Source organism: Puntigrus tetrazona, chromosome 14, assembly GCF_018831695.1.
Source record: "Puntigrus tetrazona isolate hp1 chromosome 14, ASM1883169v1, whole genome shotgun sequence".
NCBI classification, from domain to species: Eukaryota; Metazoa; Chordata; class Actinopteri; order Cypriniformes; family Cyprinidae; genus Puntigrus; species Puntigrus tetrazona.
In genome coordinates this window covers 21,380,008-21,667,088 of record NC_056712.1, presented here as the reverse complement: position 1 = coordinate 21,667,088, position 287,081 = coordinate 21,380,008, and the positions used below count along the sequence as shown (strand labels likewise).

The following is a 287,081-nucleotide window of genomic DNA, read 5'->3' as shown; positions in this document are numbered from 1 at the left end:
ACCATGGTTTAGAATATTTAAAAAGGAAACAAAAAATAAGGGATCAAGACAAAATTAGACCAAAATAATCACAGTCTGATAATGCAGTTCTCTCCAGTCCAAAAAATATAATAATTAATTCAGTCATAACACCATTACCATAACAATTTATGCAAATTTGCTGTAACAATAAATCTTTGCCTGAATAGCTCTGTGTTCTGTAGAATCTTCAGGCGTATGGCTTTTTATCCTATAGAAAAACTCCTACCATAATCAATCACAAAGACCAATTAAGTTGCACATCAATAATCACAATTAAGACAGAGGTAAACGTGCTTCCCAGATTCATATTGATCTTAAGCACTGAGATGTTGGCCTAACAAGTCAAAACATGCTGCTTAGCCAAGAGTTAAAGCAAAAAGATAGGACTTGTTCCACCCTATTGTGCATTACAGTTTCTCACATAATAGCACTACATGTGATCCAACTTGGTATATGCAGTCTTTGGTAACAGTCAAGGGTTTCAAGTGTATCATTTTGGTGAGAAATTGTTGTTTAATTGGTGTTGATAGTGACTTTCTCGATAGTGAATATCACTTGTAATTTTATTTGCAAGCCAAAGTAGTTAGTAGTCAAAGGTCAAATATGTGTCTAAAAAAGCTAAATCTTTAGTCCTGCAATTAGCACAGGTTGAGCATTTTCAGATCAACTCAATTAAAACAATAATAAGTGTATATATAAACACTTTGAACTATATAATATTTTAGTGTTCTGAACTATTTTATCGTGGTTTATGAGGGCTTATCTGCATTTGGGCTAAATTCCGAGAGCCCTTCCCTCAAACAACACGCCATATACTATTTTTGATGTAAGTGTGAACCCATTGAGTCCACTGGCTTGCTGGAAGGTGTTATGTGATTAGTGGTATAGACATAATGCTCATAGTAAGTGTATGCAAATGTTTGTGTCTTCCTGTGAAACTGGAGAAAAAATACGTAAATTAAGCATGATTCTAAGAATCAGCATCACATCTAATGTATATGGGAGAAACATATGCTGGCATTAACAGAGTTCTTTGACAGCAGACACCATTCTGCAAAAAGATAACGTTAATTATGTAGACCCTGGAGAAGAGTGCACAGGGCATTCTTTACAGAGAGAACAAGCTGTGTGTACAACAATCAAAACATCTTACGTAATGTGTGCAACTCATTTCCTAAGCCTCTAACTACTTGCTCCTTTTGCCTTGATGTCTAATAGAGGTCTTTTGGGTTGAATATGATACTGGCTTAATGAGAAAGGCCTCCTCACCTCCTCCCTTTCCAATGAGTAATTGAGCTTCATGGTTAGAAGCTGGTGTGGCTGATTGCAGCCCATATGCTTCATTTCGATTCATTTGTATGTGCGACTTCCCTCTTGAACTCGGTTCCTAATAAATGATACCTTCTCTTTCACACTTTGCAGATGATGGTAAGCTCTCAGACGTTCTCTTTCATTTTCTGCAGTCTCGCCAGATTTCTTCGAGCCTCAAAGGTGTCACAGCAGCCAGATACTGAATCTGTCATGTTTCATCATTGGCGCGTTGCGCGTGTTAAATTGAAGTCAGGAGAAAAGCACTCTTGTTTCTCACTCCACACCCATTTAATCGCTTAAATTCTATTGTCAGTGAAAATATGCTAATTGGGCCCTCTGTTTGCGTGAGACAGTATTAAAAAGAAAAGCAATTTTTCCATTATCCAGAAGGGAGAAATTGCTTGGGTCTGATAAATGAGCTTATCCTTAATCCTAATTATGTCAAAGGCAGGATTTACAACCTTTTTCATAAACAAGTAGGGAACGCCACAAAAGACTTGACAAAGTAACGTGGATAGCTTTTAGGCCCACCTTGCATTTAAAACACCTTCAGAAACTTGATTGGGCCGAACCCTAGCAGGTTTGTTCAACAAAATATAACAAATGACTAAATGTTTTCTCAGGCATGTGATAACTTCACCTAGATGCATGCTGTATTATACATGGATCCATGAGAGTATGAGCATCTTAAATGGCTCATGTTTGAGAATTGTTGTAGTGATGCTGTGACAGTGACTGGCATGTTGTTTCCTGCAGTGTTTGCCAGCAGGTAATCTCTATCGCACTGAAAGTGCAGTGGATTATAAATAACCCACTGTTGTTCTGAATCAGCCCGAGAGCTTTAATCTTGTCATTGCTCTCTCCAAGCTCAAAGTGGCTGCGAAGCCGGCTGTGAAGCTCTAAGTGGTAGAGATTGCCCAGCAACATCGTAAGGGATGGTTTCAGTGCTTGAGTTTAAATATTGTGCCAACCAAGATGACAAACCGTAAAGTTTCAGATAGTTATTTTGCTCTTGTTTTCATCCAGTTCTCAGAAATACCTTACATTGTAACTATATAGGAAGTGATAGAGTTGTTGTGAGTTGTGAGAATTGAATTGTATTATTACAGCATGTAATTGCATGTCTTGCATGAGATTAAATGTGCATGTTATGGTGTATTGGAAGTCTGTCTGAAACCTTCGTTCCCTTATATGAGGGAACTGGGCAGTCTTCGGGTTTTGGAAGCAGCAGATGGTCTCTCTGTCAATGTCGGCCAGTAAAGTTTATCTACCATACTCTAAATCAGTGGTTGTCAAACAGGAGGCTTCGGCAGACATCCAAAGTGGGCACAAGATGACTTCAAATTATATGCTAAAATATTCTAGCTTAGTATGATAATAAATATATTATGTGACCAGCATCATATATGCACATTTGTCGCTGCAACAACTGTTGTTTTTACTAGAGAACCTACTTGAAACTGCTGAAAGTAATCGCAGTTAATTATTTTTAAGCATTCCTAGGTTTCGTTTTTTACAGGAGAGGATACCAAAGGAAATACTCATTTGATAATAGGGGACCTTGAAGTGGCAAAGGTCTAAAACATAATTTCAGAGTATGAGCTCATGTTTGTTTACGCGTTACTCACCATCGAATGAGACACGCACTTCGAGCGCGAGAAAGACCGCTGTGTAATTCTCATACACAGTAAGTGCTTAATTGTGAACGTAAGAACGAAAGTCCACGCACTGTGTTGCGCTGGAGTGGAATACGGTTATCAGAGTCCCTCACTCACTTACTCTCTCTCCCTCTCTTTCTCTCTCTCTCTCTCCCTCTCTCTTGCGCGCCCGCGGCTCTCAGAGGAAGTGCTGCTTGTGCTGAAGGAACGGCTGGGAGCGCAACACAAGGACGCAGCGCGAGCGCGAGCGAGGACAGCACGCGCAAAGAGGTGCACCTGTAATCCACGCTGCTCACTCGCCGATGTGCGGATAGCGTGAGAGCATCCAGAAGAGATATTCTACACCACGCGCATACCCATGCTTGGGATTTGGCTTTCTTTTTCTTCGCTAATGCAAAAGGAAATATGCAGCGAAGCCTCACACTGCTCTGCACCAGTTTTCTGGGATTGTGCTTCGGTTCCAGTTTCCCAAGTAATATCAACATAGGTGAGTGAGTGACAAAAGTGAAGGATGGAGTGTAAAGTGACGCGCTATGAATAAAAAATAGGGAAAGAGTGATAGTGATGGACTTAGTCATTCACTTGTTTGAACAGAAACATGCCTAGGTTGTTTTAATGTATTGTGGGATTTTTTCTTCCCCCCACAGGAGGGTTATTCCCAACCGAATCACACGAATATGAAGTGTTTCGGTTTGCGCTCTCACATCACCAGGATATCCCTAAACTGGTTCCTCAAGTGGATATGGTCAAAATGGGGAATAGCTTCTCCATGACATATGCTTGTGAGTACAACCTGTTTTTACAGTGTAGAGAGAAATGTGTGTGGTGAATGGCAACGCACTGCAGCTGCTGTTCGCGTCTATCTGTTGCTCTGATGGCAGAATGATAAAATGAAGAAGTCTGGATGGGAAAGTTTTCGCCTTCCTGTTGCGCATACCTCGAAGAGATAAAAATCGATCTTATTTGTATCAAAGAATAATATATTTAACATCAAATGTGGCGCTTTTTGAATGTATTAGTGATATGTGGTTCACAAGTGGAGAAAGTGCAGGGTTCAGACGCATAAATGCGTGTAACGCCGAATGCGCTTTACGCATGGAATGCACTGTCGGACACTAACCTAATTATCAAGTTAAACACATTTTTGCACGACAATTTGTCTTTATTTTAATTTCACTACAGTGCATGCAATTAATCTCAATTATGCATCATGATGGACGCTTCGCCTCGCTGCTGATACATCACGAAACCGTTCTATTGTGTTCGTAATACTGATCTTTTGAATCAATAACGATTGTTGCGTACTATTTTGGGGGTTGTCGGTCAGGTATTTCGGGTCACATGTCATTTTATGATTTAGTAGCTTGTAAGATTTTTTTTTTCTAGTCTCAAAGCGCGCAACGTGTGGCAGCTTCCGTTATACAGAAAACAGGATCAAAGCGCTGTGGAAGAAAACAAGCGTTAATAGCCAATGAATTGATTAATCAATGACTTTCAAGCTCTTTAGGCTCATGTAGATGTCTAACAGCAACATTATAGTGAGGTTACAGACAGAGGATGTGAGTAGGGTATGCTACTTGGGAAAAAAAAAATTTGATTTTTGCTTTGTTAAATATATAAAAAAGAAATTTATTCATGAATAAATTCACTGTTTTCATCTAGAAATGATTCCAGTATTGTTTCTAGTAGGTTATTTATTATATCATTAAATTAATTCAAATAAAGATAATGCTCATTGGTCCGATATAACAAAATTTAAGAAGAACATATTTCTCATTTTATGATCAGGGGATTCTTGAGCTTTACCCATGGGAGAAAACAGGTTGGGAAACACTCCCCTATCTGACTTTTTCTCAGTTTCTTTTCTCATTTTCTCACAAAAGCATCAAAGAATGTGTATGGAGAATAGATTTTTTTTAATATGACGCAAACTAGACACTTGAGTATGAAAATCAGTGTGAAGATGTCTTTCAGTTCTGTAGCATGTTTTAAATATTCCTTGTTCTGAGAGCACATCAAAGAAAGGCACTTTAAATCTATGCATTCGTCTCCCCCGAGCTACCAATATTTCTTTTCTTGATGTGAATTTTGAGCTATGCATAGACCCTCCCACCTCATCCTCCTTTCATACGTTCAGCGTGTGTCAAGACAGACCAATCATCCATCAGCACCTCATGACTTCTCTCTGAGTCTTGTGCAAAACGCTTGTAATGAAAACAATTGCCTTATTAATAGATATTAGGATGCAGTTCCAAATACTGATGCAGTGTAATTAAACTAATTCTGTCAGCGATGGAGGTGTGCTGTGGGATTTTTAAATAGCGTAAAGAGACAAATCAGTCCCTCTATGAATTTCACGGTGTTCTCTCAGGTGGAAAATTCAACATGCTCATTAGTCAATGATGTTCTTGCACTTTTTTCTTCACTGTCTTCAAGATAAGGCATGTGTTATGCACTGACCCATTATGAAGCTCAGTCATATTTATACGCGCCAGCGGTTTGTCCAGGATAATCGAAGGTCTCTTGTATCATTCCGTGCTCCCGTCCTAATCTGTTGCGTAGTGAATGGGCAGCCCTTGCCGGCGAGCTGTGAGAGAAGTGCTGTGAAGGCACCGACTCTCTATAATGCTGAATGGCCTCTTGTGCCAGGAACTGAATGTGTGTCCGGAGACGCCTGAGGAAACTTACCCTCAGCTGCTCCCCCTCTGTGTGGGCTCAATCCTTAGAGCAAACCATCCCCGTCAGCACCTGCCGGGCTTTACCAGAGGGGGTTGCGTACACACAAAAAAGAGGACAGGACTGTTCTGGGGCAAAGGTTGATTAAATAAGAAGTGCTGTGGCACCTAAGCTAATTTTTATTGATAATTGGAAAGAATGATAAGAGTGCAACTGAATCCTTATGTTCTTTTTGGGGCCTCAAAGGCTTCAGTGCCTTAATAGCTATTGTTAGTAGGTAACACTTCACAATAAGGTTTAGTTTGTTGTCATTGGTTCACTACATTGTTAAACTAACAATGAACAATACATTTTAATCATTTGTTAATGCACTGTGAACAGCATATACATTCATGTTTGTATTAAGTAACAGTAACACGTTAAAATATATTGCTTATAGTTAGCTGATATTAGTAAGAAGGAGAGTCTGAGAGTCGTTCACCCTCGTGTCATTCCTAACCGGTACAAATGTATTTCTTCCATTAAGTACACAAGATGTTTTGAAGTGGTGACCATCATTCTTAAAAATATCTAAAGAGAAGTGATAATAATAATATGCTCCATTTAAATATATAGGATCTTAGAGACCCTTATGAATAAATGCAGTTAATTGTATTGTGTTAACATTTAGTGTGTTTAGTGTTTTTGTTATATTTATGAAAACCGCACGTCTACTTTGTGGTAAAAATGTGGAATAAAGTTACAATGTTTGCCTACTGGGATTTTTGATTTTGTAAGAAGATCTTACAAATCTTTGTGAAATTTATTTTTAATGCTAATTAATTGAGGTTACTGTATATAGACTACATCTCAAGAGAAGCTGAGGGCTTTATGTTATATTGTGTGTGTGCTGCTACTGTTAATTAATTAAATAAATAAATGCAGCATCATTTGAATACAATAACTGTTGATTTCCCAAAGCCATGTTTGATTTAATTCATGCTGCAGTCTGTGTTTTTACTGGTTGGATGGTAACTCTTATTAATTTAATTTAGAAAAAAATTAAAAATCCTATATATGTAGAGAGTAATATTGATCAGATGCCTGATGGTAAACAAATAATAAAAATAGATGATTTATAAACCAGACAGTGTTTTTTTTATTCACGCTCTCACCTTCTAGGCACATTTTTTGCTTTCGATTTCAGAAGAATGGGTCTGCATAAAGGTGAAATGCAATTTATTCAGTGACCCCCAGCCGTCTTGATGACATTTGAAGTCCTCACAGCTGATGGTAGATTCCTTTATTTGATCCGTGAGCAGAATTAGAGCTTATCAATAGCCGGACCCCATGCGAAGACTCAATCAATATGAGATGCTCACATATTCCTGCATGTAAAGACTCGAGAGCCCACTTAAAGATCTATGGGAGAGTGTGCATTTATAGACCTCCAAGAAAGAAAGCCTTTAGGCCAGAAGAATATTAGCATGCTTCAAAACAAAGAACTGAATCGAGCGTATTTACTGCTGCTATAATTTGATCTGCACTGAGTGCAGATCAGATGCACTCAGTGCATTTAATATAATGCTCTAAATGAAACATCTGGGGGGGGTTTTCTGCTCTGCTGCCGTTGAAAGAATAGTATGTGCGTGTATTTCCTTTTATTAGGTGTTTCACAATATGTACTTTACACCTTCGCATATGATGTGATTGCTCTTGGGAGACGGCTGTAAACATGCATCAGAGTATCTCAGAAAGCAGCAGCAGTTTCTGTCATAAGCCTGAAATGTCTTTCAGAGTTTTGCACTTAGAAGAAAATAATAACCTTCTGCAGCGAGACTTTCTCCATGTAGAAATGTGTACAGGCGGCATGGTAGTGGATTTCTAGGGTCGTGTCTGTTGGGGGAGTTTGCTCCGGGGTGTTGCGTTATTGTGCAACAAGAGACCAGAAAAGGGGGGAAGGGATCACCCTCGGTCACCACATCTCCCAGAGCAACAAGACCTCCAAATCCTGAATGAATAAATGATCTGAATGGGATTCCCTAATACAAGACGTTCAATAAAAGTGCCAAGAGGTTCAGTCTCTAAATTTCCATTGCAGAAAAGGTCTGAAAAATCAATGCAAATGGCAAAATAAACATTAGAAATTCTGATCGGAAGAGCCACACTCGAAGCTGCTGCACACCTGTGACCCCACATCAGTCGAATTCTGTATTACAGGTTGTGCTGTTGCTTGGCAACCGTAAACAACATACAGTTAGTAACTCAATCACTCCAATTATAATCAGTGAACTACAACAGGATCTCTAGGAGCTGACACATTACTTTAGTCACATGGCACTGAAATGGTTTAAATGCACCTTGTTACTACTATGTTGCCAATTATGTATCTTAAATGTTATCTCAATGTTGCATTATGTATCTTAAAAGTTATTTTTGAATGTCATTATTGCTTTCATTTACCATTAAAATGACAGTAAAATACATTTATAATGTTATAAACGATTTTTATTTTAAATAAATGTTGTTCTTTTGAGCTTTCTATTCATCAAAGAATCTTGAAAAAAAAAAGTATCTTGGTTTCTGCAAAAATATTAAGCAAAAAAAAAAAGCTGTTTTTAACATTGGTAATAAGTTTCTTGAGCATATTAGAATGAAGGATCAAGTGACACTGAAGACTGGTGTAATTGCTGCAAAAAATGAAACACTGATTTTAAACTAATACGTCACAAAAATTAATAACAATGTTTTTTGTGTTTTCAATCAAATACGTGCAGTCTTAGTGAACATAAGGGTACTCCGACAAACGACATCTTACCAACCTCAAACTTCTGAATGCTCGTATTTAGAACTTTTTCAGAAATGATTTGTGATGGTAAAAGTGGAGGTCCGGATCTTCATCCCGAGCTGTTAATTGTGAAGTTTGCCCTAAAGCAAACACTAATTAAAAAACAACAGCCTATCACGACGTTCCATGGCAGCTCTGCACACCAACAGTTTGATCAAATCCAATGCAGCTTCATATATTTTGGGCACTCGCATCAATAATAGGGAGGTAACTGAAACCAAGGTGTGGTGGATTTATGTAGGTTGGCTTTGTATCTCTGGTTTACTGTAGCTGTTGGTTTTTGTGAGTACTGCGAGAATGGATCTAGCAAGGGATGTACTTCTCAATGAGGCAAAGAGAAGAGCTGTCATGTTCAGTCTGAGAGACGAACAGAGACTCCCTTGTCTCACACAGTCCTTTACATTAATGAGAGACAAAAAGAGCATCACGTCTTCTCCCATCTGTCTTCTCTTCCTCAAAAGCGTGACAAGTGTTACAGTGTTTTTTTTTGTAAAAACTAGAACAAAGATTTTAAAGGTGGTAAAACACTAAGGGAAGCTTTTGATTTTTGAGCTGGAAATGACAAATACAAGAATCAGGGACTGAAGAATAAATTCTATATGAGACAGTCTTGCCTTGACATTGTTATCTAGTGCAAGAGACTCCACTGTCCCCATCCCATCATATAGTGCCATGTTAAATAGTGGAAGCAGTCCAATTATGCTTCATTAGGAGGATGCCCCATATAGCTTGAGCTTCCTGTCTTAATGAGGACACACGCGTCTGTCTTGGCTGACATCACCATAGAGAATTTGAGTGGGGTTTTTTAATTTTAATCCCTGAAGGTTTTAGTGCTTGTGGAGACGTAATCGTAGGCTGTATTATCTATGTTAAGTCAATGTTTTATAATGTGGAAAATCTGACTCAGGTGTAGGGTTGGAAATTCAAAAATATGAATGAAATATAGACGTAATTAAACTGAAGAAAGATTTTCTATGCAATTAAATTAGTCTAAAAAGAGATCAAATTTATAAATGTAAAGCTATTGAAAGTTCATGTGACACTGAAGACTGGAGCAATGACGCTGAAAATTCAAACTGAGTTACAAACTGCATAAAAATCAGTTCTGAATTTAAATTTAAATATGTGCGCTCTGTAGAGGTTTCATGAATGGCTTTTACAAAATATTTGATAACTCAAATCGCACATCGTTAAAACAACAATTAAGATGTTATCGCAGATGATACACTGTATATCGCACATCCCTAAATTCAAATACTTACTAAGATGTGTGTGATTGTAGGTCATAAAATGTCTTGTGAATGGTCCAGTTTTCTCAGTTAAAACGCTATCATTCCTTTACGCTGGTAAAGCAAAGTATGAAAGACAAAGAAAGAGATGAGCCCTCTCTCAGACTTCAGCTGACATATGCCTCTGTTAGCCTGTGCAACTCTGCTTAAGCACAAGAGCTAATACGTGAAACTGATGCCCGTCGGAGGACTGTGCTTTTGTCCTTTCTGTGATGTCGAGGACACATACTGAGCCCAGCGGCCACAGGCTCACAGCACTATTAGCACTCTTTGAAAGTGTGACCGTTTTGTTCATCCCCTGCGCACCAAGACCGAGTGTCAAGTTTTCTGGTCAGCCTGCCCTAACACTCTTCTGGCCTACTTAGTGCTCTGATCCTTGAGTTTAATATCCATCCGTATGAGAGGAAAGGTTCTCAGCTGGGAACTTATTATTGCGCTCGCATGCATTAAGAGTGTGTGTGTGTGTGTGTGTGTGTGTGTGTGTGTGCGTGTGTGTGTCTGAGAGAGAGCATATCCAAACAAGCTACTGTATTTAAATGTCGAGCCGCGGAATGTGCCACAAAACGTTGGAATAATGTTTTATCAAAAACTACTACTTGGAAAAGTAGCTTGTTGCTGGAAAAGCTGCAGTTTGAGAGCTACTGTCACAATACTGAAAAAAAGTAGTTATTTCCTTCAGTTCATTGCTTCAGTTTCACATCAACTATGTACCTCTAATACTGTCAAGTCATATATATATATATATATGGGTGTGTAAATATATATATATATATATATATATATATATATATATATATATATATATATATATACACAGTATATGTATATATATTAGTATAGTAGCACTCTTAGTAAATCATAGTAACTTCATGCCTAATAGTAATTTAGAAGATTACTGCTGGGCTACAATATGGTTTACATCACTGAAGCAGTTAATATTTGCTTTTCAGTATTTCTACTATGACAGCTCTCGTTAGATATTAGCATTGTAATGGATATGACCGTTAAAGTACTTGGTCTTGGTGGTGATCTGTTACGCTGCTGCTGCTGCTGGATTGCTACTGCTGTTTATTGCTGGAGTCGTAGATTATTGCTGCTGCTGCTGCAAGCAAGTACAGGAACTTGCTACTGTACTACTGTACTGATAGCAGATCTATACAGGTGGAGCTGGGGAATGCGGGGGGTTTCAGACGAACTCTAAAAACGTGCTGTAAAAATGCTCAAGGGAATGCTAACCAGCTATTTAAATGTAAAGCTGCCCGCTCATTGGCTGCATATGCATGATCCAGTCAGCTTGTAGCAGGTCATTTGAACACCGTATATATCAGCTTGAGTTGAGATTTACTATAAAACATATATTGCTTTTTGCTAGTATACTGTAGGATACTGTGTGAAAATAGTCATTTTTTAAAAGACTAGCAGTTACTTTGTTTTTGCTATTTATTGATTCCTATTTGTTGAATTAATTAATACTATGCATTTATGCATTCAATTGATTAAAAGTACATTTATAATGTAAGTAAAATGTATAATTTAAGTAAATGCTGCTCTTTTGAAAATATTATTCATAATAAAAATAACATTTTCAACATTGATGGTAATCAAAATAATCATAATAATAGCGTTTAATAATAAACTTGAGGATCAAACTGGTATATTGATTGATTTCTGAGGGTTCATGTGACCCTGAAGACTGGAGTAATGGCTGCTGAAAATTCAGCATTGCATCCTACGAAATAATTCGTGCTCAGATTGGTTGGATACATGCTGGTTTGGCCGCACAGTTTTGCCACTCAGTACAGTGTGTGTGCCTGCTTGTCATATTTGCCATTGAGGTGGATTTTCTTCTCTTCAACATTTATGTGATTCACATGTTGAGGTTGTGCAGTGAACTCTCATTTGGCCAGAGCATTGGGCTGTGCACCTGAGGGCTTTCACCCACCCAACACTGCATTACTTTTGCTGCCCTGAGAGCTATTTGCGGCCCTCAGTATGAAGGACCTGTAACTCTGAATACCACCATTAAATGCGATCACAGTGTGGCTTGTTTATTGTCACACTGTTTTGAACACGACTAAACCTAAACCGAGACAATATGTACTGGACAGACAGACTTCATAGACCTGTTAGATGGCTTTTGGAAATCAATAAAATGTGTTTGTGGCTTTTAAATAATGCTTTAGGGCCACAGCAGTAATGCTTTAGGGCCACCAGCCAGGACAATTTAGGTGTTTTTATAAAATGACACAAACATCACACTAAAGCTTAAACTGTCTATATTTTCTTTTCTTTTATTGCATCAGACATGATTGACAAAATGAGATTCAGTACTCTGGCTATTTGTTGTGTTTGGGTACTATAAAAAAAACATCTTTCTGAGGTCGCCGCTGGCTTTCACTAAATTGGTTTGCTCTCCTGTTTCAGGAGTGATAACAGCCGTTTCAGCCCTAAGAGGCCTTGTCAGCAGAACGGTTTGGAACATGACTGCCGTTACATGACAAAAAAGATTTCTCAGGATCTTCTTATCCTATTGCGGTGAAAATACATGAAACGCCTGGATCATGTTTAACTGTAGAGGTTCAGTAAAAATTATTTATGAACAGTATTTAGCCAGAATGAAAACAAAATTCTTATTTTGTTTTGGAATGGTGCAGTGTTTATTCTGAATTAATTCTTTATATTATAAAAACGTGATCATTAACATTATTAAAAAAAAAGAAAAAAAAATAGTAAGGAGAAGACTATCACAATTTCCATTTCATGTCAATTTGAAAATGTTATATAGTTAAAATATATTATAATTAAAAATTACAGTGTTTTTTATATAGTAATAATATTACATTTATATTAACACATTATATTATTTAAAATGATTAAAATATAATTTGAAATTATTCTGGGTTATGAAAGGTTCTTATTTTAACAAAAGATTGGATGCAAGATCAAAAAAACTTTCATAATATGCATTTATTTTTACTTTATTTGACTCAACGATTCATTTTTCCACACCCCTCTGGTGATTGGTCGATTTCATTCAAAGTAGTATTTGTGAGCTTTTAACACTTCGAAAGCAGCACCCAGTTGTAAAAAACTGTATTTGCATTTTCATTCAGATTATCCATAATCCATAATAGTGGAATTTACAATGATAATTATTACTATTAATATTTATTTTATGAATTTGCTCAAAAAAGTATTGTATTGAATAAATACAATATACAAACATTATATTTGTTTATTATATAAACGAAAATATTCTATACATTATAGACAACACATTGTAGACAGCCTTGAGGATTTGTAATCCTTTTCAAACAAAAGCATTCAGCCATTGCGAATGAATGAAAGTATCACCGGACATGAGCAAACAATGAGTACATGCATATGAGGAGAAACCCTGGTTTATGTTGTCATACCATCCACATATTGTATTTGAAAGGTCGAACTCCTTGGAAATAACACATTATGTATAGCTGACCTGGAACTGTCCACTTAAGGCATAAATACAGCAGGATACAGGAGTGATTATTACTATATATTCCCTTGAGCGCCCATAGCCATACGCTCAACTGTGTAGGCTAATGACGTGTAACTCCCGTCAATGAGTATGGACAGGCTTATGTGAGTCCTTACGTGTGTGTGTGTGTGTGTGTGTGTGAGACGGTGAGAGACAGGGTGAAAAAGGTCTTATTAAGCTTGTTTGTGTGTAATTACTCTAGTGATATTTGCTTGTGTGTAGCAAGAGTGAGAATGGTGAATTATTTTGAGCGTGTGTGTGTGTGTTTTATATATATATATATATATATATAAACTGTGAGGCATGTATGTTAGAGTGTGCCGAAGGATATGATGTGTGTGAGTGTTTATACAGAGGACTGGAGGCCAAAAGAGCGAGCAGAGCACCTCATTAAAGCAGTGGTTGTGGATGGAAGAGGTGGAGCTCTGTGTCCTTTAAAATTAGGTCCACTTCACAGTTATTCAAATAATCCATACACCAACATGTTATCAGGCATCAACATAGACCAAACAGCAACACATAAAAGGGCGCACAGCCTCTAAATAATCTACAGGTTTTCTGCTCTTGATTGGAGGGGAGGAGAAAAGAGAAAGCGTGAGCGAGTGAAACAGATTGAGAAGGAAATGGCTATTTAGTCTCCACAGTTCTCCTGAGGGAGTCTACCTGCGACTGCTCTCACACTGCAGTTTAAAACAGGTTTACTCCATAGTGCTGCCTGGCAAGAACCTCAGACGCGCTGTCACTTAAATAGACTGGCCTCACACATATTAGCTGGAACTGATGTAATTTAGCATAAGCAAAAACAGAAACACTGGAAAGCTAGTTTGGCAGCACAGCTACAACGAATATGCTGTTTCTTCACATTTGTCAATTCATTTTATAAGTGGAAAGCTCCAATTTCTTCTGTGGAACGCAAAAGAAGTACATTGTCTGCTTTTTTGGTTAAAATACATGCAAAAACCAATGCGTTTTTATATTAATTTTTGAAAGTTAGGTTGCAATTAGACTAAAGCCTAAATGATTTAATGCAACTGAAATCATACCAGTCTGTTTTCAGATTAACAGACCTGAACAATTTGACTGTAGCTCGGCTTATGTTTAACATGTCTCATGTTAATGCATTGTCCTGTGCACATATTTCAAAAGACAGAAGTGATAGATAATATGTATATAATCTTTCTCATATTCAATTATGCATCGTTTTGTATACTCAGACAGACAGATGAAGACTAGCTCAACTGTGCAAAAAGTTTGAGTATATTTTTTTTAAATAACATATACTTAAATGATGATTAATTTTTTTTTTTAAATTCTTAATTATTCTTAATAGCATATGAAGCTGAAAGTGCATTGTGCATAGGTTTTTAGTTTATGCAAGTAAAAGCTATCACCATATAATTTAATATGAAAAAACGTAAAAGGACATTCTCAGAAATCTCTGTGTGACATCCCATCTATAAATAGCATTTCTTCTCATTTTTCAATTTTTTTTATTTACTCCATTATTTTAGTGTCATGTGAGTTATCTTTATTGTATGTTGTGTGTCTGACTTTGTTTACTATCTACTGTATATATTATTATTTGGTCTTGTTTTTGCAATTTGTAGTGTAGTCTACAATGATCTATCTTGTGGTTTTCTTTTGTGCTATCTGTATCATGTTAGTGGTTATCAGTACATTTTAAAGTGAAAAGTTAAAGTAGATTTGGGTATTAACTTTTTAAATCACTTTATTAAATCTATGCTGTAAAAGTTGTGAAGGCAGAGGCATTCAATATGCCATGACATATTTTTTTAATGTAATATTTTTATTAGATTTTGTTTTCCTGTAAATACATTTTTTTATAATGTAGCTTATAGTCTTATTGGATCATCTTATTTTTTACTTTACGATTCCCATGACCACAGCCCTGCTGAACGGTCAATACAGTCATCAGTCATCCCCGCCGAGTTGTCTGGTAGGGCCGAACAGACCTAAGGAGATCTGTTTGTGAGACGGTGCCAGGATGGGCAGATGCTGCCAGGATCTTTAGCGTGGCCAGAGAGCACAGGTTGGCCAGAGGTGTTCACATCATGTTTTATGCCTCTACTCAGGCTAAAACAAACCACTGCAGGCGGCCAGTGTGTTCCTGTCATTAGAGGGTCGGATGACACGGCCATGTGCTTCCTGTCAGGAGGAACTTTTCAGAACAGGGAAGCAGATGTGAGTGAGAGAGAGCCACACACTTCCAATCTGCTTCCACATTATCACACACGTGGGAAGTGGCAGCGGCCATGTGGCAAATGGATTCCATTGACATTTTTGTCAATGTGTTTCCGATTTTTTTTTTTTGTTGTTACTATTCTAACTTGGAAACCTTTTAGATGGACATTTATTTTACTACTTTTGAAATAACAAATTGCAGTTTTCTTTAATAGATTTTCCATCCATGAATAAATTTGATCTAAAGTTGGTGAAGAGCTTAAAGGAATAGTTCACCCAAAATTGAAAATTAAAATGTAATTTTACTCACCCCCAAACCATCCTAGGTGTATATGACTTTCTCCTCTCAGACAAAGGGAGTTTTTTTAAAAATGTATCCTCCCACCAGGCACCGGATGTCGGGTCCCGTCAGTATTTGACATCCATTTCACATTGACTTAACGTTGGATTTTGGTTACACAACCTAAAAACAATGAATATCAACATCAGCTGATGTCTATATTGAACATCAATTTAACATTGACATGAATTTACATTGAGTTTTGTTCACCTGACGTAGCAACCAAAGTTTATCTTATGATGCTGTGTTCCTGCTGGGCTCGTTCTTCCCAGCTTGGTAATGCTGGTGGATGGTGGCCATGATTTTGGTGCTCTGTAAATTGAATATATCCATTGTGAAACTGATCTATACGCCTTTGTGGGTTATCGTGTCCTCTGAAGCAGATCTATGGGTTTTTGGAACAAAAATATTTTTCATTTTAAAATTATAACCTAAATAACTGACTTCTGGCAACGGCCGTATGCGTGTTTATTTTTAACACTTCACAAGGAATTTCATTTATATATATATATATATATATATATATATATATATATACTACTATATCAAAAGTTAGCATTAAAATTAATTATTATTTTCTTCATTAAAATTATTTTATTAATGATTTTGCAATGATGCAATTGTAGCATGCTATTATGTGTTAGATAAATATGACTTTTCATATAAATGCAGTTTTTTTGAAATGTTAAGCAACATAACTATTTTAAACATTGATAATGAAAAGAAATTTTCTTAGGCACCAAATCAGCATATTAACATGATTTCTGAAGGATCGTGTGACTGAAGACTCGAGTTACGACTACTGACATTTTAGCTTTTTCATCAAAGGAATTCCATTCGTCAATACATTTAAATAGAATACATTTATTTTAAACTGTATTAATATGTCATAATCTTACAGCTTTTACTGCATTTTTGATCAAATAAATGCAGCCTTGGTTTGCATACGAGACCTCTTTCAAAAACACTCCCCATAAAATATGTAACCTTTTTAGCCTTTCTGTCTATAGGAAAATGCAAAAAGAGCAGAATATGATGTGTAGAAAAAGAGAGTGACTCACACTGGCATCGCTCTAAAGTACATCAATGTGACTATCTCAGATAGCATTGCAAGTTTAAAACCCCATGAGCGAGGCACTAAAACTCAGTTCAGTCAGCCAATATATCGCTGCAATTAATGTTAAGCCATTTCCAATGAAGTCATATGCCAAACGATATCAAATAAAATGAATGAATATGCTCTGCTGATGCCTGTTGCCAGGAACCCAGTTCAACAATATGTTGTAGATGAATGAGCGCAGGTTATTAACAATGTATGAATTGACCAAAAAACGAAAGTATGTGAAACCATTCAAGACGAGCACATATGGTATAGTGAGGATCTCGATTCAATGTGCCATATGTCTTCAGTAATAGCTAACACAGAGGGATGCAGTCCCCCACCTTCCCTCCTCTTTTCACTTTCTCTCTCTGTCTCTCCGGGTCCACAAAGCTCAGCCCAGACAGAATTAATGTGCAAGTCATCAGTCACAGAGGAAGCAGAGCCGTGTGATAAGAACACCCCCAATATTACCTCAGAGCTCACGGCAGCGTCTGTTATAGACGTGTCACACTCATTATTGCTTAGCACCAAGCGTGTGACTTTTATATACAGTGCAGAGGGAACAGTTTAGATTGTGTTGAAAATCACCATCTCTTTATAAGATCTAATTTGCTTGTTTATTTCACGGTGTGTGGCTTCATATTAAGACTGTGTCTATGTATCTGACAGATGAAGTTGTTATGTTTCAGCCGGATGTTGAAATGAGTCATAGTGCATGTGATGAAAGCCAGTGGTCACAGACACACACACACACACACACATATCCTAGAGGAGCTGGCACCCTGCACTGCTTATGGGCTGTTGCATTGTGGGGCAGGCAGTTTGGGTGATGGCCATGCCTATCGCTCCTGCTCCCCCTGTGCCCCTCAGGCGGCCCCTGCTGGGATTTGGGCCTTGGGCAGTGAACAGACTGCAACTTCAATCTGTTTAGTTGCGGGACTGAAACGTGAGGCCCGGAGCCGCAGTGAAAAATAACCTCGGCCAGGGCAAAGATAGCAACAGCAGAGAATGATGCAGCATTAAAACATACAGGGAAACCTGCTTCAAAACAGATTGAGGCCATTTTGCCACCAACAGGGAGAGGGAAAGATATTCAGCGTTCAAGGCAGCGGAGATAGAAAAGCGCCCTGCTGTTTGGTAAATGTCAGCGAGACCCTTTGTGCGCATTGATTATCTGGCCCTTCAGAAACTTCATCCGCACCATTTCCAGTCCAGTGATGCGTATAGGAATGTTTACTAATTGCTTCTCGGAAGTGAATAATAAAATCAGCGCGATGCTAACAATGCGATGTGAGTGATGTCTGTGTTGTAATTCGTGTTCTGTCGTCGTTTACAGTCTGTTCGCAGTTCTCCAAAGGAGTGTACGCCATCATCGGCGTGTACGACAGGAAGACCGTCAACATGTTGATGTCGTTCTGCGGTGCGCTACACGTCTGCTTCGTGACGCCCAGCTTCCCAATGGAAAACTCTAACCAGTTTGTCATCCAGCTGAGACCTGAACTGCAGGACGCCCTAGTGGGTGTAATCGAGCACTACAAGTGGTCCAAGTTCGTCTACATGTACAGCTCGGACTCTGGTGAGACCTGCTTTTCAACATCTAAATCTTTGTTTTTTTGGGGGGAATTTATTATGAATTAATTGCACCCATTAGCAATTCTTATTTGATTATTATTTGACTGATTCTACAAATAATGGTTTTCCAGTCTGATATTATCAGTTCATACACATTTTTCGAGGTGGTTTATTCATACAGATGTGTACAACCTCACTCATACAATTTTATATAAAATTATTTTTGCTTAATTGTACATATTTTATGAGCTGGCAATTTGTAGGAATTTCTACGAATGACTTACACCTGACCCTGCCCCTAAACCCACCTCTTACTGGGGTTTAGACAAACTGTCCAAAATCGAGTGACATTTCATAAATTTGCCACCTCATAAAATATGTAAGAGTTGGGAAAACTGGGGCTGCACATTGAGAGAAAAATATTTGTAAACTTATTATAATGTTTATTATTATTAGTAGTAGTAGTAGTAGTATATGCAAATATTTTTTATATTTTATAAGTTAATGTTCATTATTAAATAAATTGTAAATATCAATTTTAATAATAATAATAATAAAATATTATACATTTTACAATACAAATAAAATTATTATATTGATATAATTACACTAACATTATTAATATTAATACATGTAAATAAAATTATTCTACTTATGATAAACTGTTATAATAAATATCAAACTCTACCTTTTTTCACATAGTGTAAAGCAATTGGTTGTCATCATATTTTGGGGTTCTTGGCAGCAAAAAGTAAAAAAAAAACCCTTGACGTGAATAGTTAGTCTCTCTAAAACTGTCTTTAAAAGGGGTATTGTATATTAAGCTTAATTTACATAGATTTACTAATGGTGCAGTGCTATAGCGATGCTTGGTTAAAATGCTTGGTTAAAGTGGTTTGTGGGTGCTTAGTGAATAAGATACAGGTTTTTTGCTGAAAAACCATGCACTAAATTCACCCATTAGATTTCTTTTGAATGTGGATGGTTGGTTTTCTGAGAGCCAGTGTTTACCACCACATTGCTGGTGTGCACATTGAGTCAGCTTTTGTTCCTGGTTTGTTTTGTGAACATGTTGGTGTGTAATGACAGATATAGATATGACTCATGAGAGAGCAGCCTGCTTTGGTGTTGCTGGGATGAACAATAGTCTTCAGAGCTCATTTGTGCATCTTTCTCCATGGAGATCTGCCAGAATAAAACCGTTGTGCCGGAGTAAAATGTATCCAGCTGAAGGCCAGGGAAAGAAAGTCCTAATTCCAAAGCACCCCCAACACATGGTTTCATTGTTATTCAAATACGGGTATATAAATATATAATCTAAAATATGAATAAATAAAAAAATAATTACTTTACTTACCCATGTGTCATTCCAAACCTGTATTCCTTCTTTCTTTAGAACACAAAAAATATTTCAGAAAAAAGCATAATAATAAAAAAAAAAAAATTCCATACAGTAAAAGTCAGTTGGCTCCGATGTTGTATGACCCCCACATTTTTCTAAATAATTTATTTTGTGCTCAGTAGAAAAAAAGAAATTCATACAGGCTTGGAAAGGCATGAAAGTGAGTAAATAATGACAGAATTTTTAAGTGATTTTGTTCCTGTTGTTTTGGTGGCCTAATTATTTGCTAATTATATTCCATGTATGTTTCGCCACATGTTTCTAGAAAAACATTGAAACATCTGACTGAATAAATCCTGTTTGCAAAGTCTTCCACTTTGGTAAAAGTTAAGACGCACAAGCCACCACAGATGTTTATTTGCTAGATGGTTGTCAGTTACTTTTAATGTACATCAGGGAGTCAGGCTATTGTTCTAGTTTGATTCATGTTGCTGTTCCTAAGACAGTTACCAGCCAAGTGTTGACTAACCCAATTTTTATTGCATTTGGCGCTTGGCGAGTGTTAATTTTGGACCCTGTTGCCATGTACCATCCCACAGCACAGAGATACAGAAATTTTCTATGCCTGTCTCTTCTCGCCTCAAAATAAGTACTTGAAATTCCCAGATCTGCTCTAGAAAAGTCACGGGCATCTAGCGCTGCTCCCCGAGCAGGTAGAATCTGACACACCTGTCAGCACCAGGTGTGCCTTCTCCCCGTAGCCAATCGGATGCAGTGTCCCCATAACGTGTCACCATCTGTCATCGACGTTCAGCTCAGCCGACCATGATGGGAGCATGACGCGATCTGCATATTACAGGTCTTTTTTAAGAAGCGTAGTTCCCTTCAATGCTCTCACCGCCAGCTCCCTACTCTTTTTGCCTTGTCGCTGTCAGTTCTGTCATTGCTCTGCACACACAATAGGTTTGATGCCTGCCTATATGCACGCCACGGGTGTCTTGGTGATGGTTTTATCTTGTGGAAGTGCTGAGGGCTCTGGGTTAAGATTGTAGGATCATTAACTCCGTGACTGAGAGGAACCAAACCGCAGGAATCCATATCACCAGCCTCTTGTTGCCTAGATACAGCGCTGCACTGTCTACAGGGTTATTTTAAGCCTTTTAAGGACATACGTGTGAGAGTGTATGTAGCCCGTATGTGAACCCAGCCGCGTCGTCAGCTTCCTATGCGTATAAATCAGTCCCTCCAACGTGTGCCGTTTTCAGTGTTGGTGTAGTACTCCACCGGCGTCACACCACCCCAGATGAGTGAGAATGAGGCTAAGGAGAGACGTCTTCCCCCGCTGGCCCTGTTCTCTGTGTGCATCGCAAGCCATTTGTTCAGCCTGCTGGGAGTGTGAGCTCCTTAATGTCAAATCACCCTGCAGTCTTAAAGTGGTCCAGCTGTACTCACACTGAGTCAAGCAGGAAGCAACACTGGCTCAGATGCACAGGGGTCAAAGGGCAAGTGCTCAAAACAGAGGCGGACAGAAGCAGAGGAGGGAATCAATATTCCTTGTTTCTGCTGTCAATATGTGCTTTCTTTCCTTCGGAATCCAACTATTTTTGACTTGTTTTTCAAACTACGCTGTAAGTATGAATTGATGTCTAGATGGACTGCTTCAAGAACTTTCTGTGACTGTTTACTTAACGTCATGTTCGTGCTTGTCCCTTAAATTACAGCTCAAACTAGGTATCAAATGCACAATATAAAAGGATAGTTCACTCAAAAATTCAGTCAGAGTTATATTAAAAAATGTACTGGCTCTTCTGAGCTTTGTAATGGCAGTGAACGATGGTTGAGGTATTGAAGCAAAATAAAGTGCCTTCAATCATTTTAAGAAGTGCTCCACACAGCTCTGAGGGGTTAATAAAGAGCATTTAATAAAGCAAAAAGAGCGACTGAATTAATTCACCAAAAGTTTTTGAAAACTGCTGAGAATAAGAATTAGTTCAGGGTCAAGCCAGTGGTTGCCACAACAACTGCAATAAACCGAAGGAATTCCTAGAAATTACTTGTTTTAAGCACCAGAAAAAAAATGAAAAGAGTATCGGTGTCTGGCACTTTATGCATTGCTTTCTACAAAAAAGCTCTCTGACCCTTTTGTCAATGTAGTTAACCTATGGTCAATTCGTGTCATCTACATACTCATTAAACAGACAGTCATTGTAACACTGCACACTATGGCTGACATTATGGAGCCATATGTTTCTTTTAAACCATTTTCATAGGTTTTTTGTTATTTGATGGGAAAAATACACAGATTTGACGGAGAAATGTAAAACTGTTTTGTGTGAGTGAGAGGCTAAAATTTAAATTATTATTCACTGATAATATTTCCCTCTTGTGGGTGTTATTTGCTGCTGTCCAATCACTGAGACCATGAACTCAAGAATAAATCTGTGAATAAATCGTTTAAACCGGTTTTGTGAACTGGATTAATTGATTCATTGAAAACTAATTGAAAAAATTAACTGATTCATCTGAATAAAATTTTTTAGGACAGAATACGTCTCGCAAAAACAATTCAAATAAATTTTATGATATTTTTAAGGTACCTTTGCATCATTTTTAAAGCTTGGGTGTAGCTCAATTGATAGGAGGTCTTCTGGATTTGGAATAATGTAAAGATAACTAAGCAATGATTGAATTTTTATTTTAAGGTATTGTTTTCCTGACATGAAAGTTTAAAAGAACAAATGTTGTATTCTTCTATTTTAAAATTTCTCTTTGTTTAGGTATACAGTAGTTAAAATAAGTTTGTAGATGATGCAAAGTTGAATAAGAAATTAGTGCTTTAAGTGTGTAAGTGTGTATTCTCTGTAGTTTTAAGTGTGTAGACCCTATAGTGCACAGAAACAGACACAATTCTGGCACAGCTACCGCTGCCTGTGATTTATTTTGTGGTCCATCCCACCCCATAAATGAAATATTTATTCCTGTTATCTCTGCTGTGGGATCCATTGGTTCCATAAATTATGAAGTGCGCATCCTTGTTGTTGCTCTCCTTTTAATTACAGCTCATGCAACAGCTGTGTGGCATTGCATTAAACAAAGACTGTAAAATTCGAGTGCACGCTTTTTTTTTTACTTTGGGTGCTGTTCAAAACATAAAACAAACCTGAGTAAGTCCATTAAACGTTTCATAAACAATTTCCCATATAAATGCTCACAGGGGAGATGCTGTATTTATGTCTTTTTGTAGAGCCTGGCAGAATTTACAGGAGGCTATAGTCTTTCATAGGCAGTTTTGGAGCTGGCTTTTTTTTTGTTTTAAATTACAGGATAAACTTGGGCTTGTTCCGTGAAGTACTCACACAGCAAAAAGCATAGATGGCTGTGAAAGCATGCAGTTGAGTGTTTGGAGAGGTTTTGATGAGTTTGGGGAGCTGGCCATGGTGCTGAAGTACTGAGAACACAAGAAGCTAACTGCTCTCAGCAGCAGCATAATAAGAGCAATCATGTACGCTTGTACTTTCGACTGTCATCACGTCATGGGATCATAAGATCCTTGAGAACTAAGCAGTTCTTATGTGAGAGATGAGGCTGGTGTTATGTCTGCTCCAAAATGTTGGTAGTTTTTTTATTGTATTTTTTTTTGCGTGCGGAAATATAGTCACATTTATATTTTAGGTCTCTCCAGACAAGCACAGTTTTTAGAGGTCCTTGAAATTAATAGACAATATTATAGACAATATGGCAGGAACATTTTAAGGGTGTTGGATGTTGCAGACAGCAAGGAAAGTTAAACTTAAGGGTTTGAAACAGACTGTGTTTGGTTGTGTTGAAATATTGTTGGCTTTTATGATAGCGCATTTTTCTGTTGGTGTCTAGGGAGAAAGCTGATTGGTCCCTCGGTGTTGCACGCATGCATCCACCTTCCGTGAATCCAATGCCAAGATCAATGTCTTCACTAATCGAACCCCATTTCCTGTCTGTGAACAGCGTGGCTCTCACTCTCCACTGTCTGTATCGTCCTGGCAGGTTTTACTGAATTCACAGCCAATAAAGTGGCATTCAGATGGTCAGAGGTGCCTGGAGATAACGGAGCGTCGATACTATAGTCCTCTAAGCTCCTGAGCTGCTTCAGAATGACTTAACAGATTAACTTAACTCATTTATTTACAAGTTAACTAACTAATATTTCAAATTAAAAGCAGTTTACACTTGCTTGTCTAGTACAAAAAGTTCTACTAAGTCTCAAAAATGCATAATTGTCATAATTGTCATGCAACTGATTCAGCTTTTAGGAGTTTTGCTAACCTTATTTTGGTCATTTGTATTCTAGGACTGTCAGTTCTGCAGAAGGTTCTGGACACAGCAGCGGAGCATAACTGGCTGGTGACCTCCGTGAATGTTGAGACAATGACAGAAGCCTCCTTCCTTAAAGTGTTCCAGGACCTGGACAAAAAGAAGGAGGGCCAGATCATCATCGACTGTGAGCTGGAGAGACTCACTTCCATCCTGAAGAAGGTAATTGGCTCTCACCAGTCTTATTATAGTCGTACATGCTGTCAGGTGCTCCAAATTAATGAGGAATCAATTTTTGGAACCAAATTAAGAATGTTCTTTGCTTTAAATGTACCAAGACCACTTCGACATTAAAACAAACAGCTAGTCATAGCTATACAAACAGTCATTCTTAATGCTGCTATGAATATATTTCAGTAATCAGTCTCAGATGAGACAACTTAAAATGTAATTTAGATATGGATTGTAAGATGAAGCTTGTGGCCACTCAAATCAGATGGAGTGGCCTATACAGCAGGCCCCAAGATGCTCTCTCTCTCTCTCTCTCTCAAAATACGCCAAGGACAGAGCAGATAAATAACACTGGGATGACATTTGGGCTTGGCAGCAGTGCCATAGTGGCGCGTCACTTTCTCTGTCACCTCTCTCCGCTGCCTAGAGGAGGAGGAAGCGTCCCGTTACTGTAATTAATGAGAGCGTGCCTTTTCTTCCTTTTTCTCTTTTCCTTTATTTCATGACTCAAACACAAGACCCTCGACAGGCCGTGTTGTGTTATTGATAGCACAGGGCCCACAGTTAAGGCTGTTGCATCATTTGGTGGCAATTTGCACAGCACGCCTAGACAAATTTTTCCTCTATGAAAGCAATCATCCATCACCATGCGTCCACCAATCATACCGTAAAACAACATTGGTGTAATTTTCTCCCACTTTAATTCACATTTCACTGACACCAGGGGCCAAGGGGTTTAATTGAGGAAAAACTCTGTGCGTGTTTTTCGTTACTTTCTAAGCATGTGTGGAGGTATGTTTTAAAGACTCCTCAAAGTAGTGTGATAAACAGAAATGTCCTTTTTTAAAATATTAATTAAATATATAAAATGCATTCATTTCGTACTAAGTTTAGTTAAAATCCGATAACATATTTACTGAAATATCCCCGTAGACTTAATAATCTAAAAATTATAACTGTGTTTAAAGAAATACTTGTGCACAATGCACACTTTTTAATATTGAGCCTAAAATGTCTTTTAATGTCTCCAATTTAGCAGATTGTTAGTATACCAGTTTAGTATACCAAAAGTACAAATGCAGAATATTTAGTTGTATTTGTAGTATACTTACATTAACAATGTATTTTAAAAAACATTAAATATAAATATTGAGATTAAGTGAGAGATTAAGTTCATCATTATTTTTGGTTCTCTTTCCAGAATATACAAGTTTTTTTGTCAGCTTTTTGGAAAATGTTTTCATACAGACTGGCTCAAGGCTCTTACAGACATGGACAAAACACAATAAAAGCCACAAAACAAATTCGATTTCATTCCTGTGTTCTGCATCAAAAGAATAGGACCCCAAAATGTTTTTGTTTCTTTTGGAAACATAAAAGGAAATATTTTCAAAAAGATTTGTAAAAAATCTTTTTTACAGAAGAAAGGTTATACAGGTTTGTAACAGCATGACACCAAGATTTCATTTTTGGGTGAACTTTAATGTTGATCCCAGTATTGAAACACACAAGAAGACCAGACAGGGTCCTTGTCAGTATCGTTCCCAGCCCTGGGCCGGCCTGCCGGATGAAATCTTACTGGGGTCACCATTAATAACTAATGCTGCTGTCTGTCATGGCCACAAGCTATCGCTGTCAGCTTTCTCAACTTCAGTTTACAGAGTAGAGTGTGAGAGAGCGAATAGCTACTTACGTACATTTTGGTCACAGAAGTGTCCTTTTATTAGCGCTAAGAACTGGGTTCCTCCTGTACATCTCTAGCACAAGCAGAGGATCCTCTTTAATTAAACAGCATAACAGTTTGATGGTGTCAAGGTCTTTGGTACCCACCGACACGGCACACTACGCACTTGTGTACATCCACACAGGTTCAAGCTGTGACCCTCGGTCAGTGTAGTGTACCAAACAGAACTGAGAGCGCTGCTAATGCGTTCCTCCTCCGTCAGCGTATGACTCATTGTTTTTCACCACTGTTCTACTCTCCGTGCCTGCAGAGGTTTTGTTATCTCTATAGCCGCACAAAAGAAAACCTGCATCATAAATCTTCATTCCTCTCCTCTTTGTAACATCTTCATTTTATAACGCACTAAACTCAATGTAAAGATGAATCCGAGGGATGTCATGTTAGGGCGATCGGTGGGTGTATGCTTATAGAAAATGTGCCATTGTTGTTATGATTATTTAAATGTTACATGTTTATGCACTTGGCAGATGCTTTTATCTAAACTGACTTGCATTCATTCATTGACGCCATTTAATTGCATTGAAACCATTACTTTAGTGTAGAATGTTTGAAGTAGGAAAACTTATATAGGCTTATATAAACTTGTGTAGTGAAAAAATTAACGTGTTTTACAATACACGTTGTGCATCTTTTCAAAAAAATCATGATGTTAGTGATTTGAATATCTTAATATCTTCATACCTTTTAATAACATTAAGCAGATTACCGCTCGACAATGATAATGTTCACATTTTGTGACAATTATCATATTATATTATATTACATTATTTAATATTAATTATATTATATTTAATATATATTTTACCAGTAGTAAGGGGGAAAAAAAATCATGCACACTGACGCATATTAATACACATATCGTGAAAGACAAATACTTTATTTTGAATTATGGGCAATAATATAGCAAATATTACATTACAGTGTGATTTATATGACTTATTTGCATAAGGATTTATAAAGCTGTCTACACCACAATTAGTACTAACTGCTGTAATTTTTCACCTTCATTTTCTGGTCTCTTTCAGATCATCGAGTTAGGGAAGAACGTGAAGAGCTACCACTACATCCTAGCAAACCTGGTAAGCTAAAAACACGTGAGCACTCGTTTCAGCAACAGAGATCTCATGACTAATGCTCAGCATGAGGCTCTCAAATGTCACTGCTACTTTTGATATTACAGGTGATTTGCATATTTTCACTACTGACCAATCGCAAGAAGCTGCTCGCTATGACTAACAGATGAGATGTTATATAAACGTTGCCTGGAGAACTGCTTTGTGAATATGAAAAACTACAAGTGATTTTTGCCGTCCTTGTCTGTAGGTGCGTTCAACGTGTGAGAATGGAGAGCTAAAGTGATTTAAACCGAAATGATGATAATCGCAGCATTAATATGCTGTGGTGTGCTCCTGGATGGCACACTGCTGAGGATTTTAAATTAAACTGGTCTGGCCGGTTTGTTAGATGTAATTGTAAATGATAAATGATAAAGGTTGCAAAGCAATAAAGAAAGATTTGCAACTGCCTGCTATTTCCATAATGGCCAGATTTTAAGTAGTGAGCAAATTACTCCCGTTGTCCTATTTACACTGCGTTTGCATGTGTGGATGTGAAAGTGTGAATGAGTGTGTGTGTGTGTGTGTGTGTGTGTGTGTGTGTGTGTGCGCGTGTGTGTGTGTACATGGACGTTTGTATCTGAGTGGATGCCCGTGTAAGCTTTCCCTCTGTGTCCAAGCCTTTTGGGTGAAGGCTAGTTTCTATAGTAACATCACCAACTCACTGCACCACATTTACAGGGACACAGAGCGGAAAAAGATACAACTCCATCCACTCAGTCAAGAGATATGGACACCTGCTACAGGTACAGTACATCACAGAGGAGTGACTAAGATGGGGAACTAATCATTTTAAAATAAAATAAAACCTTTATTTCAACAACCCAGATATTAATTCTTCAAATCCCAAAGATTAACCTTTTACTCTTAGCCTATTTTCAGAGGATGCACGGCTCCTGTTTGGTTTTAAAATCATTTTGTTTTCCAAATATACACTTTTTTATGATGTTCCCTGTATTAACATCTCCTTGATGACACTGCCATCTTTAGTACCTTGGCAAAATATTTTTGTGTGTGATTGTGTAGGCTGTATTGAACGTGATGCAATTAAACTGCGACTAATCAAACAACACACCTTTCCCTTTAGTCTCTGTGGGCTGCATGCAAAACAAATATTTTTGTGTATCGCGCTGAGATGTGATTGACGAAAAATTACTGTGAAGGTGTGGTGTGCAAAAAAACCTTTTCATTAAAGCTTTTTTCTTCAAACGCAAATGTAGTGTGACCAGCGTGGCCCGATTTACAGATAACTCTTATAATCCATTAAAAAAAAGTTTGCAATAATTATAAAACCGTATAGTTGCCGAGAGAGTATCATCATATGTAATATATGTAACTGACATTATAAATGAAGTGAAATTGGAATCTGTGGAACCTGAATCATGTCAAAACGAGAGCTTGTCAATAATAATTCAATTTGAATGTGAACGTTTTTATTGATGCCCTGTTCTATGAGAGACCCTGGTGACAATTTCCTCACGACCTTAAACCTGATCTCATATATTTTGAGAGAAAGATAGATTTCACTTTTCACTTTAAATGCTAAACAAGATATCAGATTTTAAAAAACGAGGGGTCTTTTTTTGGTTTTGCTTTGTTTTGCTTTGCTTTGCTTTTTTTTCAGTTTCCATTTCCATTCGATGTAACCCTGTTTGTCACACTGCATGTTGAGAAGACACATCCCTCAAATCTTACATTCTGCATGGAGAATCTTCCTAAGTCTTGTGTCTGACTGTTGTGATTCGAGAACTTGTTTTCAGAATGCAAGGATCCAAAATCTCCTTAAATCATTGACATGGTTTACAGTGAGTTTGTGTAGGATCAGATGGGCAGAAGCCCTCACTGTAGTTCTAGAGTGGGAGGACCGCCTACGCCTGAAATCGAGAATAATCAGCCTAAGCCGAGAGAACAAGGCTGGCAAATACTGACAAAATCCGTCAAAAACCTGCAATCAATTCCATCAGCCCCATACAACTGACGGACATCATCAGTGATGCCCTGTTCCAAGAAGCAGGATGTCACTGTTGCTAAGAGAGCAGCAGATAGTCGACATGAGAGGGAATGCCAAAAGACGTGCCGCCGACCAAAAAAACGAGAAAGACACGGCCAATCATGAGAGAGCTGTGGCAGTGCTTCAGAAGGCAGCTCACTGTTGTAATTGGAGACATCTGAATTGACTCCTGGCCCCGTTTCTCATCCATCTCTAGATTGGTTATAGACTCCTAGTGTCCCCTGGTGTGTTTAACCAGGCAGACGGGTCACATGCTGCACTGTTTACCATGTTACCTTATCTGTGCTCTCCAACGACTCAAATCCCAATTCAATTGCTTAGGCTATTGCTTAGGCAAACATCACTATTACTTACTAACTCCTGCTAAATCCAGGGAACATTATAGAAACAACTTAGCAATTATCCAGAATACCATATAGCAGCCCTCTGGAATGTATTAGAACAGCGTAATAATTATATCAATAACTTCCTCACCTATAGAGCGGTGTTATTTAATAATATTTATGTTCATATGTTCACTAAGTCATATGTTGAATTAGTTCTTCTGGTGCTCATTAAGGTTGTATTTATTTGAAACAAGTACCAAAAACCAGTATTATTGTATAATATTATAGCAATTTAAAATATTGAGTTCCTTTTTTAATATGCTTTAAATTTATTAAGCAATTTATTTCTGCGATGCACTGAATTTGTATCTTTATTATATATCTTCAGTGTCACATGATCTTTCAGAAATCATTCTAATATGATGATTTATTATGTTGTTTAATATTTCTTATCTTTCTTTTTTTTGGATACTTAAATGAATAAAAAGTTGACCCCAGACTTTTGAATAGTAGTATATATTGTAACATGATTTCTGAGGGGTGATGTGACACTAAAGAATGGAGTAATGATGATGAAAACTCAGCTTTGCTTCACATTACTAAATTAAAATGTATGTTAAAATTGTATTATAATATTTCTTATAATTATAGTTTGCCATAATATATCACAAGATCAATTTTTTCCTTCATATTTGATCAAATAAATGTGTGTGTGTGTGTGTGTGTGTATATATATATATATATATATATATATATATATATATATATATATATATATATATATGCAGTTTTTATAAATTTTTTTAGTACAGCTTTAAAGTAAATTGGTAATGTTTGATAACAGAAATCTTAATATTTCTTTTTATAATTATATCTTATTTCAGCTTTATTTCAGTTACTTGGAATGTATAACATGTGAAAAAAAACTAACCATTTATGCTTCTGATATGAGAGTTTTTGACAGTTTCTGAAGTGTCTCTACAAGCGTTTTGTTTTTTGCAATCAGTCAAAGCTTCTTTCTTCCAACTGCTTGACTTTGTTTTCTCCTTTAATTTAGTATAAAAACTCTTTTGTTTGGTGAATGAGCTCTTGATTGCCACCAAAGACAAGGCAGTCGTCTTGACTGAGGGAAGAATGTGTCATGTTTCAGACTTGAGAGCTTGTGATGACATGCGTCCCAGTTGTGCGCTCAGTAACAGCCCCGCATAATATGTGCAGTGATGCAGGCAGCCTGCGTATCTCTGATTGCCTCGTACACTCTCACCGTATGGAGTGATGAGGCTGTGAAACCAGGTTGTGTGACGCTTTAGCCCTGAGGCCAGTCGCATGATAGCGTTTCCCTCCAAGAATTGATTTGAAGTTACAGGAGACTTTTAGCTTTCCCTGTGGAATGGCAGGTTACAATAGGGAGACTATTATAAAGCGGTCAGGGGATTCCACTGAGATAGGGGAGGGCTGCAGCTGGATGCTGAGGGGTGAAAAATCCAGAGAATAATTGTGTAGAAAAATATAGATTTGGAAGTTAGGAAAAGTAGTAAAAAGTAGTAAAAGTTAAAAAAAAAATGTAATTTAATTTAAAATAAAAATTTTAATTTAATTTAATTTAATTTAAATTAAAGGAACAAATTAAAGGAAAAAAATATGAAAACATTCACTACTATCACAAAACACTTGTTTTAGTTTTTTGAAATTTCATTTAATGCAGAATGTTTAAAGTTATTTTAATATATTTTACAATTTTATGTATTCCTATGATTAATTATGATTAAGCATCCATTACTCGAGTCTTCACTCTCACATTATCCTTCAGAAAATTTGCTTCTCATTTTCATTTTGAAATCTGTTGTGCTACTTAATATTTTTATGGAAACATTTTTTATTATTTTTGTGAATATAAAGTTCAAAGGATCAAAATGTAGATCATGTGTATTAATAGAATATTAGCCATATAATAGTAGTAAATAAGCACACGTTAATGTTTTATTCTACAAGGCCTTATTCTACATCTCTAATCCCCAATACCTAAATTTAACAACTATTTGACTAACCATTAATCTGCAGCAAATAATGAAGTAGTAGTTAATAGTGAAAAAGTGACTCCTATTCTGAAGTGTTACAGAATTTTTTCTAACGCTGTGAAAGCCTTTGCTATCAGTTTAGATCAATTTAATGCATCCTTGCTGAATAAAAATATTCATTTTAATAGAATAATACTAAAAAGCTTGCATATATGTTTAAATGGCAGTTCATAGTTGCCTTTATATTTTATTTTAAGGGTATCATTATATTTTGAGGTGCTTGGCACCACGGTATTTAGGTTGATGGCCCCTCTCCCTCTCTACTTAAATTAGCGGGCAACCAATATAGGTCATCTTTGGCATATAGGACTTATTTGCGATACCATTTCATTTTTGCCTGTCAGTGAGGATGTCAGAACATGATATGATTGATTGCCCAGTCTCCACTGTCAAATGTGACAAATGTCTCAAGATTTATATCTCACAGCGAGACATAAAAAACACTGATGCTGCACGATCTGCCACGTGTTCTGTACAATCATAGGCTTCTGACAAGCAACAAAAGGACAAAAACTCCCCTGAGTTTGAGTGTGTGTGTGAGAGGGTGTTTGAGGTAAGACACAAGCGTGAGGTCATGTTAGCAGCACAGTGAATCTTGTCCGTTGCCCTACGGAGCAGATGTTCCCAGGGAACACAAGGACACGTTACTGCTCCCGGGGGACAAAGCATGTTAAGGCATAAAAGATCAAAGATCATCACACTTAGAGCCTGACAAGGACTATTACACTCAAAAAAACACACACACCAACATAGTTTGAGCTGAACACGACATTAGTATCCACACATTTGTATTAAGCTGATACAATTAAATAAATAGTTGAAGAAACGTTCCCTGTGTTAAAGCATGTTAGAATCAGTGCAGTATGATCTCAGGTATGGAGAGAGTGTGTGGGCTCCTCTGGGGCAGCTTACCTCAGCTGATTGGATTGTGGGAAAAGTCCTTGAATTACTAAATAGTGCCTGTGGGATCAAAGGCAGACCTCCGGCAAACTCTCAATATGTGTCACAGTTTTTTTGTTTTTTTTTTTACTCCAAATTCCTATTCACAGCTCCTGCATTTTCCGGTACCACATCGGATAACAACCAAGCTTTCTAGGATAACCCGCCTCAGTGGATGAGAGGGATTAGCCTTTTTCATTAAGTGATTGACCCAACCATTCTTTCCATTATAGTTTTAAACCCTGCATTACATTTGACGGCACTCCACAGGCCCGGCCTCCTGCTCTCTCGCCGCACCTGAGCATTAATGCGAAAATGACTCCCTCCGCTGCCAATTCAACCTCCATTTCCTGTCGAGGTCTAACATTGGATTTTTTTTTTAACAATTGCAAGGGGCTTGTCATTGTATTTTTATCCCAAATTGGTCTCCCTTTTCAGTTTAGTCAGTGGCTTGTCTTTAATGATTGACGTTTGGATGAAATTGGTTTTCTTCTCATTTTCTTGAACTTCAGCTTTTTGCTGTAACTTACATCACAGCATGATATGCGTATTCTTTGTGCTCCTTTAGGGATTTCTGGACATCGACCTGACAGAGTTTAAGAAGGGTGAGGCGAATGTAACGGGCTTTCAGCTGGTGAACTACGCAGACCCTAATGTCAGTAGGATAGTGCAGCAGTGGATGGACTTTGACAATAAAGACGCCAAAGTTCCCAAGCGAGGACTGAAGGTGAGCCGCTCAGCTGACTACATTTAAATCATCCACAGTGTGAAAGCTGGTATAAAATATAAAAACATAATTAACATTTTAAAGATATAAACATAATTCTCATATGCATGTTTGTCACGTTCTTTGTGCAGTACACTGGAGCTCTCACATATGATGGAGTCAAAGTCATGTCCACAGCCTTCCAGAATCTCAGAAGACAGAGGATAGATATATCTCGCCGTGGAAATGCTGGAGAATGTCTGGCAAACCCACCAGCACCTTGGGGCCAAGGCATCGATATTCAAAGAGCACTTCAGCAGGTATCTCACGCTGTAGGCTCTGCACGCAGACATAGTTCCCAACGAACATAAACTGTCCTATCTGTAAGACTGACACTGGCTCTAATCTATTCTGAGTGTACAAAATGAAACCCCAATAAGCAAATTACATCTTTATCTCATAAAGTTCATATTCATTCACCAAAGAGACCATCAGAATCAAATGTGACACTAGAGATAATAAACAAACCCAGCTGGTGATAAACATTTCTGCTGGTCATAACAGCACATGACAAGTTATATTTACAAAGAGATACGTGAGGGAAAGAGCACCTGGTTATGTCGTGTTACTCTTAGGCAGATGTGCGTTTCTTTGCCTTGGCCGGCCATTTAGGTGCCAAGGGTAGAATTTGGCAAGCGAGGTGGATCTGAATTTGTTACAGTTTGTTTGAGAAACTGTACACAAATTGGTATTTTCTTCCAGCTGTGGCATGTGTTCGTCCGCTTCATTTAATTACAAGTCCGAGAAAGTCTAAGCAATGTAGTAAAGTCAGTGTGCAGCATTCTTCTCGCAAGAAGTAGACTCTGTCTCACAGTTGCCTGTGGCTGTGTCTGATGAGAGTCTGATGTGTGCTGGACTGAGGCAATTTGGTCCATCTGCTGAGAGGCCGTGGAGATTGATGTTCAACTCGGTCAATTAACTCCATCATGCGGCCTGGGAGACATTCAGTACTGTACACACAGAAGAGGCGCTGGGAGAGATGTACACCCCTCAGAGGAGGAGTAAAGAAAGAAAGAAAGAAAGAAAGAAAGAAAGAAAGAAAGAAAGAAAGAAAGAAAGAAAGAAAATACTAAGATATCCTCTATGTGTTTTTCACTCAGGTTCGGATTGAAGGCCTTACGGGACACATTCAGTTTAACGAGAAAGGACGAAGGACAAACTACACTGTCAGTGTGATGGAGCTCAGGCCGACAGGACCGAAAAAAGTAAGTACTTCAATATCAGGATAAGGATTAGGAAGCCTCTTGATATGACAGACTGCTTCACACTTCTTGCTTCACTTACAGTTTAAACGAAACATTCACTTTGTAGGCTCCAGTATGGTCACTGTTTCATCAATCCAGTCTACGTCTTCTGGGATGACTAAATGAGTACTGTATTTCATGTAGTGTGTCCTGTGGGATGTGATGCTCAAGTTACTGTCCCTGATTTGATCTTTTCTCAGGTGGGTTACTGGAATGAGGATGAGAAATTTGTGAGCACGGCGGCCTACATGCCAGGCAGCAATGACACTTACGGACTTCAGAATCGCACGTATATTGTTACCACTATTCTGGTATGTCTTCTTTAAATGTAAAGGCATGAATAACATTTCAAAAGATCACTGCCTGAACACAACTGTTTTAGGCAGTGATAATAATTAATAATAAAATGATTAATAATAAATGTTTCTTGTGCATTAAATCAACTTATTATTTGATATCTGAAGGATCATGTGACACTGAAGGCTGCAGTAATGCCTGCTAAAAATCCAGCTTTGCATCATAGAAATAAGTCTCATTTTAAAATGTTTAAATAAAAAAACATTTTAAAATTATAATAATATTTTGCAATAATGCTATTTTAACAGCATTTTTTGTTGTTTTTTTTGTCAAATACATGCAGCGCTAGTGAGCATAAAATCTTATAAACCCCAAAATTAAGTTATAGTGTGTATTCAAAAATATTGCAAAAGTTATTGTGTGTTCCAGATATCCCTACACCTTTATTTTTTTCAGGAAATAAATGACATCCCTGTATGTACGTGAGATTTTATTACACAGACAGAGAACCGAGACTCTCCTAAAATGTGTAACTTGGCTATAGTTTTCTTTGCAAAATATCATTATTCCCTGACACTGGTCGAATGGCAGTAAAAGAATTCAGACTCAGTCCACCATCTCACAAGCCTTCTTCACCATTTTTCCTTTCTTGGAATGGCTGATGCATCACCTTTCTTGTTTTTATCCCTCAGTATGAAGACGGTAATGCTGTGCTGTGCAGATAAAAGCATGAAGGCTCTTCTGTGCTCTGTCTGTAAATGAGACATTATTGCTCCTCCAGCCACAGTGTTTTCATCTTATGCTTAAAGGGGAACCTTGGATTGAATTGCCAGCAGTGGACAAAAGATTAATTTTTCCCTTTCTTTATCCTCGTTCGGCAGAGATCTTTGGGCTTAGCTTCCGTTTTAGCGATTCTTTCGCAAGTTAGGCTTCAGAGGGCATTTATTAACCTTTCATATGTGGACTGTCCGTCTCTTTCCCAGCCAGAGAAAGGGCAGAGGGAGAGGATCGGCCTCCTGATGGAAGGACGTGGGGGGAATCGGTGATAGGACAAAAAAGCAGTAATGGATCATCTGTGTGGGTTAGGGGCTAAGCGCTCACAAGGGAGTGGGATGGATTGCAGGAAACAGTCTGAGCTATGCTGTTTGTCCTACAGAGACTGTTTATCAGAGAGGCTGGGAATAGTCACATCACCACGGGTGCTCTAAAGAATGATCTTTTCTCTGAAAGACAGCGTATAGGCCATCTCAAGAGTCTGCATTAGCAGGAAATGCACTGCCACTGTGTTTCAAAGATGCATTGCAGCACAGCTGGGTTTAAAGTTTTGTTATACTGAAGCGTTTGCAGACATGACACTGTAATCAAGGGTTTCGCTCTTTGAGGTTTGTTTCTGGAAAAAAAAAACAGTGTATCTCTTTGGGGTTTTTTGCTTTTAGTTTCAAGGCTATGCTGCACAGTAAAGGCTTCGTTTCTTTTCTTTATGTCAGCCTTCTCTATTTTTCTTTATGCTCTCATGTTATTTGTTCATTGTGAGCTCCTTAGAAAAGTCCTGTTACTGAGTGAGCTGTCAGCTGGGCCTCAGGTGCCGTTTGTGCTGTAATCTCCTCAGGATGTCCAATCTTTCTGAAATATCACAATTGAACTGCTAACTCTTATTACAGACTTTCCACAAATAGAATCACCCTACACTTTCTACACAGTTGATTGCCAGGTCTGTCCCTTGTGCTCAAGAATAAGGCATCTGAAAATAAACCTGTCAAGTTCACCATGTTTTAAGAAACAAACCACTACTTCTTATCTGCTTCATCAACTCTTTTCTTATCCTTGCTCTCAGTGTCATAAAACATAGTTTCCATAATGCTTACAGTGTTTTTTACAGGATTAGACTAGATCTAAATTGTTATAATTAGTAAAGCTGTCTTCATAACCTATTGTATCGCATCTGGTGTAAATGTCAGACATCATATGTGTGTATATATATATATATATATATATATATATATATATATATATATATATATATATATATATATATATATATATATATATATAGTATGTATTTTTAGTATGTTATAATCTATTAAAATCAGTATAATAAATAAATATAATTTTAATAATAAAAGTAATAATGTAATATTATTTTTTGTTTTATTATTTTTAAATTAATAGAAAATAGAAAAACAACAATTTGCACTGAAAGTAAAGTAGGATACACAGTTAATTAAATATTTTTAGAATCATCAAAAGTTTTAGTCCCTGTATATGTCTGTCTGCCTGACCAGGAATCGCCGTATGTCATGCTGAAAAAGAACCACGAGCAGTTTACAGGAAATGATAAGTATGAAGGTTACTGTGTGGAACTGGCAGCTGAGATAGCCAAACACGTGGGATACCACTACATACTCAAGATAGTGGCTGATGGGAAATATGGAGCCAGAGATCCTGAGACCATGATGTGGAATGGGATGGTGGGAGAGCTTGTCTATGGTGTAAGTTCTACATCTTATTTTCTCATTGGCCAGTTTTCAAATCTGAATCATTTTAATAAGCTTTCCTGTACTTAAAAATCTAATCATTAGTTTACTGAGAAAACCAGACCTCTTCAGAAACAGATAAGTTTCAGTAATGGAACCAAAAGGCTTTATATTTTCACCACAGTGAGAGTAATAATAACTGAAGAAAATGAAGAAAACCCTTTCTGGAAATATGTTCAGATAGAGGTTGAGAGGTTAGAACAAGTCCGCTCTGTATTTATAGTAAACGTTTTTGGCAAACAAAACAAGTAAGAAAAATTATTGTGCAAAGTCCTGGATTGACTTCTTTCTTTCCTGAGTCCATGTGTAATTTAATTATATGTTGCACAATATATACTTAGTTTTTATTGGAAAAACATCATATAACATCATATCTTCTGCAGAAAGCTGACGTAGCTGTGGCTCCGCTGACCATCACCCTGGTCAGGGAGGAAGTCATTGATTTCTCCAAGCCCTTCATGAGCCTCGGCATCTCCATCATGATCAAAAAGCCTACCAAGTCCAAGCCTGGTGTGTTCTCCTTCCTGGACCCTTTGGCTTACGAGATCTGGATGTGTATTGTGTTTGCCTACATCGGCGTGAGCGTGGTGCTTTTCCTAGTCAGCCGTTTCAGTCCCTACGAGTGGCACGCAGATGACTGTGAGGAAGGAACTGAGCAGAACCCTAACCAACCCTCCTCCTCATCCGCTCAACCGGGTCAGGGCCAGCAGAACCAGAATCAGCAGAGTCAGGAGCAGACCAATGAGTTTGGCATCTTCAACAGTCTCTGGTTCTCGCTGGGAGCTTTCATGCAGCAGGGCTGTGATATTTCCCCCAGGTAAGACACCTGTTTCTTTTTTTTTTTCAGCATTTTTGCTGCTGGTTTTGCTTTCCTGGTTTCATGCTGGATGTAAAGTGATGACTCAAGAATCATGAACTAAAATTCTCAGCAAAATTGAAGACATTTGTTGTTGGATTCTAAACTCTGACACGTTAATGCGCACAAGTAGGGAAGGTCGTTTCTGCCACTGAATACAAATACAAATAAAAAGTAATGGCTTCTTTTTATCTCAAAATTTTGAGATTGTGAGATGCAAGTGTGCAGTTGTTAATTATAAAGTCACAATTGTGACATATATACTCGCATTTCTGAGGCAAAAAAGTATGAATTGCGAAATATAAACTCTTAAAAGTATTGTATATGAAATTCTGACTTTTTTCAAGCAAATCCAAGTTTGTATCTGACAAAGACTATGTTCACAGAATTGCGAGATATCCAGTTCGTATCAATTTGCAAGATATAAACCCGCAGTTATAAAAAAAAAAAAATTGCAAAATATAAACTCACCATTCTAGGCAAAAGGTTAGAATTGTGACTTTATTTACTTAACAGTTCTGACTTTTTTTTGGTCAAATTTGCAACTTTGTCAACAATTTTGAGTTTATATCGCACATACTGAATTTATAACATGTTTTGAGATAAAAAGTCCCAATTAACTTTTTTATTCAGTGGCATAAATGGGCCTCCATGCAAAACAGTTTATGCTCATTGCAAATTAATTTCTATTCAGTGTTATTTGGGTTGTGTTTTTTAATTAATTTTTTACTTAGCAAAATTTTCTTCATGCCTTTTTTGCGTTTGACAGCAGAACATGCAACCTGTCCATTTTGGCACTCATATGATTTGGCTTTGACCAAGTGACAGATGAGTTTACAGCAAAATACTATAAAGTTTGAAGGGAAAGCAATTTACTTGAGCTAGTTTATGAGCGGTTTATTTTGCTAGCATGCCATTGCATTTTTAGTTGCGTTTGATTATGATTTCGATTTCAGCTATGAATGACGCAACGGTTCACAGCAATCACACAGAATCCAGTGCTGAAGAGGTTCAAACCTTTCTTAAATGTTTGGGGGTCTATTCATTTCTCAGCGGTGCTGTTGTGTGGCTCTTGGCAGATTAATGAGTTGTGTTTGTAGTTTGGTAGTTTCTCATTTACACAGCTGGTTTGTGGTACATGGCAGTATTTCTGAAGATCAGATAGAGCTGCACATCCACTTGGACCGGACACAAGCCTAATGCCACAGTGCCTAATGAGAGGAAGACAGCTCTTTGAAAGGCAGATTAAAGTACCGTGAACGCTATATCAGAGCTTTTAACTCTATGCTGCTGGTACGCAGGGCCAGAGATGAAGTGTCTCTCTCTCTACACAGTTGCTGGACTCTCAAAGGTCACCAATTAAAATCCTAATTAATAGGGGGTGAAGCTGGCAACATGAGGTCAATGGCTGTGGGTTTTAAGGGCACAGGGAGGGATTGTGCAGTAGGTCTCAGACGGAGAAATGTCAGCGACTGTGTTCAGGCACCAGACGGCTTTCACACCTGTAGGCCACACATTTAAATCGAGTTGATGCTTAAAGCTAACATTTCAGACTGATTTCTAGATTCCTGGTTCTGCAATATAATTAAATGTCTGATACGTGAGCCATTTTTAAAAAGGTTATAAATATGGTGTGCTTGATACGTCTGTTTCATTATATTTTGTGTGGCTTAAATTTTATTCAAGGTATATGTATTTTTCTCTGCAAATCATAAGCTGTTCTAAATGGCAGTCAACTCAATTATGCATTCTAATTTAATCTCATTTCAGACAAAATTCCTCTATTGCATCGCATGTTGAATCCTAGAATTTAGTTTAGTTTCAATTATCTGTAGAAACTATTTAGTGTAGTTGAAAATTAATTTTCAAGTAGATTTGTGTGCATATCGTTGTTAGTTTAGGAACAGGCTAATGCTATATTCTGTTTGAATCTGTTGAGTCTTACATAAAGCGCTTCTGTTTCTGTTACGATGATGCCTCAGAAGGCGGCTGCCTGTGTAGACAGACAGTAAGGGAGCTCATTGTGATTTAAAACACAGCTCATGTAATGTTTTTTTTTTTTTTTTTTTTTTTTTTCAGTTTTGCCTATGAATTTTATTCCGTCAACAAAGTGATAATTGCTCCTTTTCTTTTTTGGAGAGGACAATTACTACTATAAGCATAATTACAAATGACAGGGGCTCATTAAGTATCTGAGCTGGGATGAGTAAATCATGAGCTCAGTTTCACAGGTAACATCTTTCACACCTTTTAGCATACGTTTTAAGTTTAGCTGTGACGGCAGTTGTATATAAGCATGAACTTGTCTTACCATAAGTGCTCATTTTTGCTCTTAATATTATTATTATTTAATTCTTGGCATCAATTTGATACTCGAGAGCGAGAACAAAATCAGTGTGTTGATTACATTTTTACATTGTTAAATGTCACTTTTTATGCCCCAAATGTTTAACAATGACTGTCCTACAGAAGCTAAGTTTACGCTGACATAATGGTAGGATGTCCACAGCAGCATGCTGTCACTTTGGTTCCCAGTGTGCACTGTGATATGAATAAATTATACTGTTACAGAACCACAATAATAATATTTTTGCAAGCCTCCTTCCTCCATAGTTGTTCTGTTATATTCATTTTATTCATGTTTTTGAAAAGAATTCTATTATTTACCAATGCTGCATCAATTAGTAACATTGAGAAATGTGTGTGTATATATATATATATATATATATATATATATATATATATATATATATATATATATATATATAGAGAGAGAGAGAGAGAGAGAGAGAGAGAGAGAGAGAGAGAGAGAGAGAGATATTAGTGCTTTTTGTTTACATATGTATGTGTATTTAGTATGTATATATAAATACACTCACACACACATGTATTATTATTATTACTTTTAGAAATGATGCATTAGATTGATAAAAATATTTATAGTAATGTTTATTTTATATATTAGCTGTATGTATGACAAATATATATGTCAAATCAAAATAAATACTAAATGTGTAATAAATGTGTACTGTGTATAATTATTATGTATATATAAATGCAAATGCAATATATTTAAGAAAAATGTGGTTGCATGTTAGATATATTTATATATTATAAAATATATATTGTCAAATATTTAAATGTATATAAATGTAAATATTTTCAAAATATATACTGTATGTCTATATATGCATAATAAATATATACAGTGCACACACATATTATGTAAAAACACTTATTTTGCAATGACAACACTATATATGTATATGTGTGTGTGTGTGTGTGTGTGTATATATACATACATACATACATACTTACATACTGACATGCTGTCAGGTCTTTCTCATCAATTATATGATAAAAATATAATTGAAACCCATTTGCTGTGTTGTTACCTGTACTGATTCACAGTGATAAATCTTGTAGTGTAATCTTGCTCACAGTGTACAGTCCTCACATCAGAACATACAGACAGTCTGTGTGAGCTCCTGTATGAATTGATTGTTCTGTCTCAGCAGTGGTGTTGAAATGTCAGCGGTGTGAGGGAGAGCAGCACGCCGCTTTCCTGTGGATGTCTCCTGTGATGGGGCACAGAGAGGCTTCAGAGGATCTTAATTAGACCGTGTCATTTCTCCCTGTCATTTCTCGCCGTGACTCAGACTCTGCAGAGTGGAATCGACAATGTTGTAGTGATTATACCTTCTCTCTCCGTGTCACCGAAGTTCTATAAACAAGTAAGGACAGGCTGCGGATGTGCGTGACATGTTTCGCCGCCTTGAACATGTCACCTCAGACGCTGCTGTACGAGTAGTCATGAGTGGCTGGATATTCACGATTCTGTTTGTGTGATGACATTTAATTAGTAATGAGAGGAGAGAGTGGACGAAAGAGCCAGTACGGCGGCGGCGGCATTTACGGCTTCCATTATGCTTCTTTAATCACGGGCAGTCAGAGCTTCTTCTCTCTGTGATCGTCTGCGTCTGCATTTACACACTTTGTCCTCCCGTGTAATGAGCGCTGATAGGTTGAATGGTGAGTGGACCGGCCGCTCGATGGTAACTATGGTTTGCCTCTTCATGTGCTATTTATTCTTTGGGAGAAAAAAATCCCTGTTCAAATGTCAGGCCTGTCAGTCAAACCTCCCCATCAGGCCTAATTTATGCAAGCCACCCTAGATAATGTTTATCTCCTCAGACACAGGTTCCCACAATCATATGGGTGTATTTGTAGATCAAAACGATACATTATTCGTTTACGCCTTAAATCATTAGGGTATTGTAATGATTCATCGGAGACGTGGGGATCCATTTGCGACTTAGCTTTAATCGTGGTCGGGCAGACAGGGTCAAACAGGAGCAAACGATAATACACGAGGGAAATCCAAGAGACGTAAACGATAACAGGCAGAAGGTCAAAAGGCAGGCAGATATCAATCACAAGAGGTAGACAAGGTACAGATCGGCAACAGGAAAACAAACACGGGAATAAACGCTCAGAATTGCAGTTAACACAAACAAGACTTCGCGATGAGAGGTCGTGAGGGAGTCCATTATAAAGCCTGGGTAATGAGGAACACCTGGTGGCTGTAATCAGCCCAAGGTACGGGGTTGTGGGAAATGTAGTCTTTTAGATATTAGTATTCCGGTGAGAGCTCCCTCCGGTGGTGGTCGGAGAGAGCCACAGAGGTGCTGTTCATGACAGAGCCCCCCCCCTGCGAGCGGCTCCGGAAGCGAGGAGTGACTCGACGCCGAGGTCTTCCACGGGGTCTGGGAGCAGGTTTGTCGGGATGGTCATGGTGAAAGGTGGCAGTGAGAGTGGGGTCGAGAATGTCTCGAGCAGGTATCCAAGACCTCTCCTCGGGTCCATAGCCTTCCCAGTCGATGAGGTATTGTAGTTCTCTGCCTCGGCGTCGAGAGTCCAGGATTTCTCGAACCTGGTAGGCCTCCTCGCCGTCGATGATTAAGGGAGGGGCGTCGTTGGTAGCAACCTCTTCCTGGTCCCTCTCTCCTCCCGGACCACCGGCGGGTTTAAGCAGTGAGACATGGAAAGTAGAGGCAATGCGGTAATTAGCAGGTAGGTCAAGACGATATGAAACTGGTGTAACTTGCTTGATGATTTTGAAGGGACCCACGTACCTTGGACTCAGTTTCTTGCAGGGTAGTCGGAGGCGGAGATCTCGGGTTGATAGCCAAACCCAGTCACCAGGTGAGTACTCGGGTGCATCTCGGCGATGACGATCAGCCTGAGCTTGGAACCTTCTGACAGCTCCTCTGAGATGGACGTGGGCGGTGTTCCAGACTTCCTCACTTCTCTGTAACCATGCGTTGACTGCGGGCAGTGCTGAGGGTTCTCCAGACCAAGGAAACAATGGCGGTTGATAGCCCAGAACGCATTGGAAGGGAGTTAGTCCAGTGGATTGTTTCCTAAGGGAATTCTGGGCATACTCAGCCCAGACTAAATAGCGACTCCAGTCTTGTTGGTTGTCGTGGCAGTACGTTCGGAGAAATTGTGACAGTTCTTGATTTAAACGTTCGGCTTGTCCGTTGGATTGAGGATGATAACCTGAAGTTAGACTGACGTTTATGTTGAGTTGCGTGCAAAAGGCTTGCCAGACTCGGGAGGTGAACTGTGGGCCGCGATCAGATACGATATCCTCGGTAAGCCGTAAAAAAGCGAAATACCTGCTGTAGAAGGACTTCAGCGGTTTCCCAAGCTGTGGGTAGTTTGGGCAAGGGTATAAATCTGCATGCCTTGGAGAACCGATCCACGACCGTGAGTACCGTGGTAAAGGAGTTGGAGATAGGCAGATCCGTTACGAAATCGATAGCTATGTGAGACCAAGGTCGTTCAGGTATGGGTAGTGGCTGTAGAAGTCCTGCTGGGCGTTGATGGGAGGTCTTTACGATATTACAGGTTTCACACTGTTGCACGAAATGGATGGTGTCTGAACGTATGGTGGGCCACCAGAATCTGTTATTAACTAACTGCAGGGTGGCTGTGATGCCTGGATGACCGGCGCTGGGAGTGTCGTGAATCCAATGCAGAACTCTCTGACGTAGTGCTTGGGGTACGTACATCCGGTTAGGAGGGCAGGCTGGTGGGACTGGTTCGGAAAGTTGGGCCTCTGTGATCTCGGTCATGATATCCCACTGGATTGGAGCGATAATGCGGGCTGGCGGTAGGATGGGTTCATGAGAGACTTCTTGAGGGCTGCTCTCGAACTGCCTGGATAAAGCATCCGCTTTGGTGTTCTTTGACCCTGGGCGGTAAGTGACTTTAAAATCAAAGCGGGAGAAGAACAAAGACCACCTGGCTTGTCTTGAGTTTAGACGCTTGGCGGATTGGATATATTCGAGATTTCGGTGATCGGTGAGTATGGTGAATGGTAGTTTGGCTCCCTCTAGCCAGTGCCGCCACTCCTCAAGGGCTGATTTCATGGCAAGGAGCTCTCTATCCCGACATCATAGTTGCGTTCGTCGCAGGGTTAAGCTTGCGGGAGAAGTAAGCACAAGGGAAGAGTTTAGCTGGCTGCCCGTGACGTTGAGACAGGATGGCGCCGATGCCACATTAGATGCATCTACCTCGACTATGAATTCCCGATTGGGGTCTGGGTGATGAAGTATGGGAGCGGTCGTGAACCTTTCCTTGAGCTGGTCAAATGCCTGGATGCTGTCGGGTGACCACGATAGGCGATGAGAGGTTCTTTTAACCAGAGAGGTGAGTGGCGCGGCAATGATACTGAAGTTGCGGATAAATCTGCGATAAAAATTAGAGAACCCCAGGAAACGCTGTAATTCCTTGACTGTAGAGGGGCGCGGCCACTCCACGACTGCCTTGACCTTGTGTTCGTCCATCGTCACCCCGTCAGAACTGATGATGTACCCCAGATAAGCCACTTGGGTCCTATGGAATTCACATTTCTGGAGCTTGGCGTACAGTTGATTGTCAATCAAGCGTTGAAGAACTGTTCTGACGTGGGTAACATGAGACTCGAAGTTGTCAGAGTACACAAGGATGTCATCCATATAAACAATGAGAAATTGGTGCAACATATCTCTAAATACCTCGTTTACGAAAGCCTGAAAGACAGAAGGACTATTTGCGAGCCCGAACGGCATAACGAGATACTCATAGTGCCCAGATGTAGTGGAGAAAGCAGTCTTCCATTCGTCTCCTTCCCTGATACGGATCAGGTTATATGCGTTTCTGAGGTCCAATTTAGTAAAAAACTTAGCCTTACGGAGTTGCTCTAGGGAGGCTGGTACGAGAGGCAGTGGATAACGGTATTTGACAGTTACCTCGTTCAGACTGCGGTAATCGATGCAAGGCCGAAGGCTTCCATCCTTCTTCTTGACGAAGAAAAACCCTGCCGATGCTGGTGACGTAGAGGGTCGGATGAATCCCTTTGCCAACTCCTCCTCGATGTAGGATCTCATCGCCTCTGATTCGGGTTGTGAGAGGGGAAAGACGCGACCGCGTTGAGGGAAGCGACCCGGCATGAGGTCGATGGCACAATCGTATGGACGGTGAGGTGGTAATTGAGTTGCTCCCCTTTCACTAAAAGCAAGGGTTAAATCTTGATATTCCGCGGGGAGTTCAGATGCATTGATGACCTCCTCTTTAGCAGGAAGCGGTTTAGAAGGAGACCGGTGTACTGGGGCTTTAAGACAGTGGTTATGGCAGTTAGTTGACCAGTGTGTTATTTGACGATCTGTCCATGATATAGTGGGGTTGTGAATCTCAAGCCAGGGTAGTCCGAGGATGAGGTGATGCTTGGGAGAGTGGATTACGAACAGGCGTATGGATTCCGAATGAAGGGGGCTTGCTTGCAGTGTTAAAGGTTGGGTAACGGAAGAAATGGTTCCAGATCCGACTGGCCGTCCATCTACCGCCGCCACTGCGACATGGGGTACACAAGGAACAAGAGGATTCTGTTAGAGTCCATGAAGGCTTTATCAATAAAATTACCAGCCGCTCCTGAATCAATAAGAGCTGTTGCAGAAATCCATGTCGACTTTACTTTTAACAGAACCTCGATTTCAAAGGAGTCAGGATGAGTGTGCGGTCTTACCGAAGCAGGTTGTTGGCGCTGGCGCTGAGGACGTGTTGGGCAGTAAGCTCGAAAATGACCGGCTAGACCACAGTAGAGACATAAGCGTTCCCGAACTCTTCTCTCTCTCTCCTCCGGATCAAGGTGAGTTGAGCTGATCTGCATGGGCTCCGGTGCTGGTGAATGGCCAGGATGTGAGAAAGAGGGAATCGGGTACTTGCCACGGCGTGCTCTGAGAACATTGTCCAATTTTATGGTGATTTCCATGAATTCCTCCAGAGATTTGCCCTCATCACGACACGCCAGTTCTGCTTGGAGCTCGGTGTTCAAACCCCTCCGATACATAAGCTTGAGTGGCGACTCCCCCCAGCCTGATTGAGCGGCAAGCGTGCGGAAGTTGAGCGTGTAATCCGCAGCTGTGTCGGTACCTTGTGATAAGGCGAGCAGCTGTTCCCCTGGTTCTTTCCCTCCGGCTACATGCTCGAAAACCTCCCTGAATTCGCGCAGGAAATCATTAAACGAGGGGAAAGACATACAGCGCGCCTCCCAAGTAGCTGTGGCCCAATCGAGCGCTTTCCCGGTGAGCAAGGAACAGATCAGGGAAACCTTGCTGTCATCTGTGGGGTATAAACCCGGTTGCTGGTGAATGAACAAGGAGCATTGTAATAAAAATCCCTTACATTTGGAGGCTGACCCGTCGAATTTGTCAGGTAGACTGAGAGGCGGATTAAGGTTAGGTTGAGGCGGCGTCATGACTGGTTGCGTGGGCTGGGCAGGTGGGGCGGTGTGCTGGGTTGGATTGGTGGTCGTGAGGGTTAGCGCCTGAATCGACCTCACTAGCTCCTCCGTCAGCGTGGTGAGCTTGTGCAACTGTTGCTGATGTGTAGCGAGAGTGGCAGCTTGAGACGAGACTTCAGACATAAGAAGATACATTTCCGCTGGATCCGTTTGTGGCGAAGTCTTCTGTAATGATTCATCGGAGACGTGGGGATCCATTTGCGACTTAGCTTTAATCGTGGTCGGGCAGACAGGGTCAAACAGGAGCAAACGATAATACACGAGGGAAATCCAAGAGACGTAAACGATAACAGGCAGAAGGTCAAAAGGCAGGCAGATATCAATCACAAGAGGTAGACAAGGTACAGATCGGCAACAGGAAAACAAACACGGGAATAAACGCTCAGAATTGCAGTTAACACAAACAAGACTTCGCGATGAGAGGTCGTGAGGGAGTCCATTATAAAGCCTGGGTAATGAGGAACACCTGGTGGCTGTAATCAGCCCAAGGTACGGGGTTGTGGGAAATGTAGTCTTTTAGATATTAGTATTCCGGTGAGAGCTCCCTCCGGTGGTGGTCGGAGAGAGCCACAGAGGTGCTGTTCATGACAGGTATTAAGTAAAGATCTTGTTCCATTTGATTATTAATATGCATAGCTTTCATTTGGCTTTAATTTGGACAACCTTAAAGGTACTTAAAATTGCAATATTTTTCCTCTTTTTTCCAAACCTATGACCTGTTTGAACAATTCATACATCAATGGAAAGCTTATATTGATCATGATGAGGTTTTGTGGTCCTGGGATATATTTTATATCAATAATACATACTATTTAATGCTACATTTGCATTGAAATATTAAAAAAAATAAGATATATGTTTACAATATATAATAAATACAGTTATATGTTATATTTAAGAACAGGATGGAATTATATGCATATGTACTACATAATACTATAATTACTAATATTTTTGCCTTTATTTGATCCAGAATACAGTTAAAACCTAATTAACCTTGTTTAAAACCATTTTCTATTAAAAAATAGATTATCAAACATTATATTACATTACATATTTCTGTAATTCAAAGCTGAATTTTCTGTTATACTGATTTGGTGCTCATTATACAATTATTATACATTTTGAACAGCTGTGCAGCATGATATTCGCACGAAACCCATCACACTTGTTCAGGATTCTTTCACAAGAACATATATTTGAGAGCATTTACTTGAAGTGGCACAGGTTCTATGATTGTCAACACTCAGTTATGAAAGTTAAGTGTTCAGATTCACTTATGCTCATCTAAATCTTCCCAGTGACTTCATGATTCATTGACTCTGGCAGGAATCCCCCGCAGCCCCCAGAAAGAAATGACATGCTTTCAGTCACAGAGCACAATATCCCTTATGTCATGATTGGTTCGCTCCTCTGAGCTCTGCTGTATTTCTGTCACTTGGCTCGTTTTGTTCGTCTGTGTTCGAGAAGCGCATAGAAAGTCGGTTCAGGTGATCTGTACTAAGAGAAGAACGGATCTAGCTGTTGAGTGGATGATGGCTCTTGCCTGCCTGCAAACGGCACATCAAACATCATTTTGTGTCATTACATCAACACACACGAGTGGCCCACATCCCACCCGCTACAGAGGTCAAGTTTGTAGAGGATAAAATATTGTGTTTCTCGTCATTTTCAAAGGGTTTTTGGGCATTTCTTTTGAAGCATCTCTCTTTGTGTGGATGACTTGCGTGGTGACCCTTACTCATACTGAGACTGACGAAAAGGAAGTTGCTGGGACAAGTTCCGCAAATCATTTGAAGCTTAGATGTTTATTGTGCTTCAGCTACAAAAATATGTGCGCGTTTTTTTGCAATGTCTTTGAAAGGAATCTTTAATGCTCACCAAGGTTACATTTATTTAATTAAAAGTAAAAAAAATATTGTATTATGTATGCGTGGAAAAAATATTGTATCATGTTTTAAACTAATTGTTATAATTATATTGAAATATTTATTTTAATTTATAATTTACACATTTAAAATATAGAATCTAGTGCTGTCAAACAAATAATGATTTATTGCATCCAAAATATATTTTTTACATTATATATGAGTGTGTACTGTTTATTTATTATGTATATATAAATACACACGCATACTGTATATATTTTGAAAGTATTTACATATATTCTATATAAATATTTGAAATATATTATTTTACGTAAATATACATGCATAAGCGTAATTTAACAGTTTGTTGAAAACAGTTTTGCTGGTTAATATTTGTGGAAATTGTTAGACATTTTTTAAAAGATTGTTTGAATATTAAATGAAATTTAAAAAGATTCAGTAGTGCTGAAATATTTTCCCCTATGCACATTATATCCATTATGGCAACAATTATATTTGGTTGGCAATGCAGACTGATGTTTAAATTCAGCATGTGGTTGTAATATTCATGCTACTGTGGCGCTTGCTTGGTTTTCTTAATGTTTCGTTTAAATTGTTTAGATTATTTTGTCTGTCAATATTCATTTCTTTTCTTCTTTGTGCTGCTTTAGCTAATTCCATTGTGCTGCATTCAAAGATCTATAAAGGCAGAATTAAAAGATACTATCAGACATGCTTTTTGGGGAAGATAAAAGTTTGATGAGCTCTGTTTTTTTTATGCGTTGTGCAACAGGCCTCCCGAAGAGAGGGAATGAACATAAGAACAGGAGCAGCAACAGTTTTCTTTTTAATTATCTTCAGTGAAGCAGTCCCTGGAGGACTCCACTTAGACTTTGTTTTGCAGTTCTCTCTGCGTTTCCTCTGAGGAGTTACATCGCTTATTAGTTATTTAGAGAAACTGCCTGAGTCAGAGTCCAGTGTTCTGCATATTTACCTAAGCACTCATGATCTGCTTCACATCAGCTCATTTGTTTTCCGAAGAAACAACCAGCGCCACTATCTTGTTTCAGATAATGAAATAACAGAAAAACACATAGCTTTATTAAAGATTAAACTTATATTTTCCACGTATGCCTAACACGGTAGTTGATCCTGTATCCTTATTTATCAAACAGCACAAAAAAGAATGTATTATATTATTTCTTAAAGGGATAGTTCACCCAAAAACTAATTAACTGAACCTCATGTTATCATAATGTGTGACTTTCTTTGGATTTTCTGTGGAATAGAAAAGATTTTTTGAAGATGTATTTTAACTACATTGTGTTTTGCAATGAAAAGAAAGGTTTATACTACATGAGAAAATTATAATAAAACATTTTTAGAAAAACTAAAATGCCTAAGTATTTGTACGTCTACAGCATTTTTTAACCTTTATTGATTTTCATTTACATATTGACTTTTTAGCAAAAGTTGTTCATTTATTTAATGCACTGAAGTAACATGAACCGTGATAATTGTATTTTTATTAGATTAATTAAGGTTTATACACACACACACACACACATACACATTTCTGTAAGGGACTTTGGTAGAGATTGTTCAGAGTTTACAATACAGGTATTAAATTTAATGACAGATGAAAAAGAAAACACACAACGGACACGCAGTGGGCAAACAGTGTGCTGCACAGATGCATGCTGGCCGCAGACGAGGTTCAGTCAGTTCAGCGCCGACTGAAAGCTGCTCGGTGACAAAACCCATCTCAGCCGCCTGTTTGGAGAGGAGAGAGTGCTGCCATGGCAACGCTGAAAGACATGGGTGTTTCCTCTGGAGTGGCACAGCTCACAGTGTGAAAGCAATGCTGACTGAGTACCACCATCCGTGCGTGTGTGTGTGAGTGTGAGTGTGTGTGTGTGTGTGTGTGTGTGGGAGGCAGCTTTAGCCTACATTATAAAGACCAAATGTCCTGACAAGAAAAATAAAACCTGAAATTACCTGCAGGTAAGCAGCCACTGGAGGTAATTTGCGTACTAAACGTACAAAGTAAAATATAAAAGATGAAAATGTGTGGGGGATAGATTGCGATACAGAACATGTCATTAGCTGACAAGATGCTATGTGTTTAAAGCTGTTTTATGTGATCTAGTGTGTGCAAATTCATAATTTACGTGAGGACATATGGCTTTGATTACAGAGATTGGTTGTTATGATTTATCAGAGGGTGATTTGTGTTTTGTAGATGAATACTGTGTGTGTGTGTGTGTGTGTGTGTGTGTGTGTGTGTTGTTGTTGCGGAGGGAGTCGATATTGAAGAGGGCAGTGCAGAAGATTATGGCTATAATTTATATAACATGGGAAGGTAGCTTTATCTCATAAATGGATTTCGTAAGATACTTACACATTCGTCTAAATACGAGACTCTGAGCCAAGATTGTTTTTAAAAGAAATGGAAAGTGCACATAGAAACCACAACAGTCACACACAAGCGCTTGAGAAGTCAGCATATTATGCAGATGTTAGGGAAATCTCTCGCAGTTTTTCCTTTCGTTTAATTGCATTCGTTTGCTGTAAACGCCATTTGCATAATCGTCTCCATACATGCAGAGCGTAAATACTGACCTTGTGAGGAAGAGGAGGCGGCGGTGTGGATTTAAGCACGGAGAGATTTTGACATGTGACCAGGAATGAGATCAGTGTGTCAGCTTCACACCGCTCAAACGGTGCCTGGCAAAAGCTGTCAAACAACATCAGAGCTGTGAGCTGCAATTCCCTCCGCCAGCTTTGAATTTCTGGTGCCCCAGCCTCTTATGCACATTTTGCCTGTGGTGTATTTTCAGAGTTTGACACGGGGGGTTTTCACAGGCTGCTGATGTTTGGCTCGGGTTTAGGAACGATCTGAAAACTGGAAGGGAGACAGCAACATCAGCTTGATTTATGGATATTAATTAGGTGATTAATTGATTTGCTTAAAATGCACATACTTTAAGTGGGCACGGGCTATATATATATATATATGGATTACTATGCATTAATTGTGTTTTCATTCATTCTGCTGATACTGCCATTTGGCAAAGGCTTCTGCTCGAGCTTAAAGGCTTTTTTTAAAAACACTGCTGGCTGTTTTTTCCTTGCTTTGAGGCAGAGCAAATCTTTTTAAATATACGATTATTGCTCAAAAACTGTGGGTACCTGTATACACCGGTATAAATGCGCTTGTGTAAATCAAGAGAATATTATGTTAAAAATAATAATGTTACAAATAAAATTTTAAAATACATTCAAATATGAATATTCTGAATAATATAATATTAATTGTATTTATTATATTAATATTATTTCTAATCTTTCAACTATCTTATCTTTTCATTTATATGTAGCATGAAAAAGTTTATATTTATTGTTTATTTTCATTTCGCTGTAAGCTTTAGTAATTTCATGCTTTTGCCATTTTTAGTTTGTTTTTATTAAATATTTGAATTTAGCTTCATTTTAGTGTCACGGCTTAAATTTTATTTGCAAAATTTACATTTCTAATGTTTATTTTTTTAGCTTTAAATTATTTTATAATCAAATAGTTAATAGTTAATCACTTTTCATCTATTTTATTTAATCTTTTGTCAGTGTAGCGTAAGTGTAAGATGTCACATTTACTGTCTGCAGCATTCTTCAGTGTTTTAATTATCAAGCAATTACTAAATCACAATATGGAGACTGAAATTACTAATCAAAGACATCATTTAGTATTGAATCATCCATTTTATTTTCTCAAATAAATGTACCTTTTTCGCATTTAATTATCTTGTTATTTGGTGGTTGTAAATATGGCAAGCTGTATTTGTCAGAATATGTACCGCGTGTTTAAGGGTAATTAGCTAATATGAATTATGAGGCTGAATAAATAGCAGACACAACACATCAGCATCTTCATCAGACCGGTTTAGCACTAACTCAACACACTTCGGCAGGTCCTGTCATGAATCATTTTTACGGTGTAGCCTGGTCACACTGAATATTGATTTACCAGCGTCATTACATTATAATACTGCGGTGTACTAAACCATTCAGCGAATAAATTTCCCATCTTACACTAGGTGCTTACATAGCTTTCTGTGCACAGCTATATTTGTAAACACATTTCACACAATGAAGATGAAAAATAGACATGAATAAGAGTCTCAGGTTTGTAAATCTCAATAGACCTGTTGACTATCCATGCCGCCCCCTATCAAGGTGGATTCACCATGTACGCTGTTAACCCTGGTCTTTACTCCAGCAGAGAGAGAGGATTACGCCGCCCGGTTGCCAGGAACTCAGGGGAGAGCGACCCTGGTTTTGTTTATGTCTTCTAGGCCTGCAGGTAGACCTTCTAAGACTCCCTAGGAGATGTTAAACTGATCTCATATGCCTGCCTGAGCTTCATTCAGGTCGTACGATTAGAGCCCAACCCCAAAGCTCTGTTTTAAAAAATATTCTTGTCGCATAGTGTTCTGGATTCAGGACTTGGCCAGGGGTGAAATTGTTCTTCCTTTTTTTTTTTTTTTACCTTGAGAAATTGGAATTTGTGACCGGCAATATCTCTGTCCAGCCCTTGAAGAGCAAAATCAAATATTCGTTATGCTCTTTCTTTTAAATACACATTTATTCGCTCTTTTGACAATCGCTGCACATTCACGGGGTTCACAGGTTCTTGCCTTTTCATATTTCTGTTTGTTGCCATCTCGTCAGCCTTTCATCTCGCCGGGTTCCGCCTCCCTCCCAGCTTAAATGATTAAACTGTGCGTTTGTTTTTGTTTACGTGTTTTATCTGAGGAGCTTTTCCTGTTCCACCACACATATCGAACAACTACTTTCCCTGGAACCTTTTACACACACCGTTTCTCGTTGTACGCTCCTTAGACTCACTTGAGCGAGAGAGAGAGACTTATCCTAGGGGATTTGGGCAAATCTGGGGTTTTTTTGTTGTTTTTTACTTTTTTCATTATTATTGGTTACAGTGCAATTACGAAGGCGGCTGAGTGCTCTCATCAGCATTAATCCCTGGCAATTAATATGCATATATTCATTTAACATACTGGCAACTTTCTAAAAGTGAGATTAATGCGCTGCTGGTGAGTCGCATTGTGATGGGCCTTATCTCGTTTCAGCACATTTCACTAAGAGTTTATAGCTGAGTGGAGACAGAGAGCAGTGTATCAAACAGACTAGACTTCTGACCACTGTAAGCATCAATGTGTGCATGAAGAAGCTGCACACAGGAGAGCGTTTGTAATACGGTTAGGGTGTAGAAAATGTTCACTTCTCCTCAGGATGGTATTCGATTTTTTGAATGAATAGCCCGATAAACTCCTGATAATGGATCTCCGTTTGAGCATGTGATTTCCATTAGTTTCTCTGAATTAGTTTAGCAGAAAAGATACAAAATATTCAGCTCTTCCTGAATAAAATCCCTGCTGATAAGATGATTATTATGTTCAGGTTATGGATGATGACCGATAAATGAATGAAATGGCTGATTTCTGTCATTTATGGCAATGCAGGAGTAATGGCTGATGAAAATTCAGCAGAGGAATAAATTACATTTTAAATGCACTAAAGTAGAATACATACATTTTAAATTGTAATAGCTCAAAATATTGCTTTTTTTTTTACTGTAGTGTTGATCAAAAAACGTTGTATTTTTCCATTTGTCCCAAGCTCAAACTATTTAATAGCAGAGCAAATTAAAAAATAAAGACTTAAACTAAAATCTAGCAGTTTCATTTTGCACAGTACATCTATTGTTTTATTTGTGACCCTGGACCACAAAACCTGTCATAAGGGTATTTTTTTTATCATCTGAAAGTTGAATAAATTAGTATTGATGTATGGTTTGTTAGGATAGGACAATATCTGGCCCAAGATACAGCCATTTAAAAATATGTAATCTGAGGGTGAAAAAAAATCTAAATATTGAGAAAGTTGTCCAAATTAAGTCCTTAGCAAAACATATTACATTGATGTATTTATGGTAGGAAAGTGGAACGTGATCTTGATATCTTAATGATTTCTGGCATAAAAGAATAATTTTGACCCATAAATGTATTGTTGGCTATTGCTACAAATATACCTGTGTTTCTTAAGACTGTTTTTTTTTGCTCCAGAGTCACATACTTAAAACCAACAGTGTGCTTTGTACTATATTTCTGTTAAATAAATATTACTTGGTTTGATGTTTGGTTTTATCATACAAACACATGTGTACACTATATAAGTATGTCATTTTGTTTCCACAGATCTCTCTCTGGCCGTATCGTGGGTGGTGTGTGGTGGTTCTTCACTCTGATCATCATCTCCTCATACACAGCCAACCTAGCTGCATTTCTCACAGTAGAGAGGATGGTGTCACCCATCGAGAGTGCAGAGGATCTGGCCAAACAGACTGAGATTGCTTATGGGACTCTAGATGCCGGCTCCACCAAAGAGTTTTTCAGGGTAAAAGGGGACATGAAATATTAATCTAAAAACAAATATATCGGTAAATGCATAATATATTTAATTTTCTTTCCTCATTTAGAGATCAAAGATTGCAGTCTTTGAGAAGATGTGGTCCTATATGAAGTCTGCAGACCCCTCGGTGTTTGTCAAAACCACAGATGAAGGAGTTATACGGGTGAGGAAATCCAAAGGGAAGTATGCCTACCTGCTGGAGTCCACCATGAATGAGTACATCGAGCAGCGCAAACCCTGTGACACTATGAAGGTCGGAGGAAACCTGGACTCCAAAGGCTACGGCATCGCCACCCCCAAAGGGTCCCCCCTCAGGTAAGGCTTTACCTGTCCACTGTATGCTAACTATATGGATTTAACCATTACTAAATTAACTTCTCATGGTGGTTCGGTTGTGGTAGAGGCTGGATACAGTACTAAAGGGGTTATAGGGTAATACCATTTTCACATTGCATTTCATAAATTTGCAAGCCTGTTCTGAGTACCAAGTTATAAAGGACACAGCAGACTAATGCAATCTGGCATACTTTACTGAATCTATCATTGCACTCCTGATATCTAAATCAGCTCTTTAAAATGCCAGAGCTGTGTTTGAGTACACTGCCTAGTCTATATGTGCTCTTCTCCATCATTTGATGGATTTTTGCTGACACGATTGCAGGCAAATATTGCTGAGTTTCGCAAACAAGACAAACTCTATAATAAGCTTCATTTACATAGAAGAACAACGCATTTGTGCTGAGATTGACTTACTGCGCAGCGCCAAATTTAACACCTGGATTGTGGGCGCTTTATGAATAAGATGCGGCTTTTCAGTGAACCCGCCTGGTTTCTCTTCTCTGAAGGTCCTTTAAAGGCTATACGAGATAGCTATATTAAATAAGCCATCCTTTGAACCGAGGCCAAGGGTGGAAGTACTGTACTAAGCAGCCTCTGCTATAACAGAACATGCTGTTGTGTGGGTGTACGTACTTGTGTGTGGAGCTGTTCAAAATCCTGCCTGTACCTCATGTTGCTCAAAGGGGTTTTCAGCACACTCCACCAGAAGTGCTTGCATAAGAAACGGCAGGAAAATGATGCGCCCTCTTCAGAAGCTCTTTAGGAAACACGTGTGTACGCCGTCCTTTCATTAAACAGCAGCTCCTCTCAGCAGAGCCCATTGAGACGGCGACAAGCTCTTTGAAGCTATAGGTTTACCGAATGCTAATTTCACTTTCTCTCCTCCTTCATTACGAAAGCTTTCTCTTTGCAGACTGACTTGCGGATGAGAGAAATTGGGCAATCAGTTGTTATTCTTATGCAAGCCACTTCTGAAGATGAATGTCAACATTAACACGTTTCTTTTATATTCTCTGCAATATAAGGTGAACAGTTATTTCAGTTGTGTGCCACCATCATTAACGTCACATTTATCGTGCTTGAACGTACCCATCTGACTAATACCATGGCCCACATGATATTACATTCATTGCAGTGCAAAGGGCCTCGCAAGGGCAATTTGGAGCTGTTGAAATAACCTCAATAACTCCATCTCTCTCTAATAAGATAAGCTCCTTGGGGAAACGACCTCATAGCAATTGTACAGTCATTTTTTGGGTCACCTTATAGCAAAGCGAACAGGGGGAGAGCGTAGATGGAGTGGGAGAGAGACATCGGATACAAGATGTAAATGACTGACTTCCATCTTGCCACCTAGGGCAGGACTCAAATTAAATTCAATACTAGCTAGCCATTACTGTGACAGCAAGAGTGAAAGAGGCTTGGAAATGAATTCATGAATGTGTTTCTCTGTCTGGTGAGTTACCAGCTGTGCAGTGTATATCTGATTTTGTGAGAGAGCGACTCCCGTACTGACACGTGTTTACATGTACCTGTATGTGCTATACAGGCATATACTGCGTGGCTTCATCACGTGCAAGATAATGGGCAAATTTGCTGTCTCTGTCAAAATTGGTAGACACTGACAATCCTGTGTGAACATCTAGGTTGAGCTGTGATTTGGACTAACCATGTGGCGCAGTTGTCAAAATATACCATAATGCTCCATGTATTTTCACTAAATTTTGCTCTCACTAAAATGTGGCTGCATTTACACTGTATTAATGTTATTAATTACATATATCTGGCACAGATTAAAAATACATTGGTTTCTATATTACTTCTGAGATTTTAAGATTAGAAAATCACTAACATCAGATTGGAAAAACTGTTTCAACTGTTCAGCTTAATTATTTTTTAAAATGTAATCAGATACATTGTTAATAAAAACATAGAATGATAAATACATTTTAAATGTAACATTTTAAAGCATCTTCTTGGTTAATGTAAAATATCGAGTAGCAAAAAATAGACTCGAGATCTGTGCATGAGCCATTACAATGTAAATGTAGCTTTAATGACACTGATCAGAGCCTTTAATAGAGATCATTGTTACACCTCACTATCTGATGGGTTACGGTCTGCTAGCCTCATCATGCTTTAATGAATAATTTCTTAACTAAGGTGTTAATTGAGCTTTTGAACTTGTTTTTCTTCTTATTTCACTTAGTTTTTTATTGGTTAATTTACTGACTGAAGAAATAATCAGTTGTTTTGGTGCATTTTGACAGCTGTTCCACGTTTTCCTTGTCTTATCTCCAACTGATACCTTAAATCGGTTTGTTTTGCAGTCAAGATGCGACAGCCCTAAAGATTGATGTGTGTGCCCTTTTATCTCTATCCATCTGTGCCCATTCTCTGAGTTTAGTCAATAAAATCATCTCACCCAAAGCACTGCCACCTCCTGAAACAAATGCTCATCAAACTAAATGTAGCTGTTTGTTCCTCATTCCTGAGACACTCTCTGACTTCTTTCTGTCTGGTACTTCTGGGATTAGAAAGAATTCCTGGGTTTTATCAAGCCAGAGAATCACTCTCCTACACATACAGAGCTGCACACGACATTTGCTCACGACACAGATTGGCCAGTCGGTTACATGGGTCGCGAGGAGATGTACGTTTGAGCCTGTGAACTGTATGAGGCGTTTAAGACCTGAGAATGAAAGAGAAAATGAAAAGAGATGAAGAGATAGATGCTTTAGATGTGGTGTCACATATCACTATGTGGAGCATGGGGATTACAATCGAAAAATTAAATCCATGTAATGTTATGTTGATCAAATAATTGTATTGCTTATATAGCTACAACTTTAGCATAATGTTCATGCTGCCCCTTTAAAACAATGATAGTAAATGGTGACCAAGCTCCAAAACAAAAATTGACAAAAATTACCATAAATGTAGATTTATGTACATTTAAGAACATGCGCTAGTTTACTGCGACGATAGTGATGTGAACTTGACATAATTCCAGCTTTTAGTTCATCCTGATAAGCGCTTATTGTCACAAATTTAAACATGCAGCTTTAAATTTAGGAGATTTGGCGGCACAATGGCTTTGTTTCCAGGCAGAAATTTCAAGAATGTGAGGCATGTAACACAGAAATCCTATAGAATCCAATCAATCAGGTTACAGCTTCAAAACTAACAAAGTGTTTCTCATTTTGTGTGCCTTATGCATCACAAATTTGGTCCATGGGCATGACTAAGAATACCTCTAATTGTGAAAGACATTATATAACACATTTATGTCATATATGAATGACATAGATTGTATTGCATGTTAACTTATTAACTTGTTAAAATCCACATTTTGAGAGCTGTAGTTCAAATCATTGGCACAAAGATTTGTGACACCTCACAGCTTCTGAAGACTTGGAATATAGTGCACACTCATAGAGCCACTGTTATGGTACTTTTTGTATTTTGACAGCCCTCGGTCGCCATTTGCTTCCATTGTGCGCATGAATATTCTTCATAACATATCCTTCTGTATGTGACAAAGCAAAGAAGTTAGAATTTTTGAACTATCTCTTTAAGAATTCATCTAATGTCTCCAGACTGTTGTTTTCAATTCACATTGCTACATTCCCCAAAAGGGAAAAGCCAAAAGCGGACACTAAACACTAAAGACATCTTTTTTCTCCTCCTCTAAAGTCTTGTTCCTGGCTTTATAAAACCTGTCTTTCACAAAGGCCACTAACAAACGCATTGTTTTCCATTAATGCACATGTTAATGTACTTTATATACAGACTCGGGGGGGGGAAACCACTGCTAATGCCATTCATTTAACATTCCAACCTACATAGAGCAGTGGCTGTTGTGTTTAAACTAGTCTGAGTCTGTTTTCACATTACGCTGTCTCTGAAATGGTTTATCTGGGCTGACACTGACCAAAATATTATTTCGTTATCGTTTCAAGAAACCCAGTAAACCTGGCAGTGTTAAAACTGAATGAACAAGGCCTGTTGGACAAATTGAAAAACAAATGGTGGTACGACAAGGGAGAGTGTGGCAGCGGAGGAGGTGATTCCAAGGTCAGCCCCAATGTGACAAACCCAGCGGGTAAAACCACCACTACCATGGGGGGGTAACCGGCAACTCACGCCGACCAAACACTCTAGACCAAAACAATCTGCCTTAAATTGAGCTTACTACACATTTTGCCTTGGTAATGAATAGCAAGGGCATTCTGATCAAATTGTAGCATGATAGCCGACCACGTTCACGTTATTCCAGGTGGAGTGTTTGCGGTCTGCCGGTTACCCGAAGTGATATAATAATACACATCTTGCAGCAGGGAGCAAGGAAGCATCGCTAGATGGAGTATTAACCCATATCACTTTTACAATGAACTACCAACATGTTTCTGATATGTGTGCAGTCAATTAAAAAAAGAAAAAGAAACAGAACAGTTGAGTTGATATTGATGGGTATGTGTTTAATGTGTGCTGAATAACATAAAATAACATGGATAATGTTATTTATGTTATTTTCCTGGTTGAAGAATCCCAGTTAACCTAGCGGTGTTGAAACTCAGTGAGCAAGCCGTCTTAGACAAACTGAAAAACAAATGGTGGTACGATAAGGGGGAGTGTGGAAGCAAGGACTCCGGAAGAAAGGTCAGTTCACACATTTGGTCCTGCTCTGTTCCCCTCAGTTTAGTCCTCTCAGTCCCCTTCCAGAAGCTTCAGTTAGGAATCTGGACATAGGCGGCTCTTACTCTCTCTCCAGGGTTGTATTCTTTCATTTGGGCTGGTAGTAGAATCAGCTTTTTTGCTTTATCAAAATGTTATAACAAAAATAAAGAGACATATTTTCAAAGTTTCGCTGCTTAATATTTGTTTTTTATGTATTAGATTTTTTTATTATTATAAAGAATTTACAAAAAGATTTATACAATAGCAAATTTTTACTTGGATATCAAAATATACATAGAAATATTTCAAAATATAATACAAATAATTCTAATAAATAGCATACAAAATGAGTAAATAAATAAACTTTAGTATACGGTACACATTTAAAATGAATAGGCAGATGATGAATTTTCTATTATTAATTCAAGTGTAAATAATAGTATGTCTAGCTCTGGGAGCCGTGAAAGGAAAGGCCATTATTATAGACTGGATGACTCACTATACATTACACTCACTTTGTTTAAAATAGCCTGGTGGTCTGAATGGAGCTCTGGAGAGAGACTGGTCATATTGCTCTGATGATCTGTAAGAGTCAAGCCTCTCTTGTGGTCCTCAGCCTCTGTGTTCTCCCTCCTGTCTGCCCTTGGAGTGTGCATGTATTTGGATGCAAACCCAGTGGACAGCTGTCTGTGCTGTCATAGGCCCCGGCCGACACACACACCCCCACCGCACCAAACCCACCTGCATGGCACACACAGACGACACCACACCTCCCTTATGTGCCTTTCTTAGAGAACCGGTTCCACACCAAGACTGTTATTATATCACCTTTGATCAAGTACAAATCCAAATCTCCTTAGATTAATAACCTGGGCTGCATGGGTGCCAACCACTAATATAGTTATTTACAGCTGTGATATTGTATGTGATTGTTTAGTAGCTTATAAATGAGTAAATATGTTATTTAGCAGGTTAAATAAGTGAAAAATTAGTCAAAGGTGGAAACAGGCTTGCCTGTGTTAGTGCATGAATACATGTTTGTAATTATAAATTAAATTGAACAAATTTAAGTTTCGTGTTTCAATTTTAAAAGGATTTTAACTGTTTAACTTTTGTATTCTTATTTAATGAATATCAATTATTATTAAATTATTATATTTGTATATCATTGCATTAACATTTATATAATTGCATGTGCTAATTAATATTATAATAGCATTTATTATTAACGTTAAATGATATTAGTATCTAATACTAGAAACAGAGACAGAATTTTTATATTAATCAATATTCATGATATTTTAGCAGTACATTTGTTACAACAGTATTTTTTCCACTTTATTCAAGGTTCTCAAGTTTATTCAAGTTTAGCTTTTATATTCACGTTTAGATGTGATGGATGAATGCATAAAAGTGTATATGTACTGTTTTAGAAATGCTTCTTGTCTTTGTCCGTGTGAATTTGTTAACATTTTATCCAGTAACTCTCATCTAAGACATTTTTCCTTCTCCTGTAGGACAAGACCAGTGCTCTTAGCCTCAGCAATGTGGCTGGGGTCTTCTACATTCTGATCGGTGGTCTGGGTCTAGCCATGCTGGTGGCCCTGGTGGAGTTCTGCTACAAGTCCAGAACAGAGTCCCGCAGAATGAAGGTGTCCGCGCGGGCCGCTCAGGCCTTTCACTGCACCGCCTTAGACAGCAGCTACACTGAGCTGCAGAGTTACGGCCTGTACGGTGCCGACACTGTTAAGATATAAAGCACTCTGGGGTAGGAACCTCGAGTACTGCGGAGAACAAGGCCACATCCTGCCCACGTAGCAGCCTAACCTGCCCCCCATCTAACCGTTGCCAGATTCAAAGCTTCTGCTGCGCACTTTCAGTATCATCCCTTTCTCCTCACCTCTTCTTTTTCTGTCTCTTACACTCCTATTTTAATAGTAGGGCTGTCAAAAATGTAATTTAGTAAAAATGTATTTAAAATAAGTATTTTAATATTACTATTTAACCATGTTAATCAAAATATATTTGCTTAAAATATCCCCAAATGTAATATAATATTTAATTTAATAGAAAATGTGTGACTAATGTTTTAATATTAAGTAGTTATTTTTAAATGAATTTAAGTAGCTTTTTATTATTTTATCATTTATTTTTAATAGTTAGACTGCAGACTACATGCAGACTACGCCTTGACAGCCCTATTTAATAGCCCTTATTTAATCTCTCATTATTTCTTTCTCTCCCTCTATTTCCTTCTGCCACGGTTTCCCGTTGTCCGCTAGACGCTCTGTCCGTAGACTAGAGCTTTGTTTATACACATCGTGTCTCTGTTCATTCATGAAACAGAGCAAGTGTTCCCCGGAGACACTGCTGGTCTCTGTTTTCTACCATGACTCCAAAAATAGTCCGTCTAGACTCATGATTATGCATCAGTCAGCTCGTGTGCTCCTTTACACAATAAGACCCGTGTCAGATCTTACCTAATATACTTTTGCTAATGCATAGTTGATTAAAAGTATCTATCATAAACAAGCGATCTACAGGCCTACCGAAGCCTGTTTCCGTTGTGGAATTAAAAAAACTTGCATTAATTGCAATGTTTTAACTGACTGACAATTCTTTTTTTTTTTTTTTTTTTTACAGAATTCAGAATTGACATCTATTGTTTTATCATACGGCAGAAATAAGCTTCCTTAAAAGACCATCAAAGAAACACCATTGCAAAAAGAGATAAATGCAGTTCGTTGCACATATAGATATCTTGGTGTGATTTTTGTAATAAGTATCTTTATGACAGGCAATTACCCAAAGTAGGATTTGTAACAAGTTTAGCTGGGTATTACACACTCGTGTAATATTATAATAGCAAAGATTAATATAGATTTGCTTTGTTAATTCAATTGACAGGAGTCACATTTCACAGCCGTCCATTTTTCATATTAGGCGAGCAGGAATCTGAGTCATTATAGGCGAACTAATTAGTCTGCATCAGGCGTATAACTTCATACCCCAACGCACTGATGTGTAGGGCAATGAAATCATTCCTAGATTGGAAAAATGCGATTTAAAGGGACACATCATTAGCCTTGGTTTCAAGCCCACTAGCTGCGACTACAATAGCAGATTGCTCTTCACAACAGCAGCAATAAAACGATGACATTTCTCACTTCCGCACCGCCGTAGCAAATTAAGCTCGTGTTACACGCCTATCAAGACTGTTTATTGTCTACCCACATTTCAGAGATGCTTTACAGTGTCAGCTTTGGTTTTGAGGGCCTAAATATGGTGGTCCTAGGGGGCAAAATGCAAAAGCATTAGCCAAGCAATTAAAACTTGACAACACAACAGCATTAGCCCACACCACATCTTTAATGAAAATACGGGTCGTTTCCATAGCAAATCATTTTGAACGCAAATGCTCAGTGCAGTTTTGAAGGGGGTAAAGAGAGGAACTGCAACCCAAGCTCACTAGAAAAAAAAAAAAAAAAAAACACTCATGTGGCAACATTTCTCGCATGTTTTGCATCACTTTCAAAGGGAAATGTCCAATGATTAAACATTCAGTTTAAAAAGTTAAAAAATTAAAAAAACATTGTGTAACATTTTACTAGATGAGCTACTGAGCAAGTTTACTACAAGAAAGCCATATATGTATCATGTTCAGTGATGCAAATGTATTCGTTTGAATAGCATGCATTATGGTAAACCTGTTTTGTGGTAACTTGGTATTGTGCATACTAGGAACCACACAAAAAAATTGATAACATGTAAAAAGTAATACAATTTGTTACTATTGTATTGCCACTAGGTGTTGTTTCAGCTGGAAACTGAATCGTATGTATAGCTACACCTTTGTTTGGAGTTTTGTATAAATGTATTTTTCCAATGAGCCCGTGTTGTGGAATTGATAGGTTGTTAGATCTAATGTTGTTAGCCATAATAGTAATATGGGTAATACTGGACCGTTTCCCAAAATGCATCATAGTCTGAAAAGATTGTTAGTGTTTCATCTGTTTGCTTTGCTAAAGGCATTGCGTTGTGCCCCCCCGAGCCACCCTGCTGATCAATTACAGTCAGGAAACCCAAAAGATGGAAATCTGTTGGCACAGGCCTGCAGATTAGTTCACTTCACAAATGTTGTCTAACTAATTATCCAGTCATCACATGGCAAAACATTTTCTGTGCATACTTCATTAGGCAGATGCTTAAATCATCTTTTACTGTCTTCTACTAAAATTGAGCAGCTTTCAAACAGTCCTGCGCGTATTTCCGTATTCCTGTCTAACGCTGTTGTGTCTCCATCCCAGCAATCCATCAATGACGCCATGCGCTGCTCCACGCTGACCAGGATGAGCGGGAACGGTAGCGGCGGGGAGAACGGGCGGATTGTCACACATGACTTCCCCAAAGCTGTGCAGACGCTGCCATGCATGAGCCACGCGGCCAGCATGGGCCTGGGAGCCTCTGGCATGTGACCATCTTGACGGAGCGGCACGCGTCACATGTAACGCACGGACCTCCCGTTCACCTGCCGTCTGCCCCCATGTCTGTCTGCCCGCCCGCAACAGACGCACCGTACTGCCAAAATGCACTCGAAGACTCTTCTCAGTGAATAGCCACCAATAAAACTCTTTTCTAAAGAAAAACAAAACGTGAAAAAAAGGAGGAAAAAAAAGCGCTGCAATAACAAGCCTGTGGGACTCTTTGGGGAAAAAAAGTGTTCGTTTATGTCATGAATTCAGAAAACAAAAAAGAGAAGTGTTGTGTCCAATTTCGACACTCGCGCTGTGCCAATATTATAAACCTGTTTACTTCTGTCCGAGTGTGCAATATTTTAGTTCATATCAGTGTTCGGCAATGTTGTCTTTAACTTGACTTTCTTTACGAAGATTAGCTCAGAGACGTTTTGGGTTTTTTTTTTTTTTTTGCACAAATATGTTCTATGAAATGACAAAAGCAAGTTCATTATCCTTATACTTACTAGAAAAGAGTTAGAGTAAGCCAATGAGCAAGATCTTACGCATTTATGGTATATGGATCCAGTGCCCCGTAAAACAACATCGCTTATTTCTCTCGGTCACTCTGTGTATTGAACAAACATATCAGCTCATTTAATGACCTGTCCATAGTGTAAATACTCCGATGTAAATCTGAAACCGAGTGAGGGATAAATTTGATTTGTTGTCGATCGGTAGAGCATAGCGGAACTGAACTTGTTGATTATCTTGCTCTGTGATTTCCCACCTCATGGACCTCGCATAGCTGCTACGCCTCGTTTCAGGCACCATACCTCATCGGAGACCTGGGAGCAAGCCGCCACATGTTTTGATTGCCACTTCATTGAGAGCTCTCCTAGGACTGAGTCAAATTTGACCTCAGTTATGGGCAAATGTGCTTTAATGAGCTAGTTTATCCCCAACACAAACCATCGGCGGATCTCGTTAACGTGAAGCCATTGAGAATACATTAAGAAAAGTTCATTTCAATGATGTTGCTGTTGCAAAAAGGGTACTTCGGTAAAGATTCGGAATGGAATATCCAGAGATTTCCGCCAAATCGAAATGCCCATCATTCAGTTTCTACACATCCCCTGCCACATTTGGCTAATTTGATCATTCTAAAGCAGAGTAGCACTCTTGGATTACTGCATTTTCCCCCACAGTCAGTGTGGAAGTTGTCAAATATTCTATGTGGGCCTTTTGGGTGAATAGCTCTCAAAAAAATTCTGTCACTTACTTACCCTCATGTTGTTCCAAATGACACCCACATGACATTTTCTGACACGCACACACACAATAAAAACATTTTTTTTTATATTTTATATGTCCATCATTTGTGTTGTTTGGACCCCACTGACAAAAACATTGCTAACAGGTTTGGAACAACATTAGGGTGAATAAAAGAGAGATTTTTTAACGATTGAGTCGACTATAAGTTGTTTTCTTTTAATAGAACTGACAAAGAAAAGAGTGCAGGACAGCTACAGGATCCAAATACTATTCTGTCTTATATACACACACTGTGCGACAAGGCTCCTCATGAGATGATGATTGTGGAGATATCATTGATCGGCTACCGGGGGCCAAGCTGACCTTTCTGAGCTCATGGCTTCTTCGCTGCAGGCTTTCAGAACATGGCTTCCAGCTCTACCTATTCAGCCTTCCCCTGCACACTGCCATTGTACTGCGAAACATGACACACTGTGTGGCCATCGAAACGCTTGTATTTCTCTGGCTTTTTCTTTCCATTTTCTTGACGTGTTTTACTAGGCACAGAACACTGCGGTCCTTTATGGCCTCATGTGAGAGCAGTATTTTATAAGCAGTAAAAGATTTGTAAAGTTCAAGTGAGACATTTAACATTTATACCGCTGTGAGATTTTGAAGAGGTGACTGAACTAGTGTTTTACACATTGCTGATGCAATGCTACTCGGATATTCTCACTGATAGGGATGTTGATTTCAATTAGTTAAGAGAGAAATGGAGTCTTTGTGTTTCTGCTTTAAATGTTGAAACATTATTTTTGGGGGGGGGTATTTTAATGCAAAATGTATTCTTCATATTCGCCTACTTCTTGATGATTCCACAATCTTGAGCATTTTATTTGGGATGTTTTTTTTGTTTGGTTGGTTTTTTATTATTGTTTATTTTTCTTTTTTATCATAAAAGAGAGATGTGGTTGAATCAAATTTAATGGAAAATACATTCAATCAATAATGAATAAAACTTTTTTAACCACAGTCACCATGAGCTGGGTCACTGATTTTCAACCATGGGAAATTATACTTTAGTCATCTTTTTGTAATGAATAAATGATTTAAAATGTATTAAACTGAAGAACAATATTTATTGCTATGAATGCTATTTTATATGAATAATAATTGCTCAAGGTGGAGTGATTATTCGTTCGTTAATTTCTATTCATTACTTGATAAGTGGCCATCTCTGAAAGATTGGTGTTTAATGTATTTCCAGCTGTAGATCTCTAGAGCTTGTAGAGTGTTTTAATTACCTACAGGTGCATCCCACACATAATCGTGGCACTTATCCAGTTGGCACATGTTGTCTCGAACCCATTCATTTTTGGAATTATTAATTCTTTAATCTTTGTCAATTTGAGCTCCCCTGCAGAAACAACGGAAGGAGTTAATTGGGATGCCCCATGGCTCTAATTATGGAGATGTTAACCAAACGTTAACAAAATGCAGAACCAAGAAACAGGTGTTTGTTCCCTCATTTTCATTTGGTCTGATGCCATACATTGCATTTCAAGCCCTATCGAGGCACGCATGGAAATCTAAACCGTTTTAGCACTGCATTATCGAGCAGAAGATAAATACGGCATGAAGTAAAAATGCGCCAGTCGCAGCTGTTGCCAATATTATTCACAAACATCTCTGAACTGAAACTTCAAATGTCTCTTTCAGTTCCTTTAGTAAACATCCTCAACCTCACATGGAGACGCAGTGTGTAAAAACCGAATTTTGTTGTTTTCTATCTTTTAGATTTGTGCTCCAGAGACTCATTTGTGACATTCTGTCAAGATGATTTGTTAGATGTAGTGTAATTCCACGCAAGATAGGCAAGCCTCTGTTGTGACTGAAATTTCTTTTTGCATATCGGTTTATAATCAGTTCTGTCCTGTTTCCAAGTAGGACAGTTTGGCATACTGTGTAAAGTGTCAGATGTGGCATTTTCAGCATAGTCCTGTTATCCGAAAATGAATGGTTTGTTCATGGGAAGCTGTCATCAGGCAATGAAATCTGAGTTTATCTTATTTCCCCAGAGGTGGGTGACACAAGTTAACCCCCTTAACTTCTTTGATCTTCCAGAACATCATTACGTTTTTAAGTTAAGGCTTTGCTCTGGGCCACAGAAACAAAAATGTATAAGGTATTTGTGTTTGTGTTACTGGAAGGTATAGCTGTTTTTTCTTCTTTCTTTTTTTTGCTATTGTTTGCATCACATTACCAAAAAAAGATATTGTTTCAATAGCTACAACAGTTCAATAAAATTAACATTTAAGTCACATTTGCACATTTAAGTTGGAAATATTACACACTGCACCACAACTGCCAAACACTACAGTCTCTCTCTTTCTCTGATCCTTATATAAATATAATAGATATGATATTATATTTGTTTTCTACCATGGTCACGTCAATACACCCCTTTCAAGGTCATAAATTAGCAAAAAAAAAAAAAAAAAAAAAACTTCATGATGCCAAGAACCCTTTTTGTCTAAATGAAAAAAAACCTTTAACATCTGAAGAACGTTTCTGTTTCACAAAAGGTTCTTTACATTGAAAGAAGGTTCTTCAGATTATAAAAAGGTAAGAGATCATTCTTTAAAGTGCCCCTATTATGGATTTTTTTTAATAATGACCTTTCATGCAGTGTGTAACAGCTTTAAATGATCCTGCAAAAAGTAAATTTGAAAGTGTACTGGGTTTAAAGTTACTGTCTCTTAAAAAAAAAAGAATCAACTGAATCGTTGAAACAAGTCAGTTTTACGAGTCCCAATGTTGACATGAAAAAATGAAATTGAACAATTAGCATATTAAAATACGGTAAAAATAAATGCACATTATAATAAAATAAAAAGTGTTATTTGTCCTTGCATTTATGTCAACCTATTGTTTGGCACTCACAAAATAAAATATTTGAACGTTTCATAACCCATAATAGTGGCACTTTAAAGAACCTTTGACTGAACGGTTCTTTGTGGGCCCAAATCTGCTCTCCTATGGCATCATTGTGAAGAACATTTTAAGCACCTTTATTTTATTTATTTATGTATTATTTATTATTCAGTGTTTGCCACTTGCAAAAATGATTTTGCTTGATGGTTCATGTGCTTAAAACTCATAATTACAATATTTATCTCCATTTGTAGGGCACTACAGTTTCAAGTGAAGTTTTTAAACTTAAAATTAAATTGCATTTAATGGCTCACAATCTTGTTGCATTTCTAAATCAAGCAGTGTATATGAACAAATCGGATCAGCTAATGATTAGAGACCAGAACTGACTGCTGTAAAAAACATTCTTCATCTGAGCCTTTATCTTAACTCGTATGACATCCTCTCTCATCAAAAGACCAGAAAAGCGTTCGGTATAAAAGAACAGCTCATTTTTAGGGCCGTCTAAAAGAGCAGTATGCTTCCTGATAGCCCGAGCCGTTTGATTGCTCACACTGTGTGACTATGGCATTGTAATGTGTGTGATTGTGTGGGCCTGAACAGCATACATAATGAAGACACAGTGTGGGTGTGTGAGACGGCATGAGAGGATCCATGACACCTGCCACTGTGCCTCAATCCCACGCTCTTTCTTTGCTCTTCTCTTATGCACTCCTTCTTGTGAATCGCATTATTTCCCATCAATCTATCTTTCTTCCTTTTGGCTGCGCAATCGTGTCGTTGCCCACTCAGATACAGCTGCTTTTATCCCAGCAGAGGGTCTCAGGCCATCCGGCACCGTGTCCAGATTCCCAATAAAATACAGACGCAAACATTTGTGGAAATATTACCCGCAGCGATGCGCTGTGAAATGTACATGCTAAGGATATGTTAAGTGACGTGCGGTCCTCTGCCTAAGCTTCTCGGCTTCGAGATTGATATTAATCATGAATCGCAAGAGGGCAGAATATTTGAGCCGAGTCTGATCTGACACTACCATCCCATCATCGAGAGACAGAATAGCTTGGGGCTAATACAGTACACTGTTACCCAGTGGACGGACGAATGTAGCTTGAAGAAGCAAACATACATGAAACATGACGGAAAGTCATCTTCCTTTAAGATTGCACTACGTGATCTTTTTCGTGCTATTACAGGGGTTAGAAGCTTTCGAGATAAAAAAAAAAAGAAAAATCACTGAAAAATTACGTTTTGTAAAATGAATACTATAACTCTGTGTAAGGAAATATACTGAAATTGAATTCACTGAGTCGAACTTGAAATATATGTGTGTGTTTTTTAATGAAGAAATAAAGGAACACGTGAACTGGATGAAATCCATAAAGACAAATACTGATATGAAAAAATACTGACTTTAAAGAATGATTTGTTTACATGTTTGTTTCTCATAAAGACATAAAGTCACTCTTTTATTTATAAATCATAATTGGAAATTATGAGATAAAAATCTAACTTATGACAAACTAAGTAACATTATTTTAACATAAACAGTCAGAATTATGACACCTATAAATAATCTGGTGGAAAAAGACTTCCTTATAGGTCATTATGAAAACATTAAAATGCGTCATTATTCACAGAAAATCTTGACGATCATAACCTAAAAAGCTTTGTATTATTTTTGACACACTATTTTGACACACTTCCCAGCTTTGTCACAATCTGCATTGGAAAAAGCACTATATGAATATTGGTGTCTTGACTCAGTAAAGATTTATTGGACCAGTTTATTGTGATTTTGCAGCCTTTACAATATAAGCTTATTTCACCCAAAAATTTGTGACAACAGTGAACAATTTCTTGTAATTATGACTTTTTACAAGTGAAGGGACCCCAAAAATATATCTTATGTTTAATGCTAAGTATAATACCAAGTATTAATGTATTTATTTTATTTTATTTTTAAAGAAAAAAATAGCAACAGTTGCGTTCAAGTGTTTTCAATATAGGTGTCCTATTGCAAGCCAGTGACTGTTGAGCTTGACGTTGCGTCGTAACGTAAGTCACGTAATGACTCGATCACGTTACGACTCACCTGGCGTGAGTGTGCGCTTCCATCAAGATCTATCGTCGGGGGTCATTCTTCAGACTGTTTATTTACAGAAATATAAGGCCCAAAGTGTTTCGTGACGATTCTTGTTTTGTTTTGTGTTACTATTTAAAGTGCATCTTTTTTTTTTTGATTAATCCCGCGAGTCATTACTTAATTACGCCGGTTATCTTCAGGAACTGTGTTTGTGAAGTAACCAGAATAGTTTGTTGCGTGAGGGACTGAACGGAGTCGTGTTCTTCGTCGCCGGAAGCGGATCGGCTGCATTCATCGCGTGCTCCAGACGGATCGTGACGGGACGAGGAGCGCTCGCGGTGTCAGGAACGTGGGATTGATTCACTGATTTTCATCGGAAGAACGTAAGTGATTTGATTTCGTGAAGGATTACTTTGAATTCATCTTTTGATTAAAGTGCACCAACGAACAGGGCCCCAACGTTAACGATCGATCGAACATTTCAACTGTTTGACTGATTTGCGTATTGTTTGAACTGATTTGGAGGCGTGTAGTTAATGTGCGTGTAGTACTGAGATGCTCCATGAGAGATTCCGCGTTTTCTCAGGGGTGATTTGGAAAGAGTAACATTTTTTTTGTGTACATTATTTTGGTCATTGATTTTCTACCCTCCCAGAACACAGAAACGGATTGTTTTGGTTTTCTTTATTGTCTGATTATTTTTTTCGCTTCTTCAAAAGAGTTATTGCATTAATGTAAAACAATAAATCTTTGTTATTCTTTTCTTTACCTCTTTACAAATTTGTATTTTATTGAGTCTGGCGTTTATTTGCTAATTGAAAATCAGGGAATAGAGGAAAATGCCGGCCTAATTCACCATCTAATTCATTCAGGATTCTTTTGGGGCAAATGATAAATTAACCCTTTAGGGTAAGAGAAGGGTTACACGCGTATGTCCTAAATTCAACGTTTTATCTCATAATTGTGATGTAGTGTCTCACAGTTTCAATTTTGTTAATGAGTTTGCATCCGTTTAGGTAATTCTCATGTCTTTCACAGATAGTAGTTTGAAAAAGCTAAGTATCTAAATAATAACAGAATTTTAATTTGGAATGTTCAAAGTTCAAACAAAACTTAGTTGCAATCGTTTGCAGGGTTTCTTTTCTTTGAGAGTTGTGATTTGTTTATTTGTTATAAAAGGGCCGAAGTCATGAAGTGATGAGCAAGAGTCATACTTCTGTGTGCAAGTGAAAGAAAGAGAAAGCGAGGGAGACAGAAAAGAGCATTGTATTTGTACATTGGCTCATGAGCGGCTCCCACTGTTCCACGTTCTGTGGGGAGAACAGAGGCCTGTTAATCACACAGACTCATCAGCGCAGTGACAGAGATAGATCCCCTGCCTCCTATCCTGCGGCGCCACGGGTGATGCGTACGAACCACGCTAATGTGCTCGTGATTTCACTTCTGTCCTACAAAGGCACACTTCACTCTTTCATCCCAGCTACGTTAATGCACAGCCTTTGATCTCATCTAAATTTCCTCTCTGAAACAGAAATCGCTAAACGCTATCCTGTGAATCAAAAGTTAAAATGGAGGCGCGCTCCTCAATCTATCGTGGGCGAATCGGACAGGCTCACTTGGCCAGCGTTCGTGTTGTGTTGCTGGGATAAGATGGATGGTGAAGTTAAATGAGCAACGCAGAGAGCGGAGAGATGTATGGTGGCGCACATGGAGTGAGACGGGATGACGGATGAACGGATTACAGAGTCACACTGGAGCCTTGCTTGTCACCGTTGAAAGGGGAGCAGGAACAGCCAAGCAGGACAGTCCCAGCTGACCTCCAGTCTGTTACAAGCCCGACTAGGGACATCACGAGAAAAGAACAGCTGGAAATGTCTCCCACTTGAAGGCAGGTTTTGTTTATAATGATTGTCACGGCTAGAATTAGTTTGAGGCATTTCTGCTGAGGTAACAATTTAAAGAGATAGTTTACCCGAAAATGAACCTGTACTTTGTTCACTTTCGTGCTGTTTCGTGAAACCGCTACATACAAATTGTGCTGTATTCCCTGGTCTATAAAACCGTACCATGGCTTACGTGAGGAACATACAAGTGTCTCGCATTCAGTGGGGCCGCTATGGTGTTTTGGGCCTCCTGGACAGCCTGTCTACTCAGCCCCCCCCCCTGCGATCGCCTTCCATTGGTCTGCAGCCGTACAAATTGCTTTCTGGTGGTTCACCCCCCTCCATCGTCAGATCCCTTAGAATTGTCACAATATGGAAGAAACGATCTATTACTACTTACGTGTCACCATGACTTTAGTAGTAATATTACTGAATTAGTTTTTCCAGCAAAATGTACCACATCTGAAATTCACATACAGAATGGCTTGCTGTGGTTTTTTTCCCCAAATCGCCACCATTCAGAACTATCGCATACAATTTTGCATGTAATTCTCCAAAACTTTTTCAAGTGTGAAGCAAAGAGGGCTGTTATATAGCAAAAACTGTAACAATTGTTCAAATATGTCTCCTTTGAGTTCCATAGAAAAAAAAACATAAAGGATTCGGAACAACATTTGTTAGTACACAATATTTAAATTTTTGGGTGAAATGAGTTTAGAGCAAGTTGTACAGTTATGTTAAGATAACCTCCTTAATGTTATGAGCACATTTACATTCATCGCTGTGCAGGTCTCACGTGTGATTTCCTGGTAGCATCTTTGTATTTTCAAAACATGCATTACTTCTAACAAACGGAAAGCAGCACTTCTGCTTTGAGTGTAATGTGAATGTATAATAGATGGAGCCTATTTTCATTTCAGTAAACAGCGTCTCTAACCTTGAATAATGGATTCACTGCCTGCTAGAATGATCGGTGAACCTTGATCCGAGTCCATTGAAGTTTAATATCATTCCGAATGTCAAGATGCTTTACGGCAGAGAAACATAATCCTTTCTCGCTGAAGGTTGGTCTTGTCACCAGGACGTGCTCCACAACACCTCCAAATTATCCAAGATGTATTTCTGTGAACAATGGGCAAATTACGGCTGAATAATCACCTAACATGATTCATTGAATGCAACAACTGCTTTTCTAAACATCCCAACAACCCCCTAAAGAGAGCCCAGGTTTAAGATTTTGTCATCGGGTTTAAATATAGACTGTCGTGCAATGACTGAATGACTCACGGCATGAGTCCTAAAACAGGCTCCATTAGAAATATCTCAGGGGAGGAAGCTTTTCCCAAAGGAGCAACAACCCAATGTCCTCTGAGGTTTTGAGTAGTACATCTAAGAAAGAAGAACAAGCTTTTCCACTTTTTGATCCCTGAAAAACACTTGAAGGCATGTTGAGCAAAGAGAAGCGAGCATGTGTTCAGCGAGGTCACTGCCATTGGCTGCTCTTGAGCTACACAGACCCGCTGCTCATGGGATCAATACCTCAGTCGACATATTCAGACCTACTCTTCTGGACAGGCAGAAGTGCACCTGTCCTTTGAAGGTGTGATCGCCATCAGAAAAGGGTAATGTGAAAAATAAATCAATTGGAAAGAGACAGCCACTTCCCTTTTGTCACCGAGACTACAATCTGCAAGGAAATCTTTTGCTTTACAGTGTTGTATTACTGTTATTCAGCTGAGCATAATGTCCATTTCAAATGTTAAAAAGCAGCGTTTTCTTCTGAATGGGCTTATTTCAAAATCACCACAACAATGTATAGGAATGTGACATTTGCCAATTAAAAGCAGATATTTGCAGATGTAATAGTCATGCAATGTGGCAGTCTTTTATATTTCTGAGACTGCATTATACAAAAGGCACACTTAATCAGCTCATCACAAAGGTGAATTAAATGCGGGCTGTATTAATCTTGTCACACAGTTGTGACATTTAACTTCCTTTCCTTTGCATGCAGAGTTTTCTTTTTCCAGCTTCAATCTATGGCCTAGTGGTTCTTTAACAAGAGAATGATTTCTATATTCACAAGCATCCACTGGACCATTGCACTGGAATGCAAATAGGTTGGCTGTGGAAAGAGGAAGTGTGCTGGGCTGCCATGTCCTATTGTGGATTTTTTAAAGACATGGCATTTTTGATGATTATTCTAATCCCACCAAGGACCTCTTATTCTGAACTTTCCTTATCTCTCACTCCCAGTCATTCTCTCATTAAAAGGCAATCACAGGCCACCAGCTCTAATAAACCTGTAAGTTCACTTCTGAAATGGGCTTTCTTGAGCTTGCTGTCTGAGAGCTTGTTTCCTTTAAATGTTAAATCATGTATCTAGTGGTTTATGTAAATAAATATTGATCTGTTCTCTTAAGTATGATTATTATAATTAGTATATGTATTATCTTTAGTTTTTTAAGAGTAAAAGAAGTCACTTACAGGTATGAAAACCCAATAAAGAACATGTATCAAATAAATTCTGGTTAAAACTCCAAACTTTGGACGAGCTACACTAGCTGAATTAATCCTTAAAAACACTTTAACCAACAGAAAATGTCAGTCTAACTCTTTTCAGCGCTGTAGCATGTTGGTTAGTGCACTGCCAATCCAGTTCCACAAGGATGTAAGTTTGAATCTGATCCATCAAATCCTCTGTTCACTTTCCTGATAAATGAAGGTATAAAAAAACCTAGGTTTGAAAAAGAGATAAAGAAAACCATTTTGCATCATGTTCAACACAGACTAATGTCCCATCACTATGTATTCTTGTTTCATCCAACGGACAAATTTTGTTAAGTGTGAATGCAAAAATATAACCAGAAGTTACAGCTGTGACAAATGCAATTTTGTTAGTAAGTTCTGATTAAAGCAGTGATTCCTGTTTATTATGATTAAAATCATCATTTGTCAGTTGTCTTAATTTAGAACGGATGCATTCCCTCATTCCCTTACTAGCATATTTTCTCTTTTTTTGTTCTTTGAAAATTCTTCTAAAGATCTTAAATCTTCAAAATGACTTCCAATTAACCTCCATATGGTATTTATTTTTATCAAAGACAATGAACAATTTAATGAACTAGAAATCTATTAAGTTTTTGTTAAATAGCAATTACAAAGTCAGCCAGCCCATATGCTTTCTACCCATTTTTAGACAGGGGCATTCAGGGGGGAGAATGAAAATGATAAACAGGATCAGGAAATGGCACAAGCTCCAAACTCGAGGCATCTGTATAAACACTACTACACAATACCCTCCAAGCTACATCTCCAACTTGAATACTTTACCCAACTAGACACCTTTTATCAGGGCGCAAGCTCGAGTGAAATATTTCCAATGAATCCATAGGTATTGATTTGACTGACATTTTCTGAAATGTTCTACATCAGGTGTTCAGAACTGATATGGAACTAGTGATGCCAGATCAGGTAATGAATCACTTTTTTGAGCTTATTGTTCAAATGGTTTTGCAGGTCTGAAACAGTTTGTGAGTGTTGTGACTGTTTCTCACGCTCAAATAGTTTTGTAATAATTTAGAAAAACAAAAACAAAAAGAGAGCTGATTAAAGTGCACATTTACCCCTCACAGAAAACAAAACATTTGCTTGGAAATGATTTGATTGGCTCATTTACCTGTTGCTGCAGTGCGGTAGCTGAGACTCTGGTCATGCAGAGCTGCTGTAGCACTAATAGAGAAACATGTCTGCCAGTGTCTTTGGTTATTGGGAATAGATATAAATTTGGGGTGCTTCTAACCTTTTACCAAATGTCTTTGATGGTCTGTCAATGACAAAGCAAGTTTTTATTGCTTGTGGACTGTGCAGCTTGTAACTGCAAGTAAAAACAATTTTTTATCCATTTGCGTCCAAATCAGTATTGAAAATGAATATTGAAATACCTTTTTGAATGAGAGATACTGATAAAAGGTAAGAAAGACCCCAACTTTATATTTATTCCCAAAAACCAAAGAAACTGGCAGATATGTTTCTCTATTAGTGCTGCAGCAGCTCTGTATGACCAGAGTCTCAGCTACCGCACTGCAGCAACAGGTAAATGAGCCAATCAAATCATTTCCAAACAGACTCTGGTCTAAGAGCCAGAGATGGTATAAATAACCATCAATGTCAATCCCATCTGTTTTTACAACAGTTGCCCCTGTCACAGCTAATGTTTTTGCACCTATTTGGTTTGATGAAACCCCTCTTAACCCGCTTTGGCTGGATTTTTAAGCGCTCAGACATGCTGTAGCTTAGAGCTGTTTTTTCCACCACATGCACTCAAATAATTTGTCATAGATATGGACTGCCATCAAGGGACAGGACTTTTTCAGTTTTATAGTTCCGCTGAAGAGTAACATAAAGCCTGGGCTCTTCTCTAACTTTCAAGATCAATGATTAATGCACTGTGTGGCACAAAGCCAAATGTGGCAAAAAAGGGGGAAATTTATGTAAATAATATGCATTAAAATAGAGCACCAGCCAAACTCGGAGCAAGCGGCTGTCACTCTGTGTGATTCACAAATCTATAAGTCCCCTTTGTTACTAAATTACGTCCGCAATCTGTTAGTGCTGCGGGGCTAGAGGCCGCCTGCGCAGATCTGTGACTCGAGAGACAGCCGTCCACAGCGGTGGATCAACATTTCAGCACATGCAAGCAGCCAATGGGGTTTATTCTCAATCTTACACAGCATGGGCTGTAAAGTATCTGGAAGACACAGCATCCCGTGGTTTTGCAGTTGAGAAAAACAGGCTAAAAATGCACCCAAAAGCATCATGTAAATACACTCATATACGCAAGATGCTTATACGTTTGCATTTAACTATGCATGTGAACACTACATGTTTAGCTCGGGTAAAAAAAAAAACGACTCTGTTCGTTTGTGTTGGATGAGAGGCACATTTTCTCAGATGTCTTAGGATATGCATTATTTATGGATCGGTTCACACAGAAAAGCCTCATATGGTTGGATGCCATGTCCCAGTAGTGCTCCCAGAATCCTCTTCTCATCATCTTAAGGAGGAGATAAACCTCCTTGGTGTAATGCAGAGGACCTGGGAGATGATACTGGCTTTCCCCTCACAGCACAACCAAGATTATGTGCTCCATGACTGTGCCATGGCAGCAGTGAGACTATGATATAGTTGTACATGTCATATTCCGAGTCTGTGTAATTAGACTGTGACAGTGTTTACAAGTACTGTCAATTCCCCGTTTTTCATGTGATATCCAAAAGAATCGATTTGTCTATTCAGATCTCTTATATTTTAGATTCTGTCCACTTTATGCGTTTTGTTTATTTACTTAATTTTAGAAAGCTTTTCCAATTTTGCTGCAAACAAAGCAAACGGGTTTGACTGATGAGAGTAATCTGATTAGAGAATGATGTCTGCATATCCCACTGAAAGCCATTGGCTGCTGAAGGTCTGTCTCCATGACAATACTCAGTCAAAAGAATATTGGGGCGCTGATGAGAATAGACGAGCATGTTTTCATCAGTCGGAGCAAAAAGGCCACTCCGGCTCACAGCCAAATGAGCGTTCATCAGCCCCTGTGCTGATCCACTGCCAGTTGGTTCCACCAGTCTGGGTCCACTGTTACCATTTGAAACTATTTGATTGCACAGAATGACTAGCCAAATAGTAACCATGGAAGCCATGATCATAAAAGCCAAAAAGTGCTCAAAAACCGAAGTGGCATTTGTTGGAGAGGCAAGCTAACCGTAACGACAGTATGCTGCTATTTCAACAGACTAGAAAAAGATCTGCATATTAGTAAACATAATGCAATTATTTATGCAACTGTTCTTTCTGGTCCACAAATCTGGCTGGCTGAGAGGCCTTTCTAAATTCAAACCATGAGATATTGCCTGATATCGTTTCTCTGTATGTATCACAACAAATGTAATGGCTGATGACCAAACTATAATTTTACACAACTGGTGTAGTTCCACTGAATTTTTCACTGACTTCAATTGTGTTTGTTCAGATATGTTGTATGCTTCGGAGATGTGAGGACATCATGCAAGGCTGTGGGATGTGAGGTTATTCAGCATATATAAGCATGACGAGAATAGCCTTACCTCAGACAGTTCTTCAATAATTTGCAAATTGATATGATGTTTCTATAGTGGGTAAACATGAGATATAATTCATTTTGGGTATATCCAACAGGCAGTCTTTGGTTTCGTTAATCTATTATTCATTCCAGATCAAATACTTCTGCCTGAGTGCAAAGTCTCATATCAGTATTTTTCTACTTCAATGTTGTATCAGACTGCTGTCTTTATACTTCTGGATGAATTGCTTAACAATATTTATTATGGCTATTGTGGTTTATTAGATGTTATTACACACTAAATAATACTTTGTTAAATAATAGTATTATTTAATAATCTCATTTGATATTGAAAAATGTGTCTGTGTAGTAGCGAAGGTGATTTTAGCAACATTGTATTGCCATTAGATGGTGACGAGACTGTCTTTGTGAATGATTTAGTAGCAAAGACTTTTATATTGAAAGGGAGTGAAACAAGGTTGTAAGCTAAGACATTACAGCTTGTTGAAGCGCAACCAGCAAGTGCATAGAGTAGCAATAGACAAATCCCTTAACAGGTGAAAGGATACTACAACTGTATCTCTTTCCTTAGCGGACATTAAAACTAATGTTAACAGATAAAGTTACCCGTTAAGAACCACAAACGTTCACTTTTGCCATCACACTATTAAATTACATAAATTAAAATGGTCGTTTTAAATTGTAATAGTTTAACAATAGCAATAGTACTGTTTTACTGTATTTTTATTAAATAAATTCAGCCTTGCTGTATAAATATTAGGCTGTCTTTGAATCGAAAAAATATAAGTAATAATAATTTAGCCTATATCAACCTTCAGTAGGACAAAGTAGTGGACAAACATATCCCTTACTTTATTTTTCAACCTAAAATACTCAAAATAAGTTCCATATAACATCATCTTTCTTAGATTACATTTTTTTCTGTTGAATGTAATTCATCATAATGAATGCAATAACGCTGTCACTGTCACTTCTCTCCAATAATCTGGTGCAACATTACATCCTCTAACACAAACTTATTACTTACACAAACTTATTTCAAATCATTCCGTGTTTGGTTGCAGTAACCCTGTACGAGGAAAATAAAGAAAGCTCCAGAAAATATGTAATAAAGATTTCAACTGGCTGGTTTTCTATGGGGAGGCTTTTTATGACAGTCACTATTCCTTCTGTCGCCTGCTGATTTCAGGTCTCTTTTCTGAAGCTCGGATCTCTCTGCACAAGCTGGAGAAAGCCAAGAGACTGCTGATCTTTGCAGGTTTGTGGAGAATGAAAGCTGAACACGAACACCATTCTTATCAGCCACATTCACTCGAATGCCTGTCAAAATGAATATGTCTTCTGTTTGACCCTACATAAAGACAGGGAGGGTATATGCTTGTCTTGTACTCTAAGAACTTCCTCATAAAGGCATTAGGTATTGTGCTACCCTCGCAAGTAATGCAGTAGATCTATTCAGGTACGCCATTACTGTGTTAAAGCTTTATTTATGAGGATCAGGGTCATGCATTATATAAAAAGATGTGGGCTTTTCATCCATAGCTATTTGGCATGATCCCCCATTAAACTCAGTGCTGTGCATCTAAACCTGATCTGTGAACAAACCTGCCATTTTTCTTGTTCCGACTGCATGTTTTTTTTGTTTAAATGGCTCATTTCACTTGCTCTTAGTATATTACATTTGGCTCCCATAAAGGCTTTTTTTTTTTTTTTTTTTTTACCCTGACCTTGTGATTTTGTGCTCACTGGAATAAAACTGCAGGGGCCACCATCGCATTTAAATCACTCATCTTTTAACGCATTTAAACACGCTCTTAAAAATTAGGTGCTTAAAGCGATTCTTTGCGGTGATGATATAGAAGAACCATTTTTGGGTTCCACAAAGAACCATTCGGTCAAAGAAAAATCTCTTTCTAACCTTTTTTCGAATTGGAAGAACCTTGTTTTCCCCACAAAAGAACCTTTGGTGAAACAGAATTCTCTTCAGATGTTAAAGGTCCTTTAACCACCCAAACAAAAAGATTCTACGGCATCGTAAAGCACCCAGATCTTGAAAAAAAGCTCCATAAATGCACAATACATGCATTTAAGTACTATTGTAATCTACAATTTTACTGATAGTGTAGACTTTTGTCCTTTCTCCCATTTTGTGCTTTATTTTCAATGTCTTTCTGGCTGATCACATCAAATGATCAGTTTTTACACATTTTCGATTGTCTTGGCAAACGTTTAAAAACAACAAATAATATTAATGAATCATTTCTTAAGGTGACATTGAACACTGCTGCTGACATGCTATGACATCTGATTAAGCCGTTTTGTGTTTATATTGTTTACACTGGAGTATACCAATTTTTCACCAGAATATCGAATCTCGTGATTAAGGTACAAATGTACAGTTTTGAAATTAAAAAAACAAAACAAATTGCGTTAAAATGTTAACGTTAGCCTACAGTTAATCATTACACAAAAATATATAGCCAGTTAATGAGCAATCGTGGTCTTGATGGTTGGTTATATTAAAACCGAGTTTTTTCGGTAACTTTTTGTTTTGTTTTTATCAAACGCATTAGCTACTCGCAGCGAGGTTTTAGATTAGAGTCTCCTCTCTTGCCACCTCAGCGAGGGGACAAAGCCAGCTGCCTCTCCCGCTAATCTCCGCCTCTGCGGAGGGAGACGCGCTGCCTGCGTTTGTCTTAATACCAAACGCACCCTGAGACTTGAAGTACCAGGGCTGTGATATGTTTACCTTTACTCTTTTGCACACGCCATTTGAAGCTTTATCTGTGTATTGACACAGGGGGATTAGGTTGGTGTGAAACAAGGCTCCTTTATCAGTCCCAGCTCTGCCACCCCTTAGACGCTCCGTAATCCCTACAAAGAGAACCAAGAGAGGGAGACAAACAGACATATTCGGTATCGTCTCATACATTCGCCATTTATCTCTCTGAGGTATTTGCATTTGACACCGCGGCTCGAGGAGCGTAAACAAACCAAAGAGTTTGCGCGTGCACTTCCGAAGTTTATTTTCAATTAGCTAGCTGCTTAAAAGTTTTATTTTGCCTCTCACCTATCAGGCGGCGGTTTCCATGGCAACACCGGGCATTTGTTTGACGGACGGTGACTGGTTTAATCCCCGCTGCCCTGCATCATCTCCCCAACGCCCCACCATCTCTGACTGGCAGTGTGAAAATTACATTGATTTCATCCCAAATTAATTGCCACCATTTTGACACGGCACTTCAACCGTCTGCTCAACGCGCCACGAGGATTTCATCTGGACGTCCTGTGCAGGTTACCAGCAGTCAAACGCACACACATTTCAGCATAGAGGCAGGTTCTTCGTAATGACTTTAAGGACGAAAAAAATGCCTGTCAGCCTCGCTCAAAAAGCCACAGACGGGGGTTGCGTGCGGGTGATAGATCAATTTGGCTCACCGTACCGTTACTTCTCTCCTGCCTGTTTGTAATGGGCTTTGATGTTCACATTGAGCTACATCACAAGGACGTTTTTAGATACGGAGCTCCCCGTCAAAACGGTCTCGGTGACTGCGCAGGAACGTCTCAAAGCGTTTTACATTTAAAGCCGCTTCGACGTGGCTAAGTATTTGCGTGCCTTTCTCTTGTGGTCAAATTTACGAAATTTCGCGGCAAATTTGCGCGACCAACTAGAGCCTGTCGCGTAATTTATTTATTTTCATTTATTCCTGTAAAATAAGTGCGTTCAATGTGCTGCGTGTAATTTTATTTTACTGTACTAAAGCATAAAAATGACATGTTTGAAGCTAAAAGCTATGCTCTGTTCTATTTTATACAATCGTCGAGCAATGATGTCATCAGAGAAAGATTATGAAAAAGCATAAACTAGGGATTAATAGGTTACATTTATTCATGTAATTTGTGTTAATGAGAGCTCCAACGCCACTACATTCACTGCATCAGGGTCACTATTTACTAGTTTTAACCTACATTTTATGTCTTTTTCTACATGATTTTAATGCCATAACTTTTGTTTAAATATTTCCATACAAATACTCGTTCATCGTAGTTGTATTTTACTGTTTTTTATAGAGATTCAGCCACAAGAGTTTATCCAAAATGTATAAATTCTGGTATTACTCACGCTCGTGTTATTCAAACCCTGCTTCTTTGGTATATAAATATATTGAAGTTTTACTAGGTTTCATTAGTTAAGTACATGAACAAATAACTTTAACCATCAAAAATATTTCTGAATCATTTCTAATCCATGTTAATGTAAACATTTAGGGCTTACTAATACATTTTGAAGTCAAAAGTTGTATCTGTTAATGAACCTTATGGCTCACTGAGCAAGCTATTGCTCATTGCTAGTTAGCTGCATTAACTAACATCAACTAACGAGTCCTTATTGAAAAGTTACCATATTTGTCTGTTCAATGAAAGTCACTGGAGTCCAAAATAATATCCCCCCGCCCCAAAAAAACAACACACAGACAAACTTTATATTGAATTTTAATTATCGATTTAACTATTCCATTAATTATTTTAAACCAGTCTGCTTGGAGGGAGAAAAAAAACACAATAGCGTCTTTAATGGAGGATGATGATGATAAGCGCTAATACGTCAGACATGAACATCATTTTGCGATTGTATGACGCCATCTAGTGGTTGCTTGGTGACACAAACTAGCGATAAAACGCTTCCATTTCTGCCAGTTCCAATAACAGAAAAGCAGTGATATTTTTTTAATGATTCGTTTTAATATTACATTTATTGTACAATGCGTAACTCACTAAGAGTTGAAAGAAATCTTTCAAAAGAAAAATCACTGACAGATCCCTAGATTACACCAGGGAAAATTTAAAATAGCTTGCAGAAGGCTGCCTTAAACCCAGACACATAAATATATGACATTTAAAAAAGAATTGGTGCCAAAAAAAAAAAAAAGACATATATTTTGTCCACCCATCATTTGAAATAAATGAAGCATCATTTGCCATTGAATGGAAATGAAAGCTTTTAAAACAGTTTTTACAAAACAAAGGATTAATTCTTGATTAATGATTCTGATTTGACTAATCTCTATTTGTAAATTAAACTTAATCAAAGTCTCTTTACTTAAGATAGTTGATTTTGAGGGCTATAGCATCCTTCTTCTGTTTTACGAGACTGTCAGTGAAGAATAAAGTCATTCTAAATTGCACTTTTACCATCCCAAAGCAACACCACAGGATCTGCCACCTTCACATACAAATAAACCAGAAGGGTGAGAATTTGACACTGTCAGGCTCGCCACCACAATGCTGTGAAATTAGAGACAGATGAAGCAACAGCATTTGTAAGCGATTCTTCAAGCCCCGTATCCTGAGGATAGAAAGTATTAGACTTCAAGACTGCACCTTAGATAGGAAACAACACGTCAGATGCATCAATCAGTAAAGTCTTACTTAAGTTAATAAAGCAAATTCAAATAAAATCTTATTCTGAGTTGAATCCCTTTCGTAAGTATTTGTCTCTGAATCACTCCATTGCGGCCGTGCAATCATGAATAATGCGTGGCTCAGCATGACTTTGACCATGGAGGTGTGATTATTTAAAGCTGTGATGAAGCGTGAAGTGGAACATAACTGAGGCCTATTAGTTTTTGGATGAACCTTTTTGCGTCCGATCTGTCCCGCAAAAATTCCCAAATTTGCACTTCTTCAAATAAGACAAATCTAACATCAGTACATTTAGGCATACTGCATTCAGAACACGGTTGAAAGCAAAAGCACCCACCTGTTAGTAACTGGTTTTCAATATTGCAGAACGACAGTAATCTTCAGAGCAGTGCGCAACAAATCAAATATGAAAAACCTAAAAATAAATTAACAGTGCCAGGTGGGTGCATGTTAACCCTTGGACTTCCAGCCATTAGGAGATAGACATGTGTGAGATTCAAAACAAAACAAAACAAAACGAAACAATGGCACGATCACCAGAGTATTAGAGTATGAACGGTGTCGGTGTCAAGCCCATGTAAGTGTTACGTCACAAGTAACATTGCAGTTTTAACATTCCTTGGAATGTGGCACTAAACAGAAGAAAAGAAAAAATAAGGAGCATAAATCTGCAGTCCTTAACCAAATATCTGAAAACAGATTAAGGCCCATCACAAGGCACAAGCACACAGAAATAATCCAATATGATTGACAAAGAGGTTTGGAGAGCTATAATGGTCAACCAGATAGCTAAAAGCTTTATAACATCTCCCACAACTTTACCGTTCATACATTTGGGGTACTTAAGATTTTTTTTTTTTTTTGTTTCTGAAAGGCTGCATTTATCTAACGAAAAGGTCAAATATTATTCAAATTTAAAATAACATTTATATCTGGATACATTTTAAAATGTAATTTATTCATGTAAAGAACAATGTGTTGTGTGATCCTCCAAAAATAAGCATTTTTTTTCAGTATTATTTAATGAATAGAAAGCAGAAAAGAATAAATTTTATACATTTTTTGCTAAATAAAAGTACTCATTTATTTAAAAAAAAAAATCTTATTCACCCCAAACTTTTAAATATGAATCCCTTCCTCTGTCCTTTCTACGGTCATGCCAGCAAGCTTGCAACACATTTAATACTACGAATGAAACAACCACAGCTAGCAGCTTCCATTCATTGAAAAAAGAAGTGTATTCCGTGCCATTAGTATTGCAATATTAATGTACCCCTTCATCTGTTACCAAGGATAATATTATTTCTGATTCTACTCAAACTAACGGCCGGAATTGTGAGATTTTGAGGCTGTAGTCATAAGTGTTTCATTCATGCATAATCAATGAGCTCCTATTCAGTCATCAGTCTCTTGGGCCAACTGTTTCCCTCTCGGCCACAAATGCGAGCTACACATTTAAAAAACAAATCCTGGCCGAGGCCCAGCACTACTGGAAACATCTCAAATGTATGTCAACAAAACTAGCTGCGACATTTGGCATCCACTCCCGACGACGTTTAATGAAGCGCACAGCGTGAACCAATAAACAGCTGTTCTGCGTAAAACGAGTCCTTGATTCTTTGGTGCTCGACTGAAGTAGGATTTAGTTCGATGACTAATTCAATAGTCGTGCAGCCACTGGAACAGGTCATCTATTTTTTTTAAACTGACCCATATCGTAGCTTCCCAACCACAAGAGATCTTGTGTACAGATTAAGATCAGAAAAATATTACATTTCGTAGCTCGGAAGAAAATTCACATCCCCCGTGGTGCATGCGTGCGACGTGATCAGATGATGTGTCTCCCTGCCCTAGCTCTGAGAGAAGTATTCTAGTACGATACGTAGATGACCCAGTCTGTCCTTCAGGGAGGTCAGAGACAGAACGGTGGTCTGATAGGCTGGATCTAACTGCAGCACCGACAGCAGCCACCAGCACCAGGCCGGCCCATTAGCAGATGCCTGCAATGCACAAAAAAAACGCATTCGTTCTCGTTAGGGAGTTGCTATTAAAATGCACGATCTGTAGTTTTGCTAATAAAGCGGTATTCCGTGGGCTCTGACCTGTATGTCGTCCTCTTTCTCGGGCATGATGCCGTACTGCTGGCTGATCTGCTCCTGGATGCGGCTGTTCAGACGATGGTACCACTCTCTCGCCTGCTGATACACACTGTCATGGAGACGGTGCAGCGATTCGAGCTCCGCACCTTCCACCTGAACACAAACGTATGCAAATGTCAGATGGACAAACGAGCAGAAGTTGTACTTCAGCTATAGGATAAAATAACGCTTGTGTAATCATTATGTAGATGGGTTCGAATTTGTTGACTAACAGGCAGTTAATCACAATCCCCTCTTACTAATGAATACCCTTGCAATTAACTCTAATTAAAATAAAGTATTTACTTGATATTAAATTTGCCGTACTAACAAAAGGCTTTGTATTTATTGTCATTACAAGCAATCCATCATAGGCCCAGGCTTGTGATAACGGTAATAACTCGCTCTCGTGAATCTTTAATAGGTGCTTTTCATTGAATGCTTAATCATGACACCTTATTTAGGTGGTTAAGACACATAACCGTAAGGAAAATGACTAGAAGATTAAAGCGTTTTATCGTAACAGAAAGCCAGACTGCACAAGAATGTCACACTGTTGCCTAAAGCACTTCATTAATGTTTAATTGCTGGAGTCGAGATGAAATCTTAATATGATCCATCTTCATGCAAATAGTATTTAAAGCTTCTGTACTAAAGTGTTATGTTTAATTAGTGCTCTCAAACGATTAATTGCGTTTAATCGTGTCCAAAATAAGTTTACTTTTTTCTTGTACATAATGTGTGTATGCTGTGTATATATGTGTATGCATGTATATATTTAAGAATAATATGTATAAAATATTATATAAATATTTTCAAAATATACTGTATATTTGTGCATTTATACATACACAATATATAATGTAAAAAATATTTTGAAAGCAATTAATTGTTTAACAGCATTAGTTTTTTTTTTTTTTTTTTTTTTACTGTTTACCATAGTTAATAATATTCAATACACTATATTATTATAGAATTAGTTTATTTGTTACTATTAGTAAATAAATTTAATATGACAGGAAAAGCTTGCTATTATCACAGTTTACTGTGTGAAAATACTATACCTAGAGGAAGTTCATAAAGACTAGGGTACAGGGTATAGAATGGAAGTGTGCTATCAGGAAACATCTCAGATAAACATGTTCCAGATCTCCATTATGATATGAACTATAACTGTTAAGATGAGAAGCTCAATTTCCTTTACCTCAAGGGCTGTTTTACAGAAACAACCTATCTTAAGCTTAATCTTAAAATAAGATCAGACTAAACTAACTGAAATCGTCATGGTTACTAAACAGATGAAATAGAATTCTTGAATTTCAAACAGCCCCAAGAGCACAATTTCATTTACATTACAGCCAATCTGGTTAGATTTTCTGTATCTGCCATACAGTCTGACTTCACGCAATAAAGACTTTTAACAATGCCATTTTTCTTGGATTGGAGTTCTGACGGTCTGTAACCTCTGACCTTATGATCTTCCAGGTACTCAATATCGGCTGTGTGATAGCCATCTCGTTGGCCCCTCCTGAGCACTCGGAAGCGACTTCCTCCCACTGTTTCCACAATGGAGCGACCGTCAGGAAGCAAATCCAAATCCAAAATATCCAACATGCAGCCATAATCTGCAAAGCTGTGACAAGGAAATCTGGGATCAAAACACTTAAAAGGCATTCCATATTTATTCCAAATACACACACACACTACTAACCCCAAATGTTTGAAAGAAAAAGTGTATATATATTTATTTAATCAATAGCAACATAACGTTTCTTAATCTGTAAGGGTGCAGAACGTGATGGATGCTAACTACATGATCTTGTTTTGTTTTTTTTACCCTTTGCCTTGCTCGTAGCTGCACATGCCAAACTTTTTGGTGCCAGTCTCCATACATCGGCGCATCATCAGACGGTAGCGAGGCTCAAAGATGTGCAGCGGACATGGGATGCCAGGGTACGCCACCGTGCACACAAAGATCGGGATGTCCTTAGTCAAACTAGAGAGAAAAGTTAATGAATAATTCTGCTTTTCCATAATTTTTCCAAGTATCAAACAGCGTCTGGACTTCTAAAACCAATGGTAGACATTTCAACCATTTCATTCTGTATCATTTAATTTTTTCAGATGGAGTTAAGCAGCATAGGAATGTGATGGTAATGTATAGACAGGTCCACAGTTTTTTTTTTTTTGCTATCACTAAGAGGGGCACTCACTTAGACAGCTCTGCCATCTCTGCCTCGTGCACCTGTTTCCTCTCTGCCAACTGCTGGGGGAAGAGGCGAGACATGATCTCCTGCAGCAGCACGGTAGTGTTGTACTTCCTGTTCTTAAGATACTGGAATGAGAAGTAACGTGGTGAGACTTCAGCTTCTGCGTAACATGATTTGCTATTGTTTTGGTGTGATTTAAATTGCATTGGAAGGATCAGACTTTACTTGGGTCTTTCTGTACTCTGAGGCGTGTTTTTACATGCTTCTAAATGTTAGAAACATGTAATCATGGTAAGAGTCTGTGTTTTAGCTGTACCTCCTGCAGTGGTTGTTTACAAAGTGGACAGCGAAGATTATGGTCCAGACTTCTCTCAATGCAGTTTTTGCAGAAGGTGTGTCCGCAGGGTGTTGTCATCGGTTCATAGAATAACCTTTAATCCATCCATCATGATAGGAGCAAAGACAAGAAGTGAGCAATTAACAAATAATTCTGTTTATGCACAACTTGTTTAAGTGATATACGGTAAGCTGAGACGCTGCTTGATGTTTTATCCTATTCATAAAAGGGACACTCTACCCCAAAATTAAAATTTTCTAATTTACCCCAGTGTCGTTCCAAACCAGTAATAGCTTTGTTTGTCTTTGGAGCACAATTTAAGATTTTTTTTTTTTTGGGGCAGTCAATGGGACAGTTACAAGCCTTCTGGTTTTCATCTAAAATATCTTAATATCTTAATACATTTGTAGAACCACAAAACAAGAACAAAATAGTGTTATTCACCTAATATTGAATTATATCAACTTTTAAGTATTGCAAAAGTATTGCGTCTTCAAATAAGCAAGTGCCTGCTATAAACTAACATTTAAATATTATAGCAAAGCTAGAGGAAATTAAAGTGTCCAGTAGCAGGAAATAATGCCAGTGAAGCAAAAAACACTATAAATCTCCACTGACCTGAAGCAGAGAGGGCACTCAAAATCAGTCACTGTCAGAACGCTGAGGCAGGACTCTCGGCCCACACTGCACATACCTAGAGAATCAACAAACAAAATCAAGCTTGAATAGATGTCATTTTGATTTGTTTTCTAACCATGCTAATGAGGGTATGAAAAGAGGAGAGAATACTTTGAGCCTTCATTATGAAGTCAAATGTAATACTATTTATAATAATAAGAATGATCTATCCATTCTCCGCATTGCTTATTCGTTGTAGGGTTGTGAGGATGATTAAATAATAATCTAAAATGTATAGGCCATTGTGTTTACCTAATACTAATGAACAAAGAACTTGCAAAACGAAGTCATCTAGAAAATCAAAGTGGATATTATGTTTAATACGATTACATAATAACGGAGCCCGGCACATGACATACAAGAAAAAAATCTAAATTGTGTGGACGGTACATTAATTAAATACATTAGTTAAATGTGCGCATGATTTACTAATTCATTTCATAACATCGCCAGTAAAGTCCTCCGATTCTCATGTTATGTTTTGTGGACCCAAACAGCCTGGTTACAAACTTTGGATGGTTTGGGGGTAAATAAAATACGAGGTAACTTTTTAATTTTTGTGTCAACTATTCCTTTAAAATTATTCCATTAAACGCTGCAAGACTTTTGATAATATCTCTAGAACTTATTCCCAACTCAAAATAAAACCCAATTAAAATGTCCATAACATGACATAACACAGAAGCAACATGTTTGAGAATGCATACAAAGACAAGAAGTAGTCTATAACTACTTAATATAATAATTCATGCTCGTTCTGGGTTAATTGTGCGCACAAAATAATGAGCGCACATTTTACTTATCATACTTACGAGAATGAATTAGGGAATTGAGTGCACGATCTAATACATCGAGGGAACAAATTAATATATTGTGCACACAATTTATTTATTTTTTTCTTGCATGTCATGTGCAGGGCTTCATACATACTAACAACATATTATTAGCTTATTTTATAATTAATCAATAAAGCGCCCAAGGCTGTGTCATATTGTTTATTTAGCTTAGCTAATATGCTATACTGTGAATGCAATAAAGTGTTGGTTTTCTAGAATTTACATGATACTGGCAATTACATACATTATCATGTATTCTTTATTTAATCTGTTGCCTAATGCTACAAAACGTCAAAGTAACTAAACCTTTTGTCCTTCCCATGCTTCTGGACAGAAGCTATATTTTTGTCAAATTCTGAAATATTGTATTATAGTTAAAACCAAAACGATGTTTTAACAATTCCTAAATGCCGCATGTTCAAATGTGAATTGTAATTTTGTTACCTCTGTTTTGCTTCTCTTCTCTCTTCATCATCAGTTCCTCATCATCCTCAGCCGTGGGGAGGAAGGACACAGCTTGACAGAGGCTCAGACAGCACTCACCACTAGTGGCATGCTTTACTTTAGTTGCATTCTAGGACACAGCGGGAAAGAGAATGAGTGAGCAAATACATTACAATAACAATAATACCAGATCTTTCCATTTGATATTTGTTGTTCACTTTACCAATGTTACATTTCAAAAGGGTGTAAACACCTCACCTGCCTGGGATCACTTTGACCTTCGGCATTGTTGTGGGAGTAGTGCTGACTATCTGGACACGAGGGGCTCACGGACCTGGTGATAGGACAGGGATCTTGCAAATACTCCGAAACGACATGCAGGATCTGTGGAACTTCTTCTGGTACAGCCATGCCCTCTGCTTCCAGGATCTGTATACGAATCACTGAGTGCATCACTGAAACATTCTGGCATGTTTTTAAGATGAATATGCTCTCTTGATACTGAATCACTCAAAATAACTCTAAAGGTATAATTCCTTCTCCAGGAAAGTGTTTAGCAGTGTATGACATGTTCATCAAATCTCATTTTCTGAAAAAAAAAAAAAAAAAAATCACCTTCTTAATCTGATTTTTTGCAGGGGCAAAATCAGGGTGCTGCTTCAGGCAATGATAAAACTGGATGAGGGCATCACGCTGCCTGCCCATTTCAAGAAGCACATTCCCTTTACGGAAGAAACCCTACAAAACACAGAATTCAAGCGCAAATGATCATAGGCGACAATATTAATTTAATTTAATTAAACATTTAGTTACAAATAGCATGATGGGTTTACCTTCAATGTTAAAGGTTAATTTAAAGTTTTTCAATCACACCAGAGGACACGTTCATATGTCAACGACACGCATTCCATTTTAAAAACCTGGGGTTAGTAAGATGTAAAATACGAGTCTCTTACGCTCGTCAAGGCTGCGGTTATTAGATCAACTATACAGTAAAAAAGTGGATTTTTACCATTTAAAAGAACCGTTTTCTATGTGAATATATTTTACATTTTAATTGATTGCTCTCATGGCGAAACAGAATTCTTAGCAGCAATTAATTCAGTCTTCGATGTCATATGGTCATATTTCAGCAATCATTCTAATATGCTGATTTGGCAGTCAAGAAACATTTCATATTATCATCGACCTTGAAAATATGTTCTGCTTAATATATTTTGGTAAAGGTTTCGTAACAGCATTTACTTGCATTTAACTAAATATTCTGAAACATTATAAATTTATATTGAACGGTGAGAACGCACAGCTATTATAGAGATCTGTCCTTATATGCTAATTACCAGGACAGTCAGCAAAGACGGCACTCACCTCAGTCCAATTGGGTCGTACACAGCACAGATCATCCAGGTCACGTAGGGCATCAGAAAAACGACGGAGGCCCATGCAGGCCTCAGCTCGCCACACTTTCAGACTCACATCTTCAGGGGCTGTAGATACACGAGAAGATGGACAGTGTGACCCTCAGTCTAGTTTCAGACATAGACTTTTATCGGTTTTGAGCATTTTAAATGCACATGAACAAAAAGGGCAGCCTAAACAAACAGCAGCACTGTGCATTAGCGTTCCTCCCACCACCGTCGGAATACTGTGTATCAGTGCAAGTTAAATAACATGCAACAATCAGGTTTCCCAATGTAAAAAAAACAACTTATAAACCTGAAGTGAGCTTGACAAGGTTGTTAATCAATGGTATATTCTTTTATTGAAGCCATCTAGCCGCACGATTTCAACCTATTTTAAAATGATCTAGTATTTTGAAAGCAAAGGGGGGTGTTCTTTAATGAAAACGCTCTGAAAACCAAATATTGCGCGTGGTATATAACACTTTAACAAAGGCTTTTTTTTTAAATGGTAAAAAGATTAATGGAAAAAACACTACGGAAGCAGCACAGCTAAAAAGGAGAGGGGGGCACTAATGGACTTGGATGGCATTGCATGACAATCTAAAAGCATAATCCAAAACAAAGGGAAAATCCTGATGCATAAAAATGAGATGCAACGAATGCAGTTCACCTGCTACAGAATAAGCATAGGAAGAGGCGGATGAGCGTGCAGATTAATCAACGCAACTACAAAAGGGACCTAACAATGAGTAGAAATCCAGCATTTCTATGAATAATTGCATAAGGAGGAAAACGTCTTTACGTCACTTACAAATGTGCACTCCGACAGATGAAATAACCCGGTTGTTAACCATACAAAACCAGATTATGTCATAGGATCCTTGGTTACACAACAGAGAAAGTATATGTGGGGCAGAATGCTGAGTGTACGGGAAACTGCCTCTAATTGGATTCAAAGAGTTGACAGACATCTCGCGTTTGCCTCGAAGGGTTTATGTTACCAGACAGATAATTGCAGTCATTCAGTGGCTGTAAAATGATATGTAATTCACTTAAGGGCAAATGGTACTGTTGCTGTTTAGAGCAACGCTAGAAGAACCCCACAATATTATTTAACTGCACTAGCTCAAACCATCACTATCAGGATACATTAATTGCGAATGGTTCTCAACAACTGTATTTGTGCTTTTTACAACATGTCTCCTTTGTGTAGATTATATACCTAGGGGAACTTGTTATTTCACCATTGTGCGCCCTAGTGTGTTTTCATAACCTTATTTACCCTTGGCTTCTCTGTGTTAATGACATCAGCCTCTCGCAACATGTTTTAACCCACCTTCTCTACTGCTTATTAGCCCTATAGAAGACCTGAGATTATGAAATCACTGTTGCTTTCAACAACCATGGCTCTCCGCTCACTTGTGTGTGAGTAGGTGGATCACAAAGACAATATCTAACAGTCTTCAACTAACCCACGCTGTGTTAAAACGCTGCAATCTGGGGCAAATATTTCTAGAAACAACAGATTTCAAACTCCTGCTGCATTTGGCTTTCATCATCTCTGCCTACCTGCGTTTATAGGGTTCGAAACATGCATTCAGTGTATTTGTTTACGTCACTTTCCACAGTGATGACATGGAACATATACGATATTAGTTACTTGTTAAAATGCTATTCAAATTATCGTACATCTGGAGTTTTTCCATTACACTGAATGCGTTACTTTTTTCATTAGTGAGTGTGAGGTTCACAAACTCATTGACCTACTTTAGCTGAATGAAGAGTGCTGTCATAAAATGTCCTATAAAAAGGCAAGTCCCAATTATTATTATGGGTTATAAATATCCTGTACAGCAAGAACAAGAAAGGTTACAGTTTGCTTTGATTTGATATATAAGCCGTCTTAAAATCTAGCGAGCACCCTATATAGACTGTACTAACTAGGCACCTTCCATGTCACCTAGCGCACTTATAAACCAAAAGTGCTATTATGCGACTAAACGTGGTGGTATAAATGTAGTGCAATAACTGATCTTAACTATACAGTAAATAAAAATATTTAAAAATCATCATTACAAAATCATAAAATATGCTGATTAATGATGCATGCCTCTTAAGGGGGTCAAAATTCAGTAGCCACCGCGATTATGTTTTGGTTTTCTCAAATGAACTGGATTTTAAGAATGATTCTTTTGATATGATTCGCTATGTATGTTTTGATTCACACAAAAAAGAATCGGCTCATCGACCGATTCGTTCAACAACACTAGTGCGCTGTCGTTAAAGCGCCGTAGAGAAACTAAACACAATAATAAATTCTCTGTTACCATATCCTTAATTTTTTTTTGAAAGAATCTATTCTCGGTTGTCAACCTTAGTTTTGAGACACAGTCACAGTCCGAGCATCCGCATGGTCAGTTTGCATAACCGAAATGGGACACTGAACATTCCCCGTCGTATATAAACACCGGCGTGGTTGCATAAGGTCAGTTCCCCCTGATAAATGGCGTGTGCAGTGCATCCTTACCCATCTCGATCCCTTCATCGGCAATACGAAGCGCTTCTGTAAACTCGCTCGTTTTCAGTTTCTCTTGAATGTGGTATTTCATCTTAGTCTCCTCGGGACAGCATTTCTCTATGACGCTGAAAAGTAACACGTTGTTTTTGATGTTTTTCGCATCTCTCTGTTTCAGTCGGTCTTTGCATGTGGGGCATCGCGAGGGCAGGAAAGCTCCCATGCATCTCCTGCAGAAAGAGTGACCGCAGCTCATGGTCACTGGCTCGCACATGAGGAACAGACAATTCGGACACTCCAGCAGATCCATGCTCGACTCTTTTACCCGGCGACAACTCCAGAGTTGAAGAGCCGATGCCTTTTATCGAGTTACGCAGCGCGATCCTTTAGCACGAAAGGTGACAAAATTAAAAAGTTAAACGACATGGGTAGTTTTAAAGCTGTGCCCTATCTCATTTCGCGATCGCTGCTTTTATAAGCTTCCGGAGGCCGATGACAGTTTCGAAATTGTGCATAAGCATGCTTTAGGGTTTCCTCTCCAACTTACTTTTCTCTGTGGCAATGCGTGTAATGTGCATGACGGTCCATTGTCAATCGTATCTCAGTCTTTGTTGCGAGAGTAACGTTTTCCCTTGTTGTGCATGATGAATCGCTTCGCTCCGCTTCCGTCCGAACAGCGCGACTCCTCCGAGCGCCATCAAGGCAGTGCAAGGACGAAATAAAAAAAAATAAAAAGCAACCGATGGATATATGTTTTTATTATTTTTACGCTCGCGAGACCAACATTTTTCTCTCGTGTAGCGCGCAAAAATACTGGGTTCGCTTCTGACACATTACATAAATAAAAACACGTGACGCGTTGCGGCGCTTCCCATTGGCCCCCGCTGCTGTTGTGAAACAGCAAAAGCCGCGTTTCATAACAGGGAATCTCGCGCACTAACTACGGAACGACGCCTACAAAGCGAACTGCTACGGACACACGGGCGTTCAATAATTATGATTCGATAGCGAATTGCTTTTTATTTGCTTTTCTCGTATGCATTTCAGCTTTTGCCGCACGCAGGAAGACGTTTTCCTATAGTATCTTAAAGCAACTACTTCAGCCATAGCCACAAACCACGAGGAGTGTATATTAACGTGTTAATATAATTAAACACGAATCCTACTTCGTTTGCATAAATAGTTCTAATATTGTTCTACATAAACTACCTTTATCGTTTCATAAAAAATTACATACGTCTTAGTAAACGTGCCGTCCTGTATGTGCTCATATACAGTATAACTTTATATGTATATAAGAAAAAAATATATAAATAAAAGATATTTACTAGCCAAGGACACGGAAACAGCTTATTAAAATGACACTGCAAATACACAGGCTTTGTGATCATTTTACAAGGATACAAGTATCATTTGGTTAAAATGTTTGTCACTCATTAGACTAAAGTGCACTTCCGCAATCTTGCATAAGGGCAGTAAAGGTTTTGTAAGTTAGCATTTTCTCCAAGCTGTATCATATAAACGTGTGATGCTTAGTGGCTAAATCACATAACAACATCACATGACACAACATATTTTTGTAATTATCTTTCGTAAGGCAGCGGAACAGGTTCTGTACAAGTAGTTTTATTAAATCAGTAAAAAAATGGAGCTTTATTCTTACATAAAACACTTAAGCAGAGGTTAGATATATTGCAGTATTATGTTTATCATCATACGCACACATAGTGAGGTATTATGAGTCCTTTTGTATATATAAATGCGTTTTATTTATGACAAAAGAAGCACAGTGAGATATGAAAATGCAAAGACCAGAACACCTTTATTTATTTTACACATATAGCTCTGCTTCATCAACTGTATAATCTTGCAACCTTATTAAATAGTAAAAATGTCTGTAATCCAAACCAATTCCAAGTCTTGTAACAAAGTTGAAGAGCTGACATTTTCTGAATAACAAAACAAAACAACAACAAAAAAAACACCCTTAGCTCAAGTCATCTCATCAATAATACTACACATTGCAGCGTCCTTATCCCACGCTTTGTCCTTCTTACTGGGCACATACTTGTCCGTTTGTGCAACCATGCAGCTAACACCAGTCTCATCTACATCCATAGGTTCTGTTTTCAGTCTGGAGTCTCCGGCTGATCCAGCGCCACCAGCCTCTCCCACGCCGGAGCTGCTGGGTTGTGGCAAATCATCAGGCAGCGAGGCAAGACACCCCTGGATCATCTCCACCACCCTCTCCAGATGCTTCTGGAAACGCTCAGCCGTCTCCAGCCTCTGCCTCTTCTGAACCTCCATCATGACCCGTAGCGTCTCTCTGGCCTGGTGGGGACGGTACTCATTGATAAGGTGATGCATGTGCACAAAAAGGAGTTTCAAGTCCTCCAGCTTCTCCTCTCGTTTAATGCTGCCTGGGCTTTTGATGAGGATGTCCAGAAGGTCCAGAAAGTTGACCAGGATAGACATGTTTAGCTTCTTCAGCTCTCTTTTGTGGTCAAACTGCATTGGGTGAAGGCGCTCGATGCCTTGACTCTCCAGTGGTCGAATAATGAGATCGTCGCATTGGAACTGATTGCCAAACATCATGTAACTGTCTCGAATAGGAGGAGGGGGTTTGGGGGCCAGTCCCTTTCGTACATTTTCATCCGTGTACTCCTTGATGTACTGCATCGGAGGAGGTGGAAGAGCACTGACCTGCTGTGGCTCCCCCATTTTGAAAATCTAGTCAGGAAAAGCGAGAAAATAATCAAATCTATTGGTTATGTTACCCAGTAACATTATTCAATAATGATATTATTTGCTAATAAATAATAGCAATTATTGACGATAACTTACGTTCTACAAACAACAATCATTTGTTATAAAATTCGCTTTGGGGAAAAAAAAGAGCAAATAAGCACATTCGTTGTCCAAGAATTTACTACAGATAAAACAAACAGTTTGGAAACCTTTGGCAAAGTAGTACAAGTAACTTAGTTTGTAAACAATACCGGTTTTAGAAACTGCTAACAGTTTAGAAGCTAACGTTAAATGCCACGGTTCAAAGAATAATTGATTAAAAGATTGGCAAAGCGGCTGATTTCGCTGGACTCATCGCTGTAATATTAAACAAAAAATACTCACCGAAACCGCTGGCTTAGTGAACAAGTACTGTCCGCTATGTAAACAGATTTTCAAGAAACAGAAACGATCAAGACCTCTAGCATGTCTCGATTCGTTTCAAGTCTAAAGATTAATACGCTGCATTGGTGTACAGCCTCTTAGCAACGAGGTGTTTCATTGGTCGAAGATGGATCAGGGCGGATCCTAAACGAAGCGTATTCAATGACGTCGTGGTTTGATTTCTTAATAAAAAGATAAGTCTATAAAAAATAAAATAAACAAAATAGGAAAATATATGTACGTTTTTTAAATGTGCTTATTTAAAAAAAAAACATAGACGTAAAATTTTACATTTTTGCTAAACGATGTTCTCAGTTTTGAGTTGCTTGTTTGGTTTTGTTAAGCTGCTGCTCCGTGGTTAGGTTTGAGCCATGCGCTTAGTTTACACATAAAAGCATCTTTTTTATTCTTTTGTTGACAGGTACAGGACTTTGCTTCAGACTGGCTGCAGGTTACGAAGGTCAAAGCTCTAAAAGGGTGAGTAACTGTTAAAGTGATACTTGATTTGTCTTATTTGTGTTATATTGTATTTTGTGTGTGTTGTATGTGTGTGTGTGTGTGTGTGTGTGTGTACAGGTAAATTACACACAGGCTCATGGGACCCGTGTCACGGTGGGGACCTAAATTGAGGTGCCTGTGGGTACAAAGGCAGTGTAGGGTTGGTGTTGAGCAATAGAAAATATGGTTTGTATAAAAACAGTATAAAAATTATTATACCTACTGAAATCCCTACATTGCATTGCATTTTCTTTGCATTCTCCATAGCAATTTCTCCTTTATTTTTCTCCTTTATTCTGTTTAGTTGTTTTACACAATCCAGCTTATATATATATATATATATATATATATATATATATATATATATATATATATATATATATATATATATATATATATATATATAAACATTGTTTATAATGTATATATACTTCCTTCTAAACATCAACCTCATACACCTAATAAGAAAACAAAAGAAAAAAACTGCATCAAAACCAAAATCAGTAAAAAAGAGAGAGGGGGGGGTCTTAAGGGTTTTTTTTTTATTATTAAAAATGCTTCCAGTAAATACGTTGGAAATTTATATCCTTTCTTCATATAATTTCATACTCTTTTAACCTACACAAATAATCTCATTTCATTTCCTGCTTTATTTGTAGCCAATAGCAGATGCGTACAGTAATTAAGTTACTTTTTAAATGACTGTTTATTTTGCAGTGATGCGGTTTTCCTATAATGTTTGTGGTTGGAGTTTTTTTTTTTTTTTTTTTTTGCCCGTAATGTCAGTTTTCAAGTTTCTGTCTAATATGTCTGTTCTCATATGTCTGTTCTATGAGGATAACATTTTAATGGTATATAAGCGTAAATATAAACGTAAGTGAATCCTCTTTTTCACATTTGGCTTTGTTTACTATGTTGTGACTGTGCCAGTTAGTGAGAGAGAGATATATATATATATATTTGCAGCTACTTTATTAAACAAAAGGCACACAGGGATAACTAAACGTAACTTCAACCAGGAACAGAAACCAAACTAAATGTGACAATTACAAGTGCAACACAAGAATTGAAATCACCTACACTGTATAACATTGCAATGAAAACTGCCTAATAAACATTTTAAAAAATGTCTTAAGGAAGGAGGAGAAAGTGTGCGTGTGTGTGTGTGTGCATGTGCGTGTGATTGCATGGGAGTTCAACTTGTGCAGTCTACCTCAGGAAGTGGCTTACCTAAAGTGTTGACTCCGGAAACCTATGCTTTAAACATCAGTGTAAACTCTACAAGTGCATAACTAGTGATTGCCACACATCACTCGCCATGAGTCAACCTTCCATGTGGTAGTTAAATATCCAGATTTCACCATGTACCCAAGGGTCATCCTAAAGGAAACGCTGTTCAAGAAATCACAGCAGAAGAGAAGGACTTCGCCGTGCAATTACAAGGAGAGGATTTTTGTGCTAAACACACAGGATCTAACATACTTCGAAAATCGTCCTGGGGTAAGTAGTCACACCTTCACTGTTCGCTATTTTCTTGGTAACATTTGGAAAGTTGCTGCTTTTAATTAGATGCGATATTACTTTTTGCACTTCTTTAATAAGTTAAGAAAATGTCTGTGCTGAATGAGCAGTAGAATAATGATGAATTTCGCCTTAGAAAAAGCCAACTCAGAAAGGCTGCATCGAACTGTCTCATATCAAGTGTGTGGAGATCGTTCGCAGTGATGTTCCCATTCCCTGCGATTACAAGTACCCTTTCCAGGTGAGTGTCGAGACGAGTTTTGCTTTCGAGATATTGTTGGAGCAAAAGAGCTCATACGGCAAAATATTTTCAAAATAGTCATATCTATCAGTACTTTTCGTTTGATTTCTGCTTACACTGCGTAAACGTTTTCTTCACGTATTTGTTCGTGGACAGGTCGCCCATGACAGCTACTATCTGTATGTGTTTGCTCCAGACAACGATTGCAGGTTAAAATGGGTCAGAGCTCTGAAAGAAGGTAAGCAGCTGTCGCAGAAAGTGACACGCATTGTGAAAACAGAAAAGAAAAAAGCGTGTAGAGTGGAACGAGTATACATACGTTTAAATGTATACTTATCTTTTGTATTTTATGCTATTTCCTCAACCCACGAAGCGACACAAAATAACAACTTATTTCTGAAATACCATCCCGACTTCTGGGTAGAAGGGAAATGGAGATGTTGTCATCAGACCGAGAAGCTGGCGGCGGGATGCAGCGAATACTATCCCAATGGAGGTGCAAACTCTTTCACGTTAAACAGTTTCAAACCAAAGTTGCCATGTGGTCTATGATGAATCTCAGTCCATTTCTATCATTTTTCATAAGTTTATGCGTGTTTCATTTCATCCCACAGCCAAACCTCTTCCCCCAACTCCAGATCCCACGGTTTGTCATTCAGTCTCTGTTTAAAGTTTCTGACTCCTATTCATTTATGTAAATTCACGTTTTGGAAATCGCTTCCAAAGGTTTAAGATTATTCAAATGTCTCTGTTGTTTTTGTAGTTTTGTTATAATCAGGACAGTGTTTGGATGAGATTTTGTGAATTGAGCTGTCTGTATTTATCCACCAGCGCCGATCTTCAGATCCAGAGGACAGGATTGTTGTAGCTTTGAGGAATTTCAACCCTGTAGAAGATACAGACCTGCCTCTGCATAAAGACGACGAGTATTTTGTCCTTGACAGTTCAGAACCAAACTGGTGGACTGTGAGGGACAAAAACGGGTAAATGTTTTTTGCACTCTCTTAAGTTAAATTTATTACAATGCCTTCTGAAATAGTCCTTCCACTGTGAAGTTTGACACATTACACAAGCATGTTAATGAAAAAAGTTTTTCTCTTTGCCAAATGAGATCTTTTGAATAAAATGCCACACCCTTTCCACGCACCGTCATGAATATCAGCCACAAAAACCCATTCGATAAATAGATAAATAGACGTGAAATATTTCAGCATTGAGTAAAAGTTCCTTTACGAAAAAGTCTTTTGAAAATGCTTAAAAGTTTGTAACATTTCAAGAGGAATATATTATTGTATCAATTACCTGTAGCATCATTCCTGGTGTATTATATAAACAACATGATAAAATTTTATTATTTACATGATAACTGGCAGTTTTGATTTTGAACAGCTTAATTTACATTTTAACTGTTCAGAAATGTTACAATGATACATAAAGAAGTTCGAATTTATATATTAAAGACGCCCCATACAGTTATTGGATTTTGTTATTTGGATTTGAAAAGGCAAACAAAAGAACCTTGATATTTAGCATTAAAGTATGTCAAGTGTGGAAATTTGTGTGAATTATTTGATTATATTTTATTCAAGTTTTTATAGTATTTTATAATTTTTCTTTATTTGTTTGTTATTTTAGAAATGCCTCAGGATTTTGCCATTATACTAAAAAACAATTAGAAACTAAAAAGAATCCTCTATATGGCTGATAATTATTCAGCAAAGATGCACTAATTAAGTGCATTTAAGAATAAACAATGATGGCCATACTGATTTATGTAACACCTCTTTTGTGTTCATCGTTGCACCGTAAATTGCATCGTAAGCTTTGTTTAGCATTATAATCCCCAAAAAAACCTTTGAAGAAGCATGGAATTGTGGGGAAAATGTTTTTTTTAACTAAAACTCAGTGGTAGGAAATACCACAGACTTTTAAACCTTACAAGTAAAGTTTTTTTTCCTCTGTTACAGAAACGTTGGCACGGTGCCGTGTATATATATCGCAGAAAAAGCATCTAACAACATAGATAAATTTGAGTAAGTTCTCATCCGTATGTTACAGGATAAAACAAATGAAAAATATAAAAGAAAAAAAATGTCTCGAGTTCATAATCTAAGCATACAGTAATGGTTTCGGTTTTTCCAAATGCTTTGCGGTTTTATAGATGGTACAATAAAGACATGACTCGGACCGAGGCGGAGAGCTTACTGATGAGAGAGGTAAGACGGTCATGTCAATCAATGTTTCCATGTCATAAATCGGATAACCATAATCTTTAACTTTATTTAACACTTATGCCATACCACTTCAGTACATTTTCACAGTTTTTGGGCATTGCAAAAAGTTGGGGTTCTTTGCAAACCTGCAAGAGCAACGTCTGCAGACGGTGCAGGAAAAAGCGTGCAGAGTTCAAACAAAATCTACAGCCCTTAAACCAGAATGTGGCTGCTGCGTTTCCTGTCAAGACAATCTTACATGTTATTTTTTAAATACGAGAGATCTCAGGTATACATGTGAGATTTGAAACGGTTCAGTGTATGCCGTAACCATTACCAAATACATTGACGCATTTATACATACCATTTTTGTCCGACTGAAACAATTTTGTGTTTCTCATTTGTGGTATTTATATTGGTAAGTTTAGATATTTCCAGTTGAATTCATGGTTAACATTAAAGGTTTTCTTTACAGAACAAGGATGGGGGGTTCATGGTTCGTGACTCTAAACACCCAGGTGTATACACCGTGTCAATATTTTCCAGAGTCTCAGGGTAAACGCTTATACTGCTATAAATTATTGTTAGTTTTAGTCACTTACAAAGAAATAGCTGACATTTTTTTCTATCATACACTGGTTTTTAATGAATGTCATTCATCTGCAGGACTGATGGAGAGAGGTATCCTCGAGTGAAGCACTATCAGATCAAAGTACAAAAAGAAGGTGAAAAGGTCATGTATTACTTGGCCGAGAAATACGTGTTCCCGACCATTCCAGAGCTCATCCGCTATCATCAACACAATTCAGCAGGTAAGCTGGAGAAAAATTCCACGTAAAGAGTTTTTGAATTGCATTCATTGCATAATATCTCGTTAAAGGCACTGCAGTTAATGTGTCAGTTGATTCCATCATAAAACCAAAGAAAACTGCATAAGAGACTTCACTTTGTCTTGTGCTTGTTTTTGCGGCAGGTTTAATAACCAGACTGAGACATTGCGTGTCTAGAAATGTCACAAACACAAGCATCAAGGAGTTGTCATCAGGTAAAACGCAAGCTGCCAAGTAAAAGAGTCGTATTAAAGAGTATATTATGTATACAATACGTTATTTCTGTTTAAAAAACTCTTGTTTAATCATCAAAGAATTAAGAAAAAAATGATCACAGTTTCTAAAAATATATTAAGCAACATTTTATCAAGAAATGTTTTTTAAACACGCCTTGGTCAACATAACAGACATAACAACATAATTCAACCATCACAGTTCAACCATACTAATAAGCAAAAATGACTTTAGATAAACTAACATTTGTGCTTCAGTATTTTTTTGGTTTGTTTCGTCTTTTTAAATCGCTAAAGAGTGTTGAACATTTTTCTCCTGCGTTCTACTGTACGGATGTGAATTAACTTTTTTTCAGCCTGAGACTTATTCCTTTCACTTTTTGATGTGAAACGGCGTTTAAAAACAAACAAGCAAGCCCTGTCCAGATTAAAAAAAGTAACACAAAAGTAAAGTAAGGCAATTAGTTACTTTTTTAAGGGGTTTAACATTGTAATGCAAAATTAGAAGTAACTTTCCCCACCAGTGATATATAAATGAAAGGTAACTGCTTCTTTGTAAGGCGTAACGAAATATGTCTCTTTTACAGATAAATGGGAGATTCACCCTGATGAACTGACATTAAGTGAGGAACTGGGCAGTGGACAGTTTGGCTTGGTCTGGAAGGGAAGCTGGAATGACATGCAGGTGGCGGTTAAGACTGTCCGAGAGGGTTTCATGTCAGAGGAGGAGTTTAAGGAAGAAGCACAAGTGATGATGTAAGTAACTCATGCTGTATGTATCAAAGGACACGCATATAAGGATACAAAAGTGTACCTTTCCTTACAAAAAAGCTAATAAACTAATAAACAATCATGCTAAACGCACATGTGAAATATGTGAACGCACATGTGAAACTCATGAGAAACTCATGTAATCACATGTGAACAAATGCGGATGTGTGGATAAACCAGAAAACAAGCCATAAGGGTCAGGTTTTTTTTTAATTTTTAATTGAGATGTATTAATCATCTGAAAACCGAATAAATAGGTTTCCACTGATATGTGTTTTTGTTACGATACAACTATTTGAAAACGTAGAATCTAAGGGTGCAAAAAATCTAAATGCTAAGAAAATAAAATCGCCTTAAAAGTTGTCAAAATGAAGTTCATAGCAATGCATATTACTAGTCAAAAATTATGTTTTTATATATTTACAGTAGGAAAATTATCTTTATGACATGATTTTTGGCTATTGCTACTAATATACCCCGGTGACTTAAGGCTGGTTTTGTGTCACAAATTTAGACCTTGAAAATGTTCCGAAACTGCATGTTTGATGTGTATTTTATGTTTGTTTCACATGAGTTTGACGTGATTATAACATGTGATAACACATGTGAAGTGCTTTTTCTGTAAGGGATGAATTTATTGCATCGCTCATTGCCTGCCTCCACAGGAAACTGTCTCACAATAAGCTGGTCCAGTTGCACGGCGTGGTCACTCAGCGCTCACCCATGTATCTGGTATTTGAATTCATGGAGAACGGCTGCCTGACGGACTTCTTGCGTGCCAGGAAAGGCAGTTTCTCCCAGGAGTTCCTGCTGGGGATGTGTTTGGATGTGAGTGAGGGGATGGCCTACCTGGAAAGCTCCAACTTCATCCACAGAGACCTGGTAAGTGTAAACAGGGTCTTTAAAGTGTCACTGTCTTGCTTCTTTTGGACGATTTGCTCTAAAAAAAAATCTTCCTGTTTTTACAGGCTGCAAGAAATTGTTTGGTTTCTGAAGATAACGTGGTGAAGATATCAGATTTTGGAATGACGAGGTGAGTAGCAGCAGATTCCAGAGTCGCTGTTTCCTCAGTCCTCCATCGTAATGGAGAATCCCCACCTGTATTTGCAGGTTTGTCCTAGATGATCAATACACCAGTTCTATTGGGTCCAAATTTCCAGTGAGATGGTCCTCTCCAGAAGTGATCAAATTTGGGAAGTATAGCAGTAAATCAGACGTGTGGTCATTCGGTGAGTCCATATTACTCCACTGAGGATGAGATGATGTTAATCAGAATCCACACATTTTGTCTAAACACATAGTGATGTCTCATTTGCAGGTGTGTTCATGTGGGAGGTGTACAGCGAGGGTCGTGTGCCCTATGATAGCCGTAGTAATGCAGAGGTAGTGGAGACCCTAAATGCAGGACTGCGGCTCCTGAGACCCCGGCTCTGTCCACAGAGTGTGTACGGGTTAATGCAGTGGAGCTGGAAAGAGGTGAGTCCGGCATAAAATGCATCATAAACTTACCAGCTTATAAATCATCCTTGAACCATAACATGATTTGAATATTAATAAAATATAACGTCATCCCATATAAAAGTGGTTTTATTTCCTGTTCTCATGAATAGGGCCTTCTGAGGAAGTTAGTCATGCTCACTTTTAGCTTTAAAGTTTTTGGATTTTTTTCCCCGCAATTTTAAATGTGGATTATGTTGGCCATTGGTACTAAATCTTCCTACTGTGTGTCTTTTGTTATTCGTGTAATTCAAAGCTGGTAATGTATCTGTTTCCGTTTATTTAGTTATTTGTCTATACGTCTTGTTAGTGTCATTATTGCCACGGCAACATAAACATAACAATGTTTGTTTAACAGAAACCTGAGGATCGGCCCTCGTTTGCTCTGCTCCTGCATGAACTGGCCTGCCTTGAACAAGAACCTTGATTCGGATCACATCCTTTCCTGGGCTGGGTTATAGGGATAGTTGGCTCAAAAATGACATTTTGTCATCATTTAATAACTGTCATGTCGTTTCAAACCTGTTTTGTGAAAAAGGTGAATTTTGAAAAAGCTTTGCATAGCTGTTTTCAATATATGTAAGTTTGTGTTTGACCAAACAGGAAAAAGGGCACTTTATATTGTGGTAGGTTTTGACTTGTGAACGCTATTCAGATTGAAGCTGTTAGATAGATAGATAGATAGATAGATAGATAGATAGATAGATAGATAGATAGATAGATAGATAGATAGATAGATAGATAGATAGATAGATAGATATTTTTAATTTAATAGGTTTGAATGACATGATAATGAGTAAATAATGACATAATTAAATTGTTGTCCCTTTAAATGAAAATACTGTATATTGTACAAATCACCTATTCTATTTATTATTGTATATTTTATTTATTTCACAGATTTCTTTTTTTTTTTCATTCATTCAACATTGTCACCGAATTGTATTCTTCCTGTTTTTATACATGCTAATACAAATCTGTCCCTTAGGAGGCACACATGAGCCATATTTTTCATTACCAGTAAAATATTGCTTATTGCTGTTGTAATGTATTCAGTAAAACATCACATTTACTTCTGTGTACTGATTCTGTCGTTGATGCTTTGATTTAGTCTAGATAAACTCTAAATTTGCTTAATTAAGGGAAGGTTATTTAAGCTGATTTTTTATTGATTATATTAAAGCTACCTTAATAACAGGCCTACAGACTGTTTATTATAACAATCATGCATGTTTAAGCACACGATGCAGACCTGCTGTTACTGCTGATTGGTGCATAGTAACACAAATGCCTTCACCGGTTACTGTGACAACGGCACTCAATAGAAACACTCCAGCATGCCAGCGTTCACAATATATGCAGCCTGGGGCCATAGGCACCAAATAAGTACATATTTTTTGTAAGTGCTTACAGAGGATTTTTAATAGAGAAACAGGGCCCAGGTCCAGTGGAGGGCCCCTCATCATAGACCCTTAGTCATGGGATCAGAACATTTAATTTAAATGATTCAGTTTGTATTTATAAAATACTCTTTGACATTCTGTATTAAAAGCAAGTAAAGTAAAAGTTAAGATAAACACATAAAAAATAAATTCAGAGAAGGCACTGCCTCATAATAAAAAACGTTATCAGTGAATTCACCTTAATATATTTTTAGATCATTTGTCTCTTTATATTCCTATAAACTTAAACCATTATTGTTCATGGCATAATATAAATCGACCACAGAGATAGAGTGCTAAGTGGGTCAGAAGTACAGCAGTCGATGCGAATTTATGACCATGCACACCCACAAAATACGCCATAGAATTTGCACTTCTCGTTTCCTCTTTGTTCGTAATCATACAAAAATGTATGCGCGACTCGAAGAAATTTAAAAATAGAGATGCAAACTGATGACTCACACCGGAGATGCTGTTTTAAATGGGCGCCTGTCTCTTTAAGAGCATGCACTTGCAGCCATTTTCTGCTCTTTGTGTGGGGTGGATTAGCGGATAGACACCGAACCCAGAGCATCAATTCTACTACGCCGAGCGAACGCTATTTCTCACAGTTTCTCCACGCTTTGCGCTAACCGCCCGTTACTTTAAGAGCGGACATGCAATTAGCAGGTAGGCAAATGGGATTATTTTCATGAATTACGGAGATGAGAGCGCTCGCTCGACGGTGCGCGAGAGATGATGGCACCAACCTGCTCGTGTAACGTTATTCCCCAACATGATGCTCAGTCGTATTTTCAAAACGAAACGGGCTCGGCTTTTATGTTGTTTCGAGCCAGTCGCCTTTATGTGCGCGTTTGGGGGCGTTTTACGCTAATTTGGTGAATATGGTTCATTATGATGGAGGTGCTGATAGCATCTCCGCTTTATGGGTGGGGTGAGGGGGGTGCGCGTGCACGCATCTCACACATCTCATACGTGATCTAACGCGCTTTATCTTTATTTGTTTACATTAGCACACGGTTAAATCATTTATCTGTTCGTTTCATCATACGCACATTTTGGGGATGTTTTTATCTATTCTTTTCAAGCGCTGTTGTCCGGTGACTGGGGGCTGTTGCTTGGTTATTGCCAACCGAACCGTTATTTTGACGCCTTTGATGATTAAGAAATGCGCTGTATGACACATTAAATGACTAATTCCAGTTTTTTCCTTTAAATGACTGAATGGGTTTTGCTAATGTTATGATTAATTACTTGTATTTTGGATTTTTGTTTTATGTTGTAGTATTCGGTTTAGTGAACCACCAAGCTAATGTAATTTCTGAATGATAATTTGCAGCCTGGCGGCTAAAACAAACGATGTTTGAGGTAATGGCCGTCTTATTGCACGACTTTATGATATTTTTATGATATGAAATGCACGGACGTAATATTTTGAATTATTAAAAAATAAGAATAAGAAAAAAATAGGCCATTACAACGTAGACTGCTATTGGCCAGCAACAAAACCAGCACTGCAAAATATAATAATTCTTAATTAAGAAGTTAATCTATGCACATAGATGTTTGACTCTCTCAATCAGCTTTTTATATGTATTACTGGTTTGTTGTTTTTCTGGGTGACGTTTTCAGTTTGTTTCTTTATGGAATCCTAACCTAGCCATCTATCAAAGTTTTATTTGCATAAAATTAAATTGAAATCCCCCAGGACCCGTTACCACGGTCTAAAGCTGTGAACCAGTTTGCAAAAATATTTTTAGGCGAAATGATACAATAGGTATTAAAGTAGCACCAGTATGTTGCCATGGTCAGCTGTACAATATCCAGTTTATTGGTCATTGTACTGTAACTGTTCAAGTACCATTGATAGAACTTTGTAAAGTAAGAAATGACTTGTTGTTCAAACCTTAAAGTTGTGATAAAACTGAAGAAGCGGCTTCAGCAACCTTTTTTTTGTCCAGATTTTAACAAAACATCCACGTGAAAGTACGATTTTTTTTTTTTGAGTCTGATTGTTGATTGCATGGATATAAATCTGAATGTGATCTTGCTGTCGAACGTAAGAAAGGGCTGGAGTTTAAAATGCACAAGTTAAAAAATAAATGAATCCAAAAAATGTAACCGATTTAACATGAGATCAATAACATGTATCTAGAAAATGAGATATTTTCATTTCATGTTGGCTTCAACTGTAACTTCCCGCAGAACCCGTTGTCATTCATTAGAGCATGGTCACGTTATGCACAGGTAAAGGAAACAGGGAACAACTAGTTCCTTTCAACTAAAATTGTGCAACTAAAAATTACACAAACGTCAGTCTGGATCCTCTTAAATGATCTGAGAGGAGACCAAACACCTGACAAGAGATGATACCAACCCCTCAGAGGTTAAATATAAGTTTATATATATATATATATATATATATATATATATATATATATATATATATATATATATATATATATATATATATATATATATATATATATATAATTTGTAGAAACTTTATTTGCGCTATACAAATAAACTTGAATTTAATTTGAATTGAACTAATTTCCTGAATACTGATGAAAACCCATTCCCATTACTTTTCCCTGCAAATGTAATCAGTGTTAAAATGCATGGTGTATTGCACTCATAATGAGAGTTTCACCTGCTGTCGGAAATGATGCATACCTAACTACATCATCAACCATATTTGCTTCATTTTTCTCATCTCAGGAAATTGCAGTTGAAGGATGCAATCACGAGCAGTCCAGGGTATGTGAAGGGGTTGTTTCAGTGTATCCCGGCTGTACATAAGGGAGAATCTTTCAGTCAGCCATCAATTACACGTTCCGTCTGCCTGTCTAGTAATTGTAGCTCAAGGCTTGCAGAGAGGGTGGGAGTATGATGTCCCACCGAGTAGTGTGACCCAAATGTGCTGCTCTTTCAGCACTGGAAGCTCTTACATGACCTTTGTGATGTCTAGACCAGTAATAGTCGGCTACAGTGCTATGAGTTTAAACTAAAATCTCTGTAGGTGTTTTTACAAATTTTAATTTATTTTAGTACTTTTGCCGCTTTCTAAAATACGTCGTTCCTAAGAACACAAATGAACATACTTCTGATGGATTTCTGACCCTGCATAGACAGCAACGTAACTACCTCGTTCAAGGCCCTGCCCAGAAAGGCAGTAAGGACAGTTAAAATGGTCCTTGTGACAACAGGGGTCCAACCGTACACCTGTGCTGTGAATAAGTTTAAAACATGTAGTGATAAAAAAAAAAAAATTATGATTTAAAAAAAAAAAAAAAGCATTATTTAAAGAGATAAGAATTCACTTATTCACATATTACACAGCCTGCTGCCCATAACTGACATCATGGCTATTGTCGAATCCACACACACACACACGTCATGAGAAAAGTCGGACCAGATGTTGTCTGAATTGCATGCGTTTCTACTTTTACTTGCAAATGACTGTAACATGATAACTTTGCGACATCAATTTTAGTAGTGTAAAACATAATTACGCTTTTCAAACGGTCTGTTTTGGCCTGCCGTCAGCTTTTATACGAAGACTGTACCCGCTATAGTTTCATACGGATTACATAACCAGAGAATACTAGTTTTACAGTAGGTTCTTCAAGATTTATATTGATATATTTCTCAAGTCTATAGATACATTTCTAGATTCAATTTATATTAGTCTTATCTGTATGATTTCTCAGTGAATCAGAAAAGCTGAAAGTGAATGCACGGGCACACAGGTCAAGATGCCGCATTCAATTTTATCTTTAGAGTGTAAATTGATATAATTTACAGTATGTAACTCAAGTACTTTATAAATGACTAATTAAATCACCTAAAATTTGAAGTTTAAAGTAAGAAATTACTTTACGTTTTCAGTGGATAAGTAATTTAATTACAGTAACATGTTACTTATTAACGTGTTACACCCAACGCTGTTTGAAGTCAAAAAGGTTAAGGATGGAAAAGCGTCAATATTTAAAAAAAAAAATCCAATTCTTATATTAGAGTTGGAACCCCTAATCATATGTTTGTATGTGTATGCATATGGCTCATGCATTTATGTCATTGGTGGTGCAATTTTGTCATGCTCTCATAATGTATAGGAATGTAGACGGTGCCCCTCACCGTACAATGGGAATCGACTATTGTGGGAAAGTTTATTCTAGTATCTCAGCATCCTTTCCCACAGGCAGTGTCTCTACCTCTCTCTCCCTCACTTTGTCTCTCTCCCCCTGTCAGATCACTTCTTCCACTTGGAACGAGGTTGTGTCATGGAAGATTTTTTTTTCCAAGAGTCCTTTTTTGAATGACAATGATTCAGCTCTGAGGTTGTTATCAGTCTGAACATGTCTCACGCCACCTCACGTGATCCTTTTCAGCAGATTAAAATGTGCAGGAACCCCCAGGGCTCAAAGTACATCCGCTTTTTTTTTTATTTTTGTTCTGATGCAAACCAGCTCTGGTTATCAGATTGACACAATTAGATATGTTCACCTTTTATGAAAAAAAAAAAAAAAAAAAAATATATATATATATATATATATATATATATATTTATTTTTGTTTTGTTTTTTTAGATCATCGTAAAAATATATATGAATATTTTAAAAACGACCCTATTCCAGTTAGTTGTTATGTTATTAGCCTGCGTGTTCAATTGTGAGGCAAGTCTCTCACTCAAATGATTTATGTGCTGCTGCCTGTGTAGAGCCTTCCACATTAGTCACTTGAGGTCCATAATGACTAGAATGCTGCATAGCCTTTAAAAACAACTGTTTATCAACACTTTTTTTGTACTATAGTGTATGGTTCTGTTGTAAAAGGGGGAAGAGATTTGAATGACTTACACTTTTGAATGCATAAAATGGTTTATTCATTTGTAGTCATTATTATAGTGCTTTGATTCCATTCTGTTATTTTATGTAAATGCGATAAAGTCTTGTGAATGTGTGAGGTAAGTGCAAATGTATTGTGTGTAAGCTAACAGGCTAATTCGTTAGTGCTTATCCTAAATAAAACAGACATAATTGGTCATAACAATGCATTTCCAATGGCATATATTGTCATTTTGTTGGAATTATACTTGGGCACTAAAAGAATGATGTCTCTTGGGGATTCTAATGGAGACCCAATTTCTTTTTGCAGCAGAGCTTATGTTTCCTTTTAGGATAGAACTTGAACAAGCTTGCAGAAGCTTCACGTGTTTTAGAGTTTTTTTCTGTTGTCTACATAAAAACTCATTGTGCTAAAAGGAAACCCCACCCATATTACAGCAGCATAGATGAATCTGTATTGTTCAAGTGCTGTTGAGCGTCTCAGCATGCATTTGTTATAAAAATGGCAAGTCACACAATAACAATTGACTGTTTTGTAGCTTTTACCACACGTTAACCCTGTAACATGACTTTGACTGATTTGTCTTGGCATGCATCCCTGAACTAGATTGTGCTTGAAGATCTGAAGTTAGCCGTTCTGAGGCCTTCAGCGTTCCGATCAAGCATCGGTTCTTCCCTGACCTATTGTGAGAGGTCTTAGGGCTGGAGTTATTCTCTCATGTGATTCTGCTGTGAACTCCAACCACATGAAACTAACATAGGGTTTAACCCACCAAACCTTTTGAAAGTGCAGGTTAAAGTTGATGTGTGCAATTGTGATGGTAAAAATACTTTTATCTCTTAGAAATAAGTAAGCCTTTTATAATTAGATTTCCCCCGAAATATATTGGAAAAGTCATTATTTTTCCACTTGCATTTGATGTAAATTGTAGAGACAGATTGTAAATTTCTTATTTTTAGTATTTTTAGCTATTTGTTGTTTTTGGTCATTTTGTTCGTGCCAGTGTGTTGCCTTTACTCTGCGTGTTGTCGTTGCTATGATGCATCATCATTTTTCTCGCTCACTGTAAGCTGTTCACACTTCATAAGTTCCACTTAGTTCCTGTTTGTTACGGTTACTCTTAAGAGAGCCGTTGTTCCATATAGGTTCCATATTTAGTGACCACAGGACATCTCTCTTCCTGCATGAGCCATATTTAATGGTCAAGCTAGCACCATGTTTTCCTGCTGATGTGTCAAGCATTGATGAGGGTAAAGATAAAAAAATAAAAAAAAACCCTGTCTCCTTCTTGGACCACTTTTGATCTGTTCCAGGACATGTACTTACTATCCCATAAACATCCTATGGCATAACAGAAATGTTTGACGTGGGCAACCAAAGTTTGAATCTCCTTTCTCTCTCGACATTTTCTCATCCTTCATGCATTCTGCAAAGGAGCAATTGAAGTACCATACATTTCAAAACATTACTTGCGTGAGGTAAAGGTCAAGTCTGACTCGGGTCTAAAAATGGCGGTACACCTCACAAAATCACACTTCCTGAGAATGCAGGGGTCTTGAGATGCAAAAAGATCTTTGTATCTTGACACAGGATATCAGAAAGGTGGCCTTCGTGGTATTAGGTGCTAATAAAAGAGAGTTGCAACCATAAACAAAAAAACTGAAATAATATTATCATGCGCCAATACAATCAACAAGACTGGTGACAGAGTGGTTTGATGAACATGAAAGTGAAGTTGAACATCCCATGGCCTGCACAGTCGACGGGTGGGGTGTTTTGGAGGAGCGAGTCAGGAAATGTTTTCCTCCACCAGCATCATGTAGTGACCTGGCCACTATTTTGCAAGAAGAATAGCTCAAAATATCTCTGGCCACTGTGCAGGACTTGTTGACATTGTTAACTAATGCAAGACTAATTGATGCTGTATTGGTTACAAAAGGAGGCCCTACACCATACTAATGAATTATTATGGCCTAAAACCTGGCATTTCAGTTTCATTGACAGCTTTTGCATTTAAAAATGCATGGATGAAAAACACTGCTTCAATTCAAAATAGGCATTTTCAAAATTCTATAATAAATGATAAGTGGGGTATTTTCTGGGGACACTTGAGACCTATATCACATATTTAAAAAAGAGGGCATAATAGGTCAATTTTAAGACGTGTGATATTAAAATTATTGTAGAGAATTATGAAATAACAATATTACCATTTGTTTCGTATCAACCTGCTTTAAATTTAAAAAATAATTTGATTTATTGACAGGATCTGTGGCCTTTAACATTTTTTAATAATTTGATATGAAATAAAATTAACACTTTAAAAGATTCATTAATTATTTTTCTTGGAATTTGCTGGAAATCAGCCACCAGTGCTTGTGTTTGGAGCCTAATCGAATTCCTCCAGTGAAACCGAGTGAAAGACTTTAACGAGAGAGATTTCTTCAAGGTCAACGTGGATCCTTCTCTGATGGTGTTAGAACTCATTGTCTGTGATTGTTTCAGATTGGGCTGTTTTGTGAGTGAACCTGTGTCGCCATGACAACCCACGTGACCCTGGAGGATGCGCTGTCCAATGTGGACCTGCTGGAGGAGCTTCCCCTCCCAGACCAGCAGCCATGCATCGAACCCCCACCGTCCTCCATCATGTACCAGGTACATTTACACAAATGCAATTGTTGGATTTAGTGTTCACAGTGAGTCTAGTCATAACTGGACTGACCTTCTGTCTGTTACTAGGCAAACTTTGACACCAACTTCGAGGACAGAAATGCGTTTGTCACTGGTATCGCCCGCTACATTGAACAGGCCACTGTGCACTCCAGCATGGTGAGTAGAAGGAGGACTTTTGTGAAAAACAGCACATTAGAATTGCTGGTCATGTGACCAGAGCAGCAATAACGAAAGGATGTTGCATTATAACAAAGCTGCTCTTTATGGTTCTTTCTGAAATCTTTATCAGAAGGGCACTGAGAAGCAGAAACAGTCATTCAGTTTATCTGATGTAGGCTTTTCTTTGTTGCAGCTAATTTTAAATGAGCCCAGCTCAGTGCAGTTCCCTTCCCAAAGCTTTTACTTAAAAAAAAATTACAATATTTTTAGGTACTGTAATAAAACCATGTGAATAAATTGATACATTTATCCAGTCAGAATGCATTAAACTGATCAAAAGCAACATTTCTAATATTACAAATTTTTAATGAACGCTGTTTATCCGAACATTCTATTCTTTAATGAGGCCTAAAAATAGGAATCCACAAAAATCTGCAGCACAACCGTAGTGAACATTGGTAACAATAAAAAGAATCAGCATATTAGAATGAATTCTGAAGTCATGTGACACTGAAGACAAGAGTAATGATGTGGAAAATTCAGCTTTGTATCGCAGAAATAAATAGAAAACTTTTTTTAATTATAAGAATGTTTCACATTATTACTGTATTTTAATCAAATATATGCAGCCTTGATAAGCATACCTCAAAAACATTACAATTTTGAATAAAAAAACAACAACAAATAAATACCATGGGATCTGATTTGATTCGGTGATAAAGAATGAATACCAGCAGTTATTAATTTTTACATTTTGTATTTGACTGGGAAATTGAGAAGAATGGGAAAAGTTATGGATCTAAATTACGAATCCACTTATCATTGAACTATATTTTAGGTGTACTACAAAAAACTATTTCCAAATCCGTCTTGACAATGACATGTCATGTATGTCAAGTCAGTTTAAATTTGAACTTGGCTTTCATTTTCTCAGACATAGATTTGTCCATCTGTCAGAACAACTCAAACCATATCAACAGATGTGCAAAAGAAAGTACTATTTAAGGGTCAGGCATGTGAAAGCTGGACGAGATGTTTTGTGCCATATCAAAACCCACTTCGGTTTCAATTCTGTTTTAGCAGAGGCGTGAGGGAGAGAGCTCATGACAAACACCTTTTCACAAAGACACCCTTGTTTATGCTTGTTTTGTACAGTTTAGTTTCTGTGGGGGTTTGTGCTGGATAGAAATGGTATTGAAGGAGCTACTCCACCTCTTCCTCTCACAGCTCAGTGGCTCGTGGATGTGCGTGGACTGTCAAACAGGAGTGCACATTACTCCTTGAAACAGAGAGGTTCTCAAGGACTGGAGGTCCTGTTTGCTTCAGCTACCTTCTGCTAAAGCTCTAATGATAGCATAGATGTGGACATGCATAAGTGGCTGGATGAATGATGTGCTCTCTCTAAACGTGGATTTAAGAGAAAATAGCGTTTGCAAAGTGAACCGTATAGGCCTATTGAAATCAAACCCTCATACTCTGTTCTTTCTCGTCTCACTTTTTTACATTTAAATCAACTTAACATCAGTGCTTTCTGTGATGACCAAAGTTTTGTGCATATTCAGTTTGCGAAGCCCTTGATGTAATACTTGCTGAATGCCACTGCATTGTGATTGGCAGAAATCCAGGTTACATGATTTATTAATGGAAAATAGAGCATAATTAGGGACTCTTATACCCAGTCTACAATAAAACGTTTGCAGCACAACATGACAAAATTGAATTGGTGCTACTCTAATCAGCAGAGCTGTCTAGACGGCAAGGGCTCTGGTGATTCTAAGTTTGCAGTCTCTCCCTTTCTCCCTCTGTCTATACACTTTATACACCCTCATTGCTGCCTCGCAATTGCTGGTAATTCCTGTAAGAAACCTAGATCTCGTTATATCTATTTAGCAATAATGGTCACTTCCAGGAAAATGTTTTTTTTCTACCATGGGGTCAGAAATTATTTATAGTGCATTTACACATGAATTCACAGGAGATAGCTGGTTCCTATAGAGTTGTTGTACATTTTCCTCTTTTTCAAACTGTATTTTTCTTTTCAGAACGAAATGCTGGAGGAGGGGCATGAGTATGCCGTCATGCTGTACACCTGGAGGAGCTGTTCCAGAGCCATTCCTCAGGTACACACACACACACACACACACACACACACACGTGACATCCAATGCAGTAATAGTGCTCCGGTGTGAGGTGTATTCTCTGTAAAATGAATGCACTGTTTGGCCTACTGGCCCATATACAATTTTACTATCAGGTGTGTCATGGCGCAGAAGAGGAACTCTATAGGAATGAGATAGCGTCATCTATAGTTACATGCATAGATTTATTGAAGTTTTTAAATGTTCAATCAAAAGACTAAGTGCTAAGACTTGCTTTTTTTTGTCCCCAGAGATAATTGCTTATCTAAAAGAGATGATTTAAATGACCCAGTTCAACAACATGACTGCCATGCACTCACTGCAGTGAAAAGGCTCCTTATTCATAATCCCAGATCTGAATCCTGCTGGTTTAATGACGCCCTCTTGTGCATATCAGGTGAAGTGCAACGAGCAGCCGAACCGAGTGGAGATCTATGAGAAGACTGTGGAGGTGCTGGAGCCTGAGGTCACAAAGCTCATGAAATTCATGTACTTCCAGGTAAGAGACTGTTTGAACTTTTATTCACTGTTTATTAATCCTCAAGTTATTTATCAAACAACAAAGAAAGGGGGAGAAACACTTGCAAATTCTAAGTTAACCTTTCATTTCTGAATATGTAAATTCATATTTAACTTATTTAAATGCACTCCTTTGAAATGGAAAAAAGTAGTATAACATAGTATATGCCTTTAACATTTGATATCCCTTCTTCTAGCGCAAGGCCATTGAACGTTTCTGCAGCGAGGTCAAGCGACTATGTCATGCCGAGCGCAGGAAGGACTTCGTGTCCGAGGCCTACCTCCTCACTTTAGGAAAATTTATTAATATGTTTGCTGTGTTGGACGAATTGAAGAACATGAAGTGCAGTGTTAAAAATGACCACTCTGCTTACAAGAGGTATAATAGTCATGCTTAAATTTTAAAAGTCATTAAAACACTGTGACATATACACACGCATGCAAAATAAATAAAAAGTCTTATTTCTTTACTTTCTTCTTTACAGAGCAGCTCAATTTCTGAGAAAGATGGCTGACCCACAGTCCATCCAGGAGTCCCAAAACCTGTCTATGTTTTTAGCCAATCACAACAGAATCACGCAGGTACATTTAACTTTAGATATGGTGATGTTTATGCTAAAGGAATAAGCTATAAGAGCTAAAGAAAACCAAAAAGGAACCATAAAAATTATCCATACAACTTCTAGAACTACGTCCTTACTTATTCTTAGTGTAAGGAGTGATTTTTTTTTTCATAGTCTCGTCTTCTTCTGAAGCTTCTCTGTTCACTGTTTAATTGGACATTTGCGTGCTGCGTGTCATGTTTTATGTTATGTTTGTCCAGTGTCTGCACCAGCAGCTGGAGGTGATCCCAGGTTATGAGGAGCTGCTGGCTGATATTGTCAACATCTGTGTGGATTACTATGAAAACAAGATGTACCTTACTCCCAGTGAGAAACACATGCTGCTAAAGGTGAGCGCATCCGTTCCGGCTGAAGCTTTTTAGAGTCTGCTGAAAGATCTTTACAAATGAAAGTATGGTTCTGTGTTTCAGGTCATGGGCTTTGGCCTGTATTTGATGGATGGAAATGTCAGCAACATCTACAAGCTGGATGCAAAGAAAAGGATAAACCTTAGCAAAATAGATAAGTTCTTTAAGGTGAAGTCACATGTTCTGGTTCTCTTAAAAACTGCCCGTTTTTGTCACAATCATCTGAGTGTAATCCTTAACTGTGTTGGTTGCCATCTCAGCTTCAGGTTGTACCCCTGTTTGGAGACATGCAGATCGAGCTGTCACGATACATAGAAACAAGTGCTCACTATGAAGAGAACAAGTCCAAGTGAGTGATTGAGTACTTAAGATAAAAAGCACTTAATGAATGGCATCGTCTTTATAAACAAAAGTGCATTGCTTTCCATCTGATAATAGTTCTCTTGTTTGCATCACCCGACTAGCTAATAAACTAAGAAATCACTGAAGACTGGAGTAATTCAAAATACCTCTTTTTCTCTCTCTCTCTCTCTCTCTCAGGTGGACCTGCACCCAGAGCAGCATCAGTCCCCAGTATAACCTGTGTGAGCAGATGGTGCAGATCAGAGATGACCACATCCGCTTCATCTCTGAGCTGGCACGCTACAGTAACAGCGAGGTGGTGACTGGATCAGGTCTGGACAGTCAGAAGTCTGATGAGGAATACAGGGAGCTTTTTGACCTGGCCCTCAGAGGACTGCAGCTTCTGTCCAAGTGGAGCACTCATGTCATGGAAGTGGTACGTCTAAGATGATTTAAACTGCTTTAAAGGGTTACCCAATCACTTTCCCCCATGTCGATCCAAACCTGTAAGTTTTGTTCATTCTCTGAACACAGTTTAAAATATTTTGGATGAAAACTGAGATGCTTTTTGAATGTTCCATTGACAGGCAAGTAAATAATAGTCAAGGTACAGAAAAGTATGAAAGACATCATCAGAATGCTTCATTTGCCATCAGTGGTTCAACCCTAACATTACGAAGCTGAGATTATTTTTTTTATATAGAAAGAAAAAAAAAATGACTAACCGTTTAAGCAATTCAGTTATCTATTTATCTCATATTGAACTGTCTTCTCTTTCTCTGTAGTACTCTTGGAAACTAGTCCACCCGACTGATAAGTTCTGCAACAAGGACTGTCCGGGCACAGCTGAGGAGTATGAACGTGCCACACGCTACAACTACACCAGTGAGGAGAAGTTTGCCTTGGTGGAGGTCATTGCTATGATCAAGGGTCTTCAGGTTCTGATGGGCCGGATGGAGAGCGTGTTCAACCAGGCCATCAGGCACACAATCTACTCCGCTCTGCAGGACTTTGCACAGGTGACCCTGAGAGAGCCCCTCAGACAGGCTGTGCGCAAGAAGAAGAACGTTCTCATCAGGTAAGATGCACGGCACATAAAAAAATGCATACGTTTTTGGGCATTACTTATCTCCTTGCTCTTATATAGTGTACTTCAGGCAATTCGTAAAACCATCTGTGATTGGGAAGGAGGTAGAGAACCTCCCAATGACCCCTGTCTGAGGGGAGAGAAGGACCCCAAAGGAGGATTTGACATTAAAGTTCCTCGACGCGCTGTTGGCCCCTCAAGCACACAGGTCCGTTAAATTGTGTTTGCAGTGTGGATGATATTTAATACTGTTTATAAAGATTCTGAGTATTATATGTTCCTCCCTGTCCTGTAGCTCTACATGGTGCGCACAATGCTAGAGTCTCTCATCGCCGATAAAAGTGGCTCTAAGAAGACTCTTCGCAGCAGTCTGGATGGCCCCATTGTTCAGGCCATAGAGGACTTCCACAAGCAGTCTTTCTTCTTCACCCATCTCCTGAATTTTAGTGGTGAGACAACAGTTTTCTATATTGCAACTGTAATATATTTTATGTCAGTACAGACTGAGAAATGTTGCATTCCTTTCACAATGTTCTCATTCTCTCGTGACTGGCTGTCAGAGGCCCTGCAGCAGTGCTGTGATCTGTCCCAACTGTGGTTCAGAGAGTTCTTTCTGGAGCTCACCATGGGCCGTCGCATCCAGTTCCCCATTGAGATGTCCATGCCTTGGATCCTCACCGATCACATTCTGGAGACTAAAGAGCCCTCCATGATGGAGTATGTGCTACGTACACACAATTTATACTGGTTATTAAGCTGTGACATTGAGGATTCAGCTTTGCCATCACAGGAATAAATTACATTTTAAAATATATTCTAATAGCAAACAGTTATTTTATATTGTAATAATGTTTCCTTTTAATCCATTGCATATTCTCATATGTATGAGACTTCTTTCAAAGAGAAAAATCTTAAAAATCTAGTGGTATTTTATATGAACACTGACTAATTGTGTCTGTCAGATTACAGATTCTCTTTTATTTCCCCCCTCCAGATATGTGTTGTATCCGTTGGACCTTTATAATGACAGTGGTTATTATGCCCTCACCAAATTCAAGAAGCAGTTCCTCTATGATGAGATAGAGGCAGAGGTAGTGTCACAGACTTGTATATTCTCTTCCATTCAAGAAAATATGAATAAAAACTGAAGTTATCTCTTGTATTATAGGTCAACCTGTGTTTCGATCAGTTTGTGTACAAATTAGCTGACCAGATATTTGCCTACTACAAAGCTATGGCTGGAAGGTAACAATATCCCTGTCTCATTTAAATGCTTCTCAAGTTCAATTTCAGAGGTTAAATCAAAGAAATTACTGATCGCATGTTTCTTTCTCTACCTCACAGTGTCCTCTTAGACAAACGCTTCCGTGCAGAGTGTAAGAACTATGGTGTGATCATTCCATACCCGCCTTCAAACCGCTACGAAACACTGCTCAAACAGAGACATGTGCAGGTGTGATGTTAGAACAATTACCAATAAGAATAGGAAAGTCTGTTTTAATGTTGACAAAACGCACTACTACTCTGGCTACGTTTGGCAACATTTTTGTGCGTTTCTTTTTTTTTAGTTGCTGGGACGCTCCATTGACCTGAACAGATTGATAACCCAAAGGATCTCAGCAGCCATGTACAAATCCTTGGATCAGGCCATCAGCCGCTTTGAGAGCGAGGACCTTACTTCCATAGTGGTAAGAAACTCATGCTTATAGACTGTTTTGTTATTTGTTGTCTTCATAATCAGTATTTATTTGGTACTACAAACGTGCAGATTATTTTCTTTTCCATTTGGACATCCGTTGCCTTGATTTAGAAAATCGAACACTAGCTAAGAACTTTGAAATATGCATTAAACTGCAATTGTTTTTCAGGAGCTTGAATGGCTGATGGAAATCAACAGGTTGACCCATCGCCTGCTCTCGAAGCATATGACCCTGGACAGTTTTGATGCCATGTTCCGTGAGGCCAACCACAATGTGTCTGCTCCATACGGACGCATCACGCTGCATGTCTTCTGGGAGCTCAACTTTGACTTCTTACCAAACTACTGTTACAATGGCTCCACCAACAGGTCTGAATTTAAGTTCATACCAATCCATGCTAATGTGGTTCAGTTTTAACCACAATGTTAACAAAAGTGTTCAATCTCACGGGATAGGTTTGTGCGGACAGCCATTCCCTTTACCCAGGAGCCTCAGAGGGACAAACCTGCCAATGTCCAGCCTTACTACTTGTATGGCTCCAAGGTCTGTAAGCCACATGATGAGCTTGTGATACTGAACCAAAGACTTAAATGTTACATACAGTGTGTTAGAGAACATTGATGTCTATTTTTAAACGTCTCGCTGTGTTTTTCAGCCTCTGAACATTGCCTACTCCCACATCTACAGTTCCTACAGGAACTTTGTGGGTCCTCCGCACTTCAAAACAATCTGCCGTCTTCTTGGTTACCAGGGCATCGCTGTGGTGATGGAGGAGCTGCTCAAGATTGTCAAGAGCTTGGTATTTCTTAGTGTTTAATGTACATGTAGATTCTCTTTCATGCACTCCCTTGTTATTTCCTTTTTTCATTTGTCCCGTCATCTGTCTTTTCCAGTTGCAAGGCACCATCCTGCAGTATGTGAAGACCCTCATTGAGGTGATGCCCAAGATCTGCCGTCTCCCTCGTCATGAGTACGGATCACCAGGTGAGATCAGAACTAGTAACGCTCCAGTTGTGTCATTGTCTAATTATAATTAATTTTCTGAGACCATATGTATTAGCTATTATGTTAATTATATTCTGGTGGAGTATTACACCATCAGAGCCCCTCTACCTCCCCTAACTCCACCTGTCTAGATCATCTATTGGATTTATGTATGCGGCAGCACATCTTACATTCCTCCATTCCTCCATCAAATTAATTTGTAAAACATTTATTTTAATGTTAAGAAAATGGTAATTGTAGCATATGAATGTCAGATCCTAGCCTGGGGTGTTTTTGATGTTATGTAATGTGGAATATTTGTCAGGCATCCTGGAGTTCTTCCACCATCAGCTGAAGGACATCATTGAGTACGCTGAGCTCAAGACCGATGTGTTTCAGAGTCTGAGGGAGGTGGGCAACGCCATTCTCTTCTGTCTGCTCATCGAGCAAGCTCTGGTGAGAGCCCCTCTGACTTACTCTTCCTTTTTGCATGACATAGTGTAATTGCATAGTTGATCGCTTATCCCTATACTCCTAATTAGTTTATCTAAAACTTCATGTCAAAGCTGATTTCTATTTAGATTTAAGTCTTTCAGACCTGCCAACCTATGCACATTTTGGCAGTACAATTATAAGGTTTGCAACTCCAAACTACCGAAAAATCGCATCCTGTCTGTATTCAATGATGCATTTTTACTGTATTTCTCCTTTATAGCCCTGTAAAACGAAAACGAAAAACGTTGCTTTCTCAGGTGTTTATCCTTCTTGTACATTTATTAAATAGTTTATTTAATAAGTACATAGCAGAATGGTGTGAAAGAATATAAACTAAGCTGCACTATTGCGGTCCTCGGAATACATTGGCAAGGTTGGCAGGTCTGATCTTTCGTAAAATACCTTGTTTTCTTCTGAATAATTCTGATTAGCTTTTACACAAATATTTTTTGTAATGAAAGCATCCGATTGGTGCACCAAAATTCAAAATCCAATCCTTGACGTGACTCAGCCTGGCTTTGCTAATCAGCTGCATAAAGAGGCAGATTTGAATTTGTTGAAAGTGTGTGTTGTACGCTGATGTGTATGCCAGTATGTGTGCATTTCTGAACGTGAATATTAATGAATTGCTGTGTGTATGCTAACGAGTGTGTGGGTGGAGGACACTGCTGCCATCTGCCCCTAAAAAGCAACTTTATTTCTCATTACACGCTGGCAACAACTACAGGTGGTAAGGAATTAGGCCTCATTCATGTAACCGAACCACAAACTGACTGAACGCACACTCTTCCTGGTTTTTATACTTTTTCTTTAGTCACTTTTGTGCCGTGTTCTGCCATGGATTCAAGGACGCTAGTGTCACCGAGACGAGAGAATAAAACCTGAAATGTAATACGGAGCTGTGAACGTCTGCCACTGTCGTGACGTTTGGTCTCTGCACAGTCCCACTGGGTTAATATTAAGAGGCTTGTTTAGGATCATTTCCTACAAAGGAAGTCTTCCTTGCTTTCATGGCAGTCACGACTCCTCTCTGGCTGCCTGTGACGTCCGTGCTGGTGCACATCTGCTTCCATACACTTCTCTTCTGACTGTAACTCTTCTGATGCCTGTTTCTCTTGTGTTTCTGTTTGGGTCTCTCTTTCTCTCTCTCTGAAGCATAGTGAATGTGTCGGATGATCATTGCACGCTGATCTCTCATTAACATTGTTTCTGTCAGGACGCTCTTCTGGTCGTCTTTCTCTTCTTGTTTGGGTGTTGTCCGGTGCTTGTTTTATTCTTGTGAATGAAGTGATTTTTGCTCAGATTTGTGTACCTCATTAATTTAAAGGTCATTGCCATAAGACCTTTATACTTTCACATTGCATTTAGGGTTTACACCACCTGCCACAATAATAATTTATCATGTTTCTGCGTTTACATTTAGCAAATGTTGATGTAGATTAATGTTGCACTTTAATATTTAGGGATGTGCAAAACTGTTTTGTTGTCTACAGTTGGTATATTGGGCATTTACATGACCCATTTTTTTTTTTTTTTAAAGAAACCATCTAGATGGAGTATAACCGACTGATACATAGAACACACAAGTCTCAAGACATTTTTTTTTTTTAAAGCTAATGTCTTTAGTGTTGCTCAAGGCACAAAATGCTGGCGGAAAAAGGAATTTTCAAGTAGAATCAGAAAGTAATATTACAGTATGATATCCTCAGTACTGTATTTGGTATAATCAGCAGTTTATCAACATCAATTCTATATAAACATCCTCATATTTTGGATAAAATTGTTACATTTTCACATTTTCATACATATGACTAACCCATTTTCACACTGATGTGAGTGATGTTTGTTCTACGTAAAGCCTGATTTAAATTTCATTTAACAATGTGATTAGGGAAGTGTTTTTCATTAATTCTTCATGTTTTTGTGTTATTTGTTTGAACTCAGTCACAGGAAGAAGTTTGTGACTTACTTCATGCTGCACCGTTCCAGAACATCCTCCCAAGGGTCTACATCAAAGGTAAAAAATTACATTAAAAAACTGAAAGATCATGTTCCTCTTTGGTGCTTTCTGATTAAGAGATCACACACGCACACATATGTAGTTCTGTCAAACTATTAATCGTGATTAATTTCTTCCAAAATTTCACAGAGGGGGAGAGACTTGAGGTGAGGATGAAGAGGCTGGAGGCAAAGTATGCTCCACTTCACCTGGTCCCCCTTATTGAGAGACTTGGGACCCCACAGGTGAGGGACTCACAAAACCAAGTTGCTCATCCTATTTGTCAGTAGCAAAACATGTTTAAGGCTACCTATTTTTATTTTTTTATAGAAATGTTTTGTAAATGTTTTTAAATTGGTAATGTAGGTTTATGGCTCTATTTGGACTCCATTTTTGTAACTCATAAAAATCTTTTTAGCAAATTGCAATAGCACGAGAAGGAGACCTGCTGACGAAGGAGCGTCTGTGCTGCGGCCTGTCCATGTTTGAAGTCATCCTGACTCGCATTCGCAGCTTCCTGCAGGACAGCGTGTGGCGAGGCCCTCCCCCCACCAACGGCGTCATGCATGTGGACGAGTGCATGGAGTTCCACCGCCTCTGGAGCGCCATGCAGTTTGTGTACTGCATCCCTGTGGGCACGCACGAGTTCACTGCAGAGTATGCACAAACATTCAACATGGCTGTTTTTAATAGTAACTGAGCACTTGATTAATGTTCATAATGTGCATCATATAACTGAAATGTTTTGGGGGGGTTTTGTGTTCAGGCAGTGCTTCGGTGATGGTCTGAACTGGGCTGGATGTGCCATTATTGTGCTGTTAGGACAACAACGTCGCTTTGACCTCTTCGACTTCTGCTACCACTTGCTGAAGGTCCAGAGGCAGGACGGCAAAGATGAGATAATTAAAAATGTGGTACGTTTCTAATTTTGTAGACTTGACCTATTAAATTATATAAAAAGTACATAGGAAACTCTTAACAGTCAGTAATGCAATATACAAAAATATACCTTTCATCTATCATCTCAGAAATGCATTATTTTTATTCAGCAAAGATGCATTTAACTGATCAAAAGTGATCAGTAAATGCTTTCATAATGTTACCAAATAAATTGTGTAGTACTTATTCTAGTTTTATTGGTATTTAACTGAAATCGGTGTATGCCTTTACCGTTTAAAAGGTGTTTTTATATGACTAAAAGTGGCAGTAAATGCATTTGTAATGTTACAAAATATCTGTTTCTGCTTTTTATTCATCAAACAGTACTACAAAATGCTTTGTGCTATTTACAACAAAACTGTTAAGCGGCACAAATGTATTGAAAAATCAATGTGTCTTGAAGCAAATGAGCATATTGGAATGATTTCTGGAGGATCGTGTGACACTGAGGGCTGCTGAATTCAGCTTTGCCATCGTAGAAATAAATTGCATTTAAATACCATTAAAATGTAAAACGGCTATTTTAATTTATGATAATAATATTTCGCAGTATTGCTGTTTTCACTGTATTTTGATCAAGTAAATGCAGCCTTGGTGAGCATAAGAATGAAATCATGAAAGACCCAAAACTTTTGAAAGTTAGTATGCTTGTAGATGCTTGTCTTCTGTATTAAATGTTTTGTGGTGTAACCTCCAGCCCCTGAAGAAGATGGCAGACCGCATCAGAAAATACCAGATCCTCAACAACGAGATCTTCGCCATTCTCAACAAGTACATGAAGGCTGTGGAGACAGATAGTTCTACCGTGGAGCATGTTCGCTGTTTCCAGCCTCCTATACATCAGTCTCTGGCCACCACATGTTAAACAAACTTTTATTTGACTTCCAGCTATCCTATTCTTCCTCTGGTGTGACATTGGTCTCAAACGTAGTGCACAGGGCCTTAGAGCTTTCAAGATTGCCTCGGCTTTATTTAAACAAGAGACGAACCTCCAGTCTCGCCACATGGTTAAAAAAAACACAGCAGATTTTTCTCAGTCAGCCCCAGCTGTTATCTAACCCTCACAAATATCAACGCTCGCTGTCCGTTTCCAATGAGATTTGAAGTGAACCACTTTGAGAGATTTCTGCCGAAAATATTTCCAAGTCACCAGAGGAAGTTTTAACAAATGTTGTTTAAGTTCTAGTTTAAAAAAAAAAAAAAAAAAAAAAAAAAAGCAAATATAAATGACTTTGATTATAAATAACTATTAAGAGAAAACATGATTAATGTCAGATTTTTCGGTTTTTTTTAACATCACGCCCATACAGATTTCATTTATAATAGTATTTGCATGTACCTCACAAATTCCATATATCCTAAAACTGTTTGTACTGTAACATACAGACCAAAAAGCAAGAGTACGACTATGGACGCAGATATCCATAAAAATTTCGCCCCTTTCTAATTCCTTCCCGGCCAGAATTGTTTAAAGCATTCTGTTCTTTTTATCGTATTACAGCACTGGTTTACAGATCTTTGCATTTGTAACATCTATCACTGTAAATGTTGCGGTTTGATGCTGTCAAAAATTGCGTGTAGTACTTGTTCTAATTTTATTGGTACTTGACTGGTATCAGTATTTGCCTCAATTATTGAAAAGTAACCTCACTTATCTTTTCTGTCAGTCTTTGGACTGTTAATTTGGGCTATTTTATACACAATAACCATGTGTAACCTAGTGATGCAGTTCTGAAGTACTAATAACTGGATTTGTGCTGTGATGACTTCTCTTTAATCACCTTTTATTGCTACAGACTGCGGTAGATATACTGCATTACCTTAACCAATAACGGACAAAAAAAGGGAAAACGTTGGACATCCACTGTTCAATACCTACTAAAACTTGCGGACATATTTCAGTATTTACCCTCACAGGCCCTTTGCTTCAGCAGTGTTAGACAGATTGGCAAGCGTTCGGTTCAGTTTTGTAATTTATGTGGCTGTTGTAAATGTAACCTCATGAATGCTCATCATATTCTGTTATTTCATTTTTTTCCAGGAGTTTTCAGATTGATTTTAATCTGTTTTTAAATAACTGTTGAATTAAATGGGTATTTTCCAGTAATCTATTTATGCATAAAAAGTCGATTTTTCTTGCTCTCGGAAGGGTTAATATGTGAACGACGACGGGGGAAAAATGTTTTGACTTTAAGGAAGTGCTGTTTTAAAAACTCAAAGCATGACAGGTGTAATTTATTGTCATCATGGATCTATTTGTGACATGAGATTTTTGTTCATATTGTTGTACAAGTGATCATGTTTTGAAATACAAAAAAGGAGAAAATAGTACAATGTACAACAAATGGTTCTGAACAGGAATTATAATTATGTTGTATTTCCATGAAATAAAAAAGATCTAACGGAAACTGATTTTTTTTAGTATTATTATATATTTGCATTTTAACTTATTTTGCGTTTCATAGAAATCATAAAATTGCACCTAGACTTGAGCGCGATTGTTATAATAATAGATTAAAAAGTTGCATTATAAAATATTGCTTTTCTTTAAACCTAAATAACCAAATTCTTTGATATTTTTGTTACCAGCACATATCAAAGTATATTTGATGTATTAAAGAAAGCTTTAAGAGTCTTAAGATATGATTGTGTTAATGCCCAATTGGTGATTTAATCAGTAAGTTCCTGGCATTTCTCACACCTCGGGCAGGTCTGAATAGGATGTAATTAATTGCCTTGTTTTTAAGGGCATTTCATCTAATGCAGGAGGCACTTAGCGCTAGATAAACATTTCCTCCACATGGGGACGGTGGCACAGCTGGAAACGCGAGGAATCCAGAGTACTTTTTGTTGGTTCTCTTCGAGTTTTGCGAAACCGTCTCCTCCATTTAAGGGTAAGTTTTAAGAATGCGACTAATATTTTGGCCTCTCCTTTGTCAATATGGATACGCAACTCATAAAGTCTGTTTTGTAAGAGCAGGAGTGTTTCCTGAGGGCTCTGATTGGCTGAGCTGAACCGGCAGGCAGATGAGGGTGGTGCTTTTAAATGGCGCACAGAGTAAATGTTTGCTTTCCATCAATAAAGATGACACCCAACACCCCCAGTCCGCCAAACAGCTGTCTCCCACAATGAGAGGACCAAGATGTGGAGTGAGAGAAAGGGAGAGGGGTGAGCTGTGAAAACTGAATGAGACACAATGCCAACCTTACAGACTGAAAAAAAGAAAGATGCACATGAATATATTTTCAGGTCAAGGGCCTTTATCAGTACGTGAAAAATAGATGGCTCCTTTACATTTCAGAAGCTTTTAGCTAGACAATTATTTCCTAATCATAGTAACCTATTAGTTTGATCATTTTATGTCACATTTTATGTTAAAAATGTGTATCATGCATTAAAAAAAGATGTTGATAATATGCATATCTAGGCCTATAATATAAGTATTTTGTTACTTGTGTCTTTTAATTCGCTGCTGATTCTGTTTTAACATATGACCCGACATAAAGGATGGAAGGAAGATAAAGAAAGCTAATAAGGATGCAAGAAAGAAATCGTTTTATTATCAAGAGGTAATCTGGCCATCGTTGAGATATAGCGTCGCCTTGTTTGTTTAAAGTAGTTTGAACACCACGTTTTGGGTTAGGCCTGTAACTGGCCGCTTTGTGATTATAAAATTGGAGATTGTCTTTTTATGGAAGGCGTGTAATTGCTCGGTAAAGCGAATGAAGCGATGCAGCGGCGTTCAGAGGGCAGGAGGTGGGCAGGACGCTGGTCAGAGGGCGGGAGATCAGCGCTCGCTCTTATAGGGGACTCGGTCTGTGAGGAGCAGGACACTTCAAACTTTACCTACGGCAGTTTACACACTGTGTTAGGTTTACACGTGCTCTGTGATACACATTGCGATTGAAATATCTGACCACGTTTTACTGCCCATTTTGCATTTATAACTAAGAAGCTAAGTTGAATAACAGAAGACATGATCGAGGAAGTGAAACGGGAGAGAAGCGATCAATGGATGTCATATTACTCCGGCGAGGTATGTTCCTATTTGAGAAAACATTTTTATTTAATTTACCTCTATTTTACCTTTTACAATAACTTATATTTAATCGTTCTTAACGTGTTATTTCGTTTAAATAAATTACATTAAATAATCCATTGTTATTAATTGTTTATTTTTAATTATTCTCCAAAACAATTTTTATTCACTACTAATATTTTTTATATAAATTTTAGTATTTTATTCTTCTTATTTTTTTTTTAGAAAACTTTTTTTTTTTTTTTTTTTTTTTTTTTTTTTAAACAAACTGTAGCTGCCTTTAGTTGGAGCACGAATCTTAAACTCATCAAACCTTTAGCCTAACTTTTTTTCCCCTCAACTTTTTAACTCGTTCAAACACAATTTTCAGCTAAAGGCCAAACACTTTCAGACTATTATATTCTGACAGGTGACCAGAAGCCGATCGGCGCGTTTTATCTGTGACGCGTTCACGCAAACCTTCCTATACGTGTGTTTTCGGCGTTTCTGCGCTTTTGTGTGTGTGTGTGTGTGGTCTCGCGGCAGTTAATTGATTGACTCTCTGATTGTGCTGAACGTCTCACGCTTTGACACTCGTCTATGACTTACACTCGGCTCATAACCAGAGGGGCGTCTCGGAATCCGAAACACGAAAGCGGGGTTCCGACTTGAAAGCGCCGAATTATTACGAACGCTGTCCATGGGGAAAAAAAGAACAACTGAAAACAGCAGTCGCGCCCCCAAATACCCCTCTGTCATGAGATAGAAAAAAGGCGGACGGTGAGTGACTTAAAAAGAGACAAAACAAGGGTGAGAAGAATAGCCGGACTAGCCGGATAATGGGGTTATCGGCCGGGTGGGTGGTCAGAATACATTTACATGGAGTTACCCAAGGCGCTCGGGTTGGTTTGGTTGGGAAATAAGGGATAGACGGAGATCTATGGACGTCGACTTCTATACCAATCATCATCATCGACAAATTTTTCGGTTGCATAATATACAGAATTTTACATAGCCTGCCCTTTTGCTCCAACAGATGCACACACGATATCGATTCTTTATACAATTACGTTTAATGCTCCAAATAAAAAAAAAAAAATGCAAAAAGCGTGTAAATTAGCACTATAAAACGGAAAATTAAAGGGAAATATATATATATATTTTTACATTTATTTAACCTTTTTTTACTAACCGTATAACATCTGTGACCCCGGACCTCATAACCAGTCTTGAGGGTCATTTGTTTGCTTTAAATTGATGTTTGTTAGGATAGGACAATATCTGACTTAGATGCAGTTGTTTGACTGGAATCTGAGGGAGCAAAAAAAAGCAAAAAAAAAAAAAGTAATATTGAGAAAACTTTTGTTGACCAAATTAAGTTGCATGCAATGCGTGTTACAAATTTCTATCAGATGTTAGATAATTTACAAAATATCTTCATGAAACTTTGATCTTTACTTAATCCTCTAATGATTTTTGCCATAAATTATTATTATACTTTGTTAAATATAGTTCTCTACTATCACTAGTTTTTGTTCAAAGAAAAATCCATTATATTATAGACATAGTCAACAACAGCCACATTAAATATTTGATAACTTAAAAAAAAATCACAGCATTTTTAAAATATGAGCTATTTTTTCCATCGTGTGGTTTTTGTCTGTTCCTCACTTTACAGTACTAATAAAATATATCCATTCATTTATTTATTTTCAGATCTAATGTTAATTCATCTCTCTCTTTTTTTGTTTTAGGTGTTCTATGGAGCAGACAACCTGCCGTTGGGCCCAAGAGGATATTCCCCCCCAGAGCATCACTACCAGAGTTACGGCCCACCGTGTGATTCAGCAGCTGCGGGAAACACTGGGAGACTCGGAAGCCCAGCGGGAATACTGCCTCCACCGAACCCCAAAGGATATGCTGAGAGCAGCTCCAGTGAACCCGAGTTTCCGGCGCTCAAATCGGTCTACAGACGGACTTTAAGCCACGCCAAGCCACCGTATTCCTACATCTCTCTTATCTGCATGGCAATCCAGCAGTCGCCTGCCAAGAAACTGACCCTGAACGAGATCTACGACTGGATCCGCCAGCTCTTTCCGTATTACAGACAGAATCAGCAGCGATGGCAGAACTCCATCCGTCATTCCCTGTCGTTCAACGACTGCTTCGTGCGCGTGCCGAGATCGCCAGACTCTCCGGGGAAAGGCTCGTACTGGGCCCTGCACCCCGACTCCGGTAACATGTTCGAGAACGGTTGCTACATGCGGCGCCAGAAGCGCTTCAAGTGTCAAAAGGCGGCGTCACCGTCCAAAACTTCGGACGGGGACGCTGGGAAATCGGAAGGGAAGAAAAAAAAGGCGGAGGTCAAGTCGGTCACCTCTTCTTGTAAATCGCCTGTACCTCCTTCAGCTGACGCTCCAACACAGCATTCGGGCCTATTGCCAGTGTCCTATCCCTCAATCAAAGCACCTTCTCCTTCCCATCTTCCTCAGCACCTTACTCCCTCACACGCTTTATTTCCCACCCAGCCTCCGGAGATCTCGACGCACTTGCCTTCTCTGAATGTCCCGTTCACAACAATGGCCGGCCCCAGCTTGCAGTCCGTTCCACAAGCCTCTATGGAGACCAGCTCGCATTGCGAACCAGCATCCCAACACCACATTTCTGTCCCGCGACTCATGGACTTCCAGTACTGCGAGACTCCTGTGAACTATCCGGTTTACTGCCAGCCTAATTCCCACCCCGCGTTCACCTCGTACGCCGGAGACTCTGTTTACTACCCTGGATTTAGCATGTGTTCCGCTCCTTTGCTGAGCTCCTCCTGATCAGCCTCTTGTAGCGTACGATTCCTCTCTGTTTAGATGCTCGTAATTTGTGTATATATTAGCTGGAGACCAGAGAGGTATCTGTTATCTGATGCTGAAGGATTCTTTGATTCTGTGTGAGTGTGAATTCGAAGATGCATTTGAATGTGAATTCCTTGCTGTATATTTGAAGTAAAAAAAAATTTGTAATGTTCTTAAAGGTGTTCGTTTTGTTATTCGCGCGTCTGCTGTGAGGCGCAAGATTATAATCACGCTTTCAGGCTTTCGCGTTATTTTACTGCCGCATTTTCTGAATTCCTCAAGAGAGTGTTTGGGGAAGAATCAGGCATTGTCCTCCCCACATTGTAAAAAATAAACATTATTTCCTGTCCTCGCATTCCTCGCACTAACCTGAACAAGACAACCACGCTGAAAACTAGTAGCACTTTAGTAGCCTCCTTTAGAGACCCATTAAAAATACATATTATAAAATGCACAGTTGCAAAATGGAGCAGACCAATGAATAATAATGAATGTTTTATTATGAACAATTATGAAAAATGAATAGATACTGTATAATTAGTATTCTAAATGTTTTTATTAATCAAAATGAAACAAAATGTAAAAATGTCTGAGTGGAAAATTAAACAATACAAATATATGCACACACATAAAATAATATTAGCAATAATATAACAATAAATGGTTATTATGCATTTATAAGTTAGAGAAAAAATCACATTATGAATTATGATAGTATATGTATATAAATTTACTATTAAATGAGTTTAAAATAGAAAAAATAATTGACACAATTCATATAAAAATTAGATACGATTTGAAATAAAAACGGTGATTCATGACTCTTTATATTTAGTCATTTAGCAGATGCTTTCATCCAAAGCAACTTGAGGACAATGGAAGCAATCAAAATCAGCAAAAGAGCAATGATATAAGTGCTATAAAAAGAGAATATATATGATATAATATACGTTTACACAGGCAGAAAAACCTGCCATTAAACTACAAAACCCATTAAACTACAGATTCCCTGATGATCTAGGACAGGTTAGCGGTTAGTGTCCAGACTTGGCTTGTGATTTTGAGTGTTTTGTGCGGTTGGTGCGTCTCATGGGCTAGCAGTAGGAAGGTTGCGACCCCCTTCATCCCCTCCTAGCCTAACCTTTGATTCCTGGGTAAGCAGGATTGTGTTTGAGTGTATGAGAACAATGGGAAGACACTGGTCTTAATGGTGGACCTCCCCAAAGCAGTGTCTTCTCAACAATGGGACACAGGGACACCCACAGCGATCTGAGCAGAAGCCACAGACCCCTCAGTGTGTGTCCGAGATTCAGAGAGAGGAGAGACGTGAGGAGTTCATGAGCTTTCGGGGCCGTGATCGGTTCCTGCGCAGATTATTGTCTTCTTCAGGAGTCGGCCAGTAGACAGATTCTGCTGCATGTTAATATATGATGGATGACTGTGCCGTGGCTTTCTAAATATCTGAGAGTCTGGCTATGTGTGTATTCAGTTCTTAGCATTACAAGGGTGTGAATGTGGATTTGTAGGGTGTGAAGATGCTGTCTGCAGGTCATCAGTAGGCCAGCTGTGGAAGCAGACTGTGAGGGGGAAGGGATCTGCTGCCAGGTGACTGACTGTTGGTGAAAAAGTTTGTCAAAGTCAGCTCATTTATTCTGATTTATCTTAAAGGTATAAAGGTATGAATTTATGGTATCAAAAACACGATATTTATATTCGTTTAAACTACATGTATAGCACTGTAATTAAAAGAAGGTTTTATTTATTTAAAATTATATGATTGGTGTTCAAACGTTTTAAAAGAAATGAATCGTTTTAGTCAGCAAAGATGCATTAAATTAATGGGTGATTGTAATGACATTTATAATATGTAAATTTATGAGTAAACAAATTGGAAAAATAAATAAAAAATCTATTTAATTTAATATGATAAAATACTTAGATGATATAAAATAAATAAAAGTACATTTAAAGAACTAGAACTCCCTCTTAACAGGCGGGAAAAGAAAACAAAGAAAATTATACTAAATATTAAATTGAATCAGTTTACTAGTAAAGTTCTAAAATAAATATATAAAATGTAAGATAGATTGATAGATAAAGAGATACCATAATACTGCTGTTATTATATAATAAATAAAAATAATCATTGACTCCACACGTTTGAACAGTAGCGTGCATGAAAAGGAAATTTGTAAATATGTTAAAGAAATAATTTAATAAAATTATGTATCATTTATAAATAAAAATAATAAATGTAATTTATGTAACAGTCATCGTTCATTTTAAGCTTGACACCATTTTTAATGACATTTTTTGCTTTGACTAGTTTGCTTTAAATGCTTCAGTGCTGTGACAATTGTAAAAGCACAAAATTCAGAGGCCATTAAAAAAACCTGCACGCACAATAATCCTAAAATAATTACAAAATGCTGTTTAAAACCGTACAGAATGTCACTCTGCAGGATTTGTCACAACCAAAAAGTATCAACGAACGACCCAAACGCAGAAGATAATATTTCATTTTATAAGCATTTAATCAATGGCTGCTTAAAACATCTGATGGGGGGTTTTGTTCCGCCTGTCAAAAAGCTGGCGTGTGATTGGTTGGAGAGTGGAAGCTGCCCTGTTGGCATGGCAGCGGCCGAACAGACTAGGCCATGTTGTTTACACAGTGGCCAGCTTTTTATTGCCTGTCTGTGCCTGCACGTCTCCGTTAGTGTCCCTCCGTCTCCTTTCACAAGGGCCCGGGTAAATATGCCTGTTCAAATAGCCATCAGTCAGAGGCAGTGACAGGCCTGTACTCCTTCCCACTTCCCCCCGAAACCCCCTCTCGTCCCCATCGTTTCAGGCCACGCTCCCTATCTGAATGAGAAAGCCTTCAAGCTCGCAACATTTAAATGAATTCCGAAGACCTCTTGATTCCTATAGGACATAAATAAAACATTGATTTAGAAATAAAAAAAACTGTTTTAGAAAAGCGATACCGTTCCAGCTATGCTGTTAAAATAAGTCTAGAACTTGGCTTCTCTGGTTTAACGTCATCCACTATTCATCTCCTCTTTTATTCTCTCTTCATCTCTGGACCCACCTGTGTTTGCAGAGTGACAGTGGTGCGGTTCTTTCAGGACAGTCAGATAAGCTTCCAGCAAATAACAAAAAAAAGATGAGGGACACCCAGCATCTATTTATCCCTTTCTTTCCTCTTTCATCCCTTTGTAATGTGATTCCTCTATTCATGGCTCGGCCTTGTGGCTCTCTGGCCGGTCTGAGCTGCTGTTTAGGGTGTGCACCTTGCTCGTTTTTTGAAAGCACCGAGTTATTGCAGCATCTGTCCAGCTTATTCATCCATTGTTGGTTTTTCTATTTCCATTGTTTCCCATCTTTATGCTCTAGTTTCTGGTTTAATCATAGAAGTGGTCAAACTCATCATCAGACTCTTCTGTCTCATTTGCGGCTGCGGGCTTCTGTGGTAGATTTTCCTCTTCTGAATCAGAGTGTTCATCTGGATGAAAAAAAAAATTGTACCATGCAGGGTTGAAAAATAGGACTCAGACTGCACTGAATATGAGTTACATTTGATACTGTGTTGGGTCGCTGCTTAGTATCCGATATAAAACCTGGGTCCTGAAGCAAATTAAGTTGAAACACTGTTTTAGAGCATGTTTTAGAAATGATAATGATGATCAGCTATCAGTCTCTCAGACAATAATGTCAAAGTCCACATTTTCAGTGAATGAGGAAAAAAAATAAGCAGAAATGAAATTCGATTATAAATATAAATAAAGTTTATTATTTTAAAAACAGTAAGGCTGGGGTTTGGTTCTACATCATCAGTGAAAACATATAGTTATAGTGTTATATTGTATGCAAAATTAAAAAAAAATAATTACTTTTGTGCTGTCTTTAAGTAGGGTAAATCTCAATTGGCAAATTCTTTAAGACTTCCCTGCATTCATCCTACAGTTTACTGCAGATCAGCTGTATTTAATGTGATTAATTAAATAAAATAATAATAACTTGAAAAAAAGTACAAAATAAAACATACCGTGTGACTGGTCTGTCTCCTTTAGATCATCTTCTCTACGGAAATAAAAAACTAACATGTTAGAGTCCCAATGAGCTAAACATACACAATAATACAGAATATGACGAAACTCACTGCTGTGTTTGGGAGTTGACAGGGTTGAGAAGACCTTCAATATCATCCTCATCATCCTCGGGGGATTTTGTATGATCATCAAAAGGGCCTTTTGACCAGGGGTATGCTTTCTCGACCACAACCTCATCCTCCTCTTCATCATCTTCTATTTCTTCATCGTAAACCTCCTCCTCTTCAGACTCCTCAAGACTACGCAGAAAGCCAGCGTTAGTCCAATGAGTAGATGACCCATGATAAAAATGTGATGAAAATTCAATAACAGGGACGTTTGCATAAATGTAGATATATACCTGTTGTGAATTTCACTCTCATCTTCTACGTGTCCTTCAGTCTTCTTAGCCCCTTCCTCCATTGTCTCTCCTCCATTTCCACTGTCTGGAATGTCCTCTGGAACATCTTCTTCCCTTTCTAGCTCTTCTCTCTCACTGGGTTCAGTCTCATCTCTCTTCTCATTCCCTTCTTCATCACCTCCCTCTGCTTCATCATCCAATCCTGCTTCCTCATCTCCATTTGCACCTTCCTTATCCTCTTTTCGTCATCTTCTTCTTCTTCTCTTCTTCTTCTTCTTCTTCTTCTTCGTCAGCTTCTCTGTGACTTATTTTCTCCTCAAACACAATTATGTCGTGACTGTCATCATCTCCTTCATTAGAATCCTCTTCCTCTCTAATGTTGAGTCCTTCAGATCCATCTTTCCTTTCAGAGCTGACGCTACTCTGAGAAATTTCTTGGCTCTTGCTTTCTTCTTGTTTGTCTTCATCTTGCATCACTGCATCAACATTCCTCTCTGTGATAACGGATTCTTTGCTGTTACGCTTCTTGGACGGGTTTTGATGTATTTTGCAGATTTTTGTGTCCGAATGACTCTCTGAAGCATTCTGTGACATAGTGGAAGAGCTAAAACAGATAAATGTTGAAAGATGTTATAAAAAGATCTTAGGAAGAGATGTTTCTAACATACGGAAGGCACTGCAAAAAGTTTGTCTGCACGGACTAATGAAATTATGAGAATAATTCTCTTCATGTGGCATACCCTTGAGATTCCTTCCTATTTTCCATAGAGTTTGATTTTGTCCCATCTGTTTCTTTCTTGCACTGTTTTTGCATCCCAGGAACTGTGACATTAGACGGCACAGCGCTACCTTCACTACTTTCTTCGTGGTTGATTGCTAGACGCACTGCAACAATAAGCATACACAGATTTATAGTAACAGTTTGTTTACATTAGACTAATATCATGTAAGATTTTGTCCCGTGGAGAAACAAATCATTCGGCAAATGTCACAAAACAACTAACCTGGTCTACAGTCTAGCTCAGAAGACCGATCACTCTCTTTTCCATTCCTCCTGAGCTTTGGTTTTGCTTTTGTCACCTTGTCCGTCTCACTGCGCTGGATTTTTTCCTCACTGGGGTCTGGTACATCCATCATACCCCAGGTCATGGGGTTCAGCACAGGAAGTCGTGGCCAGGAAGCGGCCGGAGGAGTGAAGAGAGCTGTAGGCATGAACCCTTGCCTTAGACCAGACCAGTCCATTGATGGGGGGTATTGATGCACTGGAGAATGTGACTGATGGATTAAATCGCCAGGTAAAGAATAGTAAGGCGGCAAGGGATGATTTAAGGCTTGAGTGTTCTGAAGGTTTTTGTAATCCTTCGGGATGTTATTTTGGGGGGGTCCGGAAATAGAAGACTGTGAGGCAGTTAACCAAGAGTGTGGCGTGTAAGGATTATAGTGGCATCTTTCGGTATTTTGCTTGATGTCTGAAGAAAGAGGACCTTGTTAACAGTTCACAAAAGTCGATATGAGGCATGAGAAATTGCTAAGCACATTACCTTTCGCTGTCTGGTGTCTGTTTAGCATGGTGTGAGAAGGCTGAGACGGGTCTGGAGAATTGGAGGACTGAAGGTGGCCTCTAAAGTCAGACCTGTGTTCAGGCTTGATGCCTTCTTCCTCTTCCATCCTCTGTATATAGCTTCGTAAGTGTTGTTGTACCTGCTGGATAAAAACCACACATTCACTTTTTCGGTAACATTTGCAGATATTCAGTTCTGTTCATGTTTGTCAATGCTCCTTTTCACCACTTTCCCTTTGAAAAAGCACCTTTGACTTCTCAGTAACTCTTATGTCTTTGAGTCTTTGCTGCCATCGTGGAAAGCTCTCTTCCAGATACTGCTCATACTGGACCTTTTGAAGAGAAAATGTGTAGGTTAGTTGAATTAAGCAACAGCAAAATAATCATATGCAATTGCAAAACATAATGACAAACACGTGATGGATCTGCTTACTGTGATAAATATCTGAGTGAGACGGCTTGTTGAATAAGAAAAAATGTAGAGTGGAACTTTGATTTTGTCCTTCAGGATTTAATTAGATTATTATAATGTTGTCTTCTAACTGCCAAAAACCTTTCTTACAATGTCTGACATAATGCCTTTTATTTGACAATTTTGCTCCAGCAACTGACAAGCCTCTAAAAGTAATTCGGTTTTCTTTTTCGTTTTTTTGTTGAAATGCATGTGTGGACGTTTAGTGTGTTAGCCGACCCTTATAGAGTTCATGGCTTCGGTGCGGGCCACCATGTCATTGAGCGTGTCTTGTGCTCTCTGAAAGTCCTGCAGCAGCTTTTGGTTCTCGATCTGAGCCCTGCGCTCCTGCTCACTGATCTCCAACCAGCGGCCCTGCAGCCAGGCCGCCCTGCTCCTATCACAGCAAACACATCACTGATGGGAAAAACGAATGCCAGAATCCTTTAAAGTCAAGACAAATCTAAAAGCAAAGTTAAATCATTCTGAAAGTCAGTATATTTTATTCTTACGGAATTTCAGTTTGATCCCATTTCTTCCCAAATATTAACATTCTTTTCATTTTTATTAAAAAAATGTCATTACAACACAATGCAATATAACAAATTTAATTAATCCTCCAATTCTGAACTAAACAAGTACCGATGTGTAAGATGTTTAATGAATGTATGGTTTCTTACAGGCGATGATTTCGCTGCTGAGACTGAAGATCATTTTGCAGCTGCATTCTCCTTTGCTGACTGTAGCACAATTACAGAAATAACCAAGAGTGATGTTAAACACACATACACACTAAAAGAGCAGTTTACTGTCATTTTGCTCCAAATCTGTATGGTTTACTAAGCATCATTTTACTAAACAACAAAATGCAGACTATTTTTCTATCTAAATGACCCACATCTTCTACAGGTAATGTTGTTTCTTTCCTATAGCTTTCAAACAACACGAGGGTGAGTAACTAATGAGGGAACATCAGCTCTGCGTGAATTATCTCTATAATATTTGGATTTTTTTTTTACAATCCGTGTAGACAATAGCGCCCTCTCCTGGGTTTAAACGGTACCGGGGAACAGTAACGCAATCGCTTTACGATATCATGGCAATGTACGCCAAAACGCCTCGACATCACAAACTACATTATACTAAATACAGACTTTCTACAAGAAAAGTAGAATAATAGCTCCGAAAAGAAAAATGATTCCGACAATTCCAACAAATGGGTCTGGGGCGAAACATAAACTAAAGTGAAAAGAAACTGATGACAGGCTCACTCACTTATGTTGTAGATTGTCGTATACTTTTCTTTGATGATTGTCACGGCTCTCCTCCTCACTCTTTGTGAAGGATGTCATGTTGAAGTCGCTCTGAATGCAGTCTGCTCTCTCAACAACCAGCAGTGCGGATTATGAGATTAGGGATTATTCTTTTCGAAAGGGGGTCAAAATGAAAGGGGTGGCCAAAGGAAAATCGCGGTAGTCTGTATTTACAGATTACGTCTTACTACTGACATCAAGGCTATTCGCGTTGTTTTACAACCTTATTATTTCACGCGTACCGCTGCCCTCCAGTCCTCACACAGATTATTTTAAAATGAAAATACATTTTCTGAAACCTGTTCTTCAAACTAAAGTTCCAATATCACTCAAAATGAAAATAAAAAAACCTTACACATGCCGACTTTTAAAAATAAACTTTTTGTGTGTGCCTTGCATGTATTGTGGATCCCCTTAAACTGCTATTGTATATGCTATTGTATTGACTGCTATTGTATTTGGTTTCATGCTATGATTACCTCTACGAGTTCTTGTATTGTATGCTTAGCAACAACGACAATAATAAAGAAAAAAAAGTTCTCAGAACGACAATACACTGAAATGCAAGATCCAGCATTGAGCATGATTTTATCAGTGGGAAGTTCAAAAGCTTTAAATAGCAAATATAACGTATTTTCAACCTCGTATTGTATTTATTCATAAATGTGATTTTGTTATTATTGTTTTTATACAATGTATCTTTAAAATGTATATTTAATTTCATTTCACAGTATTGAGTTCATAGTGGCAGCCGATGTATAATAATATGTATAACATTAATAATTATTATTTAATTGATTCTCTGATTTGCACGGCTTTTCTGTACCACCCTCTTATTTCCGTGTGGAACTCTTGTACGGGTCGTTTGTGTTAGAGGGACTGTTTCAGGTGCAACACAGACCTGTCAGTGCCATAAACTGTTAGACTCCAGCACCAGTTCATTGTTAAAGACAACAGCCAGCGGGGCATCGTTTGTTCCGCATTTATCGTCAGAAAGATACTCCGAATGGAATGACAGGTCAGTATGAATTAATAAAAATAAATCGTCCTGGCGTTTTCTAATCGATAGCTGTCAACATGACTGTAACGTTCATTGTTATCTGTCAGTTAAAAGTGTCCCATTGTTTCAATACAACTTTCTATTTGTTACAGCTTCTGTAAAATGTCATGTAGTGAAGCTGAAGGATTTTTATTGCAGTTCTCAGTTGGCCATTTTTTTTTTTTTTTTTTGTCTTTGCGTTCAGATTCGAGCAAACGTGCATCGAGTGGCTTTACAGGTAGGAAACAGGTTGAGCAGGTAGTCTCACGGGCGGATGATTTAAAGCTGAAAACATGGCAAGGTTCATGAGTAGACTGTGGTGTAAGGTGGAGTCATCCGGTCGCCATCTGCCCATCGTTCTGAACGCCGTGCTGGTGTTCTCCATCACTGCCGAGGTCAGTTACCTGGTGCTGGTGGAGGCGCCCCTTGAGCCAGAACAGAAGAAGACCGAGTGGTCCGCCATGTGGAAGGCCATGCATCTCTTCGCTCAGTATTTCATGTTGGGAAACATAACCTGGAATGCATCGCTGTTTGTCAAAACCAACCCGAGTATTCGAGGAGTGTTTCTTGGAGGGGATACGTTGGGTCAAGGGTGGAGGTAATTGATTTGTTTTGATTATATATTGCTTATTTATCACTTATTGTGATTAAATCTAGCTTTGCGCTGTGCATGAATCCAAGGAGGTTCAGTGAACTATTAAAATTTAATATTTTCCTTTTTTTCTGAAAGGTACTGTTACAACTGTGAGACACACACTCCTCCACGATGCTCGCACTGCTATGACTGCAACGTGTGTGTGCTGCGACGGGATCACCACTGTGTGTTTTTTGGCCAGTGTGTTGGTTTCCACAATTACCGGTATTTCCTGACCTGTCTGCTCTTCATGTGGGCAGGGCTGCTCTATGCGGTAGTCATGAATGCCGAGGTTTTCATTGTCATCCTGAAGGAGGGCGTAACGTTTCACAGCATCATGCTTTTGCTCGTGCCCTGGATAATGCTCGTCTCTGGTAAGTATGAGATTTCAAATCAGCGTCGGCTCCGAGAGATGCATAATATCTTGAGAAATGTACTTGCCATCCATCTTTTGTAATGAGAGTTGAGTGTGCTGTGGAAATAATATTTTAATCTAGTCAGAGAATCAGCAATGAGGATGATTTGAGTCCAGTGTGAGAGTCATGAGCTGTTGTTTTGTTGGCCTTATGTGTGTGTGTGTGTATGTATGTATGTATGTATGTATATATATATATATATATATATATATATTATTTATTTATTTATTTATTTATTTTAATACTACATTTTTTGTGATTTATTTTTGCAAACCTAAATACTGTCTGTAGTGTATTGAACAGAGTATTGTTTTTAATATTCCACCATGGTAATATTTTCATAGCCAACGTTTTTGATATATATTGCTTGCATAAACACATTTGCTTAATGACTAAATACAAATTGGATAAATGAGGATATTGTAATAATGCGAGAACTGACTTTATAGACTGAAATTAAGAAAATGTCATTTATTTTTTCAGAAATAATATAATATGTATATACAGCAAGGGTGAATTAAATTAATCAAAAGAGTAAAAAAACATTTATAGTGTAGCAAAACGTTTCTATTTTAAGTACTTATTGATCATAAAAGAATCCTAAGTATAGAGGTTTACACAAAAATATAAAACAAATTAGCATATATGACCACAAATAACCATTAACATTAGTTTTTCTTTCTTATAACAGGACAGGTGACGGCACGAGCGTTTGCCTTTGCATTCATTGCAGATACTTGTGTAGTGGGCTTCCTGTTGGTTGCTGCGTTCCTCTTCTTTCATGTAGCTCTGATGCTGAGGGGACAGACCACACGCGAGTGGTACTCCACACGGCAGCCGTACAACCTAGGAGTGCTGGCCAACATCAGGGAATGCTTGGGCAGGTACTGGTACATCTGCTGGCTCTGTCCTTTGATACCTTCCCCACTGCCCGGAGACGGCATCAATTTCAAGGTGACGGGTTCACTAGAGCCCATGAAGTAGGGTGTGCGCTGAAAGATATTTTCTCATTGCAATTTTAATACGTTGGCCCAGCTGATGCAGAACGGCATGTTTTTGAGCCTGAAGCAGAAGCAGCGGCTGCATGCTGCGCTCACGCCAAACAATTAGCGTCTCTTACCAGCTATTTTTTTATCTGAAGAACCAGCACGACATGCTGATTTCTGATTTCACCTTTACAGTTTTGCTCGTCAGGAGTCTTAAAGTTTTTAATTGGCGCAATTTGGTTTATGTAAAGTATTTTATTATGCATTTTCTCACTTGTTCTATTGTGTAATATTTGCTTTTGTGAAGCAAAAAGTGTTTTATTATTGTTTCACCTGCTCTTTTTTTTTTTTTTTTTTTTTTGCAGTCATTAATGTGCCAAATAATTTGTTCAAACAAATGTAAATGTGTCATTTTTTCTTTTGTCCTGTTATAAAACACAATTATTATTTTTTTCATTGTATGGAGCTGAATATTGTTCGTCTTAAGTCTTATGTTTATGTTTGTTATAGTGAATCAGTACCGATGCATATGTTATCTTTCTTTAAAATAAATTTAAAATAAAAAGTTTTTATTTTTTGTTATCTAATTCAGCGGTACTCGTTTTTTTAAAAATGTCTTAACAGATCACCCAAGCATGAAAATGAAGATTATTCAATATAGGTGAGTCTGTTTAAAAGTCCAAACACCTGTCAAAAATAATCCACACGACTCTGGTCTATTATTTAACATCTTGTGAACCAAAAAGACGTGAAAAACAAATTAATTTATTGATTGAAGCTTTGTGGATTTTCCTTTTTGGGTGAGCTGTTCATTTACACGTTAAAGAACAATCCTTAATTTTGAATTACCTATAAAGTAATAACTACATCATATAATTTCGGTTCTTTTAATGTATTTTTTAAATGTCTATTTAATGTTTTGTTGAATGCGATGCAGAAATTCCATCACTTAATCTGCATTAGAGTTACTACTAATTACCACCAATTTTAAGAGTTTCTCGCCCCATTTTGTGTCCCATTCGTAGAAAGTATCCTAAACACTTTTGAGGTCTTGAACCGCCCCGCTGGGCTGATGTACCCTCGCCGGAGCAGGGTGTTGTTATGATGGTGAACCCTGCATGAGGGCGCAGTTGTGAGTCTGGGAAACACCCTCAGTGACGGAGTCCGGCGCCTTGTGGAGGGAGGAGAGAGCGCGAGAAAGAGGGGACGCAGATGGAGATGGAGGTGGATGTGATTAGAATGCTTATAAGCCGAGACAATATGTGAAAAAATCTGAACGTTTTCGTCGCTCGGTGACAGTTAAAAGGCATTTTCGTGGCGTCTTGGTGTTAACTAAAAAGCCGGAAGGCGCGAATACCGTTAACTTGAGTGAAAGATGATAGCGTGTCTTTATTGAAGCGATAGGATGCTGAGGCGACAGACGTATGGCTGAATTCAAGCAAGCTGGTCCGCCGTATGTTGAAAAGAAAGGCCAGTATAGGCGGTGTGAATGAAAGAAGAGGGCTTCTCTCTTGGATGGACATGTTTTGAGAGGTGTGGTGGAGGGATGAAGGCGGTGTTGGCATCCAGACGGCAGCGGCTCTTCTATCGGCTCTTCATATGTGCTGTGGGGCTCATCGCAGTCACCTGCCTCGCTCAAATTCTTCATGTAACAGGTGCGTTTATTCGTTAGCAAGTCTCTCCGCTGCTAAAACCGACGTGGATTTTGTTAAAAGGTCGTGCGCTATTCCCGTCTTACCGCGGCGCGTTATGCGTGCTGTATGAATATTATCACTAAATGTGGCGCATTCGTGATTAACGAGTTTCTGTTATGAGCGGCAGTAATTGTATGCGCGTTAAAACCAAATTATAAGACCCGCTAGGAATGAAGAACAGGGTGGGAATTGCGGGAATTTTCAGGCGCGAACCCCCCCTCCTCGAAGTCGAAACAAAATGTTTGGGGTCTCAGAAAAATAGGCCTTTCTTCTTTTGTTTTAAAAACAACATTAATCACGAAAAAAAAAAATGACTGCACAAAATAGATGCCCTCAATCAAAAATCGCGTTTGCCAGAGAGGTAACCATGGCAACAGCTCGCCGCTCCCGCGCATTCTTTTAGAAAACGTTAAGCGATACTTTGACAAAAACAGTCATAAGTAGCACAGGCATATTTGTAGCAATAGCAATCAAGACATTGTATGGATCAAAATGATTGTTTTTTGTTTCTTTTACGCCAAAAAAACATAGAATATTAAGAACCTGTATGTTCCAATATTTAAAATATTTACAGTAAATATAACTTAATTTTTAGTTAGTAATATGCATTGCTGAGAACTTCATTTGGACAACTTTCTCAATACTATTTTCTTTCTTTCTTTTGCACTCTCAGATTCCAGATTTTTCACATTTCCAAATAGTTGTATCTCAAATACTGGTCTATCCTAACAAATCAAATGTTATTGGAAAGCTTATTTATAAAACTTTCAAATTATGTTTAAACCAAAAAAATGACTTTTTGTGGACCAGGGTCATATAAGTGGGCTATTGGAATATTTATTGCTTTATTGCAAAAAAGGCTAAATGTCTGATGGGTTCTCAATTGCTAACAGATTGCTCAGAAATGTACTAAAAATGTTTACTCCCCTAAAAGTATCAGAAGCCTTTGAGCGTTTAGATTACTTTCATTGATTTTATTGTGTCATTGATTTTAAAGCATCACTCAGAGAAAACCCAAAAGCAGTAGTGGAGCAGCAGCAGGGACTGAGTGAACTGCAGGGGTGGCAGACCATGGCAGGCACATAATTGGCTGTCTCTAAAGGGCATGAGGGTGACAGCTGCTTCAGCCTGACATAATTCACATTGACCTCCCCAGAACCTCTAGCATTGTTACCTGGACATCACACCTGTTTCTTGAGTCTAAAGTTTGCTGTAATTAAGATACCTTACCTGGAGATACTTAGATATTTTTATGACACTTACATGAATATAAGGTCATACATATTTACATGTGAAGTCAAAGGATAGTCATTTTGAACATAATGATACAAAAAAAATAATTTTAAGAATGCTTCCTTGTTATTTATTTCTTTATCTTCATTTCATCATATTATAATTTATTTCTTTATTACAATTTTTTTAGGAATGTCAGTCAGATCCAATTTTTTTTAGGAATGTCAGTCAGATTGGGTTAAATAAAAGAAAAATAGACTTATTATGAATCATGATAATTTGTTAGGATTACACAGGATGCTCCACTTACGTTTATAATGTTCTGGGAACATTAAATATTGTTAGGGGACCATTAGAAATAATGTTAGTAATGCTAATACTGTTATGAGAACGTTCTTCAAACCAAAAACTAACATTCTGTTTCAGTTCAATAAACTTTCCTAGCTAACCAAAAACAAACCATAAATATTATTTATGGAAAATAGTTCCCTGGGTAAATACTGTTGATGCATAAGATGTGCATAAGTTTCAAACTGTCACCATTTGGTTTTATTTTTGTACCATTTTAATCACCTTTTTGCCTGTGTGATTAAAAAAACTGAAATTACGTCAATTCGGTCCGACAATTAATATGAGATAATAAAAGCTGTAATAAAGGGAGTGTAAGTGTATAATAGTATAGCAGGTGACACCTCAGGACATATCAACTATCGAATGAGTTGTACCAGAGATGACATTTCAACACCCTGTCAAAAAGCACAAACCGATGGTGACAGCGATGAGGAAAATAATGTGTACAAACATGTACAATGTGACCTGCTTCTATATCATCATTCTGTGTTGCTTATAATTTGATCTTTTCACAGTGCCTTTAGCTTTTCCAGCTTTGTCTGTGTGAGTAATGAGTTCCTCTGGGAGGTTGAGTCTGAATGTTAAGCAGCTTCTAAAAAATGCTATTGGAATCTGCAGCTGAATGAAACGAGGGTGAATTTTTAGTAACTGGAGCTTCACTTAAATAATAGACCGTAACATCACCGTGTCAAGAACAATGCAGGTTTGTGGGTCTATAGATACACCAAATCGGGAACAAACCACGTACTGCGGATGAAATACACCTAGGTGATCAACAATTGACTGCTCTGTACTTCAAAAAATGAACAGGCCAATTTTAAATATATAGTTTCCTATATGTCAATCATGCGCTCTTGAATTTTATCCATCACTACCGTGCCATTGTCTACATGCTTACATTCTGTCTACAAAATCTGATATGCAGGCAGTTAGCCTATCGCAGTTATATTTGGAACTGATTAGTTTGCATATGCAAATGAGAACTATCTTTGCCGTTTGGTCCTTGGGTAAACCACACCCTCTCTGGGATCAGGTCCAGTTCCACACCACTCATTAATCACTGCTTTTGGATCAGGTTTCCATGGGAACTTGAGAGGAGGGAAGGAAGCATTCTGATTGCCTCAATCTTTTGCCTATTTTTAAATAAGTTAGGGCTCAAGTTTGATACAGCGCGTCCAAAACACCGAAAATTCCATTAAATTAGAAAAGAATGCAAAATAAAGTCCAGAAATCGAATTGTGGTTATATAAAAATGTTGGTTTATCTTAGAATAATAGTAATAATAATAATTAGGTATAAATTGTTATGAGCAGCTAAATTTGTGGCAATGCGATTGCTTAAAAATAAAGAGCCACTAAAGATAAAGGCATGTGTGTTATGTATTTTTACAGCCCATTCCAAAGAGGATTCGGACCTGACTTGGGCCCGGCGTAAACTAACTCAGCAGATTGTAGAAGAGAACCAGACATCCAGTACACCCAGAGCTGGTGAGTGAAACCCTGAGCAATTCTCTCTCTCTCTCTCTCTCTCTTATTATTCGACCTGTCTCTCTGTATCACATCTCTCCATATCTCGCTATCTTTCCCCCTGCCTCCTCATTCTGTGAAATGATGCAGACAGGTGCCCTCTTCATAGTCAAGCCCCCTTTGAGGCTTGTGTTACTAAGCAACGGAATCCCTAATTTCAGAACAGAGGATAGTCTGTTTTAAGCATTCAAAGTGTGCCACTTTAGAGATATATATATATACATACGCAAAGCTTGCGACAGTTCTGATGTCCCACAAACCTTGTGTAGGTCACACTTTTCTGATTTTTATACATGATGATATAGTCTGCGATGCTAATAAAATTGTAAACTGCATTCACTTTTAATAATGTAAAATACATTTAGGATAATTGTTTTTCATATTTTAATGCAGAAAAAAGCCAATGATTGTTTGCTTCCACTGTTCTTTTTCTAAATTGACATTTAATACTTCATTTGTTATTATTCATGCATGCATATTGTTATTATTTAGTGAAATATGCCTACAATGCTTTTTGGAAAAGAAATGTTTAACAGCTAACTAAGACATCACCGGTAGTGTAGGCTGAGCAGATTGATTTTGGAGGACAAATGTAATAAAATGTAATGCTCTAAAAGCTCTTCAAATCATTACACCCCTTTAATTATTTATAAATCCTTTTGATTTACGAAATTCAATAAGGAAGTCCTTGGTAAATTTAATCTTAAATGTAACTGAGCATCTATTGATTCCAGCTATGCATCAAAATAACTGATTTATTAGTACCGCTAAGATCAATCTAGACAAATTTTCCATTGCATTTGACATTATCTTTTAGTGGAGTAGCATTTATAAACAAGCAGATCATATGTAAACTCCATACGAGCGAAGTTTAAAAACAGAAAGGCTGTGATTGTTATTAATCTGTGCATCTAAAAGGGTGTCATTTCCTCCCTCTTCTCTTTAGTGCATGGCTGTTTATTAGACAGCTGGCCTCTTTAAGGCAGTCAAAGCAAGAACCTTTTCAGTCTTTACGCTGATTGCATCTCAAGAAGCTGTGGCCTGAAGTATTACCAGTCCTCTGATTTAACTAGGCCCACTCTTCCTGGCCTCTCTGCACTATTACAGATTAGCTAAAAGGCTGGTCAATTCAATTGCCACTTAGTTACCATAGACAAAAGCTTCTTAACAACCTTAAGTTAAATGGAGCACATTGCCTTGATAAGGACTACATCAGTGAAGTAAGAAAGTACAACGTTAGATCAGTGTTCTCAGAGATTAAATACAGTTTGATTTGCCCTTTTTTTGTGTATTTGTGTTTTTACCTACCGCAGTCTTGGAAAGTGATCTTAAAATGTGGTTAGATTCGAACATTTCAGTCACATTTGTTTTAGAATGAGGTTTATTAGCAACTGCGCTGTCAGATGTGAAACCTTTATCTGATGTGGCATTTAATGTATGGTTAATGTGATTAATGTGTTAAATGTTATTATCGCCAGAGCTGTCAAGTGCGTCTCGTAATGTTTGAAAGTGTTAGCCTCGCTTTATAGATATTATGCATATTTCTGGTTGTTTCTATTAAAAATGTTCGTTTTCCACTCAGCTATCCATGAATTTCCAGAGGACATATTCACTAAGGGGCAGAGGAGGCATGGGGCAATTCTACTGCATGTGTTTTGTGTAAGTATACTACAGTACAGTGAGAAATATATACAGAACTTTATCGAAAGTGTTTTTGGCTGAATAAAATGTTTTATTTTATTACATTTTTTAATCAACAAAGATGCAATAAATTGGTCAGATGTGAGTGCAAAGAGATTTCTCTTTTAATTAAAAAGTGTACTTTGTACAGTATACAAGAAATAAATAAGTAGCTGTTTTCAACATTAATAATAATATTAGAATGATTTCTAAAGAATCATGTGACACTGAAGACTGGAGAAATATTATTTATCTTTTTTCAAACTTAAAATAAGGAAATAATTATAATTCACATTATAATGATATATTACCATCACCACTGTTCTTAATCAAATGAATCCAGCCTTGGCGAGCATCATCATCAATAAAGTTATTACTTATAAAACTATAACTGTATTCCCCAAACTGTTGACCAGTAGTGCACGTTTCCTTTTTTATTTGCATTTTAAAGGGCTTAAGTAGACTTAAGTTTTTATTTTAACTTGATTTCTAGTTGCACTTGTAGACTCATTAATTATTGTAATTTGATAAGATTTGTTTACATTTGCATATTTTTAAGAATACATAGAAAAATTCAAAATAATGATAGAACTAAAAATGAAAGACTTTGATAGCACTTTTATTGTTATCTTGTAAAATTGATGTTTCTCTGCTGAACAGTGTGCTCTTGTGACCACAGGCAGTTTACATGTTCTACGCCCTTGCTATTGTCTGCGATGTCTACTTTGTCCCCTCTCTGGAAAAAATCTGTGAGGTGAGTGTCATTTGTTCCTGCTGTTCCTTACTGTGAAATATCAGAGCATATGCCGAGTTGGAGTTTGTGTTTTCAGAATCTGCACCTCAGTGAGGATGTTGCAGGTGCCACTTTCATGGCAGCAGGCAGCTCCGCCCCCGAGCTTTTCACATCTTTGATTGGTCAGGCCTCTAGCGGTGTTTTTCAATGAGTTGCTGTAAATAAGTTGTCGATAAATAATAGTCTCTTCATATTAGGTGTGTTCATCACCAAGGGGGACCTGGGGGTGGGAACTATTGTGGGATCAGCTGTTTTCAACATCCTGGTCATCATAGGAGTCTGTGGAATATTTGCTGGACAGGTAGGTTATGCATAATCATTGCATTAAATAGGAAACGTTACAGATTCTAGTGACTTTCCAGCATCGCTGTTTCACAGACCATCACTCTGACCTGGTGGCCGCTTTTCCGTGACTCTATCTACTACATCCTCTCAGTGTTGGCCTTGATTCTGGTAAGCAGGAGTATGGCTGTGGCTGAATGTTTAATTTATAGTCACTTATAGTATATAGTCACTCATTTTTGTGTTTGTTTTTGTGCATTTCAGATCATATATGATGAGAAAGTCATTTGGTAAGTGTGCTGATATCATAATGCTCATTGACATTGTAGTGAACCGAGCTTATAGCATAATAATAAAATATTACTGTTACAGGTGGGAGACTATAATCCTCATATCAATGTATGGAGTTTACATCCTTATCATGAAGTGGGTATCTAGCATGTTTATTTATTATACACATTAACACATTTATTTTAATATTACTGCAGTCAAATGATTAATCGTGATAAATAAATGTTTTTGTTTGCAGAATATTTGTGTGTGTACTGTGTATATTTAATATTTATATATAAATACACACAAATACAGTATATATTTTGAAGAAATAAATAAATAAATAAAAAATATATATAAAAATATTAATTATTTTCTCAAATATATATCTAAATGTGTAATGTGCTTATAACATTTATAATATAATAAATACACACAGTACATACTCATTTATAATGTAAATATTTTTTTGGATGCAATTAATCACGATTAATTAAATAGTTATGTATATAAATAAATGTATATTTAATTTTTAACACACTTGCATGTCATTTTTACATGATATGAGTTTGTGTGTTTCGTTCAAGGTTTAACAGTCAGATTTGGGGCTGGGTGGAGCAGAGGTTTGGTATTCCAGGTCAGCCGTGTTTGGTGAGCAGTCTGCGCAGAGATGTGTCGGTAGGAGAGGCAAGCCCACACTGTGACACCTCCATGATCCTCTTGAAGAAAGGTGCGTGTGGGTGGAGGGTGGAGCTGCGTGGATCATACTGAGTGCTTGCGCATTATAAAGCATCTCGTCTCTCTCTCTCTCTCTCTCTCTCTCAGGTCAGAATGCGGGTGGCCAGGACTCCCCGGTGGTGATGGTGGATGAGTTGATGAGCCTACGCCCTCACCAGTTCTCTTTCTCAGAGGCAAGCCTCCGTGTCATGATCACGCCCCACTTCTCCCCCCGCACTCGCCTCAGCATGGCCGGACGCATGCTCATCACTGAGGTACTGGCTGGATGCTTGCTCGCTTTGTGCACGTCTGGATGGGACAACAGCACCTCCGTTTCTCAACCGAGAGTATAAACTCTCAGACTAGTACAGTATGGCTTATAGTAAACTATTAGAGTTCCTGTATATTTTTTATCAGTGTATCAACTTTGTCTCAGAAATGATTGATTCCTATCTTGTTTTTCATTAAAATTATTCAAATGTCCATTAAACAAAATAAACTACATTTAAAAAATAAACTGTAAAAAATATTAAAGTGCCCCTATAATGGATTATGAAAGGTTCATATTTTGGTTTTGGGAGTCCTAAACAACAGGTTGACATACATGCAAGGTTTTAGCGACTCCCAAATGATTCGTTTAACAATTTAACAATTCATTTTTCCAAATGCCTTCGGAGATTGGTCTATTTCATTTAAAGCATGGTTTGAGAGTTTTTAACACTTCAAAAGCGGTACCTAGTGAATTTGCATTTTCATTCAGAACCAAAGCAAAAAGACATACACATGTTTTCATTCACTTAGAGCTGTACACCGCATGTAAGGTAATTTACAAAAATCCCTAATAGGGGCACTTTAAGCTTAGAGCAGGAGAATACACTACAGTTCAAATGTTTGGGGTTGATAAGATTTTTGTAGATGTTTTTGAAAGTCGTCTCTTATGTTCACCAAAGCCAACAGTAATATTATGAAATAAAACTCCATTTTAACATAACTAATGGCAAAGCTGCGTATTTTCTCTAGTTCTCAGTGTAAAGTGATCCTTAAGAAATCGTTTATTCTTATTATTATTATTATGCTTTATTCCAGGTATTGTCTTTTTTAATTTGAAAACAGTTGTGCTATTCAGTAAATTTCAAAAGAAATAGAAACATCTTGCAACATTCTGTCACTTTTTAATTTATCCAACCTTTTATAAATCCTTGCTGAGTATAAGTATTTTTTAAAAAACCTGAAGCCCAAAGTTATAGAGTAATTATATCTAAAAAATGTTCTTTCTCCGTTGAAGAATACTTTTTGAGATCTGAAAAAAATGATTGCCTTTGAGATAGAAAAACTTAATTAAAAGCTCTCAAGTCTTATCTTACAGTTTTTATGTTACAATTTTTAATATATCAATTAAATTATGGTTTAAATAGATGAGGAAAGATAACCAGTGCATCTAAAATGAAGAAACTTAAATAAAAATGGACACTAAGAGAATCGATCACATTAGTAAGAAATATAAAACACAATTTTTTGGTTCTTAAGAGAAAAAATATGAGAAGCGAGTCACTTTTAGGTCATTTAATGTTATCGCTGTCTTGGATTATTAATAAAGAGATTTATGGTTTCTCTTTTTTATGGGTCCTTTAATAACGACCCTTCAGCTGTAACTTCTGCAACAGGTAGGTTTTGTGACTGATCCAATCCTTAGATCATCTGCTGTCATTTCCTGTATAACTGAAAGTTTACTCCTCAAATGTCAGCATTAGTATTTCTTCCTAGGTGTAGGCATCCTCAGACACTACTCCTGATTTCCATTTTTGTTGAGACCCCTTTAACCTTATGTAACCATTCTGTTGTTTGTTTGAGCGATTGCTTTATTCCATCTACAGTGGTTCACATGACTTGCTTGTTGGCTTGACTCTTGCAGCTCTTGCATGTCATCTCTACGACACTCTTAATGGACTGTGCTTTACCTTGGTCTTGCGATGTGTTCGGCAAGCTTGACTCTGAAACTCTGTCCTTCCCATCTGTCATCTAACCGAATCGCGTTCATTTGAAGGGGCTCGCACTGGGTCTCCTGCGGTGGCTGATTGTACGTCTCTCACGTCTTCTGTCCGTCTTCAACAGAGGCAGAGACTGATTAGAAACCGGAGCCCCGGAGACAGCAGCGGCAGCGGAGCAGGGGACACTCCTGGCCAAGACTGCCCGGGCGTGGAGGGGGTTCCTTGGGGTCTGGAGAATGGAGGGGCCCTTGAAAGTGAAACGCAACCCCTGGAGGAGGCTAGGCAGAGGGGCCAAGGAGGGGATTTAGAACGAGTAGCAGACATAGAGGACACACAGCCTAAAGATGATGAGGAAGAGGAGGAGGAAGAGGCAGACGAAGAGCAACCCTTCAGACCTCTTACTGTGCCAGGTGAGTTCATATTAATCAATTTTTGATCAATCATAAATGTAATACAAGTCAAAAAATGTAATACAATTCTGAATATTTTGAATGAATTAATTAGGGCTATATATAATATATTCACACACAATATATTAATGTGCATCTCATGCGGTACTGTCTTAACTGACGCTCCATTTAAAAACAGGTGATGGAGATTTACTGCTAATCAAAGAACCGTCTTTACTGACTAGATGCGCATAAATATATCAGGCCTAGAATGGATGTATTTATATATATATATATATGTGTGTGTGTGTGTGTGTGTGTGTGTGTGTGCTAGTGCTGTCAAATTATTAATCAATATTGTATCAACAAAATATGATTTTGTTTACAAAATGTATCTGTGTACTGTGTATATTTATTGTGCATATATAAATAAACACAGATAATATATTTTGAAAAACATATTTATATTTTATTTATAAATGTATGTAACATATAAACATAACATGTGTGTTCGTATTAATAAATACATTAATAAATATACACAGTATACACACATATATTATGTTAACAAAAATATGTTTATTTTGAATGCGATTCATCACCATTAATAGCTTGATGGCTTTATATATATGATATATATTACATTTATACCCTGAATTGTATTGTATTGCATACACATGCATATACAATTTAATGTACACATTCTTAAAAAATATGTCAAATTACTAAAAAAAAAAGCTAAAATAGTACTATCCCTACAATAATCTTAATGTGCGAAATGTGTGTGTGTACACATGAAATCTTGCCGCTCCTTTGTGCTTTTGCGGAAAAAAGTAGATAGATCCAGAATTCAGAATTACATTAAGACACTCTGATTCAAAAACTAATTTTATCAAAAGAGGCATAAAGGCTCCCACCCCTAGTGCATATGTTTATAAATGGTTCCAAAACATGATATTAAATCATAATTCAGAATAACAGGACAACGCATTGAGTTTACTGTGGTTCATCAATTTTTTCCCGTATCCTGATTAGAAGACTGGCCCTCATTTTTGGCCCCTTAAGGACCATAATCCATTAGTCTGAGAGCCATTTCTAGATAATGGGGGCATGCATTTTAGATTCATGCACTAGTGTTATGATTATAGAAAAGTGATGAGAGCTCTTAAACCTCTCTGGGCCGATGCGGCTTGCAATCAAATGAACTTCATCACTGCTGAACAATTGAACATCTTACTGAAGATGACATTAAGGGTGAAAATTGCAATTTAAAGAGCTCAAAAGAATAACTGTTGAAACATTTGAATAACAAAACGCAAATAAAGAGAGATCATGCACACTGAATTGAAGTATCATTTGTCTTTGTCCTGTTGGTGATATTTTGTATGTATACTCACAGATACAAAAGCTGTCCCTGCGATAATACTCTTTACCTTAAATGTAGATATCAGTTCCTTAAGTGTACACATTAGTACGTAAATAGTATATTATTAGAAGCTTTCCAAAATGGTACCGCCTTTTTCCGTATATGTGATAATGTTTTTGTCCTGCAGGTGGTGTTAAGAAGCCTAGTGTGAAGTGAGGTGACGATTTAATGTACTTTTATCCACAGATGGGCGCTGGGAGCAAGTCAGGTGGGTGTTATCATGGCCCTTAGGCTGCCTTCTTTACTACACTGTCCCAAACTGTGTTTTGCCTCGCTGGGAGCGCTGGTTCATGGTTACCTTTGTGGCCTCGACACTCTGGATTGCCGTGTTCTCCTACCTCATGGTGTGGATGGTGAGATCAATGCTTCATCGTCGTGTGGGGATGTCTCATTATATGATACATGATGGGCTGTTGACACATTATCTTTGTTGCAGGTCACCATTATCAGTTTTACACTGGACATTCCAGATGTCGTCATGGGCATTACGTTTCTAGCAGCAGGCACCAGTGTCCCAGACTGCATGGCCAGTCTCATAGTTGCCCGTCAAGGTGCTAAAATCTTTTTCCTAAACGCATGGAGGTTTAAAAGATGAGGGTGTTTGTAAAGTTGAGTTGATTGGTCAGATGAATGAATGTGTCTGGTGATGTAGGTATGGGAGACATGGCGGTGTCTAACTCGATTGGCAGCAACATCTTTGACATTCTCTTGGGTCTTGGTTTCCCGTGGGCTTTGCGCACTCTAGTGGTTGATTATGGGTCAACGGTGAGTTAACTAGAGATGATCACAGTGACAGCTGATCAGCAATTGATCGACAAAAAGTGATCGCCATTTTTTTTTCAATGGTTGTGTATTAATCAAAACATTAATGAAACTAAATTAATTAAAAAATAAAAGCATGTTAAATTCTGAAGATCCTCGCTATTTCATTTCTTTTCTTTTAATGCATTTTTTAACCATGAAAACACCATATTTTGTGTTTTATGTAAAGCGTTATTTTAAAATTATTTATAGAATATTTTACATGCTAATAGATTTTATTTATATACTGTGTATTTCAGCTTTTACAATAAAATCATAAATTAAAGCAAATTAAAGTTTAATTAAGTAAATAAATATATCTACGCATCTTGATATCAATTCTGTTTCTTCCCTCACCTTATTTCCTTTTATTTTCCATTTGTTTTTATTGGCCTTATTAATGCACCATATGTTGTGTTTTATGTAAAGCAGTATTTAATTTGATCATTTTTTCTATATATTTTAATACAATTTTTTAGTTTTATTTAATTTTTTATTGTTTTTTATTTTAATTTTAGTTAAAGGTAATGAATCTGGTTCAGTGTACCAAATTCAAGCCGCACCGAAACATTAATTTGATTCTTACAGCATTCTCTCTTGGTCTTCCCCCAGGTCTTCATTAACAGTAAGGGGCTTGTGTACTCAGTGATTCTTCTCCTTGCTTCTGTTTTTCTCACTGTAAGGTTATCATTTAAGAACTCTTCGTCATCTTATATATTTATACTTGTACATATTGTGTAATCTTTGTCTCGTGGCTTGTTTTCTGTCCTTCGTTGCTTGCACAGGTACTGAGCGTGCACCTGAATCACTGGAGGCTGGACCGGAGGTTAGGCCTCGGGCTTATGTTCCTGTATGCCATCTTCCTGCTCTGCTCCATCTGCTTTGAGAAACTCTAGATCACGCTTTTCATGTTTCGCTTAGCTGTAGGGTAGATCTAGACCTAGATAACCACATTTTACCCCCAGTCACTGCCTTATTAGTAGCGGTTATTTCAGCCATGGTTCGAGGCCGGAGCAGTGAACGCTCCATTCCGAAGCGGGATTCTGCTCCGGTCGGCTCTACATACGGCTTTAAGCCAATCACTTGCTAGACAGTGCTGCCAAACTCAAGGACATACTGTACCTCTGAAACATTTCTACTTGGCATACAGAGCGTCTTTACGAGGACAAAAACCAGTTTCAATTACAAGACGTGATGAATTTATACAAGCGGTATTAAATGTTTACAGCACACAGGACACTTCCTCTAGCCTCTCCTTTTGCATATTTCTATTCTAAAATCTTATATAGTCACAATCAAGCATGATACGAAGAAAAATATGACATTGCAAAAGCGTTACTACTAAAAGGAGTTCTATTAACTCTTGTAACAGAGATCACTCAATTTATTGCATTACTTTGCCTTATTTATTTTTGACTTTAGGTCTGTAAAAATCAGTGCTTTAGGATTTGAATATTTTCCTGTTTCAGTATATTTAAGAGCAGTTTGTTCACTTTTGTGTTGTTCCTTGAAAAAGAAAGTATTCTGGTATTTTGGAAAGCATTTCTTAGTATTAGTATTACTGATTAACCAAAAACATCCCTGTCTTTGGTAAGTGTTTACATACCAAACGTACATAGTTTTATATAAAGTCCCACTTAGAGGTGTGCACATTTTGATATGTTGTAATGAAATTACTTTTGTGCCCTGCTGCAACACTATGAAAATGAACATGAGAAAGTAACAATCAATTAAATCTTTATACACTGGCCTCTTAAAAACACCAAATGAAGATGTTTGGAATTTCGATATATATATTTTTCCCAATGATCATATATTGCATTCTGTCTACAGGACGGATAAGACTCATAATTAACCTAATTTAAATTCATAATCAAAGGTTTTGGCACAGCAGTATTTGAATTTTTGTAAAGATATCTTTAAAGTTATTTTTGACATCTTATCCTGATTAAATGTGCTTATGTTTTAGTTCTGTTGTATATTAAATTTTTTTAATGACGCGTATTGCTTAAGTCCGGCACACAGAAATTTTGTTGCTCGTGGTTTGCAGTTCTCTTAGTACTAATGAGCAAATGTAAATGATTTTCGTCTCGCCACTCACAATAAAAAGTATGTGTTAATTAAATTAATGTGGGAAATAAATTGTAAACGACAAGTTGCAGCCTGAGTAAACATCTTCCGGTTCCAGTCCAACGTCTTTCCCTGTTTGTTTTCATTTTAGAAATCACGATCAAGTTCAGTATCTCAACATTTGTTACGGTTCTGTCTATATTCTTAAAGATATTTGTATGTTGTTGAGTGCAATAAAGCAAGGTCTGTGCAATACCCCAAAACAACACTGTAATGAGTCATTTGCATTCTTCCCCTCCGACCTGTGGAAGTGTTACAAAAAAAAATCATTTTGTGAACACAGAGATGCTGAGTTCTTATTAAGAGTTCATTTATAAGCATTGATTAGTGAGTGCATTTTAGGAAAGACAGCTGCATAGTTTTGACATTTACATTTTGTCCTTTAGCTTTTATCCAGAGGGATTTACAAAGTAGTAGCAATCAGACCAACAAGATACATGCTATGATAATTTTGATGATTTTCTTTAAAATAAATTAGATTAAAATGACTAGAATAGGTAAGTGCTAGTATTATATTGGTCAGGTGATGTTGTATAAGACAAACCTGCAGGAGTTGTATGTCATTGTCTGTGAAGCTTAAAGGAATACTTCACCCAAAAATGAAAATTATGCTACAAGCTACTAACCACCAAGCCATTTTAGGTGTATATGACTTTCTTCTTTCAGACGAACACAGTGTTTTTTTTTTTAAATGTATCCTTTCTCTTCCAAGCTTGGTAATGCGAGTGGATGGTGGTCATCATTTTGAAAAAATTACTGTGGAAGTCAATGGTGACCCCAAACAGCAAAGAATTCATACAGATTTGGAACTTCTTGAGGGTGAGTAAATGATGACAGAATTTTCATTTTTGGGTGAACTATTCCTTTAAGAATCATACAACCCTAAAATTTTGAAGAATAGTCATTTTTTTGGACATTTATTAACAAAGCCAATGATCACACCAAACGTACTCTGATTTATAAATGTTACATTTAGTACGAAATAATTTCAGTACACTTAATCTAGTTGATTTTGTCGTTTTCCTTCAAAGTACACCTAAAATAACTGTGTTCTTCACTAATTTGTTTCTTTCAGTTTTTGAACACAATGTTTTATCAAAGACAGTGGAAGATGAGAGATACTCCGATACTTCCACTTGCAATTTCGGGAAAAACACAGACACATAATCCATCACTGTGCTATGTTGTTTGTTCATTCGGCACCAAACCATTGTGTCATATTATATACCTTTCACTTTGATAAATGCAGCAAAAGAGAAACCAATAGCACTGTCCCAGGACGCACGTCATCTGCTGCGTAACAAGGCTTCTTGAGTATCCATAGATCGCTCTGCATGTGTGACAGTATCTAACTTTGAACATCGCTGACAACAGAATTGTCCAAAAACAAACAATATCGAATGGGCATAAAGCAATTCGCAGATTCATTAAACAATTGTGACAGAACATTAAAACATTTGAAATTTGAAAAAAAACGTCACGCAATGTAAGATGTCAGACATAAAGAATCTGAGGCCGAGCAGTCGCAGATGGAAAGTGAAGAGTAAACATTTGTTAGGGGTCTCTGTGCAAGCAGAGATAGGCTCTGTCTGAATTGACAGCACAACCTTAATTGTGTCTATGACGAGGGAACCGTCACGTCAAACCATTAAGACTGAGATGGGGTGACACGAGCAATATTGATCCCTTCAGGATAGATGGCCTCTGAAGATATAAAACTGAAGATCCTGGCTGGGGAGAGAGTATACTGGAGACTGTGGAGACTGAAGTCACCCGCTAACCTCTCAACATGTTGTCACTGGCACTGCTCTACATTCTGGCTGTGGTTTGCTCTGAGCGAAGAACTCATGCACTGCCTCTTTATTCAGACGCGGCGCTGCCACAACAAGAAGGTAAGACTATCAGCATCCTTTCTGCTTTCAGTGTAAATGTTGGAAAGTGGTGAATGCATTATCGGAAGGTTTTGATAAAGACCCCGTGAGCTTGATCAGTGATAACTTAACATGGTAACTCGATTCTTCTGCAAACATTCAACTTGGAGATGGAAGAGTTTTTGAAAATTATGCTAAAAAAAGTCGATAAAGTTTAATAGAATAAGTTTTAGAAGACAATTTCAGTTTTCATTCTGTTTTGTTTATTTTTTGTGGCTATTTTTTAAATTGACTAGCGATTTCTCTCTTTTTTGAGCAGTTTTTGAATGTGATGACTTAGTTTGAAAATGTAGTTTATAGATTCATTTTTGATATTTGCAGAACTGATTCAAAAACTGGTGGCAGAGGTCGAGGACAGACAGAATAATGACTTAACGGAGCAAAGGGACATTAAAACTGTGCTTCCCGTCCTGCTCCAGAGAGGTGAGATTGTGGCTCTTATTACATAAGATTCGTCATGTAATTAGAATAGATAAAACTTTTTATAGCCTAATGTTATTTATTTATTTCATTTATATTTTTGCCTTTCCTTCTAGGTGCAAAAGAGACTTTGCAAGAAGACAAAATAAATAACATGGTATAAGCCTAATCTCTGTTATAAACTTGCAATTCTTTCTTTTTCTTTCACACAATCAAAAGAGATAACGAACGAGCATGTTCTGTCTTTAGGTGGATGATTTAAAAGCAGTTGTCTTGAAACTGGCAGCAGCTGATAACCTGCGTTCTCAAGGCTATCTACGATCTGAGCAAAACTTACCCAAAAACAATAAAAGAGGTGAGCAGTTCTCTTATATGTGGTGCAAAAAATTCTTTTAATGACTGTTTTAATTTACAATACAATTATTTAATGCAGACAGAAAATGTCAACATAATGGCTTTATATTTTTCTTGTATTGCATTACTAAATCTAATTTTTGTCCTTCCTTTTACAGCCTGTTTTTGGAAGTATTGTGTTACAAACTAGGAATTAATCTGCTGAGATGGACAGAGGACCAGCATAGCACACCTTATGTACAAACACCTAAACATGTATGCATTTGTTTTCCCCCATAACATCCACCCGGCTGCCGTTTGACATTGTGAATATTGTTTTATATATATATATAGTAATCTAACAGGATTATGAATGTATTTTTTATCATGAATGAAACTGACCTAGAGACTGTAAAATAAAAAATATAGTCTGGGTAAAACAGATGAGTTGTAAGATGTATGTTTTTAAACCCATCTTTCATCCAATCAGTGTGTGACGTGTATGATATTAACTTTATTTTAATCTCTTTCTTAAACATCTAACAGTGGTGTCTGTGTGACTCAAACATCCATCACAATAACCCTTAATACAAAACAACCATTACTACCTCATGACTCACTGACTCCAGTTCTGCGCGTGCTTTGACTAAACTTTTATCTCTACAGTGTTTTCAGTTCATTCTTAAAACACATAGCCTTTAAGGTATACATTACATATAACCGATGATTACACCCTAATGAATGTAAAATACATATATACACAAATATGCACAAAAACATTACATATGATACGCTGTTAAAAGCAACTCTGTTGACTGTTGTGCTTAAGATCATTTGCAAAGGATCCTATAACCCGGAATAAAGCCTCTTTGACGGTAGCAGTCACTCAGAAGAAGTATTCTAGTGTATCTAATGGGCTTTAGGAGCACAGACACAATAAAAGCACATTAGCAAACTGTGTGGTGTGTTTTTTTGGCTTCACTGTAATAGATTTCCACACCTGTGAACTACTACTATGCAGATGGATATAAACTTAAGAACTTGTATTTACACTATTTAAACATTTGATCACAATATCGCTTCATTGATCTGATATTCAGTTCCTCTTGGCCACGCTCAGATAGGCTTTCTCAATTTCAATGTCAGCTGGACAGGTCTGGCTGAACTCTTCTCTCTCATATGCATTCTGCAGGTAACGCCACACTCCAATGAACTGAGAGGGAATCTCGAAATTACAGTACTTTTTGGCAGCAACCTACAAAACCAAAATGAACAGAATGAACACGTTTATAAATATGCATTTAAGATGAAGTAGCTTTATTAAATCAGGCCTGACTGCGAACGTATAAGCCACAGAGGTGTATCACCTTGATGACGTGCAGCTTTGGTAACAAGTTGCAGTCTGCCAGCGTCAGGCGGTTGCCATCAAGGAATTTTCTTTTGGAAACGCTGATATTTTGATCTAGCTCGTCCTGAAGCGGAGTGTTCAGATAGTCATCCAGGCGCTTAAACTCCCTCAATAAGGCTTTTTCGTGGACTGAGGAATTAAAAAATAGAGAGAAAAAAATGTAAAAGTACATTATAGAAAATCCACAGTGTTTACACGCACAGGAATACTCCATTATGTGGGCCTAAGTGTTGTATAAGTGAATAATAATTATGTAGCAACATTTTTTTTTACATTTTATTTGATACAAAAAGTAAAAAATCTTAATTTAGCTGTTTACAGATCACCCCGTCTGTACTGACACCTGTAGATTATCAATGACTATTCCTGCCCTTCAATATCCAGTAGGTGGCAAAAATTGCTGTCCTCTTGAGTAATTGAACCATTCAGTCATTGAACCGATTCTTTTCAAAAAGCTGATTCATCTTGAAGAGACACGCGACTATTTTAAACGAGTCATTGAATCATTCAATTAACTGGTTTGTCGAGGCGCTTCGTTAATGTCGAGGAGAGCTGCGGCTGTGTTTGGAAGTTTCTTCGCAATAATGTAAGTTACTCAATATTTACTTATCATCTAATGAGCTATTGTATAAAAGCAACGGCACACAATCGTGCTTAGCTACTCAAATAAGGTCTTAGAAACGGCTCAAGCACGATATTCTCCGCGTTGACCAACAAGCTCGTGACTTGCTGCGATACTGACAGCAGACAAATTAACTTTTTTCGCCAATGTTACTGAAATTTTATACACGACACGCCTTTTGAATTAGCAAACAGCAATTGTAGTTCTAGACACCGAGTGGTTATGTCTTGCGTGAACGAGAAAGGAAATCCTTTCGTTTCATGCATGTCTTGGTTGTGAATGAAACTTACAAGCATTGTTTGGGCTGTTCTTGATGAACGCGGAGAACTTGGCAAAAATGTCAGCACCAACATCAAAAGACTCTTTGTAGCGGGGGCTGAGATGAGGATAGCTGATAGGATCAAAAAAAAAAAAAAAGAGAGAGAGAGAAATATTCATAACCAGTCTTCACACATCCAATAACGTTCACACAACAATGCTGATATTTTAAAAACCTCTTCCATATAAGTCCATATACGTAATACGTGCTATTCATAGGGTTTTATTTGAAAAAATGTTTTGTGATAGATGCACTATACAAACTTAAATGCATTTGACAGCAGTCTCTTATGTTCATCAATAATGTGTTCATTCGTGGACAGAAATACAATAATACAGCTATTTGATCATAACTGCAGTAAAACATAAGTTCTAAAGAACAATCTAAGGCATTTTTGCTGAATACAATTATTTATTTTAGTGCTGATATTCTAATATCTTTTGATCCTTCAAAATAAAATATTCTGAAGTGCCGTGTGGAAAGTCTTTGATGTAGATGATTTATTGCAGCAGTCTTAATGCATCAGATATAACTTAAGTGCATCCGTTTGATTTATGAAAGAATAACACTAGAGCAATATGTTTATGAAGCTTTTTGTTAGAGTGAAGAAAGTGTGTTTGATATGGCATTACACGAGCTAACAGACATGCACGGTACCGGGGAGGGGCGAGGGTGCTCTCCAGGAACTCTTCAATCTTAAGGAAGTCAGTCTTCAGTGTGCCGTTGTACAGGAGGAAAGGAGGGTTGGTACCTGGAGCTAAGTCTTTTAGCTCTTCTGGCTTCCTAAACAACACAGGGTGGAGCAAAGCAGAGGGAGTTTAAACCACAGGGTGCGGACATGGTCAATATGAAGTCATTTATTGTATGCCGAGAGTCTTTGTGATTAAAGCTGCTTTAAAACAATATTAAACTCAGTTTAATCACTCGGAGCGCATGGACGTGGGAGTGTCCAGCTGGTAAATGGGAGAAAGCTGCAAATGCTTTAGAAGATTTAGATGGGAACAGTGCAGTGGGAAAGTTCTCACTGCCTTGATCTTGTTTGTAGTACATTATCCTCCACCAGTGTTATCAAATTCGGTGCTGGCCCACAGTTCCTCAGATTTCACTATTTGTCTACTGAATTCCATTCCATTAGAAAGCCTTATCGTCGTGTTTCAGAGATATGAAAGCTTAATTTGACACTCACTTCCTCATGTCAACAGTGGTTACTGTAAACCGGACTCCTTTCAGCCAAAGAACCATGAAGAGTCTCTGACAGAAGGGACAGTTCCCCACGTTTTCTCCATCATGACCGGCCTTGAGATGAAAAAAAAAAGAAGAGAAATCCAGTCAGTACCACTTATTCACAGAATAGACACTAAGTATAATCAGATATTATAAATAGTATAATAAATACAAATGATTAATAACCCACATAATATTAGCCTTTATTTTCATTTCTCATTTTTTCCATGTTTTTTTTTTTTTTTTTTTAATTTAGATGACCCAAAAAATTAAGTTGTCATTTACTTACCCTCATGTGTTTTGAGAGCTTTTTTTTTGTGACGCATAAAAAAGATGTTAGCGTACAAGAATGTGTCAGTGTCAGTAAACCAAAGCCAGTGGGGTTCGGTGCTGTTTATATTGTTTTTCATATTTCGGAAAGACATGAGGGTGTGGGCAATGTTGTGAAATATTATTACAGTTCTTGTTATCACTTTTACTCTAGTCTTCATTGTCACGCGATCCTTTAGAAATCATTCTAATATGCAGATTTGGCACTCAAGAAGTTTTTATTAGTATCGATGCTGAAAACAGTTCTGTTGATGTCTTTACTGTCATTTTTAACCAATGTAAACTTTTAAACACTACTTTATTAAATTTTTTTTGCTTTCTCCGCAACTTTCCAGGTATCCAGATATGTTAAACTGTTTGGGAAAATAAATGCAGAAAAACAGAATATTATCGGCAGGTACTGGTTTCCATCCAGGATATTATCTGGACATTAAGGTTAAGGTTATTTCATATAACCCTAAAACACAACACGTTTCATTGTCCAAAATACCAGTAAAAAACCCCTAAAGTCATTACAGATTGTTTTAGAATTCTATGTTTACATAGTGTTTCAGACACTTTTTTTAAACAAACAATTTTCTTAAATATACATAAATGTAGTCTGAGACCCCCAGCATTATTATTGTTATTATTAATGGATAGCTTTTATTTTTAACTAAATGTGTCCCTCCCTTTAAAAAGAATAGGACGTAAATAGCCCATGTATTGTGTGGGTGTGGGTGGACAATTCAAGAGCTTGATCCAAATAGAGGAAAAGCAGGAATTGTCTAGAAGAGGGAGATAACAGATCTGCACAATGCTTCTATCGCCCATATGCACATCTTTTTAAAATAAGAACACAAACAAGCGATTTATAAATAACCTAGTGACCCTCTACAAAACTTTGAAGAAATTTGGGATCTAAAGGTCAGCACTCATCCACATCTTACTCGTTTAGTTTATGAACTGTAGCTAAACTGGTAGAGCACGCTAACGGGATCGACAGTGTAGGAAATGTGAGCATGTTAATGGGTGTGACGACAGGGAGCTGTCAGTCTTTTTGCGTGTGTGTGTGTGCGTGCGTGTTTGTGTTGATAAGATGACCTCAGTCCTGTCTGTATGTCTGATAAAGAGCAGCGTAAGAGAGAACAGTTATACATCAACCACGCTATCCAATTTTTTTCAGTAGTACATGTGTCAGCAGACTGTGTCAACCTCTGATTCATGCTGCCCAAATAAAAACCTTCCCAAACGGAAAGCACTGATGGAGTATAAATCCAACTGGCTCAAGAAGTAGATGTACATAAACGATTGTATCAACTAAACAATTCAATAAAAAGTTACTAGCCTATTAGCTTATAACATCATTAAGGATTCCAGCAATAAGGATTACATAATAATGAGCCTAATCACAATTGCACATGCTCTGTTGACACATCCGCACCTCAATATTTATACTTAAATTATTGATTTTGACATTCTTTATATTATTAATATTAATATTTTTATTTTTATTAAATTTATTTTTATTATATATTTACACTTTTTGCGATATATTTTTACTTAATACTTATATTTAATATTTGGATTTAAATAATTTTAATTTGCAATAACGGTATCTGACCAACTACAACTAGAGTTAAAAAACTGACCTTTATGAAGAGCTCAATTCGTGGTTCTTTATCTGAGTCCTGCCGCAGTGCCATTGTTTTTTCAGCGGGAAAACGATATTAGTTAGTCCAGACCTCTGTGAAAAGTATTCCAGAAATTGCCAGAGAGTTGAAGAATTCCCTGAGAGTTTGGTAAGCAGCTGTAATGTGTGAAAGTTAGTCAGACTCTTGCTGTTTGCTGTCTCCCTCCGGCTACAGACTTTAAAAGTCGAGAGGGAGGGAGGTTAGAGAGTATGGGCGTGACCTCAACTATATAACTCTGCTGCCAGAATGTGACAGAGAGCTCAAAAATAGCTTTTCATTTGATCCCGCATGAATTTACACTCAGGAGAAACGTCACAGTGTTATCTCAGGTGTGAAGCAGGGGCCGCATTCCGCTCGTGTGGACTATTAACGCTCGACACAGACGCGCGTTTCTGCTGGAACTGGCGTCTTACTAACACTCCTCCCTCCCATATGTTCGGCCACAATGTGCTTCTTTCAGTGGTGCGATGTAGGGTCTGTTTAATGTAAATCAGTCGATCCACTTTAACTTTCACTTTTAAGACAACTTGTCAGACCACTGAGCTAAGTCACTTCTCTGTGTTTGAAAGATTCAGTTCATTTGTGATTCTGACTCATGCCATTTTTCATGTTCTCTTCTTCTTTGGAATTTTTCTAACTTCCAGTAACCCCTGGTAAAACTTTCAAAAGCAACCCGATTTCACTTTTGAAATCAGTTGAGACACAGGAGAACGTGTGGCCCGTGTTAAGTTTTTAAACTCAAAATATAAGCTGCATCCCTTGGGGAACATTCGGGGATGTCCTCAGTTGAATATATATATATATATATATATATATATATATATATATATATATATATATATATATATATATATATATATATATATATATATATATATATATATATATATATATATATAGGGTGTATAGTAGAGTGAGTATATAGTATGTAAAATTTATATTAAACTACAGAAGTCCGTTGCTAAGATACACATAGTTTTGTGTTAATGGACAAATGAGGGTGTGGGTCTGTGTTCATTCTCAAGGGACTGGTTCATTTTAAACAAATAGGTAGTTCCCCTCATTCCCTGGCAGTCCTCTTGAGTCACAGACGCAGATTGAGTCAGAGGAAATAATTCTGTCATCTCATGTCTTCCTCTCATAACTGTGCTAACATGGAAACACTCTCAGAAAAACCTGCACTAAAAAAATTAATCTCTTATACCAACTGACTAAACAGTCCTACAAATTATAGTGACAGAGTCATTCCTTAAAACATTAAATATGTTTTCAGCCTCTTAAATAAACACTAATGGGAAAGAGTTTCGTTTCCTCATTTGGCACACAGATGGTATATTAAGATGATATATATATGCATTGCATCATTTTGGGGAATTCACGCTTGTTTGAAACAATATTAGCGTAAAAAGCACCTGACTATTTTAGAAAAAAAGGACCTCAAAAATAGTAAGAGAATGGGTTTTTTTCCCCTCACAAAGACTGTTAAAAGTGGACCATTTTAAAGGGACAGTCAAAACTATAAATTAATGAATCATTAAATGTTTAATAGTTTGAAAACTATATGACTTGTTTAATAGAAAGTCCATTCAGTTTTTTTCATATAAGGAAAGTAAATTACCTAGTTTGTCAAGCTAGAATTTTAAAGCGTATTTTTTTGTAATATAGCAAATATTGTAAAACCTGATGCAACTATTCGTTTCATAAATGTGAGCTTTCTGATATCATCTGTTTCCAGTCATTTTTAGCTGTACAGAATAGCCTTTTCTGTTCCTTTACCTTGCAAACTTGTATTTCTTATTATTTTTATGCATTATTGGAATTGTCAACACATTTGATTTGTAGTGTAAATCATTTTACCGCACGTTATTATTCCTCTAGTTATTTACCTAGTTAATGAATTTGAAATAAAAACTTACCTTCATGTTAGATAAAATAAGATGAATAAACAATATAGTGTACAACTAACTACTATATTATTAATGTTAAAGCCTGTCAACCCGTGATTGATTAGTAGAAGAAATATTTGGAAGATATGTTAGCTCTGACATTTGACTGAATATGCTTTTTTTTTTAAGGATTATGTTATTTCTTTAATTTTGGGTGAACTATCTCTTTAAATATAAAGAGGCTGGTGGTAATACTGTAGTGTGTGTGTGTGTGTGTGTATACAAAACAAGAACCTGACATGGAAACTCCTAACAAATCCTGGAAATTAAGTGAGCACAGGAAATGAGCTGTGCCAGTTTAACCAGCGTCCTCCCTCCTCCTGGAGCCAACAGGATACTATGACTAACAGATCCGAGCTGTAAGCTGTTTATATTCCTGTTATACTGCAGCACCGCAAAGAATATACCACAGAACAAGGAATCACTATGGAGTTGATGAGCTGTAAGGATGCAAGACTAAGCCTCTAATCAGATGTTCCCTCCGCAGTCACTAAGCAAACATGTCAAAGGTCAGCACCTTATTGTACGGCGTTTAATTCACAAACATTCCTATCAGGCACTAGACCAGTCTCATATGTGGGGGTGGAATTTCTTTGACTCTGGGAGGGTGTTTGTATTAACTGATTGCTGAGAAAGCTATAAGACACGGCATATAGAAAGTCCTACGCATTTACTGTCTTCTGCTGAATAGGCAGCATATGTTCAGATAACGTCTTTATAGCCGACTAGCGCAAGACTCCAGCTATAAGTACTTAGTTGCTATGGAGACAGAGTTGCTTTTTCTGGTGTTTTTGGAATACATAAATGTGATGCACTCACTAACCACTGACCTCTCTTCTCCAGGCTAAGAGGAAGCACTTATCCTCAGATGATAGGCTATCTACAGGACATCCAGCAGCTGGGAACACACAGTTGGAAAATCCTTGTTTTATCTCCTGAAACAGGACCCCAAATGTTGATCACGAGCCCACTGATGTCCCCGTACATCAGCACAAGCAAAGGAAAAATAATACTAAATACTCACACTCAGGAAAGATCATTTCTTGTTTTGAGTTTTTTTTTCTTGGAGAGATTTGATTTTAAATGTCATAAAAATGCTAATATTAAACAAAACTAAAAGCTAAATCTTTTTGGAAAATTTCTTATTTCCATTAAGGCGGTATTACTGATTATAATGTGTTTTGACTAAACGAATGCTATCTGGTCGAGCTTAATTCAAGATTTAAAGAAGTAAAATGTATTTTTAAAAAGTATTTTGTAATTATAGATATTTTTAGACTAATCCCCAAAGCAAAGTATTTATAAAATAATGCATAATGCATTAATGATAAAAAAAGAGAGTAATATTGTAAAATATTACAATTTAAAGGCACCTGTGTGTGTTTGTTGTTTTAAGTATATAATGTTATTATGCTTAAAACAAGAAATATAGGTCAACCTTTATATTAAATTTATGAAATATAAGTAACATTTTATATTATGTTTACTATAAATGTGCATTATCAAATACATTTTAAGAGATCAATGTAAATAAAAGATATATATGAACACAAATTTTAATGTTAATTTTATGTTAATTTAACTTAGGTAACTTTTAACAATTTTTTGTTTTTAAATAAGACTGGAATTAGGATTTATACGATCAGTACTGAACACCAATCTGTGCTGTACTTTTGACCGGAAACGAAATGTATTATTATCAAGGTGGTTGCTTATTAAAAACATGTGAACACATTACCTCTGAAAGCCCTTTTGATAAATAAATGGAAAATAAACATGAAAACTGTCTAATTAGTGCAATGACATAAATGTGTGTCGGTGTGAATGCTGCTGAATGAGCTCTTGTTCTGCTCTCAGCACAATGCCACCATTGACCCCTTTCTCCTGGTCAGAAGTCAGAGGGCAGTAAACAGCCAAACAACTTGTCCTAGTTAAAAATCACAGCGCTTCGTAATGTGCGTTGTGCACTATGTCTCCATGGAGCTCTTGTTGGTCCTGGTGTTTCCTCTCCATTGCCCTAGCTGTCAACACACGGCAAACCTCGTCAGCTCCAGATTTCTCTGGTGAGTGTTTTTTCTCTGATTTTGTGGCTGTGAGAGAGGAAATTCAGCATGTTGTCTTGGAGCGAACCTCTGAAAGGAAAGAGAACATTCTGTATTTTGTCTTTCAGGCAATCTTTGTCAGCAAACTGTAGTGTATCAGCTTAAGAGAGATGGGTGAGAGGGTCACAGAACTGTCCCATCCTCCTCCATTGTTTGAGGACAGTCCATATCGGAAAAGAAGGCAGTTATCCACATTAACCCATTCTGAACCAAAGACGAACATTTAGTGTAAAATTTAAGCCGAAGAAGTCCCAAATACACTATACTTTGGGCTTCAAAAGACATTAGTTTCATCAAATATGAAACCAGCTGCGGTGTTTTTGTGTTATTAAAAGTCTGTGTCCCTGACAAATGTTGGCTTCGTAATTCAGTTGTCCTCCTGTATAGTGCCTTCGAGTAATAATCAGCCAAGAATAGCTCATTGTGTCTATTTGAGTGTGTCTGTGCCTGGCACTGCATAACAGTAGGCTCCACAGATGCAGAATGGCCTAACCCAAGAGAGAGAGAGGGGTACAGGCTAAACATTACAATTGCCATTGATCCAGTTCCTTCTCACTGAATGCTTGTGGATAAGGTCCAGTGAAGGAACGGAGCCATGCATGTTTAGAACATAACAGTCTAAAAACCTGAGCTGCATGGATAAGTGGAGGACAAGAAAAAGACAAATGCTTCTAGGGAAGGAAATGTACTGCAGTATCCCTCATTTATGTTTTCCCAGATTTAAATCCCAAGTTCGCAGTACAGCGAACAGGAAGACCTCTTTTAAATCCTGTCAGGGTAATTTCCTCTGACTACATGGTGTCTTTGACCTCTGCCTCTCTCTTTCAATGCCGTTTTCTGATAGTGTTAGTGGAGAATTTGAAAGAAAGAATTCTTCATAACAGAAATCTGGTCGAGCTTAATTCAAGGTTTAAAGAAGTAAAATGTATTTTTAAAAAGTATTTCGTGATTATAGATATTTTTAGACTAATCCCCCCAAACAAAGTATTTATAAAATAATGCATAATGCATTAATGATAAAATTAAATGCAAAGGCGTGCCAATATTTTTTACAATTTTATTTTGTTTACCATTTTAACCTTGCAAATGACATTATTAAAATATTTAAAGTTGTGTGCTTTTTTTAAATAATTATTATTATTATTAATAACAGCATAAGCCCACTAAAACAAATAATGTTTTGATTTGATCATTTTCTATTTGATTTTAATATTTTATAATCATTTTTAGTAATGATTTAAATAATGTTCTTTTATGTTTATGTCAGAGGGTCATAAGAAAACAATCACTACTGTCACAGTTGAGAGCAGAGCAATTGCCAGAAATAACAGAAATAATTAGTAATTAAACCAACAAAAATATGTGCAAGAGGAAGACAATACAAAACCACAAATATTTAATAGTTATTCATGTTCATCTCATTTCTGTCCATGTAATGCACTTTTTTTTTTTTTTTTCTTCATGTTTTCATTTTATTTTTACATTTTTTTTTTCCCACTTCTGGGTTTCAACACAGTTGTAAATCTCTATTATTGTATTACTGTATTTGTAAGATTGAAACACAAGTTGTGGTTGAAACCTAAGAAGAGCTTTCTGCATCACAGAATTTTAATGTTAGCCACACCTTGCAACATTAGATAAGTGGGGGATTGGTTTGGCCATTGTCATTCTGCTGGATTTGCACTATTCACCAGCCTTGCAGAATCAGTGTACATTAGTTGTGGTCTACAATGTTGTTTTCTAAATGCATTTAAAATGCCTTGTTTGTACGCTGAGCAGTGACAGGCCTCTGACCTTCAGCCGACGTCTTCATAAATTTTCCTCGTAGATTACCTCCACAGGATCCTGAAGAACCACACTGCCCATGCGTGCGACGGAGAGACGCTGTCCATCAAATGCCCCACCAGAACATCTGTGGCTGTTCTCTCAGCATTTTATGGACGTCGTGTTCGAGTCCATATCTCTGCCCACACGCAAACCCAAACGTAACAGAGAGGAAAACACAGACTGTACATCAACCACAGCCATTCAGGTGTCTTTGTTGTGGATTTACTCATTCTTTAATTCCAGAGATAATTAATGAAAATCAATCAGAATGTGTTTGTTTTTCTATGTCTAGAAAGTGATGTCTGAGTGCCAGGATCGAGGGGAGTGTCAGATTCCTGTGGTGAGTCCTGTGTTTGGTCAAGATCCCTGCCCTGAAACCAGCAAATACATCATTGTCTCCTACAAGTGCAAGCCTGGTGAGACGACTATATTTGTGCTCGAGCAATATTTTGTAACCAAACTGGACAACGACCGTTACATGCACCCAAGTAATCATATTTATTTCCCTTTTGATTAAAAAGGCTTGTAAACACGTCAAATTGAAAGTGAACAGAAATAGTCCGATCAATAGGAACGGAATAATCACATTTTTCAAAACGATCCGAAATATACAGCTAATGAGTTTTTCTTCACCACAGAGCATCATCGTTCGAGAACGGTGTGTGAGAATGAGCGACTGAAGTTGGCCTGTAAAAATGACACGGTTTTGGCCATCTATTCAGCCACGTTTGGCCATCTGGAGCATGACAGCCTTGAGTGCCCTCAAGAGGCCAAAACGAAACCCGACATAGGTCTGACACTGAAATAACACACTCCTCCCATCTAGTGGGAAAGTTCTGCTACAACAGCAGAGGCACCAAATTATGTGTTCAGATCCTTTTTTTCCATTGTACAAATTACAACAGAGATCATTCAGTTAATGAGAATATGCTTGTTTCCTATTAGAGTGCTTGTCTCCGTCAGCCTTGAGGAGGGTGTCAAGGAAATGTCATGGCAGGACAAACTGCTCTGTACTGGCTGATGCTCAGGGATTTGGAGACCCTTGTTTCCCTGGGACTAAAAAGCACTTGAGTCTCCTTCACCTGCGGTGAGTTTTAGATAAACTACAATCTACTAGCTTATTCATTAATGTTAAACAATCGTAAAAATATTTACGCTGTTGTGCATTTAGTACCACGGTATCTACTGGAAGATGTTGGACGTGGAAACATAGATCCTTTCTTGCTATCTGATTATACACACGGTAAGAAAAATGCTTTTATATTGCAAATTCTCTTCATTGCTAATTTAATTTTTATAAGCTAGCTTGTGTTAAAAAGATGTATTTAACCTAATAACTACTGCTCATACTTTGTTTGCATATAAAAAAATACAGTTGTGGTCAAAGGTTTAAAGTCACCTCGCAGAAGCAACACAGAATTATTTTTACTGAATTAAAAATGCATTATTTTCTTGTGTGTTAATATTTTGCCGATTTTCTTTAAGCTGCATGTAAGATTTTGACCACAACTGCACAAGACTTATATATAACAGCTATATAACAGAACTGCCAGTCATCGGTTGTTGATGGTCTTGCTGACTGCTGGATCCATCCCATCTTCCCCCTTCACAGGAGGGTGGTATACTGGTCCCGGTGTGTCCAGACCACAAAACATTTTCACCAACTCTCTGGAAATCTTTTCCCAAATCCAGGGTATGTCAGATGTGTGGTCTGATCCCAGACTGTTCAAATGATTAGATGCAATTTTTACTTACTATTATTCATCTTTTTTTTTTTTTTTTTTTAGATATAATCAACTTTTTGTTGCATTTTAAAATGTACACATGAATATCGTTATATGCAGCATACACGTATCAGTACCATACATGCAGATAAACTATATACAAGTGCCAAATCCTTAGAGAACAAATGAGAGTATGAAAGATAGCTCATAGTTTGCTAACATCAGCAGTCAGCAATGGCCTTCTCACATGTGACCCTGAACCTCAAAACCAGACGTAAGTAGCTTGCGGGTATATTTGTAGCAATAGCAGAAATGCATAGTATAGGTCAAAAATCATTATAGGATATCGAGTACATTCCCTACCGTAAATAAAGCGAAATTTAATTTCTGATTAGTATTATTGCTAATAACTTAATTTGGACAACTTTATAGGACAGATTTTCAAATAGTATCTCCGTCAAATATTGTCAAATCAAACATTTATTCAGCTTTCCGATGATCTATAATTTAGAAAAATTGCCCCTTATGACTGGTTGTGTGGTCCAGGCAGGGTGGAAGTATCTTACTACTCGATTTATCCTCTTGTTGGTTCCGTTTTTGATTATATTGTTTATCAAATTTTATTTTCTTCATCTCGGCCTCTCTTTTCCATTTCTCCAAGGTCTTCCGGAGACAGTGGCTTTATACTTTGTTTCCGGTATCTGTGCTGGTCTATTCTTCTTGCTGTGTTTGTTCGGTCTCAAATCCACCCTGATCAGAGATCTGAAAGACCTTGCCTCTGAGCTAGGAGATGAGCTCAAGTCCTCCCACAGGACACAAGGAGGACTAATAGATGACTTTGATGACGACCACGCCTCCTTGCGGTTTTCGTTTCGCCACCTTGCACGCCCTTACCGCACGCCAGACGTGTTCAACCCAGAGTCTATAATGACCGTGGTGATGGAGGAGAGGAAGGATGAGGACAAACCTGAGATACCCAATGGAGACATCTGGCCTCATATCAACTCCAGCCCTTACGCCATGCACAAAATCAAAACCTCGTCTGCTTAATCTGGATATTTTCTGCTTATCTGACTGTCTTTCCTATTAAAAGAAGCTCTAATAATATGATTTAACATGAGTGAAGTTCAAGATTAAATTTTCTTAAATGTGTGACGTGAATTCGTGCTATCAAGCCACCTGATTGTTTTCTGAGTAGACTGTATTTATGTTTACATTTTCATATATAATTGTTTTTTTAATGATTCGGGATGGAAGTCTGTGATCTGAATTCGGCGGAGTGCACATTACAAATAAAATAATAGTGTGCTTCTATCAAACACAGCCATCCTGGTGTAATTTGGCTTTAATTTGTATTATCTAAAAACGTAATCTGTTCTGGGCGGTAGGCAACTACAATAATAATACACTTGCAACGATGCATCCAAAAGGACAACATCTATTGACATTTGAGATTTAGCAACAACTTTCCGTCTCATTAACATCAGGGCGTTTAATGGAAACTCCACGAAGTCAATATTTGAAGAGTGTCTTAACGCATACTCTGTTTACACACAGTAGTGCGAAAAAGTTGAGCATTTATGACGTGTAAAACACCCAGCGATGTTGTTGCGTCCGGGACAGCGCGGTGATGATGACCTCGGAACCCATACCTGACCGGTTATGCCTTGCAACATATTTCACCAACGTAAATCCTAATATAATCTGATATGTCATTGACGCGTTAACGCGACGACACACTTGTCATCAGCCGTGATCCGCGTTTAACCTATCGATTCGATATACATGCATGTATTCGATGGGTGTCGTTTTCTCCGGAGCTCAGTGACTCCGCGCCGGCTCACGAGCTCGCACTCTTGCGTCACTTGTGCGTCACTTCATTTTGGAGGAGCGAGTGTACCTTGTTTTTTCCCCTCACCCGTGTTTGTGCAAAACCCGTTTTACGGGCTAAAATCTTCCCGACTGATCGCTCAATCGTCTCTCAATAATCCCGGAAGAAAGGCTAGCGGCTCAGAACACACGCGGTGAGGGGTGGAGCCTGACATGAGAAAACAGTCGAGCTGAGTTTAGCCTGTTAGCTAGCCGCCTGACGGCTTTAATTCAACACATTAAACAACATTCGTGATGGAGTCTTCATTCGGGATGTCCGATAGCCAGTGTTTGGCCGTATCCTTTATTTGACAGCTCGGTTGTTCACTTTCATTTTGTATGGAACAGTAGCTATCTCTTTTAAAGTCATTTAGCTCTTAGCCTAGCTGTAATGGTAAAAAACATAACATGTATTTTCGTCTTCTCTTTGTATTAAAGAGGTTATACCGCATACAAACGTTGTCATTTTGGTTTGCTGTTGTCTCTCTTCTGTCAGACAGAAGTTACGCAAGTGTCTTGTGGTGAGCGTTTCGTTTATCTAAACATAGACTCTTATTTCTTACTTCTATAACTTGAACATCATTGCGTGACATAGTCATGTCATTTGATATGATGTGTTCGTAAGGTATGACATTATAGATGCAAGTTTATTATGTTAATAGAGTTTTAAATGCTTTTTTTACGTATCTTGAAGTATGACAGGGATTGTTTTATGACTTACCTAAGTTAATGAATTTACACAAAGTCCAACAAGTTTTTTGGTTGTGTGAGGAAGGGAGAAGGAGAGCCAAGAGGCGTCACACTTTCCACCCTTTTCCCTTTTCCTCTGCCTCCGGCTATCCAATTGAATCCTTGACAGTGATTTTTTTTCAGACTGTTAGAGGACATGAACTGAGAAATGGACAAAAAGAGCCAAGACTCCTCTCCTTGTTAGAGCGTTCTGGGCAGTTTAAGTAAGTAGACCCTGTTTGATCTCAGTTTTCTATTTCACATTTTTCACGTCTTTGCTGTTATACTAAACAATGTGGAAAACGTGATTAGTTGCATAAGTTAATTTTAAAGCTTGGGAAACATGAGCATCAGAGCAGCTGTTCAGTCTCTGTTAGGCTCATTCTGTCAGGTGGTTCATTACTACTGCCTGCCTGTTATTACACTGATTGTGTTGTCGTTTTTGGACTTTTTGACATGATTAGCAACCAAACCTACCAACACCAGTCCATCTAATTGCTAACTATCTAATGAGCATCTCTATCTTGAGAATGCAGCTGGCTTTTAACAGCCTGCTGCTATTTGTTTTTACATCCGATGGTTTTTACCGCATGTTCTCACCACAGGTGACGTTTTGAGTGTAAAAGCTTATCTTAGGCTCGGTGAGAATATGAATAAATATTTTTAGATTTTTGCAGCTGTGGTGTGCCAACTTTGCCCTTTGTTTGAGATTCTTGATTAGCAGCCCTAAAACCTAAACAATTCTCAAAAGTCTTGAATATCTAGAATACATTTACAACAGTATATTTTGTTATATCTGTGTTAGAAACACTCACACAACTGCGAGGGCGTTTCTAGTGCACTAGCAGAGGATATGGCTGTAAATTTGTCATCTTTCTGCAATAATCAAGCTCTTTTTTTTTTTTTTTTTCCTCTTTTGCAAAGTCATGGAAACACTGCCATTTTTTTATTTTTAATATTGCCGTTGAAGCACATGAGAATGCAAAAATCATATTTGTACTTTACTGCTTCTGAGAACCCCATGAATCCGACAGAAATATGAATCATATATTGCCCTAACCGCTGGTTGCTATAGATGTGAGAAGACTCTGTGAAAGATTGTGCAATGAGGCAGTGTGGCTTTTGTTGTGTGTGTTGGATGCCAGCGTGCTGCCCATTATCCTGCATTCCACCCTCGGTGTCCTGGAGCCTAATAAGCCTCACATGAGCACACAAACTCTTTAACTGCATTAAAACTGTACACACTCAGCTTTACTCAAAGCTCAAGAACTGACTGGGGAAAAAGAGGTCACACACATTATCTGTTGAATCCATGTACAATAACAATAAGAACAAAGTTAACAATAATATTAATAGATGTAAAAGTATGCATTGAAATCTGTCATGCAGATTACTTCTGCAGGTAGTTGTCCACATCAGCTCAAACAAAAACATGAAATGTTGTGTTTCTCCAGGACTAGTCTACAAAGTATGTTTTTAAAAGTATAATTTACCTAAAAATGAAAATAATTTAGCCATTTATTCACATATAAACATTGATCATGACATGCGGGGACAGAAATCTCTCATGTTTTGGGTTTCTCGTGAGGTTTGTGTTTTATAGATAAACACAATTCTTGCAGTGGTGCTTAGACAGAATAGACAGAATTTCTCTTTAACATGAACAGCATGAGCATCTTTGTGTAGATCATTGAAAGCGTAACCAGCTAATAAAATGTATATTTTTCATTCAGCCTGACAGACCTTTGGGGTGCATGGGAAGTGCTTGAACTACGCAACATTTGAGCTGTGATGTCAATGAAGCGTTAATGCGTGGCGTGGGTCCCACAAGTTAACCTCAGAGAAGGAGGAAATATTTTTGGCATGAGCAGAATATAACCATCAACGCTACACTGGGCTATTATTTGTATTGATCTAATGTGAGATTGCTTAGTAAGTCTGGGCCAGATTTTCCTTGTTCATGAGTGCCGCGTTTCCTGGCAACAGCTTCCATTACAGCAATTATTGTCTTCTGAGACTGAATGAGAGGGGCTCATTGGCAGCACAGAGGGGTTCTAGTCTTGCCTCCGCACGTTTGTATGGCACACTCAGGCAGTGAAATCTGAAGTTTTTTTCCAATAATCTACTGTAATTGAATTTCTCATGGAGCGAAATGGAGGTATGACCACGTTGAGAGGAACCTGATGCCCTGGAGTTGGCAGTTGTTCTTGTCAGAGAGTGAAATATAGTCTGCAATTAGCCCTCCAATATGCGTTTAGCCTGCTGCATTTCCATAAGCTTCCCTCCAACCTCTAAATTCAGAAGCTACATTTTTGATAAGATAAGGTTATGCTGGACCATAGATACAATACTGTTCAAAAGTTTGAGGTCAGTATGATTTTTCATAGTTTTTGAAAGAAGTGTGCTGACCAAGACTGCATTTATTTGATCTCGAATACAGTAAAATGGCTTGTGAAACAAATTTTTTGTAGTATATTTTAAAATTGGATCTTGTGATGGCAAATCTGACTTCATTTCTAATTAGTTACATTAAAAACATGTTAAAACCACTTAATATTTTTGTGAAAACCTTGATATAGTTTTTTCCTGAATTCTTTGGTGGATATAAAATTCAAAAGAACAGCATTTATTTGAAATGTAAAAATTAGGTTTTAGGCCTAATTTCTAAAAAAAAAATAATAATAATAAAAATCTTACTAAACCTAAACATTTTGAAGGATAGTACATTACAGAGTGTTGCATCCTAAACATAAAAAGTAAGCATTTTTAAAAATTAAATGCTAAATATATCAACTGAATTGATAAAGGAAGTCTTGTGAGAAAGGTTATCCATTCTTATACAGCATTTCATGAATGAATCTCTTGTTGCTAGGTTGGATATTTTGGCAAACCCTGAAGCAATTGTATTAAGCCCAGTGCCCCAGCTGTCCATCCCCATCAATAACAATTTTCAGATAGTACGAGGTAAGCTAACGACTATTTATAGTTTACCAAAATACTTTGTAACAGTGTGAATACATTTGCTCTCACTATAATATTTTTCTGCATGAACAAACCTTTGCTGTCTATCTGTGAGGCATAGATATAAGCACTGTTTTGAATGATGATATCTCCCTCTCCTGAGCAAATATTTGAAAATCATTTGTCACCATTGAGGGCAGGTTATGTTTTATATTTCCTGGTACTTTCCTCTTAAAATCTGTTTCTAACTTACTTTTTAATTTCCTATTTCAGAGGCTGAAGAAGCGCTTCTTATTGACTTCTCGATTAACTGTAAGTTTTAATTAGCCTTTTGTTTTATACAGTGTGTATATATATATATATATATATATATATATATATATATATATATATATATATATATATATATATATATATATGTGTGTGTGTATGTATATGTCTATGTTTATAGTGTATTTAAAAAAATTGTTACATAATTTATAGTTAAAACACATCAGGCTGTAAGGAGCTTATTGTAGCAGCATTCAGATTAAGCAGCTTATTGCTACTCTTATCCAATTCATTTTATTTTTGTAAATTATAATATGAAATGGTAGAAGCTTATATGATTCGTAATGAATATTGTCTTAATAAATAATTAATGATGAACCTGACCAAAGCTTGCTTTTGCTAATAAATAAATTGCATAGCTGTGATGCTTGGATGTGAATCTATGACAAAATGTTCTTCAACAGCGACAGTACGGTTTTTTCGCTTCAAGGCTAACGAACACCAGAGCTTCTGCTTGAGCTGCAGGATGACATTCACACTCAGTCCTTCTTGCAGCATGTGAAGGAGGCCAAACAGCAAGGTGATACCCCTGCACAGAATGCAGCCACAAACATCAAGCCACATTTCTTATTTATTAACTACTCTAATCATTTATTTACCAGGGTAACCAACACCCAGATTTATAGGTTTGTCGTAATGAATGCTTCCTGGAAGAATTTGACCTTAGTGTCAGACAGAAAGTTTGACACATAACACTTTAGGGTTGGTTTACATTGTTACAACCACAATCCAGTCAAAGGTTAGGCCACGTGCTGCATGATTTCTCTTTACATGATTTGTTACCTCACTGATTGAAAATCAGTCTTTCCAAATCTCTCCTTAGAGGCTTTAGTTCTTGACATCGTCCATTGATATTTTACAGGGTGCCTATGCAAGGTCTATGTAAGGTTGGAATACACTACACGACTTTAAAAATAAACAAATGTTGAAACTCTATCTTCATATAATCAGTAGGCATCATACGATTGCTGACTTTGTAAATGGTTACATAAAAAAACCTGAGCATTACACACTACCAGACTTGCTCCTAACACAACAGAAAAATTGCTTTGTTTAGGATTTGTCAGGTTAGCGTGTATACAATCTTTTTGCTTTATGGCATTTGGTGAACTGCAAATATATGAATATGAATTGTGTATTCTTTGCCTTCTGACTTTTGCCCATGAATCTCTGACTGCCCAAAATCATCAGACTGGGTTTGACGTTTTGTTTTTGTTTTGTTTTTTTGTCCAGACAGCAAATTGGGACAAAAATCATAGTGTATTTCTTTCTGCCTTTACAAGACACTGTCAGTAATACTTCAAAATCAATGCTGACGACTAAAAACATTCCTAAAAACATTAAACATCACTGTTAAATGGTCCTTCTTTAGCTGAGAAGAGGAGTTCACTGCCCAGAAAGATGGAGCCTGTTGTACCTGTTCCAGTAAAAGATTGTGTTCCAGTCCCACCTCAAAGAGGAACCTCCAAATCCACCTCAAATAACATCAACAATAGCACTTTAGTAAAGCCCTCAAAAACAGGTATGGAAAAAAAACGGCACACATAATACATTAGACATATACACCAAAGGCAGTAGTTGTTAGTCAATTGTCACTCATAATCCTGCTGGTCCGTTCCTCTCTGTTTCTAGACTCCGCCTTCTCAATTGCCACTGATTTTGGCTTTGAAGAGAAGAAAAACCAGCAAAACCGTATAGTTGCACAAAGAGAGCCACCTCCTCCACCACTGCCCCCTCTTCCCCCTCGGAAGGGCACAGCATCGACTAACCACACTGCAGGCCCAACTACCAAAGAAAGGCCACCATCTGCACAAAGCTCTACACCTGTTAGAAATGAGTGAGTGCTCCTGGTCTTAAATGCAGATTCCTGTGGATTTTCAGTTGTGCTGAATTTGTTGCTGTTTGTCATTACAGATTTCAGTCTGTAGACCGCTCCAGTTCCTGGTCTGACAGCCCGTCCAACTACACCATGAGACAGGCCATGATGAGCACGCATGCAGGGTCAAGGGAAGGCCTGCTCAAGTATCGCCTCAGCAAGAAGGAAAAGGAATACGTGGACATTAAGAACTTTCGGTAAACATAACATAACATGCCTGAGAATGTGTAATTGATTTAGATTGGATTAATTCCTGGTATTTTATGGAGTTACTATTTTACAGGTTCTTCACTGGCACGTGGAATGTGAATGGCCAGTCTCCTGACAGCAGTCTTGAGCCCTGGCTGCGCAGTGACCCAGACCCTCCAGATGTATATGCACTGGGGTGAGTGGCAGAACATGTAGCTTTTTGAAGCATGCAAATGGTGCAATATTTGGGAAACCTGTTTGGAAACAGTCACAGTTTTGTAACATTTTAAATATTTCACTTTTAATAAATTGTTGTACATTGTTAATTGTCCATTTGTAGAGTTGATTGATTATGTTCATATTGAATTGTTTCGTTTTTTTGGCAGATTCCAAGAGTTGGACCTGAGTACAGAGGCATTTTTCTACATGGACTCATCCAAAGAACAGTTATGGGTTGATGCAGTAGAGAGAAGCCTCCATCCTAAAGCCAGATACATACGGGTGAGATTAAAATGAAAAGATCAGTCTCATCTTTTTTGTGTCATCCTGTTGTGAAGAAAGTATGTGATGCTTGCTTAGATTTTGCGTGAACCTTTAATGAGGCTCTGCATCCTGTCTTCAGATCCGTATCATTCGTCTAGTCGGAATGATGTTAGTGGTGTATGTCAACAAGGAGCACAAACATCACATTCGAGAGGTTGCTTCTGAGTCTGTTGGAACTGGCCTCATGAATAAAATGGTACGTTTGAATTCATAACAATAGGAAGTGGTTTATAAAAACAGGAAGGCTAGAAGTGCTATCGCTTGGCATAAAATGTGTATCTTTTATTATATTTGCTTATGGTGTAATCTTAGAATGGTATTGATTACAGAAATTACCACAAAACAAATGATACATCCCTTCTTTCAGCAGATCAGTGTCAATAACCTGATATGATTTAACCCACTTTTATTACTCCATTATTATAGGGGAATAAAGGAGGAGTGGCTGTGCGTTTTGTGTTCCATAATACAAGCTTCTGCTTCGTAAACTCTCATTTGGCAGCTCATGTGGATGATTATGAGCGACGGAACCAGGACTACAAAGACATATGTGCTCGCATGAGTTTTCACCTGCTGGAATACCCCCCTCTCAATATAGTCAAACATGAGTGAGTTTCACTTACATCTAGTTGTAGGCATTTTTTAAGCTGATTTTAGATTAGATAGCAGAATTTCTTTTAAAGCTGATATTGGGTCAATATTTAAATGATTCAATGGTTATGATTTCTTCTCAAAGTGTGGTGATTTGGCTCGGAGATCTCAACTACAGGCTGTGTTTGCCTGATGCTGGGGAGGTAAAAAGACTTATTGAGGATAAAGAGTTACGGAGGCTTCAGGAGTATGATCAGGTAAGACCTTTCAGTGAAGATAGATTCTTATTATATTTCAGAACCTAATTATGTTAGCTATTCTTTTTTCTCAAAAGTAAAAGCACACTCAATAGCACAATTAATAGCGTCTTCTGTTTCCCATTGCCAGCTGAACATTCAGAGAAAGACTAAACGTGCCTTCACTGACTTCATGGAAGGGGAGATTAATTTCATCCCTACTTACAAATATGATGCTAAATCAGACCGATGGGACTCAAGGTAAAGTTCTTGGAGATTAAGACCTCTTCTTTTATATATAATTGTTTGCAGCTCTTACAATGAAAAAATTAGGTTGACACATCATGATTTGGTTTTGTCATTGACAGTGGGAAGTGTCGAGTCCCTGCCTGGTGCGACCGTATCCTCTGGAGGGGGAGCAGCGTGAAGCAGCTTCACTATCGTAGTCACATGGAGCTTAAGACCAGTGATCACAAACCTGTCAGCTCTCTCTTCAGTGTCGGGGTGAGGTTTACTTCTTTTATCATGCTTCAAAAAGGAGATAAGAGATTGATTGATTTTATGTGTGCTGCAGGTGAAGATGGTGATTGAGCAGCGCTACAAAAAGGTGTTTGAAGAGATTGTGCGGACATGGACAGGATGGAAAATGACTTTCTGCCCTCTTTGTCCCTAACACGACGGGAGGTGAGTAATGACATAGACCCAGACAGGGCGGTGTGTTGGTCTGCCTCTAGTCTTTCTGAGATCCTACTATATCGGAAGAGGATTGATAATGTTTGCACAATCTTAGCATTTATCTGCACTGTGGGTGGATTGTGGGGCTGATCACATGTGCCTACAATATTGATCATTATAAGCAATGTTTGAGTGAGAGATCAGCATAGAATGATTTCTGACTATTCAGCTTTGCCTAAAACCTTTGAATTGTCTTATATGTTCTTACTGCCTCATCATATAATACCTGTTCTTCATTCTATAGTTCATTTTTGAGAATGTGAAGTTTCGTCAGCTTCAGCGTCAGAGTTTTCTCATTACGAATGATGGACAGGTCCCTTGCACCTTCGCCTTCATTCCCAAACTCAATGATTCTCAATATTGTAAGCCCTGGCTACGTGCTGAGCCCAGCGAAGGAGTACTAGAACCTAGTGAGTATCTCATGTTGTGAAAGTATTTGATCATTTCTCCATTTATTTCCTTTTTACCCAATGTCAGGGCTGGACTTATTTTAGAAAATGATTACATTTTGATAAAGATTTGTATCCTTGTTGTTCATTCCAGAAGGACCACAGAATTGCACAGAAAAATTTTTATTTTTTTTTTGCAGATGACACCATAGAGATCTTCCTGGAGGTTTATGTCAGTAAAGACTCTGTGACACTGCTAAACTCTGGTGAGGATAAAATCGAGGATATCCTGGTGCTTCATCTGGACCGGGGAAAAGACTACTTCATTACTGTGGCGGGAAACTACCTGCCCAGCTGTTTCGGCACATCTTTAGAGACCCTGTGCCGTATGAAGAAGCCCATACGTGAGATCCCCATCACCAAACTCATTGATCTGGTGAGGCACAGGCCGCAGCTTCAGCTGATTAGATGGGTTATAACCACAGAATGGCTGACATTGCAAAAGCTGTCTTCCTTTCTTTCTTTGCAAGTGGAAGGTCATGACAGACAGTGGCTAGTACTTATGGCTACAGATTTTAGATAATAGATGACTTTCAGGTTTGACTTGATTGCAACTTGAGGCTAGAATGAAGAAGTCATGTACAGAAATAAATGTTATATGATGCAGGTTTTCTATCTGTAGCAATAGGTCATCATACAAACCACCCATGCTGTTCATAACTGTTCCATTTAGAGAGTACTCAATCATCTTTAGTTATTTTATGTTTCTATCTCTCTGCTGATCACCTATGATAGCTGAAAGCTGCTTATCTGTGATTATGCAATACTTGCTTTGTGTTCTCATTGATTACGCAATGTTTCTCTATTGTCTCATCTCCTCCCTTCTTTTACTCTTCATCTCTGACTACTTCTTTCCGACCAATCATTTTGGGTCTGCATGACTCTCAGGGAGAGGATAGCTGCATGGAAAAGGTAAAGTCCCTCTTCATCTGCAGAAAAGACTATTACGTTACACAATAGGACAGCTGCAAATATTATGGCCTACATGTGTGATTGAGGGTGACTTTGTCCTGCTTTAAATGTTTGTCCCAGTGTGACAGTGTCTCTATGTGCTTGCCCATTCTTACAGGTCAGCTTGGTGCAGTCACTCTGTTGGTTCAGGCTAATGAAAGTTACTGAGGCTTGAATCTCTCTGCTTGAATTCTGCCCCTCCTGTTCCCCACCCTGTTCACTGCTCACCAGCCAACAATATTAGATTAGTAGAGAGAGAGAAAGCAGCTCACAGCATGGTGAAATCAGCCTCACAAATCAGTGTTTGTAATTTGAAGTTTACTGTTTTTGTAGTGTAAGAGTTTTTGCCTCTGTGTCTCAGCATGATTTGCATTTCTACTAACTGCATGAGTCCCCTTATATTGTTTAACGGTCTTGGGGCTGTAACATGTTTCATTGTGCGTATAAGAGAGAGAAGAGTGATATTTCCCATCTTTCAAATACTACATGGATGAATTTGTGGTCATTCTCCAAGTTTTTTTGGAACTACCTTCAACATCTGTATTTTAAAAGCAATTTTCACTAAAGGATACAAATTAAAATTATAAATATTACATTATATAAAGGTTTTCAACTATAATTTGAATGTTTTTAAGCTGCAAAACAGCATATTAGAATGATTGTTATAGGATCAAGTGACTCTAAAGCCTAGAGTGATGGCTGCTGAAAATTCAGCTTTGTACTTAACTGTTTTCTATTTAAATATATATATATATATATATATTTTTAATTGCAATATTTCACACTTTTTGAGCAAATAGATGCAGCTTCGGTGAGCATAACATGCAAAATTAAGCATTTAAAAACCTCAACATCTTTTAATAGGTTATGTATACAGTATAAGTAAAAATTATTTGTTAGTATTTCCCTCTAAAATTTTAAGTTCTTCAAATGATTTTAATTCTGGCTGTGACAATTTGAAGAACTTTAACTGTTGAATACAGTTGAGAAATTAATAGTTCAACAAAAAGTATACAAAAGTATAGGATCTAAAAAAAAAAAGTGCTGTATTAGTGGAAAGTGCTACAATATATAGACTGTGATCATTTCTCTATTTCACAGGAGAAAGCCCGGATGAATTTCTTGTTGGACAGTGCAGGAACAGAGGATAAACCTCTGAAGATTCCCAAAGAGGTCTGGTTGCTTGTTAATCACCTCTACACCAAGGCCTGTCAGCAGGTAAACACAATAAAGCGTGAATACACCAATGATTAACCATCACATCTTAAATTACTAACATTACTAAATTACTAACACTATTTATTTATTTATTTATTTATTATTATACACAGGAGGACCTTTTCCAGACCCCTGGCCTGCAAGATGAGCTACAAAATATTATTGACTGCTTGGACACCAGCATTCCTGATTCCATCCGTATCCTTTTCCACCAAAAGATATATATATATAAATATGTTTATATATGGAAAGGACAAGTTTTTCCCAGCAGATAAATTACTGCTTGGTACAAATCTCTTTAAAGGGCACTCAGAGTTACATAGCATAGAAATGCTAATGTCTGTCAGTTCAGTGAATGTGACCCAGTGGCTCCCTTTAAAACTGCTCTGACTGGCTGGACTCTCCCACACAATTCATCCCTGTTCTGCTGAGAGACTGAGAATGTTTCTTCTGTCCTACTGTAATGATGCTGGAGACATCCCTAGAGACGCTGTGTGCCTTCTTTTCTTTCCCTCTCTTTTCTTTTTTTTCTGCTGCCATATTTTCTCTTCCTTATGCTATTTGCATTCTCACTGTTCTCTGTGGTTCTCCTTGACTGTTGGTTAGCTGGCTCTAATCACTCCAGTTGCAGAAGCACTATTGATCTTTGGAGGCTCTTCCCGAGCCTGTGCTGTGTTATGAACTCTACCAGCGCTGTCTGGAATGCTCTCATGACAGCCGCCTGTGCAAACAGGTAAACATGCATGCGTAGAGTTTCAAGGCTGTGCATTTAATATGCTGTTTGGGATAGGGTGGGTAATCTATGCATGTTCTTGTTTCAGTTCCTGTTCACAAACGTTCAGAATTATTCTGCATTCGTGTATTTTAATTCATGATTTGCATGTGTTTCATTGTCTATGTGTCTTTCAGATATTGATGTAACTTAAACAGAATTAACAATGGGGTCTAAACTATTTAGTTCAATTTGCTGTTTATTTATCAACAAAAACAAAGTAGTATTTTTAGAAATAAAGTTTAAGGATTACTTCTTTGTTTTACTCTAAACGACAGCTAATATCTCAGCTCCCACGAGCCCATCGCAATGTGTTCCGCTACCTGATGGCCTTCTTGAGAGAATTACTTAAACACTCGATTGACAACAACCTGAACGCCAACCTCCTAGGTGAGTCTGACTTTCCCAAGTGCCAGCACATTGTGAACACACGGGTGCGTTAATGTAGCATCTCTTCTTTTACCTCTTCCTCAGCTACTCTCTTCGCAAGCCTCCTCGTTCGGCCGCCTCCCAACCTTGCTGGCAAACAGACGTCACATGACCGCCAGAAAGCCAACGACTTCATACTAGGGTTTCTAATGGCAGGCGATGAAGACTGAAAAAAAAGGACCGCAAAACAAGGTGTTATGCCTTCTCTCAGAGGTGTTCAGGTGGAGCAGAAAGACATTTGAGGTGTGTTTGTGGCTGGTCTTCTGCGAGATATATGGGCCACCCTGCACTAAGATGGCTGACTGCCTCCGTGATAAGTTTGGCACTGTTGGACAGTGCCTGTTTTGCACAGACACTGCCCACTGGTTACATTACATTATTTTTCTGTTCCTGCTTCAGAGGAATAGATGTCAGTTTATTTCTCTGTAGTATTAATAACTACACTTTAACTCTTACAAACCTCATCTTTTTGACTGTAGCATCTATAATGCTATGTGCAACCCCACTTTCTTTGGTTTTGTCCTCTGGATCGGAGTGCTGTAATGCCAAATCCAACATTTCTGGCCAGATTTGACTGAATGTGTTTGATGTGACTCATGGGCACACACAAGAAAAGACTGTGTTACACTAAAGGAAAGCCATGTTGTGGAGATTGTACCGACTGCTGCTGCCCAGGTTAAACGCTCCTTCAGAGCACCATTTTCCACATGTCTCATATTCCTTTTCTCCTTCAACAATGACCTTCACCGAATTGTTTCCTACAAAGTGACTTTGACAATCGACTACCTTTCAGAGTTTAGGAGAAGTCTGGACTATGATATTTACTCAGTTCTATCTGAATCATGATGAATCAGCCGACATTGTCTGTTGTGGTGTGCACGTGTTATTTTTGTTTTCCTGTCTCCTACACAGTTGTCCTCAGCATTGGGCATTTGGATGTCCTCCACAGATGAATGCAAGTCTGTTTTCTGTCACAAAAACACTCTCTGGTCCCCTCGTCTGTCTGTTATAATGGCACAAACTTAATTATTAGTCGCCTTTATTAATGGCAACAAGCGTATGAGGTTGCCTTCATTAGATCTGGGCTATGGCTCTGAAACGTATTCTTTTGAAGTCTTACTCTTTTACAGCTTTGTTCTGGATCCTATCGTTCTACAGAGACAATAACATTTTAACCAATGTGCTCAGTGAGTCTTTTATCATCTTTTATCTGTCATGTCTTGTAATGAAGACAGAGTTGTGGTCCTTCTATTTATATGTACGTTGAGTGTTACGCTAACCCAGACTGGGATAATGTTGTGTATGTTTACTTTGTGTTCTTTGTTGGTGTTGTTTCATGTTTCATTTACACATTCTGTTTCCGTGTAGTGACATCCTGGCATACGTTTCATTCTCGAACTCATAGTACATATTGGGAAATTCTAAGGATTTTGCTGGTTTTTAACTTTTTGTGCCAGTCAGTCTGGTTTGGTACTACAGTGTGTAAAGAGGAAGTCTCCTCCATTGTACTCGTATTATTCATCACCCCATTGCTAAAATATTATTGTAGCATAAACCACCAAAGCTGTTTCTCCACAATGTGTGTGACATTGTTGCCTCTGTCCATTTAGCAGCGTTTCCTCAAAAGCTCACAGGAAACGCTTTGTGTGAGTTGCATCTTGGAAAAAGAGTTGTAAGCAGTTTCTGACCAACTCGTTGTTCTGCCTTCCCTTACTGTCAGAAAAAAGTGCATAAATTGTAGTTTTAGGCATATATAGCTTGTGACAGTACACACAAAGGGCAACTTTGTGCCTTACCTAATATGTACCTTTTAAGTAATATTGTGCAATTTAGGGATAAATGAGTTACAAAGATGTCCTTGAGATACTGACCCAATGACAAGCTGTTACCATTTCTGCACTTTTTTTCCTGAGAGTTAAACTCTGAGTAGTGCTGTTCTGTGAATGATATTGGCTGTGGTTTGAAGTCATCCGATGATCTCAGATGTCTAAATCTCCTCACATCCTCTGCCATGTTTACAAGCCCCCTGTGTCTGAGCTTTCTGTTGGGCTTATTTCTTTCTAATTTCTGCTTTGGAAAGGGCCGCCATGGAGCTCGACTGACTTATTCAAACACTTATCGCCTGAATCATTCTTTTCATTGCCAATAGATGATGGTTTTGGGACGACCTCATTGCAGGAGACAGAAATGCAGAAGGCCATTACACAGATTTCTGGTGTGCTGTGATCACCACCCTGCCTGTTTGTTTATTGTTGTGACCTGTCTTTCTATCCATTCAGTTTTTGTAACGATGTTTCTGGTACTTTGCAGATGGGTACATGCACATACTTGTTTTATTTTTTGGGAGGGGCCGGGCATCTAATTTATTCAATGAAATAAAGACATTATGATGATATTTTTCAGCTTTTGGAATTTTTTCTTGCTGGTGCTTACTAAGTCAATAGTCAATAGTAATGTATTATTCTTATTGCTGTGAAGTAATGCTAGTGCAAGCTCTTCAAAGCGGAGCGGTCATTGTCCCAGTATAAATGCTTTCTGAAGGAGTGGCCTCCAATCGTGAAATTGTCTCTGCTCCATGTGAAAGGTTTGTCTTCTGACGCTGTCCCTTTAGTTAGTCCACCTTGTGTTCAGTGAGAGATCCCACAAGTGCTTGTGACATTTTCAACCCTTGTGTCTATAAAGACCCCCAGTTTGTGGGGTTCTCATCTTTTCATGCTGTCCTGCTGCTGTCATGGCCCTGCTGAGAGTGTCTTCCTACCGTAAGTTGTTTGAGGAGGAGCGGTGGAGCCAGGCTGCAGGACGCTGTGGAGTCCAGGCCCGCTTCACTGCCAGGTCAGTGCTTACAAAACTAGATTATGAACGCATTGTAATCAGCGTAGAACTGATATTTTGGCAATTTGGCAAACAGGATTTTATCTTCTTTAAAAAGGTTTCAATTTATGGTTCACACCTGAAACCAAGAGTAGAAGTTGCTGCTGTTGTTATTTGTTACATGTGACCCAGGACATAAGGATACATTTTTTGAAATGGAGATTTATACGTCATCTGAAGGCTGAATGAATAAGCTTTCCATTGGTATATGGCAATATTTTGCTGCGATACAGCTATTTTAAATTAGCAATGCATATTACTAATCAAAAATTAAGTTTTGATATATTTTCAGTAGGAAAATTACGAAAATATAATGTTCCATTAAGATATTGTGACGGGAGGAGCCAACGACAGACACAGTGGGCGTGGCGTCAGGCCTCGGAGAGGCTTTTTTTATTAACAAAAATAGTACAAAATAAAGTGTCCAAGGGGAAAAGTGTCCAAATAAAAGGGGAAACTGGTGCCCTCGTTGTGCTTCTGGGATTGTGGAAGGTCAGGTAGTGTTCCAGGGGGGCAGGGTCCAGGTAAGGGGCGGAGTCCGGCGGTCGACGCGCTCCTCTCCTGTTCGGGGCGCGAGGGGCGGCGGCTTCTTCCGCGCATCTCCGTCGCTTCTTTCTCCGGTCGTCAGAGATTTAGGGGATTTAACGGCTCGGCATCCTGGCCCGTCAGCCGTATCCGGGTGCAGTCGTCGCCTGGACTGTACGGGGTCCCACGACGCGCTTGTCTAGCGGCGGGACGAGCTCCTTCACGCACCCTTCCTGGACCCACGAGGACACCAGCGTGCATGCACGGGGGAAGAGACCGGTCTCCCGAGGAGAGGCGCGCAGGGCATTTAACGGCGGCGGTGACAAGGCTAAATCCCCTTCAGGTGTGCCTCGTCACACGCCGCCAGACCTGGCCAATACCACGCCCCTCCTCTCGAACACACCCACTCCCGTCGGGAGCCTGGTGAAGGGCGGCGAACAAAGGACGGGGTGATGGTGACAATAAAGAGGAGGGGCAGCCGACTCGTCACATTCCCCTCCCCAAGCGTCAACCCCGTCAGGCGGTCGCCGCCCACGCAGGAGTGCTACCTTCCTCAACCAGGCTCCAGCAGTCGGAGTGGGCGGGGCAGGGATTCCTCTCCGGGCAACTCCCCTCTCGCACCGGGACAGAGAAACCGGGAATTAGTCGGAATGCTCAACCAGCCACCGGGTAAATGACAATAAGCAAGCGTCACTTACCCTTCCTGGTGGCTGGGAGCGAGTCTCCGTTGTTCCTCCGTCCCGGCATGGGTACCAGCGAGAGGGGATGACGTCATCAGATGTCGCCCCACTGTGCCGTCTAAGCTCCGCCTTGCCCGCATTCTCCACCACTGTGACGGGAGGAGCCAACGACAGACACAGTGGGCGTGGCGTCAGGCCTCGGAGAGGCTTTTATTGACAAAATAATAATAATACAAAATAAAGTGTCCAAGGGGAAAAGTGTCCAAATAAAAGGGGAAACTGGTGCCTCAGCAGCTTCTGGGATTGTGGAAGGTCAGGTAGTGTTCCAGGGGCAGGGTCCAGGTAAGGGCGGAGTCCGGCGGTCGACGCGCCCCCCTCTCCTGTTCGGGCGCGAGGGGCGGCGGCTTCTTCCGCGGCATCTCCGTCGCTTCTTTCCTCCGGTCGTCAGAGATTTAGGGATTTAACGGCTCGGCATCCTGGCCCGTCAGCCGTATCCGGTGCAGTCGTCGCCTGGACTGTACGGGTCCCACGACGCGCTTGTCTAGCGGCGGGACGAGCTCCTTCACGCACCCTTCCTGGACCCACGAGGACACCAGCGTGCATGCACGGGGAAGAGACCGGTCTCCCGAGGAGAGGCGCGCAGGGCATTTAACGGCGGCGGTGACAAGGCTAAATCCCCTTCAGGTGTGCTCTCACACGCCGCCAGACCTGGCCGATACCACGCCCCTCCTCTCGAACACACCCACTCCCGTCGGGAGCCTGGTGAAGGGCGGCGAATAAAGGACGGGTGATGGTGACAATAAAGAGGAGGGGCAGCCGACTCGCCACATTCCCTCCCTGCGCCAACCCCGTCAGGCGGTCGCCGCCACGCAGGAGTGCTACCTTCCTCAACCAGGCTCCAGCGGTCGGAGTGGGCGGGCAGGGATTCCTCTCGGGCAACTCCTCTCGCACCGGGACAGAGAAACCGGGAATTAGTCGACATGCTCAACCAGCCACCGGGTAAATGACAGTAAACGCAAAGCGCCACTTACCCTTCCTGGTGGCTGGGAGCGAAGTCTCCGTTGTTCCTCCGTCCGGCATGGGTACCAGCGAGAGGGGATGACGTCATCAGATGTCGCCCAACTGTGCCGTCTAAGCTCCGCCTTGCCTGCATTCTCCACCACTGTGACGGGAGGAGCCAACGACAGACACAGTGGGCGTGGCGTCAGGCCTCGGAGAGGCTTTTTATTAACAAAAATAGTACAAAATAAAGTGTCCAAGGGAAAAGTGTCCAAATAAAAGGGGAAACTGGTGCCTCGTTGTGCTTCTGGGATTGTGGAAGGTCAGGTAGTGTTCCAGGGGGGCAGGGTCCAGGTAAGGGGCGGAGTCCGGCGGTCGCACGCGCTCCCCTCTCCTGTTCGGGGGCGCGAGGGGCGGCGGCTTCTTCCGCGGCATCTCCGTCGCTTCTTTCCTCCGGTCGTCAGAGATTTAGGGGATTTAACGGCTCGGCATCCTGGCCCGTCAGCCGTATCCGGGTGCAGTCGTCGCCTGGACTGTACGGGGTCCCACGACGCGCTTGTCTAGCGGCGGGACGAGCTCCTTCACGCACCCTTCCTGGACCCACGAGGACACCAGCGTGCATGCACGGGGGAAGAGACCGGTCTCCCGAGGAGAGGCGCGCAGGGCATTTAACGGCGGCGGTGACAAGGCTAAATCCCCTTCAGGTGTGCCTCGTCACACGCCGCCAGACCTGGCCAATACCACGCCCCTCCTCTCGAACACACCCACTCCCGTCGGGAGCCTGGTGAAGGGCGGCGAACAAAGGACGGGGTGATGGTGACAATAAAGAGGAGGGGCAGCCGACTCGTCACAATATTTACTTAATATCCTAATGATTTTTGGCTTGAAAGAAAAATACATAATTTTGACCTATACAATGTATATTTTGATATTGCTACTAATATAGCTATGCTACTTGTGTAAAAGTTACGGGTTAATGTTTTTTTTTTAAAAAAGAAGTCTCTTACATTCACCAGTGCTGTTTATTAAAAATAAATATTGTGAAATATTACAGTGTAAAGTTACTGTTTTCTGCTTTAATGTTGAAAATGATCATTTATTTCTGTGATGTCAAAGCTGAATTTTCATCAGCCTTCTCTGTCCCATGATTCTTCAAAAACTAGTAGTCACATTTAAATGGTAGGCAGTATGTATTGTAAACTACATGGAAATATATTACACCAAAATGTTTGTTTGGCTATTTATCTACTAATTGTACCAGAATAATTAGATTATAACACTGGGGGACACAAATGGCTTCTACATTTTTTTTTGTTAACTTTTTTTTTAAATACTGCCAACCGGGAATGCACATCCATCCAAAATCCTAAACCGAATCATGTAAACAGTGACTTCACTCTTTCTTCTTACTTTGAATTCTAAATAAACTACATAAACATGTTATTAGTTAATCTCTTTTATGCTTCGGTGTTTCCTCTTTTCCTTCAGTATTGTTTGCTTATGCTTGCATAGAAAATAAACAAGCCATTGCAGACATCGGAAAGCATTCGGTGTGTTTGACAGGAGAGGAGTTTCAGTGCGAGAATGTCCCAAGCTGGATTTCGCTGCAGCTCGTGATCTAAACAAGCAGGGTGTGTCACGATTTGTCTATGAACGCTCCGTCATCGCTGCCCTCAACGATCGCCTGGCCGGCCTCATCGACGTGGTGAGCCATATGAACATTTTCAAATCATACACACCCAAGGTTCTGCTGGGTAACAACCAGCTGTGCTCATGCTAATCTAATGGGTTCCCTGTGTGTGGCCCAATTATCATATTTCCATGATATTTAATGGGGTCAGTCATTTGCCTGAGGGTGTGAGGAAAATCATATTAAGGTCATGAAGATGCTGCAGTCTCAGTGTCCTCTGCTGCTTGATTATAATATGATACAACAGTTTGAGCATAATGAATTGCTTTTATACATTACATGTCCTCTACTTTTGTGACTATTGCAGGTTCGGGGTCTAGAAGAGGAGAATGAATCTCTGGAGGCTGAGATTATTGAGCTGGAGGAGAGGCTGGGGTCAGAGATCTCCAACACCGCTGTCAGCATCAGCACTCCTGTGGACTACAGTCTGGAGGCTGTGATTGAGAGACTACGGAAAGAAAAGGTACCTCACGGAAACTCCAGCCTGGGTGGTGCTAGATATTTATACCTCGTTTGATGAAATTAAATTGTTAGGTCGTATATGTGTTTTCTTCTCAAATGTCCTAGTTTCTTTAACACATGATCTATTTTATTGGTTCTTTCATTGCTGCTGGCTTGTCGTTTCCCTAAGGAGGAGATTTTATGTAACACGGAGGAGCTGAAGGGTGAACTGCGGCGTCTGCAGATGAAATACGATCAGGTGGCTGAGCACAAGAGACTCATCCAGCAAGAGCAAGAAGATGTTTCTGTGGTAATGCCATGAATACTGCAGATGTTATTTGATATGTGCAGTATATGCAGGGACCAAATGTATTTGGACACTTTCGCCACATTTAAAGGGAACTTTGACTGCTTTCAATGCATTATAATATCAAACCAACTCTTTGAAGAAATGATACATGGTATTTTCTCAGAGCTACCATTTTTACTTTCACTTTTCAAAGGCCATATTTAGTGGAGGTAGTTTCCCATTTCACACAGAATAAATCACTAGAATAAATACATGGCATTTCTGGCATATTTTACTCTTTGGAAACATTAACTATATGTTTGACAAACACAACATTTCCAGTGCTGTTTTATTTTTAATCACTGATAATATAATGACAATAATATTATTATATATATAATTACTACTCCTACACCTACTACTACTATCATTATTTGCATATGAATTAATTTTCATTTGTATTTATGTTTTTTTTTTGTTTTTTTTTTTGTTTTTTTTTTTAGTTAAGTTGCAAATATGGTTTATAATGGTTTTGGTGAATAAAGTGAACAAAAACAACACCAATCCAATCAAAATACCCACATACATTTAATTATGAAAGTTTATCAGGTTTTGTAGTTTATAAAAATAATTTCTCAAGTTTAAAATGAATGTTACATGCCTGATTTGATATTTTAATGTCTCAAATTGTCACAGAGTGTGACTTCCAAATATTATCTGGATGCCACTTTCTAATTTTGAAAAGGGCAACATTTAACTTTTTTTTTTTTTTTTTTTTTTTTTTTTAATCTAAGTTAATACAGAAAAATGCATTTCTTGCAGTAACCTTAATCACTATGACGCACCTTTCCACCAGATCCAAATCAATGCGTTAATACACCAGCACAGGCTTTCAAATACACTTTTGTTCTACTCGTTCCCCACCACTAGATGGCAGTGTTAGCCTGTGTTGTGGGTGGGGTGGGGTGTTCTGACTCCAGTGTAGGTGTGTGAAAGTCTCTGGAGTGGCACAGCACAGCTGCTGCTCCCAGCAGATCCGCTCTGGAGAGTCCTTATTACAGGCCCTGCTGACTCCCGGCCAGCGGCCACTCTGAAACCCGAGCTGCTTTCTGTAGAAACCACTCCGTCACCCCACAGATGTCAGAGCACATCTCCAGTAAAAGAGCAGATGTGGGAAAGCTTTCACCATGCCTAATAATTCACTCATTCAGCCTCTCATATCTCCTAGATGCAACAGAGCAGGGCTTAGCTCTCTGGCTGGGCTGAGAGGAGAAAGGAGGGTTGGAGGGAAAGAATAAAACAGGAAGAGAACCAAAGTGGTAGTCGCTAGGATAATACAGAAGTGGGGTTGCAGCTGTGTAAATAATAATATACTTTAGAGACATAAGCATGAATTTTTGTATCTTCAGTAGTTTGAATCTGGTTTTTAACTGGCATTTTAAAAATCGATGTTAATGATTAATTGAAAATGGCATGGGAAAGCATAATTTTAAGCATCTAGCTGGAATGCGTTCACCTTAGTGTCGTTCAGCCCTTCGGCAATGTGGAAGAGAGGAAGCAAATCAGCATCGAAACGCTGTCTAGACTCTCTCCAGTACTGGGCTTGTGTTCACGCTGAGATAACGGGAACAGCGGCCACCGTGCCAATTCTGGGCTCCAGGGAAGCGCGCGTGTGCAATGCGCTTCCTCTGCCGCCCAGACCCACCGTCACACTGCAGCATTCACATGCAAATGCTTTCATTCTGAGTAATTGAATTCATCGCCAATTAATCAGGCACTTAAGATGCCCAGATGAGCTGAATAAAGCGCAGCTTTGTCTGAATGTTGGATGTCGGGCTCAGCGTATGTGGATGTCTTCTTCCCTGCATTGCAGTCTTTGCTGTGGCAAAACCTAGTGGCATTGATGAGGCTCACGATGGAAGATGTAGAGGATAAGTGCTTGGTATTTGAATTGACCTTTATTTCCGTTGCTCTGCTCAGGAGGTGGATGCAGTTACCACTGACTGCCTGGCCCTTCGAGAGCAAGTGGCCATCTATGAGGAGCAGCTGGCCGTCATGGAGAGGCAGCATGAAATGGTAAGGCCATGCAGAATAACACTTCTTTTTGTTACTTTTTAGTTGTCATCAGAAAAGGCAATCTTACCTAAGACCTCTGAATTCTGGGAATGGTCTCGTGGGGGTTTCGCCATTTAAAGTGTCTCCTCTGATTGTAAGGGGAACAGGTTTTGCGGAATAGAGACTGACAGGAAACACGGTCCTTCAAAACATTAAATGAAAGAATATAGTATTTGGGGAGTCTGCGGGTACTCAAGTACTGGAAACCAAGAAATATCTGTTGACCTCCCTCTGGGACGTGTGGCATAACTCACAGTTGCAGGCGTATGAAATGAAAACAGAAGTTATTCTTGTTTTATTAACTGCTATTATTATCTTGATACATCTGCAGCTCTCTCATTATTCATGTTGAAGAGAACAAGCTGAGACTTGGACTCAATCTCCTTTTCATGAACACTTCATCAGGCTCAGATTAATGAACGACTGCCCTTTCTCGCACAGGCAGATATTGTTACCTGAGGAGAAACCGAATGTTGTTTTGTCCACAGAGGCTGGAGAAATTGTTTGAGCCCAGGACTCCAGATGAAGGTTCTCCTACTGTATCCCTGCAGTTCCCCTCCTTTGATATCACTCCAGCCATCATGGACATCAAGGAGTACTATGGCACACTAGTTCAGAGCCTCAAGGTAATTACATATAGGCTCTGTCAGTGACTATTGACACTGTGAGTACAAGCTAAATCGACAGCTTTTCTAGCATATATCGTGCTGTTCAAAAGTTTGGGTCAGTATGTTTTTTTAATGAATTTATCAGTATGCAAAGTATGCACTATTGATTAAAAGTGACCACGAGAACGTTAATAAATGAATGCTGTTCTTTTGAACATTTTGGCAATAATCAGCATTATTAGAAAGATTTTTGAAAGATCTTTTGACACTGACAGAGTTACGCCATGAAAAATTACATTTTTAAATGTATTAAAATGGGAAACACTTAACAATATTAATATGTAATAATACTTGTGTGTCAAATAAATGATGCCTTTACTTCTTTCAAAGATACATGAAGTACATAGTTAGGCAGCATTCTATTGAGCTTATAGGCCTAAAGGCTCGTTTAAATGAAAGGCATTTAAATGAAGTCTTTAGTTTAAAAAACAATGATTTGAGCTGTAAAGTTGTTTAAAATAATATTTATATTGTCTTTATCGTTTTTGCAATTGGAATATTGTTTTAGTCAGTTATTTAATACTTATTTTCTGTGGTAATCTACATTTTCACATTCTGTCAGTTGAGTTTTTATTAGCATTCCTTTTAAAGGATTAGTTCACCAAAAAAGTGTTTTTTTTCCTGTGGCACAGTAAAGGAGAATTGTATCATAATACTCATGCTGCTGTTTTCCATACTATGAAAGTGAATTGGGACAGATGCTATCAAGTACTGCAAAAAGACCTAGAAGGATTAAAAAGCCCTGTATGCTTTGTAAATGATAACAGAATCATCCTTTTGGGTGAGCTAACCTTTTAACAAATCTCCGTTGTGGCGGGTATGCTTTTTTTTCCTTCCTCTTTCACACTTTACTTCAGGGGACAGTTTTGTTAGTCTGAAAGCCCTGTTCACATCCAGCACAGAGCACTATTGTCCCCTATGTGTCGTCTGAGGAGTGAGGCTCTCTAAAGGTCATCCTACAGCTCCAGTGCCCTTTAACCCCATTTGCCCCAAGAGTGGCTGCTCTCGACCAGGGTCGTGGCGGTAATCAGAGTTTTGGAGCCCTTCCCAGGCTTCTATGTGGAATGAGTCTGGAGAGGAGAAGAGAGCACTTCTTCAAGAAGACACTGGAGAGCCTCTATAGGCTATTAGAGACTTCTAGTGTGTGTTTGTGTGTGGGTGTAAGATAAGCAGGCCAAGAACAACTCCTGCTCCTGTGCCAAAAGTTGTACATGCACAAAAACCAGCTCACGCATACACAAACACATTTTTTACCACTCTTCTCTATTTTCATTTGGTCTGCTTTTCTATTCACAGCTCTCTCTCTCTCTCTCTCTCTCTCTCTCAGGTGGTCTCAGAACCAAAAAGCAGTGCTTTGTTTCATTAGCGCTGCACAAGGTCCAATTGTCTCGCTCACAATTGATATTGATTGGGATTTGCGGGGAACAGTAATTGGAGACTGATTTTTGACTGGTTGCACCTGCTTACCTGATGGGTCTTCATGTGCTCTTCTTTCTTCTGGGAATAATCAGCGACTCATCTTCGCTGCCTGCAGTCTGTAGAATGTAATGGGTGGTAACTCTTTTTCAGAGATGGAAGAAACTTAAAGCTGTGAACCTTTACTGCTTTTCAGTTTGAGTTCAGAGCCTCGAGCGCTGCCGCCATTGATGCCGCAGGAAAGGAGGAGGAGCAGCTGGCTAAGTTGACTGGAGGGAAAGTGAAGGACGTCTCCAGAGAGACTGACATTAATGTCCTCAAGAACTTGGTGAGTGAGTTTATCTCAAACAACGCAGCTCTGAACCATCAAAAGACACTCCAGGGCTCCAGACTGCCACTAAAACAGTCACAACTTAGACAAAACAAAACCTTTGGTCAATAGCTAAAATTTTAATCACGTAGAAAACTTAGATTTGTTTAGTTTAGACCGATATTGTCTCACACCACTTTTTTTCCTCCATAAAATATTGAACATCATCTGATTTACGAACAAATGACTATGAACCTGTACAGAATGGTTTTGTTCTTGCATGTGAGATAGCAGATTGAATCAACACTTCAAATCGATCAGGGCTGTGTTTCCCAAAAGCATCGTAAGCCTAAGTTGATCGCAGATCAATTGATTATAAAGAGTCTATGATGTACTTATATTACGATGCTTTTGGGAAATGCAGCCTAGTACTGTTACTGTGCTCACAAAATACTGTTATTATTATTATTCATGATTCTAAGCGAACTGAGAATTGTTTGTTGTAATGAGAAAAAACTTTAAATAAATTAAATATGTTAAAAGTTTCTTTAACTATTTTGTGTAATAATGATATCGAATGCTGTCCAGGAAACTTTGTTTGGTAGTATAATATTTGACCTATAGAAAAAGTGCAACATCTAAACACACATTTATTTTTAATACTATGGCGTTTCAGCCAACTTCTCACTATTTTCATCAGATAACTAGGCGGAAATGTCACTGTTTTTGAAGAAATAATGTTAGATTTATATTTTTAGAATGAATGTTGCACTTTTTCTAGAGAAACAGGCAGGATCATTCAGTACTGAGTTGCAAATGCTACGACCATGTTAACTATTCTGTAATTTGAAAAAGTAATTTGCCTCTTAAATTTTTAATTTTAGGTAACAGACTGCCATAAAGTCTCTTACGTGCAAATAAAAACGAGCCTTTGAGGGATAGAGGTACTTATTTGTCTAGCTGTTTTATGCTTTTGTAATCTCTGTGGTCACAGAACAATAATTTAAGGGATTTGGCCCCACATTAAAATGTGGCTGTGGCTCTTAAACCTGTGCAGTGTGTACATGGCCACAGCTTAACTCGAATGATTGACCTGAACACCCAGCACCCTTAACAGCTCAACATCAGAAGCGAGTTCCTGTGGCAGCCCTAATGCTGAAAATCAGTGTTTAGGAGAGCGGGCAAAAGCTGAGGAGTTTTTGTGGGGGGATGGTGTTTCACAATCAGACTGACAGCTGAGGAATAAAGTAAGAGAACTCCTGCTGCCCGGAGTGTTTATTCTGAGAGATAGGACCAGGAGCTTGTGAGGAGTGTATCGTCTCTAACAGTGTTTATCTCGCTCACCGTCTTCCATTATGAACAATACATTTCACAGTCTGCCAACGCACTCTCTCCCCCAATCATAAACTTCATAAACTTCACACATTCCTGCAGTGCCTCAGGAGACAGCAAATCGCACTGAGCCGTAGTAATAAAATCTCACCTGTCAGCCTCCCTCACCGACAGGAAGAGAAACTTTAGCTTAAACACAAAAAAAAAGAGGCAGGGAAGAAAAAGTGACAAAAGGGAAATCGAGGATTTATGTTTGAAATGATTAGGAGGCGCTCGCTGCTTCAGAAAATCATTGGTCAGCCACAACTGACACCTTTACATTTGAGATAACAAACAGGGCGGTTTGGTTCTAATTATTGTGGTTGTGGTCGTAACCCCTCTCTTAAAATAAACCGACCGTCTTCAAGCACACCGCTCACTCTCATAACACAGGATCCTGTTCCCTGATCGGTGATGGACAGTCTTGCATTCTCTCTGTGTTTTCTCTCTTTATTTCTCTCCTATCTGTTGTGTTTCTTAGCTTGTGTCAGAAACCTTTGCAGGATGCCTTCCTACCTTGGAGGCATGTCTGAATCCAGTGTTTATGTAACATCCTGTCTACTAAAATCCCTTCAACCGGTCACTTTTTGAAAGCAGCATAGATGTCTTCTATATAATAACCAAATCCTTCTGTGCATTTCAGTGGTTGGCAGAAAGAATGACTGTAGCCGATAATCCCATTCCTGCTGGGAAATATGTATTGTAGTCAAGAAAAATATTTATTATTTATGAAACTCACTTGAGTTTTCATGCATGTTGTCTTAGAAGGCATTTTTGAAGGGTCAGGTGAGAAATAAGTCCAGGATTAGGAAAAATTCTAAAAGTTCTAATAGTTTGAAATACTAATTTAAAACGCATTCTAATTTCTTAGAAATGTAGTTATTTGTTACATACAGAGTAAAAAAAAAAACTACTTTTATTGATAAAAGAAATATTAAAAAAAGATTAAAAGTAGTGCTGTCATACGGTTGATCACATTCATAATATGAGTGTGCACTGTGTACATTTATTAAGCATGTATAAATACACATGCATGTATATATTTAAGAAAGATGCTTTTTATATATTAAATATTTTTATATATAATATAAGAAAATAATCTAAATGTATAAATGCATATACATGTAAATATTTTCAAAATATATGTGTGTATATATAATAAATAAACACATACATGTAGCATGTAAACAAACTTTTATTTTGGATGTGATAAATTTTTTTAAAGTACTAAATAAAAAAATGATTTTCAATACAACATGAAGTGAGTGTACACATCTTAATCATTCTTTTACAAAAAAATCTTTTTTTCTTTTAAGTAAAAACGCTTTATTTCATGTTCTTTTTTTGAAGCTATTACAAATATTGTGAATTGTTAATTCAGAAATAATAATAGGTTTTTGGAGAGTTTGACCGCATGACATTTTACAATCTGGGCTAACCTTGGTGTCAGATTAATTTGTATTGTATTATTTGTATTAATGTATTGACCTTTCACATTTTTAATGAGGCCATAATAATATCTGATTTAATAAAAAAAATCCACATCATAAAAGAGCAGAATTCAAATCATGTGTTTAAAATTGCCTTTTTATGTAGTTGGATGTAAATTAATATATCAAGACTAAAATGAGAGTTGTGCCACTGACCCAGCTTTCTTAAAATGCTCCCTATGATTTATTTTCATTTTTTTTTTTGACTGGCCAGCGACAGATGTCTTTGGTTTCGGACACATCCCTAATATACTTGTCATCCTATCTCTCCTGCTTTTGAGGATGGATACTAGTGATCTTCTTGCTCTCTGAGACGGTTTGCCTAAACAAACTGTTGGTGGTGAAATCAGGTCTCGTTTATCTGTACATTACAGCAGAGACTTTCCTCTAGTGGGGGGATCGATGGGCGGACCGCCTTACTAGAGACCAATACCACAGTAACAACCATTTTTGTCGGCTGGCGTATCATCAGCTTGTTAATAACAGGGCTGGAGCCTCCCATGATCTACCTGAAAGAGAAACAGAGCGCGCAATCTCCATCCATCTCTGACAGCTGACTGTTTAACTTACCTGATTACAGTAATTACTCACAGCAGGGCAGCTCGTGCACAGAGGTGTGGCTGACAGTTCTCTGCGTTGTGTTTGTTGATGGCTGAATATGCAACATGAAACGACAACTGTTTTCAGACATGTCCTCACAATTGCTAGTTTAAGACCAAAAAAGGCCATTAATTACAACATAATGTTATGTTAAGCCGAGCTGTGTGTTGTTATGCATTTGTGGATCTGCATGCATTTTTTATCGACTTATTTACCATAACCACATTAAGTCATCAAAACTATGAAATTGAAATTAAACAAATAGTTATGTAAATTATATAGTGATGATAAAAAAATTAAACAAAACTTTCTATTTTAGCATTAAATGATCCATCCTTTGTCTAGATTATAGCTCTGCACACTCTATAGGTATGTATTGTGGCGGTTCAGAATTGAAATATCCAGGGGCAGTAGCTAAAAGTTAATGCTCCGTCGTGTTGGAAATATGCCTTATACCAAATCCAACCCTAAACCTTCCTGACAGTGTGAACAAATGCAAAACGAGAAATTATATAAAAAGGTATTTATATACATGCGTGTGTGTGTGTCTATATATTTATGTACATTCGGTCAGGAGTGTCCGCATCTTTACTGGTGCTGTATATGTGTGATTGTAGATTGCAGAGCTGCATAAAGAGCTGGCAGAGCTGGAGAAGCGTGGAGATGAGTTGGAGGCTGAAATAGAAGCCAGGAAAGCCAAATACCTGGAGGAAATAGAGAAGCTGGAGGTACAAATGCTCACTGTTGATATTTTGCTGCAGCAGTCCTCTGTATCTCACCACGGTGCTGTCTGTGTTCAGAATTACATTTGTCAGCTGGAGGAGGAGGAGGCTGATCTTCAGTTCCAGATGAAGGATCAGAGCGGGGACTATGAAGAACTGCTGAATCAGAAGATGAATCTAGACATAGAGATTGCTGCTTACAGGTAACACATGAAAGTCATTACTGGTGCTGTGTGAAAGCAAGCATTGCTATTATTATTGCTCATACATTAACATTATTCACAATACATAAAAAGCTGAAAAAGTTTGGGTCATTGAAATACTGAAATATTTTGGTATAAAGTCTCCATCTCAGCAAAGCCGCTTTTCATTTGATCAATAACTATCTTAATACATTTCAAAATCTTATTCATTCGTTGTCTTGTTATCCTTCTGCATTCATTCTAACTTGCTTGATGATTTGGTCATCAAGTTTTTTTTTTATTGTTGTTATTGTTGAAAACAATGTGCTGCTAAATATTGTTGCGGGAACCATGGTAAAAAAAAAATTGCATTTGTTGATGGAAAGAAAAGTTTAAAGAGTACATCATTATGTGAATTCTAATTACACATTATGTAAACGAAAACATATTTTGGATGTGATTCATTTCAATTAACCATTTAACAGCACTAATTAAAATGAAAATGGTAAATATGAAAATGATCATATTTGAGCAAAGACCAAATAAATATATAAATAAAAACTATAAAATATCTAAAAGAAAGTAACCCAATTGTATCATCATACTGCAGTAAATGAGTGACGCAATGCTTGATGAAGACATACCTAAGAATAGAGCCCTCATTCCTGAGGCCAAGATAGGTCACGGGAAGCGCATCCCCTTACAGTTGCAGAAACATGAAGTAATTTCCTGGTTTCCTTCACATGTTTTTTTTTCATGCCATCACCGGATTGGGAATACTCCCTATCTCCACTGATGTATGTGGCATTACACATCCACCACGTAACCCTAATCCTTTGAAATGCCCTAAAATAGAGCTTCCTGCCCCTTGAGGTTTAGGAAGCAACCAGTTTACAAACAATAGCTCATTAAAATGGACAGAAAAAGTCTAGTATTAGTCGACAGTCCAGGCTGCTGATACCTTCTGGCCCTTGCAATAAGATATACAATTTTTTTTCTCAATGTACTAGTTTCATATTACTGCTGCTTTCTCATCCTTGATAAATAAGAGATGAAGGCTTGGCTTATATGTTCTTGCAGATTTTAGAGAGTTGTCTGCTCCACAAACCCCTAATGGCACCATGCTGCCATCTCCATTGCTTTTTGGCTTGTGAAAAATCCCAAATGTAGTTTTTTGCCAGATGCTGGTGGTCGACGTGTATCTCTGATGCATTATTAGTTTAAAATAAACTCTACACCATTTATTCAAGCATCTGCATAGCCAACGTTAGCTTATGATAATCCTTAGTTTAGTGCTACATTTAACCCTGTGACAATGAGATTGTGGTTGTAAAAGTTGCCCCAACTCTTGACTAGTTTAGATATAACATTGCTGTTTCTGCGCTGTAAAGTGTGATGCCTCAGGCTAACCGCTGGGTCAAATAAAAGCAGATTGACCTTTTTTCTCTTTTGCAGGGGTTTGGTTGAAGAAGAGGAGGAGAGACTGAGCTGCCCGTAAGATGCAGGAAGAGGTGATGCTCTCCTCTGGCCTGAAGCAGACACAAAGAAACACTAAAACCACATTCAATTCAACCCTTAACAGCAAGTCTCACAAATCAAGAAAGTAAAGAAAACAGCTGTCAGACACACTTAACCTTCTGAGCAGATGTAAACCTTCACTGACAGATGAACTTCAGGGAGTTTTTGCAAGCTCATTGATAACGGGTCAGTGGCAGGTAACCCTGGGTCTTGAAGAAACTCTGGAGCTTTGCAGCAGTAGGAGTGTGTTGAGAGTGATGGGGGATTTTCGGCACTGGAATCTTCTACTTGAAGTTTCATAGTTCCTGTCACTTAGACACATATATACCCTATTGATAAAAGATTTGTCAAGGATCATGTGACACTGAAAATAGTGATAATGGTAATGATGCAGAAAATTCAGTTTTACCATCAAAGGAATAAATGACATTCAAATATACTGAAAGAAACTAAATTTAAATTATACTATTTCACAGTTACTTATATATAAATAAATGCAGACTAAATAAATATTAAATAAATGAAAAATGCAGATCATATTAATGCAGACTTGGTGAGTGTAATAGACTTTTATCAAAGTAAAATAAATAAATCTTACTAACTCTAAACTTTTTAAATGTACACACACATTTGCTTGTGTTCTGTTTAGCCTTAACATTTCCTGTACTGTCCAAAAAGAGTTTTAGAGCTTTTACAACTTTAAAGTCGGAATAATAAAAGAAAAAACAATTGTCTTATTACAATGCTTTAGTTCATTCAAATCACAAAGAATTAAGTGTTGCTTCATTTAATCCACTTTATATACACAATACCAGTCTATTTAATCCTTTAGATATTCAGTTACGTATTGTGTCATGTATTCATGGACCGAAAGGCAAATGTAGCTCTACTACCTAAAATGATGCAAAAAAAATTAGATTCAAACTCCCCGACAAATGCTTGGCTAGACAATCCCCAAACAACTTTATCATATATTTTTTCTAATTACTTGGTGGACATTTTAAAATGGAAAATATTGACTCTCTTCAATGCAACAACTTACAGCCTTTAAATAAATATTTGCCTCTGAAATCAATCAAGTCTTTTTCCTCCTCTGTCTGAACTCTTAAGTTCAGTACATTTCACTTTTATGGGAGTGTTTTGTGCTGACATGGACTTGAAAGAGACCACAATCGTCCTTCTGTCAGTCAAGTGCCATATCGTTTCACCACCTTTGAAGTCTTAAAATGGAGCACTGTTGAGTTTTACCCAGCGAGCCTTTCAATCTTCATACTGACCCTCACTTGTAAGCGCCCTGCGCTATTAACCCTATCAGAGGCTTGTTATCTGTGCATTTAAGATGAAAAATGCAGCTAATAATGGATTAGATAAGATTATCCAGGACCGAGAATTCCTGTTGAACTGCAGCCCATCCGTAAGGCCTGTGGTGCGACTGAACTGACCTGTGCAGCCAAACTGACTCCTTTAATTCACTGGATATGAAACATGGGCAGCAGTAGAGGAAGTCGCTCTGTCTTTGGGGCCCTTATTTTCACTGCTGAGGTACTTAGTCATTCTTGTTGCCCAAGGGCACCAGATCACCCTGAACCTCCCCCTCTTTAAACACACTCACCCACCCCAAAGCCTTCTGGGTGCTTGTGATGAAGTATGGGACCCTGGGCCTGGTCCGCTGGCCTGTGGGGATTTTGGTTTGCTTCTGGCCTTTCCTGAGGTTTGACAATGGAAGAGGGGAGGGGAGGATCTGACATCAGCAGGGGAGAGCAAAAGGTCATGCGGGAATATTTGCCAGGGCATTTTTTACTCAATGCTCATTGTCTGTCTTTCTGTTTTGCATCTTTTTTCCCAGCTTCTTTCTGTCTCTAATGTGATGAATATTGTGTTCTCATTACTCGCTAATTTGTTTACTGCACGCTGATGTACCTCAAATTAAATTTGATCAGTTAAAACGTTTCTTAAACACGGGTAATGCATTTTTAAATCAATTTGTGCTGCATTATGTTAATTTCGTAGGGAGGGTTTGTGAGTCATTTACAATTTCGTAATTTCAATTTTCTCTATTTGACAAACGTATCCAGACTGAAAACAACTGATTAGAACAAAAACAACTGCTCATTAAAACAAGAACTGAATGATTTTGCTGATGACGGCAGGGTTGGACGTGATGTATTGGTATGGGAGTTTCAACCCTCGTTTTTACCCCCTCAGTGGACCCTGATGGGGTGTTTGAGGGGCTATTAACCCCTTGTAGACCAGCGGTGACATTGAGAGGTCAGAGGCCGGTCTTCCTTTTAGCTTTCAGACCTTGACAACTTGGCATTAGGGGTCAGTCATCAAAGCTGAGGTTTGGGTCAGCGGTCAGTGACACCCCTGGCCTTTTAATCCTGATGGCCTTGATGAGAAGTGAAAATAGAGGCAGAGATCGATGGAGAGACATCTATGAATAACAAAGTTTAAACGCCAACTCTTAATCTTCACTAATACTAATGCTTATGAAAGTTTAGACACCTGAGTCAGGTTGGACAGCGTTATTGCTACCCACACATCCAGCCTGTGTGCAAGCATTAATACACTGACTAATAATAAGGTTTAGAGTGAAAATAATGGTGTCAATCGCACCCATGTCAAATAACAAAAAAAGTTATTAAATTATGGTTTTTACAAAATTGTTTCAAATTGTTTTGAGGCTTTTTTTGTGACATAGTGCATCAAAAGTGGAAAAAAAAACTTACTGCCAGTAATTATATAACACTTTAAGTCTAATTAATACATACATATTTAATTAGACTTTAAATACTAATATACTGCATTATTTTATGTCATAAGATATTTAATATAGTTTAACATATATTTTTCTTTTGATTTTGGGGTGAAATGAGACTAAAGCTTTTGTGAGATTTACCTAAATTGTCAAATAATGTCATTTGCTAAGCAAGCAGCTTTCCACACATGGTACCAGGACATTTCAGATGAAAAATGGACATCCGACCTTGTATAAAGTAGTCGCTGGCAATACCCTATGATATTTGAGCCAAACAGAACATGCTGTTTCAGACATGAAAAATTGGATTAGGTATTCGAGGTAATGTTCACTAGAGAGCAACACGTATGAGTCAATTCAGCGATCACCTCTTGATGGACACTCTTAGCCATTTTATCCCAACCTGACCGACTGAACAAATAAACAAAGTCCCTTTGAAAGAGAAAACTCATTTTTAAGCTTCACGTATGCTGTGCTTAGAAACGAGACCAAGCATGTTATTATAGCAAATAAACAAAAGAGAGGGGGGAGAGAGAATAAAGAAGGAAAATAACTACTGTGAAAATATACAAAAGTGAGAGTCAATTGAGAAAGTATTTCCATAATAAGAACCGAACAAATAATAAATTACAGAGGCTGCTCTCAGCTGCAGGGAATCGACAAGATGTTGCCAGCCGAAGAAAGAAGGCGTCACTCTTTCACCCTCTCTACTAAGATGATGGAGCTGCCTACATACTAACACTGAGAACACCAAACAACATCATTCTAGCTCAAGGTTGTCTTTATTTTTCATGTTCATTCTTCTGCATAGGTGTGAAATTGTTTTGGGTTCACATTTGACAATTTCATCATCCATGAAGTAACTTCGGTATGACAATCTGTGTACTGAATATTTTCATAGTTACTTTGACATTTGTGTTTAACTTTTCCGTCGTAGGTTAATGATTTTCCTCTCAGTGACTTTGTCGAGGTGCTGCTTTCGTTTAGCTAGTGCATCAACATCAGGATAGGTTTAGAACGTGACTTCGGTAGGTTTGCATTTGTAAATTAGCGGTAGTTTCATTCTGTCACAACCATCTTTTTGTCCGTTAAGTCACATTCGCATCAAAATCGATAACTAGTATGGATGCACCAAATTATTGTAGTCTGTTTATTGTAAGCACACGGTGCAGTCATGTCATCTTTAAATGCTCAAGCGCTGGATTCTGATTGGCTGACAGTCAATAGTTTGAAAATGACCCCAACAGTGGTCTTCCATCCTTAATGAATGGCCATTGAACGAGGCTTAGTGTATGCATCATATACAAAGGCAATGCTCTGCTTTGTGTCATGCTTAAAATGTTGTCATCCTTTTAGCTTCATATGTGGTTTTGGCCGTTCTCATCAATCCCTTGTCCTATAATGAATATAAATGCATGTACATAAAACATTCTCGTTCTGTGTTATGTTAAAATAAACTCTTCCTTGTAGCATCTGCTTTTATCATCACAGCAATTATTATTATTTATATGGAGTGAAAAGCAGGATATGAGTTGTATAAATCCCTAAAAATGGGTTTGCATGCTTCTTACTTCATCCTTCGAAGCCATTTCCTTTCTTTCGTCTCGCTGAGTTTGATACAGCATTAGCCTGAAGGTATGACTGCTGCTGGATCTTAAACAGACTCTGAAATGATTTTCCACTAGTTACTCATTCATCTTACTCCACATACTGGTCTGCTTCCTCTCAGAGCTGACAGGTCGAGCAGGTAACCAGAAGGCGGTTGTAGTTTGTACGGATTCGAGTGTTAGTATTCAGTTTGGCAGCTGAAGTTGGCATGAGCTGGCACCCCTTTACTCTTAGTAGATAATGTTACCAGACATACACATCTTGTATACTAAAGAGATTATGGTAGGCATTATATCCCCTTTTATCAGAGTAAATCCGCAGGATAATGTTCCTTAGGAACTTTAACAACATATGGAGCTTATAGTGATTACCAACAGATGAAAAGATACTTACCCTCAACCTCTGAGGTTTATGCAATAGCCATATGGTTTGTAAATATTCGTTAAAAGGGTTTGATGAGGTCAAAGTCATCTGTAACCGTTATGTTTTGGTGGAAATTGTGGTCGCCGATCTTTAGTGGTTACTTGCTGTGAATTGTTGTCATCTAGTAATATCCAAACTCCATTTGGAGACAAAACAATCTCACCTCGCCTTCGAACAACATCTGCTGTCCATTTGGGAGCCATTCCCGCAGTCGGTGCTGTTTAATATTCACAAAGTCTCTGGAATCCGGCTGGTGCGAAAAACAGAAGAACGACCTGGAGGAACACCCAGAAACGAGGGGGTTAAACAGGCATTTTTGAACTTTGGTAATTTGGACGGATGGTAAGAGCAATGACGCTCGGGACTCTTGGGGGGCCCAGAGGCGAGGCCAGACCCGAGGGTTAGCCACACAGGAAGTTTACACAGCAGCATGCCAAATCAAAATCTATTTAATCATCAAACCGAACGAATACACTGTAAAAAGTGCTACACCCACAAAGTAGGTTTTAAATACTTTAAATAGTTTTAATCTAGTTTATTTTATTTGTTTTATACTAAAACGTATTAATATACTTCCTCTTTACTTAAAATATATCAGTTTTTATATAACAATATATTTTAAGTAAAGCTATTGCAATTTATTTGGGTAGTTATTTGTATATGGTTGTTGTGTACAAGAAATGTTATAAAAGTGAGTTGACATACACAATTTATTAGAGCAGTTGTCGGTGTGACAGGTTTGTTCATCAAACGTAAATATTTTAAAATTTTTAGTAGTTGGCATTATCCATTTTTCACTGGCGGGGACTTGCCCAGGCAGATGCCGCATCTTCGACACTTCAACTGTTTGAACGCTGCAGCGGATCTTTTCAGGGACTGATTAACACGGTAAGTTGAGCAAATTTAACCGAGTGATTGATGTAGAATCACGCGAAATCGCTTACTCTACTAGGGAGCTGAGGTTAGGTTTGCAAATTGCACTGTATAGCCAGCTATCCTGCACACGACAAAGCCGACAACGGCCGTTCTGATAATGAAAATATTGGACATTAAACGCTAAGGTAAAAGTTAACCTAAGTTAACATTAGTACTAGGCTAGTTTAAGTTAACGCTTAACTAACGGGTTAAAATGATATTATTGGTAAAATTAAAGCCAAAGTAGCCTTAAAACACATAGTAGCCATGACTACAGAACTTATTTCATTTCATATTAACAATGCGGTCTCCGGTGGGCTTTGCAGCTGCGTTATCAGCAGCAGAGATGCTAGTGAATTTGATAGCAGTGGCTCACCTGTTACTAGCAGCACCTGCTAACATCGCCACTGTTACAACATTTAGGATGGACTTGTTTAAAAACGCAAATACTTAGGTATTAATTAGTTGCACAAATGCCCTCCGTTATATGTGATCGAAACGGTCGCAGTTTAGAGCCTTCAGGCAATAGTTTTGCGGGCAAATCAGAGATCATGTTATTATACTTTTGCATTACTAAAGTAGATGCACAGAACTGACTGTAGAGATGTATGTTTAGACTTCTCTGTCTGATTTTAGAGATTTGATTCACGTTTTTTTTATTCTGCAAAGAATTATTCTGCAAAACTATGTCTAACCTATTACTTAAATCAATTACATTTACAACTGATTTTTAACTTTATTCTAACATGTATTTTCCTGGTCTTTAGATACCCAAGCACTTTTGTTACCTGAGGGTCTTCAAGCTTCATATTCAGGTAAGAAAAAATTAAGAAAAGATACAATTGCAGCTATAACTATTCCCAGGTAAGTAAAACATAGGTAAAATTGCAAAGTATCTAATATTCACCACCTTTAGCAACAAAAGTAAAATTTTGACTTTGTGTCTTTTCTGTCTTTTACCTGTCTGCTCTCATTGCCTGTTCATCTGACCTAACTCTTGATTATTTTTTTGTTTGTTTGTTTCCACCAGTAGAGTCATGATGAAAGCGAGGTGCAGGCTGAGCTTGGCAGTTGCCCACTGAAAATTTACATGTGCCATCATCCCGACACAATTGGAATTATCATAGAAGGAAAGCCCGTGGTCAGAGGTGTGCCAAACCTGTCGAAAGCATGCTGCCTCTTGTTTGGACTTACATATGCCCTCGACCTCAAGTATCCCCAAAGTTGGTGTACACATTCGAGATATATCAGAGGCTGTTTGTGGGATTGGACCCCATGCGTCCTAAGCCATCCAAGTATACCAATCTCCTCATTAAGTTATCTTAGATGTTTTCTCAATGACATCTGACATTGTTTGCCATCATTTTACAAGTCTCTGAATTTTACAAGTATTTTGATTTAAAATACAAAAATCTTACAGATTTTCTTTTTCGTGTGTTTTTGACAATACAATGTGATGTTATGGCTCACAGTTACATTTATCTAAACATTGCAGATTGGGCAGTTTGGCTATTTCACTTAACTGTTCAGAACAGGTTGAAATTACACTTACACAATGTTTGTTTTATATTATTGTGTACATGTGCAGCCACATTAATGGCCTGTTTTGTAGTCACTGTTAAATGTGACACTGGTTGACACTGAATAAATGTTGTCTTCAGTCTATCCTATCTTTTTCTTCTTCAATTGATTTTGTAATTGTTATTGACAGTCTGTTTATATAAAGTTAATCACTGTAGGGTTTAGAATATAAACATTTAAATTTCTTTTCTGAGGGTATAGTCAGGACTCAATTAAAATGTTTATTCAAATATGATTAGATTAATTTTACTAAAAACATAAAGTTCATTAAACCTAATTAAAATGAGTACAGGTTGCTTGTAGCAACCCATAAATAAGTTACCTGTACCAAGAAAAGTAGGTTTATCTAAGTAATACTAGTACTATTAGTTACCTCAACTTGATTTTGTTGCATTTGTATTAAGTAATGTTACTGTGTTTATTATACTTAAAAAAGACTGCAAGTTGACTCAACTTAAAACATCCAATGCAGCCACTTGCCTCACTTTTTATAAGTTAGATCTAGGTATTACTTTTTACAGTGTAGGAGCTGTCTGCCAGACGCAGCTCAGCAGCTGCCTCAGATGAAGACAAATGTGCTGCGGAGCTGCTGGAGCAAAAGCTAAATGCGTTCGGAGCCTTCGTGAAACGGCATAGCTTAGGTGCACGCTTCGCAAAGTAACTCGCCGAAGCCTTTTAATACAAACCGAATCGCTTTTGAATGCATTTAATTGCTTGCATACGAGCATTTGCAAAAAGATATTATTTTGCCATTGTTAAAGAAGTTGTGGAGTTGATTCATGCTTTATGGGAATTACTTGCATGTGGAATTGTGACATAAACAATGTTAATTGCCGTTTTTAAACTGCACAAACACTTCCCATATGTTTTACTGTAAACCAGAGACATTAACCTTGTTAAATGCACTTGAGTAGGGCAGTGTGACTCGAGTATGTGATGATTGATGGGCATGATGATGAAAGTTGAATTCTGAGCAAAAGAAGCTCATTGTTTCATTTTCATGTAGGATGAATATAATTTGTTTACGCGTATGGATGTCTCTCAAGAAGCGCTTGTTTTCTTTGCATTCTGTGTTTGGTTTTCTCATGAATCTGATATCCGAGTTTAAGATTGCGCGTCTCTCAAGAGACAGCAAATAAAGAAAGGTAACCTAAATAATGCAACCGGTCTGAAATGTATAGACTGCAAGTTATTTCATATGCATGAGAACATCATCTCTTTGTCAACAGCTCCGGTAGTAATCATCAGGATGGTATTAGGCTTCTGGGTGGTATTGTAGCTGAAAAAAATCCCTCTTTGGTCCTCAGCCAACCACCATCGGTTATCCTGCAGAGAAGAGAGAAACGCTTGTGTATGTTCGTGACTGATGCTATAATGGTTGTCTAAACCTGAGGGTGGTGAAGATCATTAAACACCTCCTCAGTCTCTCTCTAAAGGACATCTCTCGTCATGGCAACTATATAAACATCACACACTTTCTCCCGTAGGGTAAATGTGGAAGGAGCGTGTAAAGGTGTTACATCTGAGGTCCACTAGGGACCGGGACTCCATACAGTTGAGATATGCAGAGTCAGGCTGTCTAGGTTCTTTTAGGACATTGTACATTGATATGATTTCCTCTTTAAAAGAGAAAATATGCTGCACAGGTTGTTCATAATAAAAAAAATAAAAATAAATCTGAGTATCTGGGGGAGCATGTAAAAAAAAAAAAAGAAAGTATTCGGGCTCCATGGTTTCATAATTATGAGGTTGTGCAGTGCATTTAGCACCTGCTGAGAAGATACCATTATCAGTAAGGTCTAACAAGGTCTTGACGATCTACTGGCAATTCTCAAAACTAGTGCTGAGGAAGCTATGCTAGGTTAAAGCTACAAGGGATACGTATGCTGCTACTGGGCATGCATACATCAATACAGTTTTTAACTGTACAACAATAATTATAGTTTTTTTTAGTTATTGTAAGGGGTAGGTTTAAGGTTAGGTAATTAAAAACACAATCTATTACGTAGGTAGAAGCTGCTGTCGTTATCGTTGTAACTATATACTTCTTAATTTTCACGGGATTAAAATAGGTGGAAATAGTTGCATTTTAATCCATTTCAATTTAAAAATATCTAAGAAAGTGTTAAAGAGGTACATTAGAGGAACAACAAACACCGTAAATTACATGAATCGAATCATTAGAATAAAACGGACTGCTTTCCTTAACTATCAGCGCTACATTTGAGAGGGTGGGCCGATTCAATGAACCGATTCACCACAATGAATCGGACTTACGTAATATACCGTTTGAGAAAGTGAGAACCGTTTAGGACAGAGCTACTGTCACGCTACTGAAACATGTGGGTAAGTTTGTAGCGTCGCTACATTGAGTTTATAACACTGTTAAAACTGGCCAAATCTAACAGCTATAACAAACAAATATAACAATTAAATTTGTTGATGTTTTTCTCTCAACTATTGCAGAGTTCTCTACAGTGTGTATGTAGCAGATTGTTGTCCACTTGTACGAGTTTAGAATCGATTTTATCGCCGTGTTGCAATTGCACTTACGTTAGGGTTTATCGTGTTTACTAGAAGAAATGGGCTGTGTCAAATGGGGCACATTTAATGTCGAAACTCTCCAGCCAGGCAAAGCAGCAAATTGTTTTGCAGCAGATGTTGTCTGGCTACTTACGACTGACTTGTTTGTTTGTCAGAGATGTCTTGACTGTCTGGCTCTGTTGGTTCATGTCCCGGGCTCCGGTCAGTAGCCAGATGATCTGGGGGTCACTTTATCGCTCCGCCAAACTGTTGTCATGGAAACAACCGCAGTGGTAATCATGTGTGAACATGCTTTTATAATCTCAACTGCCTATCAGTGCTGGATCAAATGCCAGCTGTTTATTATCCCAAAATATTGCAACACTTTCCAACATGTGGAAGTGCTTTAAAGATTCACTTTCTTTCTGAGGATCCTGGCTGAATATCACATTAAACTGTTTACAGAGAGCTAACTTTTTTTGCTGTTTACTTATAGTTTAGCCAAGATTCGAATCCAGGCAAAAAAAAAAAAAAAAAAAAAAGCATTCTAATTATATGCCTCAAACGAGCTTTAATAATGAAAAACAGCACTGTTTTCACAAAAAGTCTCAAAAGTCTGGGATCAAAAGGGACTGAAATATTCCCCCAAAATATTGAGCATTTCAGCATTTATATTAGTATTATTAGCTATTTCCATCAGTCTTAGTACAAGATGTAATTACAGAAGAGTCAAGTTTTAAATATGGAAAATATCGAAACTCTCTGGTCATTTTTGAGCAAGATGCTACTGGTCAAATCAGATTCAATGATCTATGCTAAGCTGGAACGAAAAGTGCTCCGCCAGTTTCAGAGATTGACTGAATGGATACAGAAACGCTAAAACTGTTTAGCTCTTGCTGAGTTGGTAAATGAGCCTATTATCAACAAAAGTGGCGTGTTCCTTAAAGGCCTATAGTCCTGTAGATAGTGATAGTGACATGTAGCGGTCAGTTTATTTATTTTTTATTTGAATTTGAGATGATACTAGAAAATGTGAAAATAGATATTAGCTATTATAATTTTTCAGGTTGAAAATAAAAATTAAAAATGGAAATATTGCCCTTAATAGTGAAGTTTAGCACTGTGTGATATTGCTTACACTTGACTTGACCATTGGAAAGCAGAGGGTCTTTTTACAAGCCTCATTATTTTCTTTGTACGTTCTCTTTTTGTTTCATGTTTCATGATCCTGGTCTTGATGTGGTGCTGTCTACCGCATGCTGTAATTCAAACAGCAGGCTCGCTAGACCAGGATGAGCGGTGGTGGTCCTCAGCACTTCTTTATACTCCCCTTGTCTCTGTTTACAGGCTGTCTTGTCCAGACCCAGGCCCTGCCTGCCATCACCACACACTCCAAAACAGCAGAAAGGAAGGTCTTTGGGTTCATGTTTAATAAACAATCCAGTGAAAAATAATTAGCTGATAAGGCGCCTGTTTTTGATTCAACGTGGAGGTGAAGTTTTACATATCTTCTCTAAGCTCAGCTGCATTTTTAATATATATGCTGAATATTTAATGCATTTACAACCTAAAGGAATCGTGATGAAATGCAGATTTATTCCTCGGGGAGAGTTGAGGGAAGGACAGTGCATGAGGATTTGCATATCTGTCAGCATCACTGCACATCTTGACTTCCTCGCGCTACTCTGCGTGTGCATGGCACGATACAGGTCCCTGTGATCCGCAAGACAACAGGTTTGCTCCAGATGTGCTGAGATTTAGTCTGTGGTGGGGCTGTTTCTCTGCAGACTGTGCCAAGAAAGCCTGGCTGGTTGTTGAGCGGCAGTGTCTGAGACGGGTTCAGCTGGCTGTGCTAAAAGATAAGAAAAAGAGAACAGAAAGCTCTCCCTCTCTTTCTGTTTCTATCCATTTCTCTCTCTCCCTCTAAAACCCAGAGGAGCTGACCTGCATTAAGACATCAGGAAGAGTGGGGCGGTTAATAGGATAGATACAGGCAAACATCCTCAGAAGCTTGTTAAAGAGAGCAGCGTTGGCAGCGATTTAGAAAATCAGCTATTATAGTTTAATGGGGTTCATCAAATCCGAGTTGGCAAATTATAGCATTCTGGCCCCCTCCCAAAAACCATCTCTTTTGCTCTGTGACATCTCCATCTCCATGTACTAATGTGTTTATAAGCTGTGTAGAATTCACAAAGGCAGTCAGTATGTGAGCCTTATCGCATGAATGAAGCATCCCTGGCCAAGATTTTCCAGCCATTACATCAGAACCTCCTCCAGCTCGGAGAGGTAAAGGATGATATAGCCAGCGCCGTTTCTGCTTTAATGCGCCTCCTTCAAAAGCAGGTCTGTTTTTCATTGAGCTCAGTTTGTTGTTGTTTCATGTGACGTATGTAAAGATTTGAACATGAACTTGCTGCACTCCCTGATGCTTCTGTTTTTTTTATGTTTGCTTTAGGACTATCTGACAGGAATTTCCACATTCACTGTAATTTTATGAACTTCAGGACTTAACCATGCATATACAGTATACCAATTAAGACAACATACATATATAGCGATGGCTGAAGGATAACCTACATATACTATATCTGTTCAGAACAAACAGATACGGCACATACAATGATGACACATCTTCCATGCATGGAACTCAAAAGTAACCAAGGGCATATGCTCTAGACTGTTATTGCATCACATCTTGTTATTTTCTTCACTTCTTTTGTGCGATGTGAAGTGTGGTGCCAGTTAACAGATAAGGGTGCCACGCAAATGTGCTCTTCACGTGACTATTTCTCCTTCTGCTAATCTGAACATAAACATAAATGCCTAAATACACAGTGTGTGCTCACCTCTGACACCTCATTCACAGAGCTTATTTAAACTGGCAGAGAAGTTCTTATTAAAAATAGAGATGCGGAATAACATCAACACTGCAAATAAAGAGCTCTAGCATATGATCACATATTTGTAGTGTACATACTCTTTATTTATAAGAAAACGCTCCAGCAACATTTGTTATTGAGCCTGGTTCAAGCAAGCCAAGAGTTCACATGTTTACTGGAATGCATTTAAACTAAAAATTGAAAGTTTAAAAGTCTGTAAGCTTAATCAATCTTACAATCTTCGAAATATGTCCACACTTTTGGTGGTTTCTCTGGGCTTGGAACTGGGAGGTTCCTGGTTTGATCAAGTTCGCCATTAAATTAGTATCAAAAACCGGGAATAACATACTTGGCCCCTTGGATTGTCTTTGTTGTAAGTTCATAGTCTTGTTGTGTGGTTATGTTATATGAAAGCTGTGAAAATGGACTCCAACTACCTTATTAATTTTGCAAAAATTTTTCCAACATGAATTTTTTCACTCAGTCAGATCTTTTGGTTCAATGTATTCTTGGAAAAAAGAGTAAGTTGACCGCGCTGCCAAGTTCCTACAACTCAGTCTACCCAACTTTAGTTAAGCTGTGATTATAGTAAACTTCACTAGGTTCAGACAAAATGGTCTTTATTCTTCTCTGTGAGCAGAAGGAAGATTAATTTCCCACTTGAAAGATTAGTTGAATACCTTGAGGGTAGCGACTCGTGCTGCTGTCTGTCAAAACGGAGGCTGAGCCGTTAACGTCTGCCTGTTTGCAATATAGCCTCAAACCACAGGCCTCCCGCAGAGACCAAGATTTCCTTCAAAATGTAGCATCCACATAGTTATTTTTCTTAGCAGATAATAATTTTGTGCTTGTTCTATGATAAGCTGGCAAGTGTGCTTCTATGCTTTTTAGAGGGACCACACCACAGTGCCCCTCAATGGGGTTTATCAATGGTTTTTCCTGGATCAGGATGTTTTATTGTTAGCTATCTGACAATCTTTCTGGTGCACAGTACTGATAACCTTCTCTCTGGGGTGACTCCCTTCTAATCTGTTTCCTTTGGGTCCTCGTGTAACTTCTGCCTGGGTGTAAAATCACATTAAGGGCTAGTTAACACTGCAGGCAGATGCTGACGTTTAAAATGTTGCTTTAATAGATTTATGTACAGGACAAGCCAACTGCAAATAGTTCAATAAAACTTTTAAGAAACAATGTTTCTGAAGTGACTTCCCAGCAAAAGCCCTTGCTCCATTTTACAATGTCACAGGATCCCCGTGAGGCAAGTCTTGTTTACTGCCTGAAATGCAATCATAAAGACTGAGGTAGAGCTTCCAATCTTCCCCACTCCCAAAACAATCTCAAACCTCCCTTTGTACCAGTTCTTTGAAACTGGAGACCACTGGAGGTTGGTCTGAGAGTTGATTTGTGAGTTGATAAGTAAAATTGACCAAATATGTAATTAATTTAGTTATTAATCAGTCAATTGTGCTGCTTAATGTTTTTGTAGAATCTTGATAGTTTTATCAGGATTCTTTAAAGAATATGATGTTTAAAAGGACAGTGTTTATTTAAAATGCAAAAGATTCATAAAGATTTTTAGGCTGTGAGTAGATAGTATTTTAATATCATATTATTAGTATATTTGAATATTTAGTAGTATTTTACCCTGTATATTCAAAAGTATAAAAACATGTGTTTACACAAGTACCTATGAATACTAATGAGGTCAAGATGAAGCCTCTACCTATGTGTTTAATCCCAGGCAATGTTTTTTGGCTCAGTGGTGAGGTAAATGAGTCTAGGATGTGTACCACATCTCTTTGCTCTCAATCACCTTCTCCTATACCGATGCATCAGAGTAGGTCCTTCCCAGGAGGCCCTTTGAGCAAATCACAAGAATTTGGCACCCTGATTAAAGCAGTAATCGAATTCAATCCTCAGACTACCTTCTCAAAATGACATTGACGCTCCTGCACAGCTCCCTGCTGGCTCGCCACAACCCTCTCACCCACAACACTTAGCATTTGTGCATGTTTTTTTGTTTTTGTCCACGTCAATGATCCAACCCCTCCCCAGGATGGTTGCTGTTAACACAGCTGAGGTGCATTAGGCCTGTGTTGTTCTTGCTCCTTACCTGGCTCCAGGCTCTGTTTGCAGTCCCTTGTGTTTTCCTTCCACTTCAGTGCTGCCGCAGACCCCTCGCAGGAGTCCAAGTGGCAGCTCTTGGAGGCTGTAATGTGCTAAATTGCCCGTGATGTTGTTCTTTCTGCAGTTTTGACGTTTGGAATGGCAGTGATTTGACAACGTGCTGTCAGATCCACTATGTATCAGTGTGGCTGATTAATTAGAAGTGACTGAGTTGGAAAGCAGAAAACACCCACCGATATTACCGCTGGTGGTGCTTTCAGACAGACAGGTAATAATAAGACTTTTATAGGGAGGCAGAAGAGACCCGAGGCTCATTGCCAGGGCTGCAGCAGATGTTACTGCTGTGTCTTGGCTTGAAGTTGAAGTTGTAACATCTTAGCTTTCATTTCTCCATCATTTAGAACACCCTGTGATAACTAAAACATCTTTACGCCTTCGTGGGTCCAAGGTTGTCAACTCAATCCATAAGTTAGCTTTAATGGGAATCGGTGACACCTTTTATTGCAGTGAGAGTGAGCAGACTCCTTGCTGATCTCTGAGCAGTCTGGGGTACCTCCCCAGCCAGATCTGCACTGTAACTCTAGAGCTTCATTGTCACGCTCCATATCACCTCACTGACCCCCGGTCCAATTATACAGCTGACCCGGGTTTGATGACATAACCTCACCGGATCGGGGTGCGATCACCTCGTGGGGTACCCTACTGCCTGTCAGGCCATGTCAGCTCACCATACTAAGCAGACACTTCCCAGAGCTGCTCCCAATGGACAGAGCAGCAATGAGGGCCTGCAGACAGAACATATTGATCTTTTTTCTGGTGTATATATAGATTTTTCTTTTTTTTTCTATCTCTCTCCTCAGTTTAAACTTTATGTAAAATAATGAAGTAGTCAGAAAATGATTTGTATTTTGATGGTTGTTTATGTTCCTGGGACAATTTTCTGTTGTTCATTTAATCAAATATAGTGAAATCTATTGGGATTCAAAACAGAATTAGACTACACTGACTTTCATTTTATAGACAAATTGCATCCTTTGTCTTCTTTTTATTGAAGAATGTTTAGTCAATACAGTGAACATAAATGTACAAAACTGCAATAGGTAATTTTATTTTACTGTATTTGTATGTTTCAAACTGCATTCCTTTGTGTCCCAAAGAAAAAAGTGCATGCATGAGGGTGTGAAATGCCAGAATTTTATTTTGCTTAGTCTATCCAATCAAGATTTCTGAAGTGACCTATATGGTTATCAAACCATCAGTAGTAACTAAATTCTAATAATTTAGCTCATCATGTGTTAATATCATAATTGGGTAGAAAATGCATATTTTTCAACATAAATGATAATACTTGACAAATTATTTTTGTAGCTTTTTTTAAGAAAAAGGACAAACTCACACTTGTTTCTTAAAATAAGATTTTTTAATATTACTTATTATCATAAAGATATATTTACACACTTTACAGAAATAGAAAATAAAAACACAAAGCTACGCATGAAAGGAAAAAAATAAAATAAGTACTCCAAGAGCTAAAGCTTATCTTTTATAAATTAGAAACCAAAAGTTCAAATATGTACACAGTATTTCAACCATTTCTGATACACTTGTTTAATTCATTTATTTATTCATTTGTTTTTGCCCAGTTCAACATCAAAACAGAGACAGGGACTGTACATTTGGCCAGGTGAGTTTGATGAGCACACCTCCAACAGGAATAAAGAGGAGGAATAATACCTTGCCGTTACGCTGCTTTTCACGTGGCCCACTAATACTGTTGAAATGCCAGGCCTGACTACAGATTTTGAGAATTGAAATGGATGGGTGTGCTGAACAAACAGGCCATGAGTATGGATGCGTGTTTTGGATAGAGGTTAGAGCTCTTTATGGGTGTGAAGTCTTGTTCGAAGCAACAGAATAATCAGATCATTCTTAGCGTCCCAACCAGTTGGTGAACATTTGTGAACTGTTGGGATTGTATTTCAGTTACTCGATCTGGTCACCACATTTTACATGCACCGTGACGAGCTAATGGAAAACAAGCAGCCAAATGGGCGTTTTCTCTTTCTGTGTCAAATATGAAAGCAGAACAGTGTCCGCTAATGAATGTCTTGCAATGAATCACAAGCGCAAAGAAGATTTTTGTGTTCTATCCTTTACTTTTATACGCCGATTAAGACCCGAGGGGAACGCATCAATCATCACAGCTCTGTTTTTTAACATACAAACAGCTTCTGGATCCCTTTTTCCCATGCAAAGGTCTGTGCTTAAACTAAAGACCTCTGAATGATTATGTGGAACGTGCGTACAAGTGCATAGGACTTATGATGGGCAGAAACACGTGATCGAGTAAGAATGAGTTTCTCATGTGAGAGAAAAAAAATAATTTATAGAAAGTGATTTGTGCTCCGTAAGAGTAATGTGTGTGTTTGCCATTTCAGTTTTGAGTCTGGACATGCTTGTTCTCTTGACGCCGCAAGCTCCATTAACCTGATGTGCTGACGGGGATGATGGCCCAGGTTTGACGGCAGAGGAGGGTGAGAAAGCTCTTTTGTGTCCACAACATATTGTGCAGCAGACTATATTTTCTACACTTTTATACGACCATACACACAAAAATAAAATACAGCTTTCCACACTCTATTGAAAAGTAGGCTTTGGACAACCAGCTAGACAAGAATCAGTCAATTTAATTGTCACAAGACACTGGAAAACCATTACATGCCAAAAAGACTTGTTTTCAGGATTTACTTTTCCAGCAGCATAATGGAATTGCAAAAGTGCAGCCTTGCATGTCCATACAGAGAGGTGTTGGAGGAAAGCCAAGTGATTGATAGGGGTCTCTGCTATAGCAAGCTTTGGATTTTGTCATATTTGTCTTTGGATGCTTGATGAAACGATAACCGTCTCCGATGGGAAGGGGGATTGGGGTCGGTTGTCGTATGTAGCAGTGACGGGCTAGTTTTTCAAGATTCAAGGCTTGAACTGAACTGAAACACTGCTCGACGGCCCTCAGCTCAGCTCTGGCGAGGATGGTGAAGATACATTCATGAACAACAGTATGGATACAGGCATTACTCTGCACCTCTAACAGACTCTTCAGATGTACTGCAACTCGGCCGACCAAACTTGGATCTTCTCTGCGTTCTGACCTACTGATCCATGAAGCAGAGCTCTAGGGAGCACTATCGTTCTGAGAAAGCGTTAATGAAATCCACATCTCTGTCTGAGAGGGTATAAAATAATCATGGCGTGACTGGAATTATTAGTATTCACAGTGCCCTAAGATTTGATACATTTTTAATCGAGGTGAGCTTGGCTGGGTGTTTTACTGATGTAGGTTTTTAGGCACTCTCTTATGAAGAGCAGATTTTGCCGTGAGGCGATGTTTGTGGATATACTCAATGACTCTCTTATTTCTTAACCACAGAGAAAACGCCGAACAGGAAATGGGGGAGGGACTCAAATGCTAATTTGCAATAACTTGCCGCAATGTCTAATTAAGCGTCGGACTTATGAGTGTAGCTAACAGTCTCATAAAAGCCTCTCATCTCAGCCTAATTTGTGTCTTGCTGAAAGGTTTGACAATGCCTAAGCCAAGGGTTGCTCATTTTTATAGATTATTACATCATAAATCGGTCGAACGCTAAGGTGGTGTGGTCATTCTATGCCAATTTGTCTTGTGAGCTCTATCGGACTTGAAAGAGATTTCAGTGATTCCAATCTAAAACCGATTAGCAATGGGGTTTAATAACCAGGCTGTGGCCACCTGTGCCAAAGAGGCTCAAACTCAAAAGGCAACTGCTCCCAATGGGGAGAAAACAATAATGGCTTGCAAAAACGTATTCTGGATATGTAGCACTTAAAAGTGGTGGATACATAAGCATGATGCTAAATGGTGTGAATACAAATAATGTGTGTTTCTTAAATAAATGCACGTAATATAGACCATACAGGCTTGTGTCACAGCACCCTGAGAAATGAACTGAAATATAACAAAAATAACAACAAAAGAATGAGAAATCATTTCCAGTATGATGTCAAATAAAGGCATAGAGTTCTGTCAAAGAATCCGGTCGAGGGGAAAATCAGATCTGTAAGGAAATTTCTTTCTTTTTTTTGGTCTAATATCTTGAAACCATGCTACCGTTGCCTTTACATTGGATGTTCAGACAAATGGCAAAATGCATACATATGGTTAGATGTTATGCTTCCCCCAAGATAAGAGGTAACATGTTTACTTTTCTTCCCCTGGCAGCACTGTGGAGTAGATTTGCTATTTGGCACTTCATTAAAAGGAGAGATGGTCCGCCGTGTGAAGCAGATCACCCTGGCCAGTTAACAGTCATGTATCTCTGCTGTAAAGCAGCGTGTGTCATGGGGAAGGAGAAGAGGGCTCAGGACGATGATCTCACGCTCATGGAAGTGGAGTGTGATTTTGATAATGAGACACTGTGGCTTTATCCTTAAGCTTCAGATGGCTGACAACTCTTAGGCTCATTGGTAGGATGATGTATAATGACCATTGGACAGCACTATGAGATGTAATCAAGCTGTTTTAAATAGATGTGCCAATGAATTATATAGTCATTCAACGTTTTTAGAGGTAATTATATAATCAGTAATTATAACTGAACCCGATAACATTGATTGCATTTACATTACAATCAGCATTCTGCATGCTTATACAATGTGCATACATTTTGGCCTCAAAACTTGATGAGTTAAACTCATTTTGTCAGGATTTTATGAGAAAACTTTTTTGATAATTCTGTTTGTGAGCAGATTGGTATGTAAATACACTCAGTGATGCCGTTATTAAGCTAACTGGCCAATTTGTGCTGTAGGTAGATGATAAATTGTGTAAGATGTAAAAAATGAATGTTGCTGACCTGGCCATAATGGGCCTGAGCATTTGTGCCGTGACTTTAGATTCCTGCCACTGTCTTCCCTCATAAACGCCATTTATAAGCCAAGAGTTGCCAACACGTAGCAATGGGACAAAGCGCTGTGGTCACCTTCACACTGGAGAGAATGGGACTAGCACACCTCGGAGAAGAAACTGACGCTTTCGGACTATAACTGTTTAGACCAGGCTCCCCACTGCTCACACATCATGCAAAGTGTGGCCATGAAAGGGCTCTAGAAAGCAAATGAGGAAAACCACAGGAGGAGAGAGACAGACAGAGAGAGACAGAATCTGATAGCTCGGGCTCAATACCCCCCACCCCCGTTTCCGGCCCACAATTCTTCGTAGAGCTGAGGGTGAGTGGCTTGTCCTGGTTTTTTTTGTGGACAGAAGAAGAGTTGCTTGAAGAACCAGCAGGTGCTATGGACATCACTCTTCAGGCTGGGCTAGCAAAGGCCCCTTGTTGCAAGGCCCCCCAAGGCAAAGGAAGAGCATAGAAATCAGAACCAAGGGGGAGGGCACTCTAAGCTGTGCCTGTGGACAAAAGAAAAGACACATGAATACGGTGCAAGCAGGAACCAACAGTGTTTTTTTGTAGTTTTACTAATTAGCACAGGTAGTGGGTACTGAACGTAACAGCTGAAAAAAGAGCAAGTAGTTACATTTTTATTCAAAAGGTTACTCAAAAATAGCAGAGTAGAATTTACATTATGGATCATAATTGTGCGTTCATTAAAAAACAACAACAACATTGGACCCCATTGACTTTCAGTGTTAAGGGTGACAGAATTTTAGTTTTAGTTTTAAAATGATAAAATTACTAACAAAATTGGTGGAAAGAGACTTTTATTCAGTATTCAAAGATATCCATAAAAATATTTCAGTCTAAGTAAACTGTATCACCAAATGTTTGTGTCCTATACTACAGTCCACTCAAAAATAAAAATTTACTTTACTTTGTGGAACACAGAAAATTATATTTTAAAGAATATTGGTATCCGTATGTTTGGTTCCCATTGGCTTCCCATTGGTATTTTCTGTCCATATAATGGAAATCAACCGACATTGGTTACCAACATTCTTTTAAAAATCTGTCAGCGTCCCAGTAATCTTTTTTTACATGTTTGGAACAACATTAGGGTGTTGCAAATGATACAATTTTAATTTTGGCTGAACTATGCCTTTAAGCTATCACACTTTTAGTTCAGCAAAATGCTAATGCAAAACTGCTTGAAATGAATTGCAGTGTCAAGTCTGTCACTTACGAGTTTCCATGATGATTAGGATTCTGCTTTTATAAACTGGTATAATTTATGCATTTAGAGTGCAGTCCTAGAATTCTGTTCTTACACTTTACTCAGAGCAAAGAATATATGTAAACCAGTGAGCTCATCTTTCAGTGTTTGTTTCATGACTTCACAATGATTTCAGATAGCTTTAGATGTCAATGAGCTTCATTCTTCCAGCACAACGGTGCCCACTGAACGATAAGAACCGTCTTTTTACTTTTTTCTCTTACACCTGCATAGTGGTGCATTTGAGTCATGTACAATGCGGCAACCCAGATTCCTATCTAAACCATGTTTTGTTTGTAGCTCATGCTTATTTGTTTGTGCGGTATGACATAATGTCAATTGAATATACCAACAACAGTGAGCTGCGGGCACTTTAAAAGAGGAACTTTGTGTCAGGCAGTTGCTTTCTAATCATCCAGTGTGCCCCTTGGTACTGAATGAGGCAGATTTCCAATTTCTAGCTCTCTGCAGTGCAGTGCCTTTGTGCTAGGAAGTCTTTGAAGAGGAGGTCCCTCAACATGTGCTGTTCCTCTTATATGTTGTGGCATCTGGATCTTGTAAAGGGTTGTTCATTCTTGTGTTGCTTGTGTTCCATTACCACAACCTTCAGTTCTCATAATCTTCAGCTGAGCTTTTCAGTTTACTTCCTAGAGAATTCACAATGAGGGAGCCTTGTCCAACATCTTGTTTAGTTGGTCTGGTCGATCATATACAGGCAAATTAAGCTCAATCAACAGCACTTGTGGCATAATGTTCATTTACCGCAAAGTTGACTTTTTTCGTCTCATGTTTAAAATCTACATAAACATTGCAGTGAGAATTTACAACTTAAGTAAATAGGGCCAATCTGTAAGTGCTAGTATCATCAGTATTTTAATGGTATAAAGATTTAAACAGTATGTGTGTTAACATGATTTCAGTGTGAAAAAATACATTTGTTTATTAACTATTTCTCTATATACAACATAACGACAGTTTACATTATGCATAGTGCCTAGAAACATTAAATGATCATAAAAATGACAAGAACAACTTTATAGCTTAAATAATGAAAAATGTGTCATTTTAAATTCTTACTATTTACTATTTTCACTTTCCTTTTTTAAAAAAAGAAAAGAAACTACAGGTTTGAACGACACAGGGGTGAGTAAATCATGACAAAATATTAATTTTCTTCCTTCAAATGTGAACTCTATGTATGCCTTTAAGGAACCTGTCAAGATAGTGTTATATATTTTTTCGTGATAGTTTTTATCAACACTTATTCATACAAGTCAGTCTAATTTCAAGTCATTCGCTTGGTGTTAACTTGTAAGGTCTTGATTCTACACTAGCAATGATTTCCTTGGTACGAAAAGATGCAGTCAGTCAAGCTTTTAGCAAAGACATCCTTCTCATCTGCAGGCAAGGTGTTGCAGTCTAATGAAAAAAGAGAGAAAGCCTTTCAAGTGCCTCCACTGTGGCCTTGTTCAGTGGTTCTCTGTCTGTTATCAGACCTTGAGGAGAGTTAATTGCCCCGGTCAGTCTGTGCCCCGTTTTAGCCATAGATGATGAAGTGTGAGGCTACGTTTCTCACACTGCACAAAATGTGAGATGCTGTACACTAGCCAGATGCAGGTCAAACACTTTAGTGAGAGTCCCATCAGGGCTATGGACTGATTTACTGTACTGTGTCATACAGTAATAATCACAGCATTTTCTCTTTAGAGATAAAATGCCCGTCAAGGAAATTAATATACATTTATATGTAAATGTATCACATTTTGGAAGTAATGAACTGTGAGTGGATTTGGAGAAAACATTTTGGGTTTGGTACCACAGGCTTGATTGGCACATTAGTCGCTTCAAATGGACTGGTTTAACAGACTGGGCTTAAAGGAATGTGGGTGAATGCGCTAAAAGACGTGAACTTTGAACCCTCGTACGGCATGAAGGGAGCTGAAGAAGGAGCCGAATGAAAGAGAAATCTTCGTCTTGTTTGGGGTTGAAGTGCTGTTTGTGGATTCTACATTGTGAGTTACTGAGCCGTTCCATTTAATGGAGCTACACAACTTCCTGCAGCTCCCCTCATTGTGCTGCCAGTATGCTGGGGATCAAAACAAGCATTGACTGCCCGACTTACTCAAAGGATCTGTGCGTTTTATTGGGTAGAATGGGAGTGCATGTATAGACCTTACTCTTCGTGTCTACTTGTGTGGATGCTAATATGGTGTTTTCTCATTCAGTTGATGGAGTTCTGTATATGAATAGGAATTGTTTGCCAAGAGGGAAAAATGTAATTCGCTATAGACTGTAAAACTGTGGTGGATTTGAGGGTTTAGGATTTCTCACTTTTTATTGCCCTCATGTCTCATGATTAACTATGCCATAAAGAGCTGACTTGTCCTTCTCGATAGATTCTGGTCTTATGAGGTTAATTTATGGTGAGACTTGTGTTGTGGCTTCCTGTAGGGACATTGTACCCTGTTCAGACATTTTAATGTGCAGAAAAGCTGCGAATGAGTCCCTATCTCTCTGCCATCCACAGATTTCTTGTTTCTAAACCACAAAACTGTGTGTCAGCATTTTAGTGCAAAGACTGTAAGTAATGTAAATGTGCTGATAGGATCTGTCAGATACAGTTCTCTTTTATTTATTGACATTGTAACTTGAATGTTTCCTTAATAGAGTCCATATTGAAAAAAGGCTTTGGTGCTACATCACTGGAAATTTCATGGAGACAATGTTTGTAGAAAGAAAAACACTTTTATTAGACAAGAAGACTAAAGTGCTTGCCTTAGGAATTGTTTATCTAGACATTAAGTTAAATATCCATTTTATGTGAAATATAAGCTGAAGCGGTTCAACTGAGATTCAGAGTATTATCTTTGGATAGGTAATTTAATTGGCATTATTAGTATAGCGGAATCATGTTGATTCGGATATTATACAACATTGACAATGTATTATATTCCGCTCTGTATGGGTTTTGTAGACCTGCTGGATGAGATTGGGATCACAAAAAGCCAGCAGTCTAAAGTTCGGTAATCTCATAAAGACATGCAGTTTTTCTGTGCCAGTAGTAATCTATAATTCATGAAAGAAGTGAATGAGCAAGCAGGTTTCTGTCAATCACCGTCTCCCTTTCCACATGTTATTCTCCAGAATTCCCAGCCTTTCTCAGTATGCACTTAACGAAACTTTAGAAATTGAGACAGGTGCTGCTTCCCTTAAGGCCTATCCAGGTCCATTTATAAATGAAAATTTTATTAGATTATTGTTTTTTATCCCTTGTATTAGTTACTCATATTCTGTTTGGCTGTTCTTTTTGCTTTCAGGCTATTCAAGCGTTGGTAATGTCAAACTGACCTTGCTCTAAAATGGCATCGCCCCTTATGGGAGAGGCGGGGTCGAGGGCGTCTCCTCCTCCAGCCAGAAGGTCTTTGGCTCCGGCCGGCTCGAGCGGAATTCTGCCGCAAAGGAGTCCTCATGCTGCCCACCTCCTCCAGCTCTTTGCTATGCTCGGTGGAGGCCATTGGACCTGTCGACAGAAAGAGGGTATGTGAATTATAAAACCTAACATAAAATATTCATAAAGATAAAAACATGTCTTTGATTAAAGTGTGTAATTTCCAAACAAACCCGCCCCCAAAATCACATCATTGGCTGAGCCGTCGATATTTTAACATAAATCATTTTTTGTGAATTTTAATTTGAGATAAGATATCACTTAGCATTTCACCTACCAAAACATCAGTAAAATTAATTATTGCAGCAAAAAACAACCAAAAATTTACAGAACGTCCCTCAGCACAGTCACACACACTGTTTACATGCAAATCTTTGAACTTCCCACATCATGTGAGAAGTGCCTGTCTCAAAAACACTGGGGAGATACTTGTCCTGGGCACGCATTTTGTCTGTGCACACTACACTGCTCAGTTGTGAGTGTGCTCAGATGTTTCCAGTCATCTCTCAATAAGTGCGAGTAGATCCTTTAAGCCCTTCTCATATCCACAGCTTGATCCACATCAGTGCGTCCCTAACCTCTCACCTCTTTAGAAAAATCAAACAAAGTCCTCCGGAGAGAGCAAACATTCTGGGAGGTTTTGGGGAGACCTTGATCTGCGCAGCACTATCTGATGTCACTGATCTCCCATTCAAGTCTTGAATTGGCTTTCTGAGAGTGTTTTGTTTGAATGCATCGTAGGGATTGGATGTCTTTCCATCAGAAAGTTCCCAGTCTTCCATAATGACAGAAGCTCGAATCAATTAGACTTGTCGTTTCCTACATTTCAGAAGGGGATGAATGGGTAAACGTGCTTAGTCAATCATCAGTTATGTTTTCCGTTTCAGGTCCACTGCTTTCCAATCCTTCATTCCTTACTATACGCATACCATGCTATCCTCTCTTCACTGAAGCGCATGTAGATTATTCATACGGTTCTTCCAAATTCATCTTTCTTTTACGTGTACGTCTTTCTATCTTAACCTTTTTATCTATGTTTTTCTTTAACTCCAAGGCATGACAAAAAAAAATGCCGCCAGAAATGTTGTAAAAAAGGAATCTTTCAGTGAGAGCTCAACAAATGCCTATCCTACAGAGTAAACAGAGAATCCCATTAACCTTTTCCCAGCAAGAACTTGAATGAGATTACTCTCATTGGGTCAAGACATTCCTAACATCTCCGTGGGGAGTGACAGACAACCTATATTAAGAAGTCTACATGGAACAGCTTTTTTGTTGGAAAATATTATTACACAAGCAATTGTTGTGAATTAAACAAAAAATGACTGTGACAATATGCGTAATATAACATCTTTTAGATATCTGGTTGTACAAATAAGTGCAATTTTCTTTTCTTCTCTTCATGACAATCTGTTTTTAATTTGCAACAAGCAGCTAACACCATATGATTTGAGTTGCTAATAATACAGCCTTGAAATTGTACAGAATGTGTAGTGACTGTAGGACGTGAGGCTAAACACGTTGCCTATAAGTCTGCTTATAAGTTAAATATCTGCAAGCTATATTTTTAAATTCCTGACAGCTCAAATTACATTTACAAGCTAATCGCCTTTAGCTGACACATTACACGTTCACAGCAGACTAATTTGCCGAACAGTGGGCTAATTCATTTGCCCCACAGAAAAACTTCATTGCATATTTCAGCGTCTCATGAAAGAAGGAAACCACGCTAAAACCCATCTTTCCACCAGGCCGGCTAATCCGAGCATTATCCTCCTGTTATTTCTCCAGAAATGAATGAAGCAAGTTTGCACACTCTGTCTGCATTCAAGTCTGTAAGGGTTTAACATGCAAAAAGGCTCCATGTGATCAGACATTTCCCCTTTAAAATACTCAGGATCAGCTTTGAGAAGTCTTTTTTGCTTTTCCAGTACCATAATCACTCAACCCAGCATATTGTTCACTTAGCGTGAGGAATAGTCTTGAAATGTCTCCGAGGGGGCCAAAAGACAATGTTTTTTGGCCAGGCAGGCAGAAGAGGCTGTAATTACACCTGGCTGAGCTGAACACAGCACATCACTGCAGCTCTTCTATCAGCGTCTGTCATGAACCTCTCCGTAATGACACAGTTATGTTGTTTCCTGCCATCACCATCTGACAGGCAGCATTTGCTGCCCGCTTAGCTTTGAGGGGAGCAAATCTCTCAGAAAACTGTCATCCTAGGCCACAAACAAGAAAAAGGCTGCTAAAAATAATCTCTGGTAGTGATGAGAACAGCGTTTATGAATTAACTCAAGACATGCGTTGGACTGATGAAAAAGGAGGTCTATTTTAAGCGCACAGAATCACTCCATTGTCTGTTTTACGACTGTTGGCTTCTTCTCAATTTGCGTAGCTCCTTGTTACTCTGCGGGCTGTATCTTTCCACACTGTGGCGAATACAAAGTGACAAGAGCAATAACCGTGGATATATTATAATAGATGGCATATGCTGATGGGATCTTCCCCTAACTTGCTGCTTGTTTACCAGACCCACTCAGGGATGAAAACGCTCTAGCCTCCTTATTGCATTAGATCTGATGATGCTGATAGTGGGCCTCCTTCTCACCGACATAATTTCTTCCAGGTTCGCCATCTAATGACAAGCAAGTCAGGAAGTAATATCCCAATAGATGTTTCTCACGATACCAAGAGTCTTGTTTGAAGACTTTGAACCCTTAAAAGGATAGTTCATCCAAAGGATAGTTCATCCAAAAATGTTACTTCTTTACTCACCACAATGGTGAGTAAAGAAGTTACATAAAGAAGTAAACTAAATCTTGTTTCTTACCTGTATGACTTTCTTTTTACTGTGGAACACAGGTGACTGGTGTTTATTTTTTTAATTATTTGTGCATACAATGAAAGACAGTGGGGTCCTGTATTGTTTTGAGTTTCAATGTATAGATAAAAACTGTTTTTCAAAATATATTATTTTCTGTTGCACTAAGGAAAGTCATAGAGGTAAGTGTAAACCCTGGCAACATTTCTAAAAATATGATCATGTTCCTGCTTGCATGTTTGAAAGTGAAATGTTCAAAAAAGTGGTGCTAAAACTGCTTTCTACATTGTATATATATTGTACATCGTATAAAGTACCACCTACGCTAAACTTAACCAATAACAAAATCAAACATGACACAAAAAAACATTTGCTGCAACAACCATGTCATTTTAGCATACTTCTGCCAGTCTTATTGCAGCTCGTGTTTTGTAGATCCTGTACCCTCTCACAGTTTGCACTTTACTAGGAGAGCTACTGAACAAGTTTACTTTTCATAAAAGACATTGTCCTGTGTGTTGAGCTCATTATATTATGTCATTGACAAAATATATTAGCTTAACAATCAGCCTGATAAAAGTGTTTCAAGGTTAAAACATACATTTTTGCAAGACCTGCCCAAAAATAGGTTGTTAATAATCTGCCCATGCAATCACAATTTTTGTAAAAATGTATGTTTTGTTTTTTTTTTATAGATACGTTTTTAATCAACCTATGTTGATTCATTTTGGTTTTGTCATTTTAGGTGTACTATCTATTTAAACTTGACTTTGGGAGTCATTTAGCCAATTAAAGATTAATAAAGTGAGAATTCTGGCAACAATGAAATTCTGACCACAGAGATTGTGGCATGACAATTTGGCTCGGGCTAATGATAAATAGCCAGATCTTGGCTATCTCATCCACTAGTACCACACTCCTTAGGTGCTATCCATTATGTTGACTTTTTAACACGACTGCCTCGCCGTGCCTAGCCTCCGCTGGACACCTTGTGTCTGATAGTGTGTCCCTGTAAATCCCAGGGCTGCCTCTTAGCCGAGAGAGTTATCCATCACCCAGCACTTTCCTGACAGGGAGAGAGAGGCCCAGGGTAGGCAACGTTTATAAAGGGCCGAGCACAATCTGATGAATGGTTTACCGAATGTCTCGGACTGGCCTAAATTTACAATACACTCCCTGTACAAACACACAACACGACAAATAAAGAACCGTGACTTCCAATAGATACAAAGTTTAGGCTAGTCGGAAGACCTTTAAGCTTGGGGCACCAGATGGATCTAATCTTTTACTCACTCCTCCAGGAAGTGAGAGATTAGATCTACTTACATGCAAAGCAGAACCAGGTGAGGAGAGGGCAACCCTTATTTATGGCTGGTTGTACTACATGCATTATCTCTGCTTATACATTTGCCCACCCATCTTCAATCATCCGAATGCAACGGCCAATCAATGTGTATTATAATTGCTTCGTCTATGCGAATCAAAACCGTCTCGCTTGGTTAGTTTGTTTGTGCAACATTATACAGGAATATTGATTTATTTGTCATTGTTTACAGAATATTCTCCTTGATGCACCCCATCTATTTATTGTGGAGACACGAATGCAGCGGTGGCTATGATGAGAGGATCGTGCCTATTTGTCTGTCAGACATCCAGCTTCACTCTCTCCACAGCGTGAGACTGCAGTCATAACAGCTCTTGTAAGGGCGTCTCCGCAAACATGCATAATGGATACCAGCAACACAGCCACATCATAAGTCAAAGGTGACACAAAGTGTTATGGAGGTTTTTCTTATCTTTTGTTTTTAATAGCAGTCTGAAGCTAATGAGGTTTTGTGTGAGGCTTTAGTGTGAGAGTCTGTGCATGTCTGAACAGAGGATCCTGTTCATACTGTAATTCAGAAGTAGAAAGTTAACAGGCCTTTAAAAGACTTTGATTGAACTTACAGCAGTTAATGTTAAGGGTGATGTTTGAACTGCTAGCTGTTATATTTATAACGTGGTTCTGGCACACATGCAGTTTTGTATGTTTGCATAGAAAGTAAAATGTATTATTTACAATTGCTAGGATGCATTTTATGAAAGAGCAACTACAGAGATGTTCACATTTTTACAAATCGAAAAATAGAATGTGAGTATTATATGTATTTATTATTAGTCAAGTCAAAAATATCTGCATTACCATTCAAAAACCTTGGGGGCTGGTAAGATTTATTTTAATGTTAAAGTCACTTATACCAACCAAGACTTCATTTGTTTATTCAAAATTACAGAAAAAGGCTAAAATTTTGCAATAAAACAACAGTTTTCTATTTTGATATAGTTAGCAATTAGTATATTCAGTTGTATAGCTTACCATTTTTTCAGGATTCTTTGATGAATAAAAGTTCAGCATTGCATTTATTTGAAATATAATTTTTTTGTAACAATGTAAAAGTATTTTCTAACTATTTTACTAATTTGCTGCATCCTTGCTGAATAAAAGTATCGTTAAAAGAAAATAAATTCCTACTGACCCCAAACTTTTAAATGGTAGTGTATGTAAATTGTTATGTAAATATATTTATAGTAGTACATTTATACAAATCAAAGGGATTTGTAAAGGTGTTTAGCTAGGTAGGTACATATTTTTATGTTTTAGAATGTCCAAACATACAAAATATATGTGTAAACGTTAGATAACTGTGTCTATAAATCCTAAAATTTGTTTGTTTGTTAGCCCATTTGTATTCTATATCTTTTTAAGTTTCATTTAAAAACAATTTGTTGCCTTGTTTTAATAATGAGCTGATTTCTGATATGCATGTCAATTTACACATGAATCCTTTTCATCTATGTCTGAAATTGCGCACGAAAAGGTGTGGCTTTTGTGCTGTGTGAGTAAACACTGCATTCTAATAATTTCCATTCAGGCCAAATAATTCCCAAAAGAATTTTGTGAATGAATGTGCATGTGCGTGACTGTCGATGCTTTGTTTTGCCTTGCATATGTGCGAGAAGAGGCGTGGAGTCCCATGGGGGTGTAACCATAGCTGACGGTGTGTGACGTCAGAGGCGTGATCCCCAGTGTCTCAGAGGACATTCATTCAATGAAACAAGAGAGAGAGAGCTCCACACTTAGCAGCTTTTTTCTTTGCCACACACGCAGGCATGCCAATTTGATGCCCGCTAAGACTATCCTTTAGCTAGTCACACTTGATCATGAGCATTATGCCTAGAATGAGACACGTTAATTAGCATGAAACCCCAGTATGAATCACTTGCCTAGCTCATAAATAAGACCCTGTTACACAAAATTTCCTAACAGTGTGCTATTATGTCCTTAAATATACTACTTCTGATATGGAAATGGAAGTTAAGGAAGCCAGTAGGACTCCCAGAGCGGCGTCTGAAATCAGCAGCCTGGCCTTTTGAAGCCTGGAGTCGCTGCGCTGCTTATCGCATGCCTACCAGTAGCACAGGGCCTTGGCATAAACTGGTACCAATCTCTAACGTGCTCTCAAACCACGTTTCCATGGCAGCCGCTGTGAAAGGCACTCACTGAGGAGCAAGAGAATGACATTGTTAGCAGGAATGGATCAGGTTTCCCAGTTTACGATTTTCAGCATAGGTCCGTTATTAGGGTGAGGTAGACAGTAAGATTTCTTAACCCTTTCCCTGTCCATCAGATCAGTCGTCATTTGCATTGTACTCCATCGCAACGGGGGCTGTTTGATATTCAGCATTGTGCTGCTGTGATAGCACGCGGCTCGCAGGAGGAAATGAAGGCGTGCATTGTGTTCTGCAACTCCGCAGAGAAACCAAATCGCAATGAAAAGTTCACAGACTTTCCCACACCTCCACGTTGAGCTCCGTTACTGAAAATAAGAGCGGCGCTCTGATAAAAGTGGCTGTAGCTTCTTGTCACCGCGCCACTCTATGATCGTTTCTGACACTCTCAGATGGTGTGCAGCCTTGCAAGCAAACTACACATGACCCAAATTAGCGCTAAGCTATAATAATGTGGTTAGAAATGGCCCGGTTCCGAATGATCAGAGAGCTGCAGGTTCAAAGCGCTACGGCTGCTGCCTTGACTGCTAATGATGTGTTGAGAGAAAGAGAAAAGATGAAAAAAAGGGGAGAAGGCTGATTAAGACTTGCTCAAGCTTTCGCACCAGCTCTTCAGACTGGTAGGGGTGAATCACTGGGTAGAGGTTACTGCAGGTTGGACCTTTAAGTACAAGAAAATCAAGAGAGCCGATCATGCAAAGCATCTTAAGTGCGATTTCTTCTGAATTGGCTTCCAGGGAAAAACAGCATGCCGTCTCAAAGAGGATTTGCCTCGGCCGTGATCGAGACCCAAATATTCTCGTCAGCAGTGATGGGCTCAAACTCAGCATGTTGGTAATCGTCAAGAAAATGCTAGCTCTTTAGCGACGGGATTCTCCGGCGGTCTATTTCTAAGGGCTCTCTAATCGGTAATGAACCACATCCACCCCTTACTATTGTGCTGTCAGCTGTGAGCCCGCATGCTTACTGTCTTTAAAGTGGATGTGTGACGATGTAGCTTCAATTCTCCTGCTTCGGGCCCAGTGCCGAGGTACTGAAAGGAGTGTCAACCGATGCATGCTGGGATATTTCCATCTGAGATCACACCAAACAATCAGTAATGAAAAGATACATATGTGTCATGTGGACGAGAACTGACTGATGGTGCGTGATTAACAGCTCAGATGTGAATGGCTGCTTGTGTTTGCGTGATGAAGTGTTTTTGTTTTAGAAAATTTGCCCTGGTTCTCACAGTAACTTTGTGGGTCAAGTTACAGGCCGTTTTTAATTACTGACAGTTCATTTACCTTTTTTGTTTATGTATGTTGGTATATCAACCACAGTGTTTAACCCGAATAAGATTAAATGTAAAGCTTCACAATCTTTGAGTAAACTCTCTGTCTGAATTGTATATGTATTTACAAAATCCGGTTCCAATTTCTCCATGCTAGTTTAACAAACAAGACTTATTCGTTCAATGTAATAGCATGTTTGGTTTCCTATGGGATATGATATCAGCTATATTGCATATACCTCATTCGTTCTATACTGAAAGACAGGAAATGATAAAGCATGCTTTGACACCTAATATCTTTCAGCTTTGAATTGTTTCTCCTGTACATTTTAAAAACTAATTTCTTACTGTATCAGATATGCAGTGTCATGAGGATGACATTCAGATGTTAAGAATACATATCGGATTAGTTCATAATTATTGCTTTATAAGCAAAAAACGTACAGAGGTGTTACATTTAATATGCATTTTCCTGTATTCAAGAGATCAGAGAACACATTGGGGCTCTGGATTGTATTGGCAGAATAATATTTAGAGCAATAAAATTCAAGGCATAACACAGATATCTTGTACCTCAAGGCTTGGAATTATGGGTAGTCCCAGTGGGGGCATCAGTAAAGTGTTCCAAAAACTCTCAAACACTTCTCATAAACAGTCCAGTCAGATTCTCACATCCGTACCGCTCAGAGCAATCAAAACCCAGCTTTGTGTTTCTGAACAGATTTAGTGCAGCAGCAGAAGCCTTAAATCAAGCTAATGGTTTGATGTGATATACTTCTGAAATAATCTGGGAAAGCTCATGATAGAAGTAAAAACAACAATGCGCTATTTTTCTGCGGTTAAATACGAACAAAACCAGGCCTGTGTGCTGCAATTGTGTTTTTCATTGCTCGCTCTTCAAATTGAGCATGAAAATAATTAAAGCACATTTATTTGCCGACCTGAAATATTTATACAGCATTTTGACTCGCTGTTCATATAAATGTCCACTCAGATCATATCTGATTAGCAACCACAATAAATGTAACGGTTAATATTTGAAAAGGGAGCCATAAATCAGGTTAATACTGCTTCCCCTGTGGACACAGCGAGACGTTTGGTGTATCTGGCTTTAATTAAAAAGTTGGGGTAAGAGAGAGATTTTGGGGGTGTTGAGGGGATATGTTTAGTGGAAGGGGCTAATGGTTCATCAGCTTGCTTGTGGGTGCAGGCGGCATGTAGCTAAACCAGATGCAGAAGTGTGTTTCTGAGAGAGAGCAGTTAGCAAGCATCCATTTGAAGCAATTTTGGCACCAGGCCCTTTATATTCCCCGCATTTGTCCACCTGCAAACTCAGGAAGACCACCAGCTGTGAAGTTTTAAAGACCTTTTAATATTTTAGTGGCAGTGTTCCTCGCCACATCAGAAGGCTGTACAATCCCTTTTTATTCTCTTTCTCCTCCATCAGCACCCTACAGGATTTCTCCTCTGCATCTGTTTAAAAGTCTGATGGTGGATGTGATCTGATTTATTCAGAGCGCTCTGAATTTCGTTATGCTGGCCTATAGAAATGACACATGTCAAGACATCTACGTCCAATGCCACTGGGGAGCTTTTCTCAAAGGTTACCCCACGTCTTTACCACATGAGTTAAAATAGAGCGTTTTTATAAAGGGCACTGTTTTATTTGTTCTGCTCTGCCAAGCCGTGTCAGAAAAAGCCAGAAAAAATAACCACTTCCACAGCTCCGGGCAGATAATTCTGAAGTATTTATAAAAGGGTGCAACAAGTTGGCAGAGAGTGCAAATGACACTTTGCTTGATCTGTTTGAAAGGGGATCATGTATTCAAAAAAAGCTATGTAACTGCGAACATTTAATATAAATTAATAATTGTTCAGAGAATTGATCAACTTCATGCCACCTTCCTGTCTTCAGTTCCAAACTTTTCAGATTTTCTGTCTTACATGAAACATTAACATTTAATTTGGAGGTATGTTTATGCAGTATTGATTTGGTGCCAAATCAAATTAAATTTAATAAAAGTAATATTCACTTGTAATCTTCTCCTGCACCACAACTTGTTTAAGACATATATGAACATATTCAAATTACAGATTTAGTCCTGAACTAGGCTTCAGAACACTTGAAATGCAGCAGAAAAGTCATTATTGTTTTTATGATTTTACTGTTACTGTTATTATAAATTAACGGTGCCTTGTGTTTGTTTTTGTAGTTTGATCACGCATCAAAAAAGCAACATGAACATCCAACATTTTCCATTTGTAGTTAGAAGCTGAAAAAAGTCATGCGAGTTTGGAAGGACGTGAGGATGAGTATATCCACATTACATCACATTAAATTCATGTTCGCAGTTTATTTGCACATCCTTCTGTGTTACAGTCTCTGACAAATTACGCTGCAGTCCTTAGCGTGAAACCATAGAGGATATCCAGGTTAGTCATAAAATAGATCTGAGTCACTGACCCTCTGTATGTGTGTGTGAGTATTTGCACGTATGTGTGTGTGTGTGCTTGCTTGTGAAAGAGAGGAACTCAGCCAAAACCCTATCATGCCTCAAAGCACCGCTGAATGATTCTCCATAATCCTGTAATGACCTTTCTGTAGCGCTCATCTCCTTCATGCTGTTCGGATACAATTATCATGTTATCACTGGACATCTGGAAAAGTTTGAATGTTTGTGTACTCTCCACGGCCCCTATAATCAAGTGCATAACCGCAAACACCTTCTTCACATTAGGTGGACGCATGGAATTATGATTTAATGCTTCCTGCATGCTGTTAGCACAGGGCCACTGGTGTTATTTCACAAAATATCCTGCTCTTTCCACTCTTTTCTTCTCCTAAAAAAAACATTGTGTGGCTGAAGATTTCCTAATGAGACCTATATTTGTTTTGCAGGGGTCTCATGCCAACCCAGGACAGACGACGAGCGACAAGCCTGCGCAAGATCTCTAAGTTTAATAGTGAAAAATAGCGTTGTTGACAGCTTGCATGAAATCGCTCTTTTCCAAAAAGCTGAGATAAAGCTCAGAGATCTGATCTTCAGATCTTCAGCCCTCACCTGGACGAAGAAGACAAACCAAGTATCTGAAATGACACCATCTCCAGACCTCTGTGCGTGCATGTGCGTGCGTGTTTGCTCCCCAGACTGTATTTTTGAAAGGATTCATCCCGTGCTTCCGTGACTTTGAAAGATGATGCGTCGATACCGGACTCGGACTGACAACTCTGAGTGTTTCCACAATATGAAGTGTTTACATACCAGACTTGAGAGTGGAAGACAGATTGCTTTCAGGGTGAATTATGAACTGCTCAATGCGCTCGAGATTCGGCCATTCTTGAGGGGAAGCCCATTACAAGGCGAGCAGATTGAGGTATGCGCAGACGAGATTAGCAGGGCCGCAGCCGTTCTGCTGGGTGACACTCAATGCATGCGGTAGCGAAGCCACTGTCGCCTGTTGCACCATGACTTCTCCTCCCCGTCCCCACCCTCTTTCAACCTGAGAAAAAGCGGTGCATAGATCAGCCCCAACGTACGGATGCCAATTTCCAACAAACTCCCAGTGTCCTGGAAAAGCGTTTGTCTGAAGATGAAAGGCTTCACACCCGCTGCCTACACACCGAGCCGCTTCCAACACCTTCCCGCGACAGCGCGCAGCTCCGGCTCCCTGCGGCTCCCTCACCTCCATCTCACGATGGAGATAATACTACTAATAACGACAAGCAGGCAGTCTGACCCGGATCAGACGTTAGCTACTGAGCCTGATCCCGTCCTTCCACACACATGCAGGGAGAGTGAAAAACGACACTCACCGTAATGCAAGGTAATTGCTTCCCATTTAGTCATGCAGAGACCAAAATAGCAGCGTCTCCGTAACAAACGTGTGTGGAAATGCAGGGCGTAAGGGGCCGTTTGATGCGCAGAGTAGCCGCTAGCCAGCACCCTTCAAACACACATGCTTCCCAGCAGTGGGACTTTAGAGAGATGCGAGCGTTTACCCAAGGGCCACAGTTGTTTTTTAACACGAGCCTGTTACCTGCATCACATCTGCAGGGTGGCCACCGGTCACCTGACTCGAGCTCTCTGTCAGAGCTTTGAGACTTGTGTGACATCCTTCATAATAGGTTTTATTGTAGAGGCAGATGGAAAAAAAACCTTGGCGTTTGAGCATGAATTACATAACAGTACAATAGCAGATTGTTTTTGGAATAAATCGTAAGAACTCTTCTTATCTATGTAGCTTCAGCCCTGAGAATTCATCCATGATGTGGCACAGCCCGAAAGAAAAGAATCAAATACACCTTTAAAGAGATAATATCGGAATGCAAATTATACAACCATCTGCTGTTTTTAACACCTCATTACATGCACCACAATAGCGTATAGATATACACCTAACATTTATGACATCCAGGAGTACATAATCCTAGAAAGCCAAGCGTTACATGACACCAGGAAGAATCATCAGCATCCTAATCGTCGCTGTTATTTTCCTGCATATGTCACGGTAAAGTCGGCAAGTAATTCACCAATGGCACAATTAACTTCATTAATCGGGCACAATAACAAGCCAAACCTCTGCAGTGCAGTACAGCGCGCAGCCAGGTGCCGTTTCCTTCCTCTCCCCAGCCCCAGAAGGCTAACCATGCTGGGTAACTGATCAACTACAGCTGCCCATTCCCGTTCCCAAGCCCCAAGGCTAACAGCAGAAGAAAAAGATAAACACGGGGAGGATCCGGGCAACAGCCGTCACGCTCCCGACTTACCAGCACTGGCTGAACACAGCAGAGAAACCACCAGCACAATCACCAGCGTCAAGATCTTCACATTCATTTCTGCTCTCCCCTCCGTTTCCCTGCCAGTCGCTAGCTGATATACTGTAGTGGTGTGCGTGTGTGGATGGGAGGGAGAGGAGAGTGGGTGAGCGAGAGCGAGAGAGAAAGAGAGAGAGAGACTGTTTGCTCTTCAGTGTGCGCGTGTGTCTGTGTGTGTGTGTGTGGCTGTGAATGTGTTTGTATATCTGTGTGCAAGCGTGTGACAGCGCCGCTGAGATTGAGGGCAGGTTTCTGTCAGAGTTCTCCTGCCGTGATGTGCGTGTTTCTCTTTTGTGAATTGGAAGTCCGGTGGAATGAGTGTGAAGAGAGTCGGTTTGCCTTGGATAAGGAGCCCAAGTCCCTCTTGTTGCTTATGTATGCCTGACTCTGGGGGTCACGGAAACGGGGGCTTCCCCCCACCTCCACCCTCACCATTAACCCTCCCACTGAGAGAAAGAGAGAGAGGGCACTTTCTGATATTAGCCCAACAGACACCCTTCTCAGAATTGTTTAGGTGGTGCATGTCAAGAAACAACATCACATTAAGAAAAGATGGTTTTCTTCTCTTAAACACCTCGTTATGTACATGCTGACGAATTGAACTTCCATAAACTGGGTGGCACATTTTCTGTCCGGTTTGTGTGTTATAGAAAAAAAAAACTTATCAGTTCTTTCAGTGTTTTCTTTGATTTGCTGATTCTGAGTCATTTGTTTTGCTCTGTGTATAGATTTCCATTCTCTGCAAGAACAAAAGGCCTGATGAAAATCTGAGCAGAGGTACACTGGGTACTGCACGAATTTTCTGTCATCCAATAAACAGGAAGGGTTGCATTTCTCATATTGAATGGTGAGTGATATGAAAAAGCCGAAAAAGCGCTAAAACATTTCTTATATTTTCTGTGAATTACATGCATGTAGAGTTAATGTGTATTGTAAACGTTAGTTGTGTTTTATTTTTTTTTGCTTGAAACATTTGTTTTCATTTGTATTTGTATTTACAAACTCTGGTGCCATTAATCTACCACAATTTAAACTGTTTATGGCCCACCCTCTTCATTTTCAACGCCCAGATGGACATTCCCATAATCCAGTCACTAAGAGAATTAAATACAAATGTAGCTAGAGACTAAGAGACTGGGGCAGTTGAGGACGGACAAATGTATTATGTGCTGCAATGTTGTCAGAATTGATTTAATCAAGATGCCTGCCATATGGCTTCGTTACAAAAATATCCTCTCATTACTAACTCAATGTTCGTAATGCACTAATGTGTGTCTTTCTAAATATAATGATTCAAAATACTTTGTGTTAAAAATATTTTGATTAAACAATTAGTACCGCTATTAAATGATCTTTTTATTTCCATTAGAATGAAAATGCTGTAGTCTTAATTCCACTGGTGCTTATTCAGATGAAGTGACTTCTCAAGGCAACCTGAATTTTGCTGTTTGTAATTCTCATTTGTAGGACCTTGGCTCCTTGTGGAATTGTTTTCTGTGGTCATCCGCCCCAGGCAAGCATGTCAGTAACACCCTCTTCAGACCTAACAACGTGAGCCCCTTCCACTTGAAGACTTCGTTATTTGTGAAGTAATCCTCTCATGAGGTACTGTCCAATGCAAAGTCTGAAGGTGCTTATCCTCTAGTGAACTAAATTTAGCCAGGAGATAATTTGTAGAAGAACACTGTCCAGGTTTTATGTATGGCTGGTATCTGCTCAAACATACCTTAGTCGATTTAGGCATTTTAATGAGAGGATTAATGTAAAATTGAACACAAGGCAAACATAAATTTACAAAATGTAAAATATGAATGGCATGTTGTAATGCTGAAGAAAGACATATGAGAGCATTCATGACTTAAATGTGGTTGTAAAGTCCACCAAATTATGCACCAAATTACTTTTAATCCTCTTTGTGTGTTGTGACATTTTAAGCAACTTTCGTATGCTGTTTCTTTTTAAATTCAGAGCTGCCAATTTTTCCTTGTTGCTGTTATTAGACGTATTCATGATGCACCTGGCATATCTGACCTCACAGGAAGTACTTGGATGTTTACAGGAAGCTCTTTGAGGGTAGGAATACCATGCACGCTGCCAGTCAGCTACCGCTTCCACGTGCCAATGCCGTTCATCATCTGAAACCCTTCCTGATTTTACAATTTATTCATAGTGAAGAATGTCTATCCTCCCAGTTAAACTGAATTCAGTCTGGGTCATAGAAAACAAAGCTGACTCCCACTCAAGTTTAGTGATATCTATCAATACGGAAAAATCAACAGGTGTTTTTTTTATCCAAAGCTATAAACGGCAACTTATGACATGAAATGTTTACCTTATGATCCGCCTGCATTCTTGATTAATGTTCTTCCTGTTTGTTATCCGCCTCTTAATTGTATCTGTATTTAGTCCAGGCATCAAACGCAGTACCTGAATAAATGCGGGCGGATGTTTGTTAATGTTGTTAAGGGATCTGCTAGTTTAAAACAGTCATAATAATAGACTTAATAAACTTTGAAAAGCCAATAACTCGTTAATGTTCTGCAATGTTTAGCTAGTGTTGGCAGTAAATCTAATTAGTGAAACACTGAAATATACACACATTCCCCATATCAAACATCAGGTCAGTGGATTAAATTTCCATCCCATAATCTTGTCTACCCAGCCATGGCTATTTAATATAAACAAACCATGCAGTTTCTGCCATTCTTGTACTGTAGATAAGGAGTTTTTCCCCAGTAATTTCTTTACTAATGTGCAATTTGTTTGTTTTTTTGTTTTTTTCCTGAATCCGTGAGTTGCGTTCAAAGAAAATGTATTGCAGAGGATTTCTGGCTATGCAGACAGTTGTTAATTTCTAGCTCATTATTTACCCTGGACCAGCCAATTATCTCCAGTGAACACTAGCTTCACTGTTGCGTGACTCAGCAGCAGCTGTCTCCATAATCCAGGTTATCCGGCCCATCAGTGAGAGCACGCTAACATGGCTAACATGGGATGACAGTTTAGGGTCACTGTCATTTCTATAGACCAGGTTTCAAATGCTTTTCACTTCATAGTCACTGCAAGAGATCCAAAAATCAATTTTTCACCTTTGCATGTATATTGAGTTGCGTTGTGTCAGTTGTACAGTTGTATTTAAATAGTAGAGGTCAATATATATTTTTTTAAATTTTTGAGTCAAATAGTGTGCTGATCTGTACAATTACATTTAAATAGCACGTATCAGCTTTTTAGGTTTTGTTCATTTTGATTTGTTGTTTACATTTACATGGAAATTGAGTTGCAATGTGAATAAGTTTTTTATTTTATTTTGTTTTTATTATTTTATTTTTACTTTGCATGGACACTGAGTTGAATTGTTGGTTTGTACTATGCATTTTAATGGTACAAATTTAATTTTAATTTTGTTTTGTTTTATTTTTCACTTAATAAAGCATTGTATTTAACCATTTTTTTTTGTTGTTGTTTTTTTTGTTTTTTTACTAGTAATTTATTATTTTTCATCTTATTTTTACCTTTGCACAATCAGTATGTTGATCTGCTCTATTATATTCATAGAACAGTTCAGATCTACGTATTTTTTTTTTTATTTGATTGATTTTGTACAGACAGTCCATGTTGCAGTGAAAGGCATGTTTCATTTATTGTGCATAATCAATGAGCTGTCTTATTTTTAAACAGAGGTGTCTTTATACAGTCTGAAGCCCACATACTCTTTGTCATAGGTTTACTCCAGAAACCTTAAAAAAACAAACTCACAACAGCTTTGACTGTACAGCCAGCATCTAATCAGAGATGTGCATCTCTGGGATAGTTTCACAGGTGCCAGATAATGCAAGCGCTGATTTTGAAGTCACCCGGCTGTCTGTGTCTCAAAGGCTCTGATGAATACATCACTGGGATCCTTTATAGCCGTGTGCTTAGTGGACTTTTGTTTGCGCAGGAGATACTTGCCAACTTTTCTCATGGTTCTTTGGACTTCTAATGGTGCTGTTGTTTTTCTATATGCACCGCTTTCCAGATCCTTCCTTCCTTTAGCAGTGTTTTTTCCTCTCTGCTTTCTCTCCTGTCTCTGTCGTGTAAAAAAAAACTGATCTAAAAGAAGAGATATGCTCTTCATCCAGATCCAGAGTTCATTTATTGTAGCAGTAAGATGAAAAGTCAAAACAAATTGAAGAGGTCGTAGAGAAAGCCATAGCAGAGCGTGTTCCCTTTTCCTCCCTGATGATATTCTTATCAGAATTGCGATCACTTCACACTGTCGCACGCAGTTTAGAAACGGCCGGCTTGGTTTGAATAGATGCTGGTTATAAGTATTCGAAGTTAGAAAGTAGAGTGTCAGGCTGGCTGTGGATCAGAGTCTGTGGAACTGATGTAAGTTGAGAGATAAGAGACTGCTTTCAGGAAGAGCGGTAGCGGCACACGGGACTTAAGTGTTCCTGAACAGGACTTTGAAGTCGGACAATGCTCGCTCCTCCATCATCTCTAATGATCTTCATCTTTGTGAGTGATCTACAAATGACCACGCTATCCTTTCTCGCAAAATTTCTCTTGTTTACAGTTTCCGCTGCCAGGCTAACCTTAGATCCCATTAATGTGCGATAACCGATATTCCAGGTGTCGCACACTTAATGTTTAGTCTGGAACGTGTCCGAAAATTTGAGGTTGCAATCAGTGGACATGAAACACCTCAACTGTTGCACAGAAATCATGAAACAACAAAGGAATGTGCTAATAATGCAAAACAAAGTGTTAAAATTTTTCGTATTCCAGTCTTTTTTCTGTCCTCATTAGTGGTCTTCGTTCTTAATTTCATCATTAGCATCAGTTAAACGTCTGCCGTTCTCTCCTCTGTGTATTGCCGCGGCAGTCTGCCAGCACCAGGGACTTTTGCAGGAAAATTGCAGTCATTTTCATGAAGAGGTCATTATTTGCTCTGATGCAATCAGGCCAAGGTGAACAAAAGACAAGGAGAGGAGTCAATAAAGAAACGGATGTATCAAGTGCAGTTACGGGGTCATCTGCTGTAAAAGCAGCAGCGAGTTTTTACCCTACATTCGTCATGGCCGCGCTGATAGATTGCTGTTTCACTCACTGCTCTCAAAGTCATTGTCAGAAGCTCAGTCTGTTATTTTCTGGTTTCAGAACTGAAGGGATGAATGTGAGGTGTGGAAATGCAATGGATTCCTGCTTTTGGCTTCGAGTGAATAGGAAATAAGAAGCCTCCATAAAAGCTATGGTGGAGTGGCAGTGTTTTGAACCCGGTCTTTGTTTCTTATCTCTGTGAAATTCGTCTTTGATGGGCTGACACCTTCCCTGTTATGAATTCTCTTTGCTCTGTCTGTGAAGAATAACATAACAATTCACACTTCGCCGTATAGCGTTGCCTTAGAGCCGTAAATACAATTTATTTTGTGTCGCGCATAAATTCAAAAGCAATAGTTCTCGAGGTGCAGCTGTGCATTGTTATCAGCTAAAATGGGCAAAAAAAGGCTAATGACCCGTACTACTTAATGACCAGCTCAGAGGCCGGAGAATCCATATCATAAATCGTTCCTGTGGGCCGTGCCTCGGCTCCCACCTGTAAGGGGGGGAGTGCAAGTTCAGGTCATTTTTCAACATGATCAGGGACTCATTAGCAGCGGTTTTGTTTTTTGCGATGGAGAACATATGAAATCTTTTTCCTATTTTACAGTGTTCTTATTAGCGAGGTCATTCAAGAAACCTTGTGGTGGTTTTTATGTGACAAAACGTTTTCATATTATCATATCTCTGGTGTCCCGTTCCTGCGTTAAGCTAACATTTGACATCTCATTTGTATTTGTGAACTTTTTTTAAGATTTAGAGACAAAGATAAAGGTTAAAATAAAAGAAGGAAAGGGGGGCTAGAAAGAAACGGTGAAAGGAACAGGATCTAGCGGTGGATGTGTTGTCCTTTGTGTGTTTGGCATGTTGGCAGCACTTGATAAATGGACTGTTCTGGAGGAATCCATTCACCCTTCACAGTGCCACTGACCCTTCTCTGTTACGTAGCAACTAGACCTTCAGTGGGGGAATCAGTATAGTCCACATAGCACAAATCTGGAGGAATATGTATAAAACACTTCTTATGTCTATTGACATGCGTTTTTGTGCGTATATGGGATGTTGTTTGTTTGCTATTTCCACCAAACTTTTATGCATTCTTCGTCATGCTCAGGTTGCGTTCTTGCTGAATCCCAAACATTCATCTCTCTCTTTTTTTAGTATTTTGACTGATACCTGTGAGTTAAAGGCTGAGACTGAAATGGTTTGCTTCACATTGTGCAGATTTTTCAATTTCACACTAGTCAGCACACAATGTAAGCTGCTGACCAGCATTTCAAAATAGTACTGAGAAATCTTTCATCTGTCTCATGTGGTAATTTAGCTGCTCAGACACTTTTTCTTATCTGTTATCTGTGATTTTCTATCTTCAGTACTTTTTCACAGCTGTTTTACCACAGACTCTCAAAGGATCTGCAGCTGAACTTAACAATTTTATGATTTCACTCATTTTAAAAATACCATAAATTGACTCTTCACATGCATTTAACCTTCAAAATGTGATGGATTGGATTGAGAAGCTGTATGCATACTGTATGCAGAAGTGTGTGTACAGTATATAGATACATATTTGTTAATATTGTAATGTATTGTTATTAGTATAAATAACCCACGTTTATAGCAGAAAATAACTGATTTCAGATGTGAAGAATGTTACATTTTAATAAAAGAAAATGGAAGATTATGATTATAGATTTCCTACAGCACAACATTCACTAATGAAGTGTGTATAATAAGTCAGGGACGTTAATGAACAACTTCAATTGGGAAGCTTAGTTTAGATGTGAAGTTGACCTTTAGATTTGAGTTTAGCATAGTCTTTCTAGTTCATGAAGTGTGGGATCCTGAATTCATAGTTTGGGTCAGAGATGCATATTTTATGACCCAAATTATGAATTCAGATCCCCACACCCACGTTCTACTGTGATTGTTAGTAATGATGTAATGGAACGCCTAACATTTCTTAGATTAATCGCATACACATGTACACTTATTTGCAAGGGTGTGACTCAGCTAAATATCTTAATATTTCCTATATAATGTGTATGTGTGTGTGCCTGTGTTTGAATATGATCAGTTGGTGCTCATAGTGTCCACTAATTGTTCTGCGTCGGGAATACAGACATAAGAGCTATGCCTCATTCTGCCCGGGCCAAGATGACATGTGCTTCTCTGATTCAGAATATTGCAGAAGAGGCACTCTGCCATCAGCCCACTTGATTGTAATGCACAGTTTGTCCACTCATTGCCTTCAAATGAACTTCAATGTTTGGTTTAGTCCGGATCAATCAACTTTTTCTAACTCTTCCAACCTGCTATAGAAGTTTTGTGCACATGAACAGAAATTTCAGTGATGGATGTGCTCTGAATGAATCGGTTCTGGGTGATTGATTGTGTCCTTAGGCTTTCCCGAGGCTCTGTGTGCCTGGACACCAACCCCACTGACAGCCAGACCTGACCCAGAAGAGAGCAAAGCATGACATTACAGAGCATGCTGTGCCCTATCAAGTGCAGGACAGTGGTAAATGCTGAGTGGCTCAAAAATGGGAGCACATTCCCAACTCTGATCATCACATTAAGAGCTGCCAAAAAAGTCTGAGCCAACGGGAGGTACTAACAGCGTATCATCATCTTGGCCTGACTGTGAGTGCCAAATATGTCATGTAAAGCTTCTTAGATCTCAGCGATTAGAGAGTGGCTGAAACAGCTTTTTAATGTGGGAGGTAAAAGACGCTCAGAGCATAAAAGTGGAGCTGTCTGTCTGAGAAATTTTACTGTGTCGTTAGGTGCAGGAGATCTTCCAAACTTCCAAAACAGCAGCTTGAGCTTAAGTAAAAGTAAACGTTTAGCAACTTTAAGCAATGCAAGTTGCCTCAAATCAAGCACTGAACAATGAAAACTCCATTAACATTTTAATGCTGAGTACCTTTTGTTAATACAGCATTACAATGCAAGGCCACTGGATTTCAAAGTCCAGACCTGAACCCCAACTGTACACCCTAGGGATGAATAGGACCACTGAATATGAGCCAGGACTCATTACTCAACTTTACTGATTGGTGTTAGTGATGCTTTTGGGTCTTATCCTTGAAGTCATTTACAACATCTAGTGAAAAGCTATTATTGAAGCAAGAGCTTCTTGATGATTGTTTTAGGTAACCTTTATTGGGCTGTCAAAAAAAAGATAAGAATGTCTTGTTTGTTTTAGATGGACTTGGAAACTGTCATTTGATTTTGATTAGAGATGGCACAAGTATATGAAATATTCTGACAAGACACTTCTCCCAGTCCCATGAGTTAACAGTAGGTAAACTGAATTATTTGAGAGAGAATACACTACTTTGTGATATGAAATTAAATCCATTTATCAAGCACATAATTTGCACCTCATATACTATACTCACATAACAGGGTAAATAAACCTGCATATAATTTCACACAGTAAATTAATTTTTATTTAGTTTTTTTATTGTGTATCTTGAGGCTGAGTCCTCCCTTTTCCTTTCTCAAGGTTTATTTTGCTTGCTGTATTTAGCAAATGGGTGTTATATTATGTTTGATGTTTTTTCTCCATCGTGCAGAGCAGCGTGACAAAATATTTAAAAGAAAAAGGGGTCCATCAACACCATCACAAGTAAGTTCAAATCTGTTCTGTGTTGTAACGCCTCAAATGTATATTTTTGTCAGACTGGATGCAGTTGTGAAAGGTTGTTTATGAAATATTTTGACAAAGTAAGATGCATGATGCTTTATTATGACTACACGAAGGAAATGATGTATGTGTGTGTGGGTATGCACACATTGCAGAGTCTCCCATTTATTTATTTTTTGCAAATAATTATACAAAAACTACCATTTATTTTCAGTGCAATTAAAGAAATGAGTAAATTCTTATTCTTAATGATGTGATGCAATATATAAATGGTAGCTTGCAGTGATAATCTGCTTAAAAAAATAGCATTTTCTTATCGTTTACTCACAGTTTGTTTCTGCAGAACTTTAAAATAAGATATTTTAAAGAAAGTTAAGAGACAAACAAGAATGGAGCTGATTAATGTCCAATAAATGGACAAAAAATCCACAGTCAACATTAGGATGATTACATAATAGCAGCGTGTTCATTTTTGGGTGAACTACCCCTGTCATTTTGATCAGTAATCGTTTGTAAATCTGTGGCTCTTTCTTTCTTTTAGCAAAAAATACTTAGAACCCAAGCAAAACAAACAGCAAAAAAAAAAGATTAGCTTTTTTGAGAGCAGTGTTCCTGAGATAGCAAATTAGATCCCATATGCAAGTGCTTAGGGGTAGAAAAGAAGAGAAAAATAGTGTTGGCCATCTGTGTGCTATTTAGATTGATCCCAGCAGCCATGGCTGTTTAATTCAAAAACTGTCAGGGAGTGTCATTAGGTGCGACCATTTTCAGGCTTCAGATTTCATTAGCCACAGGAAGGCCCACATTACCCTCAGGATTAATGTCAAGCCTCCCGATCCAGCTCTGGAGCTCTGGAGTGCTTAGAGGAATATCTCTGACCTTTTTGTGTAAATACACTCTGATTCATTAAAGATTATGTAGACCACGGGGAAACTCTTAAACAGCTGAAGAGTGATATGCATTTGGCCTGTAAAGTCATCCCTGCTGCTCTGGGAAGAGAAAACTTATTCCTGAAGCAGATTTTCATTTATAGAGGCAAAAATACCTACTTTCTAGTTATTTTGAAAAATGTCAGTGGAGTCCAATGCTGTTGTGGTCCACAGAGGACAGTAAGTCATACAGGTTTAGGATGATATTAGCCATTTAAAAAACTCTAAATAATCTGTATAGTTATTTTTGTTGTTCCAATTCAAAGTGTTTTTGATGTTTTTTTATATTCAAAATTGCATCATGAGCTAAAACTATAACGGCCGAGGTGATAGTGTCTGTCCTTCCTTCCTTTTTTCTCCCAAAGCCTCTTTCTCGCACTTATCAGGAGGAAGAAGCGAGGGGCTACGTCAAGGCCAAAGCCAACAGCGAGCATGATAACTCAATGAGAATGAGAGGAGTCATCACTTTTCCTGTTTTAATTAGTAACATCAGCTCCTCAACAGGCAATCATGTCATCTGCTTCCTTCCAGGCGTTGATTATAGAGTGAGGACTGCGTCACACAGACCACACGAGTAAGATACGGTGTGTTTTTAAGGCTAAATTCTGTTGTTGTTGTTTTTTTTTGTTCCCAGTTTCGAGTGAAAGATATTGTACAGAACCCGGAATATGATAAATTCTGAAGTGCAATATTCTGACAGCTGCAATAATGGAATACAATTTTCACACGGGCCCAATTGAGACATAATCATGCCCCCGCTCTCTAACCCAGGCTCAACATGTTGATGTTTCTAGAAGCTTGCTGAATTACAAACCTGCTTCCACTCATGGGGTTTTGATTTTACCTGATTCAGGAGGTTGTTAAATGTGCACGATCATGGAGTCATTTATCACACGCTCTCTGTTCGCCGGTCACAGTCCCAGTATGCCGTTCCAGGTGCACCCTTGCTGCACACAAATCACATCTACATGTGATTCAGAGCGGTCTGGATGTCATACAGAATATGTATCATGCTTCCATTTTAAGGTCAGGCATATTCAAGGTCTGAAAAGATCTGTTTTGCTCCACTGTAAATGTGTGCATTAACCTTACCCAGGATCTGAAAACCTTTAGGATTACAACATATATATACGTCAAGAATGCTTTTAAAGGAAAAAGACCTTTTGAACTGTGAATCTTTTTTTTTTCAGTCATTTAAAACTGAAGACTGCTTGACAGGTTTTTAACAGAACAAAAGCAAAGCTGGAGAGACCTGGTGGAAAGGGCTCTACTGTTTGTTCGACTAGTTCTTTGGACTGAAATATGCCTAATTACAGTGTTTTAATGTATGTAACATGGCACATACAGAATCAAAGAATTTAACTGTTGAAGTTCAGAATCTTCTTAACAATTCCAGATATTGTAATCTTTTTATTGCTGTTTTTTTTAAAGTGTCATAAATATAATTTAATCATTATCTTTAAATATACAATATAACAATAACTAATTTTCAGATTCCGATATTTTTTGAAAATACTACTGAAATAACTCATAATGTGCATTTTTAGCTGCATATTGTCTGACAAACAAGCAATTAGTGACATAAGTAAGTGTCTGTAAGTAGTAGCTGTAAGTTGTATTTGTTTAATTTACTGAAAAGAAACAGTTCATAGGAGTTAATCATTTTGTAATGAGTACAACTCTGGTTATGCTGTATGGTTTTGATTCATTTAAAAGAATCCATTCGTGACAGGCATTAATGCAGGAGTTCAGTAACACTGGTTCTGCTGTATGTTTGACTCACTAAAAAGAACCAGTTCGTAAGAGTCATTTATTGGGAGTCAGTAAGACACTGGCTGTGCTCTTTGTTCCTGATTCATTAAAAAAATCATACATTCAGGACCATTCCCTCATTAGATGTTTTTGAAAAATGTTTAGAATCCAGGCATACCAGCATCCTAGTGAAAGATCTGACCGTATCACCGTCATAATACTACTTATCCACCTTCTCTCAATTTAAACACTGACTTGTATTAATCAGACTGTAGTTCTGTGAACATTACACTCATGCTCCTTGAATCCTGTGTATTGGTATTATCAGTTTGTCATTGGTCATGCTTCCTGGTGCTATTTTGAGATGCTGTCAACAAGTGTTGTTCTACATCCTGTGGTGGAAAAAGTCTGATGATGACTATAGTTAACGCTGAGCAGCTTATTGAGTTTCCCCCAGGAAACCTCCCCCGTGAATCACTAAAAGCGGTGCTGTAGGCAGTCACTGTGGAGACTTCAATTACTGCCGTGTCCCAGTCGGCTGATTTCTAACTGTGGCCAGCAAATTAGAAAAAGGAGGGGGGAGGCAGAGAGAGAGAGAGAGAGTAAGAAAAACTAAAATCATTTGGAAAAGGATGGTTTAAAATTTTGACAGGACAGTACAGGGGACAAGTTTCTGTTTAGAAGTGGGGAGGCAACCTTTGTTCATACTGTATGTTGGCTACAGGCCAGCCGTCTGCACCATAGGATTCACTTCATAATCCTGTGTATGACTGATTTATGGCTCACATTATCGAATGTTGACAAAACGTCCCCAACTGAGTCTTTCTTCTATGCAGAGACAGGTCTGTGAAAATACAGACAAAAACGTCCTACATATTTTCAAATTTAGGGCAGCATACTTCATCTTCAGTGTAATTGTGTGGTTTTGAAAGATGATTAGGGGAGAGTTCGTTGTGGCAGTAGGTTATTAGTCCTTCACAGTAAAACTATAAGTACAGCAGTCTACCCTGAGCAGGCTTGTTTGTACTTTTATAGACATGTAGAAAGTGATAAATGTGTTAACTTAAGTAAGCAAAAGTACTTTCCTTTTAGTAGTTCCTATGTGGACCATAACCATGACAGCTCAAAGCGTTTTGATATGGTGCTCTTTTAACGTTTTAACATGCAATTCAAATGTTTATACATTTTTAGTTGTTGTTGTAGTTTTAATATTACTAAAATAATATTACTAAAATATTATTTAAATATTTGTATTTTCGATCAAATAAATGCAGCCACAAGAGCTACCTGAAAAAGGTTATAATTTTAGTGTTTAGTGCATGTTTCCTAACAATATTTTTCTTTTGTCTATCACAGTGACATGACCGTAAGTAAATTATGAAAATGTAAAATGTTTAGGTGAATTGTTCCTTTAAGAATGCTGATGTTGTGTGAGCGACAGCTGTTGGAGTCATTATTACTTATTTGCGAGATGACTTTGGCTTTTATTAGCTTTAAATAAAGCCTAAAGCGTATACCTGCACTCCAAATCAAATCTTGTCCCATAATCTGTTTAAATTAGTGTAATAGATAGTGTATCTCTTTTAAATATGTTCAGTATGCCCCGTGATTCACTTTCGTGTTGACATTTGCGGCTGATTAGTTTAAGAATACCACTTATTTTAATGAAATCTCAACTAAAACAGCACACCTAGCTATTTATAGTGAGCGTGTCGTAGTTTGTGCTGCTCAGGATACAGTCTGCAAAATTTTTAACACCTCCACAGATTTCAATTTTCCCCTGTAGCCATGCTGAGACATGAGAGCACTGTTTACCTTCTGTAGGCCAGAAAATGTGGTGTTGCTTTTTTCAGTGTCTTCTTGCACTACAGTGATTTGTTTTAATGCACTTTTTACTGTATTAGTTGTGGAAACACACGGTTGGTTCTGTGAATCCACAGCACTCCTCTGTCTGGATTGGAGGATTTTTGGGTAAGGTGGTGTAGTGTCTAGGCATGTTAGCTTAGTGATGACCAGCAGTTGCTTTACTGCACTAAAATGTGAAAATTTTCCAACAAAAGGTAATCAGGATTTTCACCTTCTTCAAAGCACTCGTCAATCTGACCCTAATGATTGGCACGGTGCAGCCGTACATCTGGTGCAGATGTAGCACTCTCTCTCTCTCTCTCTCTCTCTCTCTCACACACACACACACAGGATCAGGAGAGCTGGATGTCTGCCAAGCAGTGAATGTGCTTCCTGGTGTCTGTGGCCAGCAGAGAGAGTAAACACACACAGGTACTAGAACTTGAGCCAAAAGCCATCAGCACCCCAACTGCAAGAGGCCAGGCCTCAGTGATGTGGGTGATCACTTCAAACAGAATCTAAAGAACGTGTAAAACACATGGCATTCAATCACAGGCGTTTGTGACCAGGTGCGGAGAGGTGTGCAGTATTACAGCCCAGTGCCAAAACGCTGATTAAACCTATGGAACGTGTCAAAGATCACAAGCATAATGTATAAGACAGATTCAAAAATCAAAGTCAACCGAGGTCAAGCTCATGTCACCTTTGAAATGTTTTTTCTTATTGAGTCACATTGCCATGCGGTGAGGTATTTCTTTAACATCACTCAGGTGTAGAACAGTGCAGTATATAATGTAATTAAATATTTCATGTTATGTAGACATGTCAACTTGTTATTGCTTAAAATATGTCAGCTGTTAAACATTTACATGTACATTCTCATGAACCTATGCTTTTATCCAAAAGGTCTTCTGTTATCCAGAGTGACAGTTATGCAACACAATGTATATAATTTATACATTTTATATGTTATTTGACAGTAATTTGAAATGGGTTATTTAACAGTCGTGTAAATGATATCTGACAGGTGTACAAATTAAATATATATGTATATGTACATTTTATAGAATTTGAAAAATGAAAGAATATATGCATGTAATTATTAGTATGAATGTAGTATATTGAATAAAATTAAACAAACTATAAAAATCTAACTATCTATATTTTACTTAATACATTTTTATTTACAAATTTAAGTTTTTTCAACTCCAAAAAAGTTACTATGTAAGTTATTGAAATGTTTTGTTTGATTCATATAATTCTTTCCTGACCTTCCTCTTTTCTTCCTACTTCTTTTATGACAAAACAGCCTGAAGATATGTGACATTTTGTCCTTTTACCCTGGCAGACATCACAGAGCAGACAGATGTGATGACTGTTTCAGAAGATCAAGAGAGTGAGAAGCCCAAAACGTGCTCCACAAGCTCCAAAGCTCAACGGGGAGCTCCTCGTATGTCTACATGAAAAACCAAGGTTGGCTGGTGAGCGCTGGTCTTTGTGATTCAGTTTGTTAGATTCTGAGATGCCCCATGCCTGCAAAAGATCAAATCGTTTCCTCCCAACCTGATTAGACATGGTAGCAGGGGGTGTGAAACACACTCACAAGCTTATATTAAAATGCCTTCATCTCTCTCTGATGAGACGCTTTGAACGGAAGAGCGCTGACTATTAAACGATTAACCAGTGTTGGAGAATCTCAGAAGAACTAATTGAGAATTTTAATGGAAGATTTGCTTCCTTTTTACGAAAATAAATATATTTAAATGCTGTTTTTCTAGTCATTTCTAGTAGGCTGAGATTGGTGCAGTAGATCTCAGATGTTGTATGATGTCATTGTGTAGGTTTGAGAGAGGATTTCTGCCTAAATCTGTTTGAGTATGTGCCCCATTTAATCTGACTGAGCAGGGCAAATGGAGTTCATCTCAAGACATCCTGACCATTGATCCCTCTTACATGACTAGTTGTCTAAATCTGATTGGTGTGAACATGCTGCGTGCCATTCATCTGAAACACCCTCGTCCTGGTTTGAAAGGTGTGGCCTGGTTTAACATTCATTCACATACCGCTTTTTTTGTGTCGATAACTAGATACAAACCAGAGCTTTGGTGAAACATCACAGCATATGTTGGATAATGAGGCTCAGCCGTCCTGTCGGTTTCTCTGACATACCCCTCTTAATCTCTTGATGGCTCTGAGGATAATGGGGGTATTTCGCTGGAGATACAGGCAGACAGATAGCGGGCACTGTCGCAGGCTAGCACTAGCCAGCAAAGTTAGCGTTCGGGGCGGGTACCTCCGCATTTGCCTGCCATCTGTCACACGGGCAGAAGTCCAGCAGTACGGCAGGGCGCCCACCTGGGAAGGTAGTTGTGTGCTCCATCTCTCTATGTCTGTGGAGACTCGCCACTGCCCCCTAGTTAGACATTAATTCACTTAGAAGAGGGTCTTTTCAAAGCAGCTTCACATTAAATAACAATGTTAGTGGTCCTAAAATTCATCAGTGTTAAAATTCAGCTGCTATGAACGAATTCAGTCTCAGCTGTGTAGCAGGTCGAATTTAGCGTTACTTAGCTTCAGTTCAATAACAGCGTCGATGTTGCAAAGTATTCAGGTCCATAAAGAGATGTACAGAGCACACTACAATTAAAGAGAAGCATGTTTAGGTGTTTTTAGCTTCACACCATCTTAAAAGAATAGTTCGCTCGCAAAATTACAATTTGCTGAAAATGTAACATTAAAGATTTTTTTGTGATCAGAAGAGACTGAGGAAGTATAGCACTAAGTATAGCACGACTCTAGTCGAAACGCTGGAATAAAACGTGTTTGCTTCCAGCTACAATCAATAATATTGCTGTCTCCAGTAAAAAGTTGTCTTATCTGAATCAAGAGAAATGTGCACAGATTGAGCACTGTTTTCAAGTGGATTTTCATGCGAGAGGACAAAAGAAAATTGACTTGATTAAGTATGGATTATGACAGTATTTTTGACCTGAAGTGAAGGTTTAAAGTTAATACACCTTAATAACATGCAGCTTTTATCGGCACAATATCAATTGATAGGCTGGAGTTGTGTGAAATTACTTTTTGATTATTATGTTTTTCATCTGCTGTCTGAACTTTCATTCTGATGCCCCCTATTCAGTGCATCCATTCAGAAGCAGCAAGTGATGAGGTGCTAAGTTTCTGCAAATTTGTTACAATGAAGAAAAAACCCATCTACAACTTTGTCGGCCTGAGTGTGGATACATTTTCAGCAAATGTTCATTTTTGGGCGAACAATTTCTTTTTAATATATATATATATATATATATATATATATATATATATATATATATATATATATATATATATATATATATATATATATATATATATATATATATATATATATATATATATATATATATATATATATATATATATATATATATATATATATATATATATATATATATATATATATAATAAATATATGCTAGACGCTGAAAAAACATGTTCAGCATTTGCAAAAATATCTTTTATTTTCTTTTACTCCTCAAAAACATAAAAATAGACTCGAGAATAATGATGACATTGCTCACAGCTGACAGCCTGACAGTAATTGTTTTGAAATTCAGCTATGGAAGTGGTAAATTAGTTTAACAAATTCTGCCATAAGGTAGTAGAAGTGTTCCTAACTTGATAAAAAAGGGATGAGATTTTTGCAAGAACCTTTCATACTCTTCATATTGACAGCTAAACTGCTAATAGCACAGCATGCTAAAATACAGATTTTGGAATAAGGACATATTTTTTGACAGTGGATGTTAGCCATTTTAAAAAAATGTTAGCTATGCATAGTAATTTCGCATTAGTGGTGGAATGCTGGGTTGTTTTGTTGTGGCTAACTTTGGTTTTGATTATGTGTTTTTGTGTTTTTGGTTGTATTGTGTTTGACAAAAAAAGAACAAACCAGTCATTATATTCCTCTGTGGTTCTTGATTTAAAAGCTTTGCAGAAAAATATCACAGATACCTTGCCTGCTGTTGGTATGTGAGTGTTATGTGAGCATTTTTGTGTTGTCATGAATAATAAATGTAGACGAATCAAGTCAACTCAAGTCATCCCTAGTAACTATTATGTTTTTTTAAAAATCATCTAAAAAATATAGCATGTAGATTGGTTGATTTGAACATCTGGTGTTATAAATGCAGTCACTGAATTATAGTGAAGTTGTGGTGGGCAAAATGTTCATGTCTGCTCTTAATTTCCTGTCATCACCCTGCTTTTCCCTCTGTTGATAGGACACATGATTGTTTGGCTGTGCAGTTCTCTGCTGCTGTCAGTCGCACAGCAGTGTGGATGATATTAGCGCATACCTACTGAACATCAGAAGAATATTCTGAGAGTCGTGGAGTCCCTTAAAACAGCCTCAATATAAGCTCACAAAAGTTTCTCTTGGATCTGTCACCTCGTGGTGCATCATAAATCACTTTGTCAGGCACGGGGTCGTTAGCCTCTGGTCTCCCCTCAGCCTCCGTCACTTTGTTGTTTTCTTCCAGGAGGCTGCTAGCGTGTTCCTGAAAGTGTGGCATGTTCCCTACAGATGATCTTGCGTGGGAAGCTGACTCAGGGCTTGGGCACAAAGCACGCTGTCAAAAACCCTCTGTGCACTGGATGGTAATGTCTTCATGCCTGAGCATGTGTTTAGCTCATTAGATCTACTTTACAGGTTAAAATGCAGTATGTATACATTTTAATGCTATTGTAGAATAGATTTTTGGACAACCACAGTTTAAAATTGGAGTTTTAAATCATGCAAAGCGTGGCGCACTCTGTTTGTTTTGCTGCGGGTTAGATTACATTACTTTCCAGGCTAAACAATGGCAAGCATGGTGTAAGTGTGAGCATGAATAACTCTTAAGTCAACATTGCTATGTTTTGCTGTCTCTGGGGATGGGTTGTTTGATTTGGATCAGGTGCCTCTTGGCCAGAGCTGTATTGCAATGGATTCTGAATTGGGATGTAAATGTATGAAAAGTTTCATGAATTAATTGCATGGCAGATAATTTAAATGAATAATGTCTTTTTGATATTCAGTGTCTTGTGACAAAAGTACCATAAAATAGGGGACATGGTTAATTGATAGTTAACACATAATAAAAAAATAAATAGTTTTAATAGCTTTTTTTAATATTGTAAATCTAATATAATTAATTTACTCAATGTTAATATAAGCATGATTAATGATAAATAATACATTTAAATATTATTTATTGTATCACCAGTGTTATTTTGATATCTTTAAGGTACTTTTATAGTGTTTATTTGTAATGTTTTTATTTTTCTATTTCAGTTTTCATTATTTATTTTTTTTAAACTAAACCCTATGTTTTTTTGTAACGTTTTAATTATTTTGTGGTAATATTTATTAAAGGGTGCATGATTTATTGATAATAATGAAATTGTTTAATTATAAATATTTAATTATATGTCATTTTTTTTTGTATCTAAAGGAGGCATGGCTGCTTTAATTTTTATAGCATAATAATCTAAATGATCATTATTTTAATTAATATTTACTCATGTTGTTATGTAAATTGACAATTCTACTTTATTTATATAACTGCAACTTTTAGAAATTTTCTTTGTCTCAGTCTGTCCTAGAGCCAGACGTTTTAGGTGAAGAGAAAGTGCAGCTGGTGTCAAGTCTGGGGCTCCTGGATTATTTTCTCTACATGCATTTCTTTAGCCAGTTGGTGTTGATTGACAGGCAAACTTTCTGCCCCTTTTCAGTCAGGGTTCAATGCGGATGTCTGGTTAATGAGGTTGACTTCAAGGATTATAATCAGAAGGGGGATATTACTGACCATATGTGTCAACACAGATGAGCGAACCTCCCAGGCTTGTGGTGTCAAAAGGATATTTTTTGCTTCCTCTCAGTTCTTATTTACCATAGAGCCATACAGATCCATGTCACTGCTCCCCAGGGGTGACTTTAACAGCCTAACGTCTATGACAGATAAATTATGCTAAACAGATTATTCATGTTTGCAAGACCTTAGAGGCACGGCATGGCCCTTCTGAAGAACCGGATCATCATATCTTGGCTTTCAGCATCCATGACAAGGCCAGAAAATTTATAGTAATAGGTTCATAAAGGCCTTAACTCAACTAACTAATCTAAGGTGTATTTCTCCACTGGGATAATTAAAGGAATAATTCACTCAAAAAGAAAATTCTGCCTTATGTCATCTTTAACCCATATAACTTTAATATAGTTTTTGGGTGAACCGTTCCTTTAAATGGCCATTCTTTTGCGCTGATTGTTTTTGTCTGTCGGTATGCTCACCTATTCTTCATCGAACTAAACATTTGATGAGAAAACCAGAGAGAAAGAAGAGAGATGGGGTAAAAACAGAAATGTAAAAAGGAAAAAATAAAAAAGCGCCCTTTAGAAGCGCACTGTGACATATGGAAGCTATCACAAGGCAATGCTCCCATCTGTGTCCACAGCCGCGGCTCGCTGGCACCCAAAAGCCACTGCGCAGGATGGGAGTAATCCATGGAAGAGGATCCATGGGATTGTGATGGGACTCCAAATTCCCTGAGGACAGAGATTTGACCAGGAAGAGAGGAAGAAGTAGATGGATTATAATGGTTGCGGGGTGAAGTGCAGATGTTCAATGCTATTTACAGAAAACAGGTGCTCCGAGAAAGGTTTAGTAAGGTCACCAATTCTTGCTTTTGGTCAGTCGTGAATATTCTTATTAGTTTGAAAAGTCTGTTGGTACCATGAGCGTAAAATGTCAACTGAAAAAAGTCAACCAAACAGCAAATGCAAGATAAACAAAAAAACGTTTTTCTTGAGCACCTAGTAAAGTAAATGTATGGTTATTATCTTGTTTTTGCTTTTTCGTTGTCTTTTTACATCTTCATGCTGCTTTTTTGGCAGACTTTCACCAATTTGGATAATTGTGGTGTTTGACATTTCAGGCACAAGGAGGTGATTTCTTCAGCTTGTACTGAAAAAAAGTCCCATTTAAATTGGTCTTAAATTTCATCCCTCCAGTGCAAAGAGTGTAATGATTCTAAATGCATGAGTCAAAACTACACACATAAGACCAGAATAAATGTAATTTAAAATATCATGAAGTCCCATGACTAAAACTACACCAGGGATGTTTAATTCCTGCAGGTTTAATCATTGCATTTCACCTCACTGACACATTTTGTTCTTTTGTTGTTAAAAAATGACAAATGACTAGCGTTACAGAGAACTTCCTGTTTAACGCAATAGAGGTTTGTGCACTGTTTCTGAATGGATTTGAAGGCAGCGGTTAAGTGTTTAGTTCACGTGCGGTTTTGCTCTGCTTATCTGGTGCTCAGTCATTGGGATGTCGAATGCCCCCCTGTCTCAACCTCTTTTCCTGCCCTGTTACTCACCGGACCACTTCAGGTTTTTCTTGGAGTGAAAAATTTATTGCGAGTTGGTAAATTTTTTATGGCTCCATTTCAGTGGACCTTTGATGGCGTGCTGCGTTCTGTATCAATCCGGCAGCGACCAGCCCTTAACATTCTCACAAGCAGTCCCGCGAGGCCGTCTGACGCACACGCACACCTCCTGAAAAAGTTACACAGAGCGAGCGCTGTCCTGTCTGATAAATCCCTGTGGACCAGACCACTATGATTTACTGCATGCCAGGAATTGGGCTTCTCTGGAACCAATGACCCTACCAGACAAGTAAAGTTTGTCATCTTAAACACGCTGCATGCTACAAATGATCTGTAAAAGCGGATTTGTACTGTGTTATAATTCCATCTCAATGTTCATCTCAGTTTTACAAAAATTACAAAATGAAGCTTGCTAGTTCTGTTCTCAGGGTGTGAACTAAACTTTTGGATGGCCTCCTGTCTGAACCTCTTTTCACTCTTACTCAAAATAGCAAAGCATTTGCCCCCTCTGGTATGCTGGGGAGACCAGTGATGGCTGTAAGACTTTCCTTGACATGCAGATCTTCTAGAATTCTAGAATAATTTCTAGAATTCAAAAACGTGACAGTATATTCTAAAAGTGCAAACAAGTAAATTATTGAACAAATTCATAAAAATGTATTCACTTTTGGGTTATAGTTTGATTTGAGTTTTAGGTTAATGAATGTTAAAGGACCAAAAAAACTAAGAAGAAGAAAATAAAGTAATAATAATAGAAAGTCTGCAAGTGCCTGTTGGTGTTTTTAATTATATATTTAACAAGAAACTGCTGATTCATTTGATTAGTTTTCCTTTAACATTCATTAACTCAAACACTAATGAACACAAATCAAACTAACACAAGGTGAATCTGTACAGAGAAATTTACAACATTAAGATGATGGTGGTCATGCAGACTATCATTCAAAAAATGTTACAAAAATTATATAAAAATTCAACAAGGTTCATCAGAATCAAGACTAAAAACTGAACTAATAATGCTGAAAATTCAGCTTTTTACATTTTAGAGATTTTTTTATTTTCATATATATGTATAATGCCTTATTGACCCCAACATTTTCATCGCTGTACTTCATTTATAAGTAATTAAACTGACTGAACCAATCTTTGAGTACTACAACTCACCCTATATTGGTTTGTGTGTGTGTGTGTGTGTGTGTGTGTGTGTGTGTCTGTGTTTGACCTCAGCTCGTAGACCTCCCCTAAGGCTACACTGCTTGGGCCCCTGTGTTAACACCTCTCAGTGCTGGACACACCTGTCATTGATTAGCGTGAGTGTGTAACCAATCCGGTATGCCTCCCCTCATAAAACAATACATCCAATTTCAGCTTTGCTACAAGATGACCCAATGTATACAGTTATTTTAAACATAAGTACCACCATACCATCTTGTAGCTTTTCTCCCTGAAGCCACGGATGTGTGCTGGCTGTAATGCAGTTTTCATGTGTGTGACTGCATGTGTATGTGCTTATAGAGGCCCCACTAATGTGGCTCATATAACATTCAGAACGATAATGGTAAACCTTAATTTCCACGAGCCTTATTTGTTGTTGCAGCTCGGTCTGTGATCCCAGCCCTCAACTACGGTGCATGTAAAAAAAAAAAAAAGAACAGCTGCTCCTTGTTGCACCATGCTTTGAATGTATGCACCATTTCTCCAAAGTAGATCCCCAGGACAAAACCTCAGGAAGACGCCGGTCCCACAGGAACCAGGCTGACCACCGCCATCGGCACTTGATGAGCTTGTCAGCCGCATGCAGCAGGCCAGCGTCTTTTCTTATCATCAGGAAGTTGTCAGGTGGGAGATATTTCTGTTTGTTTGTTTTGCAAATGTATTTGTTTCCGCTAATGCAAACAATTAGGTGACATCCTATGGCAGAAGAAGCAGCAGTCCGGCTGCAGCTGGACATACTGCGTGGAGCTCTACAGTAATGGACTCATCCATCAACACAGTCTGAAACACTGTGACAGCATTGCCGAAGCTGAGGTGACTGTGCTCAAGGTTGACGTTTTAGACGCAAACAGGAAGCAGAGATGCTTCAAAACTTCAGTAGACCATATTTTCCATAACATGACGCTATCTAAGCAGCAGAAACACAAATATTGTTATTCATTATTTGGGACATGGATCATTTTGAGTAAGAAAGAAATTATATATATTTTTTTTTAAGCAAAAATGTTTGAACATAATATTATTGTATTTATTATATGTAGAATATATAATAATATATGATAATATAACCACTGATTTTCAAAAATGTTAGCCTGTGAAATATTATTGCAATTAAATTTTGGCAGCTATTAATTTAGTCTAAATCATTGTACCGAATAATATTTAATTACTTAAAATTTTACTTTAGTTTTAAAAACAGCTTTTAAAAATTTTACTGATTGTAGATTTTAGTAGTGTATATAATTTAAGTATTTATCTAATTTTGATGTAGATTATAAATTTGAGTTGGTAGATATGATGATTTAGTCCGTTCCTCATTGTCTAATATGTGAAATGCAGTATTTATTGCATATCAGCACATTATATATATATATATATATATATATATATATATATATATATATATATATATATATATATTATATATATTATTTATTTATTTATTTATTTATTTTTTTAGAGCAGTTAAGGAACTGCTCTTTACTCTTTTCATTCCTCTTTACTGGTTTTTAAATGTATCAAAATCCAAAAGTTCAGTTCCTCTAGGACTGAAAAGTTTGCCGCCCACTATAGTGTTTGTTATTGTTAATCAGCACCTTGTAGTCCGAAGTTCGATATTCAACCCATGTTGTTTTTCCTAGAGTTTACTCTGTCTACCAGCAATTCTCTTTTAGACTCCTGGCCAAAACACACATAGGTGCTCCATTAATAATTATATTTCTGGTTAACAGTATAAAGAACGGTGAACGGTGTTTACGTCCCGTGGCATAAAGCTGTAATTTGAATGAGATTGCTTTTTGCAGCTCAGAATCAGCCTATGCAATACATTTACTGAAATATGCTGTAAATCTGAATCGGCTTTTCTGCTGTCATCGCAGCCATTTATACATGCTGTGGGCTTATTCGTTTGGCCCAGTGTCATATGCCTTCTGAGAAAGCATTCATGCGGAGAACGAACCAATTATGTGTAATTTCTGCTTTTAAGCCCATCTCCCATAATCACCATGGTGATATTTTAAATGTGATTAAACACACAGGAGTACTTCCATGTGCATAAATGCTCCTTCATCTTCACAGAACAGGAACAGCCAGATTAGCTATTATATATATATATATATATATATATATATATATATATATATATGTATATACAAAGACACCTGGATGAAGCACAACAGAATAGAACAGAAGCATGACATACTTGACTCTTGACATACAGTACGTTTTCTAACTACTTTTAACTTGATACACAAATGCAGCGCTCATGGCATGAGATGCTATAAAACAAAGACATCCATGTAGAAGAGCTTTTTAAAGTAATTAAATAAAATCAAATATTAAATTGCATTCTAAAAAATATATAGACTACATATGTGTAAAACAAGCCTAAATTATTCTCACTATCCTCCATTGTTCTTTTCTCTTTCTTTCTTTTCACAGTCCGTTACTCAAGGACACCGCCATAAGAGTCCTCTTAGACTAATACAGTTATCTGTTTATCTCAAGCAGATGAAAAACTTCCTCTGAATGAATATACACAATATCTTGGCACACCAGTCAGGATCCAGCTCAGAGGACCCTATCTTTAAAATCGCAGGCATGCAAGTATGCATCCTCCTGAATTCCAGTGCCTTTGTTTTCAGATGTAAAGGAAGAGCAGTAATGGGTCTTCAGTTGACTTTACATCCTTGGAAAGTCCGCCTGGGCTGCACACCTGCCGTCTATCCAGACCTGTGTGGATAGAGAGGATACAAGATCTGGAAAGTATGCAGGCGGCCGAAGACCCTTAAGGCAGCGCTGTGTGCGTCGAGGAAATGGCCAGGAATGTCAATGCAACCATTCCATCCATATCCTCCGTCGCGGCCAAGAATTTTAGCATTGTTTGAATGGCCGTGCCGTTAATCATCAATATAAACACCTGTATACTTAATATAATCCACCCGGCCTTTTGTTGAGGGTTTTTCCCCTTGTTTTGACGAGACGCTCAAAGCGGGAGATCATGAGGTCGTCTCTCCGTGATAACCCGCGTGTTACACTCATGGGCGGTTTTGGTTTATGTATTAATTCATTGCGGTCAGCTGACAGTGTGCTGTGAAGGGTAGTGTCACCGGGTGCACTGGCAGCTTGACAAGTGCCCCATCTGACAGAGGCCAGACTGAATGTCCTTGACAGAAGCATAGCGCTGCCAGGAGTGCTTCAGTGGCAGCAGAATGCATAATTGGTGACACGATGAGCAAAGAGGACACTTGACAGAAGTCCTGGGCTGGAGAGAGACTCAGCCTTCATTTACTCAGAGATGTCTCAGCTCATGGTTGATTGAGACTCAGTTCTTGGTTTGTTGGTTCAAAGTACAGTCCACTGGCTGTCAGCTATTTGCCATTCACGTGTAACCTCCTTAAAGGATTTGCTCAATCAAAAAAATCATTGTTTAACCCTTCTGTTTAGTGAACCGTTGTAACATTGTTTACAAATTGGATGAAGCAGTGTTATGATGCTTTAGTTTGTCCTTTTTTGGAGATTGAAAGCTTCTTGGAATATTAGAATGACATGACAGAATTTTACATATTTCATATTTACGTAGTTTCGGTGAAACAATTTATCCAAATATATTATCAAGAGTTGATGTACTTCATATTCATATTATCTTATCAATCAGACTAGACCAAAAGTGTCTTAAAAAAACAATACGCTCATGGAAATTTGTAACTTTTTGATTTTTTTGATATTGCAAATATTTAGGTGAATTCATACAGTCCCACGTTGACAATTTCATATGAACTGCTCAAACACCATTAAGGGTTATGTTTAGTAATTGACATTAATGCTTAGGTTTCTATTAAAAAAATGTATGTTTTCAAATCAGATCAACAGCAGTTAGATTTTTTTATTGGATGAGTTGAAAAAAATGTAAAAGCTTGAAATTAGTGTTGTAGACAAAAACACATTGTTGCTTATATATTGTTTTATTTATTTATTTTACAAAACTAGATAATAACACTAATTATTTGTTTAGTTTTGAAACATAATAGTGAAGGAATAGCAGCCAACAAGTGGCAAGCATACAGTACATGGAAACTCTTTTAATACAAATGAAAAGCTTCCCAGATGGGATCACTGCATATTTCCCATACTTCTATTTGTGTTGCTTAATATATTTGAATGAATAAGTGTGCCCAAACTTAGTAGTGTAGACTGTTACAAAATTGTTCTCACATATTTTCTCTTTCTTGTCACACATCCTTTTTCGGCCGTTCTTCTTGTGAGTCATTCTGTTCAGGCTAGAGTGTTTCATAAACTGTTACTGCGCTTTTATGTTTCAAGAGCAGAAGAACATATTTCTCTTCTCGTGAATTCCTGTGTTAACATGCGGCACTTTATTAAGCACTTTTTCTCTGTTCATTTATGTTTTGAATCCGATGTGATTATGAGAAAGAGGCCGAAGGCAGCTCTCATGAGAAAGAGATGAGACATGGATCAAGTCTCTGACAGTTCCAAACTCATCTTTATGATGAAGAGCTCCATTATGTTTTATAAGTCCAGCTGCAGGATTTACATGTCATAAACACAGCAGAGTCATTGCAGTTAGCTTCAGTGAAAAGATGCAAGCTGCGCAAGAGATATTGGATTGTGCTTAAAATATGCTCGTTCTGATCGCTGGTGGCTGTCTGTGACGTATGATCTTTGTAAACCAATGATGTCAGTGTGTCAGGGTTATTTAATGAACTTCGAAGCAGTAGAAATCTCTCCCAGCCATTAATTCTTTGAGGTTTTAGCCAAGAGAGCATAATGAACTTTTAAGGTCATTTTCCCATTTGTTTTGTTTCCGGGTTCATCTCTGAGAAGCACTGACCAGAATGGTTGATTTGAACTGGTTTATGTTTAAGCTGCTAGACTTGGGATAATTGTGATTACTCGCTGTTTAATTGTGTTGTGTTTTTGATAACCTGTGCATATGATACCCAGTTTTGCTTATTTAATTATCGATATTATTCCGTAACTGTAGCGTATAGTCATTACAGACTCGTGTTTTGAGTTTGTCACGCTCTAGTGAAATTCTGATTTACAGTCTGAGCAAATGTATTGACTGATGGTTGTGTTTAGTCAGTGTATGTTCAGAACAAAAGCGGAGGCCTGTGTTTGTTTGAGTGCAGGTCAATATTCTCAGGGTGCGCACATCCTCTCTTCATCCCTAGCTTTAGTCACGGTCACTGAGGTGACGTGTGCGTCTTTGTCTTTACCATGCAGCTGAAGGTTATAGCCAGGGTTGCCAAGCCTGTAGTTTTCAAATTAAATTGGACTGTGTTTAAATGACTGTGATATATACAGAGACAGATATCTTCCCTTTTTTGCTGCTCCAGTCTTTAGCGTCACATTATCTATCAGAAATCATTCCGATATGCTGATTTGGTGATCAAGAAAGTTTTTTATTATTATCGGTGTTGAAAAGCTGTTCTGCTGCTTAAGGTTGGTGTGGAAGCCATGATCATAGTGTATGGAGATTCTTTAATGAATAGAAGCTTCGGAAGCAAAGAACATTGTGTTTTTTTAATTGTTACTTATGATCAATTTTATGCATTCTTGCTGAATTAAATTCTTACTGATCCCAAACTTTTGAGCACATTTTTAGCCACCAGCAACAAACTTCTAGAAGTTATTTTTTTTATTTATTTATGCTTTTTATTTCTTTTTATTTTATGAATTTGTTTTATTTATTTACGTTTTTGTCAAAACAGAAAGTCAGATGTCAGTTTATGACCACAGTACTGAATTTGCTTAGAAATATTGTGGCAAAAAAAAGCATGCAGCATGAAACAATAAGCATTTATTATTCATTATAAAAGTCTCCCTTACCTCAATTATCGCACTTTCTTTATATTCAAATCATCATGCTTGATTTCCCCACCCCCAATGGTATTGAATATTGACTATAATATTTAGGCCTACATAATGAACTATCTGCAAAAGAGTTTTTGTTTGTGTTTGCGCATTGAGCTTCTTCACGCAGACCTGGCAACCCTGTTATGTGTGCAGGCCACAGGAGGAGGTGCTGAAAGGTTAGATGTACAATCAGGAAATTCTCTGTGATGGCCTCAGCTCCCTCAGTGGGTGTCTGTATTCCCATGACACAGCTTTCCTTTTCCTCCTTCACTCACGAGGCACCCAGCGTTTCAGAAACCCCCATGACTTAAGAAAACTCTGCTTGTTTGGCTTTGCATTTCTCTTGTTTTGTTAGTCTTTAAGAGACTGCAGGTTGAGATCATGAATCAACTAGCCGAAAGAGAAGGTCAGGCATCAGAGGGACGCTTATGTTGACCGGTCATCTGCTTTGACCATTTTTCTTACGACTTATGGAGAACTGCTCCCTTCTAGGTAACCACAAATCCCTGATGACAGAGCAGCTTAGAATGTACCTCAGCCTCATGCAGGCTCATAAACACACTTGTTCTGATTTAAAAATAATGTGATGGACGCAGCATGAGCGCCTGTCTGAGAGTCTGGGAGCTGAAGGGCTTCAATCAGCTTTAATCAGCGAGTTTCAGCCTCTCCAAGAAACACAGTTGGAGCAATGCAGCAGTCTCGCCACGGCCCATTTGCACTGCAGTTTACTTTAACCTAGCAAGTTCTGAGGAGCCCTCAAGGCCACAAAACCTGAAAGTAAACACGCCGCACACGGAATGTGTTTACCAATCTGCCAATGACCTTTTCCAGCGTGCTTCAAATGTGTTTCTGAGGATTTTAATCTCAAATCAACATCGCATATGTGCATTTGCGTATCAGATTGTTGAATTAAAGGCTAGAGGAAGGGAGTGCACCTTTAATGTCTTTAAATGTTAAATGAGCAAGTGAAAACCGATAGGTGAAATGTGCGAGTGCCAGAAATATAATAGCCTAAAAATAGTTTGTCACCAGATGAGTGGAAAGAAAGTGTTAGAGAGGTCAGAACTAGCAGTCCAGCCGTGTGTTTGAAGTGTGTGTGTGTGCGTGCGAGCAGCCGTGCTTCTTTTCTCTACGGGTCAACAGGGATACACACTCAGGGTTTGACAGGATGTGTCAGGCTGATCCTTCTGCCTTCGTGTCCATCTATCGGTTGAATTCTCTCTCTTTTGTCTGTCTGTTTGTCGCTTACTTTCATTTGCTCTTTCCCAGTGGAGAGCAAAATCAATGTGTCCCTGTCTGTCAGTATGATATTGCGTCGCAGGCCTCAATTTTCCAACAAAATGAGTGCAGTGGATGTGTTTTGATATTGATGTACCACCCCATATAAAAGCTGCAACACAATTTCTCTTGTATAAAAAAAGATATTTACTTCAAGAGATGGATCACAAGTCTTAAATTAAAAACAAGGAAATTTTATTCTGTATTCATTCTTGTCTTTTTGTTCTGTAAAACACCAAACATTTTTATAACAATATTGTACAAAATACATATAAAAATGTACTGCTTTCATTAAACGTATTAAAAGTTAATTACACTTTATAACTAATACACTAATGTAAAATCTAGTGTTTAAAAGTTTTGGTATAGAAAGAAAAAAAATTGTTTTATTTATTAAGGAGGTATTAAAATTGAACTTTTTTTTGAAAATGTTCACTTTTCTGCTGTTCTTTTCAACAGAACTGTTTTCAACATGTATAATAATTTCTTGAGTATCAAATCGTGATATGTTGTCACCAATGTAGTGAAACTGAGTGTCTAATGAAAATTCAGATTTTACATAACAGGAATTAATTCAATTGTAAATGTAGATTAAAATGTTAACAATAAGTAACGTTGAATTTTAAATACTGTAAAAGTATGCACGTTCATTCTTGTTGCATGTTCATGTCAGCTATTGAATTAACAAATGTTAACATGAACTTTATTGTGAAGTGTTTCTTAAATATTTCATAAGCTTATTAAAAGCTTATTAAAATAATGCATCATGTCTCAGTACAGAAATATTTCTGCCTTTTCCTAGCAGTATGAATAAAATCCAGATAATGAATTCAGAAGAAATGAGTATAACTAAATGTCACAATAATGCAATGTTGTGAAACATTAATGAGTATTTTACATCTGGTATTGTGAAGTTCACACACACACACACACACACACAAAATAATAATCAGCCAGTCTCACATTCACATCTTGACTGGCCGTCCTGGGGTCTTGTTTCTCTATTATGTCCTGTCTGTGGCCCGCTGGGACAGCCTCAAAAGTCCCCCAATGGAATTTAGAGAGGGAAAAAAAATCACTTTGTCTTTCAGCAGTGGTCTTTTTTCTGCATGTGCGTTTGTTAGTAGAAGTCTCAGGCCATTATTCACAAAGCTTACAAAGGTCGGGTTAGGCTGCAAGCAAATCCCTCTTCAAGCTAATTATTGCTCTCTGAATACATGGATCAGACTCTGTGCCAGGTTCAATACAGACTATTGACTGGAATTATTTCTATGAGACACATATTTCACTGTGAAAACTACTTCACACGGTGTCTCAATAAAACTCATATAATTGTGAATCAAAGGGACACCATTATCTTATTGTTAGTCATGCTAACATGCTTAGTCCCTTGGATATGCAATCTCTTATCCAAGATTAGGCTTTAGGAAAAGGAGGAATTTAAAAATATCCGCCCTTAATCAAGCTGTAGGGTCCATTTGGCCAGCTGAGAACCTCCATACGGTCCAGACGTGTGTGTGTGTGTGTTTGAGCTGTTGGTCTGATTAGGGTCACCATGAAGCGTTGCAGAATTCCCCAGCTGAGAGTACAGCAACATCCTCTGTGATTCAACTGGAAAATTTCCAATGACAAATTAAGAGGCAATTAATTACAGTATCATTTAACAAACAGAGACGCAAACATACACAAATGAGCCAAGAGACAGGATGCCAGAGAGAGGGGAAGCTTGAGCAGCCGGCTAAGGAAGCGAGGACAGTAGCGGCTGGAGTACGGCCCTGTCCCTGAAACCAGCATGCAATCCTGACCTCCCTTCCTCCCTGTATTTTCCTGTTTACCAACCTGCCTGTTCGCTTGTTTGGATGTTTTCCTTCAGTCCCCTGAGTCGATATCTTCCTGTAGCGCACGGGTGCTCACCTGACTTAATCACTCTACTCTGGCTGCCGGACGTCATTAAAAGGCTCAGAATATCGACTCCGGGAAGTCTGATGGAGTCTGGTGTGCGTTGCATTGTTTGGAAAATGCCTCGGACTCTGCCTTTGTCAGATTTTAGACTTGCATCTTGCTCCATTCAGCCCATCTTCCTTTGATTCTGATTTTGCGCAAGAGACTGTGATTTTCCACCAGTGCTGTTCCGAGGAATGAAAGCCACTTGAAAGTGCTGAAGGTGTTCATATTTCTTTTAGCAACTGACCTGGACCTTAAAATACAATGCCTTTGAATGAACTCTTAATTTACCTGTCAGACTTAAGTGTGAAATAGTAGTGGAAAAGCAAGAATGAGTGTGGAGCATTGAACAGTTTTGATGCCAAAATGACTGTTGTTGTACCTTTTAAAGTGATGGCATGTCCGTTCTCTGTCTGCTGCTTAAAGTCTAAGTATCGTTTTGATTAGTTTTTCCTTTCGTCTTATCAACGGTGACCTTGTGACCCTCACGTCTGGACGAGATTTAAGATGCAGTGTGGTTTGAACAAGGTCACACATGTCTCTGGCCAGAATGGCATCTGTTGTGATGAGTGCCTTCATATCAGCGTAGTCTTTTTGATTATGGAGACTTTGAGATTTCTTATCATACAGTCAGTGATGTGGATTAGCCCACTACCTCGAATGGGTCAAATGCCACTTTTGAACCAGTCGACCAAACGTTTTCAAGGTTCCTCTAATGACCTCCTTAAAAGGCTGATAATCTTAGATATTCAACTTTCTTCTACAGAGATATTTACTCATTTTTGGCTGATAATTAAATGGGGAAAGAATATAATATGTGCGTTACTTGTTTAATGGGATTCGCTTAGAGGACTTTAAGATAAAGATCTGATCATAATGTAGGTCAAATTAATACAGAAATAAAGAGAATTAAAGGGGTTTGTCATTTGCCCCATAGTTAGAAAACATTTAGCAGAGCTTTTAAACACAAATAGGATTCTTCTTGAATTATGCTTTGAATCTAAACTTCAGACATTAGATTTAATAAAATAAACATAAATAAATCAGAAAATATAATAATATATATATGAAAGATAGATAGACATTATTGTCTCTTTATATATATTTTGAATAGCCCTTTTTATACATTTTCACTTCTCATTTTAATTTATTTTAATTTAAATTTTATTTTAATACATTTCAGTTTTATTTTAATTACTGAAAATCATTTAAGCTTTTGTAATGTATATGTAAATATGTATATCAAGTTTAACTATATGTATACCACTAGCGCTTAATGCACAGCAGTTTCCAGCCATTAACAGTCTTGTAAATATAGCTTCTGCTTGACCTTGTTCCTCTTGTGGTTAAAGGGCTTAATAAATGTTCTTGAATGTGTTTATCTGTGCACGTCTTAAAAGTTTAATTTAGCCTCGGTGTAGGTTAATATTCACTGATGCACCTCATGTCCAGCTAACCACACTGACCGCATTCATAAACATAATGAGCGCCGTTTCCTCGTCCTGGTAAACACTCAGACCCTCTGACAGGTCACCGCCTACTCTTCTCTCAGAGCATCGGAATGTGTCACTCGGGGTGCCGGAGACATAAAGACACTCACTTTTCATGTGGCCCAAGCGTCCACTGCAGGGCAAAACGGGAGAGATGGACTACATTCAGGTAGTTCACTAGATTTTGAAACACAGCCATTCAGATGCACATTTGTTGACTTGAACTATGCCCGTTTAGAACTGTGGGAAAGAGACGTCGGATGACTCTCATACCAGACTGAATCTATGACTGCAATAAAGAGAGCAGAATTTTCTCATTCTGTGGTCAACCAGCTATTTCTGTTCATCAACGTACAGATGACTGTCTGCTTTTTTCACTGTAATGACATGATTGTCCAGCTGCATCTCATTCTCTTTATATATATCATGAGGGCCTTCTGAGGGGAATTCTGAGTTTCGGCATAACAAAGGTTGTTTGGTTCTTTGTGTTCTTGACACACTTGTTTTAGTCTGTGTGTGTGTGTGTGTGTTTTTGTGTGTGTAAAAGAGAGAGAGAGAGAGAGAGAGAGAGAGAGGGGAACAGAGGGCTCGTGGGGTTGTGCTGCAAGTCTGGAAGGTTATTCTTTGTCATTGTGCTTTCTGGTATCACCAAAAGCGACTCTTGACCCATAAATATTTAACAGAGCAGACTTTAATAGAAACTTCACTTTCACCTCTTCCTCTGCAAAAGACCCTCGGCTGGACTTTGTTTTCAGCACCCCTCACCCTCTCTCTCACACATAAATATTTATAAGGGAGTGAAGGGAGAGAAGTTTTATTAGGGCATCTGTGATTTAATGTGATGGACCAATCGCGGCAAGAAAATAAATTGCACTTCCACTACAAAGTATATAAAAAATACCATTAAATCATTAAATACTGTGTCTGATATATATATATATATATATATATATATATATATATATATATATATATATATATATATATATTGATTGATTTGACTTTTAATAATTAACTATTAACAACAAATTGTGCTATGCACAATTTTCTCCCTATTGGCAAAACTGTAACTTTATTTTAACATTTACATCTATTTGAAATAATTGTTCTTTGCTCTACATATTTCTTTGTTTTTACATAAATTGTAGTTGTGACTTCATTCAACCCTGTTATGCTAATTATTGATAATAAGAAAAAATAGCAAATAAATATTTCCATTTATTCTTGTATATTATTTAATCAAGTTTGTGACTGAGCTGAGCTTCATTTGGTGTGTTTTGGCGACCCTGTTACCCATTCCTGCATACCGTATTTATTTTGTTTGCTTTCAAAATTATGCTAATTTAGTGTTTGGTAACTGAGTTGTGAAAATTGCAAAATGTAGAAAATTCAAAGCAACTGTATTAAATTGTGCTGTATTTATATAGACTTGCTTCCAAGCTTATATTTTGGTTTTCCTTGTTTCAGGCCCTGCTTTTTACCCTATTCGCAGACGGTGCCTGCGTTTGTTTGCACAGAATTCAGGCGCCATATTCTCTTTCTTTTGAGGAGCACCGAGCTCAGTCCTCTCTGTTATTCAAAACTAGAGCACTTCCACATACCTTCATTAATTCTGAGGAGTAGACGCACAGTGGGGTCTCTTCCTCTGGTGCGAGCAGCATGGGGTGGGGTGCGTTTGAGTGTGGAGAGTGAGAGTGTGTGTGTATGTGTGTGTGTGTGTGTGTGTGTGTGTGTGTATATTAGTACAGCTCTAGTCCTGCACCCCGGAGACCACCCGCTGATTATGTAAAACTCCTCCGCCTTTGAGTGTCTAAGCACAGCCGAGAGGGAAGTTCAGCATCCATCTCTCCTGACCCTGTCTGACCCGTCTAATCCCGCCGTTTCTCAGGTTCTGATTACACAGATCAGGGACCAGCATCGGGATCGAACACCAACCCCAATCATCAGTCACTCCGACTGGCATCTGACAGCTCCCATGGCCTACTGGAACCTTCTCCACACCCGGCCCACTTCGCATCCACTTCAAAGTCCCACGGTCTATCTGAGGTTATCTCATTTGCTAGACCCATGAAGTCCCAGGAATATCAGTCAGATTAAACGGGTGGACCTAACGTCAGAATAAATGTGCGATTGGCTTAATTAGATTCTAATATGCCAGTAAGCGTAGCGTGTATAATTTGCTTGACGTGCCAATGATATCACTCCAGTTTCGTGATCCGTTCCATGTGTTGTCTTTACATTCTTTTCTCCTTTCAGCAGAATCTGGTGTATTGCAGCCCGTGATGATTTCGACGTTCATTACTTCCCTTTGTAGCTCTAAAAAACTGTATGCTGGATGATGCATTGTACATTGCAAAAACATTCAAGAGAGCATTTCGGTCACAGTGCCGAAATATTTCCTCGCAGTGTTTGGCGTTGGATGTTAAAAGCTAACTTCAAACATACTCAAACTTCTACAAAACTTCCACCTGTTTTTAATCTGGCGTACTTAGCAAAGTTTGCAGCAATTACCATTTAGAAAGGGAGATTTCTGCTTGCCCGTGCCAAAAACACAGCAATCGATCTAATCTAAAGGGAAATGGTTGTGTTCACAGTCTGTGACTTTGGGACTTAAAATTGTCTGTGTTGACAGAAGGGCCTCTGTAGTGCAACGAGTTCTGTTTCCTCTGCTCGGAGACTGTGGACTAAAGTTGAGGTACAGATTGTATTACGTGACCCAGCTCACAGCCTTCTGAGGCTTCATACTGTATGTGCTATTCCTGAAGAATTTCTTGTTTCTGTAGGCACGTTCCTTTCCTCTATCTCTCTTTCGCTCCCTTTCATTTGTCACTGCATAACATATTTCAAGGGGAAAGCACATGCTGTGTGTCCTTGGTCTATACTAGCGTTGATATCTGTGATTTACGTACTAGCACCTCGAGGCATTTGACGGTAAGTACTGTAGTCACATCATAGATAATGATTGACTGCATTAGACTTACAGTGAGCAGGTGAGGGACACGGTCAGCATCACGGGAAACAATGTGAAGAGCAAAACATGCCGTTTTTACACTTTCTAAAGGAAATACGGCGTTTAATGGTTGCTGTGTTTTGCTTTGTTGCTTAACCGTGCATTGTTGTTTTGCTTTGCTTTGTTGGTTTTGTTTGGTTTATTTTTTGTTTCGTTGCTTTGTTGTTTCATTTTGTTCGTTTGCTTTGTTTGTTTTGTTGCTTTGTTGTTTTGTTTTGTTATCCTACTTTGCTGTTTTTTGTTTTGATTTTGTTGCTTTGCTCTGTTTTGTTTCGCTGTTTGTTTTGTTTTGGTTTAGTCCTTGTTACCGGTACTAGTCCCTAGTATTTGCCTCAGATCTCTCTATAGTGTACGCCTATATCATTCACCAGGTAAATAAAAACTATATGAAAAATTAGCACACATAACCTCAAAAAGCCACTAAATATAACAGCACAGATGTTTTGGTAGTGATGGGCTCACCTGTTGGTACCTGACACAGTATCACATGACAGCTCTGCATTATCACAGTCACAGATTACAGTGTGTACAGTCGCTGTGCACAAATGTAGTTTGTTGCTTCTCTCAGAACTGATCTGAGATCAATGATCGGTGGATGTGAGTATGAGGCCGTCTGGGCTCTGTTGCTCTGTGTCAGTGGAGGTATTGCTTGTGGCTCCCCGTGCTGCTCCACATTACCAGGGAACGGTTGCCAGGGCTACCATTTATTAATATCTATCTATAACTTTGAGCACTGTGCTCATTTGAGCAAATAATGAAGACAGCCACTGGTTTCAGGGGAGGGTTCGTTGGCATGTGAGCACGCAAATCTACATATTTAATGTGTTCAGGACATAATTGAGTCTGTCGCTGTGTTTACAAGCTTGTAAATAAGAATGCAATTGAGCAGCATATTGCATAAAGTATGTGCAATCACATATGTTTGAGTTTATGTAAATAAACAGCAATAGGAAATTGTCAACTAGGCAAATTAAACCTGGTTGGCAAAAACGTACGAGACATGTTAGTATATATGTTAATCTGTCATTTATTTGACTCTTGCATCCTATTGATTTTTTATATATTTACTGTATTTAATTTATATATTCATATCACTGTAATTAATTTATTCCCAATTGCGTTAAAACAAAAAATGTTTTGATGTAAAAATGTGCTATGATTCAGCTATGTTTAAGGGTACAATGATTTTAAATAATATAATCGGTGGCATTTATGCTGTATAATATTTCCCTCAAGTTACGACCACTACGCTAGAAAAAAAACGAATGGAGCAACCCTGCCCCCTGCTGGCTGATTAGTAACACTTATAAGGGCAAAGATTTCAGTTTGGATGTACATTTTGTGAGAAACAGTGTCTGTCTTTAATCTTATGTAAATTTACTCAGATGGCGTCCTTGATGATGGATCTCTGAAACGTAGGGCCTGTGGTTTTATCTTGTCGCTGCTGATTGAGGGTTCTTGTGTTAATTAGTAACAACCTTTTGCTGTGTTTTATGGTTTGTATTTTTATGTTATTGACGCGTGTTGTAACTGAAAGAGGAAATCTATTTCAGGGGAAGGGCTTTTATCTTTTGATAAACGATTATGAAATCCGTTGATTTAAAATGCACAAATGAATAATTCAAAATAAGAACGGTAAGGTTTACTAAGTAAATAGCACTGATTTTGATTTCATGCTGACATTGTTTTCATATGGAGAAACTTTTTGAACACTTAAATGTATAGATTTTTCATGAATAATTTGCTCTTATGAATATAACGTCTCGGCACGGAGGTAAATCTCCTCGTAGTCTGCAAATGACACTGTTGCTATGCAGTAATGAGTCTGGTGGCAGAGGAACGGCCAGACGTGTATCTCAGCTGTTCACTGGGATCTGACTGTGGCACAGTAATTATCTCTGTCTAGACAATTGTCGTCATATAACAATCAAGTGACATTCACTATTATCGAATTTATACGAGCTTCTTATTGTTTGTTAGAAATGTTCTTTTCTGTTGTATGGTTGAAATCAAAGCGATAAATCTGGTCGGAATTGGGCCAAACAGCACACAGTAAACTCACAGTAAATGTCATTTAGTGTGAAGTCAAAATTCAAATTATGCCATTACTTAGTCACGATTATGTTTATTACGATTATTACCTGTAGAACATGTATTCCAGTGTAAAGCAACTGAGAATGCTCAAGTAAATGGGTTTCTCTGTGTTACTTTAGTGTGAAAAACTGATTAGAATTCCTTTTGAATTAGTGGAAGTGTGAACTAGATTTTAAATGTGTACTGCAGAATGGAAGATTTTAAGTGAGTAATTACTTAAAAAGCAGATTTTTCATAACAATTTGTACATGTAAATGTGTGGGTCAAACATCATTGGTTCTCAGTAAACTGTCAAGAAGACAGTGTGCTTATACATATACATAGGTATGTATGTTAAATCCTCTGGAAACAATATATATCATAAAACTGTGTGTGTACAGCTGAATGGAACATTTTAACATTGAGTAATTACTTAAATTTATATGTGTTTATCAAGCAAGGCTGGCGTTTGCCTTCATACGTCTTGAAATATAGTTCTCGAATTGCATGGACTACTTTTATGGTACATTTATAGTTTTTTTTAGGTCACTTTAGAGCACGAATAAATGAATTTGATTTAGAGCTTGCTTAAGAATGCTCAAGCTGCTCTCTTCTATTCCACAATTAAATGAGGGATGGATGATACCCAAGTCCTAGAAAAACCTAGGACCTATAGTTAACCCAAATATCATTGTGTTGTTTTAATTCCATCGGCCTTTACAAAGTGCGTAAAATACATTTTATTAAAGTCTTAACACGTTGTTTATAGTCATATGACCGATACCAGATTTAATGCTGCAATTTGCCTTCATATGTCTTGAAATATAGTACTTGAATTGCGTGAGCTACTTTTATGTGTTGTGTTTGTTGTGATTTTAGGTCGTTTAGGAGCTTGAAGTCATCCAAATCCGCTTTTGTTGGTAAAACAAGAGCACCATTCAGCCAAACATCTTATCCAGAGAAAAGGGAAATATATGTAACTCCATCAGGATGAGCAATCGATGACAGTTTTCATTTTCGGTTGAACTATCCCTTTTGCACAATAAAACCTTTCTCGCACTGATAGACAGAGGGATGTTAGTTTTAGTTGTTAGTAGAGGGCATGAAGTAGAGTTCAGGAACTTACAGTACATATGTAACAGGAGACATAATTTACTATGAGACCAGCAATTTGTTCGCTATGCCTGGGTAAATGCACATAAAAGATGGGCACAGGGAGAGAGACACTGTGCTTTTATTACTGTAGTAAAGATTAGAGTCACAGCCAAGTTCCTCCCCCTCAGCTATTGCACAAGGACTGGTTAGGATGACTCTAGAAATCATGTAGTTTTAGATAGGACATACACACCCTTGCACACACACACACGCGCGCACGCACAGACTCACAAGACAGAAACAATCGTGCCCTGCTGTCACACTCTGTGTGTGGACTTGCTTGGAGCAGATGGTCTAAAATGAGCTCCTCAGGCTGGATACTGGCTGTATGTCTTGTGGTTCTTGAAGGTAACAAAAAAAAATTGTGTATATGTGACTTCAGTGTAGTCTTGATGGTGTGGTGTAACTATGCGACAATCATGCACTGTATGAGTAAGTCTTTCATTAAGGCAACATTTCTGGTCACCATCTGCTGTTGTGTCATGTGTGTTTGGTTTATGTGAATTATATTTGCATGTCATTAGCCTAAAAATGAATTCTGCCATAAAATTTCATTCGTTTGCTGACTCTAACCATAAAACTAATCTGTTTGCATATGCTTATGTAAGAGACCCTGGGATTAATTCATAAAATTATTATATGTATATGGGTTGTTTGCTATATTTGGCTTGTTTACATTGTCCAATTTTTTTGCATGTTTTCGAGTTTTTGTATTGCTTTTGCTGTTTCAGTGATAGCGTATTGTGAAAACATTGTCATCTTGAATTATAAAGGCATACGTTTAACCAATTGCTGAACTTTGTTCATCACGTGCTGACAGTGAGTTAAAAACAGTTACTGCATGTGTCTCTTCTTGTGTGTCATAACAGGAGGCAGTTATGCTGTTTGGGCCGAAGAAGGTTCAGGCAGTGAGAGGAACTGTTCGGCAATTCCTCCGGTACTCTTATTCTTCTATCCATACTCTGTCTATATTTCCCCCTGTGTATCAACACAACTGGTTCAGCCCTCTGCTAGGACTCATCTTTAGCTCAGAGAGCAGTGGAAAGCGAATATAACCCCGTCTCCAGCAAGCAGGCCTAATCTGGCCTCTCAGTGAGGAGATCTTCTCTTCTGATAATAGCACAGTATTTTGATCATGCACACCCCAAATCTGATCTCAACGGTGTGTGTGTGTGTGTTATCTGTAAACTTTCTCTGTCTTGTCCTGCTGCTCACACACTTTTTTCTTGCCTTATCTGTTAAATTCATCGTTTTTATATGAGTTGAGTTTCAAAATATAGGTTAAAAAGATTTAACATTGTGGATAACTTGATGAATTAAAAATTTTAATGCAGTGTGTTGAATTGATTCATTCTTGCTCCTCTAGTATTTGCCACCAACAGCTGTAAACACAACTCTGAGGCTTCGTGATCTGAGAGCATCCATGATCCCGTTGAACATCTCAGCCTACATCATCCCAGCCACAGATGCTCATCTGGTAACTTGTAAAGACTGTCACTAATTAACTTTTATATTAAGTGGCAATACTGGTCCACTTAATTTTGTGTTTTTCTTCTTTAACTGTTTTTTCCCCCAAAAACACAAGCCATACACTGATGTCAAATAAGTCTAAAAAAGTTTTAACAATTTTGATTTCTTTTCAAATCAACAAAAATACCAAAGAGGCTGTAAATAATAATATTTGTATTGTTGATATTTTTACATTATTTGGTTTAAATGCACATTCTCTCTGCAGAGAAACCACATTCTAAATGCAAAGCTATTAACCACATGACATATATCAAAATTATATACAAAATTAAACATTATCCATCCCCAAATTTGAAATATGTCAGTTTTGTAGCCATTTAATTTCTGACCCACTAAACCTCCTCTACTCCTTCAGTCTTCATTCTCAGACATTACCTTTGTGACAGTAACTGACTGTGTTGTTTTTTGGCAGAGTGAGTACATTGCTCCCAGAGATGCGAGGTTAGCCTGGATGTCTGGCTTCACTGGCTCCGCAGGTGAATTTCACAGCCAACTGATCATAATACAGCTCAGTCTCAGTCACATTTTGTTTGTCACTTCTTTGGTCCCTGATAAACGGCCCACTCCTTTCTTCTGTTATAACTTACGAGAGTCTGTTTCTAATTTCTAGGAACAGCGGTAATTACTCAAAACAAGGCTGTTTTGTGGACCGATAGCCGCTACTGGATTCAGGCAGAGAGACAAATGGACTGTAACTGGGAGCTACAGCGAGATGGTGAGGAGTAAATGATTAGAGAACAATTCATTTTTTAAACTTGACCAACTGAAGTTGAGCATGTGGGTGAATGAATATCTTAAAACGCATATTTAAAGGTTATTGAAAGACGTTATTCTATTGATTGCTGTGTCTGTAGTTGTTAACACTTTTGTGGTCTAACTCTACTGGATCACAGCCTCAATTGGTAGCCTTACCAAATGGCTGATCCTAGAGATCCCTGAGGGAGATCAAGTGGGCTTTGACCCATTCCTCTTCTCTGTAGGTAAGCCAACAGAGCTAATCAATATGTTCTTGTATAGAGAAAAAGCGTGTGTAGTTTTCTGTTTTCACTTTTATTTTAAATGCTGTTCTTTTGAACTTTATATTCATCAAAATCAAAAACTGACTTCAAAAGTGATAACAATAATCATGATAATTCATTTTAGTTACAAATTTATTCAACTGGAAAACATTCAGTAAATCAAATCTGTGTAATATTTCACTATATTGCTTAAATATTTTACTATTTTTATCAAATAAATGCAGTCTTGGTGAGATTTAAAGATTTCTTTCAAAAACATTAAGAAACATATTGAAGCCAGCTTTTGAACTGAAGTGCATATATAAAGTACATTAAGATGATAACAATCTAGTAAAGAAGATTATCAAAATCATGAATTATTTGGTGATTATTTTTTGCTTTGCTTTAGACATATTTGATGTCTACAACACCAACCTGGCTCCGGCGGGCCGGATCCTGAAGTCTATTCCTGATAACCTGGTGGATAAAATATGGACAGATCGACCTCCTCTCCCATCTGACAACCCAACACACTTACCTGACAGTGTCATCGGTGTGTGCATGTCTTATCAGCATCACTTGACTGATAAGTACAAAGTGAATAGGACAGAGGACCATAAGATCATGACAAACAGAGCAGTAAAGCTCTGATTTAATCTTTAATGACTAGTGATATAACTTACAGTAATGGCAGCTCACAGAGGGGATATTCTAGTTCATTCTAGTGCCAAGATAAAGTCAATAAGGCATGAATAAAGGCATATTAAGCCTAAAAATAGCTTCATCTTGGTCTAAACCTACAATATATGGCTTTTTTTTCCCTGTGAGACATAAAAGGAGAAATTGTTTGCTTGTTGCTCTTTTTCTCTTTTGCAAATAAGATGCAAAAAAAGAATTTTAAAGTCTTCTGAAGTCGTATTATTGCTAAGTGTGAGGAACAGAAAAAAATTGAATAAATAAATAAATGAATAAATTATTATGAATAAATTATTTTTAACCAAAAAAACATCTTGGTGTGAAAAACTGATTCACTGAACAAGTTTGATTTAAAATAGTGAATCTTTAATGAATCAGTCTTCTCAATCTTTGTTCCCTTTTATTGGAAATGCATCGAAAAAGTGACCAACAACTTATTGTAAGGTTTAGTAAATGGTGATATAATTCTCATTTTTGAAGGTTTTGTTGTAATTCAGATTTACATTATGCCTGTGTGTTTGTTTGGATGTTCAGAAAGGACCTGGCCAATGAAAGTCGATCAGATACGAGCCCAAATAAGTGACAATCCATACAAGCCCACCGCTCTGCTGCTTTCAGCTCTGGACGAGACCGCATGTAAGCACAAAACAGCACAACACAAAGCCATCTCATGCAGGAGAGATTCTCTGAATTGTTCTGTAAAACTCTTGTCGGGCCAAACATTTCAGCTTGCGTCTCTATTTTCAGGGCTGTTTAATCTACGAGGCAACGACATCCCTTTTAATCCATTCTTCTATTCTTACACTCTGCTGTCGATGGATGAGATATGGCAAGTTCCTGGGTGTCGTATTAATAGCACTACGTTGTTGGCGTGCTCTACAGTTTCTAACTAACCTCCTTCACCAGGCTCTTTGTGCACACTGAACGAATAACAGAAGAGCTGAAGATGTACCTGAACACTTCATGCTTCCATTCCTATTGTGTGCAGCTGCTTGAGTACAGCTCTGTGCGCTCATACCTGCAGTCCTATCTACAGAGACCCAACGTGAGAGTGTGGGTGGGTACAGAGTACA

The 287,081-nt window shown here is 38.3% G+C and overlaps 17 protein-coding genes and 5 long non-coding RNA genes across 36 annotated transcripts in view; 16 read left to right on the top strand and 6 right to left on the bottom strand.

The window, feature by feature from the left end:
- Positions 1-3,092: 3,092 nt before the first annotated feature.
- On the top strand, positions 3,093-67,256 carry gria1a (glutamate receptor, ionotropic, AMPA 1a). 4 transcript variants are annotated; one of them, XR_006252513.1, is made up of 16 exons: positions 3,093-3,477; positions 3,638-3,772; positions 18,280-18,519; positions 24,185-24,369; positions 27,148-27,201; positions 33,160-33,318; positions 33,450-33,617; positions 34,458-34,562; positions 34,802-34,912; positions 37,181-37,387; positions 37,816-38,249; positions 55,280-55,478; positions 55,561-55,808; positions 59,795-59,937; positions 62,030-62,164; positions 64,820-64,956. XR_006252513.1 is itself a non-coding variant. In XM_043257140.1 (16 exons), the coding sequence occupies exons 1-16, from the start codon at positions 3,396-3,398 to the stop codon at positions 64,985-64,987; spliced, it is 2,745 nt and encodes a 914-aa protein (XP_043113075.1). In that variant the 5' UTR covers positions 3,096-3,395; the 3' UTR covers positions 64,988-67,256. The 4 variants fall into 4 exon arrangements, 2 of the variants coding, with proteins under 2 accessions (XP_043113075.1, XP_043113074.1); XM_043257140.1 differs by lacking the exon at positions 59,795-59,937 and adding an exon at positions 60,380-60,494 and having other exon boundaries at positions 3,096-3,477; positions 64,820-67,256; XM_043257139.1 differs by having other exon boundaries at positions 3,099-3,477; positions 59,795-59,909; positions 64,820-67,256.
- LOC122357672 lies at positions 50,653-82,448 on the bottom strand. 2 transcript variants are annotated; one of them, XR_006252518.1, is made up of 4 exons: positions 82,315-82,448; positions 81,994-82,118; positions 51,627-51,909; positions 50,653-50,973 (listed from the first exon to the last, which is right to left on the bottom strand). It is a non-coding gene; the product is annotated as an uncharacterized LOC122357672 (long non-coding RNA). The 2 variants fall into 2 exon arrangements; XR_006252517.1 differs by having other exon boundaries at positions 50,653-51,909.
- On the top strand, positions 68,807-82,463 carry LOC122357671. 2 transcript variants are annotated; one of them, XR_006252515.1, is made up of 4 exons: positions 68,807-71,623; positions 80,434-80,502; positions 82,045-82,160; positions 82,322-82,463. It is a non-coding gene; the product is annotated as an uncharacterized LOC122357671 (long non-coding RNA). The 2 variants fall into 2 exon arrangements; XR_006252516.1 differs by having other exon boundaries at positions 82,045-82,196; positions 82,322-82,452.
- Positions 82,464-83,722: 1,259 nt separating this feature from the next.
- lonrf1 (LON peptidase N-terminal domain and ring finger 1) lies at positions 83,723-95,539 on the bottom strand. The gene is made up of 12 exons (XM_043256577.1): positions 95,242-95,539; positions 92,680-92,798; positions 91,927-92,049; positions 91,570-91,740; positions 91,312-91,441; positions 89,972-90,047; positions 89,333-89,447; positions 89,020-89,141; positions 88,644-88,802; positions 88,277-88,439; positions 86,771-86,920; positions 83,723-86,668 (listed from the first exon to the last, which is right to left on the bottom strand). Exons 1-12 carry the CDS (start codon positions 95,537-95,539, stop codon positions 86,519-86,521), a joined length of 1,776 nt encoding a protein of 591 aa, XP_043112512.1. The 3' UTR covers positions 83,723-86,518.
- A 1,435-nt stretch (positions 95,540-96,974) lies between these two features.
- Positions 96,975-98,562, bottom strand: med7 (mediator complex subunit 7). The gene is made up of 2 exons (XM_043256578.1): positions 98,362-98,562; positions 96,975-97,959 (listed from the first exon to the last, which is right to left on the bottom strand). The coding sequence occupies exon 2, from the start codon at positions 97,948-97,950 to the stop codon at positions 97,222-97,224; it is 729 nt and encodes a 242-aa protein (XP_043112513.1). The 5' UTR covers positions 97,951-97,959; positions 98,362-98,562; the 3' UTR covers positions 96,975-97,221.
- Positions 98,563-99,434: 872 nt separating this feature from the next.
- Positions 99,435-106,807, top strand: itk (IL2 inducible T cell kinase). Its single transcript, XM_043256576.1, has 17 exons — positions 99,435-100,398; positions 100,556-100,660; positions 100,817-100,898; positions 101,034-101,156; positions 101,275-101,306; positions 101,492-101,643; positions 102,628-102,693; positions 102,822-102,876; positions 103,349-103,428; positions 103,540-103,685; positions 103,847-103,918; positions 104,524-104,692; positions 105,373-105,589; positions 105,676-105,740; positions 105,818-105,936; positions 106,026-106,183; positions 106,563-106,807. The coding sequence occupies exons 1-17, from the start codon at positions 100,261-100,263 to the stop codon at positions 106,629-106,631; spliced, it is 1,848 nt and encodes a 615-aa protein (XP_043112511.1). The 5' UTR covers positions 99,435-100,260; the 3' UTR covers positions 106,632-106,807.
- Positions 106,808-108,139: 1,332 nt separating this feature from the next.
- Positions 108,140-128,910, top strand: cyfip2 (cytoplasmic FMR1 interacting protein 2). 2 transcript variants are annotated; one of them, XM_043257513.1, is made up of 29 exons: positions 108,148-108,315; positions 115,003-115,152; positions 115,237-115,326; positions 117,372-117,449; positions 117,865-117,966; positions 118,184-118,365; positions 118,472-118,568; positions 118,810-118,938; positions 119,020-119,124; positions 119,217-119,305; positions 119,497-119,734; positions 120,084-120,376; positions 120,446-120,593; positions 120,681-120,834; positions 120,946-121,102; positions 121,380-121,476; positions 121,554-121,630; positions 121,730-121,838; positions 121,954-122,073; positions 122,254-122,453; positions 122,541-122,628; positions 122,741-122,884; positions 122,979-123,069; positions 123,395-123,525; positions 125,509-125,581; positions 125,714-125,808; positions 125,982-126,220; positions 126,330-126,477; positions 127,200-128,910. In XM_043257513.1, exons 2-29 carry the CDS (start codon positions 115,036-115,038, stop codon positions 127,365-127,367), a joined length of 3,759 nt encoding a protein of 1,252 aa, XP_043113448.1. In that variant the 5' UTR covers positions 108,148-108,315; positions 115,003-115,035; the 3' UTR covers positions 127,368-128,910. The 2 variants fall into 2 exon arrangements, with proteins under 2 accessions (XP_043113449.1, XP_043113448.1); XM_043257514.1 differs by lacking the exons at positions 125,509-125,581; positions 125,714-125,808; positions 125,982-126,220; positions 126,330-126,477; positions 127,200-128,910 and adding an exon at positions 124,292-125,491 and having other exon boundaries at positions 108,140-108,315.
- Positions 128,911-130,323: 1,413 nt separating this feature from the next.
- On the top strand, positions 130,324-133,539 carry foxa (forkhead box A sequence). Its single transcript, XM_043257718.1, has 2 exons — positions 130,324-130,539; positions 132,276-133,539. Exons 1-2 carry the CDS (start codon positions 130,480-130,482, stop codon positions 133,344-133,346), a joined length of 1,131 nt encoding a protein of 376 aa, XP_043113653.1. The 5' UTR covers positions 130,324-130,479; the 3' UTR covers positions 133,347-133,539.
- Positions 133,540-136,259: 2,720 nt separating this feature from the next.
- Positions 136,260-138,635, bottom strand: LOC122358007 (glutamic acid-rich protein). Of its 2 annotated transcripts, XM_043257720.1 has the most exons (5): positions 138,557-138,635; positions 137,817-138,420; positions 137,527-137,715; positions 137,413-137,447; positions 136,260-136,869 (listed from the first exon to the last, which is right to left on the bottom strand). In XM_043257720.1, exons 2-5 carry the CDS (start codon positions 137,876-137,878, stop codon positions 136,769-136,771), a joined length of 387 nt encoding a protein of 128 aa, XP_043113655.1. In that variant the 5' UTR covers positions 137,879-138,420; positions 138,557-138,635; the 3' UTR covers positions 136,260-136,768. The 2 variants fall into 2 exon arrangements, with proteins under 2 accessions (XP_043113655.1, XP_043113654.1); XM_043257719.1 differs by lacking the exons at positions 136,260-136,869; positions 137,413-137,447; positions 137,527-137,715 and having other exon boundaries at positions 137,874-138,420; positions 138,557-138,629.
- Positions 138,636-142,021: 3,386 nt separating this feature from the next.
- Positions 142,022-144,803, top strand: zdhhc24 (zinc finger DHHC-type containing 24). Its single transcript, XM_043257805.1, has 4 exons — positions 142,022-142,159; positions 142,386-142,778; positions 142,911-143,188; positions 143,922-144,803. The coding sequence occupies exons 2-4, from the start codon at positions 142,474-142,476 to the stop codon at positions 144,212-144,214; spliced, it is 876 nt and encodes a 291-aa protein (XP_043113740.1). The 5' UTR covers positions 142,022-142,159; positions 142,386-142,473; the 3' UTR covers positions 144,215-144,803.
- Positions 144,804-145,342: 539 nt separating this feature from the next.
- Positions 145,343-159,702, top strand: slc24a6a (solute carrier family 24 member 6a). Of its 3 annotated transcripts, none has more exons than XM_043257803.1 (17): positions 145,344-145,871; positions 148,886-148,981; positions 150,603-150,679; positions 151,380-151,454; positions 151,531-151,615; positions 151,691-151,794; positions 151,872-151,946; positions 152,040-152,065; positions 152,148-152,201; positions 152,636-152,778; positions 152,874-153,040; positions 154,878-155,163; positions 156,755-156,921; positions 157,005-157,119; positions 157,221-157,333; positions 157,982-158,047; positions 158,155-159,702. In XM_043257803.1, the coding sequence occupies exons 1-17, from the start codon at positions 145,706-145,708 to the stop codon at positions 158,263-158,265; spliced, it is 1,926 nt and encodes a 641-aa protein (XP_043113738.1). In that variant the 5' UTR covers positions 145,344-145,705; the 3' UTR covers positions 158,266-159,702. The 3 variants fall into 3 exon arrangements, 2 of the variants coding, with proteins under 2 accessions (XP_043113738.1, XP_043113739.1); XM_043257804.1 differs by having other exon boundaries at positions 145,345-145,871; positions 152,874-152,959; XR_006252566.1 differs by lacking the exon at positions 157,221-157,333 and having other exon boundaries at positions 145,343-145,871; positions 158,155-158,237.
- Positions 159,703-161,086: 1,384 nt separating this feature from the next.
- On the top strand, positions 161,087-162,823 carry urp1 (urotensin-related peptide 1). Its single transcript, XM_043257430.1, has 4 exons — positions 161,087-161,391; positions 161,752-161,853; positions 161,967-162,007; positions 162,100-162,823. Exons 1-4 carry the CDS (start codon positions 161,289-161,291, stop codon positions 162,244-162,246), a joined length of 393 nt encoding a protein of 130 aa, XP_043113365.1. The 5' UTR covers positions 161,087-161,288; the 3' UTR covers positions 162,247-162,823.
- Positions 162,224-167,934, bottom strand: clic2 (chloride intracellular channel 2). The gene is made up of 6 exons (XM_043257428.1): positions 167,718-167,934; positions 165,719-165,828; positions 165,190-165,315; positions 164,504-164,604; positions 163,551-163,720; positions 162,224-163,438 (listed from the first exon to the last, which is right to left on the bottom strand). Exons 1-6 carry the CDS (start codon positions 167,769-167,771, stop codon positions 163,280-163,282), a joined length of 720 nt encoding a protein of 239 aa, XP_043113363.1. The 5' UTR covers positions 167,772-167,934; the 3' UTR covers positions 162,224-163,279.
- LOC122357835 lies at positions 163,727-170,744 on the top strand. The gene is made up of 3 exons (XR_006252537.1): positions 163,727-164,177; positions 170,096-170,214; positions 170,549-170,744. It is a non-coding gene; the product is annotated as an uncharacterized LOC122357835 (long non-coding RNA).
- Positions 170,745-171,582: 838 nt separating this feature from the next.
- si:ch73-335m24.2 (protein eva-1 homolog C) lies at positions 171,583-176,677 on the top strand. The gene is given in 11 exon segments (XM_043257131.1): positions 171,583-171,768; positions 173,636-173,755; positions 173,758-173,798; positions 173,801-173,839; positions 173,927-174,050; positions 174,273-174,425; positions 174,580-174,703; positions 174,705-174,721; positions 174,806-174,877; positions 175,247-175,327; positions 176,020-176,677. Coding segments are annotated over 11 exon segments (1,254 nt in total). The 5' UTR covers positions 171,583-171,674; the 3' UTR covers positions 176,409-176,677.
- A 150-nt stretch (positions 176,678-176,827) lies between these two features.
- LOC122357666 (inositol polyphosphate 5-phosphatase OCRL-like) lies at positions 176,828-181,283 on the top strand. Its single transcript, XM_043257133.1, has 4 exons — positions 176,828-177,524; positions 178,101-178,180; positions 180,829-180,920; positions 181,191-181,283. The coding sequence occupies exons 1-4, from the start codon at positions 177,483-177,485 to the stop codon at positions 181,238-181,240; spliced, it is 264 nt and encodes an 87-aa protein (XP_043113068.1). The 5' UTR covers positions 176,828-177,482; the 3' UTR covers positions 181,241-181,283.
- A 403-nt stretch (positions 181,284-181,686) lies between these two features.
- LOC122357664 (inositol polyphosphate 5-phosphatase OCRL-like) lies at positions 181,687-190,658 on the top strand. The gene is given in 23 exon segments (XM_043257130.1): positions 181,687-181,767; positions 182,620-182,769; positions 182,880-183,084; positions 183,162-183,320; positions 183,407-183,508; positions 183,699-183,813; positions 183,935-184,051; positions 184,282-184,463; positions 184,592-184,703; positions 184,834-184,943; positions 185,051-185,186; positions 185,257-185,308; positions 185,311-185,366; positions 185,662-185,827; positions 186,007-186,242; positions 186,755-186,778; positions 187,919-188,035; positions 188,149-188,233; positions 188,642-188,658; positions 188,660-188,682; positions 188,684-188,768; positions 189,086-189,197; positions 189,282-190,658. Coding segments are annotated over 22 exon segments (2,457 nt in total). The 5' UTR covers positions 181,687-181,767; positions 182,620-182,648; the 3' UTR covers positions 189,407-190,658.
- Positions 190,659-191,659: 1,001 nt separating this feature from the next.
- Positions 191,660-208,489, top strand: vimr2 (vimentin-related 2). Its single transcript, XM_043256727.1, has 10 exons — positions 191,660-192,068; positions 195,875-196,016; positions 196,309-196,464; positions 196,633-196,752; positions 198,712-198,807; positions 199,335-199,472; positions 201,127-201,258; positions 205,319-205,429; positions 205,502-205,626; positions 207,061-208,489. The coding sequence occupies exons 1-10, from the start codon at positions 191,968-191,970 to the stop codon at positions 207,101-207,103; spliced, it is 1,164 nt and encodes a 387-aa protein (XP_043112662.1). The 5' UTR covers positions 191,660-191,967; the 3' UTR covers positions 207,104-208,489.
- Positions 208,490-212,390: 3,901 nt separating this feature from the next.
- On the top strand, positions 212,391-214,042 carry LOC122357366. The gene is made up of 3 exons (XR_006252459.1): positions 212,391-212,800; positions 213,595-213,642; positions 213,861-214,042. It is a non-coding gene; the product is annotated as an uncharacterized LOC122357366 (long non-coding RNA).
- A 12,833-nt stretch (positions 214,043-226,875) lies between these two features.
- apln (apelin) lies at positions 226,876-244,377 on the bottom strand. Its single transcript, XM_043256880.1, has 3 exons — positions 243,998-244,377; positions 231,487-231,658; positions 226,876-227,377 (listed from the first exon to the last, which is right to left on the bottom strand). Exons 1-3 carry the CDS (start codon positions 244,062-244,064, stop codon positions 227,344-227,346), a joined length of 273 nt encoding a protein of 90 aa, XP_043112815.1. The 5' UTR covers positions 244,065-244,377; the 3' UTR covers positions 226,876-227,343.
- LOC122357470 lies at positions 231,537-255,598 on the top strand. 5 transcript variants are annotated; one of them, XR_006252484.1, is made up of 9 exons: positions 231,537-231,675; positions 235,964-236,171; positions 241,443-241,662; positions 242,129-243,054; positions 244,774-244,892; positions 245,513-246,118; positions 252,712-252,764; positions 254,077-254,256; positions 254,346-255,598. It is a non-coding gene; the product is annotated as an uncharacterized LOC122357470 (long non-coding RNA). The 5 variants fall into 5 exon arrangements; XR_006252485.1 differs by lacking the exons at positions 252,712-252,764; positions 254,077-254,256; positions 254,346-255,598 and having other exon boundaries at positions 241,443-241,532; positions 241,610-241,662; positions 245,513-247,409; XR_006252483.1 differs by lacking the exons at positions 252,712-252,764; positions 254,077-254,256; positions 254,346-255,598 and having other exon boundaries at positions 245,513-245,650; positions 246,014-247,409.
- Positions 255,599-282,960: 27,362 nt separating this feature from the next.
- Positions 282,961-287,081, top strand: part of xpnpep2 (X-prolyl aminopeptidase (aminopeptidase P) 2, membrane-bound) — a 9,075-nt gene continuing 4,954 nt past the window's right edge. Inside the window, exons 1-10 of one of the 2 annotated variants that reach the window (XM_043257933.1) lie at positions 282,962-283,132; positions 283,654-283,721; positions 284,151-284,261; positions 284,727-284,790; positions 284,925-285,029; positions 285,208-285,294; positions 285,722-285,865; positions 286,543-286,644; positions 286,756-286,837; positions 286,915-287,081. The exon at positions 286,915-287,081 is cut by the window's right edge and continues 35 nt beyond it. In XM_043257933.1, the coding sequence (XP_043113868.1) occupies positions 283,084-283,132; positions 283,654-283,721; positions 284,151-284,261; positions 284,727-284,790; positions 284,925-285,029; positions 285,208-285,294; positions 285,722-285,865; positions 286,543-286,644; positions 286,756-286,837; positions 286,915-287,081 (979 nt within the window). In that variant the 5' untranslated portion in view covers positions 282,962-283,083. Of the gene's footprint in view, positions 283,133-283,653; positions 283,722-284,150; positions 284,262-284,726; positions 284,791-284,924; positions 285,030-285,207; positions 285,295-285,721; positions 285,866-286,542; positions 286,645-286,755; positions 286,838-286,914 lie in introns of both variants that reach the window. The other variant, XM_043257934.1, reaches the window with a different exon arrangement.

What these genes read in the sequence shown, in the direction of transcription:
- gria1a (XM_043257140.1), top strand. Translation starts at nt 3,396, where the DNA reads ATGCAGCGAAGCCTCACACTGCTCTGCACCAGTTTTCTGGGATTGTGC. An exon ending in TTCCCAAGCGAGGACTGAAG is followed by an intron (nt 33,319 to 33,449) that starts GTGAGCCGCTCA and finishes TTCTTTGTGCAG; the next exon opens with TACACTGGAGCTCTCACATA. An exon ending in CCCAAAGGGTCCCCCCTCAG is followed by an intron (nt 55,809 to 60,379) that starts GTAAGGCTTTAC and finishes TCCTGGTTGAAG; the next exon opens with AATCCCAGTTAACCTAGCGG.
- lonrf1 (XM_043256577.1), bottom strand. Translation starts at nt 95,539, where the DNA reads ATGGATCTGCTGGAGTGTCCGAATTGTCTGTTCCTCATGTGCGAGCCA. An exon ending in TACGACCCAATTGGACTGAG is followed by an intron (nt 92,050 to 92,679) that starts GTGAGTGCCGTC and finishes TGTGTTTTGTAG; the next exon opens with GGTTTCTTCCGTAAAGGGAA. An exon ending in CAAAAAATCAGATTAAGAAG is followed by an intron (nt 91,741 to 91,926) that starts GTGATTTTTTTT and finishes ATTCGTATACAG; the next exon opens with ATCCTGGAAGCAGAGGGCAT.
- med7 (XM_043256578.1), bottom strand. Translation starts at nt 97,950, where the DNA reads ATGGGGGAGCCACAGCAGGTCAGTGCTCTTCCACCTCCTCCGATGCAG.
- itk (XM_043256576.1), top strand. Translation starts at nt 100,261, where the DNA reads ATGTACCCAAGGGTCATCCTAAAGGAAACGCTGTTCAAGAAATCACAG. An exon ending in GGTCAGAGCTCTGAAAGAAG is followed by an intron (nt 100,899 to 101,033) that starts GTAAGCAGCTGT and finishes CAACCCACGAAG; the next exon opens with CGACACAAAATAACAACTTA. An exon ending in GAAGAAGCACAAGTGATGAT is followed by an intron (nt 104,693 to 105,372) that starts GTAAGTAACTCA and finishes CTGCCTCCACAG; the next exon opens with GAAACTGTCTCACAATAAGC.
- cyfip2 (XM_043257513.1), top strand. Translation starts at nt 115,036, where the DNA reads ATGACAACCCACGTGACCCTGGAGGATGCGCTGTCCAATGTGGACCTG. An exon ending in AAGAAGAACGTTCTCATCAG is followed by an intron (nt 120,377 to 120,445) that starts GTAAGATGCACG and finishes GCTCTTATATAG; the next exon opens with TGTACTTCAGGCAATTCGTA. An exon ending in TTGGCCCCTCAAGCACACAG is followed by an intron (nt 120,594 to 120,680) that starts GTCCGTTAAATT and finishes CCTGTCCTGTAG; the next exon opens with CTCTACATGGTGCGCACAAT.
- foxa (XM_043257718.1), top strand. Translation starts at nt 130,480, where the DNA reads ATGATCGAGGAAGTGAAACGGGAGAGAAGCGATCAATGGATGTCATAT. An exon ending in TGTCATATTACTCCGGCGAG is followed by an intron (nt 130,540 to 132,275) that starts GTATGTTCCTAT and finishes TTTTTGTTTTAG; the next exon opens with GTGTTCTATGGAGCAGACAA.
- LOC122358007 (XM_043257719.1), bottom strand. Translation starts at nt 138,582, where the DNA reads ATGGAAAATAGGAAGGAATCTCAAGG. An exon ending in AATAGGAAGGAATCTCAAGG is followed by an intron (nt 138,421 to 138,556) that starts GTATGCCACATG and finishes TATCTGTTTTAG; the next exon opens with CTCTTCCACTATGTCACAGA.
- zdhhc24 (XM_043257805.1), top strand. Translation starts at nt 142,474, where the DNA reads ATGGCAAGGTTCATGAGTAGACTGTGGTGTAAGGTGGAGTCATCCGGT. An exon ending in ACGTTGGGTCAAGGGTGGAG is followed by an intron (nt 142,779 to 142,910) that starts GTAATTGATTTG and finishes TTTTTCTGAAAG; the next exon opens with GTACTGTTACAACTGTGAGA. An exon ending in CTGGATAATGCTCGTCTCTG is followed by an intron (nt 143,189 to 143,921) that starts GTAAGTATGAGA and finishes TTCTTATAACAG; the next exon opens with GACAGGTGACGGCACGAGCG.
- slc24a6a (XM_043257803.1), top strand. Translation starts at nt 145,706, where the DNA reads ATGAAAGAAGAGGGCTTCTCTCTTGGATGGACATGTTTTGAGAGGTGT. An exon ending in TCAAATTCTTCATGTAACAG is followed by an intron (nt 145,872 to 148,885) that starts GTGCGTTTATTC and finishes GTATTTTTACAG; the next exon opens with CCCATTCCAAAGAGGATTCG. An exon ending in CAGACCTCTTACTGTGCCAG is followed by an intron (nt 155,164 to 156,754) that starts GTGAGTTCATAT and finishes TTTTATCCACAG; the next exon opens with ATGGGCGCTGGGAGCAAGTC.
- urp1 (XM_043257430.1), top strand. Translation starts at nt 161,289, where the DNA reads ATGTTGTCACTGGCACTGCTCTACATTCTGGCTGTGGTTTGCTCTGAG. An exon ending in GGCGCTGCCACAACAAGAAG is followed by an intron (nt 161,392 to 161,751) that starts GTAAGACTATCA and finishes TGATATTTGCAG; the next exon opens with AACTGATTCAAAAACTGGTG. An exon ending in TCCCGTCCTGCTCCAGAGAG is followed by an intron (nt 161,854 to 161,966) that starts GTGAGATTGTGG and finishes CTTTCCTTCTAG; the next exon opens with GTGCAAAAGAGACTTTGCAA.
- clic2 (XM_043257428.1), bottom strand. Translation starts at nt 167,771, where the DNA reads ATGGCACTGCGGCAGGACTCAGATAAAGAACCACGAATTGAGCTCTTC. An exon ending in GAATTGAGCTCTTCATAAAG is followed by an intron (nt 165,829 to 167,717) that starts GTCAGTTTTTTA and finishes TTTCATCTCAAG; the next exon opens with GCCGGTCATGATGGAGAAAA. An exon ending in CAAAGCTGCACGTCATCAAG is followed by an intron (nt 163,439 to 163,550) that starts GTGATACACCTC and finishes TTGGTTTTGTAG; the next exon opens with GTTGCTGCCAAAAAGTACTG.
- LOC122357666 (XM_043257133.1), top strand. Translation starts at nt 177,483, where the DNA reads ATGGAGTCTTCATTCGGGATGTCCGATAGCCAGTGTTTGGCC. An exon ending in GAGCGTTCTGGGCAGTTTAA is followed by an intron (nt 178,181 to 180,828) that starts GTAAGTAGACCC and finishes TCTTGTTGCTAG; the next exon opens with GTTGGATATTTTGGCAAACC. An exon ending in CAATTTTCAGATAGTACGAG is followed by an intron (nt 180,921 to 181,190) that starts GTAAGCTAACGA and finishes TTCCTATTTCAG; the next exon opens with AGGCTGAAGAAGCGCTTCTT.
- vimr2 (XM_043256727.1), top strand. Translation starts at nt 191,968, where the DNA reads ATGGCCCTGCTGAGAGTGTCTTCCTACCGTAAGTTGTTTGAGGAGGAG. An exon ending in CAGGCCCGCTTCACTGCCAG is followed by an intron (nt 192,069 to 195,874) that starts GTCAGTGCTTAC and finishes TGTGTTTGACAG; the next exon opens with GAGAGGAGTTTCAGTGCGAG. An exon ending in TTAATGTCCTCAAGAACTTG is followed by an intron (nt 201,259 to 205,318) that starts GTGAGTGAGTTT and finishes GTGTGATTGTAG; the next exon opens with ATTGCAGAGCTGCATAAAGA.
- apln (XM_043256880.1), bottom strand. Translation starts at nt 244,064, where the DNA reads ATGAATGTGAAGATCTTGACGCTGGTGATTGTGCTGGTGGTTTCTCTG. An exon ending in GCTGTGTTCAGCCAGTGCTG is followed by an intron (nt 231,659 to 243,997) that starts GTAAGTCGGGAG and finishes TTCTGTCGACAG; the next exon opens with GTCCAATGGCCTCCACCGAG. An exon ending in CGATGCCATTTTAGAGCAAG is followed by an intron (nt 227,378 to 231,486) that starts GTCAGTTTGACA and finishes TTTTGTCCACAG; the next exon opens with GCACAGCTTAGAGTGCCCTC.